Below are 275,507 nucleotides of genomic sequence, written 5' to 3'. Positions count from 1 at the left end.
AATAATTGGTCAAGCTTCTCACTTTTGGAAATAGCTACTGAATACTTTACTGGAAGGAAGGGCTCTTGATTATGAAAAAGTGACTTAAATATCATTTAAAGTGATTTTGAAAAGTGATTATTTTTAGGTACTTAGAAGTCATAAATGGAAAGACTTGATAGTACAAGATTATATGGCAGGTGGTTCAGATTATGTTCTACTGCCTTTGGAAACTGAAAGTTCAAGAAGCTTTTGAGTTCTGGTTTTAGAAAGAGCACTATTTTTAGACTGACTAATAAAACTTAGATGAAATTAAAACTCTTAATATTGCAATCCCCATAGTGACTCATGAATAAAGTGGGATATATTTACTCATATATAATTCATATATTATTTAATATAAGCACCTGCTTGTAAGGTTTAGTGAGGAATATTGTAAATACCTTAACAAGAATTTTTCTATTTATAAAATGATCATAGGGATTAATTAGAAAGCAATATTCTAAAAGTAGTCTTAATAGGTATAAATGACCATGGTTGTCCTCAATAAAAAAGATTATAGACTTTTACTTGCATGTGCATGCTGGGCCACTTCAGTTGTGTCTAAATCTTTGTGATCCTATGGACTGTAGCTTGCCAAGCTCCTTTGTCCATGGGATTCTCCAGGCAAAAATACTGGAGTGGGTTGCCATGCCCTTCTCCAGGGGACCTTCCCGACCCACATATGCATATGTCCACACACATGCAACCATGCACAGGTTTGTTTTATTCCTGACGTTATTTTATTAAAATATTTAATTAATATTCTGATGCCTAAATTACTACCACTTTTTCTTAACTGTTACAATTCTATCTATATTTTTATAATAGCTAGTATTCAAACTAGAAATGATATGTTTCAGGGATTCTTAACCTTTTTTCATGCTATGGGTCACTTTTTAAAATAATGTTTTTAAATGCTTCAAATACAAGTGCTATTAAAAATCTGTTATTTTGAAATACATTTATAAAAATGTTTTTTAACTTGTGATAGAATACATGTGCTTTTATTAATGCTTTAAATTACAAGATTTAGCAGCAGGTCTAATAGATACTGTAATTTTGAATTAGTGATGACTATAAATAGTATTATGAGATATTTGCAGCAACTATAATGTGATAGGAAAAGATCTGTGTTTTGTATCTGTGACAAAAAGAAAAGTGAAAGTGAAGTCATTCAGTCATGTCCGATCTGTGACAAGAGATCTTCTAATAACACTTAATTTGTTACCTATATTCATAATGAAAAGAAATGCTAAAGTTCAGTTGAATGTTACTGAAAATAAAAATATTATTTTTCTAACTAGATTTATTCTACACATGGACCCCACATTAAGAAAGCCTGTAACTTATCTATTTTTTTTAAAGGTTTGTATCAGCAATTATTACTTACTGATATGTCATGCTTTGGGGGTCCTATGATAATACTCAGAGTATTTAAAGTGGACTAAACTGCTATAGGGGTTTTCCTGGTGGATCAGTGGTAAAGAATTCACTTGCCAAGCAGGAGACCTGGGTTTGATCCCTGGGTCAGAAAGACCCCCTGGAGAAGAAAATGGCAACCCACTCCAGTATTCTTGCCTGGGAAATCCCAGGGACAGGGGCCTACCGTTCATCAGGTTGCAAAAGAGTCAAATGCAACTTAGCAACTAAAAAAACAACATTACAAACAGCTATGACAAATTGAGCTAATATGTATTTTGGAGTTCTAACACAATGGAAGTCTTATTTCTCAGTCATGTAACACTAAGCCAGAAGGCCTTGATGTTGTCTAAATTCTGCTGATCGAAGGGGAGAGTGGGGAGGAAGCCTGCCAGCTTCCTCAACAGCTTTGGCCCAGAGGTGGCACATATCCCCATCACCCACTTTCTTGGCAAGAATTAGTCACGTGGCCCCATCTGGGCACCATTTCCTTGTAACAGCACTGTACAGTGGAATGGGAAACTCAAAATTTGGGGTGGACAATTAGCTGAATCAACCACAGTCGTGTTTTTTACTTAGAGCTTCGGTACAATATGCTTTGGGACAGTTTTCCTACTATTATACCATTCTTCACATTCCTGAGGGGAATCCTACTCAGTTTCAGCAGGATTGTGTTTCTAAATTGTTGAGCAGAGTGGGAGGAAAAGCAAATAAACCAACAAACCGACAGCTCTTGCTCTGTGAAAGGAAGCACCTAAGCTTCAAACCTTGTTGTTGCTATTGTTTAGTTGCTCAGTTGTGTCCGACTCTTTGTGACCCCGTGGAATATAGCCCGCCGGACTCCTCTGTCCTTGGGATTTCCCAGGCAAGAATACCGGATGGGTTGCCAATTCCTTCTCCAGGGGATCTTCCCAACCCAGGAATCAAACCCTTGTCTTCTGCTCTGCAGGCAGATTCTTTACTACTGAGCCACCAGGGAAGCCCTAAGCTGCAAAGCTAGGAGTCATCTTTCAGGTGTCTTTCTCCTTCCTCCTCAAAGGTAATCTGCTAGTGACCGCTTCCTATTTACTTTACATCCTAAATACCACTTACATCCAGGACTGCCCCTGCCACCACCTCACTTAAGAGCCTCATAAATTCTGCTGCAGCCTCCTGATTAAACCTTCTGCCTGCAGAAGGGTATCATACAACGGCATAATGTGGAACGATTACAACAAATATAAACAGAATTTCTAAAATTATCTTCTCCATGTATTGGACTATTTGATACACAAGAGTAATCACTTATCAGTCTGCGTCTGTCAAGCTAAGGGACACTACAACAATTATAGGCCAAAGGGACTTAACATGAGAATTTTCAACTTACTTGAAGGAGGGAGAAGCAAGAAAGTGAAGGCTGGTCTGCAAGGGCAGGTAGGTGAAGGGCTGGGGAAGAAGTCACCACTTCAACTTGAAGCAGAAAAGCTAGAGCTCACAGAAGTCCTGGAAGCAACAGGTCGGATCACAGAAGAGGACCAGGAAATGGGAACCCCTGGGGAGGCCCCTGGAGACTCTGTGGGACCATCCCTGTGACCTCTGCAGCTTTCGAGTATATTGACTTCCGCTTCACCTTCGCCTGTTAAATCGCCACAGCTTCCTCTCATCAGAAACTGATGCGTAACTGCTGAGAAGGCGATTAAAGCGAAATCCATTTCACAGCCTTAGGAGAGACTAGACATGTGGTGTCGGTTGACAACAACTAAGCCAACTCAGAGACTAAAACTGCAGTCTGGATTCAGAATGATTTTTCTAAAATGCACCCGATTTTGTCTTACTCAAAATCTTCCTATTGCTTTCTTTTGCCTCCAGGTGGAGGTAGGTTTAGCCCTGCAAACTTCTATTTGCATACTTACATAGGAGCATAAAGAGGTCAAATATAATTCTTATATTTAGCCTTGGATGAGCAGTGGGAGAGTTTTGAAACCTTCTATTCCCTCATAACCCTGTATGGAGCCCCTTAGCAGAGGAACTTCAGCACTCCACAGAACCTCATTAGAAACCAACACCCTAAATGGTGACACCCAGTCTATCCTCCAGAACTATAATAAACCTGTATTGTTTTGAGCCACCAGGTTTGTAGTAGTTTGTTACAACAACAATAGGAAAAGAATACACCTCCCTCCCAACCAAAACAATATTTAATAAAAGAAAAAAAACTTTAAACTTACTCTGGTAAAGAAATATATCAACAAAATAAATCAACACGGCATGTATGAACTAGCAGCAGTCACTTCAGGGACCGTCTAAAATCTTCATTTATTAAAAAGAAGGCAAGATAATTCAGACACTTAGATACTTTATGAAGCACTCGCTTTCATCTTCCTGGTCTCAGAAGACATATTTGTTTGAACATAATAAATTGCTACAGCATACAATTGTATTAACGCATTACCGACATGTATTTTTTGCTGTTGTCTAGCAGTATTAGAAATGATTCCTACTAATAACCCATCCTGGCTGTAGAAAAAGTAACTTCAGTAACTATGAAAATAATGAAATTAAAGGGACCATTTACAAGCATTTAGTCATTCCCTTCAATTTAGAGATAGGTGACTGAGTCCCAGAAAGAAAGTGACATGTCCCAAGTTACATAGTTTTTGGCAGAATGGGAAGTAAAACACAACTCCCACTGAACTCTGGGCCAGCGCCACTGGCAGATGGACAAAGGGGGAGCTAGGAAGGACATGGGGCTCTGGAGAGGATCAGGTCCAGCCTAGGGACCCTACCCAAGCATAGGACTTTGGATTTCATCCAATTGCAAGAGGAAACCATAAGCTAGATATATATTCTTAAATGCCTAAATTTAACATAATATGAATACATCAATCCACAAATATATAGTAGCATGAATACATAAATTCAGTTTTGTAGAAATACAAGAGTGAAAGTAAAGAGACCAGCTGTAAGATCTTCACAGGAATTGAGGAAAGAGATGACAGTGGCTTGGACAAGGGTTACAGCAAGGTACTAAAGAAAGATGGAGGATTCACGCGCTTCTGTGGAATTTTAATCAGTAGAACTTGCTGATAGGTTGATGTGTGGGTAAAAAGAGGAGAGGAATCGAACGTTATTTGATTTTGGTTTAATGGTTCAGTAAGCTGAAGTGGGAAAATTCAAGGTGGAAAAAAGCAGAGTTCTATTGTATCCTCTTAAGTTCAACTAGTTGATTAAAAACCAGTAACCCTTTTTTTTTTTTTTCCTGATTCAGTCCTTAAATATTCACTTATGTGTGAAGCACTGTGCTAGGAACAAAGAGGGTTTAAATTGCACCAGTCCACTTATATGTGGATCTTTTTGAATAGTAGATACCTCATATATGGAGGGCTAACTATGAGTTATACTTGGGTTTTCAACTTCACTCCCATGTTGTTCAAGGGTCAACTGTATAGCCCCTCTTCTTATGTAGCTTATAACTAAGGGAAGGGCTAGCTGGGGGAGGTGTTGGATAAGAGGAGTTCAAAGACACGTCTGTGAGGGAAGGCAGGACAGGATTTTTTGTGAGATGAGAAGATTACTAATAAAGTACTACAAGAGTGTGAGATTATTTCTTACTGGACTAAGGGAGGGAAAAAGGTATAATGGGTGAAGTATTATTTGACATAAGTCTTTTAGGAGTGAGGGACGATGATCCAGAAAGAAGAAACAGTGCTCTCCAAGACAAAGCAGGGGGGAAATTCAAAGCATGTCCAAAGACAAGAATAGAAATTTGGTTTTGATTCAGTCATTCAACATTTATTTTTTGAAAACAGTATAGGCCAGGTAGCATGTTGCCAGCAGGTGATCCAAAGATGTTTGAAATACACTACTATCCTTCATTAGGTTTAGTGCCTGATAAGTGGTGAATAAATTCAATGGACGCACAGGGAAGAGATATGAAAACAAATATTTATACATATTTTTTATCCATTCAGTACACATTTCTTGATTACCTACTATGTGCATTGTTCTAGCACTCCCACATTGTTCTGGGACTTATATCCAAGTGCAAATAGATGTGCTCATGGAAATCCTAGAAAAGTATTAGTACAATTCATATTTTTAACTTAATTTTTATGGGAGTATAGTTGATTTACAATGGTGTGTTAGTTTCTGCTGTACAGAAAAGTGAATCAGTTATATATAAACATACAAATGAATTTATTTACAAAACAGAAATAGAGTCATAGATGTAGAAAACAAACTTATGGTCACCCATGAGGGAAGGGGAGGAGGGATAAATTGGGAGATTGGGATTGACATGTACATGCTACTACGTATTAACATAAAATAGATAACTAATAACCTACTGTATAGCACGGGGAACTCTACACAATATTCTGTAATATAGGGAAAGAATCTAAAAAAAAGTTCACATGGTTTTAATCAGGGATGTGGTTGAAATTGTTAAGGAAAGACTTTATAAATAAGTCAACTTTTACACTAGAGGAGTTAGAATTCAGACCAAATTATTAGGAAAGGATCACACTGTGGAGGGCATTGGGAAGTCATTGAAGGATTTTTGACCACAGTGTGGTCAAAAGTGACAAAATTGAAGGTTTATTTTAATTAAAGACCTTTATCTTATTAATTTGATCCAGGTAGAACTGAAATAAGGAGAAAGGGGGAAAGGAGAAGTTTCAAAAGACCCAGCAGTTCTACTCGTAGAAATATAATCAAAAGAATAGAAAAGCATGTTCAAGATTCATATTGATGTATGGCAAAAACCATGACAGTATTGTAAAGTAATTATCCTCCAATTAAAAACAAAATAAAATTAAAAGAAAAAAAGAAAAACATGTCCACACAAAAATCTATACAGGAATATTTACAGCAGCTTCATTCATTACAGCCTAAATTGGAAAAAAATCAAATATATATCACCTGATGAATGGATAAAGAAAGATGCTATATCTGGTATAGAGGAATATTAATCAGCTGTAAAAAGGAATAAAACACTAGTTCACACTACAACAAGAATGAAACCATTATGTGAAATGAAAGAAGCCAGACACAAAAAGGCATATGTTGTATGATTCTACATATTTTAAGTGTCTAGAATATCTAATTCCACAGAGACAGTCAATTAGTGGTTTTCAGGGAAGGGGGAAGGGAATGGTGGGGAGTGTCTATTAACAGGTTTAAGGTTTCTTTTGTGGGTGATGAAATTGTTGTAAAATCAGATAGAAGTGAAGACTGCCCAACTCTGTGAATATACTAAAACCCCACTGAATTACACGTTTTAAAAGAGTAGTTTTTTACATTTTTATTTTATATTGGAGCATAGTTGATTAATAATATTGTGTCAGTTTCAGGTGTACACTAAAGTGATTGATTCAGTTATACATACACATGTATCTGTCCTTTCTTGAATTCTTTTCCCATTTAGGTTATTATAGAATATTGAGCAGAGTTCCTTGTGCTATGTCCAGTAGGTCCTTGTTGGTTATCTGTTTTAAATATAGTAGCATAAACATGTCAATCCCAAACTCCTGATCTATCCCTCCCCCACATCAAAAGGGCAGCTTTTATGGTATATGAATTATATCTCAATAAAGACATTATTTTAAAAATTGAGTGACTCTAAGACTGATAATAACCTTATCAGAATATAGAGGACATGAAAGAGAGCAGATCTGGGGAGAAGATGAGCTTGGCACATAGTGAAATTAAAACATTTATAAAACTTTTAGCTGTTTTATAAATATTCATTATTTTAAGAGCTCATTTACAACTTTAAAAGCAGTGTATTGGGGTACTGTCTACACAGAAATGACTATTGGAAACACTGAAGTGGTTAAATGCTCTGAGTGAGAAAAGAGGGGAGGTCAAGTCCAAGATAAAATCTTGAGAAACGTTATGAGAAAGCAGCAAAAGAGAGAACAGAATTTTAGGAAGAAAAACTATTTGGAAAAAGGCCTGAAGAAAGAAGGAGGCTGAAACAATGTGAACAGCTTGAATAGAAGGCCAGCATGGCAGAGTACAGAAGTAAATGAGGGGAAAAACAAGATGGGAGGCATTTTTAGAGGTGAGTAGGCAGGGTTGAGGATGCATTGTCCTTAAGCTAAAGAACAATACGAAACTCATAAACAGGAAAAGTCGAGATTAGATTTGTATTTTTAAAAGATCACTCCAGCTGTAGTGTGAGGAATGATTTGGAGAGGGTTCAATCAAAATAACACTGGTGGGAGATGAAAACTTGGACTAGGATAGTGATCATATAAGTGGAGACTTGAGAGAGATTTCAGAGAGGAAATGATAAATGGGTGATGATTGAAAATGGGTGGTTGGTGAGGATTGAATGTGGCTGGTGAGGGAGAGGCAGATGTCAAGGAATATGCCTTGTTCTCTGGCTTTCTTTTATTGGATGTTGGTGCCTTTGAATGGAATAGAAAAGAAACCCATTGTGAGGGAATTAATGGTGTTTGTCAAAGTCCAACCAGAGCTATTGAGAAGAAAGTTGTATGAATAAGACTGCTGTCTAATAGGTAGCTCTGAGCTGAAGATAATAACCTGGGAGTCATTATCATGTGGACGGTCATTGAAGTCAGGGAGTGAATGAGGTTGATTAGAAAGAGAACAAGAAGCCAACAAAATCAGTCTGAAACTATAGACTAATGACCACAATGAACTTGAAGAACACCAACATTTAGTGCTCATATTGAGTTGATTGAGCCACTGTAAGAGAAGGAGAGAGAGAAGGACTGGTTGGAAAAAGAAGGAACACCAGGATAATCCTCTATCATGAACACCAAGGAAAGAGAGTGTTTCAAAGAGAAAGAGGTAATCAGCAAAGATAGATGGTTTAGATGTTGCTGAGAGATCATTAAGGATAAAAAATGTTGGTTGTGAAATTTTGATACAGTTCCATAGTGAAAATATATCACAAATATCTAACATTACAAAACCCAAATCTGGACACAATCTTTGAATGAGGAGGTGTGACTGATGCTGACTGTTGTTGAATGTGGCTTATGACTGTTCAAAGGAGTTCCTGGTGATTAGGGAACTGAGACTTGGTGGCCTTCCAAGTGGCTTCAGTAATCAGACATGAGGCAACCATGTGGGGGTGTTTGAGAGGTGCAGGTTTCAAACCCATATTCCCCTGGGTCCTCCCTCTCCAGAACCTCCACCCAGAGAAGCCTAGGAGTGTGGAAACAAATGGGGGGATTCCCCATCATTTTTGGTAGTCCCTGAAATCAAATCAGGAAAACACTCACCTTTGAGTTACCAAATCTTTTAGTAATACAAAAAAGTATGTATTTCTTAAATAATAAGTGTATCCTTCCCTCTTTCACACATCCCAGTCCCACCTCCAGCACCCTATAAGCTCATGTTCTAACTCCTGTTTGCTGAAGATGTAACTGGTCAGTTTTGGAGCAGGAGTGGGTAGGTGGTTATCCAATGAGCTCTATAGCAGTACTGACAATGTAAATGACAGCATTGTCCAACCATTTTTGTAAAATTTTCATAATCCAATAATGACTTCAGTATTGATGGTTATCAGTGAGGTAGGATGGCACTTTTCTGTTATTTAAGGTAATTCAATCCAAGCAGAACATAAACATTATAAAAATTTATACTTTCAACTAGATCTATTTTACATGCATTTGAAAGCTAGCTGTATTTAATCACTTTTTATTACATAAGCTAATGATGTGGATAATGTTGTTGACTTTTTATTCATCTCTTAATGGGTAGTTTCAGAGCTAAACCACCTCAAATGCCCTCCTACAGGGCTGCTAAATGATAAGATCAAAATCGTATAGGAAGATGACAAATTGTTCATCAAGAACCACAACCCTAAGTTACAGAGAAGATAAAATGGAGCTGAAAGGTCTTTATAGAATCTCTTGCAATTGCTCAAGAAATAGTAAAGTATATTTGACTGCATTCAGCTTAAAAGTATACAGTGGATAAAATCTAAGCTAACTCACTAAACTTGCTTTTCCAATTAGTATAATTAACAAAGTTTGACTTCTAGATTGTGTGTGCTTTTCAAATTAATGTGCGGTCAGACCTTATTTTCTCAGGAGCTATAATTTGGTTATCATATTTTTGGATGATATAGGCCCTCTGCTTCTTTTCCTCCTTTACTTCTCTCCCTTTGTTGTTGTTGACTATTTTCAAGATATGCCATCCCTTGTTAGTAATTCTGCTTGGCAAGGGAGCAGAGAAAGGAGCTGCAACATAATTCCATTCATTTCACCTCTTTGCCAGCAGCAATGGTAGAAGATTTATTACAGGAAGAGGTTGAAAGTATTGCCTGAAATGAAGTTCAAGGAAGATGGTATGTTTCAATTATTTGCACTCTCTCTCTGTTCTTTAGACAAACAAACCAGTCTTGGGCATGCAGTCAGCTGTTCAAGTCTTATTATCTCAAGTGCAGGCTGTCCATATACCCTGTTTCCCCTACCCCTCACCTGCTCTGTCCCCCCACCTTTGTTAGCAGCCCTATGTGTTACTGACTCTACCTGAAGAGAGACAGCACAAGGAAAGCCTAGCTGCGCATTGCACTCATGTCCTCTAAGAAGAGTAAGAAGTTGCAGCCTTGGAAACACAGTCCTTAGGGTTGACTTAGAACCACCTGGGGACCTTGTTAAAATGTAGATACTCAGTAGGTCTGGATTGTAGCCTGAGGTTCTGCATTTTGTTCATTTTTTTTTCTTTTACAGAAGACAACTTTATTGATTATTTATTAATGATGTAGCTATATTCTATTTTTAGTGTTACACAATTAAGAAAGGAAATTTGTAACATGTAGAAATTTAGAAATCATTGAGATAGTCAAGGCATGTATCACAAGGGTTCACTAAGTTCAATAACAAATGGTAACATGAATGGGGTCACATGTCTTCCACAATAAGGTCAATTTTTAAACCCATACACTAAAAAGAAAAATTACCAGTATTATCATGATTATTACTATATTATTATTTGTATTAGTGCCATATAATATTGTTAAGATGCAGAAGTGATAAGCAAAGAACTTGTAGCTAAGATAACAAGGCCTTAAATATGTTAACTTTCTCTTTGGCTTCCTCCCTGTCTAAGTAGAAAGATGTATTCTGCCAAAGCTTCTGAAAAGCCAAAACTTGATAAATCCTCTTTGAAAATGCTGAGATTCTGAATTTCTCATAAGCTCCCATGAAAACTCTGTTGCTGCTTGTGTAGGGACCCACACATTTTGAGTAGAAAAAGCTTAGAAACCCTGTGGCAGAACTTAATAAGCAATAACTAAGAACTTATTCTACTTTACATAGAGTTTGTGGTATAGATAATAAAATAAAGATCTTCCAAGGTATATTTTTGTTTAAATACAGAAAGAGATATTTGTTCAATTGCTCAGTCATGTCCAACTCTTTGCGACCCCATGGACTACACCAGGCTTCCCTGTCCTTCACCATCTTCCGGAGTTTGCTCAAGCTCATCTCCACTGAGTCGGTGATGTCATCCAACCATCTCATTCTCTATCGTCCCCTTCCCCTCCTGCCTTCAATCTTTCCCAGCATCAGGGTCTTTTCTAATGAGTTGGCTCTTCGCATCAGTGGGCCAAAGTATGGGAGCTTCAGCATCAGTCCTTCCAGTGAATATTCTGGGTTGAGAAAGATATATTTTGCTATAAATCAGTGTTTCAAACATGGTTCCTTTTTTTTTTTAAGAATTTATTGTGATCAGAGCACTTAACATGAAATCTACTCTCTTAACACATGTTTAAGTGTATAATCGAGTATTGCTAACTATAGGTACAATGTTGTAAAGCTAATCTCCAGGATTATTTTATCTAGCTTAACTAAAACTTACTCCTGTTGATTAGTAACTCCCCACTTCTGCCTCACCAAGCCCCTGGAAACCACCATGCCACTCTGATTCTGAGTTTGGCTATTTTAGCTACATTATATAAGTGGAATCATGCAGTATTTGTCTTTTCTGACTGGCTAATTTCATTTAGCATAATATCCTCAGGGTTTGTCCATGTTGTCACATATTGCAGAATTTTCTTTTTCTTTTTTTCTTTTTTTTTAAAAAAAGGCTGAATAGTATTTCACTGTGTGTTTATATTACTCCTAGCTTCATCTATGGGAAGGAAGGTGTTGGCACATGCATCTAACACCCCTGCTTTTCCAAGGGGGCTCCGCAGAGGACTAACTTCTGTCTTGCCAGTACTGGAGCTCCGATGGGTGCAGCACAGTCTAGTTGCCTGGGGAAAAGGAGACGGCAGCTTGAGCTAGTAGGTGACTTAGCCCAGAGCAAATGGATGAAAAGTCTTAGCTCTCTGCTTCCCCTTGGGAGGTAAAGAGTGAAATCAAACATGTTTTCTTAAAAGCAGTAAAACTCCTTTCTCAAAAGAAATATTTAATAAAACTTCACTATGTAAAACAGCAAAGTGGTTGCATGAAGGGCAGATCCCCTAAACCCTACCCACTTAGCCCTCCTTTCAGTTTCCCTCAGCCAGAAACATCTCAGTGGAACTGTAATTTCCAAAGGGCATACATACACAACCATTGCTTTAGGCTCTAGTTTATATCTCTTGGCCAGTGCCACAGAGTCGTGTTCATTCATTCATTCAACACATATTTATTGAATGCCTACTGTGTGCCAGGCACATGGTGGGGCTTTACATTCTAATGGGAAAGACCAACAATAAACAGCAAACAAAATGAATAAATAAGTTACATAATATATTAGAAGGAGATACGAGCTACAGAAGAAAGTGGGGAGCAGGATGAGGTGTATAGGATCCTGGTGTAGGCTGGGGCAAGTACAGCTGCAAACAGGGCAATCAAAGAGGGCCTCATGCATGTGTGTGTGTTCAGTCAGGGCTGACTCTTTGCCACCCCGTGGACTGTAACCTTCCAGGCATGTCTGTCCATGGGATTTCCCACGCAAGAATACTGGAGTGGGTTGCCATTTCCTACTCCAGGGGATCTTCCCGACCCAGAGACTGAACCCGAATCTCCTGCATTGGCAGGTGGGTTCTTTACCACTGGCACCCCCTGGGAAGCAGAGAGGCCTTCAAGGAGAGGCAAAGACTTGAAGGTGACCCAATGCTACAAGGATGGTGTCGTGAACTCACAGTAAAAGGTGGGTTCTGAGACCCACCCTATGATTGTCTAAAGGCAATCCGTGATGGGTAGTTTATCCTGCAGATCCCTTAGCCTGGCCAACATCACTCAGATCACAGGGAGGCACGAAGCCACACACTGTTTTACACCCTGCCATCTTCCAGAGATCCATCAAGATTTTGGAGTCAGTATCAATTATTCATTTATTCATTTCTCAAATATGTTTTAATTATTCACCATGTTAGAGACCTTGTACCAGGTGCCAGGCTATAGATGCCAGAGGGGCATGTGCATGAAATAGCAATCACCAAACGGTGTGCTAAGTGCAAGATAAAGCTATGCACCTGGATGATGAGAACTCAAGAGCATCAACCCAGGTCTGGGGTTAACCCGGACATGAAGGATGAGCAGGACTTCAGTGATGATGGTCCGCCTCCCTCTCAACAAACCCACCTGCTAAATAATGGCCCTCCACAAGTCTGAAACCCTTTATAAATACCAGGTTTTGATTCGTGGATTTAAAAAAAAAATCATTGCTAATTGAAGTAAATTGTTACCTTCAAATATTCTTGGACTCTGCATTAGTGAGGTGCTTTTCTTCATTTATAGAGTAATTTATTTTGCTATACATTCATTGTTCATGACACTTCATCATGCTGAAATGCATTTTCTTGATTGTCTGTGGAGTTACCCAGGGGTAATAAATGTGTTGCTACATTTTCTAGACTGAATAATATCCTGCGTGAAGGAGCAATAGAGAGACGGCAGACAGAGGGGTGGGCGGGGGAAAGACACACAGGTGCACAAAGAGAAAGGCAGAGAACAAGCAGAAATAAGCCCCAGAGTGGGGAGAGGAAAAGCACATTTATCCGCGTGACATAGCATCAAGTGATGCTTCTGTTCAAGTGATACAGCTTTGCTCATGCCAGGAAGACCCAGGGGTCGGCCTGCGGGCGGTCACTGTTGACACCTTTGTCCTGAGACAAGGTGCCCTAAAGAGGAACTTGAATGCATCTCACAGTCTCCCAACACCGGGGATTTGTGCGTTGTGGGGACCAGACTTTTCAACTGAGAGATCAAAGAGGAGATATCCAAACGGAAACTGCATTTGAAAGGATGTCGCCAGAGCTGTACAGAGGCAGGATGATTCCTTTATCCTCCCAGTCCTGCCCTGGCCCTTCCAGGATGCCATGCAGCCCTCCCCTGGCTGTGATCCTTTGGCACCGGGTGTGTGGGCTCCTGGGAGGCTCATGTGCATTTTTCTGCTTGTAAGAAACAGTCACACATTGTCCCGAGGGACCAGCTCTCTGGCACAAAAGCTTGGTGTGATTTGGGGGGTTCCTGGTACCTTCTGTTCCCCTTTTATCCACCTCCTTCCTTCCTTCCCCACTCAGCTCTCTCCTCCAGAAAGACACAGCAACCAAAAATAGCTAGTGCACTTACTCTCAATTTTCTGAACATTAATCAATCGCCACCCCACCTCCACCCTCCAGGCTGGGGAATTTCCATCACCATTATTCCTGGGACTCTCTTGTGGCACAGATGGTCACACAGACATTTCCTGACTGGCCCCACCCCTTCGTTATCATAGATATCTTTTTAGCTCGGAGGTCATTAATCACAGGACTCTCCCTTGCATCTCGGAGCAGGCAGCCCAAGCCCGGAATGCTGAAAGAAGTGGTTTTCAAGTCCAGATTTACTTTAAATACTTGCTTTTATAAAGGAAGAAGCAGAGTGGACACAGGGGCCACTTGTCGTATCATACTCTTTCTGATGGTGACCTCAAGGGACAATTTGCAGAAAGGCACACCTTGGAGAATTTTCCCCAGCTTAATTACATTTTAGCAGCAGTCTCAAAAGATAACCCTCCAACACCCTATTGCTTCCCTTAACAATTTTTTTGTTTGTTTAGTTGCTAAATCCTGTCTTTTTTGGGACCCCAGGGACTGTAGCCCACCAGGCTCCTCTATCCATGGGATTTTCCAGGCAAAAATACTGGAGAGGTTTGCCATTTCCTCTTCCACGGGGTCTTCCCAACCCAGGCATCGAACCCACATCTCCCGCATTGCAGGCAGATTCTTCACCACTGAGCCACCGAAGAATTAGTGCTATATTATCCATGGATTTATTTACACTCATTTCCACTAATTTTTTCATGTTCTGCTGCTTAAGGAAAGAGGTTTACTATTATGTAAAGTACTTCCTCTTTTTGTGAGTGTGCTAAATTTGTCTCTTTAATCCCTGCTTCCAATATTTGGTTAATAGATCTGTGTTCCATACCTTTTAAGAATTGATCCATGTATGCATTTATTTAATAAATATTTATTGAGCACTTTCTTATAATGACTAAAAAGTTCTACTTTCTTTTGTTGTAGTTTACCTTCATACATATTCTAGATGATTTTTCTCCTTGTTTACCTACTGGTTCTTACCTGTACATCCCACGTAGCATAGTCTTTCTCACTGATTGGCAGCCAGCACCTTCCACTGATACAGACTTCTATATTTTGATGCAAAGATAAGGTAATTCTGTATGTTTCATCTCCACTTCTCATACTAACAAGGGGCTATATTTTCTTGGTCTTTCATTGCAACTATGCCTGTTTACTTAATAGCCTCACTATTTGTTGTTGGAATTGTTCCAAATTAATGCGTGTGTGTTTACAACTCCTTTGGATACTTTTCCCCCAGTGCCAGGACCTTCCCCTTACTCAAACTGAAAGTGTTAGTCGCTCAGTCTTGTCCAACTCTTTGCAGCCCCATGGACTGTAGGCCGCCAGGTTCCTCTGTCCATGGAATTTTCCAGGCAAGAATACTGGAGTGGTTTGCATTCCCTTCTCCCAGGGATCTTCCTGACCCGAGGTCTCCTGCGTTGCAGGCAGATTCTTTACCATCTGAGCCACCAGGGGGGTCCACTCAAACTGAAGTGCATTTCACATTTTAAATATCTTGTGCAAAGCCTAGAAAGATCTCACTGATCAGCATCTTACTGTCTGGAAGATTTCATCCTATTCTGCCATCTTAGTTCAGATCAACTCAAAAAGCTGCTAAACCTTATAGTTCTTTACTCGCCTAGTAAGTATCACATCAAATAAAAATTTAGCCTGGACCAATAATTTTTCAGCCCCATCAATGAGTTATGATCATAGAGGACAAAGAGAGCTATGTCATCATTAAGCCCACAAATAATTCACCAGCCTCACTGAAGCCCTTAAATAAAAGATTTCTCACTATTGAACATTCTCTTTCTTACATTTTACACCTTTTTGCCCCTATCCTTTATCTTTCTATCAAAACCATTGATTAAAAAAAATAATAGAGATATAAATAACTATCCAGATGTAAGCCAAATCCTTGATAAACAAAGCAGGTCAAGGTAACAATTTTTTTTTTTTTTTTTTGGATGGTTTGAGTGTGAAAGGAGTCTGCTAACTGGCCCACCAAAATCCATTTTCCACCTTTACTGGGGGAACACACCTCAACTTCTTTTACAGCATCCCTTCTTATTCAGAAGAGCCACCTGTTTGTGCTCTAGCTAACTTCCACTGAAGTGAGCTGTTGCATATTTGGTCTGCTTCTTCCTTCAACTTAGTCTAAGCTGACACGTAAGAGGAATTCTCTCCCTTAGAGTCAAGTCTCTCTCAGCCGACAGGGATGATTTTCCTAATCTAATAAACAGATGTCCCAACTGCCAAGTCATGAGGAGAGTTCTTGGAAAGAAAGGATACAGCTATTTACTATTCCCAGCCTTCAGAGTCAGAGAGTGAAAGATACAGTAAAGAGTTTGATGTGAATGCTAGTGGCTAAATCTCTAGTGGATATTTCCCTGTATCTAATTCATTAATTTTTTTTCCCCCTCACAAGGCTGTTTCTGTCATGGTTTCTATGATGTATACAGCTTCTGCTAAAGGATAAACACCCAGAAGGTCAAGGCTGCAATCTGTAAGTTTTGATAAATGAACAGAGTCATGTAATCACCATCACAATGTTCAAGATATAGAATATTTTTGTGTCTCCAAAAATTTTCCCCTTAGTCTTTGTAACCAGCTCACCCTGAATCCTCAGCCTCTTGTAGCCACTAATCTGTTTTCTCTAGAATCTCATATAAATGGAAACATAGAGCACATACATATGTTTTTGGAAGTGGTTTCTTTCATTAAGATAGGGCATGTAAACTTCACTCACCTTGTTGCAAGTATCGGCAATCCATTCCTTTTTTTATTGCTGAATCATATCCCATTATATTGGTGTATCCATTCCCCAGTGAGGGACATTAGGGTTGTTTTCAGTTTTTGGCTACTATGAATAAAACCACCGTAAACATTCGTGTGGCTTCCCAGGTGGCTCAGTGGTAAAGAATCTACCTGCCTAAATCAGGAGACACGAGTTCGATCCCTGGGTCAGGAAAATCCCCTGGAGAAGGAAATAGCGATCCACTCCAGTATTCTTGCCTGGGAAATCCCATGGACAAAGGAGCCTGGAGGACTATAATCCATGGAATCGAAAAAGAGTCAGACATGACTTAGCGACTAAACAACACAACAAACATGTGAGAATTTTGTGTGAGCAGAGGTTTCATATCCCTTGGGTAAATAAGGAGTGGGATTGCTGGGTTGTGTGGGAAGTGTGCCTTTAACTTTACAAGAAATTGTCAAAATATCTTACAATGTGACTATTTCATTTTATACTTCCACCAGATTTCTAGTGTTCTAAATAATATATATCCATTCTAATACAGAGTGCCATGAATTATTTTTCAACGTCTTCTAGAACATCATGTGAATTATTTTTTTACCTCTTCTAGAACATCATATACTGGAAGATTTGAGGGTTCAGTTCCAGACCACTGTGATAAAGCAAACATTGTAATAAAATGTTACACGAATTTTTTGCTTTCCCACTACACACAAAAGTACATTGAACCTATGCTACAGTCTACTTAATGTGCAATAGCATTATGTCTGAAAAAAAAACAGTATACTTCCTTAGTTAAAAATATTTTATTGCTAGAAAATATTACCCATCATCTGAGCCTTTTGCAAGTAGCAGGAGTAACATCAAAGATCACTGTCACCATAATAGATAAAACAATTATAAAGTTTGAAATATCACAAGAATTATGAAAGTGTCACAGAGACACAAAATGAGCAAAGGCTGTTAGAAAAATGGCACCAAAAGACTTGTCTGACCCAGGGTTACCACAAACCTTTAATGTGTAAAAAATGCAATATTTGCAAAGCACAATAAAGCAAAGTGAATAAAACAAGGTATGCTTGCAAATGGAATCACTTGTCTGGCTTCTTTTGCTTAGCAGAAAGTATACAAATTCATCCACATCAGTACACGTATCAGTAGTTATTTCGCATTTTTTTACTGCTGGGTAGTATTCCATTATACGGCTAGATCTCTTCTGTTTATGAATTCAGCTGTTAATGGGCATTTGGATTGTTTCCAGTTCGGGTCTATCACGAGTAAAGCTGTTACGAATATACTTGTACTGTCTTTTTATGGACATACGCTAACCTTCTCTTGGGTATATCCTTATGAATGAAATTGCAGAGTAGGAGTATTTGACTTTATTAGAAACTCCTGTATCTGATTTTATATTCTTTTTCTTAAAGAAAATCCTTGAAATGGTGTAAGCTTCAGATCCAATAAAGCTGAATGTGTCCTGCAAACAAGATTTCAATCAAGAGGCCAAAGTCACAACAAATCCTCTTCCAGGGAGTGAAGTCAGGATGCACATGGCGGCTTTAAGAGTAATCATTCCCTCTATCACCGCATTCTCCTGGCAGCCACAGTCAGCACAGAAGGTCAGACCTGGGTGGGCAGCTTGGAACACGGGCCCTCGAGTCAGCACATTTGTATGTCCTGAGGGAAGACACAATTGCTCAGATAACTAGGCCCTTGATTGGTCTTAGCTAACTCTCAGTCAATCGGCTATGGCAAGAAATAGACCTTTGTTTGGGGCTATGATCTATCTAGATCATGGTGCCGGTTCTCCTACTTGATGGGCATTGATAGAGATGCCTAACAAGGCATTAAGATGTTATTTGTGACCCAAGTTCACTCAACTGCCAGGAAATCCAGTGCTGTTCTGTCCATGGCGGTGCAGGAGGCACTCAGCAAGGAGCTGGGTTGAAAGGCCCACCTGTGCTGGTGAACCTATCCCCTCCCAAACACTTCCCATTCCCAGCTGAGTGCATGCTCAGTCGCTCAGTTGTGTCTGCCTTTTGGCGGCCCCATGGACTATAGCCTGCCAGACTCCTCTACTCATGGAATTTTCCAGGCAAGGATACTGGAGTGGGGTGTTATTTCCTCCTCCAAGGGATCTTCCCAACCCAGGGATGGAACCTGCGTCTCTCGTGTCTCCTGCATTGGCAGACGGAATCTTTACCTGGGAAGCCCCCCATCCTTAGCCATGATCTAACCCATAGCTCAGCTTGTTTCCCAGCTTTTCTGGATCACGTTGCATGTGGTTTATTTCAGAAAATGACCCAGTGATGAAAGACATGGAGTTCACCCCTGGTTATTCTACCCACTTCACACAAAGAGAATGCTCCCCCACGTTGCACTCCGAAGAACACGGCTCTCAGGCCCTCAGACCTGATTATAATGGTCTGATTAACCCGCCGGGGGCTCACACAGATTTTAGCCAGTGCAGATTTACCTGGGCACTAGTCTTTCAGCTAATCCTATCAAAGGCTGTAGGCTGGGGAGTGGGATGAGATGACAAATCCAAACATATTTACACAGATGTCTTGTTTAGCCCTGCACGCAGCCAGGCCTGCGTTTGCATCTTGTAACAGAATCACAGTGATCACAGGCCAACTCTCTTAGAAACCTAAAACCAGGATATTGAGTGAGAGAGAAGATGGGAGAGAAAGAAAATGGATGGAGATTAAGATTTAAAAAAAAAAAAGCTCCAGGGGAAGCGGCTTCCCGCAGCAAACAGCTGAGAGCAGCACGTTTGTGTTCAGCCTATGTGGTTATTTTCTGATTAGACGGGGTTGTCTGTCTAATCAGATTTTCTGCTTCCCTGTTATCCATCTTATTAGGCTCTTTCTACATGTGCAGCTTCAGGTTCCCATCTAGCAGTCCCAAGATGATTCAAAGTAATGATCAACAAAGGCACTTAACTGTGGGATGGTATTTATTAGGTTTATTCCAAATCAGGCCTCTCTGACTCCACCCAAGTAAGAGGATAAATATTCCTTTTCTTGCTTTTAAGTCTCATGAGGAGTCTAGTTTTCATGCAAATCTTATAGTGAAAATGGGCTTCCCTGGTGGCTCCGTGGTAAAGAATCCGCCTGCCAATGCAGAAGACGTGGGTTCGATCCCTGGGTGGGGAAGATCCCTTGGAAGAGGAAATGGCACCCTACTTCAGTATTCTTGCCTGGGAAATTCCATCAACAGAGAGAGCTGTTGGGCTGCAATCCACGGGGTCACTGAAGAGTCAGACACAACTCAACGATTAAACAACAGCAACAAATAATGAAAATAGCTTCTCGACTAATCAGAGAAGATCCTCTGGGTAGAACCTGATTCCCTCAACATAAATCAATGTTACTTGAGACCTACTAAGTGCCAAGCACCCGGCAAGCAGTGGGGGTGTAGAGTGATGGGCAGAATGCACACAGCGTGCAACTATTAGTATACATAGTCTGGGACACACAGGAGAAAAGGGTTTTCTTTCACTGCAAAGAGCATGAATGGAAGAGAGATGGGTAATTTGTGTACTGCCCTTGCTCTGTCAGTGGCAGAGTAACATGAGGAAAAATGTTGTTGTTGTTTTTTTTTCCCCCCTAACAGCCAAGCAAGTATTCCCACCTGCCCAGCAAATAGAACAGAATACCCTCGTGAAGTATTTATGTAAGCAGCTTTTGAAGAAAATTAAAATGACAAAAGGCCTTCTACAATCTTTCTGTACTTTTAAACTTGACAATTTGAGACCATAAGAATGACAGGAACAATCTGTAAAAATAGTACTTTAAAGAAACTGTATTAAAATCTCAGATAACTACATTACATGTTGTACACAAAGTCATCTTATTTCAGATTCTGTGATGAGCAAAAATGGCTATTTAGCAGAGAAGGCAAATGCTGCCCTATGGCTAAGAAGAATTGAGCTCCACGTCGCTTGTGAGAAGAAAATTCAACTTCTCTTTAAATGCCATCTACTGATGGTTTCCAGCAAGCCTTTAGCTATTTTGCAATCACACATTGCACAAGGAATTTTGACAATCAAGGGTATGTTAAAGTCTTTAGGGATCTTTCTGAGACGGATGATCTCAAACATTTCCTACTTGCTACAAAAGGCAGTTATTACAAAGTCAAAATTTCTCGTGATTTGAAAATCCAGTTTACTTCTTGTTTCAGAATCTATGCTTCAGGCACAGAAATTTGCCTTAGGTCTAGCGTTTATGATGGTGGAGACAATGTTTGTTTAAAGTCGAATAGGAATGGGGCCGGTAGAGATGGTCAAGTGGGAGTCAGCCTTCTGGGTAATGGCAAGTTACCCGTGTAGAGCAAGTGTGAATCCTATAAGAGAAGGAAGGGAGGCCCCTGAAGCTAGCTTTCTGTTCCGGAATTTACACAGCACAAGAGTTCAGAGCCCTGTGCGAACTGACACAAAGTGAGCCCCAGTGTCCTGGTGTGCAGAAATGGGAACTGGAGGTGGGAGAGGAGGTGGGCATTGGGATGCAAGGAAGACTGAGTCCTAGATGCACCCGTGTTGACTAAATCCTGCTCTCAACACTTATCTTTTTGCCTCCATGACACTCAAAGTGGCCTTCCAACCCACGCTTTCTCTTTTTGTAAGGAATTTTTAAAAAAAATTGTGGTGAGATATGCACGCGTGGGTGCTCAGTCACTTCAGTCATGTCCGACTCTGTGACCCCATGGACTGTAACCCACAAGGCTCCTCTGTCCATGGGATTCTCCAGGCAAGAATCCTGGAGTGGGTTGCCATGCCCTCCTCCAGGGAACCTGCCTAACCCAGGGATCGAACCCGAGTCTCCCGCAGCTCCTGCATAGCAGTTGGATTCTTTACCACTGAGCCCCTGGGGAAGCCCATAACATCAATTTTGCATCTTAATCATTTTAAATGTTCAGTTCAGTGGCATTAGATGCATTCATACTGTGCAATCACTCACTCTCAGAACTCTTGCCATCTTGCAAAACTGAAACTTTGTACCATTAAGCAATAGCTCCTCATTCCTCCTCCAGGATTACAACTTTTAAAAAAGTTTAAGTGTAGTTGATTTACAATGTTGTGTTGGTTTCAGATGTACAGCAAAGTGATTCAGATATATATGTGTGTGTGCATATATATATACATATACATATATATATATGTTCTTTTTCAGATTCTTTCCCTTATAGGTTATTATAAAATATTGAGTATAGTTCCCTGTGCTATACAGTAAATATGTTAATCCCTAATTTATTCCTCCACCCCCTGCTTTGGTAACCGCAGTTTGTTTTCTGTCTGTGGTCAGCCACTGATTTCTTAATTCTCATTCTTTCTGAAGGAGAAGGCAATGGCAACCCACTCCAGTACTCTTGCCTGGAAAATCCCATGGACGGAGGAGCCTGGTACACTACAGTCCATGGGGCCGCTAGGAGTCGGACACAACTGAGCGACTTCACTTTCACTTTTCACTTTCACGCATTGGAGAAGGAAATGGCAACCCACTCCAGTGTTCTTGCCCGGAGAATCCCAGGGACGGAGGAGCCTGGTGGGCTGCCGTCTATGGGGTCGCACAGAGTCGGACACGACTAAAGCGACTTAGCAGCAGCAGCATTCTTCCTGAGTGCTGTCTCAGGTTCTCCACCTGCTCCAGGACCCTCAAACTTCCCCCAGCAGCCCCACTGCACAGCCCTCCACCTGCCCTCGGCTACTTCCTGTATCTCCATTCTGTTGTGAACAGTCTCCTGTGTGATCACACTTTTCTCCATGGGTACCTTCTACTAAAAGCTGCCTTCCCCTCTTATCCCCATCAACAGTGGGGTATGTCTCTGCTTCTCCTTTTCTCTCATCTCCAGGGCCGGAGCTGGGCTCAGAGAACTCCTTACACCCACCTCCAGGTCATCATCCCACTGCGTTTCCTCCTCAGCTGCCTCCTTTGATGGCTCCACCAACTACCTTGGAGATTGTCTCCGCAGTCTCTCCCTGAGCCCCCGGATTCCCACCATGCTCAATGAGGTCAGCTTAGGAACTAAAACTGCCACATGCAAACTACCTGTCACTTGCTTGAACCCCTAGCCCAAGACCCCAAAGAGGGATGAGCCTGTACTTGAGCACCTGGTAGTAGGAAACACTCCTTCCAGTTTTAAACAACCCTGCTGCTGCTGCTGCTGCTAAGTCGCTTCACTTGTGTCCGACTCTGTGCGACCCCATAGACTGCAGCCCACCAGGCTCTTCTGTACCCGGGATTCTCCAGGCTAGAACACTGGAGTGGGCTCCCATTTCCTTTTCCAATGCATGAAAGTGAAAAGTGAAAATGAAGTCACTCAGTTGTGTCCGACTCTTCGGGATCCCATGGACTGCAGCTTACCAGGTTCCTCCGTCCGTGGGATTTTCCAGGCAAGAGTACTGGAGTGGGCTGCCATTGCCTTCTCCACATTTCAACCTAATGAAGATCTTTTTCGATCCTGATTTTGTCAATGTTTGTTTGCCATTATTCCCAGCTCCAGGTCACTTGCAGATTAATGAATGTGTCTTCTATATCTTTATCCAAGTTTTTTTTTTTATTAAATATGAATACAACAGTGTTAAAATTAGAGACTTATGAAAAGACACTGAAGAATGTCCTTCAGAGTAACGTCTATCTATTAATTAACATCTTTTGAATGCAATTGTTCAATTCATCTATTTAAATGTACCTCATTTTTCTTCTGTTTTGTCCCCAGGCCTATCTTGAAACTTGGCTGCTCTATATGTATCACATTTTTCACTTGTGTCAACTTAATAAACATGACAACTTGAAAAAAAAGATTCATTTGACATTACCTCTTCAATGATATTTGTTAATCACCAGATTCCTCCCATGTATAAGTTCTGCCTTGTTGTTAAGTCGGGTCCAACTCTTTGCAACCCCATGGACTGTAGGCCTCCAGGCTCCTCTGTCCATGGGATTCTTCAGGCAAGAATACTGGAGTGGGTTGCCATTTCTTTCTCCAGAGGATCTTCCCAATCCAGGGAGTGAACCCTCATCTCCTCCATTGCAGGCACATTCTTTACCACTGAGCCACCAGGGAAGCATATATCTCTCCCTACCATCCTGTTAATAAGTAATCCTAGGATCTTACTTAGAATCATGATATTTCCAAGAAAGTGTAGGGAGGAAAATGCCTCATCCTCTTCATTTTGAGAACCAGTATCCCACTTGCCCATCACCAGCCTTTCAACAACTCTCCTCCTTTCCATAATTTCCTCATTGGAGAAACAATCTGTTTCTGAGAATCTCAGGATTCATTGAAACCTTGTGAAATGAATCTTAGCCTCCCTCATGTTAGGGTTATTTGTGTAACATCTTACTCCCTCCACCCCCACCTCAAGACCGTCAAACTTGATTATGAACTCCTTGGCAACAAGGGACAGTGCTTATTTTTCTTGTCCCTGATGTGCCTTGCACTGTATATTTGAAGGTTTGAATTGAAGTGAATCACACAAAGGAAGAAAATTAGTTTGGTCTATGCAGTCTCAAAATCATTTTCTTGGTCAAACTGGATTCTCTTCATCTATCTTAACATCTAATTTGTGCATAGCTGAATTAGTCTTGCAGTTAATCTGATATGGTTTTCCGTCTACTGAAGACACTAAATTCATTTTCCTGATCTGGTGATTTTTAATCATATAGTTACAGCCCACTCACACAGAAAAATAAAACAGCAGATTAAATAGCAAACTAATAGCAGAATGATGAATGGAATTATCCCTAAACACAAAGGCTTTTACATGTAATCTATAGTTTTTGCCAAGTCGTTTGTTCAGTTTTGATCCAATACCCTTTTGTTAAAGTGATAATAATAGTCACAAATTTCTGAGTGCTTCCTAGGGGTGAAGTGGTTAACTGAGACAGATTAACGTGATGGTTAAGCATGTGGGGCTTGGCTTGAGTCCTGGATATGTTGTTGTTTAGTCACTAAATCGGGTCCGAATCTTTGTAGCCCCATGGACTGTAGCCCACCAGGTTCCTCTGTCCATGGGATTTTCCAAACAAGAATACTGAAGTGGGTTGCCATTTCCTTCTCCAGGGGATCTTCCTGACCCAGGGATCAAACCTGCATCTCCTGTGTTGTACCCATTACTATTTGTGTGACTTTAAGCCAGTTACTTCAACTGTAGAACAAAATATAATAAATGTTGGTTATACCATCATTATTTAAATGTATTATCTCATTTAATCCTCACAACAAGCTTGTGAGCCACGATTATTTTCTCTTACTTTACAAGTTTGCTAGGTACTAGCTGCTGGATGATGTAGGATTCGTAGAAATGATCATGTCAGAATCAGTCATGGTCTTGCCCCCAAGGACTTCATAATTAAGTAAAGAGGACTGAATTTTGAATGACTAACTGTAATCGAAGAGAAGAATCATATATTTGCTATAGCAACATGAATGCAAAATGTGTGCGAGCACAGAGGGTTTAATAGCTAACTTTATATAAAAGAGATTCTGCCCTTGGGTGTCTCTTCAACCCCCTTTTTACCTCTCTCAGCCTTGCTAACTCTGCTACACTGGTTTTCTTTCATTCCTTGAACAAATCATGCTCCTTCCTATGACACGGCCTCTTTCCTCTACCTGGATGCTCTTTCCTCTACCTCACCTGACTACTCTCATAGGACTGTCTCACCCTTTGAATCTCACCTTAAATGTCCATGCCCACTTAAGATACTCTCTCCCTTTATTCATATCCTTTCTCAGTCCTTCACTGGATTCCTTCATATACTTATATATTTATACTTCATAACTTATCAGATATTTTATTTCCATACTTGTTTTTATCAGTCTCTGCCTTTAATAAGAACAGCCACCATGGGAATCATCTTTTACCTCTACACTATTGCATTCCCAGTACCTAACAAAGAGTAAATATTCTTTAAATATTTGTTGAGAGAATTGATGACTATAATGCTGGATGACTTGGGTAGGATTTTCAAAAGCTAAACTTCATTTCTCCTCACTCCCCAAAACAAATTTTAAAGCTATACAGAAAAAAGTAGGCTTTAATTAGATATAATCAAATTTGATCATAATAGATTCGTTATCTTCCAACATCAAAATTGATTGTGTATATTGAACTGAATAACCAGGTCACTGTTTCCTTTTTTGTGTTACTTATTATCTAAATGGTCACATTTCCTTGTGTTTACAAAGTCCCTTTTTTTTTTTCATTGTTTCAGTTCTTATTTTGCAGGTATCTCATCCTGAAGTTTTTATGATGTTTAGTAACTTGCCACATGCAGATAACATTATCTTCCAAGAATCAGGGAATTGCCTTCTTGTGGAATTAGTGGCTACAGAACTAGTTGATGATGAAGCTGGGAGCCCTCTTCTGACAGTTACATGCCCCCTCCACCCCTTCAACAGTTCAATACCACTGGGGAGGAAAGAGAAAGGCAGGCAGCAAGAGGTTGAAAGCTCCCAGCTTGTTTCTGCCAAGACACATCAGTTTCAGGTCATGTTTCTGCAGCGCACGTGTCATGGAGCGAGCATAAGCTGTCAGCATGGAGAACAGAGAAGTTCCTTTGACAGATCCCACGTCTACATTCCAAACCCATTACACCAGGGGAACTTATTCCCCTCCAGTGAGCTGCCCTCTCCCTCAACTGGACCCCCAGCTGCAGAAAGTCTCCATGTCTGGACAGCCATGTCTTGAGGCCTGGAAGAGCCACATCTCTAATTGTCATATGTATTTACAGGGCAGAGCTGCTATATTCATAGCTGGGGGTGGGGGTGAGGAGGGACAAGCAGGCAGAAACACAGCCTGTCTCTGCAGAAAGGGCTGCCTGTCATTTCACATTCTTGCCAAATGTGTTCCGTTCATATCTAGAATCATAAAAATGTGAGCTTCAGATTTAACTTTCTTTTAGTGTAAACCTCATACTTCCAAAAGTGGCTTTCAAGAAATGACTAAACAAATACTATAATGAAAATTATAAACTCTGCCTAATTACTCATTACCTCTGCATTCTAATTTCCATATATAAGAGGGCTGGGGAGGAAGGCAAAAAAAATATTCATTAACCGGGGCTACGCATTTTAAAATAATGGGAGAGAGGAAGTTCCACTTGACAACAGAATGTGGTTTGAAGACAACCCCCTGCCCCCACTGCATTTCTCTCCCAACTTTCCACTAAATCTCATAAAACCCAGAAATAGATGTAAACTTTTTACACTGGCTAGAGCTAGTACTAATAATAGTCAAGCTATTGCCAGAATCTAGGAGGAATTTCCATGAACCACAAGGATGGTAGAATTGGATTAAGAAACACATTCTGTGGTCTTCTAATTCTTCATCTCTAGAAAGAGAGCAAATCTGAACAACCTTCTACCACCCTCCCTGTTGTCCCTGGCCCAGCAGGTAAAAGCTGAATCGCCCAGAGATACGGGGAACTGTCTCTGTACCCCGCAGGTGGTGGAGAGAGGTGGGTTGGGGTGGACTGATGATGCTGATGGCAGGATGTGAATGTGTGAAGGCAGTAAGGGCATTGGGTGTTGAGAGAGGTACAGTCTCACCTATTTTGGATGTTCTGAGTGTCAGAGCATCTCACCACAGTCCAGTTGAGTCGCACTGGCTGAAAATGTGTGGGGTATGAGGAACTGGTCTTGGAGCTATGCATAAAATCCTTCAAAGGCAAAATTATTCATTCATTCAGCCAGTGTTTACAGAGTACCTACTATACGCCAGACACTAGTCTTGGCACTGGGTAAACAATTGGCTTTCAAGGAGCTTACTTGCAAAGTGGGAAATAAAATAAATAAAAAACAAATGTTGTTACTCAACAGCAAGTGCTATGAAGAAGGTTCTATCTGAATAAGAAGGTAGAGATGGGAGTGTAGGAAGGCCTCAGGAGGAAGTCCTCCTGAGGACTTGAAAGTGAGATAGGGAGCCAGTGTGAAGGTTAGGGGAATGCTTTCTTGAGATCAACAAAATTAAAAATGCACTTTCCTTTTTACAACAGATTCTCATTGCATTTTAACTCAATGGAGAAATTAGGATGTTTCATAGTACAAAGAGCATTTATTAAGATGGGTGATATCATAGCACTACCATCGACTACTGGGGGGTAAACTCCAGTCAGTCTGGAGAATTTATTAATGACAGGAATGGATAAGCTACTGTTGCCAGCCTGATCAGATGTCTGCCTACCTTTATAAATAAAGTTTCTTTGGAACACATTAGGCCCATAAAGCCTAAAATGCTTACTATCTGGCTCTTTACAGGAAATGTATGCTGAATATTATTATAAAAGATAAGGAAAAAATTTGAGGACTGAAGACAAGAGCTGGAAGCTAGGTTCCAAGTGGAGGTGCCAGCCTGAAGGAGGAACAGGGACATTTTCCATGTGTCACTGGGGTAAATGCAGGTAGGATATACAAACATGGGACATTAGCAAATCTGGAGATGGTTTACCAGGTCGTTCTCCTCTAATTATTTCTATTTCTTCCATGAAGAAAAGAAGTGAAGTTGTCCAGTGGAGTGCGGAGAGGAGAGAGTGCTGGATTTGAAGATATGAGAAATGAATTAAAAAAAAACAGAGGGAGCAGAGGTTAGAAGGGACACATCCAACCATTTAACATTTAACTATGTATCTGCATAGTTCTTCCCTCATTTGAGAATTTTCAAAATAAATAAAATTAACATGGGGACTTTCAGACAATCACCGAGGATCAGGAGAAAAGAAATATCCTCACCAAGGCTTCAAAAAAGAAATAGCTACAAACCAATAATTAATTATAAGAGATATTAATTTCTAGCAAAACATGTTTTCAATGGCCAAGCAACTGCATTTTCAGGTAAGTACCTTAGTGAAATGTGTAAACATAAACAAATAGATAAATAAACCTCACACAAAGGCTTTTATTGCAGTCCTTCTAATAAGAGCCAAAAATTGAAGCCAACCTATATGTTCATAGCGGTGGTATAGCCAAAATAACTGGTACATGAGGGACTTCATTCATATAAAACTGACCTTGAAAACACAATGTTGAGAAATATTCAAGTTGCATAAGATTATTTATAGTCCAGTCAATCATTTACATAAAATTTACACACTCATAAAACAATGTGTTGTTTATTAATCTATATTTAGGAAACATAAAAACAAGGACTGGGATCACAAAATTCATGACAGCAGTTAACTGTGAAGAGAGGAATAGAGAAATTGTGTTGAGGGAAAGATTTATAGAAGACTTTAACTTTATGATAATAGTTTATTTCTTAAAAGATCAGATAAAATGTGACATAATATTAATATTTGTTCATTCTAGGTAGACAGGTGCATGGGTATCTTATCTTTTTTTTTCTTATTATCTTTTTGAAAAACTTTTTGGTTAAATTATTTTTCAAAATAAAAATGAATTATGAAAGTTTATAAAGATTTTTTGAAAACACTAAAACTGGAGTTGAGGTTTTTTTTTTTATGACTGTAACAGGGCACAGTCACCCATAAGCTCTGCACAAGGACTTCCCTGGCAGTCCAGTGGTTAGGACCTTGCACTTTCACTTCTGGGGGCCCCGGTTCAATAGCTAGTTGGATAACTAAGATCCCAAATACTGCTCAAAACCTTAGCATTGATGGTAGGTGGGCAGGGAGGCACGTTGGCCCTTCACTATTTCACTCCATCTCTTTGGGATCTTCAGCTGGATGCCCAATCACCTGTTTATCTCCACCTTACCTTTCATTTCTCAGCTTACACATCCTTCTCTCAGGACCACTTTTCCTACTTTGCACAAGTGAGTTCTACTCCCCTGCATTACACTTGACAAGCTGTCTGTGTGTTCCCACCTTGCTGCAGTTAGCACTCTAGAACAACTTCCCATTTACTTGTTTGTCCCCACTCTGGCGTTGCTGACTCCTTAGGGAAAGCTGTGTGAAACCATCAAGAGTTCTCTAGCTGGCACAGTTCCCAAACCTGACTACATGCTTCCTACATTTTTGATGATTTTGTAGATTTTGGGTCCAGACTGGTGCCGTAGGGGGCTTTCTGCTGGCAGAGGGCAGAATAAAGGTGCTGAATGCCTGAAGATGCCAGCGGGAAATAATCTAGGCAGATTGTCTACTGAAAATCTTTTGCCTGGAGTTGGATTTGCATTTCAGAATCATTGATATCTGAAGCTGATCTTCATTTTAAAAAAATGTAAACTCAATTTTTAAAAAGCATCTGATCTTCAGGCTTGCTTGTCCTCTTTGCTTTATCTAAACATATGTGTAGGGAAAGTTGGCTCAGAAATCATTCAAAATTGGATTTTTCTTTTATAGTTTCCACTCAAAATCCCCCATGTTTTCCACATAAGGTAGCCAAGCCTCAGCCCTACAGAAAACATCCTATAGATATTTTCCTATTTTGCCATCTTGTCCAATTTTGGAAAATGTTGGAACCACGTCAGACCCACACATTTTAAGTAATGGGGAAAAGATGGATGGGGAAAACCACTCTTCCACACTCCTGTCAAGCTTGACCTTAACTCATTTATAGTTTTAAAATTATAACTTAATAGTGATGCCCTCAGCTTGAAAACTACTGGTCAGAACATGTTAAAAGGCATGAACTCAGGAGCTTCCCTGGTGGTTCAGTGATTAAGACTCCATGTTCCAATGCAGGGGCCACAGTTTTGATCCTTGGCAGGGGAACTAGAACTCTATTCTGATTTTTGAGTAACGTGGTGTTGTTTCCAGGACCCAGGCAAACAGCTGAGTCTGTGACCGTGTAGTAGGTTGTGTAGTCCTTCCTGAGTGTTCACCGTCCCTCCCTACACTCCGCCTGCCCTGTCGATGACTTGGAGCCCCCATGGAGGAGAGCCCTGCCCTCCCCCGTGGGCAGCAGCTTGGCCAGGGAACGCGAGTGGAGGCAAAAGGCGCCAGTCTCCAAAGAAAGCTCCAAGACACATTGGTCTTTCCTCTAGCCAGCTTATTCACCTTTCCTGCCTCTAAGAGAACAGCATGTTACAGAAAGAGGCTGCCCTTTTAGCCTGAATTCCAGAATAAAGAAAATCCAGGGAGCTAACTTGCAGCTGATACATAATGTGAGCAAGGAGAAAAACCAAACAAAATGAAACAAAAACCCTTTGTTTGTGAAGCCACTAAGATTTTAGGGTTGTTGGTTACCATGTCATAACCTATTAAAAGGTGACAGATGGTGAATTTAAAATTAGAATAAATTAAAAATATGTCCATGCAGTAGGTACCAGGTTAGACTCCTCTCTGCTACCAGCAGCAAGGACTCTGTAGAAGGTGAGAGGGAATTTTGCTATAGCCAGGCCTCTTTTTTTCTGGAAGTCTAGCTGCAGCACATATTCTCTTTCTGGTACACAAGTTGACAAGAAGCCTCTTGTTTTTTGTTCTTTTTTTTCCAATTCATCTCAAAGGTCCAGAATTTTCTGAGTCTGGAACCAGCTCCAGGGTTCCCCTAACTTCTAGGCAACTCTTTAACATTTCTAGCCCGGTTGCAAATCACCATTGCTGTTTGAACTGAGCAGATTATTTCCTGTCTTCTCTGTATCACTGGTTGGAGAAACCAGAATTTCCCAAATTAGAGTAATTTTTTTTCCTATTGATTTTGCCATTAGTGACCTGCAACTGTCTCTCCAGGAAAATAGAAAGACTTTCATTAAATATTTCTTGAATGTGGGTGTAGCCCAGAGCCTGCCTGTGGCTATCCTGTTGTTTAGGAGCAAGACCAGAGTTTCATAGTTACAGAGAGGAAAAAGGCTGAGCTTCATGGAAACATGGTTCTTGGCAGGGGTGATTTTCCGGAGGAAACAGAAACTGACTAGGGGCGACAACACAAATGCTGGATACAATACAATACAATACAAAGTAAACCCTGCAACCGTGAAATGAGCGGTATCCATTTAACTTTAGTAGAATCAGGGCATCGTTTTCTTCAGCACACATAGGAATGCTCTGTTTATCAAAATAACTTTCTCAATACCAAATATGCATATGCTGCTGAGAATTCAACATATTATCCTTACTTCCAATTATCATAGGTCCACATTTTAAAGTAGGAACAGAAATACATGATTACAATGATTGCTTTTAATTTTTAGAACCTTAGTTTATATTATTGGAATATTAGTGATGAACAGCATCTCAGCTTCTTTAGAAGAAATTCCTCTTTAGGTAGGATGTGCTCTTTTATAGTTTATCATCTGCCTTTGGCGTGATCTCTCTCTTTTTGGTTTCTCCCACCCAAATTCTTTGCCTCCTTTTTCCCCCTTTCTTCTTTCCTTTCCTTCTCTCTTGTTCCCCACCCTTTGCTCTAAACAGCTTTTCCCCTTTTTTGCCTGGTGTCTATTTCCCATTCCCACGATCCACCTGATGACCTTAATCCTGGGAGGGGCTGTGTTGCAGCAGGAGGGGGAACCGAACTTAGAGTCAAGGGGCTTAGGGTTGAGTCCTAGTGCTGCCACCAATGTACTGTGTGACTTGGGGTAAGTGACATAACTTCTCTGTGTATCCATGACCTCATCCATAAAATGAACTGAGGAAATGATTCAAGACAGAGGGAACAGTCCAAGTGCTGAACGATGCTGAGAAGTTAGGTGAGCAGAGGACTGAGACGTGACACCAGGTTGAGCAGCTTATTCCTCATTAGTGGGTTCAGGGGCTTCACTGTGGGCTCAGAAGACAGATGGGAATGTGATGAGGAGTGAGTGCATAACCGGGAAATGAAGGCAATGAGCGTCACCATCTCTCAAGAAGTTTGGCTTGTGGGACACAGTGAGGAGAGAGAGGGTAGCTGCAGGGGGAAGTAGGGCTAAGTCAACTCTGCTTTGCATTGCTTTTATGATACTGAATGTGGATGGGAGAGACACAATAAAGTGGAAGAACCTGAAGATGGGGGCTGGGGAGCGATCTATTCAGTGAGGTCCTTGAGGATCCTGTGCACAGAAGGGGGATTAACCCTGTCCACATCACATAAAGGGAGGGACAGAGACCATCAATGTAGAAGGAACGAGGTGCCTGGTTTGGTGGCAGTAAGTTGAGGTGTTCCCTATTGCTTATTTTTCTTTTTCATGTAAAGTGGGAGGAGAATCTCATCTGTGGAGGATGAGCTGAAAGCTGGAGGTTTGAAGAGAGTACATACTTTGTGAAGTTCTCCAGCAGAGAGGGCCTGCGACTTCCAAGATACAGATAAAGCACAGTGTTGGAGGAAGCTGAGAGTTGAGATGGCGCTATAGGCTGGTCCTGGTAAGGCAAGGACCTCTAGGTCAAGATCTTTGCCCCAGATGAAAATAAGCATCTCTAATCCTCCCTGTCTGTCTTAGGTCTGTTGCTGAATAACTCAGTTTAAATGAGTAACTTCTTCCTTGTGGGCTAGGTTGATATCACTGGACAGAATCAGCTAGTGGAAGATAACCCTCCAACTCCTATGCATAAACTTGGCCAAGATCAGGCTTTTCCAGAGGCATAACATTCACAGGGAATACTGTATAGGCAAGGTCCTTTTGTATCAGTTTGATCTGGTTAAGTAATATATGTCTCTTCTGTGTCCCACATGTGCCAGATACTAGGAAAAGAGCTGAGAATGAAAAGGAGATATTACCAATTTCCATGGAGTTTACAGTATAGTGGGGACTCAATAATAACTAATGAAATAATAATAAGTGAACCAAGTATCATAAGGGAGTTTGGTTCTATAGCAATCAGTGGGCTTCCCAGGCACTAGTGGTAAAGAATCCGCCTGCCAATACAGGAGCCTCAGGAGATGCAGGCCCGATTCATGGGTTGGGCAGATCCTCTGGAGAAGGGAATGGCAACCCACTCCAGTATTCTTGCCTGGAGAATCCCATGGACAGAGGAACCAGGCAGGCTACAGTCCATGGGGTCACAGAGTCAGACACGATGGAAACGACTGAGCTTGCATGCATGCATAGCAATCAGTAGAAAGAGGGCTCCCCTTTATGTTAGAGGTGAATATGTTATCAAAATGTATGTTTGTGGGGTCTGGCTGCTCACCATTCAAAAGCCAATAAACAGGCCAAGTTGGTGGAAAGGAAAGTTTACTTTATTTCAGATGCCCATAACTACAAGTGGAGGGATGGCAGACATCTGTCCAAAGGCCAATTCCCCTGCACTGGCAACCAGTGAGGGAAAGAGCTTTTTTATACAAAAGTGTGTGGGGTGGGGTGGGGGGAGAGAACTACATGCAGAAACAGCACAGTCATCTGTAACAGTCATCTTCGAATTGGTCATCAGTGGTCTGACCAGTGTCATCTTTGTTGTTTTAGATACAGTTAATCTTCAGTTCCAGGGCTTCCCTCCTAGCTCAGTCAGTAAAGAATCTGCCTGCAAGGCAGGAGACCTGGGTTTGATTCCTGGGTCAGGAAGATCCCCTGGAGAAGGAAATGGCAACCCACTCCAGTATTCTTGCCTGGAGAATCCCATGGACGGAGGAGCCTGGCAGGCTACAGTCCTTGGGGTCGCAAGAGTTGGACATGACTTAGTGACATGACTAGTTGGACATGACTTGACTTAAACCACCACCAGTCTTCAGTTCCAGAGTCCATTTGTTCCCATTTCTCTGAGGCCAGTTCTTGGAATTGTGGCAGCTCACATCCTGGGTATAGTCTGGTCATCATGTAATTAACTTTTCCACCTGGTATTTTAGTGTCTATAAGGGTAGGGCTCTGAAAATTATATACAGCTCCTGAGAAAGAACTAAAGGTCCTTTACTATGCTTAATGACCATAGTATTATTATTTAGTCTTCTTTGATAGTTTTCCTTTGTTTCCACATTACTCGCTTCTCTGAATAAAATTATTCTTTGACTAAAATTTTCCACAGACAAAAGGCAGGCAGAGGTCATGGTGGAGGGGCAAGGACCATAAGGCCTTGCTGTTTCAAGAGAAGATGCCAGGGATGCATTTAAGACATGAAAAATGAGTAGGTGCTTATTGAGTGAAAAGAGTTAGCTGGCAGGGAGGAGTGAGCATCAAAGGGTCATGGACATTACATCTTAAGAAAGGTATGAGGTCAATCTTGGGAGAAGTTGGTAATTAGCTGTAAGTGACTCTAACTTGGAAAGTTTTGGGTGCCAATAGACTAGTCATGATTTCTTTTTCCAGACTTACCTTCACTAAAGCTGCTTCTGTGATTATGGATCATCCCTGATGGATGTTTAGCCTTTCAAGTCCTTTAGCTAATGGCTGTCCATTAGTTACCTGGGGCACAAGGATTCCATACCAGCTACATCAGAATCACTCCATGTGGAGCCTGGCCATTATTTAGAAAGTTTCCAGGTGATTCTAATGTGGAGCTGACATTGAGGCCCACCCCTCCCCCCTCCACCCCACCCTTATCCCCCCTACCCCCCCACCCCCTCTGCTGTGGGGAGACATGGGTGCACTGGTGCCAAACCCTCAGGACACCCAACCTCAGGTCTCAGAATTAGGGCAGGAGCATTTGCATCTCTCAGCTCCACCCTCTTCCTTCAAATGCCTCAGGGAATTCCTGCTTCCACCAAGTCTGAGAAATTGAATTCTTGCCTATGTTTGAGTCTGAACAGACTCTTGCTTCTTCCTTTTGTGACATTGCATGCATCTCAGTAATTTGGAGCTCATATCCTTGTCTAGTTTGTTTACAGGAACTCCAACCATCCATCCACCTACTCTCCTTGCCGAGGCCTTTGTGGCTGTTCTGGCTGGCGGGGCAGCAGGCAGGGTGTTGTTCTCAGCTGCTCTCTCAGCAATGATCCCCCACTGCTCATAGCATTGGAAGAGTTTTCTGTCTGCAGCGATCTACAATTAATCATTCAATCTGCTCTCTTGAGCCTTCCAAACTTTGCCCTGTTCTTTCCACTTTAAGTATCAGGCTACACATATTGAAGTAGCAGTGTCCATGCTCGTGCTCAAAAGAAGCATTTCCCAACTAAGTCGAACGTTCACCTCTGTGTACCAAAGGGTGAGTTCATCTTCTGAGAATTTGAGGCAGTGTTTGTCTACCCTATTTGCTCAGTGGGTAGGACCTCTGACCAGGCACCTGGGGACCCTAGTGCAAATCAGATTCCTAGTAGTCCACCTAGGTGGCTTGAAGGTCCTGAGATGGGTGCGCAGCAAGGAATTCCCTGTCCCCTTCTCAGAAAATGAAAATGATGAGAGGCCAGCTAATTGGACTAGATACTCATGTTGGCTAGTCTCAACACATTCAACTCCAGCCTTGACTAAACACACCATTAGACTTTTCTCCCAGACTTCTCATACTACAAATAAATTTCTGGTAAATTACCCGGCTTTGAGGACAGAGACCTGGGAGGACAGAGACCTTCCTGGGAGGTCTGATTGCACATTGTGTGTTGATCTTGACTGTCTTGCATGGAGGAGGGTGCGTCTCTACATGGTACACTTGGTATTTAGGTCATGCACATGCAGGGTCATTAATTAATTAAATATGATAATAAAGCTAGGGATGGGCCCAATCCTTTAAGCACTGAGAAAGACTTTAAAGGTAGGGATACTCCCAGGTCTGAATGTTTCCCAGGGCCAAGCGTGAGTCATGAGTGAGCCCAAATGCGTTCTCTCTGGACCTTTTCACCCAGATACCTCAACGCAAAGCACCTTAAGCATGAGCCCTGTCCTCAAACAACTCGTCTTCACACAACACCACTGTGTGATACAGCCCCTCGTTGGTCACTCAGGCCTGTGTTGTTATTGCTGGGAGAGGCTGGGGTCAATGGGCAGCTAGGAAGCTGGACCAGTAGCCATGGGCCCATGAACACCAGGGAGAAGGCAGCCAGGGTGTGGGGAAGGCAAAGCTCTGGGTGCATACTCCCCATGCCCCAGATAGTGACGCTCCTCTCTAGAGAGATTAGTGGTCAGACAGTAAATCGCTTTTGAATGCTTCTAAAAAGATGAATGGATGTGTTGAGAGTATGACTTATTTTTAGCCCTTCCTTTTACATCATGGCTATTTCTAATAGTATTTTTTCCATTTTGCCTAGCTTCAACAGAGTTTCTTTTCACACACACATTTCCCCACATTCACAGAATGATCCTGTCCCTTCCATAAGAAGACTTCTGTGGAGGCCTCAATTTCTAACCTGAATGTGGCTTTGGAAGCTGGTTGGAACACTTGATGTGCTGAAAACCCTGAGAAAACTGTTTCTGAATAAGTGATTATCTCTAATTTAGATAAATAATCCTGCTTTTTTAGGCCATGATTCTGAAAATGATTATTCCCACTGAAGATTTTTTCTTCTCAAGTTAGAATGAACAGTCTATGTTTCTATCAGGTGAGCTTGCTTTTTTGGTTAAAATTTGCTCCCTCTAAATTTATTCTCTACCCTTCCCTAAGTTGGTAATTACCATCTCACACCTGAAGGAAGAGGAGACCTCTAAAAGCTGTTCTCCATTACCCATGTCTTAATTACTTTGAGGATCAAAGAAGGAACATTTTGATGAATTTATCTTTTCTCTAACTCAAGCACAAGCAATGTAGCTTTCTCAGAGACTAATGGACTGGGTTCTTTGGGGTTCTTTTCCCCTCCTGTATACAAAGAAGTGGGCTTCCCTGAAGGCTTAGATGGTAAAGAATCTGCCTGCAATGTGGGAGACCTGGGTTTAATCTTTGGGTGGGGAAGACCCCCTGTAGGAGGACAGGGCAACCCACTCCAGTATTCTTGTTTGGAGAATCCCATGGACAGAGGAGCCTGGCGGACTATAGTCCACGGGGTTGCCAAGAGCTGGACACGACTGAGCAACTAACACTTCACTTACACATACAATAAAGAGGGCAGATTAGACGTTTTCTAAGTTCCCAGTCACCTCTAACTTTGTGACCTGAGGGATGGCTTTTTAATGAAAGTGCCGGATAAAGGTAGAGCTGTCACTCATGCCATCCTGGTGACACGTGTGTGTGGAAGAGAGTCCTGGATCAGGAGTCAAAGTCCTTGTGATAGAAACTACCAGTTGGACCTCCCTTAGCTACTCTAAAGCCTTAGCTATAAAAGCTGTGAGGTCATGTTGACTAACTGAAGCAATGATTTGTTGGAAGTGCTTTGACGATAAACTAAAATATAAAGAATTAAGAGTTGCTATTAAGAGAATAGCAAAAAGGCTCTTTCAGAAACCATTTCTCAGCTTCTGAATTTTAGGTCTTTAGGCAGCTTAAAATATAACTATATATGAGATTCCTCCTCCTACCCACTGCCCCCCCCCCCATCCAATTTCAACAAATGCAATGGATTAAAATTTGCCAAAGGAAATAACAAAACAATAGTAATTTGCTAATGGGAAAAGCCACGATTCTAAAATGAGCTATGGAGAGTAACCCCTGAAAATGAAGGCTTGATTGGAAAGTCACTTTGGAAACCTGCCTTGGTTTTGTGATGTCAAGTTGTAAGTTAGAAATTTTTATGTTCAAAAAATTCAGAGACCTTTTTTTCAGCAGATTCCAGTGGAGAACACACCAGGCTAAAGTCATACTGCTTCATGTTCATGTTTTAGTCCTGTTCCCGAGTTGCTATGCAAGCTTAGAAAACTGGCTGAATCTCTTAAGATCAAGATCTCCCAGTTACAGTGTGGATTGATAGCAGATGCTCAGAGTTTTCACATATTTCACTCTAGTATGAAAGTTAAAGGTAATTTATTTTAAAATATTTGTGAAAGCCCTTTTGGTATTTCAGATAAAAGTTACCATAATGCAGCTAAGGTACCACATCTAACTTTATATACCTGATATGCCCTGAACATTATTTATAAATAAAATCTTATAAATGTGTTAGGAAGGGGATATAAAAGGCCTTTATAAAGCAAAGGATCCTTTTTGAAACTCCAAATTGGGTTACGACATAAATCTATGTTTTCAAAACCAAATTTTCGATAAAAGCAGTCTACCTACAGCATTGTTAACCTTAAACACACAGAGCTATTCACAGAGGTTAGTAATAAGAACTATCGTCATGTGACACCTTAATAAGCACCAACCACATCACCAATCCAGAGCCTAATAGAAAATCTCTAACTTTGGGGAAAACATGTATTTTCCTGGAAATTTCAAAATAAAGCGTGCTAAAGAATAACCAGGAATCATAAATGAGCTGGAGTTTTTCAAGGTCATTTTCAATGTCTATCATTTTACTAAGAAAAAGGCAATAAAAGTGCTGCATAGCTAAAAATGACATTTTTACTATTTAAATATTTGTTTCCTGTTGCAAAAGATACTGTCAAGGGAAAATGTTTTCTATTGCATCATCACTAATATAATCGACCCCAAGAATAAAATAAAATTTGAAAATAAAGAGTTAGTGGGGTAGTACTTAAATATATAGATACACACACACACCTTTTTCTGTTTCCTGATTTAACAAAGAAAATGGTCTAGGGAAACTGCAGATCTGATTGAAGGGTCTGGTAATCTTTCCTTCTTTGATCTCCTGCAGCACATACTGTCTGTATGAAACATTTGGCATGGGTGAATTGTCTTATGTCTTTTCATGCATTTAGTTCTTGTCTATACAACTAAGTGAGCTCCTGGAAGGAAGTTCCCTTCAACACTGAGCTGTCAAAGCCTTGTATGTAACCCGGGTGCCTTAGTCATTGATTGGCATGTGCATTGCAGGGAGGAGCCTGGTGAGATACACTTAAAATCTTTATTCATTGATTTACAATATGTACAATATTTACAAAATTTAGGCATTAAATCCAATATTGACATGAATGCTGTGGGAAATCTAAAAATAAATAAATGGCACATAGGTTCATATTCACATCTTTGCACTTCATCACCAGCTGTAGGATTTAATGGAAGGTTTAAGGTGGTAGAAAATTCAGATGGATGACTGGTCCTGGACCTTCCACATGAATAGCCCTTCCTTGGCTCCTCAAGGCTGGGGTTGGTGAGCAAACTACTTTCTTTGAAGAGAGTGAAATACCAGCCATTCTATAGACACATGGGTGCACAAAGCCACACCCAGGTGGAGTTTGCAGTGGTCCCCTGGGTAGCAGATAAGTTTGCACCATTGCGGACCCAGTCCCTCCACACCAGTCAGGAAGGCTTTGGAGAGGAGCCTTCTTATGAAGAACCGAGATTTGGACTTTATCTCTTATTCTAAACACATGCAGTACATGGAAGGTGTCAGTGGAGAGTGACCCATGCATGAAAATGTATTTGTAGGTATATACAACATCAAATTGTCATTGTCTTATGGCATCTTCAGATGTAGGATCAACCTGCCTCCTCTTTGATAGCAAAAGGAATGAATGAAGAAGCCATACCTCACCCCCCAAAGAAGAAACACTGTCTGGGGTCACACACAAATGACATCCTATAGAAGCAGGACTAAACAAATTCCACACATAAAATGAAAGAATACCCATGTTAGGCCTGGAAGTTTTCCTAGGAATGGCAATTCTACCTTTCCTTTCTCTTCCACCTTCCCTTTCTCTTCCATCCTGCCTCATCCCACATAACCTAAACCAGAAGGAAAAGCTTCTTAGAGCTTCAGTACCTTCATCTGTCAAGTGTAAATACTAGTAACATTCCTTACCGGGTTCTCACAGGGCTTATATGACCCAACTCACGTAAAGTGCTTAGCCTAGCGTCTGGCACCTAAGAGGTGCTTAGTAAATGTCTTGCCTTCTCTCCCTCTACTTCCCCTACCCCAACTGTAAGCAACATATTGATAAGCCTACCAAACTCGGAATTAAGGCCATTTGATGCAATTAAAATGATTTTGTATCAGAGTTTCTGATGTCAGTTCCCATTTGGTCCCTTTGGGGGGGGGGTCTCATTTCATGAGTCCAAGATCTCTTCCTGTGCAGGGCAGATGGCCCCCAACAACTGTCCTCCTAATCAGTAATGACTCCACTGAAGTCCATGCAAAGATATGCCCTAATCCTGCTGAAAAACTCGTACCAGTGATGGTCACCACCTGAATACTTTTCGGACAGCACCACTGAGGAAACCATGAGCAAAAGCCTTGAGGCCAACACATTATTTTTCATAAGTTTTTTCAACACTGGTGCAAGTATTATAGATAACTTTCAACAAACATATATTACAAGCTCTACCACCGTTGAAAAAATAGGCATTCTGATTTGATCATTTTGTTCAGAATAAAGAATCTTTTATGATATATCTTAGTTTCTAGTTATGCCATACAAAAATAAATATTATATAAGTGATTTATAAGGAAGAAGAAAAAAATGTAACTTGAGGTGCCAAAAATATAGGAAGGATGGTGAAAGTTTTACCATTTGCTTCAAAAGCAATCATCTCAAAGAAAGAAAAACTTTTCTCTGGGTTTTTGTACTATTTTCATCATGACCCTACTGGCCCATCTGCTTCTCATCCTGGGATAATATGACTTCTTTCCCTATCAATCTGGAGACAACATAATGCAGAACCTTCTCCCTGAAGTCATAGGGGATTTGGAAGAGAAAGAACAAAGGAGGCTCTTGGGCAGTGTAAATTGCAGATGAAAGGTTTGGCAGAGACAATGACTGGGCACTCACAAATGAATCAGTTCCACACATCTTCCTTTCATTCTGAAATCCTTTCTCTGTCTTGATTAGCCATGCCTGAGTAGAACCTCATGCTTGGAGGAAATAAGCCCATCTTGCTGTCAGCCACTTTGGATACCTATAAGTCCAAGTAGAATCCAGAATTTCATGGAGCAAAATTAGGTGCCAGTCAAGGCTAATCTCACCAATTATATGAAGAGATAAACAGTCACCTTATGAACACTAATTAAGTCGGGAAAAATCCTTTTCCAGCTACCTCTCCTCCCATACAAAAAACCTTATGATCGCCTTTTCTTATCCCATGCAGAAAAAAGGGAGTATGATTCCTATCACTGGGAGAAGAATATTGGGACAACTGGACAAACTGCTTACTATTTTTCTAGGGACTTAGATCAGAATTGCCAAGGAAATTGACCATTCATTTGGGAATCAAAGTTTTAAAACTCTAAAGCTATAAGTGAATTCATGGTTGGACCACCTAAATCAGTGGTCATTGACCTTTCTCCTGAAGAACACAGATCTACATGTGTCCATATAACATATTGGAGCTTCCCAGGTGGTGCTAGTGGTAAACAATCCACCTGCCAATGAAGGAGACAGACTCAGGTTCAATCCCTGGGTTGCAAAGATCCCCTGGAGTAGGAAATGGCACCCCCACTCCAGTATTCTTGCCTAGGAAATTCCAAGGACAGAAGAGCCTGGTGGGATACAGTCCATGGAGTCACAAAGAGTCAGACACGATGGAGCGACTGAGCACACACATCTCAGAGGGTCCCAGGACTTCTGTGGTTCGTGCATGGATTCCAAATTAAGAGCCCCAGATCTCAGTAAATGAAAACTATTTTTTAGAGGGAAAACAAATGCTTGTGGCGTAGAATTCAGGGGTTGTTTGGGGGCAGGCTGCTTTGATGAGGTCCTGAAATGACTACATTGAAGCAACGCTTGTTCCTCGTGGTAAGTAGAAGTGCTTGGTTGTGAAGACATCCGGAGTGCTGTGTTTTCACATATGCGACTATTGTCAGGCCAATGCCTCATGCATGACTATGGACCCTCAAGGCCCCCAGGGATTGCTACTACAGGGTGCCTTTGAGCTGCTATAATGTGAGTCCCAACCACACCCACAAGCAGGACACTATCACGGACATGCAGTGTGGGTGCCCATTCGTCTGATTTATGGGTGATGTTGTGGCAAATGTGGCATCAGTTTCATTGCGGGGGAGCGGCAAGTTACAGATATTTCCTTCACAACAGGAAGTGCAGACCTGAAAGAAAGGAAGAGAAAAAGAAGGGTGATGAGGAGCTGGCAGATGAAGGGGGCAGAGGGTTCTGAAGGAACTGGTTCCCTCACAGCAAGACTCAAATGAAAATTACCTGTTCTGCAAAGGAAACACCGACTCTGCATTTAAGTGGGTGGGATGAAATTTCACCTGGAAGCGTTGTGATCAAAATAAAACCTCCTGCCCAGACTAAACTTCTAGGGGTATTCGTTCTGTTTTTCACATCCTACCACACAGTCCTTATGGGTTTCCCTGGTGGCTCAGATGGTAAAAGAATCTGTGTGCAATGCAGGAAACCCAGGTTCAGTCCTGGTGGGGAATATCCCCTGGAGAAGGGAATGGCAACCCACTCCAGTATTCTAGCCTGGAGAATTCCATGGACTGAGGAGCCTGGAATCCACGGGATCGCAAAGAGTTGGACACAACTGAGCACAACAACATGTGGCTATTATACCATTTTACAGCCTTCCAAGGTCTTGGTTATTCCATCTGTGAAATGGGAATTATAAAACTTAACCTTTGTCAGAGAGGCTCTATGACTACTTGAGGAAGCTGTTAAGACAGTAATTAATTTGCCACGTTTTCACAGTGAAAGTGAAATGCCTACAACCTAGTTGATTTAAACTTATTTAGTACTTTCATTAGAACTGTCTGCATAATTATCTCCATTCCCATGGGTGAGTTAAAATTTGAAGGGCTTTCATTTATGTAGTTACTCCTGCTTTATACAGCTTTCCTCATGCAGCATAAGACAAAAAAAAAGATTACTGGCAGAAATTATTTTAGGCCATGGCTCCCAAAGTACAGTAGCCTCAGCTTCAACTGGGAAGTTACTAGAAATGCAAAATCTCAAACTTCACCCCAAATTGAGCAATTTAGAATCTACATTTGAACAAGATCCCCGAGTGATTCATATGCACAATAATGTTTGAAAAACTCTTTGATGCTTAATATCTTACACAGTTGTTATCTTGCAGAGATCTGAGTTTGGTCACAGGTGACATGGACTAGGAAGACATGATGTTGAAGAGAGAAACCAAAGGTCAGAAGTGAGTTTGGATTCTGTCTGTCACTAGTTCATCTGAGCACATGAATCACTTCTCTGACCTACAGCTTCCTTCTTGGTAAAGTTTCACTATAATGTCTGAAAGCCAAGCTTAGTTTGGAGTGGGGTAGGGGGGGTCTGGTTAAGTAAAACTCTTGGGTTTATGTTCATATTTCAATTATTATTTATGACCATAATTTCTCAATAAACAACAAAAATATGAATTCCTAGTGTATTTCACAAGTCACTTGAAAACTGAGTGTTGTCTTAGGAGAAAGAAGCCCCCGCTAACAGTGAGGGTGGGCGCTGCCTCCAGCCACCAGGAAGGTAGCCCAATGAGGAGAAGAGGGCAGCCTCCAAGGTCAAGGACTGACCTACAAGACGTGTACAGCCAGCTTGGAATGAACGGCGGGAGAGTCAGGGGTGTTCCTCACTCCAATCATGAGTCTGACTGCCCTTCTCTGAGTCTTGACATTTTCCTTCAAGGCTGCCTTTGAAGTCTGCTCTACACTGCATGCTTCTGTCCGGGGACCAGATGGAGTTTAAGGAAAGTAAACCCACAGGAAACAGCAGGATCTCCTGCCACCTGCTCAAATGACTCAGAAGCCAACGTGTTAGTGTTAGTCACTCAGTCATGTCCGACACTGTGTGACCCCAGGAGCCAGCAGATAACTTCCAAATCAGCGTCCCGATAAAGATATGAGCTCCACTTTACAGAAAGTTATCAAAGCTAAATTGCCTTGTCCATCCTCAGTTGAATGAACTTAACAAAAATTTTCAATACTTTCCTGGCGTTGTGTTTACCTAATTTATATTGGTTTACAAAATTTATACTGGTTATCCTACACCCTGATCTAATTTTTTATTCTTTTAGCACCAACATGAAAGGAGGCATCTTTTCATAATGGTATGAAGACAGTCAAAAGTCAGCCTACATGGGGGAGTAGGCTCATGGAGCTCATGAGCCCTAGTGGGCATCTGGAGAGGAGGAAACCTATGGTGTCCCATCATTTGCTTTGTTGCCAGACCTTGTGGCCTTCATGCTCGGAGTCTCTGCAGCCAGTGGACAAGCAGTCTTCCAGTGGAACACAGCGCTTGGTGACAGAGATGCTGTTTCCTGTGACTTCCATGGTGTGCTGAGTGTAGCAGTATCTAGTCTCTGTCAATAGGAAAACATGGTTTAATTGAGATGGGAAACAGCCCAACCTGGATGAAAACGAAACAACAGGAGTGTTGACACTAAGATCTAATGGCACCCTGAACATACACTGTGTTAAGTTGATATCCAATCCCAAGCTCTCCTTGGAGAGATCCACTTCGCTGTGATAGAAGGAGACCTGAATAACACTGCTCTCTGCCCAAAAAATCCCCATAAACTAAGACCTAGCGGTATCACTCTTTGTCTTCCAACAAATTTTGCCACTGACAAATTTTGCCACAGTACTGATTTTTATTTTTAGGGCATGAGAGGCTTGGAGGAATGATTTGGGATGTGGAAATCATACAATTTTCAGGAAGATGAAGGGGTGAAAAGTCCAAAGAACACGAGGTTAAAAGAAAAAAAGTGAGACAGGTAATGAAGATCTTCAAGAAAAGACTATAGCAGAGACTGGTGTGTGTGTGTGCATCCAAGCGTGTATATAAGATTGGGAAACAGCTATTCCCAAGTAAGACAGAATGATTAAAAACAGATTCATTGTATCTGGAGAAAATGACTTCATCCAAAAGAAAGAACTTCTGGCCTATGAGCATAGTTGAATCCAACAATTCATGACAGGAGAAAACTAATCCAGCAATAACAGTCATCTCTCCCCAGGGTGACTTCAGTTTCTTTCCAAAAAGGCAAATGGACACCATGAAGTGAGTTTCCAGAGTCCCTCTAAGCTTGCTGCTGCTGCTGCTGCTAAGTCGCTTCAGTCGTGTCCGACTCTGTACGACCCCACAGATGGCAGCCCACCAGGCTCCCCCGTCCCTGGGGCTCTCCAGACAAGAACACTGGAGTGGTTGCCATTTCCTTCTCCAATGTATGAAAGTGAAAAGTGAAAGTGAAGTCGCTCAGTTGTGTCTGACTCTTCACGACCCCATGGACTGCAGCCTACCAGGCTCCTCCATCCATGAGATTTTCCAGGCAAGAGCTTAGGAGTCTGAAAACATGAGATTTCCTCTAAAATTCCATGGAGAATTTTTTAACTTGCAATTTAAAGAATAAAGAAAAATGACTTTGTCATGTAATTCTTTAAGGCCTCTAGGCGGTGTTCAGCTTTCTAAGCCTGGGATTTAGGAGAATGTTCCTGCTTCACTGTCAGATTGAAAAAAAATAATAATAACTCTTAAGAAATGCCACCGAGCTGTTTTTCATCCACATCTTGGATCCAGCTTTGCATGCTTTATACATTTTGGATATTTAGTGGCTAAACTAGAATTATGACCTTCTTTGATATTATTTATTAGGCAATAAAAATTCCCCTCACCAAAAAGTCAAGAGAAGAAAGCTCAGGAATTTTAGGTCCAGAGAATGAGCTAATACCACACTGACATATTCTGGGGGTCATGAAAATCAGGGGTTTAATATTCTTCCCATACACCCTCACCCAACAGAATCTGAGTGGCCTGATTGAGTCTTGCTAAGGGTAAAAACGTGTCCAACGTCGGTGTGGGTACCTGTATTGTCTGTGTCAATGCCCTCCCCCAAGGGCTGTTCTCACATTGCACCCAACCAGGATTTCATCATTTGGGACCAGGTCAGGGAAGTTCCTAGTCCAAGGTCAGGGAAGCTCAGGATCTGGGGGCTCTTTGGAGTAGGTAAAAGTAAGGTCACCCTATGAGCTCACAAGAAAACCTGCAAGTTTTGCACGTGGCAATGGTTCTCCCAAAGTTCTAAAATATTTTAAAATTGGAATGGTTGCTTTTCTGATGAAGAGGAGGTGGCATGATGTTTTACTTATTTTTTAAGCCTTTAGCAGTGTTTAACAAATGGAAGCCGGTGCCCTGAGAGGTTTACTGCATCTTCCAAAGAGGACTGGCTTACTTTAGTACCAGACTTGGATGTTTATGGCCATGTTAATAGATGCCTTTCTTAGCCCCAACCCCAACTTTTAGACATTCAAGAAAGCAATAAAAACAGGAATGCTCTTATCGTCTGTCTCTTCTTCCCGCAGACAACCAGGAGCAGATTTCAGAGGTTTTATTGCTCCAACTGTAAATCTGAGCAGATAAGATCATACATTTATGGAATAAGTAAATCATTACATGGTTTCAGTTTGGGAACTTAGGTTTCATCCCTCAAGTATCGAATTACCTTGCTTTAAAGAAGCCTTAAAATAACAATGGGTAAACGTCATGTGACTACTTTTTGTTCATATTTTTATATCTATAACAAACTCTCTTTTAATTTATTAACTTGAATAATTAAATGAAAGTAGAGACAATTGATGAACCTGTTTGTTTGTTTTTTCAGGACAATATGCAAAAGCCCAATATGTAATAAGCCAATTCTTGCCATTCTGTGGGGAAAATGGTGATCAGTGATGATACTGGTTAAATTTTTTCCTTACATGTCACCAAGTCCAATCTATAAAACAAACATACATTGAGAACACCCCATTACTTGCAGCCATAGAGACCTCAGATCTGAAGTGTGAATCCCTTGGAAATATCCATTCTTAAAACACAAAATCCAAGGTGAACTGTGAAATGTTAATGTGGAAAAGGATTCGGGAGTTAAATAAGTATTGGAAATGCTCAAAGCTGAACAGCTTTCTTTAGTGGATAACTTATGAAAGCCTTGACTTTATACTGCGGTCTCCAAGGAGGGCGGGCTGGGCAAGCAGGCAGAATTTCCCAAGCAGAACTAGGTGGACCACGTGTGACTTATCACTGGACGGTAAGATTGATAAAAATTCAGCCCCGGAGCCCTGCTCTCTATGCATTTTGAATAATCCTTGGGTTAGTAATAAGGTTATATGAGAATCAAGCCTGCTGATAACTTCTTCTAAAAGGATTTCAAAGACTTTTATCTAAAAGATAAAAGATGGATTTGAATTTCTACCAGGTTAGTTTCAGCCTCTAAAATCTCATATTCCACAACTGCATGGAATTCCCAGAGGTGGTGAAACAAAAGTCTTTTACTATGATACTCACATAAAATCAGAACTGGGTAAGAGAGCTTGATCAACTATTGAAAAAGAAAATATAATTTTTATGAAATTCACACACACACAGTTTCTTACAGTAGCATAAAGTTGGGTTATGTATTTTAGTACACTCTGCCAACCCATTTCTTTAATTTTACACTTAATGTAATTATTTACATGGTGGCACTTAATTCTGCCATTTAAATTTTTATTTTCTCTTTGTTCTGCTTTGTGTTTGCTTGTTTGTTTTGTCTATTTTCTTTTTCCTTCATTCCTGTGAACATTTTCTAGAATTCCATTTTAATTTTTCTACAGTGTTTTTGGATGTATCTCTTTTTATAGTTTTTTTCTTTTTTTAAGTGGTTGCTCAGGTATTGTTACATGCATAACTTATCACAGTCTGCTGGCATCATTTTATCAGTTCAAGTGAAGCATAGCAATCTTCCCTCTGTTCATGTCTTACTACCCTCTCTTGTTTGTAATATAATTGTCTTCAATAATTCCTTACATACATTTAGAACCACATTAGACAGCACTACAAATTTTGCTTCAACCATCAAACATAATTTAGAAAACTCAAGAGTAGAAGTATGGTCATATCATACTATCAAAGACATATTTTCGCTTACCATGTTTTTTCTTCCTTTCTGATATTCCAACCTTCCTTCTTTCATCATTTCTTTCTGTATAGAGAACTTACTTCGGCCATTTCTTTAGAGTAGGTCTGCTGGTGAAAAAGTCTCTTTGTTTTCTTTTATCTGAGAATGTCTTATTTCCCCTTTCTTTTCCCAAATAAAATTTTCTCTGGATATGGGATCTTGCAATATTTTTTTCCTAATGCCTGAAAAATGTTGTCCCATTTCCTTCCATCCTCAATGGTTTCTGATGAGAACTTCTGTCAAATAATTTTTCTCCTACACAGTGTTTTTTTTTCTCTTCATCTTTCAGTAGTTTTCTTTGTTTTTAGTTCCAGAAGTTTGACTGTTTTGTCTTTGTGTAGATTTCTTTAGTTTTATCCTCTTCGGGATTCACTCAACTTCTCAAATCTGCAGGATTTCATCTTTAGCCAAATTTGGAAAGTTTCATCCATAATTTCTTTGAGTACTTTTTTCAGCTCTGCCCTTTTCCTACCTTTCTGAGACTCCAATGACACAGTATTAAATCTTTTGTTATACTCTTGCAGATCCCTGAGGCTCTGTTTTGGGAGGAATTTTTTTTTTTTTTTCTCTTTGTTGTTCAGAATTTGGTAATCTCTATTCTTTTACCTTCCAGTTCACTGATTCTTTCCTCTATCTCTTCCATTCTACTGATGAGCTCATCCACTGTGTTTTAATTTCAGCTACAGTATTAACAGTTTTGAAATTTCCATTTGGTTCTTCTTTATGTTTTCTATTTTTTTTTTTTTTGGCTGATATTTTATTTCTCATTTGTTTCAAGTGTGTTTGTATTTGTTCACTGAAACATTTTTGCTATGGTTACTTTAAATCTTTATTAGCTAATTCAAACATCTTTGTAGCTATCTCATTGCTTAGTTCAGTTCAGTCGCTCAGTCGTGTCTGACTCTTTGTGACCCCATGGACTGCAGCACATCAGACTTCCTTGTCCATCACCAATTCCGGGAGCCTACTCAAATTCATGTCCATCACGTTGGTGATGCCATCCAACCATCTCATCCTCTGTTGTCCCCTTTTCCTCCAGCCTTCAATCTTTCCCAGCATCAGGGTCTTTTCCAATGAGTCAGTTTTTCATATCAGGTGGCCAAAGTGTTGGAGTTTCAGCTTCAGCATCAGTCCTTCCAATGAATATTCAGGACTGATTTCTTTTAGGATGAACTGGTTGGATCTCCTTGCAGTCCAAGGGACTCTCAAGAGTTTTCTCCAACACCACAATTCAAAAGCATCAATTCTTCAGCACTCAGCTTTCTTTATAGTTCACCTCTCACATCCATACATGACTACTGGAAAAACCATAGCTTTGACTAGACAGACCTTTGTTGGTAAAGTAATGTCTCTGCTTTTTAATATGCTGTCTGAGTTGGTCATAGCTTTTCTTCCAAGGAGCAAGCATCTTTTAATTTCATGGATGCAGTTGCCATCTGCAGAGATTTTGGAGCACAAAAAAAAAAGTCTCTCACTGTTTTGATTGTTTCCCCATCTATTTGCCATGAAGTGATGGGACTTGGTGTTAGTATCTATTAATTGTCATTTTTCATTCTGTCTGAGATATTCCTGGTATGACAAGTGATTTTTTATTGAAACCTGGACATTTTGGTATTATAACATTTCAGATCTTATTTAAACCTTCTGTTTTAGCTAACTGCCTCTGACTCAGTTCCAGCAGGGGGATGGGGTCTGCAGCCTCATTACTGCTGGGTAGCAGTCAAGTCCAGGTTCCTACTGTCTCCTTTCACAACTGAGAGTGCTCTCCTCATTACTTCTGGGTGGGATTTCCAGCTCCCCACTAGGTCTCCTATGATACCTTCTTGGCTAAGAGTGGTAGGAGTGCCTTGTTAATGAGTCCCACATGGCCTCAACTGACGCCACTCTACTAATGGGAGTCTGTGGCCTTATTACCACACACTCCCTAGTGGAGTCCTGACTCTCCACTTGGCCTCCTCTGACACAGTCCCAACAGGAACTGGGGGAAAGAACAACGTCATTACTGTTGGATAAAGGTAGAAGTTCAGGTCCCAGACATGGTCTGTACTGACACCATGGGGACGGCCTCATTACCACCCAGGGGGAATCTCAGCATCTCAGGAGAGGTTAGTATGTCTCATTACAGCTTGTTCAGGGTGGAAGTCTAAGCCTTTGTTAGCATGGGGGTGGTGGTAACCTACAATTGTTTTCTGTGGTATTTGGCTGGAGTGGTTATTGTCTAGATTTCTGTCTTTCTAGGCTGCCTCCTTCTTGGCCCTTTGGCTACAGAGAGATAACTTGTGTTGGAGTTTATTATTTTGGTGCCTGTGGTATTTCCAGGTTTCCAGCTTTGTCATCTCCAAGTCTGGAATGTATAGGACAAAAACAAAACCCAGAGAACTCACCTCCTTGGGTCATGAGGACCTTAGCTAGTCTGACCTTTTCTCTCTTTCAGAGTCTTTCTTTTCACCAATATATATAATGTTCAAGAATTTAGTTGTACTTAGCAGGAGAAATAGAAAAGTACATCTGCTCTGTCTTTCCAAAAACCCTCAGCATTTCTGACATTTTGAGTTAGCTAGTTCTGGGTTTGGAGAAAGACTTGTACAATGTAGTATATTTATCAGCATCTGTGGCCTCTTCTTATGAGATGCCAGTAGCATCCCCAAGTGTGACGACCAAAAATGTTTCCATACATTAGTAAATGTCCTCTGAGGGGCAAAACCACTCTCAGTTAAGATAAACTATTTGAGATTATAATCTTTTTGAGACTAAGGTTCATTTTTGAGCATGTCGGCATTCCCCACCCCCACTCCAATACACAGCACAGGACCTTGCATAATATAACAAGTGCTTAATGTATTAAGAATATAGATGGATGGGTGGAAAGAATATATATATATATCTGGTCTCTTCAACTCAAGGTTGCACCAAATCAACTGTTTAATTTAGTTCTATGATATCTATAACATCTCTTCCATTTCTGTAGTTTGAGTGATCTCTTCAAATTTGAAAGTGAAATAATACTATATTTCAATCAGAAGCACAACCTTCACATAGTATAACTGCTTTGGGAAATCGCTTGCCAGGATTTACTAAATCTCAACTTAAGCATATCTTAGGAATCAGTAATTCCACCCTTAGATATACATCCAACAAAAAAGATAAGTACTAGAATGTTCATAGAAAAATTTTTTTATACAAAACAACTGGAAACTCCAAAAATGCCCATGGTAGAATGAATAAATAAACTATGGCATATACTCACACAGCAATGAGAATGAATTGCCTAGAAGTAGACCTAATAAAATGGATGAATCTTCCATAATATTGAGTGAAAGAACTCAGATACAAGATGGTATATACTGTATGATTCCACTCCTATTAAAAGACCTGATAAGAAACAAAACTAATTTTTGCTATTGGAAATCAGGAGGATAATTGCCTTAGTTTTCTAGGGCTGCCGTAGTAAAGTAGAACAGACTGGGGATCTTAAACCACAGAAATTTATTTTCTCACAGGTCTAGAGGCTAGAAGTCCAACATCAAGATGTTCACAAGGTTAATTTCTTCTGAGGCCTCTTTACCTTTCTTATAGATGATCACCTTCTCTCTATATCTTTACATGGTCTTCCCTTTGCAAGTTTGTGCCCTAATCTCTTCTTGTAAGGACACCAGTCATATTGGGTTAGAACCTACCCCAATGACATCTTCAAATACAGTTACATTTGGGGGTACTGGAATGAATTTGGTGGATGGCACAATTCAGCCCATAACAGGGCCCTTGGTGGTAGGGACAGTGACTGAAAACAGACATGCTAGAACATACTGGGGTGTGGAATATGGTCAATTTCTTAATCTGGGTGCCACGTACATGGTAAGATCAGTTTGTAAAAATTCATCATGCTGTTCACTATTCTGTATGGATATCTCAATTTTAAGTTCAGTTAAATGAAAGTGAAAGAAAAAAAGAATCCATGATGAAGGAAAATAGACTTAGGAGAAAGATGAACTACAAATGAGTTGCAGATAAGCTGAATTATTTAAGGTGTACCCTAATTAGGAATGTTCACATGCTCTCCTCTGGTGTCCAGGCATCTGATTAACCTCGTGGCTTTCCTAGTCCTATCAACTGCTATCCACAGGCCTGTAAAAAATACTGTTTTCTTTTCCCAAGTAAGAAATGTCTCAAGGCAGAAAGGAAAAGTAAATAAATACTTATCAACCAGATTGAGTAATAACTGTTCTCCTTTACCCTACAGTCAGCATCTCCTGAAGAAACTACTAGTTACTTCTCTCTTTTTTAAAAACTCCATCCACACTTCTTAAGGACAAGTGACACACTTCAGGAATCTCTGCTTTAAAGCAAATCCCTGAAACTCAGAAATCGATGTGTTTATCTCCAGACAAAGTCTAAGAAGGTGACTGAAAAGGATGCAAAGCGAGTGAGGATAAATAGAACTTTAGGGTGGACAGTATTTAAAATCAAAGTGAAACGTAAAAGCATAAAATAGATGCTTCCTATCTGAGACAATTCTGTTAACAGAAAATATTTCGACAAAAACACTTAGTTAGAGTAGGTCAGATGCTCTCAGTTCAGTTCAGTTCAGTAGCTCAGTCATGTCCAACTCTTTGCGACCCCAAGGACCGCAGCACACCAGGCTTCCCTGTCCATCACCAACTCCCAGAGCTTACTCAAATCCATGTCCTTAGAGTTCATGATACCATACAGCCATCTCACCTTCTGTTGTCCCCTTCTCCTCCTGTCTTCAATCTTTCCAAGCATCAGGGTCTTTTCTAATGAATCAATTCTTTGCATCAGGTGGCCAAGGTGTTGGAGTTTCAGCTTCAGCATCAGTCCTTCCAATGAATCTTCAGGGCTATTTCCTTTAGAATTGACTGGTTTGATCTCCTTGCAGTCCAAGGGACTCTCAAGAGTCTTCTCCAATACCACAGTTCAAAAGTATCAACTCTTCGGTGCTCAACTTTCTTTCTTTTTTTTTTTTTTCATGTGTTTTTCCCAATTAGTCATGCAGAATAATAAAAACATGTGTACTTAAAGGTAGAGAGTTAATAACATTAATAACGTGTATTGTTTCATAAAGGCTATTCCTTAGTAAAACTGACTTTTGGGGTTGTTTAGGGCTAGTCCCTAGTGGTAAGGATTACATTTATGATTAATATAGTTCAAGGCCACTGCCTTGACCCTCACTGAGTGCCATGAGTTTTGTTTTTTGTTTTTTTTATTAGTTGGAGGCTAATTACTTCACAATATTTCAGTGGGTTTTGTCATACATTGACATGAATCAGCCATGGAGTTACATGTATTCCCCATCCCCCCCCCCCCACCTCCCTCTCCACCCGATTCCTCTGGGTCTTCCCAGCGCACCAGGCCCGAGCACTTGTCTCATGCATCCAATCTGGGCTGGTGATCTGTTTCACTATAGATAATATACATGCTGTTCTCTCGAAACATCCCACCCTCACCTTCTCCCACAGAGTCCAAAAGTCTGTTCTGTACATCTGTGTCTCTTTTTCTGTTTTGCATATAGGGTTATCATTACCATCCTTCTAAATTCCATATATATGTGTTAGTATGCTGTATTGGTCTTTATCTTTCTGGCTTACTTCACTCTGTATAATGGGCTCCAGTTTCATCCATCTCATTAGAACTGATTCAAATGAATTCTTTTTAACGGCTGAGTAATATTCCATGGTGTATATGTACCACAGCTTCCTTATCCATTCATCTGCTGATGGGCATCTGGGTTGCTTCCATGTCCTGGCTATTATAAACAGTGCTGCGATGAACATTGGGGTGCACGTGTCTCTTTCAGATCTGGTTTCCTCAGTGTGTATGCCCAGAAGTGGGATTGCTGGGTCATATGGCAGTTCTATTTCCAGTTTTTTAAGAAATCTCCACACTGTTTTCCATAGTGGCTGTACTAGTTTGCATTCCCACCAACAGTGTAAGACGGTTCCCTTTTCTCCACACCCTCTCCAGCATTTATTGCTTGTAGACTTTTGGATAGCAGCCATCCTGACTGGCATGTAATAGTACCTCACTGTGGTTTTGATTTGCATTTCTCTGATAATGAGTGATGTTGAGCATCTTTTCATGTGTTTGTTAGCCATCTGTATGTCTTCTTTGGAGAAATGTCTGTTTAGTTCTTTGGCCCATTTTTTGATTGGGTCAGCTTTCTTTATAGTCCAAATCTCACATCCATATATGACTACTGGAAAAACCATAGCCTTGACTAGACAGACCTTTGTTGGTAAAGTAATGTCTCTGCTTTTTAATATGCTGTCTAGGTTGGTCATAGCTTTTCTTCCAAGGAGCAAGCTCTTTTAATTTCATGGATGCAGTCACCATCTACAGAGATTTTGGAGCCCCAAAAAATAAAGTCTCTCACTGTTTTGATTGTTTCCCCATCTATTTGCCATGAAGTGATGGGACCAGATGCCACAATCTTAGTTTTCTGAATGTTGAGCTTTAAGCCAACTTTTTCACTCTCCTCTTTCACTTTCATCAAGAGGCTCTTTAGTTCTTCTTTGCTTTCTGACAGAAGGGTGGTGTCATCTGCATATCTGAGGCTATTGATATATCTCCCGGCAATCTTGATTCCAGCTTGTGCTTCATCCAGCCCAGTGTTTCTCATGATGTACTCTGCATATAAGTTAAATAAGGAGGGTGACAGTATACAGCCCTGACGTACTCCTTTCCCAATTTGGAATCAGTCCGTTGTTCCATGTCCCGTAATAACTGTTGCTTCTTGACCTGCATATAGATTTCTCAGGAGGCAGGTCAAGTGACCTGGTATTCCCATCTCTTGAAGAATTTTCCACAGTTTGTTGTGATCCACACAGTCAAATGCTTTGGTATAGTCAATGAAGCAAAAGTAGATGTTTTTCTGGAACTCTTGCTTTTTTGGTGATTCAGCGGATGTTGGCAATTTGATCTCTGGTTCCTCTGCCTTTTATAAACCCAGCCTGAACATCTGGAATTTCACTGTTCACGGTTCATGTACTGTTGAAACCTGGCTTGGAGAATTTTGAGCATTACTTTGCTAGCGTGTGAGATGAGTGTAACTGTGCGGTAGTTTGAGCATTCTTTGGCATTGCCTTTCTTTGGGATTGGAATGAAAACTGACCTTTTCCAGTCCTGCGGCCACTGCTGAATTTTTCAAATTTGCTGGCATACTGAGTGAAGCACTTTCATAGCATCATCTTTAGGATTTGAAATAGCTCAACTGGAATTTCATCACCTCCACTAGCTTTGTTCATAGTGATGCTTCCTGAGACCCACTTGACTTCACATCCCAGGATGTCTGGCTCTAGGCGAGTGATCACACCATTGTGGTTATCTGGGTCATGAAGATCTTTTTTGTATAGTTCTTCTGTGTATTTTTGCCACCTTTTCTTAATATCTTCTGCTTCTGTGAGGTCCATACTATTTCTGTCCTTTATTGTGCCCATCTTTGCATGAAATAGTCCCTTGGTGTCTCTAATTTTCTTGAAGAGATCTCTAGTCTCTCCCATTCTATTGTTTTCCTCTATTTCTTTGCATTGATCTCTGAGGAAGGCTTTCTTATCTCTCCTTGCTATTTTTTGGAACTCTGCATTCAAATGGGTATATCTTTCCTTTTCTCCTTTGTCTTTCGCTACTCTTCTTTTCATAGTTGTTTGAAAGGCCTCCTCAGACAAGCATTTTGCCTTTTTGCATTTCTTTTTCTTGGGGATGGTCTTGATCACTGCCTCCTGCCCATTGTCACAAGCCTCCATCCAGAGTGCTTTAGTGACCCTGTCTATCAGATCTAATCCCTTGAATCTATTTGTCACTTCCATTGTATAATCATAAGGGATTTTATATAGGTCATACCTGAATGGTCTAGTGGTTTTCCCTACTTTCTTCAATTTAAGTCTGAATTTGGCAATAAGGAGTTCATGATCTGAGCCATAGTCAGCTCCCAGCCTTGTTTTTGCTGACTATATAGAGCTTCTCCATCTTTGGCTGCAAAGAATATAATCAATCTGATTTTCAGTTTGACCTCAGATGCTCTAAGGGTACAAAAAAAAAAAAAAAAGAAAAAACTTGCTTAGGCTGATAGCAGAACTTTTGGTTAAAAACTTGCTGGAGAATTCTAACTGAAGAGTGATTTTGAGAATTCCAGTGCCACCTGAGATGAACCAAGAAATGGTAGCATAAAACTAAAATAGTTGGATAATATTAAAACAACCACCGAAATCTTGTGAAAGCATAGGTGAGCTACCAAGGCAGAGAGGATTTGATGAGTAAGATACCAGCCAAATCAACAATGCATTAAGCTTAACCTGACACTCTATACCGATTCTGCCCTCGAGGCACTTGCTAATACACAGGTGAAGAGGCTGAGAAGCCAGGCAGAAAGCCCTGCTGGGAGATGGAGAAGCTAAGCAGAGCCTTCGTCTTAATTGGGAGGCACAAACAGGAATGCAGAAGGAGCAGGGCAGCCAGGAGACAAGGGAGTGCAGAGGAGGTGACTGACAGTCTTGGTGTAGAATTATAGGTTGGCAGTTACGTACTTCCAGTGCTTTAGGAAATGTCATTCCATCCACTTCTAGCTTCTATTGTCTCTGTCCATACTAAATGTTGGCAAGGTTGTGCAGCAATTGGCACTCTCACACATTGCTGGAGAGCCTGAAATTGGTCCAGTGACTCTGGAAACTATAGGGTAAAATCCAGTAAAGCCAAAGCATGGGTACCACATGCCCAGCAACCCCTTCTCCTGGGATAGACCTGGTGGAAATGCATATACAGGTGCACCAAAAGACACATGCCCCAATGCTGTGCACGGAAGCAATCCAGATGCCTATCAACAGTGGAATGGATGGATTTTAGTATATTCATATAATGATCTCCTGTGCTTCTGTGAGAAAGAATGACTGCTGCTCACAAAAACACAGATGAATTTCACATATAGAAGGTGGGAAAGAAAGGAGGACATTCTGTATGGTTCCATTTATATAAAACTGCACAACAATCACAACCGTATTACCTGTGGGAGGTGGACAGTAATGACTGGGGGACCTAGGTGGCCTTCTGGGCCACTATGACTTCTGTGACTTAACAAGAACAGCAGATACATTGCATGTTCATGCTGTGAAAATTCAACAAACTGTGCACTTATGATCTATGCACTTTCCAGAATGTATGGTAAACTTTAATTTTTAAAAGTTTGCTTTTAAAACAAGAATCGAAATACAGACATAGAGAACAGATGTGTGGACACAAAGGGGCAAGGGGAGGGTGAGATGAATTGGGAGATTAGGTCTGACATAAATACACCATCATGTGTAAAATAGATAGCTAGTGGGAAGCTGTTTCATAGCACAGGGAGCTCAGCTTGATGCTCTGCAATGACCTAGAGGGCTGGGATGGGGAAATGGGAGGGAGGCTCAAGAGGGAACCTATCTGTATACATATAGCCAATATACTTCATCGTATAGAAGACACTAACACAACATTACATAGTAATTATACTCCAATAAAAAAAGGTTTTTAAAAAAAAAATTTTAAAGGATGAAATCTAAGACTTTCATTTAGCAATATGACAAGATAGATCACCTGAACACTACCTCATTACATAGCAGCCAGAAGTGTTGGATAACATTACCAATACCTTTTGTAAATTTACAAATGAACTCTCCAGGAAGCTAGGGAAACTCCAGGGGCCGACACTGAAGAAAGCACTGAATTCTCTACCCTGGTGGGAGACAGGAGGGCTAATAGATAAAAGATAAGAAGATGCAAGGCCTTGGGTCCTCATGGGGTGTAGAGGTACAGACTCCTGTATAAGGGCAGGAACCCTGAAGGGCTATGTCCTATGAATAAGACTGCCTGAAAGAGAGAGAGAGAAAAAAAAAAAAAAACAATCCACCCTTAAGTAAAGTAAACAAAAAGACTGTCTAGCCTGGGCTCGACCTGAAAAAAGTTGACCATAATGAAGTCTTTCCTGAAAATCTGTAACTGTGGGGCTTGTCTTCAGTTGAGCTGGGGATCACATTTGTATTCCCTGTTTATACCAGATAACAGATACAGAAAGAGCTGCCAAGGGAAATGCTCAGATTTTTCTTTACTTTCCCAGAAAGACAGCAAGCAGCAGAGAAGATGGAATGAAAAGGATATGTCCCTCTATCTCAAAATTCTGGCCAGACTTTATATCAGCAGAAATTTCCAAGGAAGATTTTGCCCTCAAGGGAGGCACCTGTACTTTATAATTAAGAAGGAATATAAAATCCTGAGTGGCTTAGGTATCTTCCATAGAATAAGCCTTTTAAAAAACTGCAATGTTTTTGACTTGATATTTAATTCTACAAACTCTTAATAAACACTTAAGACAGTCCCTGTCTCAAGGAGATTTTAATCTCTCAGCACAGAGAAAAGTCACAGGCAAACACTGGTGCATCGGAGCACAGAATGCTCAACTCTTGTTCACCTTCACCAGTTTCTTCAATTTTGGTCCCTCATATAATATGATTTCCAGATCCTTTCCCATTCTGGTTCATAGAGATAAGAAAGTTACACAGATTTACATAATGAGAAGTTGATGAAATTAAGGTTATTGCAAAGGAAGTGCTCAGAGGGGTGAACAATGGCAGTCCATGATGGAGGCTGTCCTAAATTCTCATGTCTTGGGAAGGAACATGGTCCCATGAATCTACAGGCGCCAAAGGCAGTTAACAATGCAATGGAGGAGAAAGCACTTTTATAACACACATTTCAAAATTCAAAATGAGAAGAACTTGAAATCCAATCAATCTCCTAAGCAATTTGGGATGCAAGTTTATTCCATAGGGATAAAATTTAATATTTACACAAACTGGGTTTTTTTCACTTTCAACCAATTATTTTCATATCAGGTGTTCATTGAAACCTAGTTAAATAGATCACAAAATATGCTAACAGAAAACAAGGAATGTCTCAGAAGAAACTACTGAGCTGTCCTTAGCATGCCTGTTGGTAGTCCTATAGCTATTTTAATCACACTAATAAATGGGTGGAAAATGTAGATTTAATGAGTAGTTTGCAGTAGACACATTTTACATTTTGGTGGCTCTAGTGGTTAAAGGACCAACCTGCCAATGCAGGAGATGTAAGAGACTCGGGTTTGATCCCTGGGTCAGGAAAATCCCCTGGAGGAGGGCATGGCAACCCACTCCAGTATTCTTGCCTGGAGAATCCCATGGACAGAGGAGCCTGGCGGGCTACAGTCTATAGGGTTGCAAAGAGTCAGACACGAGTGAAGTGACTTATCATGCACTAGTAATGATGGCATTATTTCCATTCTTAGAAAAATCTGGAGAAAACCCAGAAGAAAGGTCGATGGCTCATGGAAATCATGGCTGCGCAAGAAGGAATCATCTTTTCTCAGGTTACAGCTCCAGTCCTCACTCCTTACCTGATGTTCAAGACCCCACAAAACAGCATGGCTCCTCTGTTCCACTCCTACCATTCCCCAGCACATTCTGCTATACCCAGCTCAGGTCTTTCAGGGTCCACCGAGCCCACATGTGTGCACCCCATGCCTCTGCTCTGAGTGACTTCCTGGAAGACACGCCCCCTTCACTCTTCCTCCCCTCCTTGCTCACCTGTCGGGCTGTTGCCATCTCCCCAGCCCACAGCACTGTCAGTGGTCACCTCAGCCCCCCAACTGCAATTCTTCCCCTTCAACCCCCACAGCATTTAATGCCATGCTGCCTTTGGCATTAGCCTTTGTCCTGCTATTTTTGACATTTGATATGCTCAGATTGTATCTCTTTGGCTCAACTGCCGGCTCCTTGAAAGAAGAAACCTGATTCCTATCTTTCACCATATAATCCCCCAAAGGGTTTGGCATAAGTGGTTCTGTGTCATGAACCTCAGGGCATCACTTTCCATTTAATCCTATAAATTTCAGGATAAAAAAGGGAGAAGGAGAAATTGTGTAAAGACTTGCGCTATATCCAGGAATCTGTACTTTAGAAGGATAGATTTTGACTTTGACAGAAAGCATGAAGATGGAACTTTCTTGTGTCTGGAGAGGAATTCAAGAGGAGTACTAGCGCTCCCTGTCTTCCCTTTGTGTCAGGAATAAACTTGTACACTTCCTGACTCAGACAGGGCTTCTGTGAAATACAACCCTCAGCCCAAGAGAGCACGTATTCACAAGCCCTCCTTTTCCTCTGCATCGTCTCTGCCAGGGTGATCCTGAGAGAAGAACTATACAGTATCCTATACAGTATCTCTGACCAGCGCCAATGGTTTCAAAAGTTCATTTGCCAGCTTTGTCCCAGCAGGAACCAGCCCAAAGGTTATTGGCTATACAAGCAAATCATCCTGTTTTTGTCCAGAGTCACTGTATACAGCGAGTCTCCAATTTTGCTGCCTATTCAAACTACTGGGAAAGCTTTCAAAAATTCATGTGCCTGGCTGCACCTACACCATCTAAATATGAATCTCTGGGAATGGGTCTAGGCATCAGTGTTTTCCCCGGTGATTTTAATACGCCGCCAAGTTTGAGAAGCCATGCTTTAACCAGGTCCATCAGCAACCCACCCAAATTCACTCTGTAGTATAATATTAGAAAATACTGCTGATTCTGGAATGAATACCTGACTGCAGAAGGCAGTGCAGACAGAACTTCTCTTTGATTACTTGGCTGACTAGATCCCTAGGTTGTGATTAAGCTGATCTTCAGTATTTTCATATTTTCTTCTTCCCTGTGGTCTTTTGAAATTCAGCTAACATCAAAGTAAACAAGAATCTAGAAATGACAATACTACATTTTGCTCTCTATGAGTGGGGAGAGGAGCTCCCAGTAGTTCTTGTGCCTGACTGTTCATTTGAATCACCTGGGATATTTAAACACACGGATGCATGGCCCTAACCTCAGAGATGTTGGCTCAGTTGGTCTAGAGCTGTGGTTCTGAATGCCTGACCTCTAGAACAACAGCTTTTATAACACTGTGGATTGCTTTAGAAATGCAAACTCTCAGGCCCCATCTCAGACCTACTGCATCAGAAACTAGGAAGGAGGGGGAGGGGGAGGTGGGGGCCAAAATCTGTATTTTAATAAGTGCTCCAGGGAATGATGGTCATGATGAAGTTTGAGACCCACTGGTCCAGGCAGGACACAGGTCCAGATGATTTTGAAAAGATCCACAGGTATTTCTGCTGGGCAGTCTGGGTAGAGGCTCCTGCATGACATAAATAGCACTGGCTTAGGGAGATAACACCTGCCCTTCACTGCAATGCTCTTCACTCCATGCTCTCCTGATGCCCATCCTCCAGGGGAAACAACGTGCTTTCCACTGGGGTGCGTATAAGAGCTCTTGCATTATATTGAAAAAATAGCAGGTTTGGTGTTGGTATATTCAGTCATTTTAACAAGGGCATTAGATCAGCAGTGAAGTCCATCTTACTATATGCTCAAACATTTGTCAATAAAATACCCCATCCATATCATCTCCCCATCAAATGAACTGACTTTCCTTCAAACCTAAAAGAGCCAGTTAACAGTGACTCCATGTAAAAATATAACCATCTTATTTGATTCAATAGGATAAAAGAGACCTGAATATGAAGCATCTACTTCACTTTGAAACAGGCCTTTGAGTCAAAATTTCATGCTCCATAGGGCATCCATCTCATCCTTCAAAGAGAACTTAATAGTTTAAAAAGCTCAGGGTTTTTATTTGTGCAATGATGACACTTAGAATTCTAGCTTTCATGAAGTCTCAGGATAGAAGCCTCTGGCAAGATATGTAATAAATGGGATCTTTATATGAACAGCAATTCATATTTTTACTTAAAGGAAGTTCCTATGCAATGACTAATGCTTCAAAGAGTGGATTACAGGCTAGTTGTTCTCTTCTTGTACAGCGTTTGTCAGGCCTGGGGGTAAGAAGTATCACTTACCTCTTTTGGAGCTCCAATGATGCTTCATAAGAAAGGGGCTAAGCCTACAGATCAGTTTATAGCTCTGACAGTGTCTGGTCATAAGTTACTGATGTGGCATAAAAGATCTACTAATAGCCTTAGACAAGAGAAGTTGAGACTGCAAGCATGTCTCTCTCATACATGCATCACAGTCAACAAGACATTCCACTTGTGGACAGCTCTGGACAGTCCAATGTGTCTACTGAGAGTTTACCTCGAGGGCAGTAGATGTCTGGAGCCCATCGGTTGCACTCATAATTGTCTGCTGCCTTTTCACAGGTGAAGCACTTAAATCCACCAGGATATGGTGTGGCTACAAAAAAAATCAAGAGAGAAGATTAATTTTTTAGATTGAGCATAAAAGCCTACATGGTGAAGTGAGATTTTTTTTAAAATTTTATTTGTATTTCTTATTTTCTTTTATTAAAAATAACAATAAAGGATTATTAGATCACAGATTATTTTCAGAGTCTGAAAGTGTTAACTGGCAACTAGCCCTATATTTGAGAATTTGTAAAATGCTGGACAAAACATAAAAAACAGCAATATAGCAGTGTGGAGCCTGTAGTTTTAGGTGTTATATAGAAATGCACATAGGAATTTTTTTTAATTATTTTTTTTTAAAGGATTATCAAAATAGCCTGACAGTTTCTCAAAAAACTAAACATGCATCATATGACTCAGCAACTGCACTCCTGGGCATCTATCTCTGAGAAATGAAAACATACATTCACACAAAAATCTGTACACAAATGTTCACAGCAACTGTATTTATAACACTGTCAAACTGGAAACAACCCAGATGTCCTTCGATGGGCGAAGGTTAAACAAACTGCAGTACATCCATACCATGGAACACTAGTCAGCAATAATAATGAATGTTAATATAGTCAACAACCTGGGTGAATTTCTAGGAAATTATCCTGAGTAAAAGAAGTCAATCCCCAAAAGTTATATACTGTACGATTCCATTTATGTAACATTCCATTTATGTAACATTTTTTACATGAGAAAAGTTTAGAAGTGGAGAAAAGATTAGTGGTGGCTAGGAGGCTGGGGATGAGAGGGGTAGGAGAGACATGGTGTGAATGAGGCCAACAGAAGGAATCTTTGTGCTACGAAAATTGTTTAGTGTCTAGACTTGGTGGTGGATCCACAAACCTACATGTGATAAAATTATGTAGAACTAAATACACAAAAACACTCATGCAAAAATACACAAATGAACATGACTAAAATGGGGGAAGTCTGAATAAAACTGGTGGATTACTGTATTAGCGTCAATAACCTGGTTGTGCTATTATTCTACAGCTTTTTAAAATGTTACCATTGGGGTAAACGGGCTAAAGTACACATGAAATCTCTACATATAATTTCTTATAAGTACTGATGTAGCTATAATAATCTCAGTAAAAATATCGATTAGCAAAGGGCACTCTAGATTTCCTATCATTGACTTTTATATGTCAACTTAAGTAGACATATTAACATGGCAAATATAAATACTAGGCTCAATCATTAAAACTTTATTGATGTTTGATCATTTCTTATCAACAGCATTTCTTTAGCTCAATCTAAAATTTTTATTGGACTGGACATGACATAATTAAGCATCCCGGGGGATAGTCAGTGTCAGCTAAGAGAAGAGTCTTTGTTGCTAAAATACATACTGCCTGTGCAGAGGTGACCCTCCTAATGGCCTGGGAGCCCATAGCCAATGTCAGGGGCAGCGTGCTCAGGGCATGGTGGGGGGTGAATGCACGGTGGATCCTAGCTCCAGCCTCAGGGATTCATGATTCCAGGAAGCTCTTCCTAGCCATCCCCTCCATTCCGCAGCCCTGAGCTGCCTCTTTCTGCCTTCTGAAGGGGCTGTCCTCTAGTACTTGTATTCTTTACCTTGCACTTGTGTTCAGGTGGGATGCACCCATGAGAGTCAGGCTCTTGGAGTGCACCACACACCAGGGTCTCCTTGGCACTTAAGGAAGAGGATCCACAAGGAATGTCAGGCCAGCCTGTCTCTGTCCTTGACCCTGATGTATTTTCATTTTCCCTGATGCTGCTTAGTTCTAATCATTTGCTTGCTTTGTTGCTTAGAGTTTTGCCTTTCATAGACAGAACTTGTGTGTGTGTGTGTGTGTCTGTTCTAATTTGTAAAACTACCTGGCCTCTTTGAAAGCTGCAAACACGCAAACACTTCATCTGCAGCAGCCAACTGTTCTTCCTCGCAGATGGCTGAGCCTGCATGTCCCACTGGCAGAAATAATCATCTCAGGGCAAATTGCTTTGCCCACATGGAACCAATTAAGTATATTATCAAAAATAAATGAAGGAGGAGGCAGCAGCTTAAGGCCAGAATTATGGGCCAGATATAACTTTGATTTTCACCTCGCCTAGAAGAGCTGCCAATCCTCGTACTTGCTTGCAATATTTCACAGAGCTGACTCTGACAATATCCAATAAGCTAACATGATCAAAAGTCATAAACTGTCTAAAAAAGACAGATAACTGGAACATTTAACAGGCCCATTTGAGAGTTCTATGTTCTTCCTAGTGACTGGTGACTGGTGACTCAAGTTCATAAGCAGAATGATTCTGAGAGCATGGGTTGTCTTAAAAAATGAGCAATGGAAGGCAGCCTAGTCATAGCCATCCAACCACTGCATTCCCAGAGAGAAAATTTCATTCTGGTTAAACATGCTCTCGCTATCATGTAATTACAATAAAGCAGAAGTCAACGTTTTGTAAAACTACACATAGAAAATTTTTCTATCTTTACATCCTACTGCCTAGATAGGTGGGTTACATTCAAGTTAAAAGATTCTGGTTTAGGTAAGTACACACCTAAAGAATTTAGAATAAATAGATTCTCATATTCCAAAAGGCATTCAATATTCTATGGACATTTTAATTAGATTTTTTTTATAGATACCATCATTAAAAACCATACAAAGTATTTTAGGAAATTATCCTGATTAGATACATTAAAAATAGTTTTGCTACCTACTTCAAGGTATTCAATATATAAAAAAGTGTAACAGAAAGAACTTTGTAAGATCTGAAGTAGAATTATTAAAGCAGGAGTTTTGAAAAAAAGATGCAAATTATTTGTCAAAGAAGAGCATTTCTCAAAAAATGATCATATTCACCAAGGTTTATGACTGCAAGTTAACCATAATACTTCAGCTTGCATGATTAATTCACTAGAGTATCCAATTTTATCTGTCTGTCACAGCAGCCAGTAAGATTTTTAGCTGGAATGCTGGATTAGTTATTCTTGGAAAGTTTCCCATCAAAGAGATAAATTAAGAACTTTGAACGAAGATTGATGATCCAGCCATTCCAAAAATAAACTTATTGAGAACCTAGCACTAGTAAGTTGTAGTGTTCCCAAATTTGGATTAATAGAGTCTTCAAAATTATCTTTTGCAAGACTAGTGACAATATTAAACACTGCCATTTCTTATACAAGTAGGCCTAGACTCTGAAATTAACTCAAAGTATATAAAACTTTAAACAGGAATATAAGCTAAAATACTTGGAAAGCAACAGACACTCTGTTTAAAATCATTTATCTCTGAATGTGTTTATCAGCATGGACCACTGACAATTAACCAAATGATCTCATTTTTGGTGAGCTTTATTTTTGAATCCACAACTTCATATCTGTGTGCATTCTCAACAATGACAGGCTAACATTTACTTTTAGGAACTTGTATTTATATCTTGGCAGGTAGTAGTGATCAGTGAATAATCAAATCCTTTTCGGTGACAAATCTCTGAAAACAGACTCAGCTTTCAGTCAATAATTACAACACAATACTATGTAATGGTTAAATTCCCCATCCTGGAAATATTTAGCTAAAAAGCAAGGTCTACAGATGAACAATTATATCTCCACTAACTTGCTAACTGATACTGCATCTGATAAAAAAGTTTTGTTTTCTTTTTTTTTTTTAAAAGGATGGAAAGAGGTTCCTAAGAGATGTGCTATTTTCTTCTTTGTTACTTCAAAGCATTACAAAGCAAGTAGGGTTTCAAATTGTTGTGGCCCCAGCTGCGAATGAATCTAATTTGGCTCTTGATCACAGAGTTAATAAGCTTAGTACTCTGTATTTCAGGGCATAAGTCCTTGGTCCCTCAAGAGAAGGTGATTGTAAAGAAAAAAAGAAAAGCCAAAGTGCCCAGTTACTCCCTGTAATATAATCTGTCCATTAACTCTCCTGGTCAGCCATAGTTCAACCGACCATAATTCATTTGTAAGGCATCAGGAAAGATTTCGTCTCTGTTTCCATCTCTTGGAAATTTCACCTGGAAAAAGGCCTTGAGTTACCAAAACCATGGTGAGGAGACAGTCTTGTTTTAAAACGTATGCTGATACATAATGTATCCAAACTTTTATTTTTCATTCTTGCTAAATTAATTTCCATTGTTTTTGGAAACTGGACACAAACACAAAATTTCTAGAAATCGAATAAACTGACCTTCTCTGTCCATTAGGCAACAACATGTTGTCAGTATAATTTTAATTCCATGAATATATTCCTGATAGAAATGCATTTCCTGGGACCTTTCTAGACAGTCTTCACACTCCCTACAATTTCCTAGGCAAGAATACTGGAGTGGGTAGCTATTCCTTTCTCCAGGGGATCTTCCCAACCCAGGGATGAACCCCAGTCTCCGGCATTGTAGTCAGATTCTTAATGTCTGAGCCACTAGGGAAGCCCTCTTGTAAAGTAGAACTATGAAAAATTTTCACTGGCTCACTATCTGGGCGTGAACAAGCCACCTGCAGAGATAGATCTCTTTGGTCCACACAATTAAGAAAAGCCACAGAATATGCAACCAGAGGAAAACTGGATTTCTCTGGAAAGGTTTCTATTACAAGGACAGAAAAGAAGCCAAGAACAGGCTGAAGTCACTTAGGATGTTAAATTCTGCTATCACGCATGAGGTCTAACAACCAAATAAGTAGCTCCATGTCTCTTAAAATGAACACCTGCTTTAAAGATTTTTATTAGGCTTGTGGTACTTTAATTAGGGGCTAGGAAGAAATTCATCATTTTTCACATGAAAAAGAAAAAACATATAAATGATGAAAAAGAATGTTATTGAGGACAGTGCCTTAAGTTTGAAAGCCATTAAGTTTATTTCTTTTAAAGGCTTAGAAACTTCAAAGATTAGGGAACCAGAGAGCAAAGCAGATTAGTCATGGGAGGCTGAACTTTGCCAACCCGTGTTCCAGTCCCACACCTTGTTATCTCTGAGGGCTCTTTGGGGTCTCGGAGAAATGAGTTCGTGTTTGTCTGGTGTAGAAAATGTGTGTCTTCTCACATCTCGAGTATCACTGCATTTCTCCTTGGGCAGATTCTGAGCAGTATCTAATATTAATGGAATCGGGCTCACTCACTGACCCCAAGAAAGCTATCTGTGCCTCCATCTACAAAGTGAGGCGATTATATTAATAATTCAAAATCAAAATAATCCCACACTTCCCTCATCTATTTTTTATTACCTATGTTCTACAGAAACCTGCTATTTGTGGAGAGATAGCTTTATCTAAACTCAGTCTACTAGGTGCTGCTCAAGGGCAGACGACCATGACCATTTAAAAATTCCAAACGTAAAAACAAGCAAACACACACTGAAAACTTCTGAAATAGTGCAGAGAAATGTGAAGTTAACTCTGCTTTAAAGTGTGCAGAATAAACCAAGTTCTGGCCAACTGGGAAACGTGGACAGGAACTTGAATCCAGCATGAACTTACATTCCTTGTGACCAGTTATGGAGACTCCGAAAGAGAACTCAGCCCAGAGCTGCGGGTGAATCAACATACAATGTAGCTGACGAACAACTGCCTCTGCCCTTCTCCATATTCCAAAATCACATCAGAAAACTCCATCACTTCTTTATCAGTCAGTTCAGTCGCTCAGTCGTGTCTGACTCTTTGTGACCCCATGGACTTTAGCATGTCAGACTTCCCTGTCCATCACCAACTCCTGGAGCCCACTCAAACTCATGTCCATCGTGTCGGTGATGCCATCCAACTACATCATTCTCTGTCGTCCCCTTCTCTTCCCGCCTTCAATCTTTCCAAGCAGCAGGGTCTTTCCCAATGAGTCAGTTCTTTTCATCAGGTGGCCAAAGAATTGGAGTTTCAGCTTTAGCATCAGTCCTTCCAATGGATATTCAGGACTGATTTCCTTTAGGATTGACAGGTTGGATCTCCCTGTAGTCCAAGGGACTCTCAAGAGTCTTCTCCAACACCACAGTTCAAAAGCATCAGTTCTTCCATGCTCAGCTTTCCTTATATGCCAACTCTCACATCCATTCACGACTACTTGAAAAACCATAGCTTTGACTAGATAGACCTTTGTTGGTAAAGTAAAGTCTCTGCTTTTTAATACACTGTCTAGGTTGGTCATAACTTTTCTTCCAAGGAGAAAGCATCTTTTAATTTCATGGTTTCAGTCACCATCTGCAGTGATTTTGGAACCCCCCAAAATAAAGTCTCTCACTGTTTTGATTGTTTCCCCATCTATTTCCCATGAAGTGATGGGACCAGATGCCACAATCTTAGGTTTCTGAAAGTTGAGTTTTAAGCCAGCTTTTTCACTCTCCTCTTTCACTTTCATCAAGAGGCTCTTTAGTTCTTCTTTGCTTTCTGACAGAAGGGCGGTATCATCTGCGTATCTGAGGTTACTGATATTTCTCCCAGCAATCTTGATTCCAGCTTGTGCTTCATCCAGCCTGGCATTTTGCAGGATGTACTCTGCATATAAGTTAAATAAGCAGAGTGACAATATGCAGCCTTGACATACCCCTTTCCCGATTTGGAATCAGTCCATTGTTCCACGTCCAGTTCTAACTGTTGCTTCCTGACCTGCATACAGATTTCTCAAGAGGCAGGTCAAGTGACCTGGTATTCCCATCTCTTGAAGAATTTTCCACAGTTTGTTGTGATCCACACAGTCAAAGGCTTTGGCATAGTCAATGAAGCAAAAGTAGATGTTTTTCTGGAACTCTCTTGCTTTTTTGGTGATTCAGTGGATGTTGGCAATTTGATCTCTGGTTCCTCTGCCTTTTATAAACCCAGCTTGAACATTTGAAAGTTCACAGTTCACATACTGTTGAAACCTGGCTTGGAGAATTTTAAGCATTACTTTGCTAGCGTGCGAGATGAGTGCAACTGTGCAGTACTTTGAACATTCTTTGGCATTGCCCCTTCTTTGGGGCTGGAATGAAAACTGACCTTTTCCAGTCCTGTGGCCATTGCTGAGTTTTCCAGATATGCTGGCATATTGAGTGCAGCACTTTCACAATATCATCTTTAGGATTTGAAATAGCTAAACTGGAATTCCATCACCTCCACTAGCTTTGTTCATAGTGATGCTTCCTGAGGCCCACTTGACTTCACATTCCAGGATGTGAGTGATCACACCATCGTGATTATCTGGGTCATGAAGATCTTTTTTGCATAGTTCTTCCGTGTATTTTCGCCACCTCTTCTTAATATCTTCTGCTTCTGTTAGGGCCATGCCATTTCTGTCCTTTATTGTGCCCATCTTTGCATGAAATGTTCCCTTGGTATCTCTAATTTTCTTGAAGAGATCTCTAATCTTTCCCATTCTATAATTTTCTTCTATTTCTTTGCAATGATCACTGAGGAAGCCTTTCTTATCTCTCCTTGCTATTCTTTGGAACTCTGCATTCAAATGGGTATATCTTTCTTTTTCTCCTTTGCCCTTAGCTTCGTTTTTTTTCTCAGCTATTTGTAAGGCCTCCTCAGACAACCATTTTGCCTTTTTGCATTTCCTTCTTTATAGTGAGCTCTTTTTAATCAGGCCATGGCTCTATTCAATTAGCATAGATCAGTTCCATTCAGTTCAGTCGCTCAGTCATGTCCGACTCTTTGCAACCCCACAGACTGCAGCACGCCAGGCCTCCCTGTCCATCATCAACTCCTGGAGTCTACTCAAACTCATGTCCATTGAAGTTGGTGATGCCTTCCAACTATCTCATCCTCTGTCGTCCCCTTCTCCTCCCACCTTCAATCTTTCCCTGCATCAGGGTCTTTTCAAATCAGTCAGTTCTTTGCATCAGGTAGCCAAAGTACTGGAGTTTCAGCTTCAGCAGCAGTCCTTCCAATGAATATTCAGGACTGATTTCCTTTAGGATGAACTGGTTGGTTCTCCTTGCAGCTCAAGGGACTCTCAAGAGTCTTGTCCAACACCACAGTTCAAAAGCATCAAGTAACATAGGTCATCTAACTGGAAATTTTCCATCAATTTCTAAACAGCATAGATGGTTGCCCCTCCTGTGTTATTCAAAGATCATCCTTCAAGGATCCCATTCTGAAACGGACTTTCCAAATATGGTCCCATTTGTGACTTCCTTGGTAGTCCAGTGGTTAAGAATCTGCCTTTCAGTGCAGGGGACACAGGTTTGATCCTTGGTCTGGGAAGATCCCACATGCTGTGGAGCAACTGAGCCCAAGGGCCACAACAACTGAGCCCGTGTTCCTAGAGCCCATGCTTTGCTATAATAGAAGCCACTGCAAAAAGAAGCCCAAGTTACAACGAAGAGTAGCCCCCCTTTGTCACAACTAGAGAAAACCCGCACACAGCAATAAGACCCAACACAACCAAAAATAAATAAACAGAGGTCCACCCAATACCAGTACTGGCACATCATACCACTGATGCAGAAGCAGCATGTGTGTTTGTCTGGTTCTTGATCACTTAAATCAACTCCTCTTAATTTTCCTTCCCACTCTGTGTGTACAATCACAGCCTCAGAGAAGGCCAGGCATGGGTCTGTTATGAGGCCCAGTGACTTCTGAATCTGTCACTGAAGCAAACAAAGAATCCCACAGAAGCTTTAAGTCCTGTAAATCAAACACAAGAGGCCGGAACCTAGGTTTTTTTTTTCACCAACTCCAATTTAAAAAAGCATGGCTGTGATCCCATGGACTGTAGCCTGTCAAGCTCCTCCGTCCATGGAATTCTCCAGGCAAGAATACTGGAATGAGTGGTCATTCCCTTCTCCAGGAAATCCCTAAGCCAGGGATTGAACCAGGGTCTCCTGCACTGCAGGCAAATTCTTTACCATCTGAGCCACTAGGGAGGCCCTTGGAAAAGATAACACATGCAACCCTAGAAAACAGAAAAACTAGCAAAGCACTCTCTTTTCATGAATGTTACTAAAATAAACTGCCTTGCAAAAACAAGCAGCCAGATAAGCTTTCCACACAATTAACCAGTAGACACCAGCCTATATTGGTGAGAACAATAAATCTAAAGAACTACTAGCTGCCAATCAAAAATATATTTGGAGTTAAAAAAATTAGTGCTGTATATTTAGCATTCTCAGTTTACTATCTGAGTCAATTACAATAGCATAAATAATAAGCATCTGATTTCATGTTATGTATGTACCTAGTACTTTACAAATATTCTTTCTAGTCCATAATACAATACTAAAGGGTATACATCATTCTAACCATGCTAGAAATGTAGAGATCAAACTTTAAAAGATTCGCCTAACATTTACTAAGCATTTACTATGACTCACAGGCTTCCCAGTGGCACTAGTGGTAAAGAACCTGCCTGCTAATGCAGGAGACGCAAGAGACATGGGTTCAATCCCTGGGTCAGGAAGGTCCACTGGAGGAGAAATAGCAACCCAGTCCAGTATTCTTGGCTGGAGAATCCCATGAACGCAGGAGCCTGGTGGGCTGCACAGAGTCGGACATGACTGAAGCGACTTAGCACACACACACATGGCTCACAGTGCTAAGTGCTTGTGTGTGTTCTTTTACTTACTCTTCACAAAGTTAGAGAATTTATTTCAAGTCAGAAGGCTATGAAGCAGCTGACTGAGGTGCTCACCCAAGGTCAGGTGGAGTCCAAGTCCCTGTGCATTCCTTGAACCATCTCTCATTTAACCAGAACATGAAGACATTAAATATTTTAACTATGTGGCATCAAAGGAGTCCAAGTGACTGCCTCTACCTTGCAGACTGCATGTTCCTCAAAAGCAAGGACTATGGTTGGTTTGCCTTTACATCTCTCATGCCTATCACATCATGACTTCTGACACACAGTACATGCTCAAAAGAGTTTGTCAAACAGAACATTTGAAAAGAGTGATACACCTTGAGGCAAATGCTAAAAGGTCAGCCCACAGACTAAATACCCACCTCTCATCACCACCAGTATTCTTGCGTGGAGAATTCCATGGACAGAGGAGCCTGGCTGGCTACCGTCCATGGGGTCACAAAGAGTCAGACAAGACTGAGCAACTAACACACACTCACCACCACACTGGCAATCCAGCAGAGGGTTAAGCAAATATAAAAGATGAGATAAATACAGAGGTGGTGACCAATAGAGGAAGCTAAGCTGCCGTGCTTCCCAAGGTGCGATTCTTAGAATATAGGCAGCAGCAGAATCACCTGAATTCTTGCTGAAAGCAAAAATCCACGGGGACCGCCCCAGATACATGCAGTCAGACACTCCGGGGAAGGGACCTGGGACACACATTATTCTGCACTCCGAAGATAACTCTTAAACACAGGAAACTGAAAGTGATAGGCAATAGGAAGTGGTGAGAGGCAATTATGCTGAAACTGAGAATTAGATGCACAGACAGGAAGGCCAGCTATTATCTTGCTTATAAAGGCCTGATCTTTTACCAACACCTTCCTCTGGGACTCGGTCATTTACTTTGATAACTAACTGAGACCTGGCACAGTCAGAGAGAAAAGGGTTCAGAATCAGAGCCATGGGTCAGGGAACAGAGCAAACAAGACTAACATTTGACTTAAAAACAAACACCCTGTAAAAGGGGGAGGTAAACACGCACAACATATTTTGGTAGCATGCACAATAGCTAACTCATGTCTGACTCTTTTGCAACTCCATGGACTGTAGCCCACCAGGCTCCTCTGTTTATGGGATTTTCCCGGCAAGAATTCTGGAGTGGGTTGCCATTTCCTCCTCCAGGGGATTTTCCTGACCCAAGGATCAAAACCTGCATCTCTTGCATCTCCTGCATCTCTTGCATTAGCCGGTGAGTTCTTTACCACGAGCGCCACCTGGGAAGCCCAGCACATCCACTCCCAACAATTTAGTCACCAGGTTTCCCCTACATGGAAGGCTGCCTACTCCTGGCCAGTTTTCAGCTTTCAAATCTTATTTGAAATCAGGTGACATTTCTGCAGCAAAGAGAAGGGAGTCTTACTTGAAGGGTGGAGGTAGATAATGTCTTTCACGGTGAAGTCCCGGGACTGGGCGGCTTTCAGACAGTCAGCCAGCAGACTGAGGAGCAGCAGCCAGGCCAGGGCGGGGCCAGCTTCCATGGCAGACCGAGGCTTCACTCATCCAGGGGACCTGGGAGCGGGGACTCCAGATGATGAAAGAGGATTTGCACCTGAAATACGAAGCCAGAGTCATCTCAGTGTCTAAATGGGGAAAGTCACAGAGACTCGGCCCAGCTTCTGCTGGCAGGATGAGCTGGGGAGAAACAGGGAGCCCAGGGCACAAGGATGTGGGTAGACAGGGAGAGAAACTTTATAGACTGTAATTTTAGAGCACTTAGAAAATTTCAACCCAAATCCATTCTTAATTAGGTTGCTAAAGCTCCACTGCTGGCAGTCCCTTCTAATATCCAGCAGAGATGGTATCAAGGGAGATTGAATTTTAATGAAATCCAGCTATTTTTGCCAGGAGGCCAGGGGATGGCTGCCAGAATCGACAATAAATAAGTCAGGTGCAGAAGCTCAGAAGCATTTCTTTGATAACAGCGAACGCCAGGGATAAGAGTACGGCCGTACTGGGTCATGCTGCCCATACAAACCTGTACAGGCTAGACTTTCAGATTAGAGGAGAAAAAAGATACGGAGGTAAATTGGCCTCCCCAGTGAACCAAAATGTGTCTTTATAGCTCAAAATCTCCTTCACATAACGAACATTATTGGCTGCTTACTGTTGAAGTCCTTAGTATGTATCAGCTGGTTCTCCTCATAACCCTATGAAATAGGCACTGTTACCATCCCACTGTGAGGTAACAAGTCCAGCAAATATATAGAGGAGTTGATTTAAACCCAGGCAGTCTGGTAAAGAACCTGCCTGCAAAGGCAGGAGACATACGATACCTAGATTCGATCCCTGGGTCGGAAAGATCCCCTGGAGGAAGGCATGGCAACCCACTCCAGTATTCATGCTGGGAAAATCCCACGAACAGAAGAGCCTGGTGGGTTACAGTCCACAGGGTCACAAAGAGTCAGACACAACTGAAGAGACTGAGCGCATGCCCAGTCTGGCCATTGAGACCACATTTAAAACTAGGTGATACTGTGTTCTTCCAAAGACTGATTCATGGTATGTAACAAAACCTGAAAAAATGAGATCAATGTGTTACTGTAACACTAAGCTATCATCATTCTACCCTTTATTTGGACTCTATTCTTTTCAATTAAATTGATGGCAGTAAAATCTTTATTTACTTACTTAGAGTACCATCATTTGAGCACCCATGCAATGGGTCAAGTTAGATATTCACTTTATTTTAAACTGGCTAAAAAAATAATTTGGACATTTTGTTTACAAATTCTGATACAAATATTCAATGACATTTTAAAAACAGCATAACAAAATAATCCTAAAGTTATTCTGCCAAAACAAACAGAAAACAAGAGTAAATATATTACAAATCAAAATCAATAAAAAAATCAATATGGATTTATCAGATATTAGAACACAGTACAGAGTAATATTAATCAGAACAGAATGAGAGAAAGCATAAAAATGAATTCAGAAAAATAGAACACTCTAGGGAACTCAGACATAGAACTATTTTTCAAAATCACAGAATAGGAAAATATTATATAATAGTATGATAACTTTCTTAAAAACTGTGAAAAAGATGAACTGACACCCAACAGCGCATGATACACTCAAATTAACTCCAAATGGATTGGTGTGTTATTTTGTTTTAAATAGATGAATTGCTAGAAAAGGGAATAGAACCCTTATCACCATGTAACAGCCTGATGATGCCAGCCTTGCCAATTTCACACTCACTACACCCTCTTCCATTTATAATTTGGTTCCCCCAAACAGGTTTGCATTCAGAAAGGGAAGGAGAGGCTCCTTCACTTCATAATGCGACTGCCAGGCACTGTGCTAGGCACTTGGTTAAATAGTGTGATGAGAAAACAAGTATCAAGGATTTCTTTCCCTCCATGAGTGACAGACACGTTTATCTCATCTTAAACGGGGGTAAGAGTACTTCCGTGTCCATGCTCTAGGTCGGGTGAGACAGCATCTGAGGGACAGATTCGCACAGCGCCCCCTGGACCCCCAGAAGGAATCGCACTGACACCAGTCTCCTGACAATCTGGGCTCCTCACAATCTGGGCTCACAATCTGGGATGGTGAGGAAAGCTTTCTGATTTTATTTTGAATAATTTAACATTAAATATCAACTAGTTGCCAATCTTAAGTTCTTTTTAATCTGAAACTTGATGTCAACACATACCAAACATTGCAAGTGGCTCATTTTCATTAAAGCATCTTTCAACCACAGTATTCCTTCCAGTTATTGATTTAAATTGTCTCCCTCTGCACAGTCCTTGCATAAGCATCAAGCATTACTTAATGTCATCTGAAATTAACCTTACTTCAACCTCTTTGGCATGGCTACTCAGCCAAGAGCCTTCATTTCACAGCTTGCATTGATCATGCGGGAGTAACACATAGAGGGGAAGAGTGAGACGCCTGAATTTGAAAGCTTACTCCAGTACTCTCTTGCTGTGCAACCTTAAGGGAGTTACTTAACAACTCTGTGCTCCAGTTTCCTCATCTGCAAAATGAGGATAATACTGCCAACCTTAAAACTGTACTATGCTGGCTCAGTGATAAGGAATCTGCCTGCCAGTGTAGGAGACATGGTTTGATTCCTGGTCCAGGAAGATTCCCACATGCCATGGAGCAACTAAGCCCCCCACACCACAACTCATGAGCCTGTGCTCTAGAGCCCAGGAGCCCGAGCTGCGGAGTCCACGTGCCAAAACTATTGACACCCATGCTCTGTAGAATCCCTGTTGCACATCAAGAGAAGCCACCACAGTGAGAAACCAGAGCACCGCAACTAGAGAGCAGCCCCTCCTCCCTCCAACTAGAGAAGAGCCCATACATGGACAAAGACCCAGCACAGTCAAAAATAAGTAAATAAATAAAATTATATTAAAAAGTGTACTACGAGTTGTCCTTAGAGAACAGACTTGGGTTTGCTAAGGGGGAGAGGGTCCTGGAAGGGATGGAGTGGGATGCTGGGGTTAGCAGATGTAAACTATTATATATAGAAAGGATAGAACAGCAAGAATGGGAGGAACAAACCCAAGACAATGAGGGTAAAGGAAAAAGAGAGAACAGGAGGGAGAAATAGACAGAGGTTAAGATGAAGCTAGAAAATATAAAGCAATGTGATCCTACGTTACTATGCTGCTCACCACTTCATAACAAGCCACAAAGAGATGATTCCAAGGAGCAGCTGCACTCCGTGTGGTCCATGGAGGAAGAAAGGAAGGAGAGTTTATCTGCCTGGTGCTGTTCTGTCTCTTGTCTCCCACTGACCAAGTTTCACTCCACAAAGAACTCACTCCTCGACATTTCAGCAGTCAGAGTGGAGGGTCAACCCCATGTGGATGCACCTCTGACCAAGAAAGAGAAAGAAGGCACCAGCCACAGGAATCTAAGGTAATACTCAAGGTTTGTCCCAAGTGCATGTGCTATTAATCCTTGTAAATGCCACAAGCTTTTGTTTCAGGGTTTGTTATTTTTGTTTAAAATGTTTTCTATTGAGATGAAATTCATATCACATAAGACTCATCATTTAAAAACAATACAATTTAGTGGGGGCTCTTAGTATGTTCATAGTATTGGGCTACCATCATCTAGTCTAGAATGTTTCCATCACCCCTGAAAGAAATATTGCACCCATTAGCAGTCATTCCCAATTCTCTCCTCTCCCCACTCCCTGGCAACTACTAAGCTACTTTTTATCACTATGGATTTGCTTATTGGGAACATTTCATGTAAATGGAATCATACAAGATATAGTCTTTTGTATCTGGCTTCTTTCACCTAGTATAATGTTTCCAAGGTTCATCCATGTTGTAATATGAATCAGTACATGATTCGTTTTTATTGCTGAGTAACATTTCACTTTTATACTACTCATCATTTGATAGACATTCGGATGTTTTCCACTTCTGGTCTATTTGTGACTAATGCTATTATTAACATTCATGTACATTTTTTGTATAAACATATGTTTTTATTTTTCTGGGTATATACTTAAGAGTGGAATTGCTAGATCTTATGGTAACTATGTTTGACCTTTTGAGGAACTGCCAAACGATTTTCCACTATGACTACACTATTTTACATTCCCATCAGTAAAATTTCTCTGCTTCTTCACTAACATTTACTTTCATCAAAACATTTTATTACAGCCACGTTAGTGAGTGTAAAGTGTACTGTGGCTTTGAGTTCCATTTCCCAAATGACTACTGAGTTGAACATATTTTCATGTGCTTACTGGTCATTTGCATATCTTCTTTGGAGTAATATTTATTCAAACACTTCGCACACTTTAAATTGAGTTATCTTTTTATTGGGGAGTTATAAGAGTTCTTTCTATATGCTAGACTCTGGACCCTTCTCAGATATATGATTTGCAACTGTTTTCTCCCTTTCTCTGTGTTGACTTTTCACTTTCTTGATGACATATTTTGATAAGCAAAAGTTTTAAATTTTGATAAAGACCACACATTGCTTTTTATAAACAGAGATTGTGTTCCCTTATACAAGTCAAGCGCAACACAGTGCAACACACAAAAAAGATGTGTGTATACAATGCACAGTAAAAGAGCTCATCTACTTTATAGTAGCCAGAGCTATTTTTTCACCTCTTTCTTTTTTCCATGAGAAAACAGGATGGGCAGGACTATTTATTAATATCACCAGCTGCTTACATTTCTGCAATAAATCATGAAGCACCACTCACTCTATTAGTATTTTCTAGGAGATGAAAAGTGAAAGATGAGCAGCAGGCATTCACAATTAGTCTAACTGCTACTGAAATATGGGCTCTGATGAGAGGGATGTATCTTTTCTATTCAGATTCTCAGTAGTTGATGGAGTTCTAATCCCTTCACCCCACAAATACCCTGCTGGACATACTCAGTGATATTAAAGGTCATTTCTAGAACTTTAATGCTTTTCCCTAGAGTCCACTGTGTCTTTGGAATGTTCTAGAGATTTAGAAAAGATGTTGTACTTCCATTTTGTGCACTGCTATTTGAATATGCACTGAGGATTCGTCCCTGACTACAGCTCTCTTATGAAGAAGCACACTCTCATTTTCACAGTTCTGTGACCTTTCATTTGTTATTTATGAGCTTTTGCAAATCTAATACCATTCTGACAGATTTAATTTGTGCTCTAAATTACCTTTGCATGAGTTACTCAACTGCTGGGTTTATTCCAATAGATTACTTGCTACATTCTGAAACAGAAAAAAAAATTAGTTCAAGATCTATTAGACTCCTTCCACTTGGGAGAAAGTTGAAAAGAGTGACATTCTGATTTTTACTCCATGGTACTAGATGGTATATAGGAGGATTTCTAACTCTAGTCAGACAGTCAAAGCAACAGAGTCAGAACACACGTCAAACTTTACTAAACTACATACTAATTGTTATCTCATATAGTATCCATAAGAGAAGATTACTTCCTATTCCTTAAACTGATCAATAGATGACAATGAAGCACTTCTGGAAGTTACAGATATATTAACTAAGTACTAAGTGACATGCCTCAATACTAAGTCAATATATAAGCAATTGTAAAGGAGAGAACTAACCCAAATATAAATATTTTTCAATGCTACTCATATTAAAATTTGAACTGCCTTAATACAAGAACAAAATGGAATTCTAAAACCTGAAAGATCATTACAATTCTTGATTCAATTGTCAATATATATAGATTAGGCTTGGTGCCCTAGTGATCTAAAAAAGTTAGTCCAGCTCCCAAAAGTATAAATTAAAGGTATGATGTCACAAAACTAAGTCTACTTAAATATAATTCTGACCATAGTACCTGTCTCACAATTTGGGGACTGCCCATGATATGTGGTGGTTTTAAAACATGTCTGCAAGCCTGTTGACAGGTCACTGTTACAAGGTGGGATCTACTTCTCCCCTTGATTCTGGGCCGAACTTCCTGGCCAGTTGACCAGAGTGTGGTGGAAATGACACCATGTGACTTTCAAAGTTGGGTCACAGAAGGTGATTCAACTTCTAGCCAGTGCTCTGAAACACTCATGCTGAAGCTGCACAAGCAGTCTGGGTACTTTGGGTGAGATGATGTGAGAAAGTTCAAGTTGTCCGAACAGAGCAACTGAGTGTTCATGAGGAGAGAGCTGCCTGCTGGCCCCTAGCTGCTCCAGCTCCCTTTTCTCCCCTCCACCCCAGATCCAGCTACTGACCGATTGCCACTGCATGGAGACTCCAAGCGAGAACTGCCCAGCCAAGCCCTTCCCATATACCTGACCCACAGAAACCATGAGATAAATGAAATAATGGTTACTGCTTTATGCCACCAGGTTTTGGGTGGTTTATATGCTGAAATAGATGTCTGGAACATAAGGAACCGGAGCAGGAGATCTAATTAGGAACTGCAGTTCTGCTCAAGAAGATAATCCTCCTTTTCACACTGGTTGGAAGGCATAGAAATCCAAATCAAACAAGCTGTAACCTAAATTGAAGGAAAGGGGTTGAGGGGGAGAATTTTACTGTCTCACTTGACTGTCCAGCTCAGACACAGCTGGACTTTAAACCCATTGTCAGAAATTTCCACCCCTCTGAGAGGACTTCTGTTTTGTCCTCTCTCTTGCCTTTATTCTCACTCAGGTCTTCTCAAACTGTAACCAGTTTCAGAAGCATTCCCAGGGAGGCCCTTCCCCATCTGTTCCAGGCAAAGCCTGAAAAAGGAGCGAGCTTCATCGTTTGACCATAACTGGCCAGGGCTGGGTGACTAGCACATCACTGAGACGAACACGTAGCATCAACTTCACGGAAATCACATGGATATATTGGTTTCCCAAAGGAAAATCTAGGTGTTGTTACCTGAAGAAGAAAACTGGATGCTAGGCTAGCAGAATTACACCGATGTCCACTACAACAAATAACACAGACTTCTAAGTAACTTCATTAGCCTAGAAGTGCAAAATAAAATGAATGGAAGCTCACACGAACATTTCAGCAAATGCCAGAAGGTGGAGAGGTTACCTACTGACATGATTTACTTCTGTAAAAATGGAATATTACTCCATTACAACTTTCAAATCAAATATAAGGTTTAAACAGTGAAGACAGTTCACGTGGGCGTATGGAATCAGTTTTGCCCTATACCTTCCCCTTCTGAATGGAATGGCTCCTCTGTTGACACATGCCATGCATTGCTATTGGCAAGCACAATGTCCTTTCATGAGCCATCCCACAGGACACTGTTAATCAGCCCTCTCTGAAAGAGGAGCCCCCAAGAAGTAAAACTCAGGAGCATGTGTATGTCCTGTTCTTCCCCATGTGGAAGAACATGGGGAAGGAGGGAGAAGAAGGAGGAAGAAGAAGAGAATGAAGCTTGCTGGCCAAGAGAGACACAGGAGACATAGAGCAAAAACCAAGCTATGTACAACCCTTGCTTTTTGATCAATTTTTAACTCTTCCCTTGGATGCTTCAGTCTCCATCCAATAAATACCACTTTGCCCAAGCTCGTTTGAAGAGGCTTTCTGTCCCTTGAAATCAGGAGCTCTTACCAATTCAAGAGTCTTCCAAAAGGGTCCAGCCACTAGGTTATATTTTCCTTTGCAACAAATACGCACTTTATCAACAAAATATGCTCTTATCAACTAAAAGTTTAGAGTTGGTTTTTTAAATGTCAATAATAGAGAACTATCTCTTTCAGACTTCATAGATACTGATGCTTCATTTCCATAACCTAAAGGGTGATAGATGTTCACATATTCCCAATTTAAATTGAGGATCTATTTGCATAAAAATCAATGCTTTAAAGAAATGTGTATTTCTTTTTCAGGAACCCCTTGGCAAGGGCTTGAGTTATAGGGAAAAGCTGCCTTTCTATTTTGCCCTAAGCTGATTTAGAGGTCAATTGCATCAAAAATGCTTCAATTCTTGAAGGATAAATGATGCTGGCCAAATATGTGTAGCAGTATGTTCACATTTCTAAAAGACGCTGTATTAAGTCTCTTCTGCTTGTTGGCCATAGGCTTGTTTGCTTCCTTTATCAATTTGAAGGTACTAGAGAACTGACGAGATGGTTTTGAAGTACACACAGCCATAAGGGGATAAAGTCAAAGAACTCTCCGGGGAAAAAACAGGACACTGGATACATTTCAGCTAGTCTGCCAATTTTTTACTTACTTAGAAGGGAGTAGCAATTTGGAGAAAGTTTTGCTTTTGTGTTTTTCACTAAATGTTTCTCTATGTTTAAAAATGTCATGTTGACATTTTATTTTTTCTAGGAATTTTCATCTTAGAAACCTTCCAAAAATGTGAAAGTTCAAAATATTCTCAGAAACAATACGATAGTTATAGGGACTTCCCTGGTGGTCCAGTGGCTAAGACTCCACACTCCCAATGCATGGAGCCCGGGTTCAATCCCTACTCAGGAAAATAGATCCCATATGCCACAACTAAAGATCCTGTATGTCATAACCAAGACCTGGTGCAGCCACATAAATAAATAAATATTTTTTCAAAAGAAAGAAACTATATGATAGCTGTAAGTGGATTTAATTGCAAACGCATTTGCTCTTGGGTTCAAAATAGCCCAGTTCCATATCCAACATTTAGATCAAAGAAGAGTTACCTTGGTTCTGTACAGAAGCAGTCTTCTCTGTATTTGGAGTAGTATGTTAATCTTTCCCCTGATAATTTAGAGTGTTTCCAAAACTTCCCTAATAATCAGTTATAAAGCTGACACTGCCTACTGTGAATCCATGGGGATGTTCTGCAGTGTTTGAGCACGTTTTACTGGCAGAGACCACTGCATGGTGTTTGGGGCCACTCTGTTTTGCTCTTAGAGACCTGGTGTGAGGATCCCTTCTGAGACCCTGAGGCCTATTAATTCTTCATGTCACCCCTCCCAGTTGGCATTGCCCACTACCATGCTCACCCACATTAAGTGCTCTCTGCCTCTCTCGTCTCCTCTTACACATCAGAAAGCCAGACGTAAACAAATGACCCCACATCTCCAACCTCTTCATGAAATATTCCTTCTATTGCTTTAAGATTGACTAAAGTCTGGCTCACAGAGGAAAAAAAAGAAAATACTTTCTCCAGGACTTCTGGTGGAAGGTGCTCATCTACCCAAGCTCCATGGATCCTGGGGCAGGAAGGAGACAACATTCCTCTCCTTTCTACTGCAGCCTACAAAACATTGCTCTTCCTCTTCAACTGATATTCCTCCTCATCTCAGAAGCTAAACCAGCTGCCCTTGTAGCTGTTGTGAAGTGGCTGGAGAATATTAAGGATAGAGCCCACCATCAACCATTAACAGCACTCAGCCTAATCTTGATTTTCATCCAAGATTCAGAAGAATTAACCAATCTTAAATCTTATTTCCTGTCTTGCATGGAATAGAGTTTTGCCCAGGGTTCCAGGAATCCTAATCAAGCTTTTGTCAAAAAAGGCCTTGAAGACTGTTTCCATTTAGCCATGGATAACTCAAGTTCAAGAAGACTGTGTAACTGCTAGTTTGATAGGTGTGGAGAGTCCTTTCAGGATTTCTTACAGTGTAGGAAAGACAGCAAATTTTTTACCACTGTGCCACCAGGGAAGCCCTTCATATAAAAGGTTTTGTGTTAGATGATTTTGTAATTATAGGCTAGTGTTCTGCTTAAGGCAGGCTGGGCTTGGCTACCATTGTCCATAGGTTGGGTGTAGCAAACACATTTTTTACTTCAGGATATTTTAACTTATGATAGGTTTTTCAGGACCTAACCCCATCATAAGTCAAGGAAGACATGTACTAAATCTTACCCCATGTTTCTCATTTAATAAATAGTATGTTTTTAAAAACAAAATTATCCATGCATTCATCCTCCAAGTTTCTGATAATCAATACCTTGAGCAACACACAGTATCTCTCTCTCCCTATGATTCAGAGATCATCAGTTTTGGTTTTGTGAAAGGGTATTGGGGTCTGTTAAAATTCAGAGTCCAAACTATAACTTGACTTTTTAAGAACACTTTACAGATTAACACAGTCATTGTGAGGAAGGAATGATTTCTTCACTCTGGGTTTGAAGGCAGAGGAATGTATCAAATGACTCTCTAACTCTGTATCATTGAGGTAGCATTCTTCCTTTGTAATACTCCATCTTCATTTATAAGTCTCCATAAATAATGGTTATTAAAGAAGTCTACTACTGTAGCAGAACAGATTCTAATAAGATTTTACATAGTATTCATTCAGACAGAAAAGGATATGGGAATTATTAATAAAAGAAAATTATCCTTGGTAACAGAAAATTTTTGTTTTTGCATCTAAATTAATTTTCTTCTTACTGAAAAAAATTACTGAGTAGCTTCTTGTGTATAAGGAAATGCAGCTATCTAGACAGACTCCGCTCCCTAACTGCTGACACTGAATTCAGCCACGTGAGAGTGAGTTTCCCCCACTTCTCCCTTATTACTGTTTTCCTGTTTCTGTTCCCCATTCATTCCCCTTGTTTTCTATTTCACTTATTAACTCATTCATTCATTCACCATCCTCCACCATCGTTCATTCATTCATTCACCATCCACCATAGTTACCTAAGTGGTTGTAGGTAATGTTTCCTGTTACACTTGTTATTGTTAATATCTCCAGTTCAATACACAAAATTTTCAACTCTATTAGTAAAAATTAATGCAATTCTTAAAAGTCTTTTTAAAAAGACAGATGATGCATCTTTGAGTCATTTAGTCAAGAGTGATCACGGTGTGATGTTAACCTTCTTTCCTTACAACCAAGGCTACGTGTTTGTAAGATGCCAAGCAGAGGAGACAGGTAACACAATCACTGCACCACCCCTCCACAGGCCCTCTGGGCAGGAGGTCATAAGACACTGAACAACAAAATCCAATAAGAGGTCCATATTCCTTCCTATGGAAGCAGATTAACTGGAAAAAGGAAGAAAGGAAGAATGGAGACAGGCATGACACATTTCACTTTATAAAGATCCAGTTAATCTCTAGGTTCATCTGAACAATCATATAAGTATACTGGTAATAATAGGGCCCTGGAACTAGAGGGATTGGAGAAAACAAAAGATGTTAAAATTCCCAAGTGTCACAGCCAGAGGTGAACTCATCTTGCAGTGAAAGGTAAACCTCAGGGTCCCTACTGCCTGGGGCCCTGCCAAGAGTCCTTCCTAGATTTAGGATTGCAATTCACGTATTCTATTCCTTAAGGACATCTCTTTGCTAAAAACCTGGCTCAGCCAGCGTAATGCAAAGTCAAAAACTTTTACTACTCCTAATAATATTCTTGCATTTTCCCCGAGGGAATTAGGTTAATGAATAAAAAATACATGCTGTCATTCTACTCTCATGGAAAGGAAAAAAAGAAAATGAAAAAGAAGAAAAGCCAACCCCTTCACAGAGGCAGGCCTCCTCAAAACTAGGGAAGTGATATCAGAGCTGGAAAAAGCGATCAACCAACCAAGTAACTCCAACCTTCTGCCGGCCCTCCAACACTTGTGTGTGCATGTGCTACATCACTCAGTTGTGTCCGATCCTTTGTGACCCCATGGACTGTAGCCCAACAGGCTCCTCTGTCCATGAGGCTCTCCATGCAAAAATACTGGAGTGGGATGCCATTTCCTACTCCAGGGGATCTTCCTGACCCAGAGATTGAACCCACGTCTCTTGTGTCTCCTGCAGGAGCTGCAGAGGCACTGGAAGTGGGACGGAGGCGAGTCTAAGGGAAACTCCCAGCCACAGTCCGCAGGGGCATGCAGGGCTGACCGGGCAGAGAGCAGAGAGGATGCTGAAGTGCCAGCTGAGAGCCGGGAAGCCCCCAGACCTCTCCACCTACCACCGAGGAGTGCGATGCCGGGGCAGACTCTGGAGCAGTTGCTGAGGGCGCAGGTTCTGCAGCCAGCCCAGGTTAGGATGCTGACTCTGCTCCTAGTTGAGTCAACTCTGCTGATAGTTGATTGAACACAGGCAGGTTTCTTAACCTCTCTCTACCTCAGTTTCCTCATCTGCAAAATGGGGGAAATCATACTGCCCATGTCATGAGGGCTCTTATGAGGGCTAAAGGAGATGATAAACATAAAACACTCTGGACCATGCCTCTGCTAATATAATTCTCAAAAGCATCCTCTAGTGGCCTAGCAAGGCATCCAATTTCTCCTTTGAGTCAACATGCTGGTTCAGAACTGTCTGATCTCCTGTCCAGAAAGGAGGTATGAAACGTCTTCAAAAAGGCACCGATGCAACGTTGTGTTCTATCAGGACAAATCAAAAGCCCAGGTTGCTTATCAGATTTTCTAGCTGATCCCAAACTATGATCCACATCTGCCATGAGGATAAAGACACAGGGCAGGTGAATTAAATGAGGCAGACTAGGGAAGGGCTAGGGCAGGATTTCTCAAATTTGAAAAATGCTTTCTCCTTCGAATAGAAAAAGACTTATAGACAAAACCTACCCCTACTGTCAACTAATTAATCCTTATTATAATAATTATACTGCTACTCACATATAAACAGAAGACTGGTTTTAAGTTCTTTAAAGCCCATGTCATAGCTTTAAAGCTAAACAAAAAGTACCAGTATAAATAAAATCACATTCACATTAAATGACAGTTAAATAAAACAGAAAATGACATATATTGAGCACTTACAATAGGGTTGAACATTATGAAACTGCCACAACTCCATCATTCTGCCCTACAAAGATGGCAATTTCTTATCTGTAATACCTACAACACTGTGAAGTAGGTATTATTATTGTCCCATTTTCCAATCGAAGCACCGAGAAATAAGGAACACATTTTCAAATCTTCTTCAGATTTGGCAGGTGCCCGAAGACTCATCTGCAGACACTGCTCTGAGAAGCCTTGCTGGAGGGGAGGGGCCACCAAAGACCACTTCAACTTGGTGGCCTTTTGTCTTTGTTCTGGGTGGGGCAGAGGGCTTGGCTTGTCCTCCCAGGAGACAGGTGCTGGCCCTCCTTGGGGATCAACAGTTAAGGTGGATACACGGAGACAGGAAGAGCCGCAGAAAGGATAATAGGAGAAAGTGTAAGTAAGAGGGAGAGGGGAGTGGCCAAAAAAGGTTTCTAAATTTGCTGCACTTTAGAATCATCCGGGGAGGGAGGAGCCAAGATGGCGGAGGAGTAGGACGGGGAGACCACTTTCTCTCCTACAAATTCATCAAAAGAATGACTGAATGCAGAGCAAACTTCGCAAAACAACTTCTGATTGCGAGCTGAGGTCATCAGGCTCCCAGAAAAGCAGCCCATTGTCTTCGAAAGGAGGTAGGACAAAATATAAAAGATAAAAAGTGAGACGAAAGAGCTAAGGACGGAGATCCCTCCCGGGAAGGGAATCTTAGGCGACATTGCTTGGGGTAGGGTCCGGGCCTGAGTGCCCTGAGGACAATTGGAGGGAGCTTCTTTGAGTTGCCAACTTGAACTGTGGGAGACCAAAAGAGAGAGAGTAAATTAACCGGCCCGAACACACTGCTGGCCGTTCGGAGAACAGAGACCGAGAAAATCCAGAGAAGAGCTCGCAGGCTGCGGACCGGCCCAGCCCCGCCGGAGGCAGGAGGCAGGGGGGAGGGGAAGGTCACGGCGAGACACAGGCCGCAGGCACCCGACTGGCGCGGGCGGGGACTGGGGCTGGGGATGCGGAGGGCAGAAGGCGCACGCATCCGACTGGCGCCAGAGGAAACTGAAACTGGGTCCGCGGAAGGGAGTGGGCGCGCCACACCTGGGGAGAGTGCGCCCACCAAGCCCCTGGCTGCCTGGACCGCTCTGACGGGGAAGGCACAGAGAGCAGGCGCAGCTTTTCCTCCGCGCTTTTGTGGAACACCCGAGGGCTGGAACCTGCGCAGTGCGCGCGCGCTCCATATAGAACAGCCGGGAGCCTGAGCAGCGCAGACGGAGAAAGCAGCGTCAGCCCCTCCCGCAGCGCCAGCCCCTTCCCGCAGAAGCGACGGAACTAGCTACCTGAAAAGAGTCACCTCCGCCGCCTGTTGTCAGGGCGAAATGAGGCTCTGGAAAAACCGGCAAAAAAGCCATAAAAACAAAGAACCGCTCGGGGACCGTGCAACAGTTAAAATCCCTGTAGAAAACACCGACTACACCGGAAGGGGCCTGTAGATATCGAGAAGTGTAAGCTGGAACGAGGAGCTATCTGAAACTGAGCCGAACCCACACTGACCCCAACAGCTCCAGAGAAACTCCTAGATATAATTTTACCTTTTTCTCTTTTTTTTTCTTTTTTCTTCTTTTATTTTCCTTTAAAATCCCCTATTACTCCCCCATTACTCCTTAACTTTCATTTCCATAGATTTTTATGATTTTTTTAATTAGGGAAAAAAAAATTTTTTTTTTTTCTTTTTCTTTTCTTTTTTTTCTTTTCTTTTTTTTTCTTTTTTTTCTTCTTTTTTTTTCTTTCCTTTTTCTCTTCTATTTTCTATTTATCTTTTTCTCTTATTTCTTTTAAAGTCCTCTAGTACTCCTCTAGAATCATCCAGGATCTTTATAAATCGGGGGTCCCCAACCTCCAGGATCTAATGCCTAATGATATGAGGTGGACCTGATGTAATAATAGAAATAAAGTGTACAATAAATGTAAAGCACTTGCATCATCCCGACACTATACCCCTGTCCTCGTCCATGAAAAAGTTGTCTTCCGTGAAACAAGCCCCTAGTGCAAGAAAGGTTGGGGACCACTGTATAAACTAAACTACTGATGCTGATTCTCACCCACTTATTGTTGTTTAGTCACTAAGTTGTGTCTGACTCTTTTGTGACCCCATGGACTGCAACCCACCAGGCTCCTCTGTCCATGGGATTTCCCAGGCAAGAATATTGGAGTGGGTTGCCATTCCCTTCTCCAGGGGACCTTCTTCACCCAGGGATCAAATCCATGTCTCCTGTATTGACAGGTGGATATTTTTTTTTTTACTACTGAGCCACCTGGGAAGCCCTTCTCACCCACTAGGATGTCATTGGTATGGAGTGTAAATTTGGTATTGAGATTATAAAAACCCTCGAGGTGTTTCTAACTTGCAGCAAAATTTGAGAAACTTTATTACACTTATTGCAAGTTGCTGGTGGAAGGAAATAGCCTTGAAACAAGTTCCGTTCATCCACGGGTACCAGCAAACCACACTGAAAAGTTCCCCACGGCACTCGATTACAGATCTATTAAGCAGTCCAGCGTAATCACTGTCATTTATTCTCCTAGGTCCCCTCTGTCATTCCTTCCTGGGCTCCTCAGAGCACTGGGGACAGGAAGTGGGCGGGACATGACTTATAAAACGATCACAGCTTCCCACCTGACTTCTTCACTGCTCTGACTCCAAAGCTGCCAGGCTTCTCTTGGCTTCTTTGGAAATCACTTCTAGAAAGTAATTTTCACTCTCTTGATGAAGGGATTGTCTCCTGTTGCCCTTGAAATGCTCCAGGGTGAAGTGCAAGCTACAGTTCGGACTTAACACACTTAAGTTTTATGACAATAAAACAGAAAATGTCTCAAAGCCTCTCCTAAGACCAAAATCCTCTCACAACCATTCCTCCAAAGGCAGCCAGAGAGAGAGGTGAACTTTTGAGAAAGGAAACACATATGCCAACATTTTCAGAGGTAGCTTGGAGTGATGGAGAGAGAATGGCTTTTGCACAAGGCAAACCTCAGGTCAAAGTCTGGCTCTGCTGCAAAGAGTTGTGTGAACTTGAACAAGAAAACTGCCCTGCGGTTCAGCCTCTCATCTGCACTGACACAGCAAAATGCCTTCAACTCATCAGGACCCCACACCCTGACATTTCTACTGAGTGACTACAATCTTGAGGTAAAGGCTTGATTATCAAGTGGCTCCCATCTCTTTGGTGGTGGCAAATTTTCTATCTTCTCTGATTTTCTCTTCACTTTTTCTGATATGATTCAGAGAAAGAAAGCAGGACTGAGGACAAACGGAACAAATACAAGTAACCTAGTTGGGAAGAAACAGGAAGAGGAGTAATACATTCATCATAATTTCACTCTGTAGGCATTAGTCACTCTCAATTGTGTCCGACTCTTTGTGACCTGCTGGACTATATAGCCTGCCAGGCTCCTCTGTCCATGGGATTTTCCAGGCAAAAATACTGGAGTGGGTTGCCATTCCCTTCTGCAAGGAATCTTCCTGACCCAGGGATCAAATCCAGATCTCTTGCATTCCAGGCAGATTCTTAACCATCTGAGCCACCAGGGAAGCCCAGAGTGAGAACAACATAGTTCCAATATCTAAAGCAAACAATTTATGCAGTTGTGTTGTATTTTGCCAGGTCTTTACTATGGATGGAAAAACAAAACCAAGCATATATTGTAGAGAATTATCCTACAAGAAGCAAAGGAACTGGATAAAAGATCTTAAAAGGATTTGATATGAGATGTCAGGTTGTTCCAATTCCTGTTTTCATGATCATAGTGATCTGAAACTTCTAGCCAGCCTGTCTGTGCAAAGATGTCTAAAAGTAGTAACAGTATATGCTCCAACCATTCTATGTGCACAAGCAAAACTGATCGTCTAAGTCACCCTGCCAGACACAGCTTCCTGCAATGATGGAAATGTTGTACATTGGGGCTGCCCCATTCAGGAGTTACTAGCCATGTCTGCCTATGGAGCAACTGAAATGTGTGACAGAGGAAGTTCATTTTAATTTATTTAATTGTTACTGAAACTAAATAGCCACATGTGGACAGTGGCTACAGTACTGGAGGGTGGAATTCTAACTTAGTGATAAATAAATGAAAACCAGTGACTGAAGTTGTGACCTCAGAATCAATTAGGGCCAGGGTAAAGCAGAACAAAGATTACCCAGCTGGGTACCTTTACTACAGTGTTAATTATATCAAATGAAAAAACACAGCACAGCTGCTTCTATGGAGGCACTTTTGGCCTTATCATTGGTGCCGGGGTCAAAGAGGATAAAAAGGAAATAACGGAGCCCTAAGGGTCCTATATTCAGGAATGCCACAAAGTACCTCCTCCTGCATTTCACTTTTAGCTGATGGCTGAAAATATTAGCTTCTTAGGTGACAAGATGTCAATTATTTTATGGGGTATTTTTTAATCCCAATTTTTATAGATGAGGAAATTTAGGAAGAGTAGTTGATGGCTTCAAGGTCACCTGGGTAGAAAGTGTGGGAGTGGACACTGGAATTCATGCAATCTGGCTTCATACACCATGCTCTGAAGAGCCATCAGCAATTTAGAAGTTAGAGTAAATAAAAGAACTACCTTTGAGAGGAGGCTGGCTTGCTCTACATATCCTGGACATACTAAGACTGTGCCTTTTCAGAAAAAAGTGGTCATTTCAGTTTTAAGAAGGAAACACGGGAACACTGCGCACAGAATGAGGAGGGTGAAGAGATAGAAGTAAACGTGGAAACCAGGGGCCCCCAGGAGACTCACTTTGCCATTTTCCCCAAGCCTTCTCTGAATCTACTGATTTCTTTCTAAGTAGCTAATGTCAATGGCAAGATTGTGGATGAGATGTGAAAAATAGCACAAGTCCTGAGAGAATTTGAGGAAGTATTTTTATTGGTGACAGCTGGTCTCTAATCCAGCTTGCTTCAAGTGTAAAATTTTAGCCTTATGACTCAAAATGTAGGTAATTTTAAGGGGCTACATTCCCCTCCTTCAACCCTCTATTAGTACCCATTTCAAAGGCTTCCAGATTTTTGTATTCAAAATAACGTTATGAGTAACATCCTTGCTGCTACATCACACGGAATATTCCCTATTATTTTCTTAGAATAAACTCCGAGACATAGAAAATAAAGGAAATGAAAGGACTCTGGCTTATACTGGGTGGACCAGGAAGAAGTCTAGCTGAGTGTTTCCTTTCCCTGGAATTGTATCACAAAGTGATGAGGTAAGTACTTCCTAGGAACCTCTGTTTTCCTCTGCCTGCATGGGGTGCTTCATAACCCCATGCTACCGCAGACTGTATTAACCTCACCAAAGAGGTGACTAATTTATTGTTTTATTCAAAAAATATTTACTGAGGAGATAGTATGCACTAAGCCCCGTGCTAAATATGGAGGTTCAGATTTGAAGGAGAGTCAGCCCTTATCCTCATGCAAATCATAACAAAGCAAAAGAGACAGAAATGTAAAGGTACAATGGTATATTATTTGAGAATAAGTAGATTTTTATCCTCGCTTTCCTGGTGGCTCAGACAGTAAAATCTCCATGCAGGAGACCTGGGTTCGATCCCTGGGTTGGAAAGATCCCCTGGAGGAGGACATGGCAACCCACTCCAATATTCTTGCTCGGACAATCCCCACGGACAGTGGAGCCTGGTGGGCTACAGTCCACAGGGTCACAAAGAGTCGGACACGACCGAGTGATTGAGCACAGCACAACACAGATTTTATTAACACATTTACTCCCTATTTAAAGGCAAACATATTTTTCTTTTTTCAGTTGTGTATTTCTATTTTAAGGTTGATTTATTGATTTCTCAAAAAAATTGACATCTTTCAAAGAAAAACAAAACAAAAATGTTCCCAAAATGCCTTAAATCATAACCCAGCTATTTGAAAGATTTTCATGCATGAGACATCTTTTTACTATAAAACTGTAGAAAGTAAATGTTGGATGTAGGAAATACAGATCATGAGCATTTTAAAATATTAATACATATTTAGTAAGTGCTTTAATAAAAGGCACATCAAAATTGCACCTCAAACCCATACTCTGAGATTTCTTTTTGAATCTGGTCAAAAAGATTCAAAAACTGAATCAGTTTTGAATACTGGTCAAAAACACAAATTAACTTGGGAGAAGAAAACAAAGTATAATACAATTTTCTTAACTGAACACCTACTCTATCAAAGTTTTGTTGCTTATGAAATCCTATTGCTAGTGATAGAAATTCGTAAAGATACACAAATACAACACCAGCTCTTGCTAGGGAAATTTGGTCATAGAGTTTCTGATTGCTGAAGGCCCATCTATACATTATAAACAACTGATCCTGGCTTGAGCCTGTCTTTAACTCATGCACTTCTGCACTAACCAGGTGTGAAATGTGTTCCCACTATGCTGTAAGGTGTGGGACAGATGGGGCCCAGAGTTAGCATAGACTTGTCAGTTGTTCCCAACACCTCTTTCCTTCATCCCCCTCAAGCCCACAGTCACAGCGCAAATTCAGTTTCCTGGTACCATTCCAGTCCCACAAAGCAAGTATGTGAACTTCACTTTCCTAATGACCCTGACCAACACTTTAATGCACACAAACTGAAACCGCTCCATGCCAGAGTACTGGGAGAATCTTAACAACCAGATTAAAAGGCCAATCAATTGGTAAACTCCCAGGGGAAGCCCTAATGCCAGGGAATTGATTAACTGGTAACTGATTTCAAGAACAAATGGAAAGTGCAAATCTCAGAGAGATGAGGTAGGCAAGGAGAATCAAATAAACAGGATCAGAAACTCTGAAAGAATTTGGGCCATAGAAACTGGGATTTGTTAAGTCTATAACAATGCAGAAAGATGATATTCTTTTCTTTCTAATTCCTTTTTATTTTTCTAATCAAGTTTTATTTTTCTTTACACATGGCAAAATTTGGGCTGCTTCTTCTCATCATCTGTTTTCCTGAATAATATTGTGATAAATAAAAAGCTGAAAGAAAATGTGTCCAAAAATTCACAAACTGGACCTCCTCTTCCCCCCACCCTAGTTTCACTGGTGCAAGAAAAGGCTGCGTGGCAAGGGTGTCAGGTGCAGGGTTTTTGAGTGCTGAAGGACCTATCTGGGCAGCCCTAAATATTTTCAATTTGCCTTGTTTTTGGATAAAAACTGATGGATGATGCTTAACGATATGCTAATCCTTTATAAAGTCAGGGTGAAGGAAAAGGCAAGCCACAGGAGAGATTTTCTGAGATGAGTGTGACATTCTCAAAAACAACAGAAATGCAGAGAAAATTAAAAATAACATACACCTTGCAAAATATTGTAACTGTGATTGGTCTTAAAGTCCAGCTCTGGGCTACCTGACTCAAACAGAGGTCTGGGGAGTATAATGAGTTAATGATTTTGAAAGAAGCCCATTTCACCGGCAAATGATTCACAAATAGAAATTCTCCTGAAATATTTATTCTCTTTCTTCCATTTTCATTCCCACCACAAAAGACAGTTTGGATCTTAATATGAGATGACTTTTCTTATAATCTTTTAGTTTAAAGAAACAAAAGTGAAAGTGTTAAGTTACTCAGTCATGCCTACTCTGCAATCCTATAGACTGTAGCCCACCAGGCTTCTCTGTCCCTGGAATTCTCCAGGCAAGAATACTGGAGTGGGTAGCCATTCTCTTCTCCAGGAGATCTTCCTGACCCAGAGATCGAATCCAGATCTCCCACACTGTAGGCAGATTCTTTACCGTCTGAACCACCAGGGAAGTAGTTGACAAGGTATTTTGGCCCACAATGATGGTGCCCACAGTGAAATATGGAATACTTATTTCCTGTTAACTGGAAAAGACAGCACAGATATTACCTGTGTGCAAAACCTCTCTTGGACACTGTATTCACACAGTATACTATCAGAAAAAAAAAAAGTATACTGTCAGAGAAACAGACTCAGGGAGTCTAAAGCAGAACTAGAAAAAAACAAACAAATTCAGGTATAAAAACTTTAGGATTAGGTCATGAAAAATATGAATGAACATCATCCCTAAACAGCACTCCACAAAAAAAGAAAATTTGTGAATAAATCATTTTAGAATGATCAATTTTATCAGTTAACAAAGGTGAATCAAAACAATTATTCAAAGAAACATAATTTGGTCACTATAAAATTGGCAAAAACACTTTGCTTAATAATATACCATGTTAGAATATATGTGGGAAAAGAGGTTATCTCATTTGAGAAGTAAATTCATTTCTCTTTTTTGGAAGGTAATTAAACAGTATCTATCAATTTTTTTTAATGTGCATACTCTTCAACACCAAAATTCCATTTCTGAGAATCCACCTAGCAGCTGTATTTCAAATCTTTTCCAAGATATCCTAGGTGAGAATGTTCATGATAATCTATAGTAATAGGAGGTAGGTTTATAAGTTAAAGTGCAACCTTATCAAGGAATATTGTATAGCTTTTAAAGAGAGACGATCCATAAGATATAAAGAAAAAAAAACGATGCAGATGAGACTGTTCACTAGATCCTTGTGATATTGTGATTTATAATAAGAAATATATATCTGTTCTTCATCCCCCATCCCTACACAGAGCTCCTTAGACCCTCAGAATTTTCTAAGTGAAGCAGTAAAAGGGGTCTTTTGTTATGCTAATAGAGCAGGCTGTCACACTAAGGATGTCAGCTGGTTGCCAAGAGAACTAACCATCTGATTGGAGGGTTGGGACTCCCTCAACCCCTGGGAGGGTAAAAGGGCTGAAGGCTGAATCATGTGAAATGGCCAATGAATCAATCAACTATGCCTAGGCAATGAAGCCTCCTGAACAACTTAAAAGGATGAGTTTAAAGAGCCTCAAGGTAAAAAAAAAAAATAAAAAAATAAAGAGCCTCAAGGTTGGTGCTGGGAGAGGGAAGGGCCTGGAGGGGGCGTGGAAGCTCCTGCTTTTCCCCATTCCATTCTCTGCCCTAGACATCTCTTCTTTGGGGTTGTTCCTGAGTTACACACTTTTATAATAAACCAGTATTCTGGTAGGTAAGACGTTTATTTGAATTCTGTGAGCCACTCTAGTTCGAGAGGAGACAATCTTGTAGAATTGAGCCCTTAACCTGTGGGATCTGATGCTATCTACAGGTACAGAGTGTTAGAAGTGAGTTGAATCACAGGATATCCACCTGGTGTCAGAATATTGCTTGTTGGTATGAGAAAACTCCCACCCTCTGCATATACCCTGTAACTGGTGACCAGAACTTTTAGTGCTTTTTAAAAGGTAAATGCATAAACACATAGATACATGTGGGCCCTTTATTTTCTACAGAAATAAACTTTAGGGGCTTCCCTTGGTGGTCCAGTTGGTTAAAACTTTGCACTTTCAATGCAGGGGGTGCAGGTTCGATCCCTGGTTGTGGAACTGAGGGCCCACAGACAGCGTGGCCAAAAACAAAAAACGAAACAGCCTTTCTTTCCTAAAAGATGCCCAAGAGATTGTTAATGATTATTTTTGAGGAGATGGCCTTCACGTGGGGCGTGAGGGCACTTTTTACTTTTGCGAACTAAAAACTGTCACCTGTCATCTGGTTCTACAAGAATGAAATCATTAGCCACCAGCAGTCACTGACCTTCAACACACCCTAAAATCAGTTCAGGGCAGGGATCAGGAACGAGGTACCCTGTGTTCTGGGTAAAAAACTGGCAGCACAGGCCTTTCAAAGTTAGATACTTTCTGAAAATTTTATGAGCCCCATTTCTTGCAACTTCTCATATCTAGAAAAGATTATTAACCAAGACATCTGTTCCTCATGGCTAGCAGTGACTTTCTGCCAAAATACGTGCTTGATTTCATGTACACTTTTCACTAAAATCATATGTATACTGACCTCCCCCTACCTTTTTGTAGCAGTTCCTCAGAGCTATCTGAGAGATTATCTCCTTGGCTATAGTCCTGATTTGGTTCCATTAAAAAACTTAACTCACAATTCTCATGCTGTGCATTTTTTTTCAGCTGACACTTGCATTTTATATCTTTCTATAGTGTTTATGTTTTCTTACCATGTATAAGTGTCCAAGGGCATGCATGGCGCTTTCTGCAGGATATGTTTAATTCCATGCTAGCGTCTCTTCCTATCCAGTACATTTCTTAGTCAACCACCTGTCAATTGCTGAGTGAGTCAATTTATTTCGAATTATATCCTACTCACACTTCCAACCCACTTACTAGCAAAATGGATTTGGGGAGGCCTATCACAACAGACTCTTGATATGACACTTAAATATAAGAAGCAAATAAAATCCATGGAAAGGAAAGGGAAATAAAAAGCCCAGACAAATGTATTGACTATGATTGAGCAACTAGCACAGTTCCAAGTTTCCCAAAGGAAAAGGCAAAAATGGAAACACAGTGGGTGATATCATTCTCCTTGTCTGGGAGAAGATTTCCTGCCCATCTATCATAGGAGACATTTCTACCTGGTGCTGAATTCTAAGAGACATGATACAAGACACTTTGAAAACTTCTTGATCTTATGACCTTCAGCTCTCAGATTTGACCCTGCATCGGAATCACCGAGATGACTCTTCACACACAGATTGCAGGGCCCCAGTCTCAGAGTTTATGACTGAGTAGGTTCAGGGTAGGGCCTGAGACTCTGTATTCCTCACTGGTTCTAGGCGATAGTAGATGCTGCTGTTCAGGGACCACAAATGTAATACTGAGATCTTAGACCAATCATTCATTCATTAATATTTAATGGTCAATGACTTCATTGGTAGTTCCACTGACAATCTGGAGATACTCTTTATATAAACAATTCAAGAAAACTTTGAAATGTAACCCAGTGAAAGTAATTTTAAAGCTACTGAAGCCCAAATATATGGTTTCTTATGACCTAATCAGAAAACAAAGATGGAACTTGGGAACAGCCATAGATGTAAATGTACTACACATACCTTGGCCCTTCCTAATACAAATGTATTCCACATCACTCGATTCTGATAGGGTTGGTCAGACAGAGCTGATAATGCAAATTCATGAACTACTGACTCACATTAACAATAGTTTCATTTTACCCACAGGAGGATGATCTCCTGCCAACATCTAAAATATATTATAATTCAATTCCAAACTCAGGAATCAATGACCTTTAGACAATCTGTGCTCTGTTTTTTCTTTTTTTTTTAATTGACAAGAGGAATGGAGGATTAACTATACTAGGAATTAACAGAGGATCCTTCTCCTGAAGAGGTAAGAGTTCAATATACTTTTCAGGTAAGTAACCTCATTTGTCTTCTAAATCCCTGGGCAGGGGAGGAGGAGAGGTGAGGGAGACCGCACCTTCCTCATATCATGGGAATTCTGTCTGAGACCACCATCTCTAACCCCTACTTACTTCATGGTTGTCAAAGCACTTGGTGTCACAGAAAATAATTGGTGTATTTAATAACTGCACCCAGATACGGATCACACATCCACACAAATACCCACACATGATAGAACCGACAAACCATATGTTTAACAAGATTTAAAAAATACCCAACAGATGCATTTACAAATATACTTCAAAAAGAAGGAAAAAAAGTATTTTTTAAAAGCCACGAGTACTCTGAGATCCTTTCATCTCAGTAAGTTTAACTTGTCATCAAAAGTTCCATTCAAGAAACTGTAATTGAGCACCTACTATGAGTCAAGCACTGTTTTAGGAGCTGGGAATTAAAGTTGGACACAAAACCTACTCTGATGTGTAATGAGGAGGCATTCATATAAAACTAGTTCCAGATGATATGGGTTAAGTTACCTGTTGTCTTAACAGTACAGCTAAAAGTTGCCATCAATTCTCAAAGACTGGCCATTAAGCCCCTCTTGGGGTTCCCAGGGGGCTTCCTGGAGAAGACACAGGCAGAACCCTGCACATGAGTGGGAAAGAGCTGGAATGAAGACAGAGGGGACAGGTGAAGAATTCTGGGGCTGGGCTGCTGGGTGTATATCCAAAATCCAATCACTCCTTATGTGTTACAAAGAAAAATTCAGTTTTGTTCAGGGTGGCATCTGCTTCCTCACAGTTAGAGTGACCATGTGCCACACTCCTGCCCAATGAGATAGAAGTGGAAGTCACAGGAAGGCTTCTGAGAAAGCCTTTGGCTCACATTTGGCTTTTGATTTTCCTTCTTTGGGCTTCCCTGGTGGGTCGAAGAGTACGAATCTGCCTGCAGTGTGGGAGACCTGGGTTTGATCTCTGGGTTGAGAAGATCCCTTGGAGAAGGAAATGACAACCCACTCCAGTATTCTTACCTAGAGAATTCCATGGACAAAGGAGCCTGGCTGGCTACAGCCCATGGGGTTGCAAAGAGTCAGACACAACTGAACAACTTTCACATTTCCTTCTTTGCCCGTTACCCTTCTTGCTGCCTGAAATACAGATGAGAAGCCCAATATGGGGCCATTATTTGGGGGAGCAAAAAGAGTGGAAAAATGGAACGAGCCTGGTCACTCGGAGCATACTACCTACTTCCGGTCTCCTTGGTATTAAGAAAAGCAAATCCTGGCTGAGTTAAGGTCCTGCAGTGAGGATGCATCCATTTGTATGGAAACAAAAACTCATCTCATACATGTAGACAGCACTATTATACATTACTATTTTCTTATTTTATTTGTTTGCATATTCTGGGGAAAACTCCAAATCTTAGCACAAACCCTAGCATCCAAAAGCAAACTCTGAATCCCTCACTTTTATCAAAATATGAAATGAAGGCTATCCTGACACTTTTAAAAACTTCTGTGACAATTAAGTGCAAACACTATTAACAACTATGTTAGCAGAAAGTTTAAATATGATATTTAATCATGAGCTAATAAAATAACAAGTTACAATGTCCAGTTAAATTTACAGTTTCCTCTAAAAATGTTCACATGAATACATAATCTCAGAGTTTAAACAAGATTTACTCCTCTCATCCTACAGAAAGAGAATTATGAACTATCTCCTCTCACACACATACACACAGAGCCACCTTCTGCCATTCTTATTGTAAAGATATGACATGTTGTCCTGAACATAAACAAAGGACAATCTTCCCAAACTGGAAAATTAGAACCTAATAATAAAAACCAAATCTTCTCAAGAAAAGGCAGTTGGCATATCATAGTTATGCAAACAATAAGAATATTCAGAGATACAGAAGCAGATGGGGGAGAAGCAAAAACTGAAGAAATCATACAGGATCCCTACTTTTCAAATAGACTTCAGTTGACAGGTTGAAAGAGCTTCCCGAACTCCAAGTTCAGAATACTTATAAAAGAATACTTATCAGTGCAAACTCTGATATATGCTAGAAGAGAGAAAAGCTATTGCTTTTGTTTATTTTATAATAAATCATCATATTCTCTTCTTAATTCTATCTAACTTTTAAAATACAGTCTCCTGGATTTTCTAAAAATCAAAGAGGAAATTTCACCTTTTCTTCTTCAATATTTACTCCTTTCTTTTCTTATATTCTCAAGAACCTCCAAAGTGAAAGTGAAAGTGAAAGTCACTCAGTCATGTCCAACTCTTTGTGACCCCATGGAGTATACAGTCCATGAATTCTCCAGGCCAGAATACTGGAGTGGGTAGCCTTATCCCTTCTCCAGGGGATCTTCCCAACCCAGGTCTCCTGCATTGCAGGTGGATTCTTTACCACCTGAGCCACAAAGGAAACCAGAACTTCCAAAATTGTTAAAAATTGTTGGTGAAAAGTGAAAATGAAAGTCACTGAGTCATGTCCGACTCTTTGCAACCCCATGGACTATACAATCCATGTAATTCTCCAGGCCAGAATACTGGAGTGAGTAGCCGTTCCCTTCTCCAAGGGATCTTCCCAACCCAGGGATTGAACCCAGGTCTCCTGCATCGCAGGCAGATTCTTTACTAGCTGAGCCACAAGGGAAGCCCAAAAATTGGTAGTAGCTTTCTTATTTCTCATTTTAATGAAAAATCTTGAAATCACCTAGACAAAACCAAGTTACTGGCATCAGATTTCATCTGCACACTGTTGAGAGGAAAACAAGAATTTGATTCCCAGGATTTTGTATTGACAAAAGATAATCAGGTCTAATAGTAAAGGGAAATATTGAAGGTAATTTGATAACAACAACAATAGTATCATTGAATTAATACTTAGATAGCACTTATTTGGTTCCAGGTTCAGTTTTAAGCATATCATTTATTATCATAATTTGTCTACATAGGTGGCTGCTATTAATTCCTTCCCTCCCTCTCCATTCAAGCTATACCTCCAAGTCAAGGAGGAGTCTAGCCTCTCATCTCACAGACTCTGGTAAAGTGTTGTATCAGTTCTAAGTCAAGACTTCATGAAGACTATCAGGTTTCTGCCTTCTGGAGCCCTGTGCTCCGATGTAAGGAATCCAGGCTTCTCTGGTAGAGAGTGAGGTTAGCTGAGAGAAGCTGAGACATGAGTGGAAAGCCACCTTGAACATCCAGTCCAGCTGCACCTTCAGGCGATTCTAGCCCCTGCTGCTATCTGAGCCCAACTCCATGAAAGCCCTCAAGTAAGAACTGCCCAGCGAAGCCTGACCAACACAGAGAACCATGAGACATAAGAACAAACTGCTGTTTGGGGTTAGTTCACTATATAGCAACAGATAACTAGAATGCTTATACCAATTCATTTATTCTCACAACATTCACAAGAAGTAACTATACTAATATCCTCATTTCACAAATAAAGAGATGAGGCCCAGAGAAATTATATAAATTTCTCAAGGTTATACAGCAAGCAAGAAAAATCCTTGAAGGAATGCAATGATTCAAAAATAAATAAACCTCAGGGAACTCTATTCGATATCCTGTAATAAACCATAATGGAAAAGAATATATGCATATATGTTTACATATAGATAGGTAACTGAATCACTGTGCTGCACGCCAGAAACCGACACATTGTAAATCAACCATGCTGCAATAAATGAATAAAGAAGCCACATTCTTCATATGTAAAAAATACTGAGAAAGACTCTAATGCAATAAAAATGCATCAAAGAAGAGACCTCAGGATAGAGGAAACAGAAAAAGGAGAAAAAACAGTGGTGAAAACTGCATCTTGTGACTATATTGTGAAATCTAAGATACTATGGATAAGATGACTAAGAGGATGTAAATTAAATGTTGAAGATTTCCAAAATAAGAGACAAACTACAAGGTTATAGTAACTGTCAAGAACGAGAGAAAATGTAGAAGTTGGGAAGGAGCAAGTCTGGAGGTAGGAGAAAGAAAGAGAAATGAATGCATTCTAAAGTTCTTGGTATGAATTTCTGCAAGATATAAATGAACAAAACTGATTCATGTAGAAAATCAAATAGACCAATTACCATTGGAGAGATTGGGAAAGTGGTTAAATTCCTACCGTTAAAAAAGAGCAGAAACAGATGATTTCAGAGTTAGTTCCATATAACTTATAAAGAATAGAAATGTTATTTAAATTATTCATGCCTATAGAAACACAAAGTTCCTAAATCCATTTTATAAAAGTGGTTTAGCCTTAAAACCGAAAGTGATCAAAGTAGTACAATAAAATAAAACTGCAGAGCAATTCCACCTATAAATATTTACAAAATTTCTAAATAAAATATTAACAAGTAGATGCAAAAGGAGATGAAATGAATATGTCAATGAACAAGTTTCTGCACCAGCAAATCCATTAGCATCATTCATGCTAGCAATGAATGCAGGGAGGAAAAGTGATGGATTATATCAATAGGTTCTAAAAAACATTTGGTAAAATTCATTGGCCATTTTTAATAAAACTTCAAGTAAACTATAAATTGAAGAAACCTCTTGAATGTGAAAATACCTATTTTGAGTTATTGAAAATCAATTGCAAACATCATTCCAAATAATCAAATGTCAGGAATAAAATAGGATATCTGCTCCTATTACAATTCAGCAATAAACTGAGAATAAGAAAGCAGTTAATATAAATAGTATATGGGGAGATAAAAGTTTCTATTTTTGCTAATGATATGTTTACATAGCTGGACATCCTAACTTCAGTTTTCAAATGAAAACTACTAGAATCAATGAAGGAGTTTGTTCAAGTGGCTGGAAAAGTTCAGAGTTTTTCTTAATAATTGCAATGGAAAATTTTAAAACATAATAGCATTAAAATGAAAAGAAAATTTAGAGATAAGCATGTAAATTCAAAGTTCATATATATGTTTAGTGCAATGCCAATTAGAATCTCCAGTTCTTAAAGTGGATATGATAAATGTTTCGGCAAGATTAAGTTTCCGAAAATTTCCAAGAAATTTGTGAAAAAGAATAGTGAGGGGCGAGCCATACCAGACTTAATTCCATTAAAATCAAATCATGGCATGAGAATAAATAACAGAATAGACTGAAAAGCCCAGAAATGAATCCCAGTATCATTTCTGGAGGAAACCCACTTGGTCACTGGCAATATTCATAGAATAGAAGCTTCTATATTACAAAGTGAATATTGTGATCCACTGTGGAGAGAAGGGCTCATTGATAAAAATGACACATTGATAGCTGACTATGCATATGGAAAAAAAGAATGCGTGGTGCAGCCCACATTTCATTATGAAGACGCTGAAGAGACTGAGTTAGCTGTGTACCATCTCAAGAAGGGAAGTCTGTGATGTACTGCTCTTAAGAAAAGGAAAATTCAGAGAAGATATAAGAATCCCCCTATTTTTGGAATGTTGTGTCCATCACCTAGAATTGTGGATCATGAATCCTGAACACCCGGCCAACACTGCTATGGAGGATGCCTCCCCGAACAGAACCAAAGATAAATATATAAATATTCACAGGTGGTTATATAATCCACGGAGAGACACGTGGGGACATAAACTAGGCTGTTCAGTACTGTTTGACAGTGAAGGAGTCAGGGAGTCCCAGATATGAAGGGAGGGAAGCAACAAATAATGTAAGTTTGAAAATGTTGCACAATGAACACAGACTGTGTCATGTGATCTAATTTGTGAAGAGCTACTAGTATGCATACACATACACACTCCAGTGTGTTTGAAAAGAGAGAGAAAAAGATGAAAGGATAAGACCTAAAATGTAATTTGTGGTTATCACAGAGGCATGAATTTTGGATGATTTTTTTTTACTTTATATAATCAGGAAAAAGTAAATTTCATTTTCAAAAAAGGGTTCAAAATTATGAAATATAAATGTATGGATACAAATTTAGTTTTAAAATACTGTATTTTAAATGGATGCCAGGTAGGAGAGCCTTCAAATTCTTTTTTGTGAAGTTTAAACAAAGTGGAGAGTGAAAGCCCATTGCACAAGCACGAACATAGAATAATTATCGCTCCTATTACCATTATTTCCAGAAGTTTCCAGGTCACCTATTGACAGTCTAGTTGTAGCAAAAGTAAAACCTCAGTGACCCAGAGTGAAGGGAAGCTCATAGCATCACTAATGGCTCTAAAACCAACTTCCTGAAGAGGAAAATAAGATTCCCAGATGGCTCAGTAGTAAAGAACCTCCTTGGCGATGCAGGAGACACTAGAGATACAGGTTTGATCCCCGCATCAGGACGATCCCCTTGAGGAGGAAATGGCAACCCACTCTAGTATTCTTCCTTGGGATATCCCATGGACAGAGGAGCCTGGTGGGCTACAGTCCACGGGGTCACAAGAGTCGGACACGACTGAGTGACTGAGCGCATGCACACACAGAAGAAAAGGAATATCACTTCGTTTCCTCAATACAACCTTACACCAAGGACAGACGACATCATTGTGAATTAAGACTGAAGCAAAAACACTGGCTTCTGAGTGTCCAAACAGAAGGTCTTAAGTACTCTTGTCATCTCGATGGAAATGTGACAGTCTAAGCTGATGATCACACTTTCTATTGGAGATATCAGGCCACCTGATTTGTAAGCAGGCTTTGTGTAATAACTCCCTACCTCCATGATCATGTCTAGAGAAGGCTTTCCCATCTCATTTGGCACCTTGGTATTCAAACCCTACCACAAAGGAAAGTAAATCACTCTGCTACCACCATGTCAATAGCAGTCCATGTTTCAAAGCCCCAGTAGCTAAAACATGGTAATAGATTCCAGGGGAATTTAGAAATCCCTGTGGTTAAAGTACTTTTTAAAATGTAACCAGTCTTTCTGGCTAGAGAAAGCTAATCTCATCTTCTCTCACGGTACACTGCAACCCAGATCCCTTAATCTTCCTCAGATGTGTGCATAATACTCTCTGATGTTCAAGCAATTCCATGTCCGAAAAGGCAGCTCCCAAAAGCAGTTCTCGGTCTGCAGCCTGCCAGCTGCCCACACAGTGGGAGCGGGGCACACTTGTCTCAATTCACTCCTGGTGAGGCTGCCCAGCCTGTCCTCCATCCCTGACGCCCTCTAACTTAACGGGCCTTCATTCTTCATAAATTGGTTATTTAGCGCCATCTAATATCCTGAAAGAGCAAGTCTGAGGTTATTTTTTTTGAAAATGCATGCTTTTGTAATTGTAAGGAGGAAATAACAACCATCTTCACATAGTGAAGACCTTTGACTCCATTCCCTCACCATACGCATTTATGACCAGACCGACTTGTTCTGCTGCTGAAAATACTAGAAACACAAGAATGAGCTTTAATGGAAACTCTCCAAGGTAAACTGGCCCTCAAAAATACTTCTGATGGAATCTATTTAAGTGTAAAACTGAAAAGCTGTAGATGCATAAATGTATTCAGAACTCTGATTATAATTACCATAAAAGAGGTTTTTATAGTTTTCCTGGAATCATCTTGACTTCAGAAGTAAGAAAAGACTTATGCGCGGCTCTATCTGAATCAGATGAGTCAAAAGAACCCAAGACCATCCACTTTTTTATCACACACTCTGAGACAACGTGCAAGGACTATTTTTCTAGTGATGCCCACACAAAGCTGACAGGAAACTTTCCCAGGGGGTGAAATCTGGATCTAAAAGATTTCAAAAGGGTACATATTCAAGACCTTTGTACTGCCTCAAGAAATGACATAATGCCTTTTTATGGCAGCATCCTGCTTATATACATGGAATAACACTACTATGAAACCATACGGGGCTTCCCAGGTGGCCAGTGGTAAAGAATCCACTTGCCAGTGCAGGAGATATGGGTTCCATCCTTGGATGGGAAGATCCCCTGGAGGAGGAAATGGCAATCCACTCCAGTATTCTTGCCTGGAGAATCCCATGGACAGAGGAGCCTGGTGGGCTACAGTCCAGGGGGTTGCAAAAGAGTTGGATATGACTGAAAAGACCCTGATGCTGGGAAAGATTGAAGGTGGGAGGAGAAGGGGATGACAGAGGATGAGATGGTTGGGCGGCATCACCAACTCAATGGACATGTGTTTGAGTAAGCTCCAGGAGTTGGTGATGGACAGGGAAGCCTGGTGTACTACAGTCCATGGGGTCACAGAGAGTTGGACATGACTGAGTGACTAAACTGACTGAGCAGGCATGCACTATGCAATCACTGCTTCCCTTTCCCTTGGGGGTTGCGGGGATTGATAATCACTACATGAATCTGTAAGATGCTGAAAGGCTGGAGTATGCCCAGGAGTCACACATTCCACTCTCCTCCTACTTTCAGTTCAAAGGCCCATGGAGAAATTGTTTTCTACAAACACGATGACTGTGCCTTTCATGCCCACACTTACACATGCACACACCACATCCTGACTGGCCTAGTTGAGCTCTTCCTCTATAAGCTCTACCTGTCCACCACCGCACACACTGCTGTGAACCGAACAGCAGTGAATCATTCATTCAGTGAACAAATATGGTGCCACATTCCAGAGAATGCTTGAAGGTGTTTTCTCCTGCTGAGGATGGGTGAATAAAAATCACTCACTCTAGGATTCTTCTCTGTAAATACAGAGCAACCTAGCATAATGGAAAGCGTTGGCTGTGAAGTCAGATGCATCTGCTCGATGACACTGACTCTGCCACTTAACTCGGGAAAGTGCCTCAATCCTTTCGTCTGTAAAATGGGGATAGTGATGTTCACTATACAGGCTTGTGGTGAATGTTAGAGGAAAAACACATAAGGCAACTCAAGCATTGTCCAATACAGTGTATATGCTCAACAAAGAAAGCTTATTATCGATGAGTATCTCCAAACAAGAGTGCATGTTTAAATCCAATTACACTCACTATATCATGTCACAACCTATTCATCATCTGTAAACTACATCTAACAATATTTCTATTCAATTACTGTCTACTGACTTAATGGACTGTGATGCTTCGTGCTGGACATGAATGATGCACAGTACTTAGAACAGAGTCAGCTATCATAAGAACTCATATCCTGAGATTCAAAACATAAACTAGGAAATGTATCCTGAGGCCTGAGGTCAAGCGGTAGGACCTGCATCACTGAGGGCAGTGGGCTTGGCTGCACCCATTCCAAATAGCAAGGTCCCAAGGAATTTTCCAGAAAAGTAGGCTGTCTCTAAGCAGGACAGAGAGCCACTAAAGCAGCATAAGAATGAGTCAACATGAACATCTGCAATGAAATCGGACCACGGGAAGTGCTGGGTAAGAGAGAAGAGGAACAGTTGACAAGCGGGGCCTCCCTAAGTTTGCGGAACCGGTCAGAAGTAGCCAGCACAGCACATAACTTCACAACTACCATCTGTGTACACATCTCCCCTGAGGACAAGGGTGTCTCCCACCTCCCCAAAGGACAGACAAGAGATAAGTCAACGCATAAATGAAGTAAGACGGTGCTGGGAGGAAGAGATCAGAAAGCAGATTACACAGTAGAGCTGCAAGGCTAAAGATTTTCAAAACTGGCCAGAGCCTCATCCAGATTTTCAACAGAGAGCATTCTGAAAATGACTGAAGGTCCAAAATAGGAGTGAACTACCTGAATGGAATATCTTCTGACAAAGAATTCAAAGCAAAATAATTATTATAATTGGTTGCATTTAGTTAATAAGACGCTGATAATGATTTTCAGAGTGTTTACACATATGTTGTTCACATTTGGGAATAATGCTAGGAGGTTAAATGCTAACGGGTCAAGAGCCAGGATGGGCAGGGGGTCTGCTAGCATGACCCCAAGACAGCCACAAGTCAGGGTCTGGAGGAGGGACTAATTGGGAACCTGCAGCTGGTCCTCCTCCATTCTAGGTAGGCTGGCACTGGGAGAGATGAACTTTGCCTTGAACAAAAAACTTTACAGGCCAAAAATAAAGACACCAAACCAAACCCCCATTGTAGTGACAGGTCAAAACCCTTCATCTGGGCGACCTTTGCTGCTATTCAAATGCAGCCATTGTTATGAAAATGTGCCTGGATAGAGTTTGTAAGCCCAGAAGCAGACAGGTACAAGTGTGCCTCCAGGCCATTCATTGACGTAGGAGGCCATTTTGGCTTCTCTGTTTCTAATTTTCATATTTCCTTAATTTGATTCTCAGCCTCTTACTGGGTTATTCTCCCTGAAGTCAGGACTATGCCTAGCTGTGACTTTTGTCCTACAATGTTAACTTTTTCAGGTGTCTTGTTTCTGTAAACCCAGGAAAACATTAACAAATCAATTCAAAGAGAGAAGGGTCCCTCCCCTTGGACCCCCACCCTATAAAACTGACTCCACCTCTCTCAGGCATATTCAGGATAGGGTGTCTGCTATGAAAGAGCTCCTTGGGAAAAGGATAGGGAGACTTTTATCAGAATGAAAACTAAGGAAAGTGATCAGGGCTTCCCTGAGCTCAGCAGTGGTAAAGAATCCACCTGCCAATGCAGGGGACGTGGGTTCCATCCCTGATCCAGGAAGATCCCACATGCCTCAGAGCAAATAAGCATGTGCACCACAATTATTGAGCTGTGCTCTAGAGCCCAGGAACCACAACTACTGAGGCCATGTCCTGCAACTACTGAAACCCATCCACTCTAGAGCCTGTGCTCCGCAATAAGAGAAGCCACTGCAAAGAGAAGCCCTCACACTGCAACTAGAAAGTAGTTGCACTCATCCCAACTAGAAAAAAGAAGACCCCGCACTGACAGAAATAATTCATAAATAAATAAATAAAATGTTTTAAAAAGTGATCAGTCGAAAATCACAAAGCAACTACAATTTCCTAAGTCTTCAAAAGCCAAAGCTTAGGGTATATTTTACCTCCCAGCCACTCTCCTCTCCCCCTAAAATCATGGTACAGTGGACCTTTACATCCCGCCCTGCAACTTGATTCGACAACATCCACCGTAAAGGGTAACACAGTGTGTAGAACAGTACTAACCCATTCTGTTGGGCAAAGAACTTTCTGAAGCTCTCCCAGTCCTTCAGGAAAGAAGAAAGATAATGTGCCTAGCATTAGGAAGGGTTAAGTTCACCAGACTGTTGAGAATTTTTAATCTTCCTTTTAATGTAAGTCATAGTACCATTAACTTGAATGTTATTGAAAACAGATTTAGTTGAGCAGATCATAAAGTACCAGCACAGAGAAGAAAAAAGGTATTTGACTTCACCGAAGCTAAAACTATAGTCAGCATTGTGCATCCCCAAATGCTGCCTCCATAAATACAGAGGACTGACTGTACTACACCATTTCATACAAGGGAATTAAGCACCCACATATTTTGGTATTCACTGGGGTCCTGGAACCAATTCCCTTGCGAATACAAAGGGACCATTGTATGTGAAGACCAGATTTCAAATGTAACCAATGGTCTTATAAAAAGAAACCCAAACATTCAGGCAGGATCCCATGACTCTCCCTCTCTCCCCCTCTCATCATCATCCCTCTGACTAGCCCACCTCCTAACCTCCTCACACCCACTGTTAAGTTGTGAATATTACAGAGGCATAGCCAATTCTCAGATAGGTTCTCCTGACACATCATTTTTGCATGAGGACTTCACTGTGTGTGAATTTCCTTAGTTCAGGAAAATGGAGCCTAGTATTTCTCAACTTTCTTCTCTTAATTACCCCTAGTCGTAAAGCAAAAAGGCCTACTCAAGGGGGTTTGAGATCCAGCCCAAGGTAGCAAGTAGAAATCTATTTGATGCCTCATGTTTTATTCTCTTGAGTGTCAATTACATTCTACTCCATAATATATGGGCTTCCCAGGTGATGCTAGTGGTAAAAAAAAAAAAAAAAACAAAAAAAACCCGCCTGCCAACGCAGGAGATGCCAGAGATCCTGGTTCAACCCCTGGGTCAGGAAGATGCCCTGGAGGAGGGCGTGGTAACCCACTCCAGTATTCTTGCCTGGAGAATCCCTTGGACAGAGGAACCTGGCAGGCTACAGTCCATAGAGTCGCAAAGAGATGGACATGACTGAAGCAACTTAGCACACCATAATAAATGCATCTGTTCTCACATAAAGCAATGGGTTTCCTGAATTTATGTGAAATGAACAGTTCAGGAAGCTACACCAGGTTAATCCTACAGTTTTGTGATCATGGTACATAATGAGTATCGATTCACGCTATCCTCTATTTCAAAGAAATTCACACAAGCTTTTAATCCTCTTTGTCTCTATATATTAGCTTTAGAAGAAAATAAGGTGAAAGGTAGTTCAACACATTTAATTATTTAAATAAAACTGAAGCCATCATTTAGGAACATCCAGAAGAAAGAAGGGGTTTTCCTGGTCACTCAGACAGTAAAGAATCTGCCTGCAATGAGGGAGGCCAGGGCTTGACACCTGGGTCAGGAAGATCCCCTAGAGAAGGGAATGGCTACCCACTCAAGAGTATTGCAATTTTATTCTTTTCCTTGTTTTCCTCTCCATCCTTCCTCTATACTGTGATGGAATGTGGTAGATAGAATTTTTTCTACTTTCCCATTGCCTCTTTTGTGGTTAATAGGATCCTGTGCCAAGTGGAAAGCCTATCCCAAGTAGTTTAGAAAATTTTAATTCCCAAAAATCTATAAAAGGGGTGGCATCTGACCCAGATCAAGATAGAATGCATATCCCCATAGCTACAACGATTGGTTCACAAATAGGAATGTGCTCAGTCAAAGCCAACCAGGGAACTCACAGCCAACCAGCACTTTTACCCCAAAGCTCTTTCTCCTATATTGCTAATATATATTAGCCATATATATATATATATATATAGAGAGAGAGAGAGAGAGACAGAGAGAGAGAGAGAGAGAGAGAGAGAGAGAGAGAGAGAGAGAGAGAATCCAAACTCCTTAAGGTGCCATCTGCAGTCTAGACCATAGGTCAAGGGTGGCTGATGGATGAGCCTTGGTTCTATGTACTGCACACAAAGATGATCCAGAAGATGCGCCAAATCTTGATAAAAACATCTTTCAATTTTCTCAGTTTATCCCAATATTTTTACTCATGGCTCCTTCTCCATTATCTCATCTACCTAGCACCTGTCCTGTTCTCCTTGCTGGGAGTGTCTCATTCTCATTACCTGCCCAGTGGATGTTCATCATTCTATTTCAGCCCAAGCAGGTTCCCCTTGAGAACTCTTCCGCTCTTTCCCCAATGAGTTGCTCACTTCTTCCCCGCTTCCTTAAGGCCACTCTCAGAGCATGCAGTACTGTTGCCTCCACAACCACCAGGAGCTCCTCCAGCCTGTGACCTCTCCTACCTACCTTTGCATCACCAGCATCTGACACAGTGCCTTCCCTGTAGTAAACCTTACGTGAACATTTGTCAAATACATGAAAGAATGAGTCAATAAAATGAACTTACATTGGTTAGCACTATTTGAATAAAGGGCAAGGTGCAAAAGGGAATGCAATTCGATGCCAGTTCGCCTCTTTCTATCGGCAACCCAACCAAGGATTGGGTTGATCCCAATTGATTACTCAAAATGATTTGGCCTGAGAGAGAAACAAGGAGGCATAAATTCACAGAATTAGAAGTATTAAAACATTTTCTTCCCTCTCTTACTATCCACATTCAATACCCACATCTGTCTTTGATTCTACTTGTTTCAAAGAAACACTCTGTCCAGATGTTCACATAGAAACTGAGCGTTAACACAAAAATAGAGAGTGTCAAACTAAAGATGTCACTGGCCTTCTGGAAGAGCACCTCAGTGTGGCTAGAGGGGCTGTGTCACTGCCCCACTGGGGATGCTGAGACTTCTCCACTTTTTCTCATCCATTATCAGTCACTTCTTAGCCTTTCCAGAAACACAACATCCTGAGGTTATGATGGGGTTGGAAGCCGGCAGCTATGTCTTCGTAACTGGGAAACGACTGGTAGATAAGCCTTGATTTCGTACACTCCAAGCAAAGGTGATTGGAAAACACTTGGAATCTTGATAAAACACATCTTTCTACGTTCTTAATTTACTTCACTGTTTTTACTCAACAGGTAGCTAACAGGCATGGACTGCATGCAGCCACTTGCTGCTTGGCGGCAGGCTGCCTTACAGAGAGGGGACGTCAGTTTGGGTCTAGCAGGACCCCCCAGTCATTGCTGACCGCAGTGCACCTTAATCCTTTCCCTCCCTTCCCAGAAATTACATGAGTCTTCAGAATTGTTCAAAACCATCTATTTTCTGAGTCATAGCTCTTGCTAAAAGAGAAGGTGTGGTTCTTCCTGCTGGTACCATCCTGCACTAACCACCTCCTTCCTGTCAGCAGGTTGGAATAGGTCTTTAAGCAAGGCCAGTGGTTTCCACCTGGGAAGCAGGCATCCCTGTCTCAACTCTGAGCCTGATGATAAAGGACCTGTTTCTACACTCACTGCCAAAGTCTATGCGTTGCAATCAGGTTTCTCTTGGAGAAGAGTTTCTAGCAGCTGAAGGCAAGAGGATGAGATCAGTGAGAAGCAGAAAATCCAGACCCTCCATGTCAATAAGCATTATTACAATTTAAAGCACAGGGTAGATGAGAAATCTGAAAATCACCTTTACAAAGAGGGGGAAATTCCCAGGCAGCTGTAATGAAAACAAAAATACTCTTAAGTGTGACAGGAAGCAAAACCTCCTACCCTGCCATTACTTTTCTGAAGACCTGCCTTTCCTTATAATTATAACTAAGTTCAGGTTTGTCTTCATTCTTCAAGAAGAGCTACCTTCCCCCACATGCTATTTATCTTTTTACAGAAGATTCAAAAGGTTAAAATAGATGGCTTTGGTTTTAAGGACATTTTCATTTTTGAAAGCATAGGCAATTATAATGGTTAATTACAGGTTTGAGGGAAATTCTTGACCTTTTGCCAAGATATATTCATTGAGCCAGGGGAACAGTGACTTAGGGAACAGTGGCAATGTTCTAGAGCCAAGTGCTGCCTTAATTGTTAAAAATCTGGAAAAGGAGCCCACCCCACCCCACTCTATAAAGCAGATGTTTCTCCTGTTCTCTCTCTCCCCCTCTCCCCTCACACTCTCTGTATATATGTGAACTTTTTTCTAAGTGCCAGAGAAAAATCAACCTTTTCTTCCCACCCTTTCCCATAACTTTTCTGTTCTGGAAAGTATACAAACAAGGCTTGATTTCTCGTTTGGTAATCAGGGGAAAGGAAAATTTCAGTATCTGTAAAGAGCCAGTCTAATTGTTTTCGCTGAATTCACTAATCATTTCAGTTTAAGAAAATAAATCTCCCCAATTGCCTTGCTGAAAAGACCAGTTAAGTCCCTCAGCTCTTAACAAAAAGGTCACTAAGGTAGCCCTATGCAGACATGATGGATATTAGGACTCTGTTGCTAGTTATGCAAAAGACCCAGGACTGGTAAGACTGGCAGGTCGAGTTTGTGCAAATGAAACAAAGCTTATGAATATTCGTCCTCACTTATTCACACACTCTGCCACCTAGAACCTCAGGAGATCACCTTCAGGCAAAAGAGGGGTAAAAGAGAAGGAAAGTGGAGAGAGAGAAATGAGAGGATGGGTCTCCTGAAGCCACAGGAAGGCAGAAGGATTCAGTGCTTGCATTGGACAGAGCCTTATAAGACGGGAGGGAAGCCCCACTGCCTAGTCACAGACATCCATGGTGACACCTCAAGACCGGCTGCTCCCTTTGGGCTGCAATTTCCTCTGTGGGGCCAGCTGCAAGATCAACATTGACACCCAACTGTGGCAAGAACCATGTCATGTGGAATGCTTCCTTGATGGTGTCCCTGACTGGGACCAGCACTGGGCCTTCACACAGGAACAAAGCAGATGGTGGAGATGTCACACCCTGCCAAAGAGGACCTGGAGGAGATAGATCCCTGGCTACTGCTTTCTCAATTCTTAGGACAAACACACACAGTCATCTAAAATTTTCTATAGAGGATGCCATTTTGAGTTTTCTATGGTCAAGGGCAAATATCCAAGAGTTTGTGATCAGAAAGAATATTTTGTCTTCAGTTTTGCTTTGTTTTTATTTTTTTATAAGGATTTATTGAATTTTTTATAACATTGCTTCTGTTTTAGGTTTTGATTTTTTGGCCCCAAGGCATGTGGGATTTTAACTCTCCAAAAAGTGAAAAAAAGTCAAGTCGCTCAGTTGTGTCTGACTCTTTGCAACCCCATGAACTGTAGTCCACCAGGCTCCTCTGTCCATGGGGACTCTCCAGGCAAGAATGCTGGAGTGGGTTGCCATTTCCTTCTCCAGGGGATCTTCCCAACCCAGGGAATCAAACCTGGGTCTCCCGTATTGCAGGCCGACTCTATGCACTCTGAGCCACAGGGTCTCCCTTTAACTCTCCAACTAGGGATCAAATCTGTACCCCCCTACATTAGACAGCAAAGTCTTAACCACTGGACTGCCAGGGAAGTCTCTGTCTTCAGTTTATGTCACAATTTTATGTCAACACATAAAATTGGATCTTATATATATTCTGCCAATTGCCTTAGTAAATAAAATATAAACATTGTAAAATCAAGGCACTGTTAAAAAATGAGAACTCCAGCATGGATGCTTAGATTGATTAGTTCACACATTCAGTCAGTCAGCAAATATCCAATGGGCTTCCACTGTGCTGGAAACTGCAGTGGAAATACAAATAGGAATAAGACATGCTCCCTACCCTGAGAAGCTTATAGTGAAGAGGAAATGAGAATTTAATGTGACGTTTGCTCCAACGTGGATTTTTTTCAGAGTACTATTAGACCTTAAAGAAGATTCAATGATAGTCTATGGGAGTTGGGAAAGGATTCACAAAAGAAGTAGCATTTCATTTGGATCCTTTAAGGATGAATACCTGTTTTATAAGTGGAGAAAGAAGTGTGAGTCATAGTAAGCACATCATAACTGGGAAAATTAGCCTTATTATCGACTGGCCTATGTCACCAGTTTCTAGAAAACCATCAACCCTGTTATCTAAAAGTAAATGCATCAGTGGTTTAAACTGAAAAGTTATATAATTGCACAAAGTAGACTGAGTTCATTATAATTTAACAAATGGATTCCCTTCTGTGGTATTTACACAGTTCATGGAAGGCTTTGACCCATAATAACTGAATAAGAGAAATGTTTCTCTCATTTGAGTTTCCATGTACTGCTTCCTTTGGTCATCTGTTTTGCTCAGGGTCTCTTTAAACTGAACTGACTTTAATCTTGGAACTGTACATGTGGCAACACACATGATCGTCAAACCTCTTTGATGTTAAACTAACAGATGTCGAGTTTAGTTCTGTGGCATTTTGATAAAAGGATTAGGGGAGACCCATGAAAGTAATCACCTTACCTGAAAGACTGAATTTTAACAATAATCAGGGAGGCCAAAGATGTGGCTAAGCTCAGCCTAGTGAGAAATGAGCATATTACAAAATGAGCACACATATTGGATAGTTTTTGACTGACCTATTAAAACTTGAAGCATTAGTCAAGGTGAGTCAGCTGGTACAGAAAACACTTAATATTTTCACACAATTAAAAAAAAAACACTTACTGGGCTTAGGGTAAAAAAAAAAATTGGTAGTAGCATAGTAGTGATGGCTGCACAATGCTGTGGATATGATTAATGTTGCTGAATTGTACACTTCAAAATGGTCAATGCTATGTTACATATCTTTATCAAAAGAAAAAATACCCCAAAAAGCACCCATTGGGATCTTTTCTTTATAAACTAGATACTGACATTCAAGATTTTTTATTCTTACCATTTTCCTTGGAGAATATTTTAAAAGATCACCAAAGACACTCTTGCTAACAGACTCTCTTTAACTAAAAGCCTATTGCCTTGTGTCCAGGCAAAACCAGTATGTAAAGTATTAACAAAATAAGAAAACCTAGTTTAGCTGAAAGAATTCTAGAGGAAGTCAGTCCACAAGATTCTTGTAACTGTCTCTTAAATTAACAAAGTAACAGCATTGCAACAGGTGATCAGTTTGAGTATTTGCTACTCTTCTACAGACATTCCAAAATTATTCCAATTCAATATATAGCTTTTATGTATGACTAAAATTTGTGCATAGTTAACTTGTTTTGCCACTAACTAAATCTTATACAAGATGTGAGTCAAGCTGTTGAAAAATTTAGAAACTCTAGTAATTTATCGTATAGTCGTAACACTGGACTGAGATGCTGACTGACGTCAATGGGAGTTTCACAAGTACAATTTGGTGCTGCAGATCCAGGTCTAAAACAGGGTGAAAAGAAGGTGGAGCAAAAATTCAGAAGGTGGAATATGTTGATGAGTTTGCTTTAAAGAGTCGACACTTTGAGGAGGAGATGGAGATGTCAAAATTGATAAAACTACTTCTTATACAACAGGAAAATAATCAATTCTACCTTAGAAGGTCTAATCATACCTGTGAGAAAAAGAAAGATATTTTACGCTAGTATTACTTAAGCACATGGCACAATTAGCATCATGGGAGATATGACCACAGAGTAAGAAGAAGAATTTCATACTTCCTATTTATAACAATACTTTGCACTTAAAGAAATTATAATTTCCCATGTTAACAAAAGTATTTCTAAAAATGTATTTATGATCTGGAAAGCAACCAGAATTTCCATTAACAAGGCTATATTTTTCCTATTAAGTTAAGTAGATTTCATTCTTAAGTTCTGCAAGTATTTTTCTTACCATTAAACTTGCTATATGGTGGACTTTGGCTGAAGATGATGAAACTCAACCCTTAATAGTGGTAGACAAATATTATTTAATTTAATCTTTTCTCTCTAGGACTATTCAAAGCAGCAAAGCACAGAAGGGTAAATACAGATCCTGTGAAGTACTTTCATGCCTGGAAATCATCACTAATTAACACTAATTTAAAAAAGAGAAGCTTAATAAAGGAAAAGAATACTAGACTGCAGTTCAGGAGACATGGACTTGAGTCTCATACTTTGACTTCAAGCTGTGTGATTTTTGCATACCCCACTCTCTCTCTGCCACTTCCTAGGGTTTCTGGGACCATCAGCATATGAGAAAGTACTCGGTAAATGGAACAGCACTGACAAATGTGTGTTGACCCTGGTAATAAAAACCAGCATCAGAAATTGGTCCACAGTATTAGATCTTAGTTCAATCCTGCTCCTATTCTTCTGGATGACAACGTTATACCTTCTCTTTCTCTTCAAACATCTACCACTCCCTACTCTAGCATCACCCTCTGTTGGTGACCTGGTTTCTCACTTCACTGAGAAATCCAAAGAAATCAGAAAAGAGCCTCCCCATGTTTCATCAACACCTCTACCCACCACCAGAATCTGTGCCAAACCAATACTTAATCTTCTTCCTGGTACAAGGATGAAATGTCCCTGTTCCTAAAATAGGACATCCTCTCCAGTAGATCCTATCTTTTTCCATCTACTCAGCATCAACATTCTGGCAATTTTCCCCTTGAAATCATTGTTTGCTCTCCACCAGATCAGCACTATTGGCAAACTAACCTTCTGCTGTTTTATGTATCTGAAATAACAACAAATAAAAAAACAACAAAATAAAGTCATCTTGACTCCCGTTCCCCCATGAACTACCAACCTAATGTTTTCTTCCTTTTGCAGCAAAAATCTTCAAGAGTCATTTATCCTTGTTTCCAGTTTCTTTCCTTCCATTTTGCTTACAACTCCCTCCAAAGAAGAATTTGCCCCATCATCCCACCAACATAGTTTCCATCAAGGCCACCAGTGACCTCTAGGGTGCTGAATTCAATGTTCAATTTTCAGTTGTCATCTTACTTGACAGTTCCAGCATTTGACAAAGCTCATTACATCTTCCTCATAACCCTTCTTCACTTGGCTGTAAGGACACCTGTTGGTCTTGGTTTTCTTTTTCAGCGGTTGATTTTTCCTTTTCTGTTTCCTCCTCATGTCCCAGACTCAGGATACTGAGTGTCCCAAAGATCAACCATTAAACCTCTCCTCTTTTCTAATATTCTCTTCTCCCTTGGAGATCTCTTACAAGCAACTTTAAATACCATCTACAGGCTCACGCTTGCTTGCTCATGTGTAAGCTCAGTTGTGTCTGATTCTTTGCAACCCTGTGGACTGTAGCTGCTTGTCCATGGAATTTCCCAGGCAAGAATACTGGAGTGGGTTGCCATTTCCTACTCCAGGGGATCTTCCAGACTCAGAGATCGAACCTGCATCTCTTGCATCTCCTTCATTGGCAGGTGGATGCTTTATCACTGAGCCACCCAAGAAGTCCCATGACTTAAAACTAAATATTTTCAGGGCTTCCCTGGTGGCTCAGTGGTAAAGCATTTGCCTGCTAATGCAGGGGGCATGGATTTGATCTCTGGTCCTGGAAGATCCCATATCTTACAGGACAATTAAGCCCATGTGCCACAACTACTGAAGCCTGTGCACCTAGATTCTGTACTCTACAATAAGAGCAGCCACCATGATGAGATGCCTGTCCACCACAACTCACTTGCCACAACTAGACAAAGCTCACATGCAGCAATGAAGACACAGTGCAGCCACAGTAAATAATCTTAAACAAAATATTTTCAGCTCTGATGTCTCCATTGAGCTGCATACTTCTGTATCCAGCTGTCTACTCAACATTTCCTACTAGAGGTCTTATGTACACAGAAACTTAAAAAGTCTAACCTAACATGGAACTACTGATCTGTTTCCAGGTGTCTAGTGTATTCTCAGGGTGCCCAACATCTATTACTGACAACTCCATCTATCCAGCCATTCAGGCCAAAATGTGTGCAAAATCCTTCCCTCCACTCTTGGTCCCACACACACACCTTATGCATCAGCAAATCTTCAGAATATATCCAGATTTTGATCTCTTCTCACCCCTTCCCTGACATTATCACCCCTCATCTGGAATGCAGCAATAGCCTCCTACCTGTCTCCTACCTGTCTCCCTAACTCCACCCTTGGCCTCCACAGTCTCTTCTCAGTAGGTAGTGATTCTTTAAAAGACACCAGTTAGCATCCTCCCTATGCTTAGAAGCCTCCTGGGACTCTTTTCCATCCAGAGTAAACTCCAGGAGTATTACAAAGGCCTTCAAGACTCAATATAATCCAGCCCCCATTACCTTTCTGATCTCATTTCCTACCATACTGATCATTTCACAGCTTGCTATTTCTCAAACTTGCCAACAATCTCCTGACCCGGGGCATTTGCACTTGCTGCTAAAGTGACCACCTAAAACTTCCCTTGTGGCTCAGTGGTTAAGAAGCCTCCTGCCAATGCAGGGGACAGGGGTTTGATCCCTGGTCCAAGAAGATTCCACACCCCACAGGGCAACTAAGCCTGAGTGCCACAACTCCTGAAGCCCTTGTGCTCTTGAGTCCATGCTCTGCAACAAGAGAAGCCAGTGCAAGAGAAGCCCAGGCACTGCAACTAGAGAGTAGTTCCCATTTGCCTCAACTAGAGAAAAGTCCACATGCAGCCCCAGTACAGCCAATAAATAAATAAAAATAAAGTCACCACTTAAAAACAAGAGAACCAAAATGAAACTACAGGACAAGTACTATTATTAAAATTTTCTCAAATAAGCTCCCTTGACTCATCCTATGAATTAGACATGGTCTAATTATGAATTAGGTGAGTTGTTCCCAGGAATGAGTACAACTAGGCATCATCAGCTTAAGAAAGTGCCAGCTTTAGAAAAAAAGAAGAGGCCAACTGTAGATACAAACTGTCTTTCTGGATCCCTAGGGGTCTGGCCCAGGGCCTGGTGCATAGCAACACTCACTGTGTGTGTGATGAGTGAACGCAGAGGCTGAGGGAGACTCCAGGGCAAAAACAACAAAGCCAGTAAAAGCGATGAAAGGAAGGCTGAAAGGACCAGAAGTGCCCTCATATAGTGTCCCTGGCTTTGCTTTTCTACACTCATATTGCTGGGCCTGCGGGAGCCACTGAGCCTTCAGAAGGTAAGAGCCCATGTCTGTGAGAAGTGCTTCTGCCTCCTGCAGCACCCTTACAGTCTGATAGAGCAGCTCCATGCACAGTGTCCACTACAACTCAGAACTTGTTCAACAACTGTGGTTTTCTCTGAGGAGTTGCTATAGTAACATTTTACAGATCAAATCGCCAACATCCATTGGATCAAGAAAAAAGCAAGAAAATTTCAGGAAAACATCTACTTCTGCTTCATTGACTATGCTAAAACCTTTGACTGTGTGGATCACAACAAACTGTAGAAAATTCTTAGAGATGGGAATACCAGACCACCTTACCTCCTGAGAAACCTGTGTGTGGTCAAGAAGCAACCCGGACATGGAACAATGAACTTGTTCAAAGTTGGGAAAGGAGGACGTCAAGGCTGTATATTGTCACCCTGCTTATTTAGCTTCTATGCAGAGTACATCATGTGAAATTCTGGGCTGGAGGAATCACAAGATTGCCAGGAGAAATATCAACAACCTCAGATATGCAGATGATACCACTCTAAGGGCAGAAGGATAAGAGGAACTAAAGAGCCTCTTGATGAAGGTAAAAGAGGAGAGTGAAAAAGCTGACTTAAAACTCAACATTCAAAAAATGAACATCATGCCATCTGGTCCCATTACTTCATGGCAAATAGATAGGGAAACAATGGAAACAGTGGCAGATTTTATTTTCTTGGGCCCTAAAATCATTGTAGACAGTGACTGCAGCCATGAAATTAAAAGACATTTGCTCCTTGGAAGAAAAGCTATGACGAACCTAGAAAGTGTATTATAAAGCAGAGACATCACTTTGCCAACAAAGGTCTGTATAACCAAAGCTATGGTTTTTCCAGTAGTCCTGTGCAGATGTGAGAGCTGGACCATAAAGAAGGCCGAGAACTGAAGAATTGATGCTTTCGAACTGTGGTGTTGGGGAAGACGGTTGAGAATCCCTTGGACAGAAAGGAGATCAAGTCAGTCAATCTTAAAGGAAATCAACCCTGACTATTCCTTGGAAGGACTGATGCTAGAGCTGAAGCGCCAATACTTGGACCACCTGATATGAAGGGCAGACTCACTGGAAAATACCTTGATGCTGGGCAAGATTGAGGGCAGGAGGAGAAGGGGCGACAGAGAATGAGATGGTTAGATAGCATCACTGATTCAATGGACATGAGTTTGAGCAAACACCGGGAGACAGGGGACAGGGAAGCCTGGCATGCTGCAGTCCACAGGGTCTCAAGAGTTGGACACGACTTAGCGACTGAACAACAATAACAACATTTTACAGATGGCAGTTCAGGTTCATCTGACTCAAGCCATGGTCCTTTAAACGTTCTCCCATGGGTTTTCCAAATTAGAAGGGGCTGATCTGCTAAGCAGGTCAGGAAGCAACAGTTAGAACCGGACATGGAACAACAGACTGGTTCCAAATAGGAAAAGGAATACGTCAAGGCTGTATGTTGTCACCCTGCTTATTTAACTTATATGCAGAGTACATCATGAGAAACGCTGGGCTGGAAGAAGCACAAGCTGGAATCAAGATTGCCAGGAGAAATATCAATAACCTCAGATATGCAGATGACACCATCCTTATGGCAGAAAGTGAAGAGGAACTAAAAAGCCTCTTGATGAAAGTGAAAGAGGAGAGTGAAAAAGTTGGCTTAAAGCTTAACATTCAGAAAACTAAGATCATGGCATCTGGTCCCATCACCTCATGGGAAATAGATGGGGAAACAGTGGAAACAGTGTCAGACTTTATTTTTGGGGCTCCAAAATCACTGCAGATGGTGATTGCAGCCATGAAATTAAAAGACGCTTATTCCTTGGAAGGAAAGTTATGACCAACCTAGATAGCATATTAAAAAGCAGAGACATTACTTTGCCAACAAAGGTCTGTCTGGTCAAGGCTATGGTTTTTCCAATGGTTGTATGGATGTGAGAGTTGGAACTGTGAAAGAAAGCTGAGCCTGAAAAATTGATGCTTTTGAACTGTGGTGTTGGAGAAGACTCTTGAGAGTCCCTTGGACTGCAAGGAGATCCAACCAGTCCATCCTAAAGGAGATCAGTCCTGGATGTTCATTGGAAAGACTGATGCTGAAGCTGAAACTCTAGTACTTTGGCCACCTCATGCGAAGAGTTGACTCATTGGAAAAGACCCTGATGCTGGGAGGGATTGGGGGCAGGAGGAGGAGGGGACGACAGAGGATGAGATGGATGGATGGCATCACCGACTCGATGGGCATGAGTTTGAGTAAACTCTGGAAGTTGGTGATGGACAGGGAGGCCTGGCGTGCTGCAATTCATCGGGTCACAAAGAGTCAGACATGACTGAGCGACTGAACTGAACTGAACTGAACTGATCTGCTAAGCGGAAGAGTCCAGAGGCAATGAAGGAAAAAGTACTGGGGTTGGTGTGGGGTGGGTGATGGCCCACAATCTCTATTTATATTAATAATATTCAGATGAAATTCGGGACCTACAAAGAGATGCATAATGTGACTGAGCAGCCAGGAAGCTCTTCAATATTACCAAGTTAGAGAGAGCTGTTTCTTTGGTACAGGTTTTGGATTGCAAATCTGTAGAGTTTATCTGTAGGGCTGTTTTCCCAAGGCCTCCACAACAAAGCCAGGGCAAACGACACACCCCAGGCAGACACTGCAACCTCAGCTTCTGTTGTTTCAGCCTGGGGCATTTTCCATGCCAGCAGGCAGCCCCTTTTCTGTTTTTGCAGTTCCATCCTGGGCCATGTTTGTTTAGGTGTGTTCACCATCTCCAGTTCAGCTGCCTCCACTCAGGCGACAATAACACTTGGCGTATGTACTAACAAAATGCTGCAATTGTAATTTTGCAGCGGTAGCGTTTGGAGAACCAGATGCCCAATTCTGTATGCTTTGCATATTTATGGCTTTGTTCTCATTAGTAATATCCTGCATAACTCTCTTACATCTTAGCCCTAGGGCTTCTCTACACCCAGCCACATTCTCTTGTTAGAGTCCCCCCACCCCCACCTGTTAAAGCCATTCCTCACCTCTCTACAATAATAGCAATAATAACAGCACCAATAATAATAACAAAATGATATCTTCCTGGCACTTGGGAAGTACTTTTTAAAGTCTAGTGGCTCAGATGGCAAAGAATCTGCCTGCAATACAAGAGACCGGGGTTCGACCCCTGGGTCAGGAAGAGCCCCTGGAGAAGGGGATATCTACCCACTCCAGTATTATTGCCTGCAGAATTCCATGAACAGAGGAGTCTGGCAGGTTACAGTCCATGGGGTCACAGCAAGTCAGACATGACTGAGCGACTAACACTCTCAATACTTTAAAAGTCTATCAGTTGTAGCAGATGGTCAGCAAGAAAGTATGGTGGAGAGGAGAAAAATATTAATAAGAGTATACCAAGATCATGGCATCTGGTCCCATCACTTCATGGTAAATAGATGGGTAAAAAGTGGAAACGGTTACAGATTTTATCTTCTTGGGCTCCAAAATCACTGCGGATGGTGACTGCAGCCATGAAATTAAAAGACCCCTGCTCCTTGGAATAAAAGCTATGACGAACCTAGACAGTGTATTAAAAAGCAGAGACATTACTTTGCCAACAAAGGTCCATATAGTCAAAGCCATGGTTTTTCCAGCAGTCATGTACAGATATGAAAGTTGGACCGTAAAGAAGGTTGAGTGCCAAAGAATTGATGCTTTCAAACTGTGGTGCTAGAGAATATGCTTGAGAGTCCCTTGGACAGCAAGGAGATCAAACCAGTCAATCCTAAAGGAAATCAACCCTGAATATTCATTGGAAGGATGGAAGCTGAAGTTCCAATACTTCGGCCACCTGATGGGAAGAGCCAACTCATTGGAAAAGACGCTGTTTCTGGGAAAGATTGAGGGCTGGAGTAGATGGGGGTGACAGAGGGTGAGATGGTTGGATGGCATCACTGATTCAATGGACATCAGTTTGAGCAAATTCTGGGAGACAGTGAAGGACAGGGAAGTCTGATATGCTGTAGTCCATCAGGTCTCAAAGAGTTGGGACATGACTTAGAGACTAAACAATAACAAAATACCAAGAGCAAACAGCAGGAGACCTTTGCTTTCCTGATTCTGAGTAGAAAAGCTATGTTCTAAATCTTGTTTGAGACTGTTGGAACCCCATGGGCATAGAACACACATAAATTTTCTGGGTTTTATTTTCATCATGCCAAGACAGAGAATATGTCACATTTTTAACATATCAAAATCCAGTAGGCATCATTCTCATCATCAACTAGCTTCAGAGGAAAGGAAACCTCTCACTCAAGTTTCTCCCCTTTCACACCCACAGTTACCTCGAACAGCTCCATGACTCAGCCTCACCAAGTCTCAGAACAATTTAATTGGATACCACCTGTATGTCAAAATATCACAGTGCCATATATGTCAGTACTTAGTTACAAGGTTCTCTCACACTAATAAAAAACCTTCAGGATATCTAGACAAGTCCTGTTTTGGCCAGCTCTGAAATAAATCCACACATCCCTACTTCATCCAAGAAAGGTGTGCATTCTAATCTAAAATAAACACTGCAGTCTGTGAACCAGCTCTTCAGATGAGTTATAGACACCCCCCCAAGTCTCTCTAGATCCCTAGATGACTGAAATTTACCCAGACCAAGCTGGACATCCAACATCCCCTGAAATTCTGCCAAGTTCCAGAACTAATGAAGCTCTTCACTACTTTCTCTCCTTGGTCATCCCAGCACATGTAAAAGAGAAAAACCAAATATACATCATTTTTACATAATTATATGGCATATCATGATATTATATAATAATTTTTTTCTTTAGTCAATATAATCAATTTTATTCATAAAAAAATAAACAGAAAGTTTTCCAACCCACACAGAAGGGTAGGAGGAGGCAGGTGTCTGTCCATCCAGCCCAGCCCACAGTGGTTTTGGCAGCAATAAGGGGTATGGAGGGGAGGGGCTGTGCTTAGTCGCTAAGTTGTGCCTGACTCTTTGTGGCCCTGTGGACTGTTGCCCACCAGGCTCCTCTGTCTGTGGGGATTCTCCAGGCAAGAATAGTGGAGTGGGTTGCCATGCCCTCCTCCAGGGGATCTTCCCAAACCAGGGATCGAACTCATGTCTCCCACATTGCAGGTGGATTCTTTACCATCTGAGCCACCAGGGAAGCCCATGGAGGGAGTAATTTGGACCCCAAATTAAAAACAGTATATGTGTGTGTGTGGAAAGGAGATGTGTGTAAAAACTGTGAGGACTAGAGGGAGAAAGACAGACAGACATACATATATATGTATATATACATATATATACATAACCTATATATATAATATTTTACAAATATGAATATGCTATAAAATCAAATTTCATCCTAAAATATAAACTACCTATAGAAAAAGTCTAATATGTGCCACCTTGCCATTAAATAGGATGTCAAGGCTCTCCCCCTTGACATAACTATATAAGGACCTCACTATAGTTGTGACCTTGTAGTTCTCAGCAGAACCTCCTAAGTGGAATAAAAATATGAATTAAATACATATCATTTCCCTTAAGAGCCTGAGACTCAGAAAGAAAGCAAGAAAAAGGAGATTGTCAGGGGCGGGTTTTCTATTCAGAATAATATTATTCAATATATCCCTTGGGAAGCCATTACTTTCTGGGCTCTCAGTCACACTCAAATCCTTGCCTTCATTCTCAGAACTTCAGAACACCTAGGTCCGAGGCCTGTGTCACCACAACCCTCCAGGATGTAAGAGTTATACTTCTTCTCTGTGCTTTTCAAAGTTATTAACTGAAGCATCATATTCACAAAATACTTCCTACATGGAAGACCTGGCACAATTTTGAGACATTTATTGTTCATTTTTGTTTTTGGCCTCATAGGTGAATTCTACAAAACATTTAGAGATGAGTTAATGCCTACCTTTCTAAAACTCTTTCAAAAAATTACAGAGGAAAGGACACTTCCAAACTCATTCTACCATCACCCTGATACCAAAACCAAACAAAGACAACACACAAAAAAGAAAATTACAGGCCAATATCACTGATGAACATAGATGCAAAAGTCCTCAACAAAATTCTAGCAAGTAGAATTAAAAAACACATTAAAAAGATCATATATATATATAAAAAAATCATATACCATGATCAAGTCAGATTTATCCCAGGGATGCAAGGATTCTTCAATATACATGAATCAATAAGATACATGATATTAACAAATTGAAAGATAAAAATCATATGACAATCTCAATAGATGCAGAAAAAGCCTTTGATAAAATTCAGCACCCATTTATGATTAAAAACTCTTCAAAAAAATGGGCATAGAAGGACCTACCTCAATATAGTAAATACCACATATGATAAACCCACAGCAAACATTATTCTCAATGGTGAAAAACTGAAAGCATTCCCTCTAAGATCAGGAACAAGACAAGGGTGCCCATACTACCACTATTATTCAACATAGTTCTGGAAGTCCTAGCTATGGGAATCAGAGAAGAAAAAGAAACAAAAGGAACCCAGATCAGAAAAGAAGTAAAACTCTCACTGTTTGCAGATACATGATACTATACATAAAAAATCCTAAAGATACTATCAGAAAATTACTAGAGCTAATCAGTGAATTTAGCAAAGTCGCAGGATACAAAGATCAATACACAGAAATCACTTGCATTCCTATATACTATCAGTGAAAAATCAGAAAGAGAAATTAAGGAATCAATCCCATTCACCATTGCAACAAAAAGAATAAAATATCTAGGAATAAACCTACCTAAGGAGACAAAAGAACTGTATACAGAAAACTATAAGACACTAATGAAAGAAATGAAAGATGACATAAACAGGTGGAGAGATATTCCATGTTCCTGGGTTGGAAGAATCAATATTGTCAAAATGAGTATACTACCAAAAGCAATCTACAGATTCAATGAGGTCCCTATCAAATTACCAATGGCATTTTTCACAGAACTAGAACAAAAAATTTCACAATTCATATGGAAACACAAAAGATCCCGAATAACCAAAGCAATCTTGATAAAGAAGAATATAGTCAAACTCCCTGACTTCAGACTATACTATAAAGCTACAGTCATCAAGACAGTATGGTACTGGCACAAAAACAGAAATACAGACCAATGAAGATAGAAAACCCAGAGATAAACCCATGCACCTATGGGTAACTTATTTTTGACAAAGGAGGCATACAGTGGGGCAAGACAGTTTCTTCAATAAGTGGTGCTGGGAAAACTAGACAGCTATGTGTATTTTTTTTCTTTTTTCTAAGCTTATATATCTAAGCCAAAATAGTATGTTTTGACTTCTGAAATAATGTAGCATGAGTCCTAACTGTCCTGGTTTCTTTCCTTTATCAGGACTTTCAAAATTGGTTTAAGAAAAGATGCTGGTCATTTTAGCCTAGTAGGATACTTAGCCCCAATATTAGCTGGAGAAATTCTAAAAGTCCCAAGAAAGTTCACTCAAGACTGTCCTTAAAAGCAACATGATTCAGATATCATAGCATTCATTTCTGTGTGTGGGCCAGGAATGGACCGTGCAGATAATCTCTTCAAAAATCCTACTGAGTAAATATATGGACTCCCAAATAATGTCCCACAGCATACTCTAAATTCAATTTTTTTACTAAAACAACTAAGAAAGTGGGACCATAATTAATCCCTTTACATTGTGCTCTAGAATTAAACTTTAAATGTTGTTACACAATTGTTGTTTAGTCACTAAGTCGTGTCCAACTCTTTTTGAGTCGTGTGCAACTCAATGGACTGTAGCCCACCAGGCTCCTCTGTCCATGGGATTTCCCAGGCAAGAATACTGGAGTGGGTTGCCTTTTCCTTCCTCCAGGGAATCTTCCTGGCCCAGGGATTGAACCCTCATCCCCTGCATTGGCAGGCAGATTCTTTACCACTGAACCACCAGTTGAGAACATATCAGGGGCTTTTTGGAATTCCCATCATCTTTGGTTTTAAATGTTATATAAAGGATGGATATTTTGAATATGCAGCTAATGCAATAGAAGTCCTGCAGGAAAAAAAAAAAATCTGTCTTTATGGTGGCTTCTGCTACTACCTATCCATGTAAGCCATTTTTGCTGACGTGACCATGGCCTCCATGCTGCCAAGTCCACCTGAGGATGTCAATTCTCCACTTAGCTGACTTTTGACAGCATCCTCCACAGCTGCCCACTCCCTGCTTCTAAGAGCAGTCTTCCCTTGCTCGAGGGAGGACCGCAACCTCCTTGCTGTCCTTACACCTCTTGTGCACTTCTTTTCAAATTCGTTTTTTACTCCTCCCACACCTGACCTCCCTATGCAGGAACTCCCCAGGGCAGTCTTGCAATCTCTTTTCTTTCAACTCTGTGCATTCACCCAAAGTGATCTCATGCATTCCCATTGCTTTAAATACCACACCAGCAATTCACAAATTTATAACTTCAGCCTAGACCTATTTACTGGCTCCAGACTCATTTACTTAATTACCTATTTGTCATCTCTAAGGCTGGCTCACAAGCATCTCAAACTTAACCTGCCTTCAGCTGAATCCTTGATCTCTAGGCAATGGCCCCTCCCTCCATACTACCTTTCTGGACTCTTGGGGGTCATCCTCAACACCTCCAGCTCCTGCACCCCACCCATCACCCCATCCCTTTCTCTCCCCACCACCATTTAATCAAATGCCCAATATCTCTTGCTGGACCACTGCACTAACCTCCTAAGCCCTTGTTGCTGCTTTCACCCCATCTCTTTTCCAGCAACAATCAAAGAGAGCTCTTTAAAGTACAAATTTTAAACATGATCTTAAAACCTTCCAAAGGCTTGCTCTGAGAGTGGTTAACAAAGTCTATGAGCTTGGAGAATGATGGCATAAACTCTTAGATGAGAACTGTTTTTTTTTATTTTTCACTGATGTATAGCTTCATGAATTTGTATATATGTATGTCCCCATGTAACTCCCACCCAGAGCAAGATATAGAACTTTTCTTATTCTCCAGAAAGCTCATCTTCTGCCCTGTCCCCACTCTTTCCACAGGTAATCACTTTTCAGGCCTTTATTACAGTGGATTGATTCATTCTGCTTGTTCTTGAACACCATACAAATTGACTTATAGAGATGATTTTTTTCCTAAACTATATCAAACTCTTCAAATGCTCCTGTACGTTAATGATTAGACCAGCTTTAAGACAGTAACATCCTGGAGTCACCTAAGTCAGGTATTCAGCTCCAGAGTCTCAAGTCCCTACAAGAGCTTGCTAATTAACAAGTGAGAATGAAATCCACACAGCATTCCAGATTAAGCTGTCCCCATGAACTGTCCCTAGGTATTTAAGACAACACAGGGATTAACATTTCTACTCATGGGCTTTGAGCCAATCTGATAACTAATCTGCTAGGCAGATTCACTCAGGGTACTCTTTGGATCCAAACATAGACTTCAGCCTGACAGAAGTGTGACAGTATGAGTGTGGTGTACAGTTACAGTCTTAATAGTGGAGTGGGACTTTATCAGGCTTAAGGTCTTACCAGGTGAGTTGTGTTACAAGTATTAGGAATTAACAAGGATGAGCTGTGGTGGGGCAGCTTAAATCTGGATAAAGCCTCACCGGCACCCATTCACCATTATAACTTTACCCTGGAGAAAGGTTACTAAACCTATTTTTAAGGCACACTCCCTGATTTGTCCACTGTCCAGAATAAGGGCCAATTCCAATAAAGAGCCCAGGGAAGTCAACCCCCTGGGATGTCAGCCTCTCCTGAGACCTGAAGTCGAAAGAGACACCTCCCCAGGGTTTGGAATTTCTAAAGCCTTTTTGCAGGGGAAGCAGAGTCCTTGGGGCTTGTTTTTGCTCCCTCAATGGCCCAATACCATTCCCCAGGATCAAGAAGAGAAATCCCAAACCTAAATTAGGATTGACTGGGAGTATGTTGAAGCTTTACTGAAGTCTGGAAGGATTGACAAAATAAGTCTTACCAAGCATCTCAGTTACTAGAATCTTGCACTCTGCACCCTTTGGCATCTCAGCTAAACATGTGTGAAGCATATCTGCTAATGAGGCTTGCTGATGCTGGCTAAGTGGCAGTCATGGTTTTGTTGGAATGATTCCTGACACAAAAGGCACTCAAAAAATGTTGGTGACTGATACAATGGAGGAATTACCATCGACCATAGTTTTGCTTCCTAAACTTGAAAGAAAACTTGCTTACTCTTTAGTGTGAAGTGTTGGGAGGGTAGGAGGATAATAAAGTCTTGTGGATAAAATCATCACCCCATCCTCCTCTGATGAACTAAACTAGAACACTCCTATAGGAAAAGAAACCTATTTCTTCAGACTATCTAATAGCAAATAAGTCTACTTTCTCTTCCTTTCTCTACATAAATGTCCCTTGAACCACTGTGCTGGTAAACTTCATTTAGCCTGGCTTAAGATGCATGGAGGGCTTCCCAGATGGCTTAGTGGTAAAGAATCCACCTGCCAATGAAGGAGCTGCAGGTTCGATCCTTGGGTCAAGAAGATCCCCTAGAGAAGGAAATGGCAACGCACTCCAGTATTCCTGCCTGGGAAATCCCAAGGACAGGGGAGCCTGGTGGGCTACAGTCTATAGGGTTAAAAAGACACAACTGAGCAACTGAGCACATACACATGCAAAATGCATGGAAAAATCTTCCAGATCCTCTGGTAAATGAAGCCATGGGTAGAAGAGAAAGCCCTAGGCAGGGCCAGACATTCTCACCTATGTTCTTCAGCAGTGATTGCTGTGTAAATTGAGAGTAAACCCATGTGAGCCAGGATCCCAACTCCATTCTTGTCCTCTCTGACGTGAATTCTGTGAAGAAGACTGCTGATCTTGATAGCTAAAATTGCTATTGTTGATATCATTCTTAAGATATAAACTGAGGTTGCTTCTCCAGGGCAAGATGAGCCCACCTGGCCAGAGAATCATAAGCCAGAAATATCCTGATTCCAAAGATGCAATTAAGAACTGTGACAGAAATGTCACAAGATGTGATTAACCCCAGTTTCTTTGTTCTTCCCTTTTAAAATATCCCTAACTCCATGACCAAGGTGGAGTGGTTCTGTGGCTGGTCTCCCTCTCCTTTGCTGGGCGCCCTGCAAAAGAATCCTCAGTTCAGTTCAGTTGCTCAGTCGTGTCCAACGCTTTGCGATCCCATGAACTGCAGCACACCAGGCTTCCCTGTCCATCACCAACTCCCGGAGCACACTCAAACTAATGCCGATTGAGTCAGTGATGCCACCCAACCATCTCATCCTCTGTGGTCTGCTTCTTTTCCCACCTTCAATCTTTCCCAGCATCAGGGTCTTTTCAAATGAGTCAGCTCGTCACATCAGGTGGCCAAAGTATTGGAGTTTCAGCTTCAGCATCAGTCCTTCCAATGAATATTAAGGGCTGATTTCCTTTAGAATGGACTGGTTGGATGTCCTTGCTATCCCAGGGACTCTCAAGAGTCTTCTCCAACACCACAGTTCAAAAGCATCAATTCTTCAGCACTCATCTTTGTTTCTAGTTCAACTCTCAGGTCCAAACATGACTACTGGAAAAACCATAGCTTTGACAAGATAGATGGACCTTTGTTGGCAAAGTAATGTCTCTGCTTTTTAATATGCTATCTAGGTTGGTCATAACTTTTCTTCCAAGGAGCAAGCGCCTTTTAAGTTCATGGCTGCAGTGACCATCTTCTGTGATTTTGGAGCCGAAGAAAATAAAGTCTCTCACTGTTTCCACTGTTTCCCCATCTATTTGCCATGAAGTGACAGGACCAGTTGCTATGATCTTAGATTTCTGAATGCTGAGTTTTAAGCCAACTTTTTCACTCTCTTCTTTCACTTTCATCAAGAAACTCTTTAGTTCTTCGCTTTCTGCCATAAGGGTGGTGTCATCTACGTATCGGAGGTTATTGATAATTCTCCCGGAAATCTTGATTCCAATGTGTGCTTCATCGAGTCCAGCATTTCTCATGATGTACTCTGCATATAAGTTAAATAAGCAGGGTGACAATATACAGCCTTGATGTAATCCTTTCCCGATTTGGAACAAGTCTGTTGTTCCATGTTCAGTTCTAACTGTTGCTTCTTTACCTGCATACAGATTTCTCAGGAAGCAGGTCAGGTGGTCTGCTATTCCCATCTCTTGAAGAATTTTCCACAGTTTGCTGTGATCCACACAGTCAAGGCTTTGGCATTGTCAATAATGCAGAAGTAGATGTTTTTCTGGAACTCTCTTGCTTTTTCAATAATCCAGCAGATGTTGGCAATTTGATCTCTGGTTCCTCTGCCTTTTCTAAATCCAGCTTGAACATCTGGAAGTTCACGGGTCACATACTGTTGAAGCCTGGCTTGGAGAATTTTGAGCATTACTTTACTAGCGTGTGAGATGAGTGCAATTGTGCAGTAGTTTGAACATTCCTTGGCATGGCCTTTCTTTGGGATTAGAATGAAAACTGACCTTTTCCAGTCCTGTGCCAATGCTGAGTTTTCCAGATTTGCTGGCATATTGAGTGCAGCACTTACACAGAATCATCTTTCAGGATTTGAAATAGCTCAGCTGGAATTCCATCACCTCTACTAGCTTTGTTTGTAGTGATGCTTCCAAAGGCCCACTTGACTTCACACTCCAGGATGTCTGGTTCTAGGTGAGTGACCACACCATCGTGATTATCTGGGTGGTGAAGATTTTTTTGTATAGTTCTTCTGTGTATTCTTGCCACCTCTTCTTAATAGCTTCTGCTTCTGTTAGGTCCATACCATTTCTGTCCTTTATTGTGCCCATCTTTGCATGAAATGTTCCCTTGGTATCTCTAATTTTCTTGAAGAGATCTCTAATCTTTCCCATTCTATAATTTTCTTCTATTTCTTTGCAATGATCACTGAGGAAGCCTTTCTTATCTCTCCTTGCTATTCTTTGGAACTCTGCATTCAAATGGGTATATCTTTCCTTTTCTCCTTTGCCCTTAGCTTTGCTTTTTTTCTCAGCTATTTGTAAGGCCTCCTCAGACATCCATTTTGCCTTTTTGCATTTCTTTTTCTTAGGGATGATATCGATCACTGCCTCTTGTACAATGTCATGAACCTCCGTCCAGAGTTCTTCAGGGATTCTGTCTATCAGATCTAACCCCTTGAATCTATTTGTCACTTCCTTTGGATAGTCATAAGGAATTTGATTTATGTCATATCTGAATGGTCTAGTGGTTTTCCCTACTTTCTTCAATATAAATCTGAATTTTGCAATAAGGAGTTCATGATCCGAGCTACAGTCAGCTCCCAGTTTTGTTTTTGCTGACTGTATAGAGCTTCTCCATCTTTGGCTACAAAGAATATAATCAATCTGATTTCAGTATTGACCATCTGGTGATGTCCATGTGTAGAGTCTTCTCTTGTGTTTTTGGAAGAGGATGTTTGCTATGACCAGTGTGTTCTCTTGGCAAAACTCTGTTAGCCTTTGCCCTGCTTTATTCTGTACTCCCAGGCCAATTGCCTGTTACTCTAGGTTATTTCTTGAATTCCTCCTTTTGCATTCTAGTCCCTTATTATGAAAAGGGCATCTTTTTGGATGTTAGTTCTAAAAGGTCTTGTAGGTCTTCATAGAACCATTCAACTTCAGCTTCTTCAGCATTATTGGTTCGGGCATAGACTTGGATTACTGTGATACTGTGATACTGAATGGTTTGCCTTGGAAACGAACAGAGATCATTCTGTCATTTCTGAGACTGCATCTAAGTACTGCATTTCGGACTCTTTTGTTGACTATGATGGCTACTCCATTTCTTCTAAGGGATTCTTGCCCACAGTAATAGATAAAATGGTCATCTGAGTTAAATTCACCCATTCCAGTCCATTTTAGTTCTCTGATTCCTAAAATGTCGACGTTCACTCTTACCATCTCCTATTTGAGCATTTCCAATTTGCCTTGATTCATGGACCTAACATTCCAGGTTCCTATGCAATATTGCTCTCTATAGCATCAGACTTAACTTCCATCACCAGTCACATCCACAACTGGGTGTTGTTTTTGCTTTGGCTCCGTCTCTTCATTCTTTCTGGAATTAGTTCTCCACTGATCTCCAGTAGCATATTGGGCACCTACCAACCTGAGGAGTTCACCTTTCAGTGTCCTATCTTTTCCCTTTTCATAGTGTTCATGGGGTTCTCAAGGCAAGAATACTGAAGTGGTTTGCCATTCCCTTCTCTTACTTTGCCGCAAACATCCACTGTTAGAGTTTGGTTACACCCCATGGGTATATGAGTCCATTGCTCAGTATCACAACTAAAAATGAAATTTCCTCTAAAAACAAGCTTTAGTGTTCTAAAAACTGAGGCTAAAGAAGTCACAGAAGACATTGTGTAAAATGGAGAGGAGGGGAAAAAAAAGAAACCAGGTTAAAACTTGTAAAGGGGCTCTGGAGAAAACAGCAGGCTCCATTGGTTTATTTAACTTTTTAAATCTTATTACATTTGTTAGATGCATGTTAACATTCATGGTTCATTTACTTTTATTCGGACTTCTATAAATAGGCACTCTATGAACCCTGATAAATGACTTAAAATCTTGTTGGACTTCAATAAAGAAATTAGCATGTTAATCTTGAAGATTCTACCCATAGAAATAAATGAAAGCTGATTTTCTGCCAAGCTCAACTCCCTGCAAGTTACTCCTCCCTCCCCAGTGCCTGGTCCCTCCCTGCCATCCTTGTTCTTTTCTTTGGCTCTGTGTTTGTAAAATCTGGCATCTTCTCAAACCTCTCAGGTCTGGCTCTCTTGCAAAAACAAACAGAAGCTACCTGGAGCCCTTGATTCCCACTTACATTCTTGCCAAAGGTCAGAGGATACCAGAGCTGGTGGCAACCAGTCAAGCCCAACATGGGACAATCTTTATCTACCAATACAGTGTTTTCCTGTCTCTGAACATGCCAGCATTTATTTCTCTGACATTATAAATGGAAACATATGTGCGTGCATGCTCAGTCGTGTCCAACTCTTTGCAGTCATGGACTGCAGCCTGCCAGGCTTCTCTGTCCATGGAAACATAGGTACTTGCCACAAATCTGAAACTAATAAATCTAAAAGCTGAGCCCAGAGCTGGGGCAACAGGTAGACAGCAGCCCATACAAAGCTCATAAAAAAGTAGGCAGTGGTTGGAAAGAGAAGACATAATCTTACATGACCTACATGGCATCTGGAAAACCAAGACAAGTTTGATATCCAGGTGGTTGGATCACGTGGAATGCATATTTAAATCATTAGCAATTCATATGAAAGCACTGCTGACTTTTAAGTGATTAGCTGGTCTGTAGTTTTCTAGCTGAAACTCCAATATTTTGGCCACCTGATGCGAAGAGCTGACAAATTTGAAAAGACTCTGATGTTGGGAAAGATTGAAGGCAGGAGGAGAAGGAGACGACAGAGGATGAGATGGTTAGATGGCATCACCGACTCAATGGACATGAGTTTGGGTAAACTCCGGGAGTTGGTAACGGACAGGGAGGCCTGGCGTGCTGCGGTTCATGGGGTCGCAGGGTCGCATGACTGAGTGACTGAACTGAACTGAACTGAAAGAGACTTTGGTAAAGAGTAATGTCAGCTTAATATGTGCCCCTAACAGTCGGACACAACTTAGTGACTAAACCGCCACTACCAACAACACACATATGCCAGTTCCATCTGTAAGTTTCACCTCTGCCTTGACAGTTAGGGTTAAGGTCATCTAAGGTAGTTTGTCCATTGACAGCATTTCTGGGCCACCAGGAAGATCAGAACTTGTTTTTAGAAGGCAAAAAAGATCTTACATATAACAATAGGTGGTAGCCCTCCAAAACTTAACCCTACTTGATAAGATCTCATTCCTTAGTATTTAATTTCTCTCATTAGAAAAAATTTAAATTATTTTCCCCCTTGGTGAGGGAGAAATAATGAAAAAAGAAGGTGAGAAACACTACTCTAGATGCTTAGAATTGTAGATGAGCACACAGGGAAGAAAATGAGCAAAGGACAGCACTGTGAAACTGCAGGCACTAAATAAAGTAACCTAAAACCCAATAACTGGATCCTGGACTATACTAGGGTCCAGTTTGGCTCCAGAACTGCTCCAATTCTGGAGCAGAACTAGAGAAATCCCAATGGCAGGTTATGACACAGCATTAGAAACCCTGAGCTTGAAGTCAGAAGACCTGTGTTGAGTCAGCACCTAACACATGATCACTACTTGTGTGACCTTAGAGAAAAGGTACTTATTAATTGTGGTCTTTCTCCTTTTCTGTAAAAAGAAAAAAAATGCCAGAATCAAAAAGGTAATTGTAATAGTTAAATGAGATCATATTGGCGAAGCACTTTGCAAACAAGAAGCTGCTGCTCAGTTGAAAGGTACCACCACCCGACAGAAGTATCTGAATATTGGAAAGCTCTGTGTGGGCAGAGGATTATATTACTAAGCCCATAGTTGACATTGCTATGAATTATTGCTTCAAGATGGTGTTAGACTGAGTGTGAAAGGGCTGCTTGTAGAAAGTGTGTCCTATGTAAATAAAACAGCAATGACCTAATGAAATTGATCTATTTTAAGGGGATAGGAAGAGACATTCAGACCACAGAGAAGTGATGAGAGAAAATCTCCTTTCTTATCTTTTTTCCATCAACCAAATCAGTGGGTCTCAGCCTAACTACACTTCAAATCACCTGGGGCACTTTTGAAAACTTTTCAAAAATGTCTGAACCTGGCAGATTGTATGAACTCTAGAAATATTTGTTGAGTAAGTAAGCATTGGCAAGCTTTCAGTGAGATAAGCATTCTCATACACTACTAGTGGGAATGTAAATTAATACAGTTTTTAAAGAAAGCAATCTGTTAATATGTACCAATTATTGTTTCATTTTGATCGGTTTTTACTTTGCTTTTGTTTTAAAGTTCATCCCCTTGGTTGACTAATTCTACATCTACGAATTCATCCCAAGGAAATAATCCAGTAGAGGAACAACAATGTACACTTAAGGATGCCTATCACACTATCATTTTATGTTGGGATATTACCCGCATTCAGTATAGTTGGAATTGCCTTGAACGTGTATCAAACACTTGAGCTCTGTAGACCATACACTATGGATGGTTAAACAAAAGAAACAATAAATCATAAAAAAGTGCTCCTTTTTAGACAGGTATCATCTCAGCCCCAGCCATACATCCTGCAGCTCATCAGTGTTTCAAAAAGTTGAGAACCTGCCAATCATTTTAAGTCTGGGTAGGTCACATCTTAGCCTTCCATTGTCCTGATGATCTCAACTAACCTTAAAACCAAATGGCAGACAATGAGCAATTAAAGCACCATAAAGAAAAGTAATTTTGTAGGCCAAGGCAGGACAGGCAGGAAAAAAAAAAAAATCACATTCACCTCACTGGCTTTCTTTGTAAACTGCTGATCTCCTTGAGTCAGGACACCCCAGGATTTGCAGTTCAGCCCCAGCCTAGGATTCTCCACCACAAATGACAAGCATCCTCAATGGATTCATTGCCCCCTTATCCCTGCAATGCGGGAGACCTGGGTTTGATCCCTGGGTTGGGAAGGTCCCCTAGAGAAGGGAAAGGCTACCCACTCCAGTATTCTGGCCTGGAGAATTCCACAGACTGTATAGTCTATGGGGTTGCAAAGAGTTGGACAGGACTGAGCAACTTCCACTTTCACTATCCCAAAGAACTCTACTGAAAAGCCGCTGAAATCACCATGCAAGCCTTCATCAACCCTACCCTCCTGCAGGCTATACGATACCAACATTCCCTCAGGAGCGCGATGAGAAGGATTCATTTAAAAAAAAGAAAAGGTCTATGCCAGAGACTAAATTGCTCAAGGTTTTTAGTATCAATGATCCAAAATATAAGAATGATAACTCAGAGGGCAAACAGGTATTTTTATTTTTATCAAATGTGTTCATCGAGTAGGTTAAGCACATACTCATCAAATGAGTCAGATATCATAGCTAATGAGCCATGTAACCCTGGTCCATGAGAATGTGGACAATATACGGACAACTAAATATGTAATGATCAACAGCATACCTGTGTGCTTGATACATCTCAAAGCACTTTCACAAATTTATTATCTCTTAGTTCTGGAGGTATAAAGTATGAACCAGGTCTCACTAAGCTAAAATCAAGGGTGAGCAGAGTTGTGTTCTTTCTGGAGGCTCTAAGGAAGAATCCTTGCCTTTTTTAGCTTCTAGGAGCCACCTGCATTCCTTGGCTGGTGGCCCCTTCCTCCATCTTCAAAGCACATCATTCCAACCTCTGCTTCTATTGATTATCTCCACTCTCCTCTGCTTGCTCATCACACCACATTCTCTGCCCCAACCTTTCTGCCTCCTTCTTATAAGGACCCCGAGATTACAGTGGGTCCACCAGGACTATCAGGACAATCACTCATCTCAGGATCCTTAATCACATCTACAGAATCCCTTTTGCCATGGAAGGTAACACTCACAGGCTCCAGGGATTAAGACGTGGACACTTTGGAGGGATCACTACTTAGTCTACCTCAAGTGCCAATGAATCCAATACAATTGCTGAGCTCAAGGAGTTCACAGACTATTTAATAAAACTTATTTTTTAAAAAATATTGATAAGGCATATTTTTAAAAAAGAAAACGAATTCTAGCACTCATCGAACACCACCACCCAGGGCTATTGCAGAAGTATAAACAAAGTACTCTGGATTAACAGAGGATGGATCCATGTATCTCAACCAAGAAAGGAAGAGAGGGCCTCATGAGAGTGACACATAGAATCAGGCATCAATATGTGCTTAAACTTGTGGTTAAGGGCATCCCAGGAAAGCACATGAAAAAGCTAGGAATATTGAACAGGCTGGTGTGATTAGAGCCTGGGAGACAAAAGGTGGAGAAAATGACAGAAGGAAATGTTGAAGAGAGACACTAAGGTCATATCATAGAGGGCCACAGTGAAAGAGAGGAACTTTATGGAATTAAAAGACATTGACAGCTGTTGAACCCATCACTCAGATGTGTGTTTTACAAAGAACACTCTACAGGCAGTGAGGAGAGTGAATTGCAGAAGGCAGACCTAGCTTACAAGCTCCTTGAATTGTCCTGAGAAGAAAAGAAGAAAGATTCAATCAAGGAAGCAATACATGAAATGAAAGCAAAGTAGATTTCAGACACATTTCCAAAGTGAAATCAACAGGACCAAGTGAATACAAGATGGAAACAAAAGAGATGCTGAAATGACTAGCTCAGGCAGCTGGTGGATGTTGATGCCACTAAATGATCCAGGGAAAAAAAAAAAAAAAACAGAAAAAGAGAGGGCAGTTAATGGAGGGATGTGTTTCAGATGCACTGATTAGAACCTTTATGGAGGGGTAACTCTTAATGTTTACTGAAAATGGAAAGCATGCAAATACAATATCGATGTGTCTGAGAGACTGAAAAGATCTGATATTTGGAGTCAGAGGACCTGGGCTCTGGTCCTTTCCCCATATTTATCAGTTCTATGAGTTTGGATAAGTTGCTCAAACTCTCAGGACCTTGGTTTCCCTCTCAACAAAGTGAGAGGTGGGGGTATTAGATAATCGTTCAATTTCCTTCCCATTCTAACTTATACAGGCCTAACACCTGAGTCATTATTTTCTTCTCAAACACTTCTCCCAGTTACTCTTGATATTAGCCACTAAAAGAGGCTCTGATGGATTCTGATTTTTGAAAAGAAAATGGCTAGAGCTTGAAAGGGGAGGACAAGGGCACTAACAACCACTGCAGGCCTACTATGTGCAAGGTACTGTGTCTGCCATACTCTCCCCACACTGCTTCTCCCACTTGGCCTGGACACTCCCATAGGTATCCTAGAAATGTACTGTGTCATGAAAATCAAAGACAGGAAACTAAGTAATAGCTTCTACTTTCTGTTCCACCTTCATTTTTATATTCTGTCCCCAAAATATTCCTTTCCTATTAGTCTTTAAAATGTGTTTGTGCCAACAGGGAAAAAATGTGTTTTCTTACTGGATATTCAAAAATTACATGGGGGATCATGACAGCCTAGAGAGGGAGGAGGGAAGTAACTTTTAAAGTCTTTTATTCAAAGAATAATAAATTGAGATAGTACTCTAATGAGGTCACTGGTATTAAAAGGCAAAATAAAACAATTCAGTGGCTTCTATTGAGTTTAGCTGTAATTCTTAGTGGGGTGGACACAGGGATTTAGCACAGTAATCTTGTGGGTTTTTCAAATTATAAATTCACCCTTCTTGTCTACCCCACAAAATTCTTATACTTCCCCAGGCAAGATGACAGGAGAATTCATGTCCTCTTAAGTTTAGGAATAGGTAACAAAAAGACTGAAAATATTAATATCCAAAATTAAATCAATATTCCATAATTGGATACACACAACTATGTTCATATGTGTATATATGCATGTATACATGTGTATATATGTATACACATGTGCCCAAATAAGACATATATGTTATATATATTAATATATATGTAAAACCACTCCCTGGTGAGGCCTCTATCCTACTTTTTCCATGTTCCACTTATAGCCACACATGCCCTTCACCCTAAATTTGTTCAAACATATGACCTCTTTCAGTTGACTGTGCTGCTTTATGTCTGTGTCTTGATTCACATTCTTCTTTCTTCCTTCTTGTCCTCCCCAGGGCAGATGGCCCTCTTCAGTTGTCATCTTCTAATTAAGTCTTCCCTGATCTCCACCACTCCCTCCTTTGCGTCCCACTGCACCTTCTCTCAAGTCTATAATTCTTCATTGGAAGTTTGTTATTCATCCATATCTCTCTAATTTTAAGTTTTCAGAAGTAGAAAAGGCAGGTACCCAATTGATATTTGTTGATTGAATGCATGCACATGATAACAGAAGAAGAAACATCATGATTTGGTATCACTAAGGCAAAGATATTTTCCTTTCCTCAAAATTCATTTATAGACCCAGAGAACAATTTTATTTATTTATTATCAATAATTAGAAGTAAGAATATCCAGAGGTAGTGCTGTTTTTTAAAAATAAAATATTTCATGACTTTCAGGGCAAAAAATGAACCATGTACACAATATGGTCAGCAAAACTTATTTGATTAATTTTTTAAAAATTCCAGTCATTTTGCATTATGTAAACAAAAAAGAGTAGAAATTAAACTGTATGTATGTGTGTGTGTGTGTGCTCAGTCGTGTCCAACGCTTTGTGACTGCATGGACTATAACCTGCCAGGCTCTTCTGTCTGTGGGATTTTCCAGCCAAGAATACTAGAGTGGGTTGCCTAATATTCCTTCTCCAGGGGATCTTCCTGACTCAGGGATCGAATCTGTGTCTCTTGCATCTCTTGCATTGGCAGGTGAATTCTTTACCACTGTGCCGCCTGGCAAGCCCAGAATTAAACTATCACCACCTTAAATTTCATGCCACTGTTAGATTATAATTTGTAATACTAACACAGTGGGACATTTATTTTTGTTCCATCTGTGCTGAAACAGCTACAGCTTTAGCCTTCAGAGATATATTTATGGTCGTATCAGTCAACAAGCCCAGAGAAGCAGTTCTCAGGGAGTATGATCACCATTGACGGCAGAAATAAAGTGAACATGTTAACATGTGCTGGGTGAGACTATTATTAATGTGTTCACCTACAGAGCCACCCTGAAGCACACTCAACTGAAGCCTGAGAGAGAGTGTCAGGGAGCTGCATCTAAACCCTCCCTCAATCTTAGGAGACAAGGCAATTTTGAGCAAAAAGTGCTTACTCAGTGTCAGTTATAACGCAAACATCAGACTGTGATATAGGCACTCAAAGTTAAAGCTCATAAAGCTCCCTTTAGTAGGAGAAAAATCTAATTCAATGGTTAAATGCCAATCAGGGCAGGATAACTAGGCAGCAGCTGAAAACACAAGATTTAGAAATCAACTGCAACTCCTTTGGGGATGCATTACTGCTGAATGGCTGTCAGAAGCAGAACATAAGTGAGCTGAGTGAGCACCATTAACTTGGGGGAACAAAAGAATGACTCTTATTTAAGTGAACACACAGAGGATCCCACTAAATTGAAGACTCACATGTTAAGTGGGTTTAGAAATTTTTCTTAGCCTAAAAAGTATGTGCAAATGAATTTGGATAATGAAAACAAATTAGGAAATAGTTCAGTTCAGTTCAGTTGCTCAGTCATGTCTGACTCTTTGCAACCCCATGAAATGCAGCACGCTAGGCCTCCCTGTCCATCACCAACTCCCAGAGTTTAGGAAATATAGCAAAACCCAAAATACATTTTCTCCAACATAAACATATGCTATGCATACATAAAAAATCAAATATCTCCTAAGGTAGTCATGAAATTTTGGACTTGTGATTGATCTATTCATCCTGAGAAAATATTTAGGCTTTAGAAAAGGACATTATCTCCTGGGCCAAAAGCACATTGCAAGCCTCATCATTTGACGTTTTCATCTGCCTTCTCCTGCACTGCCACTTCTCTTGGCATTCTGAAAAGGAAGAGGGGCATCACTGGGACTCAAGGGAAAAGACCAGAAGAGACCTGCTCTAAATCACTGACCCAGGAACTCTCCTATTCACACTATGTCTTGTTCCCGGTCATTAACTAAACCATGAAAAGCAACGGCATGCAAGGCAGATGTGACAGAAAAAAGAAGGCATCTGGAAGAGGCCAGTAGTCATGGTTGGTGAGAAAAAGGTGATGTGCCCACAAATGGAGGAAGGAAAACATCTCATGTGTTTCAAGCTTCCCCAGCCTACACTAAGTCTCCTTTTACCAATTGAAAGAAAAGGAGCCACAAATGACAAGTACAATGTGGTTCTACCCAGGGCACAGCTGATTTGTCCAAGCTGACATCTGTCCTAGGCTCGGCCAATCAGCTCTCTTCTTCAGGACTACTGATTCTGGGAACAGAGAGAGCATGAGTCAGTCCCATGTGGTGGCATAATCTATGAGATGTACACATCTCAGGAGCATCTGAGGTCACCTTCTCTGCACCTGGGCTGCAGTAAGAAAGAATGAAGTTTCATCCGTCTCATTAGAACTGATTCAAATGAATTCTTTTTAATGGCTGAGTAATATTCCATGGTGTATATGTACCACAGCTTTACTCAGCCATTAAAAAGAATTCATTTGAACCAGTTCTAATGAGATGGATGAAACTGGAGCCCATTATACAGAGTGAAGTAAGCCAGAAAGATAAAGAACATTACAGCATACTAACACATATATATGGAATTTAGAAAGATGGTAATGATAACCCTATATGCAAAACAGAAAAAGAGACACAGAAGTACAGAACAGACTTTTGAACTCTGTGGGAGAAGGTGAGGGTGGGATGTTTCAAAAGAACAGCATGTATATTATCTATGATGAAACAGATCACCAGCCCAGGTGGGATGCATGAGACAAGTGCTCGGGCCTGGTGCACTGGGAAGACCCAGAGGATTGGGTAGAGAGGGAGGTGGGAGGGGGGATCGGGATGGGGAATACATGTAACTCCATGGCTGATTCATGTCAATGTATGACAAAACCCACTACAATATTGTAAAGTAATTAGCCTCCAACTAATAAAAATAAATGAAAAAAAAATTTTTAAAAGACATAAAAATCTAAAAGCAAAAACAAATAAATGAAAAAAAAAAAAAGAAAGAAAGAAGGAAAACAAGGTGAGAGAAACCAAGAGATAGGAAGAGAATATTGGATACATTCAAATCCTTGCTGGTGAGACCCAGTTATATAGCCTTGGTCTTCCAGCAGTTTTACTGACTGATTCTTCCTTTAATTAATCCTCCATTTATTCATTTAAGGGAGAGGTGACACAGTCCAACACCATAAAAATGCACTCTTAATTAAGCACAGTGTCCCAGAGTGCAGAGGCAAATCCTTATAGAGTCCAAAAAGAATAAGGTAGGGGTAAGAAAAAGATCCATTCTGCTCCACACACAAGATAATCCTTGAAAAATAAATTTTTCTAAATTAATTTGAGTTATTTTATTAGTTAATATTAAATATTTGAGTTAAACTTAGATATTCAGTGCTTGTAAACAAGAATCAAAATATTTGATAAAAATAATAAAAAGATTTAATGCCTGAGTACCTATGAATATAATAGGAGCCTTAGAGGGATGAGTAGATTGAGAAGCAAAGACCACTAAGATTCTAAAGCCATCCGAGTGTGCATAAGTCCTTTGCCTCGCTGATTGTGGGATTCTTTAGGAACTGCTCACCCGTGTATGTATATATGCACATATATATCCATGTAGGTTTGTGCTTATCAAGTTTTAGCACCAGAAGTTAAACCCAACATCTCCGATCCCTGATTCAATGCAATCTCGAGATGATGTGAGTCGACTGTGGAACAATTTTGCAGCTCTGAGAAATTTCCCAAGTTTCTAATTTTCTAAAACTATATGTGAGACTTTGAAAAAGCACATAAAATGCTAAAGCGATATGCATTGTAGGTGAAAGCAAATAAAATGTTGATGTGATAAGATTGATTAGAAGACAAGGTTTCATGCAAGGAATTGGAATTGACACTGGTAAGCAGATTTAATTCCTGTCATATCAGTGAAAACTATGTACCTTCACAAAAGGTGACATCATAAAAAATACATAATGATAGTAACAAGTTTTGATATTTAGAGAGAGAACATTAAGACTCATGCTAGTTTTCGTGGGTCACATCTGGTTAGCCTATTCTACCAGTCTGAAACATTAAAAACATCCTGTATTAACATTCAATATACCTTTGAAAAGATGAAGCCATTTACCAGGAATGAACTTTGTCCCACAGGAAGAAATATAATTAATCTAGGCAACTTTTAATTAAACAAACTCTAGTTCTCTTCAGAACAGAGTTTCAACAGCTACTTCAAAACACACAAATGGCCTACATCTCACTGTCCATGGGTTCTCAAACCTCCCAAACCTGTCAATTCTCAGGGCTCAAGAGCTCCCAAGGCAAACAAATTGTCACTTCCTGAGTAAATGAACAGAAGAAATAATTTTCAGCAGACTCCACCATTATAAAAGCCAACACTGTCCAGAACTTCTTCTCCAGATCCAGCAGATTATTAATACTCCTGAACACCTACTTAATCTTGAAACAGATCGGCATTTTCATACAGTAAAGTGTCAGTTTCTCTCCCAACCCCCCTACACCACAAAGTGGAGGGAAAGGATAAGCACAAGTGAATAAGGGACTCACTTCACAGTTTTCCACCAACACAGATGCATTCCTTAACAAACAAGGGACAAAGAGGCCAGAGGGAGCCAGCTGTGGCCCCATCTAGTCTCTTGTTCCTCCAGGTGCTACCTTGCCTTTTTCTCTTAAAATGTCATAGGGAAGAAGTGACCCAAAAGGCTTGAGCTGTCAGGAGCAATCTCGATAGCCACCCACATCACCACCCGCACCTCTCACCTCCCTTAAGCACCAGTGTCATCTCTCCGTAGAAATGGGGCACAAAGTGGGCAGGGAAGACAGTGGATCAGGAGGAAAGAAGCCCAGAAACTCCTATTTGCATCTTTCGGACACCAGTCCCTACCTAGTTATACCTTCTCATGCCAGACTTCAGCATAGAACCCCTTTTAAAAATAGCAAAACACATTGCTAAATTTGAAGTTGGTTTTCTGAGTGAAGCTTCCGTGTCCTGCATGGAGGGCAGAATAACCGTGCCTGGTTCCTCATTAAGCAATGCTCTTTATCACAAGCCCCACTGCTTTTACCATCATCTGACCAGTGCCAGAAAGTTTTGATTTACAAGCTTTAGAGTCAGGCTTGAAAAGAGCCTTTAAAATGTCTCAAGGAGCAGATTTTATTTTAATGAGCATATTTAGGTTGTTTCGAGTCAAGTTCAAAATTCAAGTCACATATGAACAATTTTTATAGGGGGGAGGAAGAACCTGATGTTCAGATTCATTTACCTCCCATTTTAAGTAATTCATCTTTAAAATTTCCGTGAAAATTCTACAGAGTTGCCCAGAAAACGGCACCAACCATCTGTAAGTAAAAACAAAAGCTCTCTATAGTATATATCACAGGTTCAAAGCACTTTGGCATCGGCAGATTGAACACGTTATTAAAAGAATTTAACTGCAAGAAGAGCTACCATAATTACACGGCAGCTGGTCTAATGTTGACAAAACAACTTTTAAAGGCTTCCAGAAGCCTTAAAGGCTAATCAATTAAAAAGGCATGAATAGTAATGTACATCCTATTCTTAACACCGGGAGCTGCATTTTCTGCCAATACAGTGAGGTTTTCATTTTAGAACAACCATTTCTCGCATCCTACGATTAAACCAAACACGTGAATAAATTCTAAGTTGTGTCTAGGTGAAACTATTATACTCAAAATAAAATAACTCCATAAAACTTGATTATAAACAGTGAACTTAATGAGTATTTCCATACGGGCAAGTTCTTATCAAAATGCCAACAGCTCATGCCAGAATTTGTGCTTACTTTACCAAGAGCAGGCAGAAAATGGCTCAGTTTACTGTCTACACTGGCCAACAGCATTTTGGAGGCAAAAAGAATGAATGAACGAACAAATGAATGGATGTTGGAATGAGTCTGTTGGCAACATCCCAGGTACACTGACTTACTCCTCCTGAGATCCTGTCCAAGTGGTTATATGGAATGGCCTTCTCTGTCAATCCCTCTGCCAATCCAATGGCCTTCTCTCTCAATCCCTTACATTTGGAGAATTAGAAAGGATTTTACATATCACTGTATCCAACCCTCTTTAGGACCCTCAAACTTTTTTTATACAGGGGCAGATAGTAAATAATCTAGGCTTTGTAGGTCACGTGGTCTTGTCACTACTCACCTCCATGGTTACAACATGAATGCAGCCCTGTCCACTTAACTGGCATGGCTGGGTCCTGATAAAAATTTATAAAAGGAGGTAGGGAAAGGATCTGGCTCAAGGTCAGTAATTCGCTGACTCCTGCTCCAGCAGCACGAATCCCCTCTTTGCCAGGTGGTACGGTGATTAAAGAATCCACCTGCCAATGCAGGAGACACAGGTTCAATCCCAGGGTCAGGAGGATCCCTGGAGAAGGCAATGGCAACCCACTCCAGTATTCTTGCCCATAAAATACCATGGACAGAGGAGCCAGGTGGGCCATGCTCCGTGGGGTCTCAAAGAGTCAGACATGACTGAGCACAGATGCATGCATGCATGCATGCTCTATCAGCATGAATTCCCTCTTCCCCATTCAAGATGCAGGAAGTCTCTTTGGGGACCCCTCCACCAGAGGGGACTAATCTGCTCATGTGGCCTCTTCTACTTTCTGAAGTTTTCTCTTCTCTCGGCTTAAATGAATTTCCCCACAGCTGGCAGCCACAGTCACATCTTCATCTTCTGCTCAGCTTTCCACTCCTAAATTATTCTCCCTCACCAGAGGGCTCTGCACAAACAGGCCTTCAAAATCATTTATTTAGTTAGAAAATAACCACCGGTTTTGCCTTCTGGAGCCCCAGAGGGGAAGTATGGTACCTCTTCCACCTGACGGCCCTTTATGTCTTTGAGGACAAGTGCAGCGGACACGCGTTCACTGCCTGACACTCATCTGGGATCTCTCTCACAGCATGTTTTATTGTTAGTTTTCTTCATCCATCTACACAGATTTTTCCTCCTCATTTAGATAGCAATTGAAGCATAGTCCCTGGCACACAGGCTCCATTTGGTTTTATGAGTAAAAGTGACAGAATGACCACAGAAATACCAATCAAAAAATCTTTTTAAAAACCATTCTCCACAAATTCAAAATGGACAGCTCCTCACTGCAGTGGGAAGACTGCTGGTATGCGGAATTTTTCTGAAGTGAGCACTGATTGTTGAGAGGCAAAAGCTCTCCTTCTCCTCTCGTCTACCACCCATCAGGACCCAGGAGTATCATTTTAATGGGGCATGCGTCATAACATCAACATCCAACTGAGAATTCTGAGACTGGGCCTACTGGGGTCCTGGTCACACACTCAATCCTTCTTCTTGGCCAACAGTGGCCCTAACTTAGTCATGTTAATATCCTGTGCTCTGTATCCCTCTCCTTAGTAATCCCCACCACAGAGTAATACACTATTAATTTTAAAATGAAAGTTTTAAAGAGTTGATTATTGAATGTCTGCTATGTGTTTTCATATAAATACCAGTGGTGTGTGTGTGTATTCCTTGATGTGGAATTTTAAAAAAGGAAAAAAAAACAGGTACAAATTGGACTTCCCTGGTGGTTCAGTGGTTAAGACTTCATACTGCCAGTGCAGAGGGCACAGGTTCAATCCCTAGTTAGGGAACTAGGATCCTACATGCTATGTGGCATGGGCAAAAGATTAAAATTAATAAATGAAATAAAAATGTTAAAAATATTTTAGAATAATAGAAGAAAGAAACTTCCACTGTGTAAAAAAAAAGAAATGATACAGATGAACTTATTCACAAAACAGAAATAGAATCACGATGTAGAAGACAAACATGATTACCAAGGGGTGTAGGGGTGGGGGATAAACTGGGGGACTGGGGTTGACATATACACACTGCACTTGTGTTGCGCTTAGTCGCTCAGCCGTGTCCGACTTTCTGTGACCCCATGGACTATAGCCCACCAGGCTCTTCTGCCCATGGGGTCACTACTATATATAAAATAGAAAACTAATAAGGACCTACTGTTATAGCACAGGGAACCCTATTCAATATTCTGTAGTGACCTATATGGGAACAGATTTTAAAAAAGAGTGAATATATGTATAACTGATTCACTTTGCTATGAAGTAGAAACATATTGTAAATCAACTAGACTCCAATAAAAAAATGTTTTAAAGAAATAAGTTTTATACATATATTCTGTAAATCTTATTCACAAAAAAGTACAATATTCATAAAGGAAGAATTATTAAAATGATTTCTTAAACAGAAGAAAATAAAAAATTAATTAAAATTAAAATAAAAAATGAAAAAAAAAAAACCTTAAGAGCACTGCTTATAATTAAGCAACCATCCTCCGGGAAAGAAAGTGGGTCCCCCACAGAACCCCTACTTTCAAATAACTAGTGAGATGATTATCTCACAACATTACCTCTAAATATTACCCCAGGATAATTCTCTATCATAATCAGTTATAAAAGATTTCATGATTTAAATAGGCTATTCTTAATATCATACTTTCTAGTACCAAAGGTCTTTAAGACTATAACAATGATTTATCTCTTCTAGCATCACTCTGCCTTTCTATATTCCTTCTCCCCACTTCCATGAAGGATGGGGAGGAGGTATGTCATGAAGTCCTGGCCTATTCCAGTCACTAGAAGTTACCATGAGGACTGCATCTGGACAAGAAAGATCTGCTTATGGACCTCTCATCAGGGTGGTGGAGAGGCCCCAGCAAGGACAGGGTGGGCACCTGCCCACTCCATGCTCCAAGAAGCCCAAGACCCACCATCAACTTGGCTGTGCTCACCAATTTAGCAGACACTAGCCACATGTGGCCACTTAAATTTAAATAGATTAAAATTAAATAAAATTTAAAATTTAGTTCCTCAGCTGCATCAGCCACATGTCAGTAACTCAGTAGCCACATGTGGTCAATGCTTCTATACTGACCAGTGCAGACACAGAATATTTCTGTCACCACAGGAGAGACTAGAACATTCTACTGGACAGTGTTCAGCCCATTGAGCTGCTCACTGATCACCACTCTCCAGCCAACACCTGTGTGTGTTAGTTGGTCAGTCGTGTCCGACTCTCTGCAACCCCAGGGACTGTAGCTCTCCAGGCTCCTCTGTCCATGGAATTCTTCAGGCAAGAATATTGGAGTGGGTTGCCATTCCCTTCTCCAGGGGATCTTCCTGACCCAGGGATTGAACCTGGGTCTCCTACATTGCCAGAAGATTCTTTACTGTCTGAGCCACCAAACACCTAGGGGAGCTCTGCTCTGTACCTCCCTGAAACCCAGAGAAAAAGTGGGGATACAGAAATGTCACACCTGGTTATGCCAAGCCACTAACACCATGCTGCTTTAAAGGCATTCTTTAAGCAAAATTAACAAAGAAATGTATAACTTTCTCTTACCTCAGGGAGTTCTGCCAAAGTCCTCAGCTTTCCCAACTTCATGAGAAACTTTTACCCAGAATAAAAATGAGACTTGATCCTCATCTAGATTCTAGTAAAAAGTAGGAGAGGCAACAAGAGGCAAAATTTTTCTCACCATTTGCTCTGAAGTTGGCATCCTTTGTATTATTTTATGGTCACTTTTGTTTTAATTATCATTTTGCATCAAGAAAGAAGGCAGAGGTCTTTTTTTTTTCCTTTATAGAACATGACTCCAAAGTTCCAATGAAAGCATTAAAATACTGACAAGCCTTAGATTTATCACCAGGCAAGTAAAGTCATTCAATATCTGCCTCTACGTAACGCAGCATACAATTTTTTTCCCAACTTACTGAAATTGCTATCTAAGATTCAAGAACAAGAGAAAGTTGCTAATAAATTTTAAATTTCCCACACAGTGACTTTGGAGAACATAAAATTATGAGAGGAACTAAATTCATTCCAAGCTGCTTTTTGAAAGACGAGCTGACCTCCCGATAGTCTATAAAGTCTGTGAAACATCTGTTTTGATAACATATGTACTTAAAATTCCCCACATGTCAGTTTCAAGTTACTCAAAATATAAGGCAGCACCAGCTGCAAGGATAAGGGGAAGAAGCTGTTGCTTAAGTGTCAAGAAACACTCAAGATTTTAATGAGACTCAAGACTCTATCGTGTGCATATCGTGGCCCTGGGAAATAGACGGAATACAGACTATAATTCTCACCCCTCCCACTAGTGAGAAAATTCTACCCTGAACTTGGTAAATTTCCCCTTACTACCTTCTCGCTAAGGGGCCAGTGTTTAATTCTCTTATCTTTTAACAAATGCCCTCCCTTCATTATTTCTAACCCTCCAAATATCATCCATTTGCAAAGACCAGTTCCATTTTCACACTTTCCATGAAAGTTGCTTCATCTTTTCTGGCCCACATATTCCTCACTCCTGTCAGTAGGTGTAGCAAAAAAATAAAGGACCTTATAATGGTCACTTAATCATCCTCATTCTGCCCCGACAGACCAATCTGATCTCCTCATTCATAGGGGTTAGCTCCTGTTTCCTGGCTTTTATAGAGAGAGTGAAGCCCCCCAATTACATCTTCAGCCCAGATTTCTCTCCTGAACTCACAGTCATATCCCCAACCACCAACTCACTGTCTCCACGTGGAAGCCTGAGAAGCATCTCAAATGTAAGGTGTCTCTGGGTGATGGGCTCCTCTTGCAAAACTGCTCCTCCTCAGCCTTCCTATCTCAGTACGTGACAACCCTACCCTTTCAGTTCTCTGATCCCAAACCTTGGATCCATCTTTGACTCGGCTTCCTCACTCATGCCCCACACCCTACCTTTCAGTAAATCCTATCTCCTCCATTCTTTTCAAACAGAAAAAGGATGCCCCCTTTCACCACTTCGGCTGCAACCTCCACTCCATGTTGTATCTAAACCAAAGTCATCTGGATTGTTGCAATAGCCTCCCTCAGCCTTGTCCCCTCCTTCCTAATCATACATTTAATCAGGTCATTCCTTGGTGGAAATTCTTCCAATGGCCCAGCTCTCTCAGTCCAAAGAAAGAAAGAAAAGGAGAGAGGGAAGAAGGAAAACATCTAAGACTGTGCCTGATGGAAGGGCTGCCCTCTTATGTCTTTGACCTTATACTACTCTTCCTGGCTTACTCTACTCCCACCATTGGTCTCTTGCTATTTTGAGAGCCAGTGACTTCATGATGCCAAACGTCATTTGCATTTCTGCCTCGAAGGCCCTTCCTGCAGAGGTCCCTAAGGCTCTCTCCCTTACCTAGTCCAGATGCTCAAGTGACACCTTCTGAGTGGGGCCCTATGGCCCCCACACTTAAAGTTACCAACTGCAGCCAGCTCACCTCTGACATACTTTCTCCCTCCCTCCACTTCAGTTTCTCCATATCACTTAGCATCATCTGGCATGCTGCATATTTTCTTATTTATGCCCTTATCTTCTGCCCCAACCCTCTAGAATGTAAGACCTATGCAGACAGGGATTTTTGTGAGAGTTATTTACTGCTTTATCCCCAGAGACTTTTCCTTATTTCACTCACTATTGTGTTTTCACTGTGAACTGTAATTGGCATGAGTTGTTTCTCAAATATTTAAAGAGACAGAGGTAGAAGACATCCCAAGTTCCATGAAGACAGTTGCCCTATCTTACCCTTTCTATTTATATCTTGGGTAGGGCCCAGAAAAGAAGTACTAGTTGCCTGATTATCACCATGTTTGCACTGGCAAGTATAAAATATTTAGCCATTCACATATTTGGACTTGTTAAACTTAAACAGCGTTGATGTAACTATTTTTTAAAGATTTCAACATTATTTAAACTTAAGTTTATAATCTACTCAAGTGTGAACAATTCTCAAAGCCACCAATAAGAGACAATTTCTTAAGTGCTGCCCCCCAAATGACACAAACACCTGCCCAAAAAAAGATGGAAAAGGGAAGCTTAATACTGTCATTTGTTGGGTAAATTACAGCAAATAAAATCAACTTCTATACCAAGCCCCCAACAAGTCATTTGAGTTCTTTGGTCATTAGCTTGATTATTAAAATAAACAAGTGCTTTTAATAAATCAACTCCACTTTGCCAAGTGATGCTATTGGTAATGTCCTAGACAAACTGTTAGGGAATTACAGATATTGGAGGAATGCAACAGAGAAAAGAGGAGCTTTCCCCCAATCCTGTTTCAAAAGAGACAGCTATATACCTTCTCGTTTCTTTGCTTTATTGAAGTATAGTTGATGTACAATATATGTTAGGGTGTACAACATAGTGAATGATTCATAATTTTTAAAGGTTATACTGCATTATGGTTATTATGAAATATTTCCTATATTCCCTGTGTTGAACAATATAACCTTGTAGCCTATTTCAGTTCAGTTCAGTCACTCAGTTGTGTCCGACTCTTTGTGACCCCATGGACTGCAGCACACCAGACTTCCCTGTCCATCACCAACTCCTGGAGTTTACTCAAACTCCTGTCCATTGAGTCCATGATGCCATCCAACCGTCTCGTCCTCCACAGTCCCCTTCTCCTCCTGCCTTCAAACTTTCCAAGCATCAGGGTCTTTTCCAATGTGTCAGCTCTTTGCATCAGGTGGCCAAAGTATTGGAGTTTCAGCTTCAGCATCAGTCCTTCCAATGATATTCAGGACTGATTTCCTTTAGGATGGACTGGTTGGGTCTCCTTGCAGTCCAAGAGACTCTCAAGAGTCTTCTCCAACACCACAGTTCAAAAGCATCAATTCTTCAGTACTCAGCTTTCTTTATGGTCCAACTCTCACATCCATACATGACTACTGGAGAAACCACAGCCTTAACTATGCTTATTTATTTTATACATAAGAGTTTGTACCTCTTCATTCCCTACCCGTCTTGCCCATCCCCCATTCCTTCTCTCCGCTGGTAACCACTAGTATTTTTTCTCTATACCTATGAGTCTGTTTTCTTTTTCAAACAACTAATCTTTAACAAAGGAGACTTACTAGTCAAGAAGTCTAAAAAATGCCTAGTCTTTCTACACATCCACAGCACAGCCTATACAATATCAACAATCAAGTACAGACCCAATGCAAATTCTTTTTCACCCAATGAGATTCTTTTTCACAAAAGATGACTCAAACTTTATGCCAAAAGCTTTATGGAAATCAGCATACCTAAACTGACTGAGCATTCCAAAGGGGAATGCTGTAGCATGCCAAAACAAACCCTACTCAGTGGTTTGAAAGCCCTTGGGTTCAGTCCCGCAGAGAGCATCTCATTCCTATGGGAGAAGACTCAGGTCTCCTCCAGACTTCATTGAGCTGCTGCAGTACAGAACCAGCTACATCTGTTCGGTTTGGTGAAACCTGTATAAAACTTTTTAAGTGGAATTCTTTTATCTGTGTATCTTCTGAAACAGGAAAATGAACATTAAACACTAATTAGCATTATGTTGGCAGGTTATAAAAAATTTACTTTTAATTGTTAAGAAAAACAGTCTGTATAGTAGGTAATGGTTACATTACTGGCATGACAGTGGTGACAGTTACAGGAAGCACTGCTCATTAACTAATCAGTTTTATTTATTCAGCAAACACTGATAGAATAGGGAGACTCTTTCTCATTAGATATCTGCTGAGCATCTAGTTTGTGCCAGTGCTTGCAATGTGCAATGAACTAAAGTGCTGCTCAAATGTTTAAGGGAAGAGAAAAGACAGCCTCTAAATATGAGAAAGCTGAATTAAAAAATCTAGGCACAGTGCCACTTGGAATTCTCAGTGAGACAACTCAAAAAGGTGAGGAAACACGAGTCTTATGAGTCAAGCCAATATCATAATATGTATATTATCACTTGGGAAAAAAAATAGTTAGAAATTCTTTACCAAATTTCAAACCTCAATTTAGAGTTTAAAAATATAATTAAATGCATACAACTAATTCCAATTCTTTTAACAAGAAAAACTAAATAGGAATATTGATGTTTCATCAGAGATAAACCTGAATTCAAATAACAGAACATTTGACAAATATTCTTAAAATTTTTAAATAAGGGTGGAGGATAGACAACCAAACTTTAGAAATAGTGCCACATGTAAATTTAATCGTTAAAAGAGAAATTATTATCCTATTTTGGCTTTTGTATCCTAACATTATCTAATAAATTATTTCTTTAAAAACACAGAAAGAAAACTAAATTCAGAGCCCACTGAAAGTTGTCTGCTGTGGGTTACCTGTAGAGGTTTGGATTAATTCTAATTCCAGAGAATTCACAAAGTGCAATGATGACAAAATGAAAAAAAAAAAAAAAATGTTGTGAATCCTTATTACTTCTTTCTAACCCAGAATTAAGTCCTGTTTCCCCCTACTACCCCCGACTGCTAACAACCTCTGAAAGGGGAGCTACTTCAGCACAAGGATCCAGAACCAGCTATGCTGCACCCTGGACTCCTGCTGCCTCTGCCTCCCCAAATCACCCTACCTTTTACCAGCTCCTCATCCAGCAAAGGAGGCATCTGGCAGGAGCCAAATAGAAAGTCCAAGGCTGGTGCTGGTGAAGAGAGGTGTGCTAGACGTTGCCTGTAATCCTGAAGAGGAGGGGAAGGACAGTGCACATTTTGTATACCTTCAGTATTCATCATTTCATCTTTATGCTATAACTCTGAGATTAATTGCACTGCTTTGCTCAGAAATGCCTCTGCCAGATGAGATCTGGGTCTTTTATAAATTGTTCCTTTGTGAAATACTATCCCCTCTCTATTCTTTCTGTTAATAAACATTTCAATATTTTTGTCAGGGTGTGTGTACTGGGGGAATTTGTTATTTGTGTTCTGACTGCCTGTGACTTTATGTCATCTAAAATATACAAGTTTGGGGAAAGTGCACGGCTTGCAGGTTTGCACTGTCTCAATGTGATCTTAAAGTAGATGCAGGGATTTTTCTAACAGAGTACATTTTTGATCAAAAGGTTTATACAACACAAAAATTCTTCAAGATGAGAGGCAAGGAGTTAGCTAGAAAAGAAACAGAAAGAAAGATATACTACATAGCTGTACATTCACAGAATTTAAAACTGAGAAGAACCTCAGGCAACAGCTAATCCAGTATTTGGTGTTGCACAGAACACTGACTGAAAAGATGCACCTTCTAAATGGGTCCCATTGGCAAACAGGTTTGGGATTCACTGAAGAGTATACCTCCTTTCAGATATGTAGAATGATCATTCACTTACTAAAAAGTTCTGAAGAGTCTTGCAGTTGAAAAGCAGTTAACCCATTGCATCCCAAACATTTCTGACCATTGTACTTCCACACCCCCCAGACATCCCAAGGAACCAGTATCTCTTCCTGCAGACCCTGCTCTAGAAGTGCAGGTACAATCATTTTACAAATGAGAAAAGAGACGTTCAAAGAAGTTAACTGGCTTGGCCAAAACCCAGGAAGGAATTCAGTTCAGTTCAGTCGCTCAGTTGTGGCCGACTCTTTGTGACCCCATGAACTGCAGCATCCCAGGCCTCCCTGTCCATCACCAATTCCCAGAGTTTACCCAAACTCATGTCCATCGAGTCCGTGATGCCATCTGACCATCTCATCCTCTGTAGTCCCCTTCTCTTCCTACCTTCAATCTTTCCCAACATCAGGGTCTTTTCAAATGAGTCAGCTCTTTGCATCAGGTGGCCAAAATATTGGAGTTTCAGCTTCAACATCAGTCCTTCCAATGAACACCCAGGACTGCTTTCCTTTAGGATGGACTGTTTGGATCTCCTTGCTGTCCAACGGACTTTCAAGAGTCTTCTCCAACACCACAGTTCAAAAGCATCCATTTTTCGGCGCTCGGCTTTCTTCACAGTCCAACTCTCACATCCATACATGACCACTGGAAAAACCATAGCCTTGACAGGAAGGAATCAGTGGTTGATAATTCAGCAAATAGCTAGATAAGCGCTTAAATTAAAAGTGGGAAATAAGCGAAGATCCCAACATCTTTTTGTTTCCACCCATACCTCACAACAAAATCATTGCCTCTTCTGTATCTCTTTCTCAATCACCTTGGACTCTGATTCCCTCAACTTTTACTTGCCTATTTGACCAATATGCTGGATCCATTGATTGGCCAACATGTGCTTCCCCTCAGGGAAGCTATTTTTGTTTTTATGGCTGTGCCTTGCCTGGAGAATCCCAGGGACAGGGGAGCCCGGTGGGCTGCCATCTATGGGGTCGCACAGAGTCGGACACGACTGAAGCGACTTAGCAGCAGCAGCAGCAGCAGCAGCTTGCAACAAGTGAGATCTTAATTCCCAGAGCAGAGATCAAACCTGTGCCCCCTGTATTAGAAGCGCAGAGTTTTAACCCCTGAACCACCAGAGAAATCCTCAGGGAAGCCTTTTAACAGTGCTCTTTTAGACTCTAGAGTTGAGACTATGGCTCAGCACCAGAATTGCCCTAATGGAGGATGCGGTAGGAACACAAGATAATCTAAGGCAGACAGAACTCTGTGGCTCTTTTCAATTTTATTTGTTTATTTTAGGGTTTCCCCAGATAAGATTGGAATGAGACAGGACTGGAAAGTTTTCTTCAATTGGTTATAAAGTAGGCGATCCTTTCCTTATTGTAAGTCCTCCAGCTCCTTCTTTTCTGTACTCTTTTTCTGCTTCCCATTTCCCATGTTCAACCTTATTCAGTACACTGTTCCAGGAGAGATGTGAAGCCCTGGAGCAATGTCAAACTGCCCAGAAGCTGTAGGAAATGAGTTTATCCATTTGCCTACAATGTCTTGTAGGTGCTACAGCATTCAACATTTCTTAAATTTGTTTAACCTAGCTGAAAATTACCCCCTTTAACAATGGTCTCTATGACATAGTTTCCAAGCTAAGAAAGTACCATTACAAACAGTACCTCTCTTTAAACTGCTACTCCATTACAGGATACACATTGCCTGTCATTTCAAAGCTGAGCGTCTGAACAGCTTTGATGGGAAAAACATTTTTTGAATCCTGTTGATTTTTACTTGCCTAATTTGGTTCTACCAAAGAATAACACTATTGGCAGCAGGAGAAAATGAACCCTGAGTTGTTTCTCAGAACTGGGTGGAGTTGATGCTAATCCAGCCACATCTCACCTCAATTCAGTAGTACAGTTGTGTCCAATTCTTTGCGACCCCATGGACTGCAGCACACCAAACCTCCCTGTCCATCACCAACTCCTGGAGTTTACTCAAACTCATGTCCATTGAGTCTATGATGCCATCCACCCATCTCATCCTCTGTCAATCCCTTCTCCTCCCGCCTTCAATCTTTCCCAGCATCAGGGTCTTTTCCAATGAGTCAGTTCTTCACATCAGGTGGCCAAAGTATTGGAGTTTCAGCTTCAGCATCAGTCCTTCCAATGAATATTCAGGACTGATTATCTTTAGGATGGACTGGTTGGGTCTCCTTGCAGTCCAAGGGACTCTCAAGAGTCTTCTCCAACACCACAGTTCAAAAGCATCAATTCTTCAGTGCTCAACTTTCTTTATAGTCCAACTCTCACATCCATACGTGACTACTGGAAAAATGATAGCTTTGACTAGACGGACCTAAAACAACATCTTAAGTCAGCTGGCTGTGATTCCAACATATGACAATGGAACAGGAAGAAGAACCCTGGCTATTTGAGATTAAACAGATCTAGCCTTGTCTGGTTCTCTATTTAAAAAGCATCAGCCCTAATTATGTGTTGAAAACTCACTCAAAGAGTTTTCAACAGCCAAGAAGGATTTTGTATATCTTTACCTATATATGGCAAATTTGAGATATTGTCTTCTGTTTTATTCTATTAAGGATAAAGATCAAACACATTGAACATATGCTAGATACATATAGCCAGGTAGCCACCATGTAACCTAGAGAAAAAGAATGCTAATAAGGTAGTAAGAAATGAATAATTAAATGTGGCTGACAAGAAACGATTATTTTCTTCCCTGAACTTTTCTGTTGTTTTCTGTTTAGCAGAAATTAATTCTATACACTTCTAAAAAGCATGGTACAGCTTAGTATGAAAGTGTGAAATAGCCAGCTTTTTATTTTCAGGTGAGCAGATGGCTTATCTAACTTTCCCAAGTCCTAGTCACAGTGATTGATGGCTTAGAGTCTGTTCTGTAAAGACCCTCAATACCTAGAGTGTATTCCTAGGAAACAAAAGCAAGGAAGGGTCTTTGAGGAGAACAGTCACAGTTGGCAGTATTTGTTTGCTCTTGGTAGTCATTCAGGGACTAAAGGTACATGGCAATTGTCATAAGCTGCAAAGCCAAAGGGGCCCTTCCAGGTGGCACTAGTGGTAAAGAACCCACCTGTGAATGCAGGAGACTCAAGGGATGCTGGTTCAATCCCTGGGTTGGGAAGATCCCCTGGAATAGGAAATGGCAACCCCCTCCAGTATTCTTGCCTGGAAAATTCCACGGACAGAGGAGCCTGATAGGCTATGGTCCATGGGCTTGCAAAGAGTCAGGCATGACTGAATACACACAGCACACACAAAACCACAACCTATCTCTTCCATCTAAATCTATCTTCTGCAATTCCCCCTCCTCCTCCTCTCTTCCCCTCAGCCCATCCCTAAACTTCACAGCTTTTGCTCTATGAAAGCATTAAGTCTATTCAACACATTCATTGAAGGCTTACTCTTGTCCAAGACAATGTACTCATGCAAGCATTCAACAGAAATAAGAAATGATGTATATAATAAGCTAGAATGTAAAAATCAGTATGCTATCATGAAATACAGGTATAAGTAAAAGAGAAAAATGTACATTGATGTAAATCAAGAGAAAAGACTTCTTTGGGAAGACTGCATTTGAACTAGGCCTTGAAGGATTAAAAAGAATTGTCAGTTGGGAAATAATGGATGAAAGAACCCTCCTGACCAAGGACACGTCTGACCAAGAACAAGTTAGAGCTGCTACAAAAGTTTCTGTGGATTCATTCAGTTGGGTGACTGGGAATGTGAATTAAAAGAATTCCATAAAGGAAAATCTTTCTATGAAGTTACACATAAAAGAAAAACCATGTATTTCTAATATCATTCCTTTGATCTTGTATGGAAAGACCCTACATAAAAGCAAAATATTACTTCTATTAAAGTCAGTATTTTTAAGAGTTAATATTTTTAGAACACTTCAAAGTCAACTTTTCTATCTTTAAGACAAAAAAATTCTAAGAAATTAAATGTATTCTACATGGATAATCACGTCAAAGAACAGGAAGGATCTACATAGTAAGAAAAGAACAAATTCCAGGGAGATATGCTAGATGTTTAAAATTTCTTATTACAGATCTCCAAGAACTCTGTCTTGTTAACTTAGTTTCTTCTAAATACCAATATTAAGTCACAGTTTCATTAGATCAGTATTATTGCGTAATTTTAAATGTCAAAAAATATATGTTGGTTCCTACTCACTTGGGAATTTAATTAGTGCAACCCCTTGATTTTATAGTTGAAGCAAATGAAGCCCAGACACTGGGTGCCTAACTTGCTAAAGGTCAGTCAGCTAGTTAATAGTAACCAGTTAAATTGGAGGAAACTATATAATTTGCCTAAGGACACACTTGCCTAAGGTCTGGCAACTGATGGGGCTGGAATTACGTGGGGAGATTCCTGGCTTCTAAGGTTGTTCTACACTGCTCTCCCTGCCAGTGGAAAACTAACAATAATCCCTCATAAGCAGGTAGAGTCCTGTAGATGAAAAGCCATACAAATACTAAGTAGAGTAATAAATGCTATTATTATAAGTGCAAGTAAGTGTATATATTATCTAAATTGCTTTAATGGCATAAAGAAACAAGTATTTCTAGACATCGTGATGGAAACAATGTGTACATTTGCTAATTTATATACTATTTGGTACTTTTTAAGAAGGAGGGAAATAAGAACAATGCAATCTTTATTTATCCTGCTTTTTAGAACATAAAAACATTAAGCACTATATTTTTGAAAATGTTCACCCCAAATACTACTGCCCAAACACATAAACTGTATTGTATTTAATCATTTAGAATGCTTAGAGATACTTGTTTAAATGTCAGGCATAGGACAGTCTTGGCTTTAAGAATTCTTATATCCATGACTTTTAAAAGGTCTATGAAAAGATGAAGATTTCACACCCAATGCTTCTGCAGTGCTTCTGTTTTGCCAACAGTCCATTATGTGGTGATCATTTATGCATACACCTCAATGTTTTTTGGAATCTTTTTTAACCTTAGCCTTCATCCTCTCTTGGTGAAACAGAGAGTAAAGATGAGTGAGTAGGATGTAGGATAGGAGATAGAGGTATTATTAACACATAGTCTTTGAGCTTATTACTTCCTGTCTGAACCCCCTTGCTTTCAAATATCAACAGATGTGTTTTAGTTTTTTATTTTCATGAAAAATAATCCAAGTTCACTGTATTTGTAACTGTGTGCATGAGAATTTGACTTCTGCTATCTGTCTAGCTCTTCCTTTGCAGCAACCTCAAGAGGGTAAAAATGTCAATTAGCCTACTCTTTAATGGTAACTAGTCACCAGTTATATATTATGAGTAGACTGAGAGAAAACTAAAATTATCTAATGAGGACATTATACATTGGGCTTCTTTGAGGACTATGATTCTGGAAACTGGGCACATCCCTTATGGGACCCTGGAAGCTTTGTCAACACAATTGTTACAAGAGATATCAGCTTCCATTAACTTGGTTCATCATATCCTGACAGTGGTAGGTGGTGTAGTCGCTAAGTCATGTCTGACTTTGTGACCCCATGGACTGTAACCTGCCAGGCTCCTTTGTCCACGGTATTTCCCAGGCAAGAATACTGGAGTGGGTTGCCATTTCCTTCTCCCAGGGAAGAGGGTAGTGTGCCTACGTGTGTGCTAAGTCACTTCGGCCATGTCTGACTCTTTGCAACCCCATGGACTGTAGCCCACCAGGCTCCTCTAGTCCATGGAATTCTTCAGACAAGAATACTGGAGTGGGTTGCCATGTCCTTCTCCTCATATCGTGATAATTATGGCAAAAACGGAAAGTCTTTTCATTTCCCAATTCTCACTATCTAAAGAAAGCACAGTGTTCCATCTTCAGTCACACTTTTTCTTAGTACCAAATACCAAAAAAAAAAAAAAAAATTAAACTTGCTGCCTTTCATGTATAGGGAATTCATGGGGAAAAGAGAGGCAATTTTTTCAAAGACATAAAAATGATAATCAGATGAGCCTTTCTTAAGACTATACGAAATCTGAGATTACAACACTATATCTTATTTTCATAATACTTTTTTACTAAGAGCAATACATGTTCATTGAAGAAAATCTGGAAAGTACTTAAGTAAAAGAAGACAATAAAAACACGTAATCTCATACACGCTCGTAGCGTACTGTTAGTGCTGAGTCGTGTCTGATTCTTTGTGGCCCATGGACTGTAGCCTGCCAAGACTCCTCTGTCCATGGAATTCTGCATGAAGAACACTGGAGTGGGCAGTCATTTCCTTCCCAACCCAGGGATCAAACCCGGGTCTCCTGCATTGCAGGGAGATTCTTTACTGCCTGAGTCACCAGGGAAGTCCTATAATCTCATAATACTCAGAGACAGGTAGTATTAATGTACTGATGCATTTCTTTCTATATAGAAAGCTGAACAGATGAGTACAGGGAATTTATACAAACTTACTCAACTACACATTTTTAATAGTATCACACTAATATAAAATTTTATATCCTTCTCTTAACATTGACTTCAACTTGGTGGACATATCTTTTAAAAGAGAGCTGTGAGAATATTATCCAGCTATTTTGACTGCTGACAGGAATGGAATTTAAAACCATCTCCTACAAATGTGCTTGGGATTGCTTTTCCCAAGTATACTTATCTTCAATCTTCCATTTTGACTTTAATCTTCTATTATTTTTCTTCCCATTTAGGTTGTCTTTTAAATTATTCCTGTGGTTCAACTTTATAAGCATAGTTTTCACTTACTTGTAAGAACTACATACCATTTGTAGACATTTATAAAAGTTAAAATAAAACCATCCCCAAACTGTTCCCAGAAGAGCCTACCTGTCCACTCAGAAAAGTGTCTATTTATCTCCAGTTTGTTTCTTGTTTCTTGGTCAACACAAAAATCATGAATAGGGAGAGAACCGTGATTCGAAATCCAGTCAAGCTTTCTGAAAGCTTAAAAACATATATCCTTTCTGCAACACTTTAGCTACAAATATATTCCCTTCTTAAACTCTAACATATGATTTCCACTTTCTCCAAAATAAGTTGTATTACTGTAATCAATGTTCACATTGAACACTGATCTCACAGTTGTCCACAGGGACATGGATCTGGCTTGATGGCTCCAGGGTCCTCCCTGAAACTCCTCCCCTGACAAGAGCCCCTCAAGTCTTCCAGCCAACGCTCTGGAGAGCTGTCACTTACACACTAAGGTTCAACACACTTGGATGATGACCATCTTGGAGATTTAGTATCTAGTGTGTTGATTAGGTCGAGAATATCCTCGGCACTTGCCATTTCTCAATCTATTATTTACAGTGCGTTTACTGCCTGAGAAAGCCTGGGTATAGAAATATTATTCAGCAAAAGCAGAAGCAAAGAACTCATTTACACTGTGTTCTCTTTTTATATCTCTGAGTATATGTTTGGTACAGTGCAAGCCAGGTACTTCTACAATTCTCATTTCACAGTATATAAGAGTCTTTCATTGTTATTTTGGGAATCCATTGGAGGAATTTGTTCGCATTCATTTTTGGCTATCTCATTTTTAGTATGCTTGGGATCTGTCACCCTTCATGGGCTTAATTTAGTAAACTGACCCTTCAAATATTTATGCCTACATTAATGCAAACAAAATTAATTCTACTCATCTTAATAAATATTATGCAACATATTATGCAATATATCCTAAGCAACAGTTTGGCAAGAAAAGATCTGCAAATGATGGATTTTTAATAAATAATCATGTAGGCAGATAGCTGTAAGCTCCTTATTGCTAGCTATGCAAGTAAAAACACGACTTCTCTTTAATCAATGTCTTCTGTTGCATTTGTAAACTAGTTAATGAGGATTTCAGGACTTTTGATAAGTAGGGTTTTTTTTCCCCCCAGAGTGGTTCTGGGTTTATTTAAGTAATGTTTTGTTCTTTTAAATTCAAATGACACTAACAAAACAATCATTTATTAGAGTTTCATTGTAATTGTCTATTGAACATATGAGGAGTTTCTACTTACAGAGTTGCAGACCTACATATTTCTCAAACATCTCTGCCACTGCCACTAGATTTTTCTGAAGTACTACCTTAAGTACCAGATGGCTCAGCAGGAAAGAATCCGCCTGCAATCAAGGAGACATGGATTCAATCCCTGTGTCAGGAAGATGTCCTGGAGGAGGACATGGCAACCCACTCCAGTATTCTTGCCTAGGAAGTCCCATGGACAGAAGAGCCTGGCGGGCTATAGTCCACAGGGTCGAGAAGAGGACACGATTAAAGTGACTTAGCACACAACATAAGTACAGGGCTTCCCAGGGGGTGCGAGTGCTTAAACACACACACACACACACACACACAACCCTGCCTGCCAATGAAGTAGACATAAGAGCCACAAGTTTGATCCTTGGTTCAGGAAGATCCCCTGGAGAAGGGCATGGCAACCCATTCCAGTATTCCTGCCTGGAAGAATCTCATGGACAGAGGACCCTGGCGGGCTATGGCCAATGGGGTCTCAGAGTTGGACACAGCTGAAGCGACTTAGCACGCAAACACCGTGAGGACTTCATTCTTTAGGGTTTTGATTACTTGTATATTTAACAACTCATTAATAAAAATAATATGCCCCTTTGAAAAACATAGTTCCTTAAAACCCATTATTAGCTTTCTCCCTAAATGTTTATCAGCCCACATGTAGTGGGAGCTAAGTGGTACTTTGCACAGTAAAGCTTTTGGAGAATGGTACATAATGGTCCCGTAGCTATGGGTTGAAAAAAAAAAAAAGGTACAGAAATTAGAACCAGGAAATAAGGAAGCCCAGGATGAAAGAAGGAAGAGAGGGAGCAACGGAGGGAAGAACTTGGGGGAAAAACTTGAACTCTGCTATTCACCTTGGAAAAGTACTCAACTTCTGAGAGCTTCAGTTGTTCCACCTGTAAAACAGGGGTGATGAAAATATGACTTCCTCACAGATACTTTAATAGCAGATCTCAGCGTGCCTTGTGAAGTTTACAACATGATGCAAAGTATGGCTTTTTACTTGGCATCATTCGCTATAATCAGCCCATTTATGCATTCTGTGCTATAAACATCCATCTTATAAAGACTGTGGACAGCTTCAAAAGGTAGACCCATGCATTGTAACTACCTTTTCTGGTTTGGAAGCACTTCTGATGTTTTTAACCCAAAAAACTAATTCACAATTTTTAACAGCATTTGTGTGCCACAAGCTCAGAAAGCTTACTGTTTGTTCTCATGACTAGAGTCCTGCAAAATCTCTTTTTTAAACAAGGAAGCCTCTTTTAAGTCCTGTTTCAGTCTGGTGCCTTTGGTCAAGGTGGAAACTAAAATTGAAAACAGATAGATGTTTTACATTTAAATGGGTTTAACATAAATGTTTATTAAGCCATTTCATGGACGATTGCACAAATATCTTTTGCAAACTTGGTACACGTGAGCACATATACAGTAACCATTAGTGTCTTCTAGAGAAATAAGGTGCAGATTCAAAATTTTAAAGAGCTACTTCGAGTTCCTCTCACTGAAAGAAAATGTAATGTCTTTAAGGGAATTGCTCTAATAATATCAAGGCATCTGAAATGGCTGGCCAGAGCAGAACAGAACAGAGAGTGGATGTCACCGTAAGTCAATTTAACAAGAAATAAGCTTCCCCCTGGAGAATCTAAACTCCCTAGTCTCCCACAAAGAAAATTGAATTTTGGAGGTCACACCTTGGGTAGGTTACCAGAGGGAGAAGCTTAACATTCTTTTTGTCATATGTTCTGGTAGGTCAACGCTATTCTACCAAAAAATCCCCTCCTAAACATTGCTCCTTCCTCAATTTTTTCCTCTCCCCCACCTCTCCCCCGTCCAAATTATAACAAGTCTTTGAAATCCCCTCGGAAATGGCAAATCACTGTGACACCTCAGATACCGGGGCCCACTTTGGATACAGCCATGCTCAAACATTGAGTTTGGAACCTCGCGGAGAGGAATAGGATCCTTGCCGAGGGCAGGAGCTGGGGGCGCGAAACTAGTGGGATTGCGGCGGGAGTCAGAGCGAGTCAGATAGATCCACCACAGCTTTAGGCTAAACTGTTTATCCAAATATAATCAATGGAACTGCTCTTACTGGAGAGAAAAGCAGGTCGCCAAGTCAAGCCCAGGCGAAGCTCTGGCTCCGTGGGTGAATGACCCACTCGCAAAACTCCCCGCGAGTGGGTGATCGGAGGGCCTTGGGCGTTCGCGCAACGGCTGGAAGCGCCCCACCTCACCGCCCCTTCGGCAGCTGCTCGGGATGGGCGCAAGCCGGGCCACCGCCCACCCCCATCTCCTTCCCACCCCCGCCCGCCCCCAGCAACATGTTGGGTGCTGCCACTCCGCCGCCTGGGGTTCTCCCTCCGGCTGGAGTTTCTGGTGGACGCACGCTTGGCCCTGGGAAGGTGCTGAATTACTCTTGGGGAAGATTCCTCCAGCGTTAAACTTGGCAGCTCCTGACATTTCCATCCCACCCCAGCGCGCAGGCACTACACACACACGCCCCTCCGGACTTGCCCAGGCTGCGCGCAGTGCGGGCTGCCCACTCGGAGGCAAAACATCGGAGCGGGATGCAGAAGCGAGGATCTCAGCTCCGCCGACCAAGGGGCCGGGGGTGTGGGGGTAAAGGACTGTCTTAGCAGAGGGCAGTTGCAGGGACTCAGCTCACTCCGTGGTTGGTCCAGGCCCCGCAGTAGATCGGGAGGCTGGCAGGAAACCCCTCTCCTTTTGTGCTCTCCCGGGAAGCCAGCCTCTACTCACCCCGGCTGCACGCGGATTCCGGCCGCCAGCGGCAGCCCGCTGCCCCATCCCACGAACACTGCGGCGCCCCCAGAGTGTGCAATGCGGAGCCCCGCCAGCGCGCGGCCGGAGCCGGGGAGTGCGAGGAGGGAGCGAGGGAGCGAGGGAGCGAGGGAGGGAGGGGACTAGGGAGGGAGCGCGGCGGGGAGGGACAGGGCGGCGGGGGGCGCGCGCGCCACTCCCACTCGCGCCCAGCACTAGCCGCCGCCCGCCGCCGCAGCCGGCCAGCCCGGCCTCGCGGGCCGGGGGACCAATCAACGCGCGGGTGGCGGGGGTGGGTAACCGAGCCCTCCGCGGGGCGAGCTCGTTGCTCCGCAGCGCGCGACCCAACTCCGGGAGAGTCCGCCTGAGCGCCCAGTGTGCAAACTCCCGCCGGCCGGAGCGGGCTCCCCGGCGCAGGTGGGGTTTCCCGGCTCAGCGCTCAGGCCTGCTGGGCGAGTCTGCCGAGTTCCGCTGACGGAACCGGGAGGATGTGAGACCTGCTCTTGAAACGCGTTCGCGGTGAGCGTTCGAAACCAGCAATGTTTGTTCAGGTTGCACCGACCCCTTCCTGTAAGGAACCCTTGCGCCGCTCGCTTCACCCTGGCCGGGAGCTGAATGAGGGAAAGCCCGGCCGTGTAAAAATGGCCCCAGCCAAAGCCTCCTCCCCGCCACCCCCAGGGTCTTGCGAAACCCGACGCACCTAAGAACCCGAGCTGAAAAACTTAGTCGAGCTCCTAACCCAGGGCAAACCTAGACCACTTGACGTTTGCAACGGAAGAGCAACCCCTCGGGGCGGGCGACGGAGGGGCGGAGAGCCGGGGTGCTGATGGCCGATCCTCGTGAGGAAGCAAGAGTCGCGTTCTGGGCTGTGGTGGGGAAAGCTCCCCCTCCTCGGCCAAACATTTCCCTCAGGTACAGCCCCCCTCCCCTCCCACTCGCTGGTGGTATTGATTTTTTTCTTCCCTGGTGTAAATCATGTTTGACTCTAGGGGACTTTTCAAGCCGGAGCCTCAGAGTGGAAGCTGAGCACGGCCCCACTTCCCCCTCCTCCCCTCTGAGCTCCGCCGAGGGCTGAGGGGGGCTAGGGGTTATTCTTTGGGCGGAGAGGATCGGGTGGTGTCCAGGGAGGGTCTGAAGGAAGGACTCCAGCTGCGACCCGGCAGCTCGCCCCCCGCTGCCCCACCTCCGCCAGGTACCTGACCTGCGGGCTGCCTTTGCTAGGACGGCCGCCCCGGTGGCTACATTTGTTTGTCCATCTTTCAACCGACCCCCCCCCCCCCACCTCGGCACCCCACCACCCCACCCCCGCTTCCTTGGCCTTTCTCTTCTTTGAGCTTCTTTTCAGGCAGACCTCCTCTGAACCTTCCTGCCTCTGCTCCTCCTCGTAATCTACCCCTGCTCAATGTAAAAATATCCTTCCTTTTTCATTTTTTTTTAACTTCCCTCCCATTTTCCCTATTTGGAAGGGTCTCAGATAATTTTTTTTTTTTTTTTGATTCACAGCTTCTGGACCTCAGAAAGTTTTTCTCTTACTTATAGTTGATGTGCACAAGTTCACACAAGCTCTAGATTCAAGTGGGCAAAAATAATTACCACTCCTTTAGAACATTTGGACACGGGAGGTGATCACTGCGGTGTGCTGCCTTCCTGCAGGGCTCGGCACATGGAATGAATTGAACATGAATTAATCAAACGGAACCTGGAAATGTCCCTCAGTAACCAGGCAGGTTACCTGTGGGAATCTGGTACTAATGAGAACGCGTCCTGGGTCTTCATCGCGGCCTTATTTAGTTTCCAGGGAAGAAATTGTGTCTTGGGAAGTTCCCATCCATGTACCTAATTCATTTCATTTTTCTCTTTTTTTTTTAACTGACTCAGCTTGCAGTATAGTCAAAACTTAACGTTTGGGTTCAAAATTAAGTTCAATATATTAATGCTGTTTATGAGACTTAAGTTCTTTGTGGGGATAGCATCCTTAGGATCTATTTTAGAACAATAGGCACTCAAAATATTGGAAGTGGTTTATCTCTGTGGACTGCAACAACAGATGAATTTTTTTCTTCTTTATACTTTCCTGAATTTTCGAAAAAAAATATGTAATACTTATTAATCAGGAAAAAATATAATTTGTTAATTCCCTACATACAATACTCACCAGGCATCAGAAGAACTGAAATATTAAATTCTCCTTCTACTTCACCCTTCACATCTTTTCAATCACCAAGTCCCATAAATTTGGTCTCCTGGAATAGCATTCAAGTCTGTCTCTCCACAGCATCTCAACTGCCACTGCCGCACCTATCATCTCTTATCCGGGCTTCAGCCATAGTCTTAACCGCTCTACTGATCATGTCACTTAAAAGCTTAACATCCATCACCCTCCCCAACTCCATTGCTATGAAGTTCAAACCTACCTTGGTTGACAAGGCCTTTCATTCCTGTCCCAATCCCTGCCTTCCATTTTGGCTTCATGCTGCCCCACACTTCCCTACATAGGATGATGATTCTACCCTACTGCGACTTTTTTGTCCTTCCCACAGACGTTATGTGACTTCGAGTCCCCATGGCTAAGACTGTATAGTGCTGCAATGCCCTTCTCTTCCTCTCCAGCCCCAACCCCACGGCACCAGTAAGTTCCTACCTCTGCTTCAAGACTCACTTCAAATGTCACCTTTTTAAATGAGATCCCAGAGCAGATTTAGTAACCCTTCCTCTCTATGCTTCAATAGCAAACGCTTTTTTTTATTCAACGATTGATTATCCAGCTCCTATTATGTTCTAGTCACTATGAAGAAAACATATATTGTATTTATACTGCTGGAAGAGACTATGAGAGAGACAAACATTAAGACCTGTCTCACAAATAAATAATTGCAAACTGAGATAAGTGTGATGAAACTGCTACCTATGCAAAAAGAAGCATGGTTTACTTTGAACAAATGCCAAGTATAGTTCTTACCACATTGTGCTCTAACCTGTTGATTTGTTTGTCCAGAGCTCTATCTCCCATCATACTCATCTATGTACTGACATCCAGAACACAGTGCCTGGCTCACTCTAGGTGCTCAGTAAACATTCTTAAAGAAATGAATGGATAAATAAGTGAATGGGTATTCAAAGCCCCCACGAAGCATTTCATTTCATTTATTTACATACTACAATTGTGCAGAATCTAAAAGTCTTTACTTCTGTGTTTTAAAAGTTAAAATTATTAGATCCTCGTCTCATCTTTTATAACTGTAATCTAGTTCTCCCAACAAAAATTATCTAATTTCTTCTTGTTTGATGTCATATTTTGGAGACATAGCTAATATACTATTTGTAGATAATCTGTTGTTGTTAGGAGGAATTTATTCTTTTGTTCTTTTTATAAATTTGGCTTTTAACATATAAATGTTCAATTTTAAAATCCAAACCACAATCTATAAAAGAATAAATAAATTGGGCTTTATCAAAATTAAAAACATTTGCTCTGCAAACAAAACTGTTGACAGAATGAAAAGATATAGACTGGGAGAAAACATTTGCAAATCATATATCTGACATAGGACTTGTAGCAGACAATACTAATCTATCTCAGTTCCACTAATTATTACTGAAATGCTAATTAAAACCACAATGAGATACTATCATGCACTTAATATAATGGTTGGAAAAATGTGATGATGTCAAATTCTGATGAGGATGCAGAGCAACCAGAATTCTTGTATATTGCTGACGGGAATGCATAGTGGGACTGCAACTCTCAGTTTCACAGATATTGTAAAATTCAATATACACTTCTCCATATGGCCCAATTCTCCACTAGATATTTACCAAAGTGAAATGATAGCCTATATTCATGGAAAATCCTCTAAGTAAATATTTATATCAATTTAATCACTGAAATCTTGAAACAACTCCAAAGTCCCTCAACTGGGAAAAAGCTAAATAAAATGTAGTACATCCATAGAATGGAATACTATTTAATAATGAAAACAGACAGGCTGTTGATACAAACAATGTTCTATATCCCAATGCACTATGTAAGTGAAAGAAAAAGACTCAAAAGCTTAATGTATATACTAGTTAGGAATGGCAGAGCAGCAAGATAAAAAACTTGAGGTTTGTAAGATGATGGGCCCAAAATAACTTGAGGTCTGGATGATCTATATTTAGATGAGACAGTTGTTTAAACCATTGTTAATTTAAGTTTCCTGTCACACAGAGTTAAACCTCACTTTACCTAATATAATGTTGTTGTTCAGTCACTAAGTCATATCTGATTCTTTTCAACCCCATGGACTGCAGCACACTGGGCTTCCCTGTCTTTCACCATCTCCCGGAGTTTGCTCAAAACCCAGTATAGTGAGTGCATGAATTAATCATTAATGAAAATTCCACTGAACACTTAGTGAAAGAAGAAACTGTGACTGTCTTATTTACCAAAATATCACCAATGTCTCACACAATGCCGGTACAGAGTAGGCTCTCAATAAATACTAGTTAAGTGAATGAACAGATAAGAATGAAGATAAAGTTGAAATTTTACAGGACTGTAACAAAATTTTCCATTCAGATGAGTGTTTTCTTCTTCAAAGTAGCTACTTTGTCACATTACATTTTTCATTCCAGTGATACAGCTCCTATTTCAAAATATATTCCCTTCCTCCTTCTACTTATTAAAATATTGCCCTTTCTTTAAGTAACAATGTTTCCCTTAAATGAATTATTCACTTTCTTTCTCTCAATGAGCAAACAATAAATTTACCATGTCTTAACATTCTACTCATTTTTCACTATTCCAAATAATGTCTGGTTTATCTTTTTTTCCTCTGTAACAAATATCAGACGTTTATATAACAGGCACACAGTAGAAATGAAAATCCAGATTTTATGCAAAGCTTGAGAGATTTGGGCTCAAAAAACCATCCTATTTCCAGATGTATCACTAAAAGTAATTTTCACTTATTGGACACTGATGGTTGACATTAAGCTCTTGAAATATCATTAAAATATTTCTACTCTAACCAGTTTGCACAGTCAAGTGACTTTTAAAAATCATTTACAGCTAAGCAATTATGGAATTTATTAAAAGAACTCAATTTTCTCTACCAGTTTTTCTACCAGGAAATGGTAATCTTGGCTGCCAGGAAAGACCCCTCAGTTGCTTTAACACATCAATCAGTTTTATACCTGTTTCTGTCAGGGAGCATTTTTTCATAAACACGGAAACCACATAGAATTGACATGGTAATCCTTCCCATAAATAAGAATTACCTAATTACCACCTGACAATGAAAATATTAGAGATTAAGGAGAAGAAGTCGTGAGAGATGGGCAGATAGATGTAAGCTGAATGGGATATTGTAAAGAATAAATCCAAAAAGGTCTAAAAGTTTCATCATCTTTATTTTCCCCAGTGTCTGTGACTGTACCTGAGATAATTCAGGACTGGTTGAATTTTTGCTTGTGATCTTACTTCTGTGCTCAGGGCCAAGAAAAAATGAGATAAAACTTCAAGAGGTTATGTTTTCATCTTTCCTCATCACATAATGTTGCTTATAATTCCACAATCAGGGCAAATTTGCTTAGCCAGATTGCAAAGAGGATTTATCTTGAATTTGGTGTTAACCTGAGTGGTGGTAATGGTTGCCTGGAACGCTGTGCCAGCAAGGATCACAAGGCCAATCTGATGGATCGATTAGCAAACGTTTGGTGAAGGAGAGCAATTATAATTTCAATTTTGGACACATGCAGATTGGTTGTAGAATATCCAGATAACGTTACCCAGGAGGTTGTTGGATATGCAGGCTCAAAGCTCAACAGAGATACACATTTCTGAGACTTAAGTATTAAGTTTAAACTCTCTCCTTTCTCCACTTGTGCACATGGCAGATGTGTGCTTGTTCCTTCTGAGACCTCACTTGGCTTCAGCACCCTCTGAGCTCACTGTTCCTCCTAACCACCACCAACAGATAGTTGTTGGAACAAAAGATGAAAAACAAACAAAAAAAAAGATGAAAAACAATTATATCCCATAGTGTCGGATTAATCCAGGTTTAGCACCTTGTGGGTTAGGACAAAAGGACAGTAGCTAAGCAAGTTGTTTATGCTAGTGAGGGTATTAGTCAAGTGACCAACCTTGTTGTCTAAGTTGGAAGAAAAGAAAAAACACAAGGATGAACTTAAAAATGAAAATTTTTTCCCTCATAAATTTTTCAATGAATTTTTTTCCCTCCAGCCCCAAGAATTGGAATCAACGTAATTCTCTGTCCTTGAATTAACCGTGTCTTAGACCAAGCATACTTTCCCCTCCCTATGTTAAGTATTACTGGAACCAAACAAAAATAGCTTAGCTCTTTGTTCCAGGGAATATTTCCTTCTGGAAAGCTCAGTTGTGTCCAACTCATTGTGACCCCCTGGACTATACAGTCCATGGAGTTCTCCAGGCCAGGATGCTGGAGTGGGTAGCTGTTCCCTTCTCCAGGGGATCTTCCCAAACCACGGGTCGAATCCGGGTCTCCTGCATTGCAGACAGATTCTTTACCAGCAGAGCCACCAGGCAAGCCCAAGGATACTGGAGTTGGTAGCCTATCCCTTCTCCAGCGGTTCTTCCCGACCCAGGAATGGAACCAGGGTCTCCTGCATAGCAAGTGGATTCTTTACCAGCTGAGCTACCAGAGAAGCCATACTGTGCACCATGTGGGGTCATAGTTTCCTGACTAGGGATTGAACCTGTGCCCCCTGCATTGGAAGCAGGGAGGCTCAAGCACTGGACCACCAGGGAAGTCCTCTGGAAAGTAAACTGTGAGCCTGTTAAACTGTTCACATTTTAAGGCTAACTTCTCATCATGTCAGTACTTCCAGACTCTCTCCTACCTGTGCCTACCAAAAATGTTATGTCATAGTCTCTGCCCATTCCAACCAGCCCCTGCTTTTCAAGACTTGCCTACAAATCCCAGCTCAGTCTCTAAAAGCATCCTAAATACCTATGGAAATAAGTGAAAGGAACTCAAATGAGAACAGGGGCTGTTTATTCAGAGTTTACTAGAGCAAGAGATTTCAGCCACCGTCATTTGCATTTGGCAGCGACTGAACACAAGCAGAAGAGTCGTAAAACTTTATAATTAAAAAAAAAAGAAGACAACTTCTGGTATGCGTTGCTGTCATGGAGTGGCTGGAGTACTCGGGAGACCAGAAGCAAGGAATCCTGTCTGATTGGTTTGAGGATCATATTTGGCTTTCTCTGGTTAATCCTGGGTTTGGGAGAGAGGGCAGTAGGGGAGCTGTCAGTCATTTACCAGGCTTGACCATTTTAGGCTAATTGCTGAAAAGGTTGTGGTTTGGCTTCCTGACCTGTTAGTTGCAGAGGCTGTAGGTCAGAGTTCTATTGTTATATATGATCTGGTCATTGTGCATTTGTACATTCAATCTCCCATGTCCTTTCCTAATTTTCTGATTTTGAGTCTGCACTAAGACTTTGCGGCAGATGTTCTCCACATTGCAGTAGAGTTAATAAATGGACCTTTGCTTCATCTGCAAGTGTTTCTGGTGGTCTTTTGAAGAGTCACCAGTGAACAGTCCATATCTATGCTTCATGTTATATAGCTATCTTCTTCCCCCTTTTCCCAATGAGAGTTTACGTCCAACAAGAAAAGAGAATTCTCCCAAAAGATTTCATAGTTCTCTGGAAACATGTCTCTTCTTGGTGCACTCTGTGCAGGGTCTGGCTCTCCAACCTTGGGAGACCCTTGAATGTCACAGGCTCTTGGGATCCCAGCAGCCATTCCTTTCTCTTTGCGGGGAAGGCACAGGGCACAGTCTTGCAAATCTAACACAAAAGTGCCCCTTTGCCAACATTCTCCCTGACTGGTAGATTGGACAAATGTAGAGGTGTCCTAGGACAGACACTGTGAAAGTACATAGAATAATTAAATTAGGAAGTGTTACAGTTCCCTGGAATCCTGTGTTAAAAGAATAGCAATACATTTTGCAGACAGAGCAAACTCATTCTTTTGCCAAACATCCGTTCAACAAAAGGTACATACCAGAAGCTGAAAAGACAGTGATGAGCAAAACAAAAACATAGCTGATGCCATGTCTCACTGAGCTTTCAGTCTACTGAGGGACAAAATCATTGATCAAGTTATCTAACATATAAATGTGAAATATAAGAGTATTAACAGAGAAAACTGGGAAGTCTCGGTATGCTTGAGGGATCAAACACCAGTCTTCTTCATATAATGCATCCATGCAGAAGGTATCCATAACAAGACATTAAAAAACTCATCAAAAAATCATTAGTAGATCTTTGCTTCCAGCTAAGACGGAACAGCAGGGACTGAATTTACCCTCCCAGTGGGAACAACCAAAAATCGGACAATATCTCCTCTTGTTAACCCTGTGTAGGTTTTCCAGGACTTCCATAATAAAGTACCACAGATTGAGTGTCTTAAAATAACAAATGTATTCTCTCACAGTTCTGGAGGGTAGAAGTCCAAGATCAAGGTGTCCTTCTGGCTTCTGGTGCCTCAAGCAATCCTTTCCATTCCTTGACTTGTAGATGTATCACTCTCATCTCTGCCTCCATCATCTCAAGGCATTCTTCCTGTGTGTCTTCTGAATACTTTTTCCTTCTTAGAGGACAGGAGCCCAGTCACTGGATTAAGGTCCACCCTAATTCAGTATGGCCTTATTGTAACTGGTTACAAAGACCCTGTTTCCAAATGAAGTTACATTCTGGGACTTCAGGGATCAAGATTTCAACCGGGGCACAATTCAACCTGTAACACTCTCCATTCTAGGAGATCAGGCGTGGGTGTCACTGAACTCTTCCAAGCCCCTGGTTTTTTCCAAGTCAAGAAGCACTTGCTCCCTGCATTTCAGGTCTATCCCTTTTTTAATCTAAACCTTCTGGCAAACATTTTCTGCAGTACTCTTTTTTCTATGACTACTCTCACACAGAGTAATATATTTCACCTTTAACTACTTAACTGAAAAACAACATTTCCTGGTGTCCCACCCTTAACCCATATGTGTCTTTAAAATATGCCACTCAGTTTTAAGTCTGTTTTACAGGGGTTTAGGAATGTACCAACTTTCTACTTTGTCTTGAAAAGGCCAAGCTAAAACTTGAAAGAAAACCTGGAGCTTAAGGATAACCTTCCAATTACTTAGCAAATTACATTTTTGTTAAGTATCTCTCTTTTTCTTATGCAGATACGTGAGCACACATGTCTTATCATGGATTTATAGTCTGCTGCTCTAAGCCAAGTATTGGCCATGTGCGAAGGAGTGTGTAGTGGCAGCAGTGACCTCACACAGATTTCGCAGCCCTTTCTCTATTTTATAGTTAAAATGCTAGGACCATCAGTTGGGTAGAGTTCTGAGTCAACAGCCTTTCGAACATAAGCCACATGTCTCCTGTTGTTTTGTGAGTGAGCCCTGTGTCTGTTGGGAAGTACTGGGTGGCTCAAGTACTTGACTCTATTTCTTTTGCAGATGTCACACCTTGTCACTAGCCACCCCCGCCTCTATAAGAACACCCTGCAGGCATTTGTTCTCTTTGAGTAAATGCCACTCTCCAAAGAGCCTTTCTACAGGATAAAACATGTTTCACACAAAGTCCATTCCTAATTCAATGAAGGAGCATAAAGAGCATTCTTCTCAGAGGTAAATGAATGAGCTAAAGTGTAGAGAATACATAGTTTTGCATTTTTCCCCCACTGGCTGCATCTTATCAAAGTAATGCCTCTTGCTGAATCGTTAACAGCTGATGGTGTACATTACAGAGTGGAAAGGAAAAAAATGGAGAACTAATAAGTGTTTTGGTCGACAGATGCCGGAGCCTTTCAATACAACAGAGTGAAAGAGGCTGGAAAGACATGTGATTTTCTGTATTTCTTCACTCTTTGCCTGGGGCAGGGCAGCCCCTGCCTTTGAACAAGGTCAGGTACATTGTGCAGGCCCACAGTTTGAAGAGCATTGAAAGATTCCTGGAGGGGGCGTATCCCCAGTAACAAATGGCTCTGTTGCAGAGGAGAAGGGACCCCACGCAGGCTGCCCTTTTATCTCCCCAAAGTAGAGGCCCTGCAGGTTCTTAACTAGCTGGGTTGAGTTAACACCTGCTCAGAGAAAGAATGTACCCACCTTCTGGTTACAGGTAGCTAACTTCTTGATGGGCAGGGCCAGAGGCCCTTTTCTTTGTCCGTCTCACTGGGAATTTTTCTCTGTCACACTGGGAAACGGATAGTAGACAACTATGCACTGTTTCCAAGTTGAAAGTTTAGGAGGCACTAACTCTCAAAGCACAGAGCAAGAAAAGAAAAAAACTTGAAAATATCGAATGTGTACACATTTGTATATGGAATATAGCTGTCCACTTTTGTATTTCACCATGTTTGGATACGTAAGTGTTTTTGTTAGTATCATGATGCACTGGACAGAGGAAGTAAGGAAATTTGAGATGGGTGGGGTAAATCAGTCTAGGTAATTGGTATTTATTGAGGTTTCCTGTGTGTGGCTATCAGAAAGTGTGCCATTTGGGGAATACTTTAATGATAAATCATGGTCTCTGCTGTTAAACAGTTAGCAGATTATCTTGGAGAACAGGATATGCACACACGTAACATTTCTAACAAATCAATAAGTACCCACTTGTATAACATAGTACAGGCGTTAATAGAAGATTTAAATGCTCGGGCTGTGTCAAGTGGAGGAGTAAATAAGAGTCAATCTTGATACAGGATGTGGATCTTACTCCAGAGACTTGGGGAAAATGTCATTTCTTTACCATTTTCAAATGAATTAATTCAGACTTTTATAATGATCAAGAGGCAGTGAGTTCACCTTTCTACTCAAAACACATAGCAATGACAGGTGAAATATTTAAAAGGCAGGAAGAAAGAGACAGAAAAAGAGAGAAGGAAAGAAGGATGAAAGAAGGAAGGAAGGAGGGAAGAGAGAGAGAAAGGGGGAAACCAGGAAGACTCAACCAGGTCCTAATACAGGATAAGATCTTGTGGACCAGACACAAAGGGAAAACACAAACTGTGGGTTGTCTAGGCTTTGGAAGTAGGCACCCGTGACTGGGAACCTGGTCCCTGGAGGACAAGGAGTTCTAAGTGTGAATGAGACTTGGAGCAGAGCCAGGCTTCCTGTTTGATGCCAGAGGCAGACAGGGCTTTCCCTCTACTGGGACTGTGGCTTCAGATGAAGCTGTAAGCCTGGGGAGACGAAGGGCAAAGACCATGTGTTACTCTCAGAAACTGAGCCAACTACCCATTCTGTAAATGGATCAGCCACATCCATCCCTCAGTGCCTCTGGGGGCAGTACCTCCTATAGTAAAGTAAAGTGAAGTCGCTCAGTCGTGTCCGACTCTTTGCAACCCCATGGACTGTAGCCTACCAGACTTCTCTGTCCATGGGATTTTCCAGGCAAGAATACTGGAGTGGGTTGCCATTTCCTCCTCCAGGAGATCTTCCTGACTCAGGGATTGAACCCAGGTCTCCCGCATTGTAGGCAGACGCTTTACAGTCTGAGCCACCAAGGAAGACATCCTATGCTCAAATGCAAAATTTGGTTCTGGTTTGGGAATAGGACCAGGCTAGGTGAAATCAACTTCTAAACTGTTGGGAAGGGAGAAATTTGGAGGGGATACTCAAAATCAGCCTGCACATCCAAAGTCCAAAGCACGGGAAGAAAAACTAATTTCTCGAAGGACAGCCAAGAGGACTTGGAAGAATAGTTCACACCAAGTGAAACTCATACTAGAATCGTCTGAAAAGATGTCAGCATAAATTTGCTGAGATTGTTCAAAGAGATATAGAAAGGCATTTATGATTAAAGAAATAAATTACAGAAATAAATAGGCACAAATGAAATGAAAATGAAACAAATTATACCCTAAGCCAGAAGAGCTGAGGAGCCAACCTTGGTCATAATCAGCCTTCTGCACCTACCGAGTACTGAGGTATCTGAAGCTTCTGCAACGTTAACGATGAGTGGAAGAGCTCTACTGTGAGTCCATCCCGGTCATTGCTAATATTCTCGTTGTGCAGGCCCTTAGTTCCCCATGATGACTCAGCTACTTGAGTTACGTGCAGGGATCTCCCTGAAGCTGAGAGCCTCCTGTCGAGGGCTGCTGACATCCCCTCAGAAGCCAAGGCATTGAACAGAATGCCACCAAGAGGAAGGACACAGGTCCTACCACTCCAGATATTCCTGTCACTTCTTTGTTTAAAGAGCACAGGTTTTCATGCCTTACCTAGAAATTTTGATTCCCCAGATCTGGATAAAGAATCCGCCTGCCAATGCAGGAGACACAGACTCAATATCTGGGTGGGGAAGACTCCCCTTGAGAAGAAAATGGCAACCCACTCCAGTATTCTTACCTGAGAAATTCCATTGACAGAGGAGCCTGGCAATCTACAGTCCCTGAGGTTGCAAAGAGTTGGACACAACTTAGCAACTAAACAACAAAATCTGGGTCAGGGCTTGGAAATTAATGTTTCTAACAGGCTTGCTTATGATTCCTATGTGGCAAGCCCTGAGTTTGGTGAACACCGATATTGCTTACAGCTCTCATCTGTCAAGCAATTAAACCAGGCAAGACCAGAGAGAACAGTGCTGGCCCAGGTCACACAGCGAGATCGTGCTGGGAAAAATGCCCAGTCCTTTGTTCTGCGTATTTTGGGTTTAATTCGCTCTTCCTTTTCTAGTATCTTAGATAGATGTTGAAGTCATTGGTTTGAGATCCTTCTTCTGTACTAATAAAGGGGGGTAAGTTCTATAGATTTTCTAAGTATTGCTTTAGTGGAATTGTACAAATTCTAATATGTTATGTTGATTTTCATTCAGTTCAAAATACTTTGTAATTTCCCTTTTGAATTTTTCTCTGATCCATGGATAATGAAGAAGCATGTTTCTTCTTTTCCAAATACTCTGGATATCCAGACAGCACCAGGATTATCTGATATCAGTACTTGGTTTTGGTTTCTATCTTAATTCCTTTGTGGTCAGAAAATACACTGTATATGACCTGAATCCTTCTTCATTTATTGAGATTTGTGTTACACCCAGAATATGATCTCTGTTGGAAAATATTCTGTGTGCCCTTGGAGAAAGTGTGCTCTGCTGTAGATGGGTGAAATGTTCTGTGAACATCAGTCAGGTCAAATGGGTTGGGACTGGTGTTCAACTTTCTGGTTGATCTTCAGTCTACTTGATCTAACAGTTATTGAGAGAAAGGTAGTGAAATCTGCAACCATAATTGTGGATTTGTTCATTTCTCCCTGTAGTTTATATCAGTTTAGACTCCATGTATTTTGAAGCTTTATTATTAGGTGTAAAAATATTTAGAGTTGATATATTCTCTTGTTGAACTGACTCTTATCATTATGAAATGGAATGTTTTAAAGTCCCTAGTAATATAGTTTATCTAATATTAATATAGCCAGCCCTGCTTTATTTTAATTATATGAATATGGCATATCATTTTCTACCCTTTTACTTTTAATCTGTTTGTGTCTTTATGTTTAAAGTGGTTTTCTTACAGATAGCATGTAGTTGGGTCTTGTTTGCTTTATCCAGTGCAATCATCCCTACCTTTAATTGGAATGTTTATTTTTATTTAAGTTGATTATTGATATGGTTAGGTTTAAAATGTATAGACTTGCTATTTGCTTATTATTTGCCCCCTTTTCCTCTTTTTTTCTTTTCTGCCTTCTCTCAGATTAATTTTTATGATTCCATTTTATCTTCTCTTCATTTATTTAGATATATTCCTTTGTTTTATTTTTTGAAGGTTTCTTTGGGTTCATAATATATATCTTTCACTTATCAAAATCTACCTTGAATTGGTATAATGCCGTATTATGTATAAGAACCTTAAGAAAAGCAGTTTTTCACCCCTCCCAGGCTTTGTGCTGTTGTTATCATATGTTGTACTTCTGCTTGTATTAAGAATGCCATATTATGTTAGTTTTGTTTAGTCAATTATTCATTTAAAATAAATAAATAGTAAGAAAAAGCATTATATACTTACCCACATGGCTACCATTTTTGGTGCTCTTCATTCCTTTATGTAGATCCATATTTCTACCTAATATCATTTTCCTTCTGTCTAAAAGACTTCCTGTGATATTTTCTGTGATTCTACTGGTGATGAATCTTCCCACTTTGTATGTCTCAAACAAAAAGCTTTTATTTTGTGAAAGATATTTTTGTCTGGTATAGAATTCTAGGTAGATGATTTTTCTTTTAACGCTTCAAGGATATTCCTCCTCTGTCTTCTCACTTGAATTTTTCCTTTAACAATTTTTTTTCATTTATTTTTATTAGTTGGAGGCTAATTACTTTACAATATTGTAGTGGTTTTTGTCATACATTGACATGATTCCTTTGACAAATTTGATCTCATCTTATCCTTGATCCTCTGTCTGTAATGTGTCTTTATTCCCTGGATGTTTCTAACATTGTATCTTTATCACTGGTTTTGATCATTTTAATTATTATGTGCCTTCAAGTGGTTCTATTTCTTTTCTTATCATTTTGATTCCTTGAGCTCCTTCCATCTGCAGCTTTATAGTCTACCCAAAATTTGGAACATTGTCAGCCTTTATCCCTTCAAATATTTTTTGTCTCCTCCTCTGCCCTTCAGGGACTATTACTCTGCACTTATTAGATGGCTTGAAGTATTCCCACAGCTCCCTGAAGCTCTGTTCAGTACTTTAATCCTTTCTCCCTCCTATGTTTCATTCAGGATGGTTTGTCTTTTTGTCTTCAGGTTCATTAGTCTTTTCTTCTGTAATGTCCAATATGCTGTTAATCCTTTGCAATACATTTTTTACCTCAGCCATTGTAGTTTTCATCTCTAGGAGTTCAATTTGCATCCTTTTCATGTTTCACTTCTCTACTTAAAATCTTTACTCTTTCCTCTAGCATTTTAAACATATGGAATATGGTTGTAATAGCTGATTTAATGTCCTTGTGTACAAAATCTGTGTCAGTTCTGGAGTGGTTTGATTGATTGATTTTTTTTCTCTTCATTTTGCTTTTTTGCATTCCTGGTTTTTTTTTTTATTGGGTATGATAAATTAGAATTGTACTTCATTTGGTGCTGGATCTAATTTCTTTTTATTTTTATTATTTTTTATTGATTTTTAATTGGAATAAAATTTCTCTACAATGTTGTGTTAGTTTCTGCTGTACAACATGAATCAGCTGTATGTGTACATATATCCCCTCCCTCTTGAGCCTGCCTCCCACCTACCCCCACCTCACCCCTCTAGGTCAACGCAGAGCATCAAGATGAGCTCCTTATTCTATACGGCATGTTCCCACTAACTATTTTACACGTAGTAGTGTATATAAGTCAATGCTACTCTCAATTTGTCCCACCCTCTCCTTCCCCACCATGTCCACCAGTCTGTTTTTTTACATCTGCATCTCAATTCCTGCCCTGCAAACAGGTTCATCAGTACCGTTTCCATATATATGTTACTATACAATATTTTTCTCTTTCTGACTTACTTCACTCTATATGTCAGACTCTGGGTTCATCTACATCACTACAAATGACCCAATTTTGTTCCTTTTTATGGTTGAGTAATATTCCATCATATGCATGTACCACATCTTCTTTATACATTCATCAAAGGACATTTAGGTTGCTTCATTTTCTGGCTATTGTACTAGTGCTGCAATGAACATAGGGGTATATGTGTCTATAATTTCTTTTTAAATAAATATTAATGATTTTTGTTCTAGGATGACAGGTTACTTGAAAACAGACTGACCCTCACAAGTTTTCCTTTTAAGCTTTGTTAGGTGAAACTAGAGCAGAGTTTGGTCCAGAGCTCACATTCCTCACTGTTGAGGCAACACCCTTCTATACACCTAATGCTCCATGAATTATAAGATCTACAAGAATAGGCCCTATTTTCTGCCCTTTATGATCACTGCTGATTGTTATCTCTGATACTTTCAGATGGTTCTTTCCCCAGCCTTTCGTAGCTTCCTCACTGCACTGATCAGAACTCAGTTGAATCCTGGAGGGAAACTTTCTCTAGCACTGGAGTTTTTTCTCTGTGCAGCTGTTTACTTTCCAGTCCCATGGACTTCCCCAACTCCCATTCTGTTTCCTCAACCCTGGGGAAACTGAGGCTCTGCTGAGATCCCCCTCCCCTGTACCACAACTGGGAACAAATGAGGTGAAACCTACAACTGCCCCAACTTACTGCTTAGAAAGATCTAGAAACTCTCTTTAGACAATAAGATGGGGCAATGGTAGAGTTCACTGTATTTGTTTCCTCTGTCTCATGTATCACTGCATTCATTGCCTGATGTCCAATGCCTTGACAGTTCTTGGCTTTCTGCCTTTTGTTTGTGTATTTAGTTGTTCATGTGGGAGGGTAAACCTGCTCCTTGTTATTTCATTTGACAGAAGCAGACATCTCCTCAAGTACAGGTTTAAAGAGTGGAGTTTATACAAATGAAAATATTACAAAATTATTGGCCTGATACTGCACGAATATGGCAAAAAATCATGAAAGTGCTTTGTAAATGACCAAAGTTTAGAAAAGACCTATTCACTCCAGCTCATTCACTACACAAGGGAAATAACTGATGCCTCCATGGGCCACAAGAGGCAGTGAAGCTCACACAGTTCCTTAGTGAGAAAAGTAAAACCAAATTCACTTTTTCTCTACCTGTGTCCAGGATTCTTGCCATTATTTCATTGTTTTAAGCTACCCCAAAGCTGCTCATTAAAAAGGAGAAATTTCATATTCTTGTAAAAATATACCTGATCAAATTGTGATGCCTTTGCATTTGGAAGTCATAAAAAAAAAGCATCCACTAGTTCAGTTGGTTTGTATCATTATAAAAACTTTTTCTTTCCAACCTCTTTATAGACACTTTAGGCACAAAATTGTTCACATTCCTTCCACTGAAATGAAAGACATTTGCAGTTCACCTGGTAAGGAAAGGGTTGCTGTGTCCTGCGAAGTGATAAAACCTAACACTGACTTAAAGACATCTCCCCTTGTAAACTGCTGCTTTTATGAGGAACTGTTTATGAGGACAGGTCAGTTGTCACAGAAAGCATACACTTGACCACTAGCTCTCCATCTGTGCAGGTCCTTTAATCCACACCATAGGTTTGATCTCCTGGGGCCTTCAAAATGTCCATGGAAATTTATCAAATATTTGTCAAATAAATATTTTTGACATCTCAAAAAATATGGGGGAAAATGAATTGGTTCCAAATATTAAAAAGAAAATCACAAAATGAAAACTAAGGTATTTTTTTTTTAGTTGCTGTTAAATGCAATACAGAACCTGTGACTGCAAGCCAACCTTTACATTTCTATATGCATTTAATTAAATGTGGATAGCAGTTAATTTTAATATACTTGCTATGTTGTAAGTGGGACATTGACAAGAATTCTCAGGACCACTAAAGTTCTTTGAAATGCCCAATGTTGAATTTGCTATATGACCTAGGAAGCTCAGCCTGGTGCTCTGTGACAACCTAGAGGGGTGGGATGGGGTGAGGGGTGTGATGGAGGTTCAAGAGGAAGGAGACATGTGTACTTATGGCTGGTTCATATTGTTGTACGGCAGAAACCAACACAACATTGTAAAGCAATTATTCTCCAATTAAAAAAAAAAAAGATGCCCCATATTTAGTTACTGAAATTCCAGAGTACTCAGTGTTACTTGTCACTTTTGCTTGGAAATAATGATGAATTCCTTTATACCCAAGTTTATTTAAGGTTTTCTTTTTTCATTTTTACCAAATAGGAGTGTGGATTTAGTAAATTCCTAATTGGCTTGCACTTTTGTTTGTTAAATTTGCTTCTTCTGTGAAGCCAGTTCTCAAACAAGATTAGAGAAATCCATATGCTAACAGAAATAGGTCTTTTTTTCAGTGCTCCTCTGTTGAAGACTTGTAACAGAACTTAATTATCCCCATGGCATCTGGAATGCAATAGCATTTATATTTCTTAATTTTTCTGAATAAAATTAAATCTGCTTCCTACACTCCTTCACCAAGGCTAATGAGAAGTTTGGTTATCAGCGCTTCATTACCACTCTTGGATCTTACAGGAACCCCAGACTCCAGGAAAATTGAGGATAACCCAATTGCGATGGAATTTTTTCCTTATTTATTTCACAGGCCTTTAAAGACATAAAAAACCACTAGTACTGCTGACAGCACATCAAACAATCCTTCACACCCTCACCAAACTCAGCCAAGGAGACTTGCTGGGACCCTCATGTTTTATCTGCTTGGTTCCTAGTTTCATAGGCACAGAGTCACTCCCATCTGAGGTTCTACCACCTCTAGAGTATTGCACTGAGGCTGCTTCATGCCTCTGTCCAGGTTCAGGAAAACCAACCACCCTACAGGGTCAGGCTTCTTCTTTCATCCATCCACAGAGCATCAGGTCGCCATCTGATTCTCTTTTGGGCAATGTAGCCCATTCCCTTGATGGCCCTAGTGCAGTGTTTCTCCTAGTATGATCTATAGCAAATGGTACCCCATAAATCATCTGTTTGTGTTTAACCAGTTTCATATGAAAAGCAACATCCAAGCAATTTTGTTCCCACCCATTTCACAAATTGGAAATGTAAGATTAAGTATTACCTTTACAGTAGTCCCTTTATTGAGTTCTTTATAACAGGGCCAACCTTCGGGATCTCATGCCTGATGATCCCAGGTGGAACTGATGTTTAATAATAATAGAGATAAACTGCCCAATAAATGTAATGCACTTGAATCGTCCACGCCCCCAGGTCTATGGAAAAATGTCTTCCATGAAACACCAAAGCTTACAATGAAGCCCCTGATGGAAAAGGTGCCAAAAGGGCATGAGATGAGACAGAGTTTAGAAAAGACTAGTGTAAAAGAAAAGCCTTTGGTGGTCTCGTTGGTAGCATTAACTAATGAGAACTCTTCTAACGGGCTGCCACAGGCTCCTGTGTTACTCATATTGCTTTCTGTTTTTCAGCTTCCCCAATGAATAGAGCGCAAAGCAGCTGAAGAAGCAGCTTTATTACTCAAAAGGAAATGTTGACACACCTGGGGCTTTGAGCGAGTGAGATGAAGGGCCCAGCTTTACACCACTTAAAGTGATAACATGGTTGATGCTAAGTGAACGCATGTAACAAAATCTACTCTTTTTAAAAGCCCCCTGGCACTAGTCCTCATGAACATTGTGAGACATTTTAGGAATAGCTAGGAAACATTTTTAAGAGAAAAAAGTGAGTTTAGACAGTGGGATAAAAGCTATCTTGTAAAACTTAAAACTCACACTCTTTTCCCCGGGTAAACCTTCCCAGGAACACTCAAATTCTGCCTAACATGTTACAGAAGTATTGGTGTGTTGCTTTTCTTCCAGACATTAAGGTAGCTAATAGATCTGATATCATAAACTACCTTGCAGAGCAATGCAATACAACCAGGAACAAGAATGATTTTTTTTTTTAATTTATTTGGCTGTGCCAGGTCTTAATTGAGGCATGCAGGATCTTTAGTTGCAGCATGCAAATTCTTAGTTGTGGCATGCAGGATCTAGTTCCCTGACCAGGGATAGAATCCAGGCCCCCTGCATTGGGATCACAGAGTACTAACCCCTGGACCACCAGGGAAGTCCTCGGGACTTTTATAATGCTGCTTTCTTTTCAGTTCCCTAGCAAGCGGCACCATAGTGGTCCCTCTGTAACTGTTTTTGCCTTTTAATCCATCCTATGCAATTAACACCTCATTCTACCCAACTCTGTTCTCTATACTTGACTCTTTGACACTTTATTTTGCCTATATAAAATACAGTTGATTATCACGCTGTCTTCTCACTAATTGCTATTTGAAATTATTTTATTTCCCTAACTAAATTTTAAACATGAACAAAAAGTATTGAAACTCTTCGGCATACCATAATAACTAAAAGAGGCCCATGCATTGTGTTCACTCTCTCAGTCATGTCGGACTTTTTTGCGATCCCCATGAACTGTAGCCTGCCAGGCTCAGCTGTCCATGGGATTTCCCAGGCAAGAATACTGGAGTAGGTTGCAGTTTCCTTCTGCAGGGGATCTTCCCAACCCAGGGATGGAACCCACATCTGCTGCATTGGCAGATGGATTCTTTACCTCTAGTGCCATTTGAGAAGGCCTATGTACCTAATACCTATACAGTTATACAATCAATAATTACTTGACTCTAAGGGTTTGCTTAATAATTTATTTTATTTTATTTATTTGACTGTGTCAGGTCTTAGTTATGGCATGTGGGATCTAGTTCCAGAACTAGGGATTGAACCCGGGCCCACTGCCCTGGGAATGAGAAGTCTTAGCCACTGGATCACCAGCCAAGTCCCTGACTCTTAGGTTTAAACCATACATCAAAAATAAACAAATCTACATTACTTCTTAGATTTTTTTCCTTCAAAATTAGATATAGCCTCAAAGGTACTGCAAAATATTAAGATTAGTTGTTGTGATATCTTTGTTGTGATTTTTTTTTTTCTTTTAAAAGTCCGTTTTAGAAAACACTGGTCTGGAAGGTGTCATCACCCCCAGAGAGATAATGGCATCACAGAAGTGCAAAGCTAAAATGGACATTCACATAGACATAGAATTGTTTTAGTTCTAATTTGAGTTCTTAAATTGAATTTAAGAACGCTAGAACCACTTCGCAGGCCTGTGTGGAAGAGTTAAATCTGGGGCAGGTGGAAGACTAACCATATGAAGAACAAGACCAGGTCAAAGGTCTTCCTGTGAGAGAGGCTTCCTCACCCTGCCTAATGAAACCCTCAGTGTTTGTCCCAACTTTCAAAGCACAGAAAAGTGCCCAGCTCCACACAGGCCCCGGATCCTGTCAGCTCTGTAATTAGAGACCAGATCACTGAATTGCGGGCAGATGACCTCAGTTGCTGACTGAATCTGTCAGGTTCACCTTTTGGTGTCTTCGAATCCTTTTGTGAATAGCCAGTCTCTCCTTCCTTCCCTCCTGTCTGGTTTGCATCACTGACAAATTCCACATTTCCTCTCTTGAAAAAGACATTCTTCCTGGGCCCTGCCCCTGTGGAACAACATAAACCACTTGGAGATGTGCTGGAATGCAGCCTTCATCATAAAACAATGGTAAGTGGTTGAGATAAAGCACCCAATAAAGCAGCTGGAAGGAGAAAAGGCAGAAAGAATGTGTGCTTTCTTCTGCAGCAGAACTCCCCATCCATCAGCTGAAAAAGAAATCTGGGACCTGGCTTCAAGTTTTCATTAAAATGCAGTAGGGCATCCGGAAGTCGAATTTGGACCAACAACAATGAGATATTTTTCTTATAGTTCCTTTCCTCTGAACAGCCTTGCTGTGGGCTTCAAAGCCCTCTCTATGACCAAATTGAGTGAAGTTGCTTTTTCCTCCTCTCTCTGATTGAACCTGGAGCTTTGGGTAGGGCAGCGAAGTAAGCAGAAATGAAATTGCCAAACTTATGGTTCTCAAGTAAATGAGATTTTCTCTAATGCTTACCAACTGTCACCAGGTCAGATGGATTTTTCTGCTTGAAGTCCCTGGATGCATTAATTTCTCTGCCGTCTTAGGGTATCCTTCTGGAAGCAACCCCAGCAGTCAGAAAAACATAAGAATAAAATGCATAGCACAACTGGTGCACGAAAGGACAGCAAAGAATAAAAAGTGAGGCGAGGGCAAGAAGAAAGGTCTTTAGACAAGCATGTCGTTTGCTTGGCTTTTGACTCAGAGGGCAATTCACACAAAGCTCGACTCAGACCTACCAGGAAATGGCATAATGTGCTGGGGTTGGGTCGCCTGAACTAGAAATCCTAAAAGGCAATGGCATGTTCTCTTTTCTTCATTCATCTAGTGTGGTGACTTTTAAAAAAAAAAAAAAAAAACTTTCTGAAGCAAAGAAACCACAATATATGAAACAGCTGACAGTGACCTCTCACTGGCTGAGTTGGGATCTCATGAGCAGGGGGCCTCCTCTTCCCCACAGTAGCAGCCCATACAAGCTTCCAAAAAGGTATGGGGTTGGAGGCATGAAAGACACCATTCTAGAAGGTGTTAGTAATCCAGGAAGTGGCAACACAGGATTTCATTTTTTTGAACACAGATGACTGACATTTAAGTTAGAGGGCAAGGAGACATCCTCTGTAAGACAGTCATGTACAATTTCTTACTCATTTTGGTTTCTTGAGCTAAAAATTAGTACCACTTTTAATAGATACCACAAGTCTTTATCACCTGCCATCTAACTGCCATCATCTTCCTTCCTTCAACACACATTTCAACATTTATTGACTGCCTCTAGTGTCCAAGGTGCAAGGCGCTAGCTGGTTATTAAAAATATAAATAAGGACAGTATTAGTATTAGTAGCAGTATTAGTAGCAGGTAGTATTAGTAGCAGTAGCGGTAGTAGCAATAGCAAACACTTCTATAGCATTCTATTAGTGCCAGGCACTGCTCTAAGATTTTCAAACATATTAAGTCATTCAATCATCTAAACAACACTCTAGGAAAGATATGCATATTATTTCCAATATACAGATGGGGAAACTGAGGTACATAAAGATTAAGTAAACTGGCAGAGATCACATATCTAACAATTGGCAGAGCAGAGACTTGAACCCAGGCAGTCTGGCTTCTGAATCTGTGCTTTAGGTATGATTGATGCATGTGCACTATCTTTGGGATTTATTGTCTATGCTGCAATATGGAAGTTTCTGCTCCTAGAGCTTTCAAAGTCTGTCTCATTTCTGGAACTTATTAAAGGACTGTGGGCATTGTATATGTGAGAAAGGCTAATGACATTCAGGGACAACTGAAGGACAGTTGGAGATTCTCTACCTACTACCAGGAGAGAGAGAGGATCGTGGGAGGAGACCATGGAAGGATCGTGCCTTGCCAGTTAGGCAGGCAGGGGCTCTGGAGCATTGAGATTCAAGCTATTACTACAAATGTGACATGCATATAACCATCCCTGTGTGAAGCGTGGGACTTACAAATTGCATATATAACATTTTGAATTTTAATCCAAATGAATGTGCAGTCTCTGTTATTTGAAAAGGAATGATGGCAAAGTTATATTTCAGTAGGTAGATCTTTGGGGCCTCTGTAATTCATACTCTTCCATCTTTCTTAAGTTGGCAAACATTTATTGAACATTGCCATTCTTTACTTTATCTTCCCCCTAAACAACCACTGAATTATCTTGGGTACATGAGCCAGTTAAGGGTTACTGCAGGCCCAAAGAATAACAGGTCTCAGTATATCCCATATTCCTGTTCAAACCTTTTGCATATCTAATAAAAAGGGACAATTGCAGCTGACATCACCGTCTCCTTCTTTCTTCCTGACATGAATGTGGAAGGGCTGTCTGGAGCAGTAGCAGCCATCTTGTAAAGAGGAGGAAATAACTATGAGGACAAAAAGGATACAAAGAAATTAGATCCAAATGGCATTTCTGAGCAGTTAAAAAGAACAACAATGGTTCTACATCAAGCTTTCTTGTTATGGAAGATGCTACTGATATTTAGGCCACTATTTGTTGAGTAATCTGTTCTTATAGCTAAACACCTTCTTAACTAATACACAGGAATCATGGGAAACCCATAGCTGCTATACCTCTCGTTTCTCAATAGGAATCTGTTTTTTAAGACAATAGCAAGTACTTGTATAATGAACCAGTATTTTTTTTTTCCAAAATGATCTTGACATGTCTCTTCACGGAAATCAATGTTGCCATCACAACTGACATACATTTGGCAAGAACAATAAGTCCGCTTCCATTCTTACCCGGTTTAGATTCCATGATCATCATTACAGTCAGCTTTGAAATGACCTTCCTCTCTAAGCCCCACTCCACTCTCATATTCAGTTGACAAAACCCCAACTATAGAGAAATCCAATCATCCCCATCTCCTTGTGGGCAACCAAGTTACTAAATGTAGACTGGTATCACATTAGGTTCATACTTAAAAATCTCAAAAGGGCCCTCAACTCTGCACCCAAATCTATCTACATTTCTTTAGGGCTTACGTTTCCCCCTTGGAGATAGCTTTTATGCCCTCTTCTCTCTTCTCCACTTTCTCATTTAAAAGCACATCCCTTTCTGCTCCACCCTTGCTATTCAAGATGGTCTTTGGGACAGCAACATCAACATCACCTGGGAAACTGTTAGAAATGCAAAATTTCAGCCTCCCCCTTGCCCTGCTGAATCAGTCTGCCATTTAACAAGCTTCCCAGGGTGGGGTGAGGGGTGTAACAGGCCCATGTACACCAACATGTGAAGTGTACTGCTCTTGACTTTATCCCTTCGTAAGAACTTTGTTCACGTTGTCATTCTTAGTCTCCTGAGTCCTCATTTACTTTTCCCTTAACTCCTTAATTCCTATCAGTAAATACCATCTAGTACTTCCTATCTAAGAAAATCAAAACTCTCCAGCGCCCATGTTTTTTCTAATGACTACTCCCTTACCCCACTTCCCTTTACCAAGTCCTTGAGTTAATTCATATTTGCTGTCTCGACTTCCTCCTGTCCCATTCACTCCTGAACCCAGTCTGACTTCTACCTCTTCTATTCCACCCAAACAACCCTTGTGAAACTCATTCATCACCTCCATGTAGCAAAACTCGATGGTCACTTTTCTGATCTCACCTTTGGGATCTCACAGCTGAGCTCTCCTTAATTTTCAGATACTCTTACACTCTCCTTCCGGAGCCTGCATTCTCCAGGACTTCCCCCTTAGCGGCTTCTCCATAGTCTTTTTACTAACTTGTTTTTTTTTGTTTTTTGTTTTTTTTTGGTGCTTAGTTCCTCTGTCTTGTCCGACTCTTTGTGACCCCATGGCCTGCAGCCTGCCAGGTTCCTCTGTCCATGGGATTCTCTAGGCAAGAATGCTGGAGTGGGTAGCCATTTCCTTCTCCAAGGGATCTTCCCAACCCAGGGATCAAACCCAGGTCTCCTGCATTGCAGGCAGATTCCTTACCGTGTGAGGCACCAGGGAAGCCACCTCTCTTCCTTTACCACACTATTCATTATTGCAGTTTCTAAGACTTAATCCTGGGTCTCTTCTCTACCTTGTCCTCAGATGTACTCATCCCATTTCATGGCTTCAATATCACCAACATGCTGATGTTTCACAAATAATCTCCAGGCTCTGAAATCCTTCCTAGTATATCTCCATATTGATCTCAAAATTGTCCTCCTTAAAACTGAGATTGTAATTCCTCTCCTGCCTCTCAAGGGCTTCCCAGGTGGCTCATTCAGTGAAGAATCTGCCTGCAATGAGGGAGACCTGTGTTAAGTCCCTAGGTTGGGAAGATACCCTGGAGGAGGGCATGCAACCCACTCCAGTATTCTTGCCTGGAGAATCCCCATGGACAGAGGAGCCTCATGGGTTACAGTCCATGGGGTCACAAAGAGTCGGACACAACTGAGTGACTAAGCACAGTACACCACCTCTCACAAACCTTTCGTCCCCTAGTTTTCTCCATCTCGATAAATGATACCACTATCCATCTGATGATGTAAGCCAGAGACTTAGGAATCATTCCTGATCCTCTTTCCCTCACCCCTACAACATATATGTCAGTAAAACTGCCTGAGGCTCAACCCTGTCTTTGGAGGTAAGCCTCGAAAATACATCTCACATTAGTCTTTATCTCTCTATTTCACCACCCTACCTGAGCCTCCATCATCTTTCACTTGAACCATTGCAAAAGCCTCTTAACCAGACTCCCTTCTTTACCATCTTGCCTCCTCTAATCTGTTCTCCATACAGAAACCAAACTAGTCTTTTATTTTTTACTTACTTATTTATTTGGCTGCACTGGGTCTTAGTTGTGTCATGCAGGAGTTTTGTTTTTTTTTTTTTTTTAAGCTGTGGTATACATCATGAGAAACGCTGGACTAGATGAAGCACAAGCTAGAATCAAGACTGCCGGGAGACACCACCCTTATGGCAGAAAGCGAAGAAGAACTAAAGAGCCTCTTGATGAAAGTGAAAGAGGAGAGTGAAAAAGTTGGCTTAAAACTCAACATTCAGAAAACTAAGATCATGGCATCTGGTCCCATCACTTCCTGGTAAATAGATGGGGAAACAATGGAAACCGTAACAGACTTTATTTTCTTGGGCTCCAAAATCATTTCAGATGGTGACCACAGCCATTAAATTAAAAGATGCTTGCTCCTTGGAAGAAAAGTTATGAACAACCTAGACAGCATATTAAAAAGCAGAGACACTACTTTGCCAACAAAGGTCCATCTAGTCAAAGCTATGGTTTTTCCAGTAGTCATGTATGGATGTGAGAGTTGAACGATAAAGAAAGCTGAGTGCTGAAGAATTGATGCTTTTGAACTGTGGTGTTTGAGAGGACTCTTGAGAGACACTTGGACAGCAAGGGGATCCAACCAGTCCATCCTAAAGGAAATCAGTCCTGAATATTCATTGGAAGGACTGATGCTGAAGCTCCAATTCTTTGGCCACCTGAGGTAAAGAACTGACTCATTTGGAAAGATCCTGATGCTGGGAAAGATTGGAGGTGGGAGGAGAAGGGGACAACAGAGGATGAGATGGTTGGATAGCATCACTGACTCAATGGACATGAGTTTGATTATGCTTCAGGAATTGGTGATGGACAGGGAAGCCTGGCGTGCTGCAGTCCATGGGGTCGCAAAGAGTCAGACACAAGTGAGCGACTGAACTGAACTGAACTGATGTGAGATCCTGCTCACTGATTAGGGATCAAACACAAGCTTCCTGCATTGGGAGCTCAGAGTCTTAGCTAGTAAACCACCAGGGAAGTCCCCCCAAACTAGTCTCTTAAATTAATATATAAATTTGATGAAGCATATGACATGTGTAGAACTCCTCAGTGGCTTCTCTCATTGTATTTAGAATAAAATTCAAATGTCTATGAACTGTCTGTATGAGGTGACGCCTGCCTACTTCTCTGCCATTCTCCCTCTCTCGCTCCTGCTGTATTCGGCTCCCCTTCACTTTTTTGAAAACCGTGAGTCTTTTGCACATCTGGGAAAATACTGTTTTCTCTTCCTGGGTCCTTCTAATCCTTGAGGAACCAGCGTAGATATCTCCCATCTAGATACACCTTCCTTGTCAACCTTACTTGAATACTTCCTGACACACATTCCCTTTACTCTCTGCACTGCACCCTCTTTCCTTTTTTTTTCCTGAACTCCATTCTATGTGGTGTTAAGGAATGTGTCTGAACTAGGTAGCATGAAGACTGGGGTGTGTATTAAGGGCTGATCTCCACCTCTTGCTGGGAGAAAGGCACTGAAGGTAGCAATTCAACAGGACTGACTGGACCAGCTCTCTCCCACGCAAAGTGTCACTGAAGGTTGAAAGCACTGCTGTTGGCCAACATCCTGAGTCATTATGCCACCAGGGCCGGTGAGCAAGACCTCACTCTTGTGGGTGGGGTAGGATTTCCCCACACGCAGGAGGCACTGCCACTGACAACAATGTGGGTTGCTTCTGGAATAGGAAGTAAGGCTTGGGGAGGTGGGCCTTAGACTCGAGGAACTGGACATTGCATGCCTTCCTTGGGCCTTGGCTCTGACCACTGGGCACACCTAGCGAACTCAGAGCCCATGCCAGCCCACACACAGGTACATGAGGCTCTGCTCACAGAGCCAGAGAAGGCTCTTCTTTCAGGTTTGAGAAGGAATTGTAAAGGGAAGAGCAGCCTCCATTCCGCCTCATGAGGCCAGACTGGTGTTTGATGCAGTGACTTGAAGGAGACAGAGCCCTGGGGCTTCAAAAGTGATGAGGTACTGTGATGAGGAACAAAAATGCTAGGGACCCGTTTCTGAGCACTGGTGAAAAAGCCCTCAGCAGGACCCGGTGTAACTGGGGACACTGGGGCTTCTTGTCCCCAGAGGACAAGAATCTGGTCCCTCTCATTACCATGCATTACTTAATATATATGAAATTGTATTTCTAGTCATAGACTAGTGAGACCTCTTGTTTAAGGTGATATTTCTTGACTTAAAACTAGCATTTTGTGGTTTAATCAAAACTTTTAGATGCTGGAACAGAAACTCAAAGTAGCTAATGCAGAAAAGGAAACTTCATGGCCCATGTACCTGAAAAGGAGTGGCTGGGAGCCTGGGGCTCAACCCGGCCAAGGACCCAGTGCAGCCTTCTCTCTCCTGGCTTTGCTTTTCTCTGGGTTGGCTTCATTTTGAGGGAGACAAAGATAATACTTGCCAGTCCTAAGTTCTACTCACCTTACAGTTAACATTCTCAAAGGAAGCCTTAAAAAGGGCTATGTCCCTGAAAGCTCTCACAAATATCCTGCAGAGAACTGTGATTGGCTTAGGTCACATGCCCACACCTGAACCAATCAGGAGCAAGCTAAGGGCTGTACCAGCCAGAGCTGGGTACCAGAGGAGGTGAGACCACGGGGTCAGAGTTGTTGTTGTTGTTGTTAGGTCACTAAGTCGTGTCCAACTCTTTGTGACCCCCAGGGACAGCAGCACACCAGGCCTCCCTGTCCTTCACTATCTCCTGGAGTTTGCCCAAGTTCATGTTCCATTGAATCGGTGAATAGGTGGTTGCTATTCAACCATCTCATCCTCTGCCACCCTCTTCTTTTGCCTCCAGTCTTTCCCAGCATCAGGGTCTTTCTCATGGAAAATAGAAAAGGGGAAAGTGCAAGCAGTGGTTGGAGAGTGCCACCCAACAGGGGAAGGGCAGCTAGCTCCTGAAAGGAAAAGATGCCAAAATGACAAAAAGTAACATGTCTTTTTCAGTGAAGAGCTTATAAATAGCTGAAAATTTAGCCAAAAGCTTTACCAGTAGAAATGGAGATGATATACAGATATGCAGACTACCAGTGCAGAGGAACTAAGAAGAAGGAAAAATAGGAAAAGAGGGAAAAAAGAAAAGGGATGACAAAAAACAGAAAAAAAATAAAAATGTCTTGATTTCAAAATAACCAAAGAGCCAAGCATATGGTTGAAAATATACTATAGGCTAAGTCAATCCCTGTGGTTTCTGAGAGGTGTAAAAATGATTCCCAGAGCTGAAGCCCTGGGATATACAACTGAAGACAGTGTCACTCCCTTCATCTCCAAGGGAGGAAAGGTGGCTATTCAGACTGGAATTTGAGATGCCAGGAGAAAAGTCTTACATATGAAATTCACAGATTTTTAATTTGTCCTCTATTATGTCCTGAAAATTGCATTTCTGTGCAGGATATCTATATTTTAAGATACTCACAGATGTTCCAGGAATGGCAAATAGGCCAAGAGCAGCAACTTTCCCTGAAGCAAGCTACCAGCAGGATTTATATATGATCAAACTAGCACAGCGTTTTTCACGTAATACCCAGGGTGGTCACAGGCTGAAAGAAAGACTCTCCATGTTGGTGATGATCTTGAGATACAGTCTGGTGAGGTCTTACCACAAGTTTTAAATCAGGCCTCAAACTGCTACCTCACCAGTCAGTCTCTGGAACAACAGCCTGGCTGTGGAATCCTGTTACAGATAAATACCTGGAATGAAGGCAGATTTCATAGACCAGAAACCATCCAGTAGTGAGCATATCTTCATTTCTGAATCCCTTAAAGATAAGGAGGGACAGACTACTAGGAAGGAATGTACAGAGAATGAAAAAGATTTTAGAATATATTACCACGGGCACCTTATTTTTACAAAATAACCTGCGGAAATTAACATAGCACAGTAGACATGAGACTCTTTGGCTGTCATGTGACAGAAGAATGAATGCGAAAAAGCCATCATGGCAGCAGAAAGATGTATTTCATTTTCAGCATTTCCATTCATCATCTTCCCTCCACAATCCCTGGGTCCCTTGCCGACAGTCATCTTCATGTACAGCATCTGCAGTGCTAGAGTTCTCCCTGGTCAGCAACTCTTTTGGCTGACACAACATCTAGCCATGTGAAAAAGAGCAAAAAGTCTGGAAGGGGTGAGGTGTGTCCACAGGGCTATGTGAGTGGTGGAAATGAAAAAAAGGAGAGTACAGGTGTGTCTCAGCCAACCCCTCGGGGGTCTAATCAGTTCTATGAGGAATCATCAAAACAACTATTTCATTAAACACCAGCCATCATCACTGTTAAATCATTTTCTAGGCGCCACTCATCTTTCAACTTCAAGAGCTAGGACACTGTATCCCTTGGTTCTGAAAATACAATACTAGGAAATACCACATCTTGCAGATTCCGTTTAATCAGCCCTGTCTTGAAATAGCTGTTTACCAATTTTGTATAATATAATTAAATGGCCAAACACTATATTTAAGAAACATTAAAACTATCGTGTATGTTATGGGAGTTGGGAAATTCCCAATTTAGAATGTCTAATAGTGTTGCAAAAATAAGATTCTCCATGAGGACAGCAAAGTGGAATGGGAATTAGAAAGTATGGTTCCCCTGCTATTAAGTATTACAATTCATGAAGAATACAAGAGGCAGGAGCTCAAAAAGGCTTAAAAATCTGGTTCAACACTTCCTCCCTTAGTGAATCTAATCCTGAAAAACTGAATTTGGTATTAGGTTTCAGAAGCTCCTAGCTATGAGGGTTTTTCAGGAAGAGGAAGAGGATGTGGTAGAGCAAGCTGGTCATTTCTTCCACTTTCCAGACTATCCAATCCTTCTCTGATATCTGCCATCTCCCCACTCCCTTCACCATCAGGTAGGAAACCTTGGGGTCTTGATTTCTTCCTCCTCCCTAAAGCATATCTTTGACAGGCTCATATCTAAACATTCCCATCCATTCCATATGGCATCATCCTGGTAAGGCCCATGTCATGTGAGGCCATATCTTCTCTAGCCTATTACAAAGGATCTCTCAACTAGTCTCCTACCCTCCATATCATTTTACTACAGCCTTTGCTATTCATGCTATCGAGTTAGCTTCTAAAATGTATATTTCATTTCCACCAGCCCCATCTATATACCTCAGATGCTTGTAGATGAAATTCAAGTTTCCATGCCTGTTTTTTTATTGTTTTGAAGATTCTGTACTTAAATGTGCTAGGTTGCTTCAGTTGTGTCTGACTCTGTACAACCCCCATGGACTATAGCCCTCCAGGCTCCTCCATCCATGGGATTCTCCAGGAAAGAACGCTGGAGTGGATTGCCCTTCCCTTCTCCAGGGCTGTACTTAAATACTCTCAGTCAAATCAATCTACTTCTTCTTCCTTAATAGAATAGGTAATTAACCTGGCACAGTGCTTGGCGTATATAAGGGAGAACAAAAAATATTAGCTTACCCTCCTTGGAATAAAAGAAAGCTATTATTATCCCTGGGCTTCCCAAGTGGTGCTAGTCATAAAGGATCCACCTGCGAATGCAAGTGATGCAAGAAACGTGGGTTTGATCACTGGGTCAGGAAGATCCCCTGGAGCAGGAAATGGCAACCCATTCTGCTATTCTTGCCTGGAAAATTCCATGGACAGAGGAACCTGGAGATCTAGTCATGGGGCCACAAAGAGTCAGACACAATATCTCACACACACACACACACACACACACACTGATGGCCTATGTGGGATTTCTCTCCTCACCCTACCTCACACTCCTAGACCTTTGCCCATATCATTCCTCCTCTCTAATGTTCTCCCTTCTTTTTGCCACTTGTCAAAATCTGAACTTTCTTCTAGGTCTTCCCTGGTGGCTCAGAGGTTAAAGCATCTGCCTGGAATGCGGGAGACCTAGGTTCAATCCCTGGGTCGGGAAGATCCCCTGGAGAAGGAAATGGCAACCCACTCCAGTATTCTAGCCTGGAGAATCCATGGAGGGAGGAGCCTGGTAAGCTACAGTCCACGGGGTGACAAAGAGTCAGACGCGACTGAGCGACTTCACTTTCACTTTCACTAGGAGATCAAGTTCCATCTCTTCCATGAAGCTTTTTCTACTCAGACCACTGTGGTTATTCTCTATCTAAAATTCTGCAACAACAGCTTGTTGAAAGCAATATTTGGTTCCCTCCCAAGTGAAAGGAAGCTGGTATATGTACCCACCAGCTTCCGTCTATCATTGGTTGAGATCTGTTCCCAGGAACATCGATGCTTTGGCATTTTCACCTGCCTCATGCATGAGGTGAGAGGAAAGTCATCAGAAAGCGCCAGGTCTTGCAACAGAATGCTGCAGGAATGTTGAGTGCTCAGGGACATGAGAGAGAACATCCTTTCATGGTGTAGAAAAGTTAGGTGTAGAAAAGTTTCCCCAGTGAATTTCTTGGGTTTCAGTTACACCCCTGTCTGCCCCCATGTTTCTCAGTAACCATATCCCATCAAGGTATCAATGTTAGTAAGTATTTAACTCTAGTAACTCCTTTCTCTACCTACTGCACCACAAACAGGAGGACCCCTACATAACTCAGCAGCAGTGGATTAGTATGATGTTCTGTGAAATATCAATACAACTGATATTTTTGGATTATATTCTGCCAGAGATCTGAACAGTGCGTGTAGCCCTTGGGCAAGAATCTGATTGGTTATAGCTGATTTGTTTGTTCCAGGTGAATGAAATATTTTGGGTTTCTACTTCCTGATGCAGCCTGAAGGGTTTATGTACTAATAAACGATTACATACCAAATACAAGATGCTCTGGTGCTATGTTCTGGTAAAAACATTGTATGCCGCACAGTTACTGTGATTGAGGTTATTAAGTTTATGGAGGTCCTCCATGATTTGCCGTGATCTACCTGGCTTTTTCAAGGACTACATTAGTATATCAAATGTGAAGCCACTATACGAAACACAGAACACCTGGGTTTATCATCTGCCTGAAACATATCTACAGAATCTTTGAAATCTTAATGGAGATACTAGGAATGAAAAACAAAGCTTCCTTCAACTGGCAGGTATTGGAGACTGGATCCACCTTGGTTCTGTCTGTGGGTTTGCTCTGGGAAAACCACCAGAATACAGACTACACCAGAAACACAGTATCAACCCACGCAGAATAATGGAGAACTACACTGAATTGTTGTGTTTCATTTGCAGTAATAAACCTTTTTTAAAAAGCAGTGATTCATGCAAATGGTAGACACCATTACTAGAAAAAAGTCTTTGAGATTCTCTGAGTATATGTTCTAAACTGTTAAAAGAAGAAAAAAAGTTACCCATGTCAGAAACAGAGAACGCTTGAAGAGATATGGGGCTGGGACCTAAAAGTATGAAGCAAAAATGGTACAAGCCTATATCCTAGTCTCACTCAGGAAGAGTATCATTTGTCACCTCTGGACCAGGCTAAAGCTTACCCTTGCTACTGATGGTGTTAGGGCTTCCCAGGCAGTGCTAGTGGTAAAGAACCTGCCTGCCATTGCAGGAGACATAAGAGACACAGATTCGATGCCTGGATCAGGAAGATCCCCTGGAGGAAGGCATGGCAACCCACTCCAGTATTCTTGCCTGGAGAATCCCTTGGACAGAGGAGCCTGTACAGTCCATGGGGTTGCAAAGAGTCAGAGATGGCTGAAGCAACTTAGCATGTACACACACAATTCAGACTTTGGGGAATACACTCATGGATTCTGATATCATTTTTCTGGTGGAGATAAAAAGCCAGGGTTGGGCTTTCCCTGGGGAGATATGTTGTTTCCACTTAGTGGTCCTGGGAAGAGTTAATTCCTAGGATGAAATAAAGACTAAAGAAAGAGTCAGGCTCTCAAGAAACTAATACTTTGAGAAGGAGATAAGCAAACAAACAAATGATCATTAAAATAAATAATTGAAAGCAAGAACAAGAGAACTGGGTTATTATTATTTTCATTACAAGTTTAGCTGCCCAAACAGGTTTAGCCTGAAATCCTACAAGCCAGTTCCACAGAAGGGAAACACACAACCCATATCAAGGACCCATAAAACTTGGAAGCGACCATTTTACCCTGCAAAATAATTTCCAAGGTGATGAAAACCATGCCAAGAAGAAGTGAGCTAAGGAGCAAAAGAGATCAAAACAGAAGCAGTGTTTATATTGGGTTTACACTTCACAAAATCTCTGATGGAAAAAAACAACTCTAATTGACTGTCACATATTTATATTAATGCTGCTGGAGGATTCCTGAGATACTAAATAGCAGGTTGCTATCTGACCAGCTTTAGGGACTTGTTTGAAGGGACACATTTGTGACTAGTACTCCCCTAGTTGTATCCCCCTCCTACTGCTTCTTAGGGCCAGTGGGGGCCTCCACAAGGTATGGATTTCTGCAACCTATTCATCAGAATAGGAAGTTTTCTCTTCACACAGGGACCTTTATTTTGGAACATTATTTGATTTGCTGTATCCATTGACTTCTAAGGCAAATATTCCTACTAAAGTTAGTAGGTATATGCAGATGACACCACTTAAATGGTAGAAAGCAAAGAGAAACTAAAGAGCCTCTTAATGAAGGTGAAAGAGGAGAGTGAAAAAGCTGGCTTAAAACTCAACTTTCAAAAAATGAAGATCTTGGCATCCAGTCCCATCCCTTCACGGCAAATAGATGGGGGAAAAGTGGAAACAGTGACATATTTTATTTTCTTGGGCTCCAAAATTACTGCAGATGGTGACTGCAGCTATGAAATTAAAAGATGCTTGCTCCTTGGAAGAAAAGCTATGACAAACCTAAACAGCATATTAGAAAGCAGAGACATCACTTTCATGACAAAGGTCCATATAGTCAGAGCTATGATTTTTCCAGTAGTCATGTATGGGTGTGAGAGTTGGACCATAAAGAAGGCTGAGCACTGAAGAATTGATGCTTTTGAACTATGGCATTGGAGAAGACTCTTCAGAGCCCCTTGGAATACAAGGAGATCACACCAGTCAGTCCTAAAGAAAATCATTCCTGAATATTCATTGGAAGGACTGATGCTTAAGCTGAAGCTCCAATTCTTTGGTCACTTGACACAAAGAGCCAACTCATTGGAAAAGACCCTTATACTGGGAAAGGTTGAGGACAAGAGGAGAACTGGGTGACAGAGGATGAGATCGTTGGATGGCATCACTGACTCAATGGACATGAGTTTGAGCAGACTCTGGGAGATAGTGAAGGACAGGGAAGCCTGGCATGCTGTAGTCCATGGGGTCACAAAGAGTCGGCCACGACTGAGTGACTGAACAATGACAGCAACAAAACTAGTTAGAAAACCAACAGTTCAATCAATGAATATAGTGAAGTTGCAGGATATAAAATTAACACACAGAAATCCCTTGCATTCCTATATACTAACAATGAAAAAACAGAAAGAGAAATTAAGGAAACAATACCATTCACCATTGCAACAAAAAGAAGAAAATACTTAGGAGTATATCTACCTAAAGAAACAAAAGACCTATACATAGAAAACTATAAAACACTGATGAAAGAAATCAAAGAGGACACAAACAGATGGAGAAACATACCGTGTTCATGGATTGGAAGAATCAATATTGTCAAAATGGCTATTCTACCCAAAGCAATCTATAGATTCAATGCAATCCCTATCAAGCTACCAACGGTATTTTTCACAGAACTAGACCAAAGAATTTCACAATTTGTATGGAAATACAAAAAACCTCCAATAGCCAAAGTAATCTTGAGAAAGAAGAATGGAACTGGAGGAATCAACCTGCCTGACTTCAGACTCTACTACAAAGCCACAGTCATCAAGACAGTATGGTACTGGCACAAAGACAGAAATATAGATCAATGGAACAGAATAGAAAGCCCAGAGACAAATCCACGAACCTATGGACACCTTATCTTTGACAAAGGAGGCAAGGATATACAATGGAAAAAAGACAACCTCTTTAACAAGTGGTGCTGGGAAAACTGGACAAACACTTGTAAAAGAATGAAACTAGAACACTTTCTAACACCATACACAAAAATAAACTCAAAATGGATTAAAGATCTAAATGTAAGACCAGAAACTATAAAACTCCTAGAGGAGAACATAGGCAAAACACTCTCTGACATAAATCACAGCAAGATCCTCTATGACCCACCTCCCAGAATATTGGAAATAAAAGCAGAAATAAACAAATGTGACCTAATGAAACTTAAAAGCTTTTGCACAATGAAGGAAACTATAAGCAAGGTGAAAAGACAGCCCTCAGATTGGGAGAAAATAATAGCAAATGAAGAAACAGACAAAGGATTCATCTCAAAAATATACAAGCAACTCCTGCAGCTCAATTCCAGAAAAATAAATGACCCAATCAAAAAATGGGTCAAAGAACTAAACAGACATTTCTCCAAAGAAGACATACAGATGGCTAACAAACACATGAAAAGATGCTCAACATCACTCATTATCAGAGAAATGCAAATGAAAACCACAATGAGGTACCATTACACGCCAGTCAGGATGGCTGCTATCCAAAAGTCTACAAGCAATAAATGCTGGAGAGGGTGTGGAGAAAAGGGAACCCTCTTACACTGTTGGTGGGAATGCAAACTAGTACAGCCACTATGGAGAACAGTGTGGAGATTTCTTAAAAAACTGGAAATAGAACTGCCATATGACCCAGCAATCCCACTTCTGGGCATACACACTGAGGAAACCAGATCTGAAAGAGACACGTGCACCCCAATGTTCATCGCAGCACTGTTTATAATAGCCAGGACATGGAAGCAACCTAGATGCCCATCAGCAGATGAATGGATAAGGAAGCTGTGGTACATATACACCATGGAATATTACTCAGCCGTTAAAAAGAATTCATTTGAACAAGTCCTAATGAGATGGATGAAACTGGAGCCCCTTATACAGAGTGAAGTAAGCCAGAAAGATAAAGAACATTACAGCATACTAACACATATATATGGAATTTAGAAAGATGGTAACGATAACCCTATATGCAAAACAGAAAAAGAGACACAGAAATACAGAACAGACTTTTGAACTCTGTGGGAGAAGGTGAGGGTGGGATGTTTCGAAAGAACAGCATGTATACTATCTATGGTGAAACAGATCACCAGCCCAGGTGGGATGCATGAGACAAGTGCTCAGGCCTCTTGCACTGGGAAGACCCAGAGGAATCGGGTGGAGAGGGAGGTGGGAGGGGGGATTGGGATGGGGAATACGTGTAAATCTATGGCTGATTCATATCAATGTATGACAAAACCCACTGGAAAAAAAAAAAAAAAGGAAATCAGTTCTGAATATTAAAAAAAAAAGAAAAAGAAAACCAACAGTTCATGCAATGGTATAGTCACCCTTACCTCCAGAGCATATGCTCATAGACCCAAAGGGCATTCTTATTATTCTACTACCATTGAATAGACCCAATTATTGCCAAGTCTGTTATGATAAAAAATAAGTATGTTAGTCCCATCTTTATATAACATAAAAAGATGCTAAACATGACACCTGGGGATTTGGTACCTTCTCTTCACAGTACCTTCTTTACCCCTCTGTCCGCAGTTCTGTCAGATGTCATCCTTTAGCCTGAATCCGATGGATAATGCCACCACTTTGTCTATTCTCAGCAGCCGTGGCCATCATATAAAGAAATACATGAGTTACATTAACATGCAATGAGTGCTTACAGTGTCCTGAACTATATTAAAAATGAGGAGTGATGGCCCCAAGGAATAAGCTCCTATTTTCTTTGAAGCTCGGAATCTTTGTAAGGAATAGATTAAAACCATCTAGTACATAGTTCACCTTCCAACTGTGAACTGGAAAGATGAATAACTTGTAAGAATACTTTACTTGGTTCTGGGTTTATTTTTGTGTTAACCTGTACAGGTATGAATGAAATTCTGGGAATCCATAAAACTTCAGTCAAAATATTGAAACCACAAGGTGAAGCTCTAACTCTGCCAGGAAGGTGTTCAATTTCCCCTTCACAGGCCATTCCAGACTGAAGAGGCCATCTGTGTGTATTCAGGGGCCTCCAGGAAACAGAAGGTTTTGTGGGGGGATTCTGGAGACTATTTAGGGAAGTTTGAGTGTGACTAAGGAAGCCTGTAGGCATATAAAATGGTGGCATTAGTGGTAAGGAACCTGCCTGCAAGTGTGGGAGACATAAGAGACTTGGGTTCAATCCCTGGGTAGGGAATATCCTTGGATGAGGGCATGGCAACCCACTCCAGTATTCTTGCCTGGAGAGTCCCATGGACAGAGGGGCCTGTTGGGCTACCATCTGTGGGGTTGCAAAGAGTTGGACACACCTGAATTGACTTAGCCCACATGCATAGGCAAACTTGAGGATCCCTAAGATAGATAGCACCAGGGGAAGTCATTACTGCCCTGAGAACTGACCCTGGAGAAGGAAGGGGAAGTGTCACTGGAGCCTGGATGAGGTTAAAGAATGCAAGGGGATCCACTGTGGAGGAGCAATTATCATGGAAGGATGTATCCATGGACAGACTGCAGTACCAAGCAGAGGGAGAAGGAAAGAAATACTTCTCTACTCCCTTTGATCTTTTGCATTGCCTCACATTGGCCAAATCCAACAAGAAGCCAGAGGTCGATAAAGCCCAGATTATGGAGGCTGTAAGGTCCCAGGTGGCACTAGTGGTAAAGAACCTGCCTGCCAATGCAGGAGATGTATGAGACACAAGTTTGGTCCCTGAGTCAGGAAGATCCCCTGGAAGAGAGCATGGCAACCCACTTCAGTATCCTTACCTGGAGAATCCCATGAATGGAGGAGCCTGGTGGACTACAGTCCATAGGGTTGCAACACAACCAACAGAACCTTCAGCTGGACACTGAGCACAGCACAAGGTCAGGGTAGAAGAAGGTGGAGAGTGGATTTGGGGAGGGTAAAAAGATGAATGACCGTCACCGTCACCATCTAGGCCAAAGCCAAGGCCAAATCCCAACCTCTATTGAATTGTCTTTACTTGCTCTAAGATACTATTTCCCAAAATGGGGGAGAGGAGTAGGTCTGTGTATAACTTAATTTAACAAACACTGAATTAGCCCATTTAAACAGGTTTCACTACTTCAAAAATTTTCAAAGCTGCGAGAGGCTAAGCGTCGTAATTTTTTTTCAGTAAATAATTGTTCAACACTATGAGGAACCAGACATTGGGCTGGGTGTTGGTGATACAACGGTGAACAGGAGAGACACCTACGCCTGCAGTACTTACAGTCCGGCAGAGGGCAGACAGTAAATAGGAAACAAGGAACTAATTAATTACAAAATGTTGATGACAAAGTTCTCAGAGAATGGTCAACTGTGTGGCACATCTCAAAGGAAAGTTATTTAGCTTTAGAAACCCACATTTCTAGAAATTTTTTATGAAAGGAGGGGCTCTTTGAGAAAGGCACTCTGAGTTTTGCTTCACTTTTAGTTACACATTTTGGGTTTGAAATTTACATAATTAAATGCCTAATACCTAGTTTTGATGACAGCTTTTTCACCCTGCTGGCCCTAGACAGTCAATCAGAGAGTAAATCAGATACATATGGAAAATAGATAGTGGGAAGGTAACATGAAAAAGGAGAAGCAATATCTTAGTTGTCAAAGCCACTTAAATCAACTTCACATTTTCCTTTCAGTGTAGACTCTGTAAGCCAAGATGGTATTGTTAGTGAAACGGCCATGGACTAGATGTATGTGAGGAAGATAAGCCTACTTACCTGATTCTAAGGCAAAGTCCAAAGTGATTTGACCAAGTGGTACAAAAAGCAGAAAGTAACTTCCAGGAGAATTTGTTTGTAATACACATTTATCTGACTTTCTGTTAGAGAATAGGTCTTTTTTTTTTCTCTTGGTCACGCTGTGTGACATGCAGGGTCTTAGTTCCCCAACCAGGGATTAAACCCATGCCCCTAGCAGTAGAAGTGTGAAGTCTTAACCACTGGACACCAGATAAGGCCCAAGAATAGCTTTGTGTGAAAAAGTGTGCAGCCGTTGTGGCAGATGCTGTTTGGGGCCCCACCTGGGAGCCCTTTGCTGGCAGGCTGGTGCCCACCACCCTGGCTGCTGGCAGCGTCGCCCACTAAGGGCTGCCCCTTCTCACGTCTCGCTGACCCCTTCACCAAAGGGAATAGTCATGAGGTTAGGGCTCAACTTTATAGGAACCCCATCCTGGCCAACTTTTCCCCCTTCACACTCTCTCTAATAAATTTTTCCTAAAGAGCACTTCATAACCGTGATCCTTGTCTTCATCAAGCTTCACAGATAACTGGGAATTAGAGGGGATTTAGATGATATCAGAGCAAGGAAGGCATCATTATCCTCTTACTACCTATGCTGTGCGCTGGTCTTTCTATTCTGCCTCATTGAGTTCTAGCCACATCGGATATTTTAATAGTTTTCCATTTTGACTCATTTTCAGAAAGAATATGTGTGGGAAAGCTTATTGATTTAACTCGATTATCCACATCTATGAGAAGCTAAGTAAAGGAAATCAGTCCTGAATATTCACTGAAAGGACTGATGCTGAAGCTGAAACTTCAATACTTTAGCCACCTGATGCGAAGAACTGACTCATAGGGAAAGACGCTGATGCTGGGAAAGATTGAAGGCAGGAGGAGAAGGGGAATGACAGAGGATAAGATTGTTGGATGGCATCACCAACTCTATGGACATGAGTTTGAGTATGCTCTGGGAGTTGGTGATGGACAGGGAAGCCTGGTGTGCTGCAGCTCATGGGGTCGCAAAGAGTCAGACACAACTGAGCGACTGAACTAAACTGAACTAGTCACTAATATGCTATAATAGACCATTGATCCAAATTATAGGCATAAATATCTATGAAAAATATTTTAAATGTGACCATGGCCAGCACTCTAGTGAGCTCTTCATAGTAATAGCAAAGGTTACAATCCTTAAAGAATGTTTGCCACGTGATGTAAAATATTGTTAGAATAGTATTTGCACTGTGCATTATGGTTTTTAAATACACTATCATAAATATTTCATTTGTCTCCACAGTAACCCTGTGACCTGAGTAAAATTTTGGAATCTCAGTTTCACAGATGAAGGAACTGAAGCTCAGGGATATGAAGGGACTTGCCCAGTGTCTAATAGTTATGAAGTTACTTGGTGAAATTTGATGGAGTTTTATTTTTAGCAGATTTGGAGCCTTTCAACTTTATTGCCTATTTTATCCACTTTATCATGCTCTGTCATTTCTTAAATTATTGGACTTTATAACATCCGCTTATGCTTTAGCCATCATAAAACTCTGTAGTACTATTTGTATTCTAGAATTTCTATAAGGCAGCAAAATAGGCTGCATAATTAAATACTTACCTATTTTTTATGAACTTGATGTGTTAAGATTTTTATTTCTCTCCACTTATGAATTTGACTTGTGGTTCTGTAAAATTAATGTCCATTGATTTCTCGGAGAGCTATGCGTTTGCTACACAGAGGGTTTGGTTTTTAGAAAAACCAACAGTACATCATTATTGATTATGTATTGCTTTTCTTTAAGAGCTATTGAGAATGTGAATACTCTTCTTAATGGACAGTCAGACATGCACTCTATTTAATTCATTTTCCCAACTCAGCCTGTCTCCTAGCCAACTACAGTATAGTTTACTTCAGAAATATCAATATACTTTTTCAGCCAAAAAAAGATAGTCAAACAAGAAAATATTGCCCCAAGAGTTAGCTTTTATACTTGGAGCAAATATATGGTTTTAGCTTAGTGGTAGAGAATAGAAATCATCTCTTTTCTGTGGCTTAAAAGAATATACTCTCCATTTGCCTTATCTCCTTGAGTTTGTGCAATTAAAAGTGACAATGGGAATATTGATGAGGCAGAGAGGGAACACAGAACTATTGAGGGGCTCAAGCATATCTTGGAAATTACCATACCAAATGCCTCATGCACTTATTTCTAACTCTGGGAGTGCATGACAGAGCCCAAGCAGGTTTCATGTAATTGCCATACTTTAAGAGTTCCAGAGGGAAATTACTGATCACAATTATTTACTTAAACATAAATGGAAAACTCAAGTAACCTCAGGGTCACACTGAAACAGCTCTGGACTTGGGTTACAACTTCAGAATTAATGGGGAAGAGTAAGCAGTCAGGCCATCGGGGTGCACTTAGCAGTCTCACCATAATTAAAGACCGACTTGCAGCCAAATGACATTACCCGCCGCTCTGGGAAGGGAGAGGGTTTGTCCATTCCAGCAGATCTCTTAGCATCAGGTGCTTGGCACACAGTTCTAAGCCTTTAAGAAAGCACACTTCCTTCAGTGTTGTTGATATACTGATTGTCATGGACTGTCATTTTAATTACTTCTTAATCCTCAACAGTCATGTTATCAAAGGATGTATATACCATGCCAGGCTTGGCATGGAGCTTCAAGCACCACACACAGAAGGTGTCCACATACAATTAGCTCTAATGAGCATAGTGAGATGAACTCTGCAAGTTGCAAACAAACATAACCTGCAAGCTGATCAAGTCACTCAGATCTGGAGATCTGTTAGATTCGCAGAAGGTACAATGCTCTTTGCAAGGTTATTATAATAACAAGACGAACAAGGATTAGGGATGGAACAAGAAATACATGTGAGACCCTAGTTGAAAAAACTTTACTGCTGCCAGTTGAACACATTCAAGCAATGATTTAAGCCTACGGATGGACTGAGATCATTGTCATTGTCTGGCTATTTCATTAAAGCTGATATGGGTCACTGTGAGCGCCAAGTTTTTCCCCAGAGATGGGTCTTCCACAAGAAAATAGACAGCTCTGTTTTGTGGCCTCCATAAAACTCTACTTTGGCTACCAGTCCTTGAAGATGGAGATGCAAGGGCTTACTTCCATGAAATGTGTAAAAAATAAGTAAAGCAGAGAACTGAGGTGACATAGCAATAATAGAGAAACATTTTTTGTAATATTTCCTTTTAAGATATCTGATGAGTTAGCTGGCAGAAATGAGGGTGTTTTTATTTGTTAGGTTTGGTTATTTGTTTTTTTTTTTTTTCCTTTTTGCAGGGGGCAGGGGAGAGATTAGTTTTACCTACATAATTGTTTCTGGTTCCACCTGCCAGGTCTTGATAGCAACAGACCAGACATCCAGGCTCCTTCTCAGGGTCCAGAGGGATCTCATTAGAAGCCGAAGTTGACATAGTTAGCAGCAGCTAGTTTGACCATGACCAAAGCCACACATTTCCTCATCTAATCTGGCTTGTTCTTCAGTCACTCAGTTGTGTCCGACTCTTTGCGACCCTGTGGACTACAGCACACCAGGTTTCCCTGTCCTTCACCATCTCCCAGAGCTTGCTCAAAATCATGTCTATTAAGTCAGTGATACCATCCAACCATCTCATGCTCTGTCATCTGTCATCCCCTCTCCTCCTGCCTCAGTCTTTCCCAGCATCAGGGTCTTTTCCTTAGGAAAAGGCTTAGGAGGAGAATAGCAGCCCTAAAGATGAAAGATTTCATTTTCACTGCAGTTTCCCATAGGACATTAGAAAGGCATAACTCTTCTGAGAAGGTGGGCAATGGGGGAAACCAAGGCAGAGTTCAGGAACTACTTGCCCCAAATCAGAGCACTGAGTGCCAACTGCCCTAGATGCAGTGGCACATGTCACCAGAGGCGTCTGGGATTAGTCAGTCACCCACAAAGCCGCTCACTGTTCAGTTTGACCTGATTCTCAGACAACACCTGAAAAGAATGTTTGCAAGTCTCTGTGATTTACCAATGCCTTCCTTTGTCATGGACTTCTACTTCACACTTTTTAAAAACTTTTAAAATTTATTTACTTTTGGTTGCACTGGCTCTTTGTTGCTGCACGTGGGCTTTCTCTAGTTGTGGTGAGCAGGGGCTGCTCTTAGTTGTGGTGCACGGGCTTCTCACTGCAGTGATTTCCCTTGTTGTAGAGCATGGGCTCTAGGGCACACAGGCTTCAGTAGCTGTGACACACGGGCTTAGTTGCTCCAAGGCATGTGGGATCTTCCCAGAGCAGGGATTGAACTCATGCCCCCTGCATTGGCAGGCAGATTCTTAACCGCCGGACCACCAGAGAAGTCCTACTTCACATTTTATACACTATCAGATTGACTACAGATACTTAGAGAATTAGGAATATCTGGAAGACTTGAATTTGTAAAATTCTCATTCCCAAACATTAACGTTAAATCTATTTCCTGATATGTGAGTGAAGTCACTCAGTCGTGTCCGACTCTTTGTGACCCCATGGACTGCAGCCTATGAGGCTCCTCTGTCCGTGGGATTTTCCAGGCAAGAGTACTGTAATGGGTTGCCATTTCCTGGTATAAGTCAGGACAAATTAACTCAATCATTTGACTGTAGTAAAAAAGACTAGGATTTAAGGCTTTTTTTTCTGATGCAACAAAATGTTTTATATTCTTGCTCTCCAATTATCAGGCATTGTATTAATTTCTTAAAAACTGGAAATATTTAAAATCTAACTAGATTATTAAACATGCTATTTGCTGCTGAAGAGAAAGGCTACTTTAAGGCACTACCTTGTTGGTTAAGTCCTGTGTGCAGGAGACAACACATGACAAACATTTGAGCTATGTTGCCTTGGGCTCAGGGTCTGCAACCACCTCTGTAGGCAGCAGGATCAGCAGACTCTGATTCTTTCCAAGATTTTCTGTGGCTCTTGAAATCAAAGCTTCACCATGTATACAAATTATGTTATATGTGGAGAAGCATTTAAAGAAAAGAAGTTGAGGCTCTACCTTACTATTATTCCACCATTCTTGTTCTAAAGAAATCCATCATTATCCTTTTATAGTTTAAAGAAAGGGGGGAAATTACTCATTTCAGAAAAGTAAGTCATCAGTATTTGTCTTCATGTGTTCATGTGCTCAACAACTGATAGACAGTTTTTTTTTTCTTTAATGAACGTCCTTTTTGTTTTCTGAAATGAATTCGCCTATTCTAAATGTCTAAATGTAATGCTTTGTTTTCAATTATTCCAAGAACTGAGAGCATTAATTATCCCAGCAGCAAGTCAAACTAAAACACTGGTTACAGACATTTAAACTTTGACCCTAAGTAGTAGTTGCCCTTCAAGATGATTCATTTCAGTTTTTCCCTCTAGAGGACTAATCTTTCAACCCTTCCCAGACAACCTATAATTCTGCTCCTTTGCCCTCTCTAAAATCACCCAAGTGCTGTCTGCCTTCCAGGGAGATTTACTGCCCTAATGGCAGAAGCAGTGAAGGTCAGCTGAAAACTTCGGGTCTATCTGCCCGGGGACAGGGGATTCCTAGATAATTTCAGCAGTCCCTGAAAATAATGATTGGTTTCATTAACCCGATGACAGGCCAAACTACAACCCCATTATAACAAGGAGGTTTTTTTTTTTTTTTTTTTCCTTCACTGGGAAGAATTCATTCACTGAATCTTTGAGTATAATGATAACTAACTGCGGGGCAGAGTAAACACATCTGACTCTGTAGCACCATAAATAAGCCATTAAAACAATAACTGCAGGAGTTTGTGGGGTGGTTGTCTTTTGCCCTTTAAGTGCATGTAGAGTTTGGTTCTCATTTCACATTGCTCGCTTTCCTCAGGGGCATGCCACACAGGCGCCTCTGTTTTATCATTCATCATGAAGCCTCTTCAGACCTGGCATCCTAACTTATCTTAAAAGATTTACGAGATGATTTCAGCTAAGTTCCTTGGAGGGTTTGCTCTCAAACTCGGTTAATATCCATAAACTTAGTGAGAGCTAGAAATTGACTCTGATTGCTAAAGTCAATTCTCCATTACCTGAGATGGGCTTACCCCTGGCTCCTCACTACTTCTTGCCTGTGGCTCAGCCCACCCAACATCAGAAGGAGGCTTGTTGGGGGTTGAGATGAGAGTATGAAGGTCCTGGAGGTTGGTGAGTGTGCCTTTGGCTCAGTGTGTTTCCGCTGGTTGCTAAGGGAGATATTGACAGCCATTCATTCAATATGCACTAAGTTAATTTATGATTAACTTCTTAGTTATTTTCTAGGTCTTTCCCCCCATTAATTACACATTTAAATTTTAAATAATAAAACTTATCACAGATAGGACACTGTATTGGTGGACAAATCCACAGATATTTGTCTATGTAATGGTCCTCTGAATCAATTTTCAATCTCAAGTGGGCAAAAAGTAGAAAGAAAAACATGCCAATAGCATGGGGCAAGGCTCTGGAATATCAAAGAGTTGAGTTCCTAAGAGTTGGCTTAATTTTGTAGTTGGTGTTGTAATAAGCATTGTTCAAATAATAGAGAAGTGGAATTTCTTTGAATCTATATGATCCCCTTTCAGGTTTCAATTTCTGGAGTTAGGATAAAAGCACCGAAGGGGCACTCCAAACACATTACTGATGCATACTGAAGAGACATGATGTTCTCTCTCAAGGAGCACATAATTGGAAAGTTTTCCATAAAACTGTCTTCAGAAATCATTCTCTTCCATTCCTTGGCCCTCATTTACCTTCTCAAAGGCTGATATTGGCTCTCTCCCTTGACCTATATGAAGTCAGAGATTCTCATCTCAGTCTAAAATGTCTTCAAAGAATTGTTCCCTCTTAAATCTCCTTCCTTTGCTCCTTTTATGTTTGTCTCCCTCTCTTTCAGGCTGGATTCACGAACAAATTAAATGATATATATGAGTTATTTGGCTTATATTTGTCCCTGTTTTAAGGTAAAACTCCAGTTTTAGCAATGAATAATTCTGTATTTTTCTGTCGGGACATCTACACCCAGAATACACACAGAAAAAAAGTTATTGGTTTTCTCCTAGCCCATTACCTCACTAATGCTATTCTTGTTTGGAGGTACTAGGTGGACTTGAAAGACATAATGTAGCCTGGTTTCCTTAAATAAGTTTCTGTCTCATTTTTCTTCCTTTACTCAAACTTGCTTTGTCCCTTTTTCATCATTTCATCCTTCAGTTTGATTATTAATCACTCATCCTTGTTTTCCACCAAACTTAGATTTAATTTCTTGATAAAAATCTCCCAAATACTAGATCAGCATTTCCCATGCAGCCTTAGACACAATCATTCACGTTGTGAATGAGGATTTGCCATCTAGCCACAAAAATATCTGCTTCCAAAAACAAAGTCAGACATATTTCTTTTGTTGATTTTTACATTTTCATTTTTGGCTTCCTCAGAAGCACTGGATTTATTGTCCCATTACCATGATTTGGTCCTTTCTTCACCTTTGTATTGTCGACACTTCCATCTATTAACTGATACAATCACTTTCCTTCAAAAATGGACATAAATCTGCTCCAACGTGGGATGGATTTATAACTGATGCCTTGGGTTGACTTCCTTGCTTAGTTTCTCACTTTTTTTTAGCACCAAGGATGGCTGTGCACACCACTTCTGTCTCTGTCCTTACTTGTCTACTAGGGGCAACACCCTGAAGCAGTGTGATAAGAAGTCGCATTGGTTACATGCACATTTGTTCCAACCCTCAATAAATTCTGCACTAGTTCCCTAAGGTTTAATCGAGATAACCTGTCTGCCGCTGTGCTGCATGAGGGTCCAGTCATGTTCAACTCTTTGCAATCCCACAGACCGTAGCCCGCCAGCCTCCTCTGTCCATGGGATTTCCCCGACAAGAATATGGGAGTGGGTTGCCATTTCTGACCCAGGAATCAAACTGAACCTGTCTAGGGCTCGGTTATGCAAATGAAACTTTCTGAAAGTTTTGCAAGGAAGGGAGTACCTTCCATACAGCGGTCATTAATACCATGTTACCTCATTGAAGTGTTGCAAACAGCCTCATGAATTATGTACCATTACCCCTATTTTGCAAATAAGACATCAACCACCTCACAGGTAAAGTGTCTTTGCCCAGATTACATAGCTGCTAAATAGCAGAAATGAAATTAGTGCCCAAGTTGGTCTGGCATTCAAAGTATCTGTTTTGTCTACAATATAGAACATCATTCTTTCTCTAAACAAATTCCACTCTTCCAAGAAACAGAAGAAGACCTGCCAACCCACTCTCTCTCCAAGCTAAAAGAATAAAATTCACATGTTTTGGTTAATGGCCCACTCTATATTATTCCCAGGTGATTGGAGGCAAGCAGGTCATTCCAGGAGTATTCATGAAAGAAAGATGTTAAAAAATCATTTTCAATCTTTAATTCCTGAAGTTTACTTAAGCCTCTATCCAAAGTATCTTTTCAGTTTAGTATCACACTGACTAAGCTCTCCAGTGTAGTCAAAATTTATTAAATTGTTCTTGAATGTTGTTGACCCTGAGTATGCATGGCAAGTTTGAGTTTACAAAATGTGTATGTGTGTTCAATCATGTTAGACTCTTTGCAACCCCATGGATTATAGCCCGCCAGGCTCTTCCATCCATGGAATTTTCCAGGCAAGAATACTGGAATGGTTGTTATTTCCTACTCCAGGGGATCTTACTGACCCAGGGATTGAACCTGTGTCTGTTGCATCTCCTATATTGGCAGGCAGATTCTTTACCACTGCACCAACTGGGAAACCCGCTACAAACTAACCATCAACTATCAGAAAACAAAGAACGTTTTTAAAATGTGGATGTATGGCTTACCTGACTTTAAGAGTTGACTATGTATTTGAGAACATCTGGGTTTTCAACCTCATGTCTCCATCTTCTCCCAGCTATTTAGCTTTGTGAAAAGAAATGCTATCTGTCACCATCTCTTGTTTGTTCTTCCTCGAAAGAATTCCTTGGTTTTGCCCCTTGCTATCAAAAGTAAGTGGCTGTCCAAAAGTCTGTGGCTTTTCATTCTTTTGTTGCTCTAAAACCTTCCTAAATACAGTCTCTCTGCCTCAAATTCATCTGACATACCATAATAGCCAAACTAATCTTTTTAAAGCTTATCTTTTAGCCTTTTACCCCCATGCACAAGCATTTCCTGTGGTTCTACCTATTTCATCAAATGTAAAATTCCTCAGTCCAATCACTGAGTCTCTCTGAAATCAAGACCTGTCCTCAACAAAGTCCTCACTATTCCCCAGTACAAACCCACTATCATGTCAGTTATTTCACTGGGCTCCATGTGAGCTGCAACCTGTACTGCAAAGCCTAAGTCTCATCTCTGTACCCTTGATCTGGAGCCTTCTCTGCATCCTATTCATGTTTCATAACAATATGTTATTGAAAGACCTCCCAGTGAACAGCCAGGAACGAAGGGCCAGACAAACACGAGGTAACCTGAGGAAGATCCAGGAAAAGACGTGGAAACTGTGCTGCCACAGGAACTCAATTTCAGCAACTAAACTAGGAGGGTTGAGGAAAGGAAAGAAAGGAAGAAACTTACGGAAAAGGATAAGCCCCAGTGTTATCGTTACTGGCATAAGGGTCAGGGAGAAACCGAGTGTTAGGAAAACAAAGCATGAGCCCATTTCTGGGACGTTGGAAAGAAATTGGAGATCATCGAAAGTCAGTGAACCAGCTGGAGAGGTTTCATGAAAAAGCAGATTTAAAGATTCTAAAGACAGGCTGAGCCATAGTTGTGGGCAAAGTAACTGAGGGCTGCAAAGATCAGAAATAGATAATATCAGGGAAGCAACTAGAACATCATGACATTGAAACTCCCAGGGGTGGTTCGGCAGCTTCCAAGAGGACCTGAACCTCAGATTAATCCCTCCTTTCACAGAGGGCACATTTGTTCAGCCTCACAAAGCCCAGGATCTTTCTCGTAAATCCTGGGATTCTTTGTAAGCTTAAGTACAACTTATTTCTTTGCTTATTTGTATATGTGATCAGAGGTATGGGGAGGGCTCTTTATGATAAGTCCTAAAGCTGGACTAGAAATATGTCTTGGAAATTTTTTTCTTTTTTGAAACTCACACATCTTTTCCAACTGTATGCCAGTTTGGAGATCGGTGGGCAAATATTAATCTACCTGTGGGCTTCAGAGTGCCGAGGGTATTTTCCTTTTGGAGTAGTTGGATAGTAGCAAGGTAATCCTGAAGTTGCTACCCATATTTTTATACACCATTCTCTCTGGTAGGGGGGTAGTTGGGGTCAGAAGTTAGGCAGAAAATAATAAATACCTAACAATAGACTTAACCAGTCTTTAGGATTGCCCTTCTTTGGGACTGGAATGAAAACTGACCTTTTCCAGTCCTGTGGCCACTGCTGAGTTTTCCAAATTTGCTGACATATTGAGTGCAGCACTTTAACAGCATCATCTTTTAGGATTTGAAATAGCTCAGCTGGAATTCCATCACCTCCACTAGCTTTGTTCGTAGTGATGCTTCTTAAGGCCCACTTGACTTTGCATTCCAAGATAGGTGAGTGATCATACCATCGTGGTTATCTGGGTCATTAAGATCTTTTTTGTGTAGTTCTTCTGTGTATTCTTGCCATCTCTTAATATCTTCTGCTTCTGTTAGGTCCATACCATTTCTGTCCTTTATTGAGACCATCTTTGCATGAAATATTCCCTTGGTATCTCTAATTTTCTTGAAGAGATCTCTAGTTTTTCCCATTCTATTGTTTTCCTCTACTTCTTTGCATTGATCTCTGAGGAAGGCTTTCTTATCTCTCCTTGCTATGCTTTGGAACTCTGCGTTCAGATGGGTATATCTTTTCTTTTCTCCTTTGCCTTTCACTTTACTTCTTTTCTCAGCTATTTGTAAGGCCTCCTCAGACAACCATTTTGCCTTTTTGCATTTCTTTTGCAAGTCTAGGCTTGGCAACATTCCGATGGGACAAGAGGTTTGAAGAACCCTTTGCCTGGGGAGTGGGCATTGGGAATTCAGAGTTTATTTTTCAGCGTGATGCTCTTAAAGAAGTATACAAGCAGCTGTCAGATTAACTTCTGTAAGTTTCAAGCTATTCAAGTCTAAAATGTATATATATTTACAGTACTGCAGTCTTATAGTATTGGTGTGAGGATTAACTTAAATAATACGTGCAAAGTCCTAAGCATATTGCCTGGCATTCAACAGCTATATAATGGGCTATATAACCATATTGATAATGCATATAACTCCTTGTTTACCGGCATTGTTTGGAAATGACACATTTTGCAAATTTTGTTGTTGTTCAGTCGCTAAGTTGTGTCCACTCTTTGCAACCCCAAGAACTGCAGCAAGCCAGGCTTCCCTGTCCTTCACTGTCTCCTGGAGTTTCCTCAAACTCATGTCCATTGAGTTGGTGATGTCATCCAACCATCTCATCCTCTGTTGCCCACTTCTCCTCCTGCCTTCAACCTTTCCCAGCATCAGGGTCTTTTCCAGTGATCAGGTCTTCGCATCAGGTGGCCAAAGTACTGGAGCTTCAGCTTCAGTACCAGTCCTTCCAATGAATATTCAGGGTTGATTTCCTTTAGAATTGACTGGTTTGATATCCTTGCTGTCCTAGGGGCTCTCAAATTTTGAAAATAGCTAAAGCCTAATTCTGTATTAAACCTTAAATTTTCTGTTGTTTTAGTTGACTATATTTCTGAAATGTGTTCAGTACATTTCTGTCTTACTTCTTTAAACTGAGACAAGTTCTCCACTAGGAGCAGAGCACGGGGGACTCAGTGGGAAGAATGCTGTACTTTTAATCCTTGAATTTTCAGTTACTATTTTAGTTTTTAGAAATTAGCCCTAAAGGGAACTCTGACAAAGCCTTAAGAGTCTCAAAATTAATAGCAAATTTGTTTCAGTCTGAGTCTTTATTTCCATGCCACAAAACACCTTGCAGCCCCTGGTAGGAAGGAATTAATTTGCCTGTTTAATACATATCCACTGGGTGTATACTGTGTTCCATGATGCTGAATAAACAGCAGGACACAGACCAATATTCCTGTTCTCATGGAGTTTACATTCACGTTGGAGCTAAATTCAAGCCATAAACAAGCGAAATATGTTTTTTTCTAAGATATTAAAAGGTGATAACTGCTGGGGAGGGATACAATTTTAAATAAATAATCAGGTGAGACCTCATTGGTAAGGTGCCGTTTGATCAAAACCATGAAAAAATATGGGGAAAGAGCATTCCAAGCAGAGGAAACAGCAACTGCTAAGACCCTGAGGTGGGAGCCACTGGCTGTCAAGCCATGGGGCAGGGGAGGCTATTGATGAGTAAGAGGAGTAGGAATAGGTAGAAGATGGGGCCAGAGAGGGTTTGGAGGAGATGGAAATCATTTTCATGTCCTTAGCTTTTCTTCTGTGCAAAGGGAGAGTCCTTGGAGTGTTTTGAGCAGAGTGATTTAAGTATTCATAAGTTTCAAAAGTTCTTGAAACTCCAACCATTTGAAAGTAGATACTTGGGGGCAAGGGTGGAAGCAGAGATCAGTACTGTCATGACGGAGGCTACAGACGTGGAAAGTAGACTTGTACACTTTGAAAATATAAGGTGCAGGAGACAGTGTCCACCATAACGCCAAGCTCTTTAGCCTGAATGATTAAAGAATGGAATTATGGCAAAGTGAGGTAGTGAAGCCCACATGTAGAACAGGTTTGAAGGGAAAGAAGGAATTTGGTTTGGGGATACATTGAGCTTGAGATGGGCTTCCCCTGTAGCTCAGCTGGTAAAGAGCCTGCCTGCAATGCAGGAGACCTGAGATGTCTATTAGATATCTAAGTAGCACTGTCAAGTAAGGCATTTGGATATCTGAGTCTGGAGTTCTAGAGAAAGATCCAGAAATAGTCCAACATGCTAGCAATCAATTTTTACACAGGCATCAAGATAATTCAATAATAAAAGTAAAATATTTTCAATATTTGGAAGTAGATATTTATGTGGGAAAAGTAAACTTGGATCCCTAACTCATACCATACATATACATTAGTGTGAGATGGATCATACATCTTCTTTTTTTTTTTTTTGATCATACATCTAATCAAAACTAAAAACCTTTAGAAGAAACAAACACCTTGAAATAGACAAAGTGTTCTTAGCCCAGATGCATAAAAGAAGCATTAATTATGGAAGGGATTAAGAATTTAAACATCATCAAGTTCTGTTCCTAATATGACCATTAAGAAAATTTTAAGCAAGTCTCAGAATGAAGGAAAATATTTGCAATATTTCTGATAAATGACATGTGTCCAGAACATATAAAGATTTCTCATAAATCAACAAAAAAATGATGGTCAACTTTTTTAAATGGGCAAAAGTCTGAATGGGCAATAAACTCCTAAAAATGTGATCATCATCAGTCATTAAGAAAGTGCATTTAGGGACTTCCCTGGTGGTCCTGTGGCTAAAACTCTGAGCTCCCAATGCAGGGGGCCCAGGTTCCAACCCTGGTCAGGGAACTAGATGCTACATGCTGCAACTGAAAGTTCATATGCCACAACTAAAAAAGATCCCACATGCTGCAACTAAACATTCTGGATGCCAAAACAAAGATTAAAGATAATGGGTGCTGCAACTAGGACCCATCACAGCCAAATACATAAAATAAATTACTATTTTCAATAAGAAAGTGCATTTATAACACTCATGAGGTGGCACTAGTGGTAAAGAACCTGCCTGCCAATGCAGGAGACATAAGAGACGTGGGTTCAGTCCCTGGGTCAGGAAGATCCCCTGAAGGAGGGCACAGCAACCCACTCTAGTATTCTTGCCTGGAGAATCCTGAGCGCAGAGGAGCCTGGCAGGCTACAGTCCATAGGGTTGCACTGAGTCGGACACGACTGAAGTGACTTAGCATGCACATGAGATACTACTTCAAACCAGTTAGAATAGCTACAATGAAATTAAATTTGACAATACCAAATATTGGGAAGGAAGTGCAAAACATGAATTCTCACACATTCCTTTATAGACATTAAGATATTACAACCACTGTGGGAAATCATGATGGCAGTTCATACACCTGCTCTTTGATCCAGAATGTCTACTCTCAGATATTTACCCAAGAGAAGTGAAAACACATATCCGCAAAAAAGCCCAAAACACAACACATACAACAATATTCATAGGAACTTTATTGATATAACCTTTGGCTAGAAACAACCCAGATGTGTATCAATATGTGAATGGATAAAACAGCAGTGCTATATTCATACAATGAACTACTACTCAGCAATAAACAGGAGCAAATTATTGGACTTCCAAGGTGGCACTAGTGGTAAAGAATCCACCTGCCAATGCATGAGATGCAAGAGACTCAGGTTAGATCTCTGGGTCGGGAAGATACCCTGGAGAAGGGAATGGCAACCCACTCCACTGTTCTTGTCTGGGAAATCTGGTGGACAGAGGAGTCTGGCAGGCTACAGTCCATGGGGACACAGAGTTAGACATGACTGAGCACACATACACTCACACACACACAAATTATTGGCACATGTAACCACATGGATGCACATCAAAAACATTTGGCTGAAAGAAGCCAGCCTCTCCTTCCCAAAAAGCACAAATGATAACATGATTGCATGTGTCTGAATTATAAAAATAATCCAAACTAGCCTATAACATTAGAAAATAAGAAAAGTGCCTCTTTAGTGAAAGAAGGTTAACGGGGTATGAGACTGGAATTCTCTAGGGTGAAAGAAATCGTCTATATCTTGATGTAAACATTGGCTACGCAGGTATACATATTTGTCAAAACTTTTCAAGCTACTCATGTAAGAGCTGTATGTTTTATGGAATGAGAACTATTTTTTGATTTTAAAATAGAACTGTAAAACTGGCCTCCCCTATAGCTATAAAACTATAGAATGGGTTCCCTAAAACTATAAAAATGGGCTTCTCTGACAGCTCAGTTGGTAAAGAATTCATGTGCAACGCAGGACACCCCTGTTCGACTCCTGGGTCAGGAAGATCCCCTGGAGAAGGGATAGGCTACCACTCCAGTATTCTTAGGCTTCCCTTGTGGCTCAGCTGGTAAAAACCCACCTGCAATGTGGGAGACCTGGGTTCGATCCCTGGGTTGGGAAGAATGCCTGCAGAGGGAAAGGCTACCCACTCCAGTGTTCTGGCCTGGAGAATTCCATGGACTATGTAGTCCGTGGGGTTGCAAAGAGTCAGACACGACTGAACGATTTTCACACAAAACCGGCCATGGCCTCAGCCTCTTCCTCTTCCACATGAACATTTTGGCCCATTGTTCACTCAGTGCTATTATTAGATTTCTCCTTAGAGCAATGAAAAAGCACACAATTGTAAGAACCTCTCAAGCTCTATCAGGTGTTGCTACTTATCCTTAGAACTTGCACTGATGGGAAGAGAGAAGGGAAGAGTTTTTAGAAAAGACAGAATTTGTTGTTATGGGCATGTCAAAGCTCTGTTCTTTCTTTCAGAATTCCAGCTGTCCCGGTTGTACCCTAGGTTAAAGTAACATGGTTTATCTAGGTAGTTACACATTCTGTAGTGTTATCTTTACAAAATTTGAATGTTACCACCAGCAGTTTCCCAAAAAGGAAAATACACACTTGCCAAGTAATTGATTTGACTATTTTGTGAGCTGATTTAAATTTTGATTTCAGTTTACTTCTTCCATATCTTGCATATATTATAAATAAGCACCAAAATCTATTACATATGACAGAGCAGTGTCTGAGTTTTCCCCATTCTTCACTATGACCCAATTTAGTACAGAGATTCGCTCTGAATCTGTGAATACCTGAATTTTTTGTTGTTGTTATTTTTGGCCACACAGCACTGCTTGTGGGATCTTAGTTCCCCAACCAGTGATTGAACCCAAGCTGCAGCACTAAAAGCCTGGAATCCTAACCACTAGGCCACCAGGGAACTCCTGGGATATTTTTATAACCTGAGTTCTTTATTAATATCAATCACTTAGTGAAAGTCTCAGAGGTCTTTAAGATCTTTAAAGAGTTTTGATTTATATTAAGTAATCCCAAATAACTTTGATTGGGTCTTCAAGACTACTTTGTAATATTTTCTGCCTCCCACCTTCCAGTCAGGCTGAACACAATCATTTCTTGCTGTGTTCACACAGTTCCTTTAAGAGCCTTGAGGGTGCTACTTATAATTTACTAAGGACAGAGGTATGAGAAACCCAGTCCAGTATTGCTTAAATAAGTGCAAATTAAGTACATACCCAACAATAATTGAAACTATTAATAGTATTATGCTGATGAAGAAATGCATTGATGAAATACCATAGAAAATGCAGACGAAATTATATGTATCAAAAATTAGAATATTTCAAATAAACAGAGAAGGGGTAGATTATTCACCAAATGGGTGGATTAAAACACTAAATATTTGAGAATAGGGTAGTTATTCCATCTTACCAAACACCAAAGGTAATTCCAATTAAATTAAAGTTTTAAAAGTACAAAAGAGACATTATGAAAACCATAGAAGAAATATATGTGACTATTAATATTTTCTTGGGATAGGAGTGTACCTTCTATCATACACAAAGAAGAAATAATAAAGAAAAGGATTGATTTTATTACATGAAACTATAACAAATTTAAGTGTAAAGAATAATAAAATCATAAAGCAATCAGTAGATAGAAAAATAGCTATACATTTATGACAGCCCAAGGATTAATAGGCTTAGTATGTAAAGAGTTCTTGCAAACAAATTTAAAAACCACTAAAGTGAAAAATAGACAACAGGCAAAAGCAATTCATGAAGGAAATGTGTCTCGAAAGAGTAAAGTATTGGATGGATTCTCCTAAATAGATGCATGGACAGAGCTTTACAACTGCTATATGGGTACTTCTGTGGTCTCCTTAGTCCCCCTTCTCAGTTCTTGAATGGTTAAATTTGCCAATTTAATGTGCAGAGGTTATGAAGGGTTTTCACTGCTGGAGCCATCTTTTCACTGGGCTTCCATTAAACCATGACTACCCTTACAAGTGAAGAAAGCTGAGAGCCGAAAAATTGATGCTTTTGAACTGTGGTGTTGGAGAAGACTCTTGAGAGTCCCTTGGACTGCAAGGAGATCCAACCAGTCCATCCTAAAGGAGATCAGTCCTGGGTGTTCATTGGAAGGACTGATGCTGAAGCTGAAACTCCAGTACTTTGGCCACCTCATGCGAAGAGTTGACTCATTGGAAAAGACATTGATGCTGGGAGGGATTGGGGGCAGGAGGAGGAGGGGACGACAGAGGATGAGATGGCTGGATGGCATCACCGACTCGATGGGCATGAGTTTGAGTAAACTCCGGGAGTTGGTGATGGAAAGGGAGGCCTGGAGTGCTGCAATTCATGGGGTCGCAAAGAGTTGGACACGACTGAGCGACTTAACTGAGCTGAACTGAACTGACCCTCACAAGACAAGTAGCTTGGGTAAGAATGCTGTCTATGAACAGGGGATAGATCAAAGTTGCTTGATTTTTCCAGGCTAGAATCCATGACTCTGCCTTTATTTACATAATTGTCCTAAGTTCCTGAAGTAAGCCACCGTAGACACCATACATTATCTTCCATCTGTTTCATAAAGGGCTCAGGTGGTAGAGGCAGTTCCGTGGAGTGGTCAAAGAGGAGACCCTGGACAAGCCTAGAGTCATGGCTGCCTCATTAGAATCCTGGCTCACAACTGACAACCTGAATTCTTAACCTCCCTGAGTATGATTCCCCAGCTGTAAAACAGAGATAAGGATAGTACTTGCCTTACAAAATCATTATAAATGTTTAATAAGATTATATGTATAAAGCTTTATACATGTAACTATACATAGGAACTACCCAGTCACTGTTGACTGTTACCTTTATTATGGGCAAATAACCTTAATTCTCAACCTTCTAAATAAAAATGCACTAAGATATCAAAGGATGATTTAGTTTCCCTTTATGTGGACATTCATGTGGTACATGGGGGAAAGTATAGCACAGTTGGTGCTCTGTATCCATGAATATAAAGAATCAACTGGTATTCTTTGTACTGTCATTTTGTGTAATGGAATTCTTATACTCATGGAGACTTCTTGAACCAATCCCCTCCGGTTGCCAAGGAACAATTTTACTGGCATTTAAAGATCTGATCCTAGTCTTAAACTCACCTCTCACATTAGAAATCACATGACCACTCTGGGCTCAGGTTCTGTATCTTTTAAATAAAATAGTTGAACTACTTACTGCTGTACCCTTTTCTGTCCAATATTCTGCCCTAGAGAAATACAAACTGGCAGATAAACTGGGGTCTTTAAATATGGTTATGTGTACAGTAGGTAATTATGAGGATCTTTGAGCTAATATAAGTCATAGTTTTTAAAGGCTAAAGGAAAGTATTAACTCACCAAACACTTGGAATTATATCAGTTTATTATAGCACTGATTATGTCTTGTCAGTCAGAAGCTCCAACTGACAGTTAAGCAACTTTGATTAATTTTTTTAATTACTTAAGAAAAGGAGTTAATTTAGCATGTCACAAAAAGCAGGGAAAGTTTTTTAGTGGTGAATTTGTGAAGGACTATCCTATGTGCTTGGTATTGACAAAGATATTTCAACTGCTAACAGTTTTATAGAAGAGCCAAAATCCATGTTAAATTACTCTATAGAGCATGTCACGTGTTAGTCAGTTGTGTCTGACTCTTTGCGATGCCATGGACTGTAGCCCGCCAGGCTCCTCTGTCCATGGAATTCTTCAGGCAAGAATACTGAAGTGGGTAGCCATTCCCTTTTTGAGGGGATCTTCCTGACCCAGGGATCAAACCTGGCTCTCCTGCAGTTCAGGCGAATTCTTCACTGTCTGAGCCACCAGGAAAGCCCTGTAGAGCATAGAACAAGAGTAATAATGAAAACACCCAGTAATGTTGTACGTTTATAGTAAGCTAAGAACTATTCATCTCTTTCTGTGGATTATATCTTTTAGTCCTTACAGCAACCTATTCCCAACTCACAAAGAAGAAAACTGAAACTTAAGAATGGGACCTATTGTCACCTAAGATGAATCTCCAGAATTTCAATATTTTAAACAATAAAGGAGTCTACGGAACATACTTTGAAAACATTTATAATTAACCCCCTCCCCTTTTTTTTTTTTTTTTTTTTTAATTTTTTTATTAGTTGGAGGCTAATTACTTCACAACATTTCAGTGGGTTTTGTCATACATTGATATGAATCAGCCATAGATTTACACTTATTCCCCATCCCGATCCCCCCTCCCACCTCCCTCTTCACCCGACTCCTCTGGGTCTTCCCAGTGCACCAGGCCCGAGCACTTGTCTCATGCATCCCACCTGGGCTGGTGATCTGTTTCACCATAGATAGTATACATGCTGTTCTTTTGAAACATCCCACCCTCACATTCTCCCACAGAGTTCAAAAGTCTGTTCTGTATTACTGTGTCTCTTTATCAGACAAAGCATTGACAATGTGCAAGACAAACATGAGAGGTAGTTCCTCCTTTCAAGTCTAGTTATTTGGGAGGGAGCAGGAGCTGGTGAAACACATAGGTAACACATGCTGGCATTTAGAGGAATTAACTGGATTACCCACTTAAGAATTATCACTGGAACATTTTTAGTTTACTCTTGATGTCTCCTTGCTTGCTCTTCAGCTCCCTTTAAGCTTGTAAATTCACATAATTAGTGTGAAAGCACTTAAAAACATGAGTTTCAGTATTAACCCAAGCAAAATGTAATTATAGAAGTAAATGTATAATAGAAAAAAAAAGTGTAGTTCTCTGCAATGTCCAAGAAAAGTGACTTTTGGAATTAGGAAGTATCTGCTATTAGGAAGTATTTTATTCACATGCTGTTCTCTTCTACTCATTCATTTATTCACTCTGTAATTATAGGGAACATACTAAATATGTAGGAATTGAACCCTAATTTGAGGCAGATGATGGAAAACTGATGCTGCTGGACTGATGTTGAACAACTGTTATCACCATTCATCTGTGGGTCTCCTTCCAGAGATGTCCTTTGATGTTTAAGAACAGCTGCAAAGTAAAAAAGAAAGGAAAAATTCAGCATTGGCCACACTTACAGCTTTGTCCTTTGTCCAGAGAGTTCAAGGTGGATTTACAGGTAAATCTTTCACAACCAGATGCCAGTTATGCATCTGAATCTCACCCTCCATGGGTGTTGCCCTAATCTCTCCCAAAATACAGAGGTCACCTTGAAAAGTGCCTCAAACACACTCTAAATTACCAGGATTATTTGCTGTTTCTTTGAAAATGACTTTCATGTGAAAATACTTCAGAAACATAAAAGTTAATCACCCCCTATCATTACTTGCATCTAGCAGCAGAATAAAGAGAAAATTAAATTCTTCTTCATTCTTTCCTACAAAATGAATTAGAACCTCGCTCAATCTTCTCCACATTATACGTAGAAATGGAACACAACCCAATATTTCTCTCTCTCTTTCTCCAATGTTTCTCACTCTGCTTCAAAAAGGAAAGGGTAAAACACAGACTATTTTAAAACTGTCATAGTTGGTGAGAAATTCCAGGGGGAGTTCTGTTTCTATCAGAAGTATGTTGTGAAGGTCTGAAAATACAAGTTTATGAGAGGTTAGGTCTCTAGCGAATGAGATGTACCTTACTGACGTATTCAACAGAAACCATCAAAGTCTTCATAAGTATGTAACCCTACATATTTTATCATCAGTGTTCAGCACATCCTTGATGTTTATTTTTAATAAGAATGTCCAATCCCAACATTTTCCTTCTATTTCAAACTTTTCCATAGGCTGGCCTGAATGTAAAATGGAAACCCTGTGTTTTGCTAACTGCAGGGTGCTCAGTTTGAGTTCCATGAATAAAATATGACTCTGATCATTAAAATGTAATAAAAGTCAGTGCTTTGAAACCTTAACCTAAACAAGCTTGCTCTCTGATCCTGGAGGCGAACTTCAGCTGTTCTCTCAGCAGGGCCTTTTCTGCAGAAAGCCCAGGTCTCATACAAACCACTGGAATCTGCTAAGGCAACATGCACCGCTGAACACACAGTCAGAGCCTTTGCCACAGTAGGGATCTCCCGGGGCCTCTCAGCACTCTGTCACATTCAGGCTGCCAGAGTGTCCCTATTCCCACTCTCCTCCTACAAAGAATAAATAAATAGGTAAAAGCAGGGCTCAGGTTGTAGAAAGATTACATTTGTGGTTGAATGTCCCTCACCTTGTCTCTCAGAAAATCTCTTTGCAGGAACACAGACCAAGGTGACTTCAGTCAGTTTAAGAGATGGTTCAGCAAATGTTCACCAAAATTGGCCAACGGGATTGAGAGAGAAGGCTCTCAAGTAAGAGGTGTAGAAACAGAAGTCAAACCGTGCTCTTGGAACTTCTTTTTTACTGGTGTGAATGTAACCCACACTGAAGCACGTGGGAAATAGCTGTAAGCTGCTACTCCCACCAGGATTCCCGAAAAGGATGTTGAATATACCCAGAGAGCTATCTTAAGGCCCATGTTTCTATGCTGGGGTGAAAAGGTCAATTTCAACTCATACCAAGGTGCAAGTCACTTTTTCTCCTCGAAAGAATATAGTTCAAGAATTCTCTCCTATTTCCGCATAACAAACAGAAAGTGAAACTGCCCAACTAGAGGAAAAAGAAATTTTATTAAAGGAAAAGGAAGTAAATAACTATTAAAGCTCCCAGATAGTACATAAATAATGTCAGATTTATTTTCAGTGCTTAATTTTATAAAGTGAGTTTGGGGCAATCATGTAAAACAAATGATAACTTCCTGGTGGAGAAAAAGAAAGACATTAAAAGTCTAAATTCAAAATCCCAAATGTGCTGGGGCAGTGTCACTGTAAGAAAATGGTGTGTTTTGATTCTACTGAAACACTGATCCCTGTAAATTTTTACTCATAAAGACATGGTCAGCTGCAGAGGGAAAAGGTAACTGGGCCAAGCCAAAATAAACAGACACATCAAGATTCCTACATTTGATCAGGGCTTTTGAAGCTTAGAAACAATCTATGATCTAACCCTTAATATATACTTTTCTCAGTTCTGGAACTCCATTGAGTACAATTTCTATAAATGAGATTTGATCAATAGCTTGAATACTTTAAAGAGAAGCAATCATCAGATAAGGGGTTAGGGTGCTGTTTGAACTTAGTACTGTCCCTTCTATCTCAGCTAACGTATTTGTCTTAACCTCAGTTCTCTGGTGCATAGGGTACCCCAGGAGTGCATATAACCTAACTCCAAAATGAAGGTTATATCTGGGAGTTGTCTGTTAGTGACTGAATTATTTTTCTTTCATTTAGGCCAGAGCTGTCCTTCAGACCACATCTAGTTCTTATTCTGGTTTCTTCCAACCTATAGGATGACAGTATTGTGATCAGTTCAACTGAAAATGAAGTCTCTCAGTTGTGTCCAACTCTTTGCAACCCCATGGACTGTAGCCTACCAGGGTCCTCTGTCCATGGGATTTTCCAGGCAAGAATACTGGAGTGGGTTGTCATTTCCTTCTCCAGGGGATCTTCCCAACCCAGGGATCAAACCCAGGTCTCCCACATTGCAGGCAGACGCTTTACCATCTGAGCCAGCAGGGAAGCCCAGCTGAAACCCACAGCATAATCCTTCTTTGCTGGGGTGTGGTGACAATTCCATTAAATAGGATTATATTGAAAATGCTTGCCAACCACTCAGCATGGAGCCATGGAGGAGGGACCTGAAGACCTTTAGTTGTTGGATGGTAAGGAACTGCAGAAGGTTCCTGAAGACCAGCAGAGCTGAGACACAGGGATCAAGTGGTGATGGGGGTGATGAGTGGGAAAAGTGGTTTATGTCTCAGGGCTGAGACCATTTGGTTAAGCAATATTTTAATTGCTGCTCCACTAGGCTAGTTTGTCCTGGCTGAATGCAACAGGTGGGTGGTTTATAGGTTATAGATCAGAGGGCCTAGAGTTATGAAAATTGAAACTCTGTAGAGTGAAAGTTTTAAGAGCCTAGTTTAATATGCCTGACAATTGACCTCAACTTAAAGTGAAAGTGAAGTCTCTCAGTCGTGTCCAACTCTTTGCGACCCCATGGACTGTAGCCTACCAGGCTCCTCCATTCATGGGATTTTCCAGGCAATAGTACTGGAGTGGGTTGCCATTTCCTTCTCCGGGGGATCTTCCCAACCCATGGATTGAACCCCGGTCTCCTGCACTATAGACAGACGCTTTACTGTCTGAGCCATCAGGGAAGACCTTAACTTAAGCTCTCTTCAAAATTCCTCTGCCTCTCTTAAATCCCCTTTCCTGTATTAACTATCTCTCATTTTTCTTCTACAGAATGCCTCAACGCTCTCATTCTTTCATTATCTCTTCCCCCTTTTCTTATCTTATACTTTGCTCTTTCCCTCTGCTTCCCCCCACTCCACACCCACTGTATTCTCTTTCTCTTGTTTCCCTTCTTTATCCTTTCTGTCCACTCCTTATAATCTTCTAGAAGTATAATGATTTTTGTAGTGTTTTTCTGTAAGTCTTTGGGGCTCACTCTAAGGGCTGTAAATGGAAGGAAATGTTGACAAAAGGATGTAAAATGAAAAATAAGTCTTATTTTCCTTGAGTGCAGAAGAAGAAACTTATTTCAAAATGTGTGCCTGTGTACTCAGTTGCTCAGCGGTGTCAGACTCTCTGTGACCCCATGGACTGTAGCCCATGAATTAAAATTCTCACCCTGCTCTCCTTGGGTGCATTGTCACAAGGACCCTGTTCTCGACCTTGCCTAACCAATAAGCCAAGCTTGTTTCTATAAATTACCTGGTTGCTTGTTCAGCCCAAGTCACTTTTGGCCACTGAGCCGCTCCCTCCTCCTACGTCACCCATCCGCATTAGTCCCAGATTTTCACAGCCTTGGGCTTTCCAGGTAGCTCAAACGGTAAAGAATCTGCCTGCAATTTGGGAGACCTGGGTTTGATCCCTGGGTTGGGAAGATCCCCTGGAGAAGGACATAACAACCCACTCTAATATTCTTGCCTGGAGAATTCCATGGACAAAGGAGCCTGGTGGGCTACAGTCCATGGAGTCACAAAGAGTCAGACATGACTGAGCAACTAATACTTTCACTTTTACATGGACAAAGCAGAGGACAGTCATAACCCTTTCAACTAAGAGCAGCCTAATTCATTAAGCTGAGTCAGTAGATTTCAAGGGGCACTGCCAAGCCTAGTAGGTGACCTGCATATAAACAGCAGAGATTTTCCAAATAAAACAAAAGAGGATCTTTAGAATCCCCCACAGCACAGGTGTCCCATGTCTACCTTGCTCTCCGGGGCCTATTTGTCTTAGATTAACTCCCTGCCCTTCCCGAACCCACTCTGCTCTATTTCCCAGGATCCCAGGTCTGTTGGTTTCTGTATGTGTTCAGCCAGTGGGAGACACTGCCCAGAGAAAATGTGATTCTCCTCTTTTCTTTCCTCTCTGGACTCCTTTTCCCCTACTTTTCTGCTTTAGATAAGACTCTGAGTTGGCAACTGTTCCTCAGTTGTTTGTTCAGCCTCTTCCATCTCCTGGAAACCAATTCCCTGAATTCAGTTCCCTCTGTTTTAAATTCTCACAGTGGTTTCCATTTTTCTGGATGGACTTTGACTGGTTGCTCCTTTGGAGCAATCATCTTTCTAAAAGACAACATTGCTTCTGTCTAACCCCAGCTCCTAATACCTGTACTGCATACCTGTATGTGCATGCATTTCAGCCACCACCTACACAAATCTGTGCCTTCCATTCTGCCTTCCTAGTTAAATTCCTGTTAATGCAGGAACTGCAGATCTAATTTTCTTCCACCAGAAGAAATAGACGGGTCTAGTATGTCGGGATTCAAATCACGGAAAAGGAACCGTCTCCCCAGCACTCAGCATCTGTCCCTAATCCCAGCCAAGTCATCATAAACAATAGTCAAGTGATGAAAGCTTCCCTGGAGCTCCCCAGATGGATGCCAGGGAATTAGAAAACCTTATGAGATGGTACATGAGATTTTATTTGAATGCCTACTATGTTTTATTTTCCTTAGGAGACAGTCTATTTATTTCATTGATTTCTCAGAGGGAACACAAATCTAAACTGGTGAGAAGATGGCTACATCAAAATTTAAAACTTTGTACATCAAAGGACACAATCAACAGGCTGAAAAGGCAACCCATGCAATGGGAGAAAATATTTGCAAATGATATATCTGATAAGGAGTTAACATCCAGAATACATAAAGAACTCCTACGACTCAGTAATAACAACAACAAAACCCAACTACAAATGGGCAAAAGATTTTTGTGATATATTTCTCCAAAGAAGATATATGGTTGGTCAAAAAGCACATGAAAAGATGCTCAACATCACTAATTACTGTTGCTCATTGTTTAGTCACCCAGTTGTGTCTGACTCTTTGCGACCCCATGAACTGCAGCATACTAGCTGTTCCTGTCCCTCACTATCTCCCAAAGTTTGCCCAAGTTCATGTCCATTGCATCAGTGATGCCATCAAGCCATCTTGTCCTCTGACACCCTCTTCTCCTTCCGCCATCAATCTTTCCCAGTGTCAGGGACTTTACCAGTGAGTCAGCTGTTCGCATCAGATAACCAAAATATTAGAGCTTCAGCTTCAACATCAGTCCTTCCAACAAGTATTCAGGGTTTATTTCCCTTAAGATTGACTGATCTGATCTCCTTGCTGTCCAGGGGATTTTCAGGAGTCTTCTCCAGCACCAGAGTTCAAAGGCATCAATTCTTTGGTGCTCTGCCTTCTTTACAGTCCATCTCTCACAACCGTACGTGACCACTGGGAAGATCAGACTTGACTATATGGACCTTTGTTGGCAGAGTAATGTCTCTTCTTTTCAACACACTGTTAGGGAAAAGCAAATCAAAACCATGAGATACCATTTTACTCCCATTAGGAATAGTTACTATACAGAGAAAAACAAAAATGCCAAATGTTGGTGAGGATGTAGAGAAATTATACTTGTGCACTGCTGGTGGGACTGTAAAATGGTACAGCCACTATGGAAAAGCATAAAGTGGTCCCTAAAAAAACTTTAAATAGAATTAAAAAATGTTCTAGCAATTCTACTTCTGGATATATATCCAAAAGAGTTGAAAGCAGAATCTCAAAGAGATATGTGTACACCCATATTCATAACAGCACTAGTCACAATAGCAAAAAAGTGGAAGCAACCCAAGTGTCCATCAGCAGATGAACGGATGAGCAAAATGTGGTACAAACACACCAGGGAATACTATTCAGCCTTATAAAGGAAGGAAGTTCTGACACATGTTATTAATACAATGGATGAATTTTAATGACATTACGTTAAATGAAATAACCAGTCACAAAAAGACAAGTACCCTAAGATTCCACTTAAGTGCCCAGAGTAGCCAAATTCATAGAGACAGAAAGTACAATGTTGGTTGCTTGATCGCGTCTCAGTCTTTTGGCTAAGATTGTACAATGAGTACAATGGTGGTTGCTTGAGGCTGAGAGAGGGGAGACTGGAGATTACTGTTTAAAGGATGTAGATGTTCAGTTTTTCAAAGTGAAAATAGTTCTGGAGGTTAATTGCACAGCAGTGTGAATGTACTTAACACTACTGAACTGAACATTTGAAAATTATTAAGATGATAAATGTTAATGTGTATTTTATCACAATTAAAAAATTTTAAACAATTTTTGTGAAACCTACCATACACTTGAGAACCTATTTTATTGCCCAAAATGATGGGTTAAGGAAGATTGGATTCAGGTCACATTATGTCTTTTTATCTCCATAACGTAAATAATTAATTGAGTTGGGATTTTGTTCACTTTAGTTTAGAGGTGTGTAACTGACCAGAATTTCTTAGATGAAGATGACTTTGAAGATGTGGTTTGAAGACATTGATTTGGTTTTAGATTTTAATGGATATCACATGATAAATGGACTTACTGCTGTGTAGTTAATGCTGGTAGCTCTGCCATCTGGTGAAAGAAAGCAGGGTAGTAGGGTGAGAGGAATTTTGACCTGAGTCACAAAATCAGGGCATAAATCTTTGTCCCATCACTGGTGACCTAGGGCAGTGCAAACAACTTCTCTGAGCTTCAGATGCTCTATCTATAAAATGGGACAAATAATATATGTGTCTTATTTCCTAGTATGTTACAAGGCTCAAATAAGAAAATAAATGCAAATACACTTTAAAAGCTCTAAAGTGTGATCCAGAAAAGGTATTTAGTCTAATTCTCATGATCCTTGGTTATGTTCTCCTTCAATTATTGTTATATCTCTTTTCCAAGTCAATCTGTTATTTATTAGTTTTATTGACTTATTCAGGGGCTTCCCTCGTGGCTCAGCAGTAAAGAATCCACCTCCAATGCAGAAGACGTGGGTTCAATCCCTGGGTTGGGAATATCCCCTGGAGGAGGGCATGGCAACCCACTCCAGTATTCTTGCCTGGAGAATCCCACGGACTGAGGAACCTGGCAGGCTACAATCCATAGGGTCGAAAAGAGTCGGACATGACTTAAGCAACTTAGCACACAATGAAGAATATCATAATTAATACCAGTCTTGTGCAAATTATCTTCCAAACTTTATTAATGTGCAGGCATATAATTCTCTATGGAAATTAGCTGTTGTCTACCTCTTTATATTCTGTTTTTTCCATTTAACATCATACCCCATTCTCAGGTATTAATGAGAATTATGAAAGTATCTGTTACTGCAAACCAGTAATATGCCATAGTTTGTGGCATCATTCCTGGAGAGGCCCGAGTCTTAAAATATTGGCCAATAAACAGAAGCCTCTAGAGACAAACTGATATACTGAATATGCCTTGCACAAAAGTGCCAAACTATAATCTGATGGAACTGAGAATGAATGGAGTGTCAGCCTTTTTGGCTGAGAGAGTTCTGAGGCAATGCCCTAAGGAAAACAGAAACGATGAATGTGGTAAATGGCAGTCCTGGGAGACAGAAAGACTTAAATTCTGCAGAGTTATTAACCAAAACTAGATTCATCACAAGTGAAAGACCAAAGCAGGAAACCAAGCATAGGGAGACACGGGGACATCCCTGGTGGTCCAGTGGTTAAGAATCTGCCTTGTAATGCAGAGGCCACAGGTTCAATCCTTGGTCTAGGTGCTAAGATCCCACATGCCTCGGAGCAGCTAAGCCCTGGTGCTGCAAGTACTGAAGCCCACATGCTCTGGAGCGCCAGCAACACAGCTAAAGAGTACACGCTGCAACAAAAGATTCTGCGTGCGTGACAAGAATATCCCACACGCCACAGCTAAGACTCCATGCAGCCAAAGAAATTAATTGATTTTTAAAAACGAGTAAGGAATAAAATAATTGAGATCTAAAAAAAAAAAAACACCGAGTAAGGAGATGGTGCATAAAGAGGTTCATAATTTCAGTAGCAGCTCATAAAACATGGGTTTGAGTTCCAATTCTGTCACCAACTAATGTCACTGACCTATCATTGGGAAGGACAACTTAACCTCTACAAGTCTCCATTGTCCCATCTACAAGACAGAATAGTAGTATCTAACTCATAGGATTGCTTGGAAAATTGAATGATATAATACATGTAAAGCACTTCACACATGCTCAGAAATTGCAGATGTTAAGAGTAAATTTGGCAGTACATTTCTATATCTTAAATACTCACAGTGTGAAGGCTAAATGAACTCTCTGTGGAGGGCTCAAGGCATATCAATCTTGTAGGAGTCAGGCATCCCCAACTGGAGGTGCCAACTCAGTCCCTTTTGAAGGATGTTAAATTTAAAAGGCAGCACTTCTGTTGCGTTCAATGATAAGATGGCACCCGTGCCTCCTACTGTAAACCCTTACCTGACACCTGAGTACAGGGTACAGTATTTACTACTTACAAGTGTCTGATCATCCAACATTAATGATGCAGTGTGGTGGCCAGCCCTACTTCAAGTCTCAGCTACTTGAAATTCATCCTTCATTAGATAGCAGTATCTGTTGGCAAAGAAAAAATATTGAAGTCCACTTCCAAACATTACAAATTCTGGATGAATAGAACAGATTTCTTAAGCTGCTAATGAGAAGTAGGTTTATCCAAGTGTGAAAGCAAATCCTGTGATCTAAGGAAGGCAAGGGCCGCGAAAGCAGCAGGCAATCCACAGTTAGTAAATTCCCAGGGTTTGAAACTGCCACAACACCCAGCGGCTTCAAAAATGTGGGGTTTTGTTTTTATTTTTTCCCTTAAGGTTGACCCAAGAGCCACAGTTGGCTCATTTGGCAGAAAAGCTGCACTTTCCAACATGCAGAAAACATCGAGGCATCGATGTAGAGAAGGAGGCGTGTGCAGTTTCCCTGTGTCCAGTATTTGATTTTTACAGGCATAACCTGTGCCCCAACAATTCCATTCCTGGGTGTATGTTCAACAGTCATACAGTCATCTATATGTGCACCAAAAGCATGTACAAGACAGCAACAGCAGCTTCATTTATAACAGCTCCAAAGTAGAAACAACCCAAAGGTCCAGTTTATTTATGGATAAATAAATTGTGGTATATTCATATAAATGAATGATAATCAGCAATGAAAATGAATAAACTACTGCTGCACAAAACAATGTGAATGAACTCACAAACATAAAGTCAAGAAGCCAGATAGAAAAGAATCGGTACCTGATGATTGCCGTTTTAAAAAGCTCAAAATCAAGCTGGCCTAATCTATAAGGCGGGAGATTTTGAGAGGTGATCACCTTTGTGGAGGAGGGGTCAATGAGTGCCCACTGGAAAGTGCCCATTGGGGCTTCTGGGATTTTGGTAATGTTCTACTTATTGACTATGAGGTAGTTATGTGAGTGTGTTAACTATGTTCTAATTCATCAAACTGTCACTTTGACTTGTTCAGTTTTCTATATGCATACATACTTCAATTTTAAAATTTTATTAAAACAGATTTTTACTAAAATGACTAATACAAAAAAATGGAGAAATTACCTTATTGGATCAGAGTGATGGGAAATTTGATCAAAGTTCCCTATAAGGAAACCAAGAGACACTCATTAAAGTTGCTATGTGTGCAGTCATCATTAAGTTAAACTTCTGTCTTTTGTCCAAATAACCTGCTCTGACACTTAATCTAATAATCCATTATTATCTTCTTCAAGTTACATTATTTTTATTTATTTGGCTTAACAAGTTCTATATATTCATTATTGCTATGAAAAATATGCCTTCTATGTATTAATCTCTTTCAAGCCTCAAGGGGTATCCCAACCATCCTAGTATGCCAGAAGTTAATCAATAAGTATGCATTCATATTTTATAATTTTGTCAGTGCATTTTGTATAGTCTTTCCCTACTCATATTTCCAGATTCAATACTTGTAAGCTTTATTCTCTGTGGTTAGACCCTCAGAATTTGGACTTTGTTTTTTATATGTGACCTTCTGACTTCCTGAGCATTTTAGCAGCCTTCTTTGAACCTGGTCTGTGTTCATGAAGTCTTTCCTAGTTTCATTGTCCGTGATGCTAATGAGGTGGGTGAGCTCTGCATTGCCTGAACACACCTCTCACATGCCCAGCTTCCTGAGCCTTTTGAGCAGCTTTCTGGAATATAAAAATTGCCAGCCTGGCTAACCTGCATCAAAGCTGTTAGCTCACCTTTTGTATAGTTATTGAGAAATACATTATTTGTATTTGCCACACTGCAGCTCATCTGTCTACCTCATTCTCAGAACACTCACAGAGCCTTCCATTTGCTTTCTGAAATAAATCCACTGGAGTAGCGGTCCCCAACCTTTCCGGCACCAGAGATCGATTTCGTGGCAGACAATTTTCCCATGCACTGGGGTGGGAGGGATGGTTTCAGGATGATGCAAGAGCATTACATTTATTGTGCACTTTATTTCTAATCTAATGCTGCTGCTGATCTGACAGAAAGTACTGGTCCACGGCCTGGAGTTTGGGGACTCCTGCACTATAGAGCCCTTGAGTTTCTTGATTTTCTTTGTAAAGTTGACATCAGTGTGTATTCTTGCCTCTAAAACAATTATGAAGCAATTAAAAATATATAAGCTCAGCATCAACTCTACATTTAGCCTTGCTGATAAGTACTTATGTAATTTTTAGTTGACATTTTCTGGCATTAGTCTGGTTTCTTGTCCTTGCTAACACATTTTCCAAAGTGAAAGTGTTAGTCGCTCAGTTGTGTCCAACTCTTTGCGACCCCGTGGACTGTAGCCCACCAGGCTCTTCTCCCCATGAGATTCTCCAGGCAAGAATACTGGAGTGGGTAGCCATTCCCTTCTCCAAGGAATCTTCCCAACCCAGGAATTGAACCCAGGTCTCTTGCATTGCAGGCATATTCTCTATGTCTGAGCCACCAGGGAAGACCACATTTCCCCAAAGTCTATAATAATAGTTTTTGGGTTTTTTCCCTAAGATTTTAACATGAAACCTAATCTATGAACATTGGAAAATCCAGTACATATATGTGGTAGCTGACTCTTATCTGAATAATGACAACAAGTAACATTGGGAGCTTGTAATCAGAGTTGAGGACCCTGATCAGTGATTACATGCTTCTATCTCTTTTAATCTCTTCAGATATCCCGGTGGGTGAGTACTGTCACCATACCGAGTTTAACAAACAGGCTGAGGTCACCTATATCGCACTGGCAGAGCTTTGCTCTGACTCAGGTGTGATTGTTGCTGTCTGCACCACTGACACATCACTACTCCCCCTTGAATGTAACCTCCTTTAATAGCCTAACTGGATACATCACCTTGTGTGAAATATTATGAACCTTAATTATCCTATATTAAAATTAAAATGCCACAATGCATTTCAAAGTGAGATTTATTTTTGGATGAAGAAAGTTCTTAAATTATCTGCCACCATTAGCATTGGTAATCAAGGTTTGAGTGCAAACAGAAACAATTTAAAGAAATTGTTGGTTGAATTGGTTGGAAAAAATACATGCCTCAAAGGTTTAGTGCAAATAAAGGAACAGAAAAGATTCTCCCTTCTTGTCTGACTTCATTGTTGCAGGTTACTCTGATCCTGTTGCTCTGAAGATATCACGAGGAAACAAATCTATAGGCAAGAGGATTAGGTATCTTTAATTTTTTTTTGTTACTTTATTTTTTTTTCTCTTATTCTTTATTCTCAAGTAAGGAGACAATTCATGAGGTGGCAAAGAGTTGGACATGACTCAAACAACTGGGCATACAAGGAGGCAATGGGATCAGTGGCCAGGCACATTTTTAATGGTAATAGTATGGATTGTACTTTGATATTAAAGATTATGACAAATTCTCAGATCCATCTCCAGCAGTCTCAAGAAAGCAGTGCTTAAATTTCCAGAGAAAAAGTGAGACACCAAGGGGTCACTGAGGGCATTATACTAATGTATACAAATACAGGTAAACTAAGCCCACTGCACTGGAAGATTTGAACTTCACAGATAAGATAAGTGAGGTCACTATGAAAGTGTCCAAGTAAGATTGCCCCTTGAAAACAGGCTCAAAGGAGGACAAGCAAATTTTAAACAGCTGAGTTTGAGGTAAGCTTCGAGAAGAGGTCTGATGGTGATAATAGACAGAAGTGAACTGGCATGAATTCATTTTAGAAGAAATGTTATTATACTCCACATCATGAACCTATAACTGAATCAAGTAAAATGCTTCAAAATTAATTACACATCTATCATAAAATGAGAGGAGCTAGTATACAAAGGCCAAGAAAATTCTCGTTCACTGAGCATGTTCATGCAAAAGCTCTGAGGTCATGTCATACTCAGTGCAAATCTCAGATGTTTTTGAGAACTGAGTAACACAGAAAGAAGGCTGATGGGATCTGAAAGATATTTATTCATTGCATTGACACTGTGTGGGCATGCTCAGCTGTATATGATTCTTTGCGACCCTATGGACTGTAGCCCGCCAGGGCTCTCTGTCCATGGGATTCTCCAGGCAAGAATACTGGAGTGGGTTGCCATTCCATTCTCAAGGGGACCTTCCTGACCCAGGGACTGAACCTGCATCTCTTGCATCTCCTGTCCTGGCAGGAGAATTCTTTACCCCTATCACTACCTGGGAATCCCAGGTATAAGCCAGTTTCATCCAGGGAGTTTTCCAAGAACTACCTCTTTGGAAATGATACTAAAATATTCACCAGGATTAAGCTTTTCCATGAAGAAAAAAATAATAATAACCCCAACCCTCCTCACTAAATCTGCCTTATCTATCCTAACTGCAATGGTACAGCTTGGAAGGAAGGAGAGAAGGAACGAGGAGCGGAAGGAGGGAATTACAGTTCTTCCTTCTTTGTCCAAAAGACAAGGACACTGTTCATGATTAAGATAAGGGCATAGTATCTAAAATGTCCCCACCGCTGCCCCACTCTATCCTCTTTCTCTGCTGTGTTTTTCTTCACAGTGCTCATTATCACTGGACATTAGTATCTGTCACTTGGCTATTTGCAGGTTGAGTGCTTTCTCCATGGCAATGTAAGCTGGAAGCAGCATGTGTCATCTCACTGCAGCTGTCTTCCACTCCCAGCAAGGTGTCTAGGACAGTAGGCACTCAATATATATTTGTGGAATAACAAATGGGTTAATGGATCCATTATTAGCTAGTTAATCTGTGATGGGTGTCAGAATATCTTCGTTTTTCAAAATATTAATATCTGGGCTTCTTATTCCCCATCAGGTATAGGACCCATCAGGTAGAGGATGCTGACATTGCTCCCCCAAGCCTAAGCCCAGCTTAGGGCCACTGTCCTAAGAACAGACACACAAAAAATTTCACTTATGCAGAGAAATTCAAGCTAAAATGAGAAAATATACTCTGATAGAAAGTGAAGATAGAACAGGCAATTCAAAAAGATGAAAAGAAATAGCAAAAATACATCCTCTGCAGTAATTGAAAAAATAGCTTAAACATTGATGAGAGACTAGTTTTTTAGAATCTTTGCCATTTCAATGCAAGAAAAAACTTCATTTTTGCAAGTGTACAGTGAAAGCACTTTTATGTGAGGTTAGTGAAGTGTCAAGGTTTAGGCAGTCTTCACTCTGTGTGAGTCTTCACTCACTCAACTGTGAGTAGGCTGCCAATTATGATGCTGTCTTGCCAGAGAGGTAAGCCCAAGGTGGACCCAACACAGGGGAAATTGCTCTAGGAAGACTAATTCTTTAGTTCCTCCAGATCACTACAGATATTTAAAGATGTTGAACTCATTCAGAGAAATCAATACCCAAGGACTGCCCCGCTACTCTTCAACTGACCTTAGGAAGGGCAGCATCTTCTATGGACTTCCAGAGAAGGAGAAATTAAAAGAATGTTATTCTGTTTAAGAGTCAAACTTAAATATCACATTGTCTAAAGCAAAGAAAATAATACTGTAAGTATCTAGTTCTTGCTAAGCCAAAACCTCTCAGAACGGCATCATCATCTAGTAACACAGTGAAGAAGAGACTAAGAAAGGAAATGCCCCGCTGAGCTGCATGCCAGGCATGGTGCTAGAGACTCGATGTGTTAGTCCTCTCCCCGGTGCTTCTTTCTCCCTTGGGAGCCAGGAGCTTTGCTTGCCAAGGTGTAATAGACATTTACTAATCTATACTGGAGGAGATCTGAGCAATCTGGTGTTTGGGTTTTTGTTTTTGTTTTTATGGCTGCGTTTGGGTCTTTGTTGCGCACGTGGGCTTTACTCTAGTTACGGCGGCGCAGGCTTAGTTCCTCCGAAGCATGTGGGATCTTAGTTCCCCAATCAGGGACTGAAACTGATTCCCCTGCATTGGAAGGCAGATTCTTAACCACTGGATTACCAGGGAAGTCGCCAGGAGTTTGCTATTAATACAAGAATAGTCCTTAAATGCACTTTTTGTTTGCTTTGAGTGTATGTAGGTTAGCTAGATAATGAGTCAAAGCCAAATAGAATTTTTGTGTTTCAGTAATCATTTTCCTAAAGTGATTTCAAATAAGTAGGTGGAACTATATTCTCTATTCTATACTTTTTAAAACAAAATCAACAGCAGTTTTCATAGTGTCTCAACCAAATGTCTTCCTCTGAAGAATATTTAGAAAGAAAATGTAAATTCTGAACACAGCTAATTTGGTGATGTAAAAGTCAAATTGTTGAGTTCCCAGAGCTCATTGGTAACAATTTTGGCAGGGGTGGTGGTGGCTTAATTGTGTGAAGTGAGAACCTTTATCCCTAGACCGTGTGTGTGTGTGTGTGTGTGTGTGTGTGTGCGCGCACGCGCTCACACACACATGTGTACGTGTGCACGTGTGTGCTCAGTTGCTCAGTCATGTCTGACTCTTTTTGACCACATGGACTATTCCACCGGGCTCCCCTGTCCATAGAATATTCCAGGCAAGAATACTGGAACTGGTTACCATTTCCTACTCCAGGGGATCATCCTGACCTAGGGATTAAACCCATGACTCCTGCATTGTAAGCAGATTCTTTACCACTGAGCCACCTGAGAAGCCCACCCCTCAACATATTGCCACCAATTTCCATTGGTCCCAAAGAGGAACCGACATAGAGGGTAAGAAAAAGTTACTTCTTTTCAATTTCCAACCTTGTCATTGAGCAGTAAACCATGCTTCTTCTACTTTCTACCACTTCCTCTCAAACAAATATAATTTCCAGAATTTCTAAACATGGATGGAGAAAATAATACTAACTAAAACTTAGAAATTTTACTCAGAGCAATTAAAAATCCTTCCTATGAAAAGGCTTCATCCTTGTTTCTCCTTTCCTTCTTACCTTTCCTTGCAAGTAACAGAGTGCTCCCTTATGTGTCTTAAGAGATACAAACCTTCATTTTTACTCTCAAATCCAGAGGCTCTAGAGATCCAGAATCAACTGTTTCTGGATCCGATTCTCTCTTGGTTCTTATCCTCCTAGACATAAAATTGCTGCCTCAGCTCCAAGCATCATACCCTCATTTTACATTGCCAGACACAGACCGTAAGGTGGAGCAGTGATTTCCCTCATATTCACGGGAAGACCGTATAATTTATCACTTGAATTAGATTTTTTTAAAGTAAAAGAAGGTAGTATTAGGAATTTTACCAGGACAACACACATAAACCAGTACAATCTCAGTAACACTGAGATATGTGCTTGCCTTACTTATTAGAGGCAGAAAGCATTTCCCAGAAGCTCTGGATGTTTGGAAGGGACTCCCTTTCCCCGTACACACTGCCACCCATATAGGCTTCTGTTAGCCAGGAAGAAGGTGGCTTAGCTGTTGAGTAGGCAACAAAATGTTGTTGTTGTTGTTCAGTTGCCAAGTCATGTCCAGTTCTTCACGACCCCCTGGACTGCAGCACACCAAGCTTCTCTGTCCCTTACCATCTCCTGGAGTTTGCACAAGTTCATTTCCATTGAATCAGTGATGCCATCTAACCATCTCATCCTCTCTTCCCCTCTTCTTTTGCCTTCAATTTTTTCCAGCACCAGGGTCTTTTCCAATGAGTCAGCTCTTCGCATCAGGTGGCCAAAGTATTAGAGCTTCAGCTTCAGCATCAGTCCTTCCAAAGAGTAGTCAGGGTTGATTTCATTTAAGATTGACTAGTTTGATCTCCTTGCTGTCCAAGGGACTCTCAAGAGTCTTCTCCAGCACCACAGTTTGAAAGCATCTATTCTTTGGTGCTCTGCCTTCTTTATTGTCCAGCTCTCATGTCCATACATGACGACTGGAAAGACCATAGCCTTGACTATACAGACTTTGTCAGCAAAGTGATGTATCTGCCATTAATCCATGTCCATGATAGTAAACCTAAATATTCTCTTAAAGTCTTAGAAATGGAGAAGGAGAACTGCTTTTCTGAGAACACACCTACAGGAGGAGGAAGAGCTGTCATGGTAGTAACCATCCTTCTTCTAGACTTAAATCCTCACAAATCCCAATATTAGACACAAAACTCCCTACTGCCATTTGAGTCAGTATTATCAAAGTGCATAGAGCAGTGCCCTGTATATGGGATGAGCCCACAGTCAGTATTTCAGTGAGTAGGCATTCCATAGCTCAAAGCAGGAGCATCCACCTACAGGCAAGGACGCTGATGTTGGGAGACATATTTCAGCCTGAATGTCGGGTTGAATGGCATTTATACTCTCAAAGTTGAGAATTCTAGAATAAATACCTTGAGACTTTATTCTAGCTTCACTCTCCAAGTCATAACAATGAAGTATTGCCTCTTATATAATCTCTAAGCATCCCATTTTAAAAATCATTTGATGTACCTTTTAACGAAAATGCCTCAAAGTCCTGAAAGTTTATTCAAGAAGGTTGGTAAGCAGTCAAACAGATGTGCAATAAAAATCTTTGTCATCCTTTTCTGACAGTATCTGAGTCACCTGAAAATATAAAATCAACATTCTGTTATAAGACTTTGTTTCTCATGGTGGGCATACATATGTACTATGCCTTATAAACTGTAAATGTTGAGGGTACTGACTTAGTTCAAGTCAAATATGTTCCCAGCCAAAGGGGAAACACAACTGTCAGAATTTGATTTTATAAAGTATGATGGCCAAGGTCCAAAAGCCAAGGCTTTGACATTTGGCATGAAAAAAATTATTTCCATTATTAAATCTTCATTTCTATCTGGAGTAATTGACAGCAGGGTAAAGAAAAATTTTTTACATTTGCCTAAGTCTGATGCCTATCTTAAGTTGCTGCACCAAATGGTCTTATGAAGTTGGTTGAGGATGCATGTGCTTCAGTGTCATGTTTTAGGGGATGATGTTGGGTCACTCACGGAGAATTAGACCCAATCTCTCCACTTCCAGAAGCATCTTTCCAACATCTCTGAGGACAGGAAATGAACCTATATGCCAATTGCTGATGTTCTCAGCTAGTGAAATATTGAAAAAAATTATTGAAAATAATTATTCAATTATTCAATATTGAAATAGTGAAAAAAATTAAGTAGAAGGTAATGGAAATCAGACCAGATTCTTGGATTTTAGCATAATTATATCCCATTATAGTTATAAGCAGTGACAGATTTTATTTTATTTTTTTGGGCTTCAAAATCACTGTGGATGGTAACTGCACCCATGAAACTCAAAGATGCTTGCTCTTTGGAAGGAAAGCTATGACAAACCTAGACAGTGTATTAAAAAGCCAAGACATCACTTTGCCAACAAATGTCCGTATAGTCAAAGCTATGGTTTTTCCATATGGTAGTCATGTGTGGATGTGAGAGTTGGACCATAAAGAAAACTGAGCACCGAAGGATTGATGCTTTCAAATTGTGGTGCTGGAAAAGACTCTTGAGAGTCCCCTGAACTGCATGGAGATCAAACCAGTCAATCCAAAATGAAATCAACCCTGAATACTCATTGGAAGGACTGATGCTGAAGCTGAAGCTCCAATACCTTGGCCACCTGATGTGAAGAGCTGACTCATTGCAAAAGACCCTGATGTTGGGAAAGATTGAAGGCAACAGAAGTGGGCGGCAGAGGATGAGATGGCTAAATAGTTCACCGACTCAATGGACATGAACTTAAGCAAATTCCAAAAGACAGTGAAGGACAGAGGAGCCTGGCATGCTGCAGTCCACGGGAACTCAAAGAGTTGGACACGACTTAGCGACTGAATAACAACAAATCCCATCATTCTGAGTTTTAAGAATGTGTTAGGAAAGTGCCTCCCTTTCCATGAATGTATAACATGCCCAAGAAATAGAGAGACCCAGCTGTATTTTTAGACTTTGGATCCTGTGACCATTTATCAAGGAGGATTGGTACTCTTACAAATATTCTTCCCAAATGATACTGTATGTACTGTAATCAATCTAGTCTGTTTGTAACCAAATCTTTAGTGTTTTATTTTTATTATGGTCCACATCGAATGGACCAAAACCATTCAAACCAAAAAATCAACTTAAAAATTAAAAAACATTCTATTTCCCATGTAATGAATGAATAAGGGCAATCCTGACTCTTTAGTAATCCCCTTTATGGTGGACATTTTTCATTCAATGAAAAAGAAATAATGACATAAGCAAAGATATTAGAAAAGTGCTTTGCAGAAAAAGTCATTTCTGGATTTAAATCATTGCCATTAAGGGGTGAAAAAGGCAGTTTTGTACCTGTCTGATAAAAGGAATTCCATTCAGTACCTTGCAAAGTGAACTTGTCACAGTCTCCTGCTATGGTCTCAGAGTGAACCCTAGATTCACCACATCTATGCATTGTGGTTTCTTGTGCAAAGATCGCATATCAACATGCCATCTTAAGAAAAGCACAGAAGTAAAAAGCAATCTTAGGATCCTGTCCAGGCATATGAAAAGGTTGACAAACAGTCAGACTTGTAGGTAAAATATTTCTTCTTCAATAATGGTCTCAAAAAGCCACAGGAACATGTTCTGCTTTTGAACATGTTCTGCTTTTAAACATGCGCCATTCATCTAGCCTACAATTGTATATTGCTTGGCAAACAGGCATATTATTTCAGTCTGAGGACCAACCTCATCAAACTATGGCTGATTTGCCTCAAGCTTCCCAGGCAGTAGTTAGCTCAATGGGGTTCTCAGTAAAGGCATGCCTAACTCAGAATGGCCCCTGAGGAGAAAGGGATTAGAAAATAACACAATTCTAATAACTAGGTTTTTGTTCCTGAACTGTCTCTGCACTCTTATATTAAAAACAAAACCCCCTAAATCAGTCCAGCTGTTCTCAGTACTCAAGTTCACGCTGTCCTCTCCTGAATAGAAATCGTCTTCTTTACAGGATTAAAGCCTGAAATAGACTGCTGTGGCTTGAGCCGGCAGTGCCAAAATTTAATATAAGACCTTCACAATCAAGTCACTGTTCAAACTCATGGTGCTGAAATAGTTTCCCTGCTTTTTTGTGACACTTCCATTCCAGAATTGGAGTTCTCTTTTCACCTCTGCATTGTGTAGTGACTTTAAAATATGCTCAACTTTTAAGAATTAAATGAAATTAATTAGCATAGAAATAAGATTGTAAGAAGACAAGAATAGCTATTCTTGGTTGTAAATTAGGAGTAGTATTTATATTTTTATTTTTCAAGGATTCCTAGAAGTCTTCAATGTGTGCTTTATTTGCATGAAGAAAAATAGACACTTAGAAGACTACTAGTCACAATAGTTATATTGTTGATACATCCCTTTTTTAAAGATTTATGTGTTTATTTTGGCTGCACTGGGTCTTTGTCACTGTGCGTGGGTTTTCTCTAGTTGCAGTGAATGGGGGTCTACCCTCTAGTCGTGTTGCACGGGATTCTCACTGTGATGGCTTCTCTTGCTGCAGAGCGTGGGCTCTAGGCTTGAGGGCTTCAGTAGTTGCAGCATGCAGGCTCAGTAGTTGTGGCACATGGACTTAGTTGCTCTGCAGCACATGGGATCTTCCTGGACCAGGGATCAAACCCAGGACCCCTGCCTTGGCAGGCAGATTCTTAAACACTGGACCACCAGGGAAGCCCTTGATATATTCTTATTCTAAAATAAAGCCTCTGGACTTTTATAAATGCAAATTTTATGCAGTTCCCTTCAATAAGTTTATTTTTACTCAACTTCTTATTTCCCTTTCTTCATTTCTTTAGGATTGCTAGATTTCTTTGATTTTAAGTTCGAAAGAACTGTCTCCTTGGTCCTGTTGAACAGACCTTTTAGACTTCACTTGAATACAAAGAGATTAGCATACTATGTTGCAATATATAAATACATTCCAAGCATCTGCATATTGCTCCTTCACAGAGACATGTCCTAGGGTAGGCAAATTATGTATCAATGGATTGTGTGTGGCTGTAACTGTGAGAGCTTAAGTGAAAAAGTAATACAGGGTCTAGTCTCTTAACTGAAAGACTTTTATTTACTCATTATTTGTTCAAATGTTCCAAAAACCCATCAGCTGAAACCCTAGAGTCCTGATTGACAAGGTATGGAAGAGATGTTCTAGATATGGGAGATTCTGAGGGCAGGGTTTATCAGCTTTCTGCCTCTTCCAAAATATAACTTTAATAGTGTTCCAGTAGAATACTTGATTTTTGAGGAAGCCTGCATACCAATGAGCCTACCAGGTTGGTTAGCTGTAAAATGTACTTCCAGGTGGATCATTTAACCATGCCCTGTGCTGCACTGCAAGAACCCCTTTTAAATGCAGTTTCCCCATTAATTTAAAATTATTCACATGCACATCCATCACTTCAAACAAGAGGGCAGAACATGTGCTTCTCATTCCTCGCCAGTCCCTACCAGCGTGCTTAGTGTCTAGTTGATGTTTATTCAATATTTATTCAATGATTCACTTAACAGTGTATTGATTATTTGAACTTTCAGATGAATAAAGCTATAAGAAGGAAATGCTGTTTTGAGAAAGCCTGTGTGCTAACACAGGTTAGGCGAGGCATCATAATGCTTCAGTCGCCTCCTCTGTCCAATCCTGCTCCCCTTTTGCTTCCTTTCATGGGTGTTGATCCCTAATTAATGTCATGCATCCCAAAGTCTGTTTCGGCATCTTCTCCCATCGAATCCAGCCCATGATGAACTGGAATACAACATAAGACAGAGCATGACAAACACTTCAAGGCAAAACACACTGATGGCCTCTACACAGATGGCACACTCCCAAAGAGGCCTTTGCTGAACCCTGTTCTTAAAGTGGGCTTCGCAGGTGACACTAGTGGTAAAGAACCCACCTGCCAGTGCAGGAGATGCAGGTTTGATCGCTCAGTTGGGAGGGTCCCCTGGAAGAGGGCATGGCAACCGACTCCAGTATTCTTGTCTTGGACAGAGGAGCCCAGCGGGCTACAGTCCTTGGCATTGCAGAGAGTCAGACACAGCTGAAGCAGCTACCCACACACACACATCCTTAAGGAAGGTCCCCTCGATTACTCACACCCATTGTACTCCTCTTCATTCCCTGTGCTTTCGTTGTTTCCTTCCTAACAGTATCTCCTCCTGGATTCCTCACTGTCTCCCTGTACCAGAAGGTAAGTTCCATAAAGCAAAGACTGACTTGTTCCTTGCTGTTTGCCCAGCCCTGAAAGTGCTGCCTGCAATACAGTAGGCATTCGATAAATATTTATTGAATGAATAAACCACGGGTAGAATTATTATCTTAGAAACATAGAGGGAAAACCTAGAAGCCAAGTTCTTTATATTGAAATTTTAATAAGAGTTTCTTCCTATGGCTAAATTTAAAAACAAAAAATGAATCACTGAATGTACCGAATAGCCTCAGCAGTTAATTGGATTCAGCAGCTCTAACTATAAGCTTTTGTGCAATCATGGGAATAATTACTAATTCATAAATCCTAAACAAATAAAAATCTGAGGCAGACCTAAGAGGATTATCATCCACCATCCCCCAACTATTGTATTTTGGTTTCCATGTAACCTCTCTCTGTTTTGTTTTGTTTAGAGAAAACTCCAAGGGTATTTGTTTCAGGAAGACCTCATTCTCTCATAGGCTAAACAGGGAGATCACAATAGAGGAAAAAGCAATGGCCAGGAAGAAAAGGGCTGAACATCATTCAACACAAGTTCAGCCTATTCATTAATTTACTTTAAAAGTAGGTATTTAAAAGTATGTATTGAAGTCACCCAGGAATTCTCACTGAAATGGTCTGTAAGAAGGATCTGTCTCAGGGCAGTGTGAGGGTATGGTGTATCCTTTCAAGATTGATTTCGCTTATTTGTTTAGCAAATATTTATTAAGTGCCTTTTATATACCAGGGACTCTTTTAAATGTTGAAGATGTAGCAATAAACCAAATAGCTCCCTAAAAAGTGTGTATTGAATGGTTCCTATGATCTGAGAATAATGCTGGATTCCTTACCTCAGCTGGAGAATAGGCTAGTGGGAAAGATAGATAATAGACAGGTAAACAGATAAGCAAACCAAATGATTATTGCTTGTGAAAACCCCTTAAAAGAAGGAAGAGTGCTATCCATAATAAAGAGTAAAGAGGGGCCAGGTGGGGTTATTGTTGTGCTAGGATGATCACCTTCCCTAAGGAGGTATCATTTAGGCTGAGATCTAAGGACAAGAAAGAACCACCCCTGCAGTGAACTGGTGGATGGTTGATTCCTTGCAAAGGCAAAACGATGAGCAAAGATTATGAAGCAGAAATGAACTTGGTGGTCTGAGCAGGGAAGGGATTAATTATGAGGGGGCATTCACCTAGGTTGTAAAATTCAAGGGGATGCCAAAAAACTCAAAAAAGTAATATTTTAATGCAAAATTTTCAAAATTAAAGTAAAAATAAATCCATCTGTGATAACAAAATATCAATCTTTTTAAAAAAGATGTGTAGTATTATTGACTTTTCCTTTTGCCTCAAGCTCCAGTACAGATTAGCATAACACTGACACTGATCCTGTCTTTAAATATTTTATGTTTCATTGAGTCATTCACCTCACACTGGCCCCAGCCCTGGAAACGAGAAACAAGCAGGACAGAGTGACTTGAGTGTAGTAAGTAATAGGAGAGGGAAGCAGGGGCGATTCACGCTGTGAATTTTATTCCTAGGGTCATAGGAAGTTGTGTAAGTGATTTAAGCAAAGGTGTGTTAAACTTTGTTGGCATTTTTAAAAGCTCATTCACACTATGAGTACTTGAATAGAACTGGGGTGTCTAGGGAGAAGCTTAGATGGGGATTGCCCTAGATTGGTGGTAGTGGTGGAAATATGTTTTATTTATCTATTTTTTTAAATATGTTTTAGAGATATAACATGGTTTACTAATGTGATAAATCAGAAAGAATAAGGGGAAAGGAGGAAACCACAATGACTCCTCCTTTCTGGTTTGAAATGTGTGAATGGTGGTGTTATTTACTAAGATAGAAAAGACTAAAGAAAGAATAGGTTGGGGGAAAGGGAGTAAATCAAAATTTCCATTTTTTTTTTTAATGCCATTGAGCCTTATGTCAAGTACACAACTAGAAATATGATTTTAGGTTTGAGAGGAGAGATCTGAAGTAGGTTACAAATTTGAGATGCACCCACATAGAGATGACTTTCAAAGCTCTGGAAATAGATCAAACCACGTAGGAGAGAACTTAGAACACAGCTTGTCAATCATCACTGCTCATTAGAATTGGTATTTATCATTTCACATTTCACCTTTAAACTACTTCACACTTGCTGTTTCCCACTCGAAAATCTAAAACTCTGTAACAGTATACTTTTGCTTTGCTTGCTCGCTCATCTTTTGTGCCACTGTTGTCCCGTCTTTTACTTTTACATTAATCATAAACTCCACCTTAAAATGTTATCATTTTTGTTCTAAAGGGTCAGATGTCCTTTTACATTAATCATAAACTCCACCTTAAAATGTTATCATTTTTGTTCTAAAGGGTCAGATGTCCTTAGAAGGGAAAAACCCATATTCTTCTATATTTACACATTTACCGTGTTTTGTGCTTCTCACTCCTTTCTATAGATCCAAGTTTCCACATGGTTTCATTTCTCTTCAACCTGAAGCATTTAGCTTTTCTTTTGGTACAGTTTTGCTGGCTACATATTCTCTCATCTTTCATTTATCTGAAAAAATCTTTAGTCCACCTTCTTTTTTTTTTTTTAAATCAGTATATATAAAATACAGAGCAGAGACATTTGCTTTTTCTCTGACTTTCATGTTGTTTGGTCTCCGTTGTCTTGGTTTTTGTCATCATCTCTTCGTCTCCATTGTTTTTGGGCTTCCCTGTGGCTCAGACTGTAAAGAATCCACCTGCAATGCAGGAGACCTGGTTTCCATGCCTAGGTCGGGAAGATACCCTGGAGGAAGGCAAAGGAACCCACTCCAGTATTCTTGCCTGGAACTTCTCATGGACAGAGGAGCCTGGCGGGCTTCAGTCCATGGGGATCACAAAGAGTCAGACACGACTGAGCCACTTTCACCCCATTGGTTTTGACAGGGTGTCTAGTCACCATTCATATCATCATGTGCCTCTGTAATGTGACGTCTTTCTCTGGCTGCTTTCAGGATTCTCTCTTTCTCTTTGGATTTCAGCAGTTTGATCATCATGTGCCTAGGTGTGATTTTCTTTGTGTTTATTCTCCCGGGGGCCACTGAGTTTTTTGAATTTTTTTTTAATATTTTTAAAAATCAAATTTGTGTAATTGAGGCCAATACTTCTTCAAATACTTATCTACCACATATTCTTTCTTTTCTTAGACTCCAATCACATTGTTTGATAGGCCGCCAAGGTTGTGTTCATTTCACCTCAATCTTTTCCAGGTTGAATGTTTTTTGTTGATACTCAGTTTCACTGACTTCCTGTTCTACCCTCTTCTATCTGCTATGAAATCCACCCAGTGAATTTTTCATTGCAATTATTATATTTTTTAGTTCTAGATTTTTCAAAAATTTCCAGGAAAGAATACTGGAGTGGGTTGCCATTTCCTCCTCCAGGGACGCTTCCCAAACCAGGGATTAAACCTGCAACTCCCATGTCTCCTGCATTGCAGGTGGATTCTTTACTGCTGAGCCATCATGGAAGCTCCCAGAAAGGGATTTGGAAGGTATAGAAAAGAAAGGAAATGAGATCTTGTGAAAAAGAGGAGAGATTTGCTGTTCACAAATCCATGATGAAAGGGGGGAAGAAGAGAAGATAGGTTCATATGAAGGTCCACTTATAGATTCTATCCTGAGATTTCAGAACTGTGTTCAATAGATTTTGATTTCTCTGTGGAATAGGAAGCACATTGTCAACTGGAAATTAAGAGTGGCTTAAGGAGACAGAAGACGGGAGTGAGCAGTTGTCTTCAAAAGTAGGAAAGTTTATTTATTAAGGAAATAAGGAAGGTTTGTTACATGTAAACTGCTTTCATGATTCTCTCACCATATTAGGTGACATGGATGGAGTGAACTGGAAGTTTTGCAGACAGGTGTGCTATAGGTAGAGAGAGGGCACAGACTTGAGTGACTGATATACAGTATAGTGATGAAAATTAGGCTATGAATATGAGAGGCATTTGTGGTTGTGGAGATGGAGGAATTAAGATATTAGGGTATCAGGTGAATAATAGTGTTTGAGAAGGTGAGGAATTTTAAGAGCCCAAAGGTAAATTGGATACAGACAAAGGATTTTGGAGGGAAGAGAGAAATTAGGAGATGTATCAAACAGTATGTAGAAAGGAGTCCAGGTGATGACAGATAGTTGGGAAAGAAAGTGAGACTTTTAGAAGGATCAGAAATAAACAGGGATGAAACATGATAGAACAAGTTTTAAAGGTCCCTTAGAGGGTGAGAACTTAGTTCTAAAGTTATGGCCTGAATATTTAGCTCCTTCCAGCTCAAAAGCATTCTGGCAGCAAAATGATTTGTGAAAATTATGAGCCATTCTTCTGAAGGTCTCTGACACAGGCTTGGGCAAGCTGATGATGAACTCTACCTCAATGGCTATATCTATTCTGCCCAAAGATTTTTTTTTAACACATGTCATATATCTAGTTTTGAAGTTCCTCAGCTATCCCTAAACCAAATTGACACAGTAACTGTAATAAATGTACAGATAGAGATTTTGTTTTCAATTTAAAGAAGTTAGTCTTAGAACTATTTTAATCAATCAGTATGCATCTGAGTTTATTCAGGAACAATGCAGCAACACACACCCAGAGCCCTTTTGAAATGAGATTATCACACTCAAATGTAATTTGTAAGTGCAGACTGAAGGAACTCTGTTCTCTTCTTATTATGGACCAGATAAAGTAATACTGAAGAGGACAATATATGTTAGAACTTGAATTCAACATGTCCAGCATAACTCCTTAAGCAAACAGCCCAGCCTCCTTCATGCTTGCAAGCTAAACAAGCAAACTGCAGCATGGTTTCAAATTTTAAAATCTCTTTATTACAAAAAGTAATACAATAAGATGGTCATCTCATGTACATTCTCCCTGAAGGTGAGGCCAGTCACATTTATAATACAATAGATACTGCTTGCATGTACTCTGACTTCTTGAAAATTTGTATCTTTATATCTGTATTCTTTTTTTGTCTTCTCTGCTGCTCTTAAGGTCGGACCTATTGTTACAAAGCCCAATAAAACCTTGTACACACCCTCAGTATCTGACAGATAGTAGGTACTCAGAAAGAATTTGTTGAGTGAATGGATGTAGACGATCAAAAAAAGACAACTAATGTGGTCTGGTAAGGAAATTAAAGCTGTAACCTCTTGAATCCAGGATCTATGACCATAATAGTTCAGTTTCTCCATCTGTTTCTCATGGAAAGTAAGAGTTAAAATAATGCCATCAGTAAGAAAAATGATTAGACTGACTCATAGAGCTAAGTTTTGAATAGCAATGCCCTGAAAAAGAGTCTTAATGCTTCTATGACAAAGAAAATAAAGAGAATTAACTGGCTTGCCAACATGTGCCAAAGAGCCGACTAGATCAAAAGGTTGTACAAGTGCTTGCAGCATTTGTAGAAATGCTGAGACATTTGATAGTGGATCTCTGTCCAAGTTAGTCCTGGCTTCCACAACTAAATGCAAGAGACGGGATGGCATATCAATGACAGAAATCTGTTTCTCACAGACCCGAAGCCTGAAGGGCTGAGATTCAGGTGCCACTCTGGTAATACTCTGGTGATGACACCCTTCTGCTTGCAGACTGCAAACTCCTCATTATATCCTTGCGTGTGTGCTCATTTGCTCAGTGGTGTTTGACTCTTTGCAACCCCGTGGACTGCCGCCCGCCGGGCTTCTCTGTCCATGGGATTTCCCAGGCAAGAACACTGGAGTGGGCTGCCATTCGCTTCTCCCGGGACTTCCTGACCCAAGGATCGAAGCCACATGTCCTGTATTGGCAGACAGATTCTTTTACCACTGTGCCCCCTGGGAAGTCCTTTACATGGCAGAAAGAGAGCAAGAGGGACCAATGTAATTTATGAGGGCTCCACCCACATGACCTGCTCACCACTCATAGTGCGCAACCCCCACCCCTCCACCCCCACTAATACCATCATATCGGGGGTTGGTATTTCAACATATGAATGGAGGGTAAGGGAACTCAACATTCAGTTCATAATAGCCTCTACCAACACCAAACTGACCATACCATTTCTTGGCATACTCTAGGGTGACAAATAAAACAGGGATATCACAGTTGGCACTACCTGCACCATTGGACGTTTCTGGTTTAGGCCTCTCCTCATGGTTGCCACTTCGTGTGGCTGCATGTACTAACACTTTTCCAGTTACTCCAATGGAAAACAAGAGTGGATAAATTGTACGTCAGTTCAAGGAAGAGGAATTTGATATACAAACATATACTTTAAAAAGAAAAAATATGGTGAATTGGCAATATGTTCAACATGTAGAAATCACAGCAGAAATCTTGCAGGACAATATCCAGATTTTGCCTCAAAAAAAAAAAAATTATACAACTAGATTGCTCAACAGCAGCAACGGTAGTATACTTCCTGTGGTCTACCACCAACCTATGATCACTGAGCAATTCCCTGCATGGTCCTCTGCAGCCACATTACTTTGCACTGATTTATATATTTCCCTGTGAACATTAAGATATGGTCATATGTATAAGCCCTCTTTTTCTCAATATAGTAAAGATTTAAAAAGACATGCTTCCTCTTTTTCTTATTTTCTCCTGTGTCTCTACCTTTCCCGCTTTCTTTCCAGTTTCCAATTTTGTCTGTATTTCATCTCCAAAGGGATTTTATCTCAGTTCATACACCTCTATCCTTATTTAATACCCGCTCCTCAGCTTCACCCTTAACTTCCTGGCTCTCTCATAGTCTTGGAACTTGACTGAGTAAAGAGAAAAGTGTGCAGAAGGATTAGCAGGAGATAGTCTTGGGTAGGAGTTTACTTATTAAGTACTACCTCTTCTTTAGCGCATCTCTGGGAGAGAAGATGGAGACTTAGCCTTACAACATCATTCACCCTGAGAGGCTGGGAAAGAATGTCAGCCCTTGGGACTGAAAAGCGAAGAGTCACATCTGATTTCAAAGGCTGAGATGTTGAGGTGGGAGGAGGAGGAGGATTCATTCTAGTTGTAGTCTGTAGCCAGGACTGGAAGCTCCCCAGACCCATCTACCTTCTGTGGCACCACAGGAATGCCTGGGGGAATATGTGTACTTACTTAAAACCCGAAAGAGCTGGTAACTTCAGGAACCCAGCTCTGGGGAGGCTCAGAATTACATTCAATGAGCAAAACAATTGAAGTTGAAGAATTCTCATCTCTAACCCAGGACCTGGGTCATCAAATCTCCCACTTTAATGGGCACACATCACCCCAGGCCTCTAGGATATTAAACTTGAATGCTGTGCCCTCCACCACATCACTGCGGAGTTTTCAGCAATAGGTGGCATGGTGCCAGGTGGCCGGATCATCAGTGTCTCAACAGCATAGAGCCAGAGACAACTACTCTCAAAATAAGAGGACTGTTGATGGACTGAGGTTTCCTGGGTTTCTGTCAAGAGAACATAATCCAGTTAGCTCTAGATCCCTGGGTAGAGTGAACACTGTGGAAGTTCTTGGAGGAATCCCAGGAAGGAAGGAGTCCATGAGGGAGAAAAGAACACTATTTGTGATAAACACAGAGAGAAGTGACATTGAATGTGAATGTTAAAAGTAAAGAATTGCTGTTCTATGCCTTGTGCTCAAGTTGCCACTGCCCTGCCCACAGCCCCTGGCTGACCCTGAGGTGACATGCTGACAATTCTTGCAGGAGGAAGCCTCAGGCAGCTCTCTCTGGAAGAGCAGAGGCTGTTCAGTCAATGCACAGGGCAGCCCAGAAGCACGTTTATCCCAGGAATTGGTGCATAAATGCCTCAACTTCCTCACCCTTCAAGGAGACAGTGCTGAAGTAGGAGCCACACAGTGTCTCATAAGGCCCTGGGGGGATTAAGTTGCCCACAGGTAACCTGCTCATTCAAGTTCTCCAAGGGGTTTGCTCCAAGGGGTAGGATCTCCTCCCTTGATGGGAGAGAAACAGGGATATGAGAAAGAGAGAGAGAGAGAGAGAGGGAGAGCAGCAACACCAGAGCACAACTTATATTTCCTTTCCTGATGATTCTCGGGCTAGCCCGGGTGGCATCGCCTACCAGCCAAGATCACACACACAGCAGGAGGATCCTCAATCACGGGCTCACACACCCCTCTGACTGAAACTGAACACGAGAAGGGCTGGGTCCATGTCACGTGGGTGAGACCCAGAAGGGCTCCTGGGCTCAGCCTTAACTGCTGATCCAGGGGGATACCCCAACGGCAGGCCCCTTCACAGCCCCACCCAGGACACCAGTCTCCCCACCCGCCATGGAGGGCGTGCAGCTGGAGGAGGGCTCACTGGGTGGGGCATCCTCTGTGACTTCTTTCCAGGTTGGCCTTGCCCAGTGTGATGTGCTCATCTAGGCGGCACCAAATCTTAAACACCCGTCTGTGCAGGCCTTACTGATGAAGGGGGATGGGATCCCCCTTGACAGTGTTGAGCCTGTTGTCGGGGGAAGGGATGGGCAGGTCACTTGGCCCTGACTTCACCTTAACAGACAGCCTCCAGTTATGGCTTCTGAGGTTTAATGTGCAGTCCTTGAAGAGTATTGAAATAGTTTGTTGTTGTTATTGCCTGTTGTTTAGTCACTGAGTCATGTCCAAATCTTTGTGGCCCCATGGACTATAGCCCACAAGGCTCCTCTGTCCATGGGATTCTCCAGGCAAGAATACTGGACTGGGTTGCCCTTCCCTTCTCCAAGGGGATCTTCCTGACTCAGCGATCGAACCCACATCTCCTGCCTTGTAGGCAGATTCTTTACTACTGAGGGACCAGGAAAGCATCGACACAGTTACAAGGAGGAATAGTCTCCATGCACCTTTAATTTTGTACAGCGTTTCTTGCAGTAGGACTGGAATGGATTTCTTTAATGAGTCTTGAAATTGCCTGAGTAGCAGCCTCACAGCCTTACACATCATCTCCTGTGTGGGTGTGTGTGCACACGCATGAGCGTTTGTGTTAAGATCATTCTTTTGCTTAATGGAACCTACACAAAAAATATACCACTTTTGTTCTTTCTGACACGTCTTTGTTACTAAAACCATCACAGCCTCAGTAAAAACAAATGACTCAGGTCACACCTTATTGTAGCCATGCATTCCAGGAAACAAACTCACTCGGACAATGCAGAGAGTGGAGTGCAGTTTATTATACCAGCTGGCCCAAGACAGAGTCTCCTCTTAGCCAAGGACCCGGACCAGTTTTTGTGAAAACCTGATATACATTAAGTGTATAAGATTCCCTGAAACTAGTCTGAACAAAGGAAAAAGAAAGATACAATCAAAGTTAACCCCTGATTCATATGCCTTAAGTCTAGGTAGTTAACAGTGGACAATAATCAATAGGCTTGTGGTCATACCCCAATAAAGCATAATAGAATGTATGATTCTATTCAGTTACACAGATAATTAGAGTGTTCTTTTAAGCGATGGAGAGCCCTGGGGCTCTTCTTTCTGGGGGGCCTGGTTTTCCAGTTGGTATGTCGTTTCCATAGATATGAGGCATATAGCTTAAAGTCCATAGTCTGGCCCAAGATGGAGTCCTGCTCTCTAGATAGAGCCTGTTCTGTTTCCTCCTTTAACCTGACCATTTCTGCAGGTCAAGACTTCCTGTCCACAGGGCCCAGCAGCCTACCAGGGCCCCCCGCTCAGCTCTGCCATCAGCTGTGGGATGTCAGGTCAGTCACCCAAACTCTGGGCTCTGCCTAGACAGGGTGGGGCTGGCAGGACAGCACTGTATGTCCGAGTTCCTCTGCCTGTGACATCTTGAGGAGGTAAAGATTTGCTTGACAGCTTCCAAAGGTGCCCTGGGTGCGTAAACCTTCCAGAAGCCAGCTTCCAGATGGGCACTGGGAGGGGAGGTAAGCGGAACAGAGAGGGTGGGTGGCCTGGAAACCAGGCAGCCTGACTCTAGGTTGGGGGGAGGGGACCAACAGGAGACTGGACTCAAAAGACCTCATCACACCACCTTTAGTGATCAGGTCTTAACTCTCCCAGGATTGTTCACTGCTCTGGTGATTCATGGACAGGAGAGTTTCCTGCCCCACCTGGCGCTTACAGTCTGTGGGTGGAGTATGGGCAACATCACTATCTGAAATGACTTAATTTATAGTTTAAAGCCATTATTTTAAAAAGGGGGAGAATCATTTGAAGTGGCGGTGGGAGGGTGGGATGGTTAGAAAAGGCCTAGTTCTGAGTTCTTCCAGTTGTGAACTTGCCCTTGGCCGCATCAGTTTCACCCTGAGGGTCTCAGCCCACAAAGACAGGTACTGGCCTCCCTTCTTCGGGCTGGGCGGCCCCCACTCTGTGATCCACTTCCCCAGCGGGCCAGGCTATGTGGAAACTGGCCGGCCCTGTTTCCCCGCCGCGATCCCAGCACTGTCCCAGGTGTCATCTATTAGACGGCTGCCCGGGCCTCCCTTCCAACCCTCCCAAGCACTAACTGTCCCAGGTGTCACTTATTACACGGCCGCCGGGACCGCCCTTCCACCCCGCGGAGGATCTCCAAGGAGCTCGTGGCGGCCGGGGCTCACCTGTCCCGCCCCTTCGCGGGCTTCCCAGGTAGCTCGGGGCAGGGAGGAGCCGCGGGGTCGCCTGCGGGCGCGTACCGAGCCTGGATCGGGAGCCAGGAGCCGGGACTGAGATCCGAGAGCTGGGAGCCGGGAACCGACAGGCACGAGGACGGACTCGGAGGGCACAGCGGCGCAGGTGAGCCTCGGGGCGAGCGCACCGCGCTGGGGGCGGCGGGCGGCGGGGGACAGCGGGTCCTGCGCGGCCGCGGTGGGCATTGCTGGCACCCCTGCCCGGCGCGCCGGGGGAGCGAGGGAGCCGGGGGCGCTGAGGGGTCGGGGTCGCGTTGCTGCCTGGGGGCGAACAGCGGCGAATATCTGCCCGGGACCCGGGCTCGGGTGGGCGCGGGGACAGGATGCGGGCTGCGCGGGTCTCTGACTGGCCCAAGCGGCGCGGAGGCAGGGTTTGCGGGGCGCTGGTCCGGAGAGCAGGGGGGCCGGCTGCTGCGGAGAGCGCGGAGCTGGGCGGGGGTTCGGGCTGCGTGGGAGCCCAGGGCGAGCCCCCGCCTCTCTCTCTGCGGCGCTTCCCCGGCCGGCGCAGGTGCCGCTGCTCCTTCTGCCCGGGTCTTTACTTCTGGCGCTGGTGTTAAGAATCCGACATACACCTGGGTTAGTTACCGGCGGCTTCCAAAAAAACTGGGTATTGCAGGCTGCTCTGACTGCAGAGGGCTAAGGCTGTCCGTTTACATCCAGGTCTGTGCGTCCTGGGGCGCTGTCGGTGTTGGGGTGGAGGCGGAGGGGTCGCGCTCCATCTCCCAGGTCCCGGCCATCAGGGCAATAAAGTGGGAAAAGTGGAAAATATAAAAATTCTAGTTACTAGCTGTGTGACCCCGACCAGTTTACTTCACTGTTTCTCACTTTGCTCAAAGATAAAAAGCGTATTATAATCATTACATGCATGCATGCATGCTAAGTCGCTTCAGTCGTGGCCGACTCTGTGCGACCCCATGGACAGCAGCCCACCAGGCTCCTCTGTCCACGGGGTTCTCCAGGCAAGAATACTGCAGTGGGTTGCCATTTCCTTCTCCAATTTACAACAGCCTTAAGTTATAGGGTATTCATAAAGCCCATAGCATCATGCTTGGTGAAATTTCTCTTCATTTTCCCCCCATGTGTTAATGTAATACTCCGTGCTTCCCAGAGGTTCCAACTCATTTCTGAATTGAAGGGAGATCCAGGAAGCTCAGATTTACCCTCCTTTAAGTGGTGTTGGTGGTGATGTCTGTGGTGGTGTTTAGTGGCTCAGTTCTGTTTGGCTCCTTGTGACCCCATGGACTGTAGCCCACCAGGCTCCTCTGTCCATGGGATTTCCCAGGCAAGAATACTGGAGTGGGTTGACATTTCCTTCTCCAGGGGTTTTTCCCCACTCAGGGATCGAACCCGAGTCTGCTGCATTGGCAGATGGATTCTCTATTAGTGAGTTATCAGGGAAGTCCCTGATGTGTGTGTCAGGGGCTGGCATTTTTCCCGCTCTGACCTGTTTATGGTCAGGTCTTCTCCAGGCTATCTTATTTCCTAACAGTATCCTAGAAGCCAACTTTGAGAGGTGATAGTACACAGGTCCTGAATATAGAAGTGATGTGTTTGGTCTGCTTTAATCATTGCTGACTGCATTTGTCAGAATTCTTCTTTGAGGTGGGTTTTGGTCCCTTGAAAATTGCCTTATGCAGTATAGAAATTGACTGGGTCACATAAACGAAAAGGCTGAGGATGTTTGCTTCAGGAATAGCTTGATCCAGAGGTTCACATAGCGTTGCTGGGCTTGTTCTCTCTCTCTCTATGGGGCGGTAGATGGTTAGATAGAATGACCAACTCAATGGACAAGAATTTGAACAAACTCTGGGAGATAGTGGAGGCCAGGGAAGCCTGGTATGCTGCTGTCCATGGGGTCACAAAGAGTCAAACATGACTTGGCAATTGAACAACAAATATATTAAATACACACACACACACACAATCTTGGCTCTTTTCCCTGCTATGATGACTGGTTCTTAGTATGGAGTGATAAAAAGCACTGGCGCCTTCAGGTTTATCTGTTCCTTTGGGGCATGGGTGGGGAGACTAGTAGGGATATCTTTCGCTTTTTCCATATCCTCCATCCTTACAGCAAATCTTATTGATATACTAGACCAAAGTGGGGCTAAGCCATCTCCATGGACAGGGAGTGGTTTTCCACCATAGGAGTGGGTGCTTGGCTCAGATGCCACTATGATAGACAAACCCACCCCAGCTGCCAGGGATTGGGCAAGAATAGTTCCCAATGAGAGGTCTGACATCTGGGCAGATAAAATGGGACCTGTTCATTGTCCTGTTTTTCCCTTTATTCACCACCACCTAAAGGAAGTCTTTGGTAGAAGATAGATGGTTTGGTATAGATAGTTAGATGGTTTGCCATGTTCCATCTGTCAGTCATCAAGTTTTATCCAAGGTATGGAATGTGTCCTGCATGTTTATCCTTTGATTTTTTGTTTGCTTGTTGGTTCACTCATTCATTCATCCATCTATTCATTCATTCAATATTTAATTATTCCCCAACATATAACAGTACCTCTGCCAAGGTGAAAATGTTTGCTTTGAGAAGCTCACAGTCTAGTTGGAAAGGCAGTCTAGTTGGAGAGGCAGATAACAGAGTTTGTGAATATTTAACTGGGAACGATTGTTCCCAAGGAAACTGATTGAACTGATTGAGATGAGTAGGTAGGGCTGGTTGAGGGGGAGAAGTTGGAGGGACTTCCCAGGCCAAGCAGGATAGCTTGATCCAGGGGCTCCCATACAGAAAGTACTTTGGTACTTTCTGTTCTGAGTAACATAATTTGGGTTACTTTACTGTCATGCTTAAGAAGTCTAGAGGTAGGTGGTTCAAAGTGGCCCCAGCTCTGGGTTGGCTGCTTAAAGATTCTCTTGGTTTTCCCTGCCCTGTCATAGGGTGACTGGAGCTCCATCATGCCCTCACATTCTAAACAGCTAAACCAAAAAGGGGAGGAGACAGCTTGCTTCTCAATGATTCTCTAGATAACAAGAGTCAAATTTCCTCAGAAGTTCCCTGTGTTGCTGGCCAGGATGGTCATATGTCCATGCTCAACTATCACTGGGAAAGAAGGAGAAAGTGCCTGTGACTGTCATGGCCAAACCATGTTCTGGAGCTGAGGGAGGGTCACCTTCCCTGAGCACATTGGTGCCCATATCTGAAAATCGGAATTCTGTTAGTCAGACAGAAAAGTGAAACTGCCTGTCGGGCTGTTCGGTAGGCAGTCATCCGAGTCTCCCAGAGGTGGTGACAGATGATGAAAGACATGGCGTTGTGGGCAGACAGGAGAGGCTCAGGACAACAGAAGTGTAGGATGTAATTGAGGAGGGAAGGGGCTGAGGTTGGAGGTGCAGGTAGAGACAAGATAACCACTCTGGGCATCACTAAGAAGCCTAAATCTCGGTCCCATTCCTCAAAGAACTTACAGTCAGAAACTGGCGATGTATTTGAGTCTTTCATACTTCCCTAGTGACGGCAACGGTAGCTCACTCTATGGGAGTAACTGTGGGTGGTTTAGGGAGGGGCTGAGTATAGTTAGAAAAAGCCTCACAGCTGGTTCTGCTGGGCCTCCCACCCCACAGCATCCCCTTCACCCTCTCCCTGTCCATTATTGAGAACATCTGCTCTCAGTCATGACTTCGTTTGGTGTTGTTACCTGTCTTCAAACTAACAGGCTGAGACTTGGTGAAGATGCAGTTAGTTGCAGGTCCTGAATTAGAGAAAGATTCTCTGGATGATAGTCCAGCAAGTAGATACTTTATAACTCTGTTCAGGAAGAAATTAACCTCCACTGTCCACTGTTTTTGAAGCATTTCACCTGTTTTCATTGAAGTTTGAAATGAGCTGCTGTTTGTTTCCATTTGACATATAGGACACTGGTGGACGTTTGGCGTTAGATTGGGCCACCAGGTGCTCCTTGTCTTGATCCTTCGTCCTCAATATCTACTTAGCATAGAACTTGGCACTAATCCTGGGGAAAAGGAGGGAGTGGAGGGCAGCATATTTTGTTGTTTCCATCAGCAGTCCTGTTCAGGGTCCCTGGAAGACTGTGAGGGGATAAAGTAGAGAGATGCCTTGGACAGTCATTCATTCACACATATTTATTGAACACCCACTGTGTGGCAGACACTGCTCTGGGAATAGAGTAAATGAGAAGGACATAGGCTCTATTCTCATGGAGCTCATACTTTACTGGAAGGAGATATGTTTGTTTGCCTCCTGTGTCAGATGATAAGTACTATAATGAAAAGAGAAGACTGCAGTAGTTGGAAACAAGCTGGGCACAGTGTTGGAAAACAACAAAGTTTAGTCTCTCTGGTTTACAGCAGAGTAATATGGCCTGAGCTGGCATGGTATGGGGCAAAAAAAAGACCTTCATTTGGAGGAAGAGGATTACATATTGAATAACTTGATTGTAAAGGATTTCTTTTACGCAGAATTTCTTTGCTATACTTCACATTGTTCCCAAACATGATTTACAGTGACTTATGAAACATGATATGTGGGGCTTCCCTAGTGGTTCAGCGGTAAAAAATCTGCTTACTATGCAGGAGACTGCCTGCAATACAGGAGACATGGGTTCAATCCCTGGGTTGGGAAGATCCCCTGGAAAGGGAAATGGCAACCCACTCCAGTATTCTTTCCTGGACAATATCATGGACAGGGGAGCCTGGCGGGCTACAATCCATGGGTTTGCAAGAGTTGGACATGATTTAGGAACTAAATCCCACCAGCAGCCACCACCACAAAAGATGATGAGAAATAAGTGAAGAAATATGAACGAAGAAAGGGAAAGTGGGGGTCATTTCTTTCATCACTGTGTCCAGAATCGTTTAGATTTGGTAGCAGGGTAAGAAGGAAGTGATTAAAAATGTAGTGATTTATGCTCAGGGTTCATTATTTTAAAAGTTTTAATGTAAATTTTTGATGCCTCAGAAAGTTATAATTTCTGGGGTGTGTGTGAAAAGAGCCAATTTTATTTGATGGGAAGAAACAGTATAGTATTTTTTTTTTAGATCAGTATGAAGTGCAGTAAAGGTTAACAAAGATCAAAAGCCTAATTTGAGAGTCAAATAATATGTTATAAATAAAAAATGGTGAAGATTTAAGCTTGGATTCATGACTGACTGTGTAAATAAGTAAATTCAAATGTATAGCATACAAGTGTTACCCAGAGGTAATTTTGATTGCCTGTTTTTATTGGGTTGTGTGTTTTCTTATTGTTGAGTTGTCAGAGTTCTTTACATAATCTGGATACACATCCTGTGTCATAAATGTGATTTTCAAATAAATTCTCTCGGTCTGTGCCTTAGCCTTTTATTCCCATAGCAGTGTCTTTCTCAGGGCAGAAGTTCTTTTAGCTTTAGTAACCCAGTGTATCAGTCTTTCTATGGATTAGACTTCTGTTGTATCTTAAGATGCTTTGCATAAGTTTTGAAACTTTTCTACATTTTCTTCTAGAAATTTCATAGTTGTATGTTTTACACTTGGGTTGATGATCTGTTTGGGGTTAATTTGTATATAAGATGTAAACTATGAGTGAAGATTTTTTTGACATGTGGAATTTCAGTTGTTCCAGCACCATTTGTGGAAAAGACCATCCTTTTCCTATTGAATTGTATGGACATTTTTGTAGAAAATCAATTGGCCATAATCATAAGGATTTTTTTCTGGATTCTCAATTTTATTCCATTGATCTATATGCCTACTTTGTGCCAGCACTACACTGTCTAGATGCTATGACTTTATAATGAATTTTGAAAACAGGTAGTATAAATCCTCCAATTTTATCCCTTTTCAAAGTCATCATGGCTGTCCTAGTTCCGTGGACTGTTCATATAAATTGTAGAGTCAGCTTGTCAATATCTACAAAACATCCTTCTGGGATTTTTGAATAGGATTGCATTGAATCTATAGATTCATTTAGAAAGAGTTGACATCTTTACAATTTCCAGTATTTCAATCCATGAACACAATATTGCTTATCTCTTCATGTCTTGTTTCTGTTTTTTTTTTTTTTTATTTTTTATCAGCATTCAGTGATTTTCAGGATATAGATCTTCTACATGTTTAGTAGATTTATAATTTAGTATTTCATTTTGGAGGTTGCTCTTGTTGCTAATGTTTAGAAATACAATAGATTTTTGTATTTGATATATTCTGTTACCTTGCTGAAGTCACTTATTTGTTTTAAGAGGTTTACTTGTAGACTCTTTGAGGGGTTTCTACACAGTCAGTAATGTTATCTGTGAAAAAAGATACTTTTATTTCTTGCTTTCCAATCTGGATACCTTCTATTTCTTTTCCTTGACTTATTCTACTAAGAGTTCTAGTACAGTGTTGAATAGGAATGGTGAGAGAGAACATTCTTGCCTTGTTTCTTATAAAAGGGGGGAAATAATCTTTCATTATGAAGTATGATGTTAGCTGAGATTTTTTGGTAGATACCCCATGAGGTTAAGGAATTTCACTTGTATCTGTTATATACTGAAAGTTTTTATTGCAGATAGATTTTGAATTTTGTTGAATGCTTTTTCTTTATTGACAGGATCATGTGATTTATTCATATTTACTGTGATAAGTTACACTGATTGATTTTCAAATGTTGAACCAGCTTTGTGTTCCTAGGATAAATCCTACTTGGTTGTGGTGTATTTTTGGAAGGGACTGTGTAGGATTGCTATTTTTTCTTCCTTCAGTGTTTGGTAGAATTCATTAGTGAAACCATCTCAGCCTAGAGTTTCTTTTGACAGAAGGTTTTTAAACTACAGTTTTAACTTCTTGAATACATAGAGGACAATTCAAGTCACCTATTGCTTCTTGATAAGTCTTGATAATTTACATCTTTCTAGGAATTTGTTGTTTTAACATAAGTAGTCAAATTTATGGGTATAGAATTGTTTGTGGTATTCTATTATCCATTTAATGTCTTTGGTGTCTGTACTTAGATTCCTCTTTTATTCCTGACATTGGTAATTTGTGTCTTCAATTGTCTTCTTAGTCTGTCTAGAAGTTTATCAACATTATTGATCTTTCAAGGATCTAGATTTTGATTTCATTAATTTTGTCTGTTCTTCTATTTTTAAGTTTATTGAGTTTGTGCCCTTTTTATTTCCTTCACCTTGCTTTGGGTTTAATTTACACTCCTGTTTTTTGAGGGGTAAGCATATGTTGCTGATATGAGATTTTTTCCTCAGTTTTAAAAACTAAGCATTTAATGCTTTAAATTTCCCTTTAAGTATTGCTTTAGCCTGCATTCCACAATTTTGATATGTATATTTTCATTTTTATATATTTAAATTTTTCCCTCAGACTTCCTCTTGACCCATGTATTATTTCAAAGTGTGTCATTAACTTTTCAAGAACTTGGGAATTTTCCAGAAGTCTTCTTGTTACTGATTTCTAGTTTAATTCTCTTGTTATTCCATACTATAGTTTGCATGACTTTTATTCTTTTAAATTTGTTCACATTTGTATCATGGCCCAAAATATGGTTTATCTTGGTGAATGTTCAGTGTGCACTTGAAAAGAGTGTGCATTCTGCTACTGTTGGATAGAATATCCCAGAAATATTAGTTCAAGTTGTCTGATAGGGTTGTTCAAGTCTCCTGTGTCCTGACTGCCTACTTTTTGTCAGTTACAGAGAGGCATGTTAGAATCTCCAACTACAATTGTGTATTTTTAAATTTCTGTTTTCAGTTCTATCACTTTTGATTCATATATTTTGACCACTTGTTTCCAAGTGCAACTTATGTAATAGCCAGTTATTTTTCCAATGAAGGCAAGTTTATTTGGGAATAGCCAGAGAAATTGCAATTCAGGATATGTGAATCATGGTGGACCATAGGCAAATCCAAAGAACAAGGAAGGGGAACTTGCTTTTATGGGGAAAGGCAGGAATTTGGGAGAGACTGTAATAACCAAAGAGTCCTGTTGCAGGATGGTTCCCAGATGGTGCTAGCGGTAAAGAACCTGCCTGCCAGTGTAGGAGACATAAGGGACATGAATTCAATCCCTAGGTTGGGAAGATGCCCTGGAGGAGGGCATGGCAACTCACTCCAGTATTCTTGCCTAAGAATCCCATGGACAGAAGAGCCTAGTGGCCTGCAGTCCATGAGGTGCGAAGAGTTGGACACAACTGAAGCAACTTAGCACGTACACACGCACCTGTCGCAGGAAGTTGGGAGTTCAGTGTATGGAGACTTCTCATCAGTTGGGCTGCTTCAGTCTCTGATTGCCTGGGCTGTCTTCCAGCAGCAGGAGCAGCAGCAGTACTTTGTTGTTTGGAGTAATTGATATTGCATGATAGGGGCCTGAGAGTGCCCCATATGTGCCATTCCAACTTCAATTTTAGCTGAAGTTTCTTTAATTGCACAGTGCATATGCATTTAGGATTGTTATGTCCTCTTGGAGAACTGATCCTGTTCTCATTAGATAATATTCATTTTTACCCTTGTTAACATTCCTTGTTCTGGGGTCTACTTTGGGTGTTAATAATATAGCTACTTGGAGAAGGAAATGACAACCTACTCTAGTATTCTTGCCTGGGAAATCCCATGGACAGTGGACCCTGGTGAACCTCAGTCCATGGGGTCACAAAGGAGTCAGACACAACTTAGCGACTAAACAGCAATTTAGCTACTTCAGCTTTCTTTTTCTTAGTGTTTGTATCCATATCTGTTCCTATTGTTTTAATTTCAACTTGTCTGTGTCTGTATATGTGAGGCAGGTTCATTGTGGAACTCAGATAGTTGGGTCTTGTTTTTTTATCTGACAATATGTGCTTTTTAAGTGGTGTGTTGGACCATTCACTTTTACTATGGTATTAATTTGGCTTAGTTACAAACCTACCATCTTGCTAGTTATGTTCTCTCTGTTTCCCTAATACCTGAGAATTTCTATGATTCCCTTTTATCTCCACTTCTTACTTATGCTTCTTTAACATTTTTAGTGATTGAGTGTTTCATGTGTAGTCTTTCTGCTATTGTTGTCATCATCTACATCATTCTTCTACATATGCTGTAAACAAAACATTGTTACTATTTTTATTTTAGACCAGGAGTCAGCAAGCCCCCCTTTCTCTGTAAAGGCCCAGAAAGTAAACATTTTGCTCTGAGGCCACATATGGTTTCTGCTACATATACTTCTTTTATTGCTAAACAGCACTTTAAAAATATAAAAACCACTCTTTGTTCTTAGGTAATACTAAAACAGATTGTAGAATGGATTTGCTTTGCACGCCATAGTTGCTTACTCTTGGCTTTAAACATTCAGTTACTTTTCATAGCAATTTTAATATCAGAAAAAGGATTGTATTTGGCTTTTAATTTATTCCATTTCTAGCACTTATCATTTCTTTGTGTAGATCCAGATTTCTGTCTGGCATCATATTCTTTCTGCCTATAAAACCTTAATATTTCGTGTAGTGTAGGTCTCCTGCCAGTGAATTTTCTAGTTTTTGTTTGCCTGTTGCAGTCATTTCCTCTTCATTTTTGAAATACATTTTCACTAGGTATAGAATTATGGGTTGACGGTTTTCTTTCAGTGCTTCCAAAATGTTGCTTCTTTCTCTTGTTTGAATACCTTCTGACAAAGTGTCTTCTGAAATTCTTATCTTTGTTCCTTTGTATTTAATGTTTCATTTTCTCCCACTGGTTTTGAGATTCTCTTTTTCTCTTTGGTTTTCAGCCTCTGATATGCCTCTGTGTGTGTGTGTGTGCGCACGCGCACGCGTGTGCATGTGCACATACATGCATATGCTTGATTTTTATTCTCCGTAGTGTTTTTGAGCTTCTTGGTTCTGTGGTTTGGTATCTGTCATTACTTTTAGAAAATTCTCAATAGATAATTTCTTCTGCCCTGTCCCTTTTTCTTCTTCTGAAATTTTGATTATTTTTGTTTCATTCTTTTTGATTCTTCTTGTTGTTGTAATTTCTGTTGACCTATGTTCAAGTTCATTGATTGTTTCCTTGGATTCATCAAATCTACTGAAGTATGCCTGTGGAGAACGTTTTTCATTTCTTTTACTGTGCTTAAATGTTCAAGCATTTCCTTTTGATTCTTTCTTATAGTTTCTATGTGTTAAAATTATACATTTGATCTTTCATGTTGTCCACTCTTCTTCCCATTAGGGTCTTTTAGCACTAATTATGGTTATTTTAAATAACTGTGTCTGATAGCTTCCCCATCTGTGTCAATTCTGAATCTGGTTCTATTAATGGCTGTGTCTCTTGGCAGTGTTTTTTCTTGCTTTTTGTATGCTCTATAATGTTTTGTCAAGACATGGACATCTGTAGGACATTAGAGACTGAGATAGTTTTTATGCCTGTAGATGAGAATGCCTTTGTGTTTCCACTAGGCCTTTAGTGTGGGGAGTTGATCGGTCTGGTTGGAAGTTGACTGGATTTGAGGTCTGTTGTGGGTGTACTTCTCCTCAATGTTCCACAGACTTCAGCTTCCTCTAGTGACACCTTGAGTTTAGAGTTGGAGCTGGTTTGCTGCAGGGCTTGTCTCACTGTTTCAGTGTCAGCCTCAGGTCTTCCTTATGCCTCCAAGTGATGTGTGTCCATGCTCTTTCAACCCCCCCACCAGGGTTCCATTGTTGTTACTTGATGCGTGTGTCCAGGCACATCTGCCTCAGGTAAAGAAGTGCCCATATCTTGTCTCTTTCTTCAGGTGCCTGGTTCTCCTCAGATTCTGGGCTAGTTTGTTCCCCCGTGACCTCAGTTGTCTAATAGACTCAAGAGAGTCATGAACTTGAAGTTAATCTGTTTTATTTGTAAGCATGGGAGTGAGTCTCTTTTCAGTTCTCTGCATCCAGAGCAGAATCCAAAACCCTTGATTTGATATTTTCCAACCCTTTCTTTTTATGATCTTCATGTCCCTCTGTGCTTTAGAAATCATCATATTTTATGCTTTTTACATATAAATCAGTGGTTTACAACTCTTACATGGGGAACATGAAACAAAATACAAATTTGGGGCCCCAGTGTTTTAGTTGAGATATGTTGAGATCCAAGCATTGGGTACCTTTTACAAGTTCCCCAGGTGATTCTGATGTCTGTCTAGGTTGAGAACCTCAGTCTTAAGTACCGTTTACAATGTTTCCTTTCACAGAGATTCTATTCCAGTATAAATGACCAAATGAAATGTCAGGCTGTATATACATTCATCCCTGTGACTTCGTGGAGATGTTTCCCTTGTAATTGTTCCTTCAATAGTAGTTAAGGGCCTGTGGTCTAGACTGACAGTCTCATAGCATGGGGCAGACACTGAGAATTCCTTACATTTAACTTTCCACCAATATGAATATCCTCCTTGACAATCTATCCCTTTAGTGCTGTTTGGAGTCTTTCCAAGGCTGGGAGCTGTCTGCATTCATAATAATAAACCCTGTTTTGAGGCAGTATCACTTGTTTGAGGTGTTTTCCTTCTACTGAATTGAAATATGTCTTTCTAATAATTGTCTATTTCACAGCCTTGCAAACTGTTTTGAAAGAAATCCATTTGCATGACACAGTGCACGTGCATGTGTGCACACACACACACTCACCCTTATGACAAGCGTTTTATGAAACAGCACTTACTACAAGTCTTCTGTCTTTAAATTGACCTCATGACCCCACTATGGGTTGTTTCTTGTAGTATGAAAAATGCTTACTGAGCCCGTCTTCCATTAGACAAGCTTCCAAAACTTTCATGACCACTCTTCTGGCTCCCCAAGAGTTTTCATGTGCCTGGTGTAGTACTGGTTCTCTCAGCTGTGTTCAGCTTCCTCACTGCCCTGGCCAGTGTCCCACACTAGGTGGACTTCAGTGTGTGGTGTCCTCTGCAAATGAATGGCCTAGTTCAAAGGTCAGGGCCGTGCAAGTGGCAGATCAGTTCAGAGAAGACAAGGTCCCTTGTTGTTCCGTAGATAGCATTTCACTCCCATGGCTCAAATTCAGTGGGATGTAAATTGAAGCCTTCTCTTGAGTAGCATTGTTTATGGCTTTTCTTTGTAGCTTTTATGTGTCCTCTTACTTATTTTCATATTGATGACATGTTATTCTAATTAGCTACATATGAGTCTTTAATTTCCAAGAGACTGAACTCCTTAGATGTTGAAACAAATATTTCTTTCTTTTTCTTCATAGTAAACACACAAAACTTCATTTGCTGAGTTATTCTTAGAAAACTGTGTTCCCAGTCAAGAAACTTTGGCCTTTTAGCACCATTGCTTTGCTCACAGTTATGCTACCAACAAGGGGCAGTATGCACAAGACACTATAGCAGGTCTTGGGTGAGATGCCCAATATGTCACAGCCTACAGCCTGACTAGGGGCACATGCCATGCAGAATGTGTGTCAGTGAGTTGTGTAGGGTTATGTTCTCTTGGAGGTCACAGGTGAAAGAAAGGTCACACCGCTGGTCAGGAAAGTCTTGATTTTGACCTTGGAGGTAAGCATCAGGCATATGGAATGGAAGGTATTTGGGGGTGGGGAGGATTAGCAAGGAGAGGAACACTCTGTTAATAGTCTCCGAAGTTCTACAGCATCTTTGCTGTCTCTCAGAGTTACTTGGATCTGTAGGATCTGAGAGAAACTGTAGGTAAGATATAGAGGGAAATCTAATTTACATTGTTTTTGTAGGAAGGCTAGACATCAACAGAAGGTAACAGGCTAAACTCCCCTGACTGCCGTCCCCAGTGTCTGAATCCTCAGGGACACCGAGGCTGACAGATGTAGTGGGGAGGGGCTTCTTGTCGTGGTGAGGGTTCAGCTTGCCAGGGGCCACCTTAGGGCTGTTAGTTCAGCTCTGCCTCTCTCTGGCTTCCATCAGCTTTTGGAGCAAGCATCCATGGCCACTGACCTAATTTTTTCTACTTTCTGTCCTCAGAGAGCTCTTAAATGTTTTATTAAGAAGCGTACATTCTTTTTTTTTTTTTAAATATTGTAGTGGTTTTTGTCATACATTGACATGAATCAGCCGTGGATTTACATGTGTTCCCCATCCTGATCCCCCCTCCCACCTCCCTCTCCACCCGATTCCTCTGGGTCTTCCCAGTGCACCAGGCCCGAGCACTTGTCTCATGCATCCAGCCTGGGCTGGTGATCTGTTTCACCCTAGATAATATACATGTTTCGATGCTGTTCTCTCGAAACATCCCACCCTTGCCTTCTCCCACAGAGTCCAAAATTCTGTTCTGTACATCTGTGTCTCTTTTTCTGTTTTGCATATAGGGTTATCGTTACCATCTTTCTAAATTCCATATATATGCGCTAGTATACTGTATTGGTCTATATCTTTCTGGCTTAGCTGTGGTACATATATACCATGGAATATTACTCAGCCATTAAAAAGAATTCATTTGAATCAGTTCTAATGAGATGGATGAAACTGGAGCCCATTATACAGGGTGAAGTAAGCAAGAAGCGTATGTTCTTAAAGTATGGCACATCTACCACGTTTTGTGATCCACTGCATCTGTGAGACACTCTTCTTAGTATTCTTGTGAAAGTGACACTATCAAAATATTGCATAAAAGCTGGATATTGCATCATTATTGTCTTATGAAAACATTCATTTTGGGACTGTTCTGCCATGGAAGGAGAATAGAAATAGAAGTATATTATGAATTTTTTTTTTAAAGGCACTGACTGGTGGTATTTGTTCCTTAGTGAAAGATGAGGACCACAGTTCTTAAGCAACTACAGAAGTAGTTAGAACAAAGATGAGCACTGTGAGTAATCCCCTGCCATCTTGCACTATAGGCTAGGTATTATGATGTGTTAATACATCATACATTTCTCCTAGAATCCAGTGCCAAGATGGTAGTTTATCTCCTAAGAAGAACTGATCAATCAAGCAGTAGAGACCTATATAAGTCTTTATTTCCTTTTGCCCCTTGGCAGCCAGGAAGCCCAGAGATAAATGTAAAAATCCTCAACTATATTGATGATTTTATTTCAAATTCTAAGCACAAAGATTTCTTGTCTTAAATCAGACCAGTTATTGTTTTTAAAACAGTAACATTTATTTTTTTGTTACCGCATTGATACATGTTCTTTGTAGAAAATGTGGAAAATAACAGATTACCTCCCGCACCAGATATTTTCCCACTGCATGGTGGCTGACACTGTTTTAATCATTTCATTTCTTCTAGGCATATGTGTGTATATATATTTTTTTGTTTAAAAATGAAATGTCTTTCACAGTATATTAAATTTTTTTAAAAAAAGCTTAACCTTTACAAACATTTTTCTTGTCTTTAACTATTTCTGTGTGGCATTATTTTTAACAGCTGGTATAATATTCCACTGTGAGGCCACATCTTGTACTTTTAGCTTGAATTTAGCCTTCTGCTCTCATAAACAACTCTGTCACGTACATTCCTATAGCTAAATCTCTGAGCATATCCATGATTATATCCTTAGAATAGAGTTTCAAGAAGAGACACAATTGCTTAAAGGAATGTGATTTTTTTGTGCATGCTAAGTCACTTCAGTCATGTCCAACTCTTTGCGACCCCACGAACTGTAGCCCACCAGGCTCCTCTATCCATGAGATTTTCCGGGCAAGAATACTGGAGTGGGTTACCATTTCCTTCCCCAGCGGATCTTCCCAACCCAGGGATCAAACCTGCATCTCTTATGTCTCCTGCATTGGCAGACGGATACTTTACCACTAGTGCCACAATATCCATATTTTAGACATATATTCATATATTTTGGCATGTATTTAAATATCCAGAAAGCATGAGCTAATCGTCTGAAGTTTGAGAGTGCCTCTCCCCCAAGTTCCAAGGTGATGATTTTTCAGAATCTTTGTCAGGAGGCAGGATTCTGGCTGTGGCCAAGTGAGGAGGTTGCACATCCTCTTCCCTAGAAAGCAACTTTAAATCTGGTCTAAATGAGCAGAAACAGAATTCTCATCACTCTGGTAACCCATCCATCACACCACATCCATCTGCCAAGCTGCCCCGCCCTGTGGTCCAGAGGTGTTGTCTCAGCAGGGGGAGGATCCACCCTTTGCTGCCCAGATCAGAGGGACTTGCTCCATTTGTGGTGGGTGATACCTGCTCCCAATGAGGGTTTCTCCAGATCCCTTCTCCCTGTTTCAGTTTACTTTAAATCTTTAAAAAAATAAAAATAATGTTCTTTTGTCATAAACATTTATATTTATTACAACAAAAGTAGAAAATAAACATAAAGAAAATCAAAAGCACCTATAAACCCTCTTGGTGTGTGTTCTTCTGTAACAGCTCATTTCAGTGAAAGTTTCTGCAGGGACGGAAATGTTCTGTGCTGGTCAGCACAGTAGCCACTGTCCTCACGTGCTTACTGAGCACCTGATGTGGCCAGTGTAAGTGAAGGTCTGAATTCTTAATTTTTGTTAATCTGATGAATTTAAATTTAAATATGCACATACACTAGTGGCTATAGTTTAGGCTGCCTTGTTTCTCTTATTTCTATAATACAGAGACATGAATATATACATGTATAGTTTAAAAAAGCAAAAACAGGATCATACTTCATATGGTATTTTGTATCCTTTTCCTGGTTAAAAATGTATCAGAAACAATTTTAATAGGTGACTTGTATTAAACTGAATGGATGTACCATAATTGGTTTAACAAAATCTCTGTTGCACCTTCAGGGTATTTCCAATAATTTAGCATTATAAATAGCATTGCAGATAATCTTTAGAGCTAAACTTGTGACATTATTTATGGAGAATAAATTCTTAAAATTTGATTTGTTAGATAAAATTTGATAACCTTTTCCAGACCTCTCTTTCAAGAAGTTCTACTAGTGAACATTCTTACCAGCAGGGTGTGAAAGTATCTCACTATTGTTACTGTAATTTTATATTGAGATGAATACATGTGCCATAAAATGCACCCTTTTAAAGTATACAATTCAGTGGTTTCCAGTATATTCACAGAGTTGTGCAGCTATCATCACTACCTAATTCCAGAATGTTTTCATGACTCCATGAAGACATCTCATACCATAAATAATCACTCCCCATTCCCTCCTTTGAGCTTCCTTGGTGGCTCAGATAGTAGAGAATGCCTGCAATTTGGGAAACCCAGGTTTGATTCCTGGGTTGGGAAGATCCTCTGGAGGAGGGCATGGCAACCCACTCCAGTATTCTTGCCTGGAGAATCCCATGAACAGTGGAGCCTGCCAGGCTACAGTCCATGGGGTCACACAGAGTTGGAAACCACTGACCGACTAACACTTTTCCCTCCTTCCTTCAGCCCCTGACAATATCTGCTCTGCTCTCTACCTTATGGATTTGCATATTCTGGACATTTCATATTAATGGAATTATTCAATATACAACCTTTTATGTCTAGCTTTCTTAGCATAATGTTTTCAAGATTTAAGGTTCATAAACCAGTACTTCATTCATTTTCATGGCCAAAAAATATTCTGTTGCATGGATATACCATATTCTCTGTATCCATTCATCTTGATGGAGATTTGTTTTCATTTTTTGACTGTTATGAATAATGCTTCTGTGAACATCCATGTAAAATTTGTAAACCTTGTGTTTTCATGTCTGTTGGATATATACCTAGGAGTAGAATTGCTGGATCATGAGGAAAGTCTGTATTTGACTCTTTGAGGAACTGCCAAACTGTATCCAAAGCAGCTGTGCCATTTTACATTCCCACCAGCAATGTGTGAATGTTCCAATTTCTTCACATCCTTCATAACATGTTTTGTTGTCCATCTTTTTGCTTATAGGCATCTTAGTGGTATGAAGTAGTATCTCTTCAGGGTTTCAATTTGCATTTTTCTACTAATTAATGATGTCCAGTATCTTTCATGTGCTTATTGGCCATTTAATATCATTTTTGGAGAAATGTTTATTAAAATACTTTGCCAATTTATTATTTGGGTTGTCTTTTTATTTTAGAGCTGTAAGTGTTCTCAATATATTCTGGATATACCCTATCAGATACATGACTTACCAATATTTTTTCTCATTCTGTAGGTTATCTTTTCATTTCCTTGCTAATATACTTTGAAACACCAAAGTTTTAATTTTTATAACATCCTGTTATATATCTATATTTTTTTTGTTCAGTTGTGCTTTTGTTGTCATATCTAAGAAATCAGTGACTAATCCAAAGTCA

At 40.9% G+C, this 275,507-nt stretch overlaps 1 protein-coding gene and 1 long non-coding RNA gene across 2 annotated transcripts in view; one reads left to right on the top strand and one right to left on the bottom strand.

Moving 5' to 3' along the window:
• Positions 1-39,328: 39,328 nt before the first annotated feature.
• On the bottom strand, positions 39,329-166,268 carry LYPD6 (LY6/PLAUR domain containing 6). The gene is made up of 5 exons (XM_043488257.1): positions 166,124-166,268; positions 73,511-73,699; positions 62,484-62,582; positions 44,571-44,701; positions 39,329-42,482 (listed from the first exon to the last, which is right to left on the bottom strand). The coding sequence occupies exons 2-5, from the start codon at positions 73,626-73,628 to the stop codon at positions 42,315-42,317; spliced, it is 516 nt and encodes a 171-aa protein (XP_043344192.1). The 5' UTR covers positions 73,629-73,699; positions 166,124-166,268; the 3' UTR covers positions 39,329-42,314.
• A 91,999-nt stretch (positions 166,269-258,267) lies between these two features.
• LOC122453935 overlaps positions 258,268-275,507 on the top strand; it is a 122,298-nt gene continuing 105,058 nt past the window's right edge. The window contains exon 1 of the long non-coding RNA XR_006273232.1: positions 258,268-258,490. This is a non-coding gene — a long non-coding RNA (uncharacterized LOC122453935). The remainder of the gene's footprint in view (positions 258,491-275,507) is intronic.

Source organism: Cervus canadensis, chromosome 15 (assembly GCF_019320065.1).
Source record: "Cervus canadensis isolate Bull #8, Minnesota chromosome 15, ASM1932006v1, whole genome shotgun sequence".
Taxonomy (NCBI): domain Eukaryota; kingdom Metazoa; phylum Chordata; class Mammalia; order Artiodactyla; family Cervidae; genus Cervus; species Cervus canadensis.
The sequence above is the reverse complement of the archived record's forward strand: the minus strand, read 5'-3'. Positions and strand labels throughout refer to the sequence as shown.

Bases quoted from the DNA above. Each gene is read 5' to 3' on its own strand.
- LYPD6 (XM_043488257.1), bottom strand. From the start codon at position 73,628: ATGGAAGCTGGCCCCGCCCTGGCCTGGCTGCTGCTCCTCAGTCTGCTG. The intron at 44,702-62,483 runs GTAAACTCTCAG...TCCTATTGACAG, and splicing joins AGACATCTACTGCCCTCGAG to AGACTAGATACTGCTACACT. The intron at 42,483-44,570 runs GTCTGGCAACAA...CCTTTCTTTCAG, and splicing joins CCGAGCATGAAGGCCACAAG to GTCTGCACTTCCTGTTGTGA.